The sequence below is a fragment of the Phyllostomus hastatus genome, unplaced genomic scaffold (genome assembly GCF_019186645.2).
Source record: "Phyllostomus hastatus isolate PE091 unplaced genomic scaffold, TTU_PhHast_1.1 phas_scaffold_193, whole genome shotgun sequence".
NCBI classification, from domain to species: domain Eukaryota; kingdom Metazoa; phylum Chordata; class Mammalia; order Chiroptera; family Phyllostomidae; genus Phyllostomus; species Phyllostomus hastatus.
The window spans coordinates 10,389,897-10,623,774 of record NW_025334015.1 but is presented as its reverse complement, the minus strand read 5'-3'; the positions used below and the strand labels follow the sequence as shown (position 1 = coordinate 10,623,774).

At 48.8% G+C, this 233,878-nt stretch overlaps 1 protein-coding gene and 1 pseudogene across 4 annotated transcripts; both read left to right on the top strand.

Moving 5' to 3' along the window:
- Nucleotides 1–86,309: 86,309 nt before the first annotated feature.
- Nucleotides 86,310–210,299, top strand: FLI1 (Fli-1 proto-oncogene, ETS transcription factor). Of its 4 annotated transcripts, none has more exons than XM_045860263.1 (10): nucleotides 86,310–86,423; nucleotides 87,678–87,758; nucleotides 158,237–158,445; nucleotides 167,254–167,408; nucleotides 171,981–172,184; nucleotides 180,338–180,403; nucleotides 203,379–203,444; nucleotides 205,067–205,126; nucleotides 207,028–207,075; nucleotides 208,299–210,299. In XM_045860263.1, the coding sequence occupies exons 2-10, from the start codon at nucleotides 87,720–87,722 to the stop codon at nucleotides 208,826–208,828; spliced, it is 1,377 nt and encodes a 458-aa protein (XP_045716219.1). In that variant the 5' UTR covers nucleotides 86,310–86,423; nucleotides 87,678–87,719; the 3' UTR covers nucleotides 208,829–210,299. The 4 variants fall into 4 exon arrangements, with proteins under 4 accessions (XP_045716219.1, XP_045716223.1, XP_045716221.1 ...); XM_045860265.1 differs by lacking the exons at nucleotides 86,310–86,423; nucleotides 87,678–87,758 and adding exons at nucleotides 94,964–95,304; nucleotides 145,394–145,501; XM_045860264.1 differs by lacking the exons at nucleotides 86,310–86,423; nucleotides 87,678–87,758 and adding an exon at nucleotides 94,964–95,304.
- LOC123832506 lies at nucleotides 107,688–108,521 on the top strand (annotated as a pseudogene).
- Nucleotides 210,300–233,878: the final 23,579 nt, after the last annotated feature.

Genomic DNA, 233,878 nt, shown 5'->3' with positions numbered 1-233,878 from the left:
TTTCTTGACTTTCCGTGGAGCCCCATCATACCTAAGCAAGAGGTAGGGGAAGGGAAGACTGGGAAGGCTGTCAGAAAGAGGGTGTCCCCCACCCAGCCACCTGCCTGGGCTTCTGGTATCTCCAGGAACCTGATGTGAAATATGATATCTTCAGGAAAGGAAAATAATTCCACGGAAGGGAGCTGACCAAATAGCAAGCTGTGATTTCTGAAAAGTAAAGCTAAAACATGATCTTCCTATCAGCCTGGTTTTAGGACATTCCTAAAATAGATTAGCTGGGTGGCCCTGAGTCCAAGTTCATGGTGCAGGAATAAAAGTGTAGACATATTCATGTACTGGTCATTCAGAAAAATGTAAACAATGTGAAAATGTTGCATCTCATCTATCTGGAAACATGGAGCAGCTTTTATTCACATAGTCAGAACTGTGGCAAGGATGTTACAGTGTAATAGCATTTCGACATAGAGAGCCATTTCATTACAGAATTTTTTTAAGTCACTATTTGGCTGCTTAATTTAAGACTTTGATCCTGAAAGATGGAATCCTTCAAAGATTCCATTTTCTTTGAGTAATAGATGTGAGCTACAATTTGCCATGGTTCGCTTCTTTCTTTCCTAATGAAGACGCAAATGTTCAAGGTTGAAAGTCTATGAAAGTCTAATAAATGCCATTCCGAGCAACATCATCATTCTCCTTCATTGTACAGAGCTAGCAGGACAGTTAAGACGGTATTGTAATTAAAACAAGATTGTACTGCTTATCTTTTCTTTTAAATGTCTATGCCTAGCACTGTGCTAGGCCCTAGGAATACGACTAGTTCCCACTGTAGTATGAAGAGAGACGTAAATCTACAATCTCAATCACGCACAACATGCTATGAGAGAAGTCTTCGAGGAAAGCTGTGCAAACTTTGGTCTGTGTCCTTATAACTCACTCAGTTCCATTTAAAAAGCCCAAGTCAGTTAAACCATTCACAACTAATTATAATCGCATTATTCACTGTGTTTGCAAGAGAGTTGGAAGACAAAGAGAAGGCTTGGATTCGTGTCCTGTAAGAGTGTGCAGTGTAATCATTGAGGAGCTCTAGCATCCGGAGTTGTCTAAAAGGGTTCATATGAACGGCTACCCTTTCAGACTCCATCCTCTATCGCTGCTTATCATGGTGTGAAAAAGCACAAGCTGGGCGTCGGAAGGGTGCAAAATAAGCCACCACTGGCATAAACTGCCTAGAACATGCCCAAGAAAGCAGCAAACTTTGTTTCAAACAGTATCTTCAAAAATATACCATCAGATGGGTATCCACATGCAAAAGAATGAAGCTGGACCCTTACTTTACACATATACAAAAATCAACTCAAAATGGGTCAAAAACCTACATAAAAGAGCTAAACCCATAAAAGTAGTTAAAAAAACATAGAAGGAAACTTTATGACATTGGATTTGGCAATGACTTTTTGGACGCTACGCCAAAAGCACAAACAATACATGACAGTAAGTTGGACTTTATCAAAATTTAAAACTTCTGTACATCAAAGAACACTATTAAAAAAGTGAATGGAAGAAAATATTTGCTAATTGCAAGGGATCAGTATTCAGAACATATAAAGAACTCTTACAACTCAACAACAACAACAAAAAAATCTCGACTTAAAAAAATGGGCAAAAAATGTGAGGAGACATTTCTCCAAAGATATTCAAATGGCCAATAAGCACCTAAAAAGATAGTCAACATCGCTAATCATTAGGAGAATGCAAATCAAAACCACAACGAGATACAACTTCACACCTGTTAAGATGGCTATCATCTAAACAACAGAAAATGAGCATTGGTCAGGATGTGGAGAAATCGGAACCCTTTCACACTGCTGGGAACATGTAAAATGGAGCAGCCACTCTGGAGAGCAGCATGGCAGTTCCTCATAAACATAAACACAGAGTGACGTATGATCCGGCCATGACACTTGTAGGTGTATGTCCAAAGGAATGGACAGCAGGGACCCAAACAGATATCTGTGCACCGATGTCTAGGCAGCATCATTCACATTAGTCAAAAGGGAGAAACAACCCAAATGCCCGCCAACAGATGAGTGGATAAACAAAATGTTTATGTTTCAAACAACAGAACATTATTGAGCTTTAAGAAAGAATGAAGTTCTGATACATGCTACGACATGAATGAATCTTGAGGATAGTATACTAAATGAAACAAGCCAGAGGACAAACATTGTGCAATTCCACTTACAGGAGTTACCTAAAATAGTCGTGTTCTTAGAGGTGGAACGTAGAGCAGAGGTCACCAGGGTCTGGAGGGGAGAGTAGAATGAGGCATTCGTGTCTGATGAGGCCAGTGTTCCAATCTGAGATGAAAAAAGTTGGATGGTGGTGATAGTTACTTAATGCCACTGAGCGTGCAATTAAAAATGATAAGGATAACTTTTAAGTTACATATATTTTACAAAAAACGAAAAACGTGTCCTGAAGAAAAAAAACTACAACATTGGGGGGATGGAGGCCATCCCCAGAAAGAAGGCTTTCTGACCCGCATGGGTCTACAGGGCAGAGGAAAGGGACAATCTGGAAGGATAGGGTACGAACTCACAGGAAGGAACGCGGCCTCCCTCCGTCTCTGGGATAACACGGCAGCCCCACTTTACAAGCTGTTGAGATTGCTGTCTAACTGGACGATTGTGTAAACAGTAAACTGAAAAGGCAATACTGCTTATTCTTTTATATGCTCTGTGATATTAAACCCTATGGTGAAGGACCTCAGTTGAAATCACTAAATATGTTCAGATCCTGGAGAAAAAAATTAACCCAGTGGCTTAGGAGACACGTGATCTGTTGGCTCCCGTCGAATGAGTTATATTAAAAAAGTTGTTTGCTGCCCTGAAGGAGTAACTCCATAGCCCAGAGGAAAGAATGGTAGTTTCAGCAGAGTTTAGACCCAGCTGGAATAGGGCCGGAATTAATTTCTAGAATAATTACCACCAAACTATTTGCTGTTCTTACTGTGAAGAAATCTGGTTAAATCTGGTTCTTTTTTTCTCTGTGTAGCAAGATACATTGCAAATTAACATCTCCTAAGAGGAAAAGTGGAGAAGAAGAATCTCCAGAATGTTAGCCCCAGAGCACTGAACCCTTCCACCAACAGCTTCTCTCACTCCCACCCCGAACCTCAAAATGCAGGCACTGCCTTCGCAGGGACCTCAAACATTCTTTAAACCACCGTCAGCATGGAATACGAGCTAAATTTGAACTGAATAATGACATTAAATTTAATGAGAAACAAGGCAAAATATCAGCCACTTATTGTATTTCCCGTACTCTCTTCTTTCTGATGCTTCAGAAGACGCCATATATGCAGGAAAGCGATATCTAAACAAATTACCAAAACTGAGCGGGATAAAATCCAGATACCGCAGTCGTCACCAGATGTCGACGGGGCCCCAGAAGATAAGATGAAAGGAAAGCAAGGAGTGAAGAACCTTCGTCTATTTGCGCTCCAGCTCTGGAACTTCTTATCCTGTACTTTGTAATGAATCTATCTCCTTTCCGTGATCAAAAGCCAAGCCTTTGTTCGAGCCCCAGATGGATCAGAAGTGGCACACATACGTGTGCACGCACATCTGGCACCCAGGTGCTGGCCCTTGTGTGTGCCGGAGAGGCTAGGGAGACACTCAAGTTCTTCACATAGTCCTCCCGGGACCCCACGGTGGGCTGCGCCACTATTGTTTGCACCAACTTTCTGTTGCTTCCTCCCTGAAAAGTGGTTTAGGTAAGCTGGGTGAAGACCCTTCTCCATCCTGGTTCTCTGGAGCCTGCTGAGCATCCCTCATGTCTCAAACATTCAAAGTCTTCCAGAAGAGCGGATGACTGTAGGATCGTAGCCCACTGAACACCCGTCTCTGACTACCTCCTTCCTTGACTTTATTTTTCTCTCTGCCCCACTGTGTCCTCAGAACACCTTTACTTTCTCTCTCTGGCAGTCTAACTCCTACAAAGTATGTATGCACTTCAATTTTTAATTACAAAAGTAATATGGGGTTGTAGCATAGTTCAACAATCCAGCAGAGTTTGAATTAAAGCCTGAAAGCCCCACCCATGCCCCCTTCCACGCAATCTCACACCAGAGAGTGAACTGCTGTTTCTAGTTCCACAGGCGGCCCTTGGCCTTTTTCCTATGCCCTTTTCAACTTCTTTTGTTGTATACATTGGGTTTTTTGTCTATTTTTTAATTTAGTGTGCTATGTTTTGTTTTTTTAATTTTTATCGTTATTCTATTACAGGTGTCCCAATTTTCCCCCTTTGCCCTCTTCTGCCCAGCCCATCCCCCTCCATTGTACATGTACAATGTACAGTCAATCCCCACACCATTGTACATGTCCATGGGTCATTCATACATGGTTTTTGACTAATCCCGTCCCCTTCTTTCCACCATTTCCTCCTCCCCGCATTTCCTCTGGTCACTGCCAGTCTGTTCCCTATGTCTATGCCTCTGGTTCTATTTTGTTTGGTAGTTTATTTTGTTCATTAGATTCCTCTAAGTGAGATCATATGGTATTTGTCTTTCACTGACAGGTTTATTTCACTTAGCATATTATTCTCCAGTTCTATCCATGATGTCACAAAGAGTAGGAGTTCCTTCTTTCTTTCTGCTGTGTAGTATTTCATTGTGTAAATGTACCAGTTTTTTGATCCACTCATCTTCAGATATACCCTCATACCTGTCATAATGGCCATCATTAATAAATCAACAAACAGTAAATGCTGGCCAGGATGTTGAACCCTGGTTCAAAAAAGGGAACCCTGGAGCAATGTTGGTGGGAATGCAGACTGGTGCAGCCACTGTGGAAAAGAGTAAGGAATCTTCTCAAAATATTAAAAATAGAACTGTTGCCCTGGCTGGTGTGGCTCAGTGGATTGAGTGTTGGCCTATGAACCAAAGGGTCACTGGTTCGATTCCCAGTCAGGGCAGATGCCTGGGTTGTGGGCCAGGTCCCCGCGAAAGAGGCAACCACACATTGATGTTTCTCTCCTTCTCTTTCTCCCTCCCTTCCCCTCTTTCTAAAAATAAATAAATAAAATCTTTTTAAAAAAATGGAATTTCTTTTTGATGCAGTGATTCCACTGCTGGGAATATACCCTAAGGACCCCAAAACACCAATTCAAAAGAACTTATGCACCCTTGTGTTCAAAGCTGCGCTCTTTGCAATAGCCAGGTGTTGTGTGTATCGTTGTGCCTCTTGTTATCACACATGCATTGGTGCACTTACTGGTACCATCTTCCTATGCCTGCTCCCATCACAGCAACCTCATGAATTTTGGCAACTAAGCGATGATCCTCAGTCACATGTCATAAACTCCAAGTCCCCTTTCCCCTCTACCTCTCTGAACAGCTCAGTCTCCTCTTCCTGCACTTTTTCATGGAGCCATCTTCTCAATCATACGTTGTCACAATGAGCTATTTGAGTCTTCATTATCTCCTTCCCATGTCTTTCCTGCCTTACCTCCTTCCTTGCTTCTAATATCAGAAGTAGTCACAGAAAGTGCTCCCCAGCATCCATCCTTGAACATAGTGCCTATTAATATGGTCCAGATATCAGGCCAAAATACACTGTGTGCAATAGGACACCATTTTTCCTGAAATAGGGAGGCATAAATCTCCTAAGTATTGAGTAATCCTTTCTGGTGGCAGGAGAGAGGTTTTTTTGGTTTTTGTTTCGGTTTTGTTTTTTATTCTTGTCATGTTTGTGTTTTCTGATTTTCATACAATGTCGTATCCCATCTGTAATTAGAAAAAAAGCAAATCATATTTTTAAATGTGTGATTTTATTAGCCTGATTCACATTGCAGTAGAGCACGGTGTTCTGACACAGACTCTGAGGTTAAACTGCCCCAATTTGAATCCCAGCCCTGCTTCTCTCTGTCACTATGGGCATTTTATTTAAGATTCTTGCTCTTCAGTTTCCCCACATGAGAAACGAGGAAATGAGGATCCTCAGGGATTATTGTGAGGACGACAGAGGCAGTGAGTGTTGAGTTTGGACTTCACAATATTAATCTCTGTCACCCACGGCCAGGCCAGGACCAGACCCAAAACTTCTACTTCCCAGCCCAGTGTCATCTCACCACCCTGCAGGAACACTCAGAGGAAGAGAAGCCAGAGGCCGGTCTCCCACCGGCTCAGCGCTGGCTTGCTGAGTGAAGAGACTGGTGCAGCACCCAGTCATGGAGTTGGGGCAAGCTGGCTGAGAGAAGGGGTCCTGCTGAGCCTGGAGAAGAGCAGCTGCAGCTGTGTCCCCGTAGCTCACACCCAGTAACACTGACTGCGTTACTTTTTCCTCCTGAAACAGTCCATTGATTATAGATGGAGTCCAGCCTTGGAGTCAGGTCTTCCTCTCAGGACTCCATGCAACAGAACCAGCCCTTTGAATTCCCCCAAGTGTGTTCTCTCACCCCAATTTAGAGGACAGCTCGCCTTCATTGAAGGGACACGGAGACCATTACTGTATTTCCTGATCTGTAGTGGATGAAGTGATCCTTTGGGCCCCATCATTTATGGGAGGCTGTCAGCAATTCTAGGAGCTCTGCTTTCTCTAAGGAGCTCAAGAAGTCACTGCCTCAGCTTCAACTGTAAACTCTCTGTGTGCCTCGATATCTCCCTACCTGTGTCCTAGGCCTGGACTAACTCGGGAGCATCTGCTAAGATAAGATACGTTTCTCAGGGCAGGACCATCAAGACTCATAGCTCTAGAAGCCATGAGTCGGTGAGCTGGGCAGAATCTTTAGGAATTCTGCAATTTCTTCACCTTCCAGATAAGTAACGAGAATCAGAGAGATTTATTTCTTGTTCGAGGGAAAGCTGATAAACAAATTTGGCACATTGCTTCGAAGCTAACTGGTTACCTATCTATGAAAACCATTGTCAGCTCCATACTGAGCATCTTGGGTCAGTCCAGAGATTTGTGTTTGAAGCTAGGATAACCAGTACTAAAGCAGTAAAACTATTCAAATCAGTTGGACTGTTAACAGAGTAATTCTCCCATTTTCACAGCAAATGTCTGTTGACTCAGTAGATAGCTCAGCCCCCATTAGACCAGGAGAGGAAATGGCAATCCAGTGGTCCACAAAATGTTATCATGAGTTTTGCTGTTTCAAAACACACTTAGGACCAGAAGTCCAGTAACCACAGCCAGCTGCGGCCATGAATGCATTGAGAGATTTATAGAAAGCCACATTTATCATTTGTTAATGTACTCATTATTCTGGCCTGGAGCTGATGAATGGTTCAAAGTAGGTTGGTTTGTTTTGAGCCTTTTTGGAACACATTTCAAGCAAGTGCCAGGTTTGTTGCTATCCTGGATACTTCCCTTTCTTCCTCAACAGAGCCAGAGCCATCCCTGAGCTCAGGGACCAGGAAGACAAAGTAAGAAGATCCAGATGTCTCAGGCATTTATATACATCTGGTTTCAACCTGAAGGCTACCTCTGCAAGGAGGCTTTTTCCAGCCGCCACATCTCCTTTCTCTCACTAAGTTATATCTCTCATTATATGCTTTAGTAATGTTCTATTTTCTCTTTTCTAGCAAGAACTATATTGTATTTTTGTGTGTGTATGTCCTTCTCCTTTGCTTATTGTAAAATTCCAGGGGGCAAGAAAAGAATCAACCCTGTTTACCACGGTTTCTGCAAGTTTTATCATTGTGCCAGAAATCTGAAGTAAAGGCTAACTAAATATCTGATGGATGAATGGATGGACAGACAGATTGATTGGACAGATAGATTGTTGAATGAATGAAGAAACGTAAAATTGGATATTTGAATGTTGGCCATATAGTATCTAATTTACCTGTAATTTCTTAACTTTCTTAATCCTTCTCTCATTGTTAATACTGTTGTTGCACAATGTAACACCAAACTCTGCCACCTAATTCTGACCCTAGATTACATATCATACCACTGTTTTAGCATAGACTCTCCCCCTGTCAACACAAAAATAAGCCTATCAGGAGAATAATGTATTTTTTTGCATAGCAAAAAGTAAAGTGAAAAACTGACTGGCTTATTTCACTTAGCATAGTGTTCTTCGGGTCCGTCCATACTGTTGCAAAGGATAAAAGTTTCTTGTTTTACTGTAGATTAGTATTCCATTGTATAAATGGCCCATACCTGTTTTGTCCATTCATTTACTGATGGACACTTGGGCTGCTTCCATATCTTGGCTATTGTAAATAACACTGCAGTTGGGTGGGGTGGCAGGAGGTTAGGGGTGGAGGGATTGAGCAAAAAAGAAGGACTCATGCACATGGAGAACAGTGTTGGTAAGTGCTGGGGGAAGAGGAGTGTATAAGGGGACTAAATGGTAATGGAAAAAATACAATAAAGATTTTTTAAGAAGAAAGAAAGAAAAACTGACAACCAGGAAATTCAGGCTATGTAAACAGACAGAATTTTATTTTATCATTTCGTCTGTTGTCTGGGTAATTTAGTCTACATCTGAGTGTTTTTCTTTCACTCTTTGAGTAGTTGCCTCAATACATCCCTCAGTAAATAGAAGCAATTGATTTGTGATTTCTGGACTGATACTAGATTTCTGGGTTTTATTTTCCTCCTAATGTGTTTTCCTGGAGAAAAGCCCTGAAATCTGTCACTCATTCTTATCACTGGCTATTGGCCACAGAAAACCCTTCACAATGTACAGGTGTTATAGAAATGAGATCCAAATAGTGATTTGGGACAAACAGTATGGAGAGAAACACTTGGGTTGTACAATCTAGTATTTTACCCCCCCAATAAGCATGTAAATCAGCTACTTGCAGGACTATTTTTTTAAAGCCAGCTCAAGAAATCACACAGACTTGAACTCAACATTTACACCAACCAGAAACTTCCTGGAATAGCCAAAGATGTTGACCTTGCTCCCAGGCAGAGACTTGTGACCAAAGAGAATCTGGCCCATTATCTACTGAAATTGGGTTCCCAATTAGGGCTGCATTTGCAACCCCGCCCCCGGCCAAGGCACAACATGAGATAGTCCAGCACTTTTTATCTTATTTTGGTGGCATTTCACAAAGCAGTTTTTAGAAATTCTGGGCATTTGGACAATAGATGTTTCTAAATAGGGTCAAAGGAAACAAAAGAGTGATAGTGAAAAGAACAGGGTTGCTCTTTGTTGAGAGTAAAGCGAAATCTCCTGAGGGGTCGGAGGAGGGCTGGCATTTGGAGACTTTAGGGGTCAGCTCTCAAGGTGATCAAAATTCAGGGAAGCTTAGAGTGAAGAATTTATATTGAAAATTATAAAATCAATAATTCCTCTAAAATCACTTTCCACAATTGAAATTCAAGGGTTTTCATCTACAACGCAAGAACATCTCTGCTTTTTTTTCTTTTTCCAAATAATCATTATTCTTTTTAATAAAAAGTAGTACATTTATTATTCAATATTTGAAAAATAAGGAAAGAGTAGAAACAGAAGATTGAATTCACCTTCCATCCAGAGATAGCTACAGATAACCTTCCAATGGGTAGTTTCTTTCCAGTCTTTCTATGTAGATAAGTATTTTTTGTTTTATATGAAATAAAATAACCCTGGCTGGCATGGCTCAGTGGATTGAGTGCTGGCCTGTGAACCCAAGGGTTGCTGGTTCGATTCCCAGTTGGGGCACATGCCTGGGTTGTGGGTTGGGTCCCCAGTAGGGGGTGTGCAAGAGGCAACCACACATTGATGTTTCTCTCCTCTTTCTCCCTTCCTTCTCTTCTGTCTAAAAATAAATAAATAAAATCTTTTAAAAAAGACCAATATATTCCTTTAAAAAGTAAATAAATAAAATAGATCATATTACACAGGTATTTTGACCTATTTTTCCTAGTATAAATCTTAACATCCTTTTAATGTCATTAAATAGTTCTACAGTATTTTTTTGAGCTGCCTGTTACTCTCACATGTATTCCTAAAAAGTCTAGAAATTTATTGTAAAACCAAATCTTCATTTTATAATGACTCTTCCAGTAATGAAAAGAATTATGAGATCTGGATTCAATTTCTGCTTCTACTAACTAGTTATATTTGGGGACAGGGGCAAGGTCTCTGGGTTTTGGTTTTCTCATCCATAAAGATTACATTGCTGATTTCTAGAAAGTCCAAGGGGAAGACTTCTGATAAATCAATCACATAATGCAGTTTCTTCACTACTCCACTTTGCCTACTATGTATCCCCCATATGAGAAGGATTTCCCCTTTTCCTTCACCCTTTGATTTGTTTTCCTTTTATTTTTCCATTTCCTTTTCCCTTGAAACAATGAAATGTGATGCCTTTGATCTGCTTGTCCGAAGAGAAGATCGGTGGTTAGCTTCTTCCACCCTTTTGCAAACTCGGCACCACTCTCCTGCTGTGAAGAGCAAGGTCCGTGTGGAGGCCCAGGCATGAGGCAGGTACTTCTATGTGCGTTCTTGCCACCAGGCTGGCCTGAGCTCTGCGTCCCTGGTGTAGAAAAATGACTTCTGGAACCACCTCAAGTCAGTCTCAGCCAGAGAGAGACGATGAGAAAATGTGAAAATGTGAAAGGCGCATTCATTTTCTTTGGACCACAAACAAAAACATTCATCTCTTCCTCTTTTAAAAGGGCCAGTAGGGATTTCGGGTCTTGCATCAAAGAGAAATTAGGAAGAGGCCGTGTTTTCCATAGTTGCCTATGAAAATGAATGGCGGAATAGAGGTACCCATAATTTGGAATCTTAAGGACCTCCTGACATCTGATACAGTAGTTTGTAGAAAGGTTTACCAGGTCTCCCGAAACTTCCACATGCACTCCTGCACAACCAAGTTCTGGCGGTGTTTTTCATGCTCATTGCCTGAATGAAAGGGTGTGCTCCTCTCCCCACTCAGGTCTAACCAATCACTCATGCAACTGGCCCAAGGCTAACAAAGACTGAGAGATTAAATACAGATTTGAATTTTATCTCTGTACCTTTCTGGAGCCTGTCAATTTGGGTATCTCAAGAAGAGCCAGCATCTCACCAGAGAGCCTTCTGCAGCACAGCCACAGAGAAGATGTAAAGAAGCTTCTGATGTTTTCCTTTCATCCTGAATTCCACTGACCCCAGAGACTTGTAACTCTGGTGTGAAAAGGACGGGGAGTGAGGGATAGCCCTGCAACTTTTCATTATCTCAGGAGGGGCTGATATTCCCACATATCAGCAAGCAGGATTCCGAAGAGTGATGGCCTCAGATCACTGAGCACCTTCTGAGCTATTTCTTTCTTGACCATTCCTCTCCCATCCTTGTCAATGGGACTGAACACAGGAATAAGATTCACTGAACTAGGCACCACTCCCTACTGTTGCCTACATTGCTAGCAAGTCTTTTCTGATTGAGATGTTGAAAAATGAAATGAGATCATAGAGAAAATGCTTGGAAAGTAAAATGCCTTGCATGTGAAAGGAGCTGGAGAGGTTGTTTATGATAGCTCTGATGAATCCTACCTGGTCTCACTGCAGCAGCCTGTGATACTATTTCATTGTTAAAACTGATTTTGCCTCATAATAGACAAGTGTCACAGAACTTGAATCAGCAGCTAAACATTACAGGGAAGCTGATTTCAGGTCAAAATGATGAAGTGCTTTTGGACATTTAGAGCCATTCTAACAAGTGATGTGTGCCTGGAAAAGCACTGATAGTCTGCAATAGGGCTGCAGGACTGCCCAGCAGGGATGCTGTAGGCAAAGTTCCTTGCTTTGGACCAGACAACAGCTAAGATTCCACCCAGCAATAAGAATCTAGGAATCCCTATTATGATGATCTTCACTGTCATTTCCAAATTTGTCAAGGACTGTAAAGTAGAAAAGGAAGTGTTTTATTTCAAAACCATTGAACTATAGTTAGTTAATAGACATTATAAGAAGGTAGGCTTTGGCACAACACAGGAACAATATTTAAACATTTAGAAATGTTATATAATCTAACTCAAGCAACCATAACAATGGAAGAATAATCTGACAAAAGTTAACTCACCAGGGTTAGATCTCAAACTCCCATATCTTAGATTATTTTTATTTTTGAGATTTTTATTTATTTATTTTTAGAGAGGGGAAGGGAGGGAGTAAGAGAGGGACAGACACAAAAATGCATGGTTGCCTCTCAAGTGCCCCCCTGAGGGACCCCGCCCATAACCCAGGCATGTGCCCTGACCAGGAATCAAACTGGCAACCCCTTGGTTCACAGTCTGGTGCTCAATCCACTGAGTCACACCAGTCAGGGCATATCTTAGGTTCTTAATCTAGTTCTGGGTCTGCTGTCTCATGTGCCTCCTCCAGTCCAAGGCTGTGCATACCTGGCAAATCCATATTTGAAAGGAAAGCCATGTGTTGTGACCATTTGCTGTGTGTCTTCTTCTAGTCCTAGTGCCTTTCTTATTTCTTAGGCTCTCTCTCTCTCTCTGGGGAAAAATTAAGTTCCTATGCCTGGGCTACCCTCAAACCTGCAGAAACTAAATTCAATTGAATGAGAACTCTTGACTGGACTTTTCTCTCTGTTGTTGGCTGTAGCGTGTGGCTACTACCTCCACCTGGATGCCCTCTTCCACCTTACCCTGCAGTAGAATCTTAACTCGATCTTCAATTCCTCTCCTCTCTGCACCTTCCCTGCCTGGCTCCACCTTCTTGCAGAACCACCATCAGCATCGCTGTGGAATCAGATATTCACATGACCGATTCACATGCCCAATTACCCTGTACATAAATCCAGTGAGCACTTGCTGCCTCACACAGTAGTTACTTGTGTTTCTTCAGGGGAAAGACTGTGACTCATTTTTCTTTGTACCCCCAGCATCTTACTTGGTGTCTGGCCCTTAAGAGCTTCTCAGTATAGGTTAATTGAAAATATGCATAGGTTTTTAAGTTTTTTAGGGCCTAGAAGGTTAGCTGCAAATGAATCTCATGACAGCCTTCAATGAAACACCAGTATCTCAAACTTTTAGATACAGTTAAGAATCTCCCCAAAGGCCTTTTGGAGTTACTATAGAAAAGGCCCAGAGAGCAAGGAAGGGCCTTTGCCTCAGGGCCTTTGCCCTTGATCCTCCTGAGGCAGTTCGACAAAGCCCCTCCCTCACTCCATACAGGCCACGTAAAGAAGTTAACGTATGAGTAGGGTCTTGTCTGACCCTGCTGTACAAAATAAAACCATCCGTGCCCACCCTCTGTGCTCTTACCCACCTTACTCTGCTTCATTTTTCCCCACAGCCCTACCACCATCTGCCCTATGCGTCTGTTTGCTCACTTTCTTTTTGCTTTTCTCGTCAAGAAGAAAGGTGCTTTGTAGGTTTTGTTCTTTGTAGTACCCTCGACTAGCTGCTTGCGATAAAAAGAGACTCAATAACCATTTACTAAACAAGTGAGTGATGAATGAGTTTATGAATGGTTGGAAATAAAAAAATATATGATTTCTCAATAAAAATTCAATAACTGATTGACTTCTTTGAAAAAGAGTCAAAGAAATGTCTTGGAATACAGAGCAAACTTATAAAGGGATACAAAGTACTAAGTAACATATGTTAAGAGACATAGATCATCCCAGGATGCCCAACATTTACTTTATGAGGTTTCCCAAAAAAGAAAATACTGGGAAGAAAATATTAGGAGCTGAGGAAAGTCTCCAATATTAAAACTGAAGTTTCATCCAAGGATAAGAGAAGATACAAATGCTTCTACAAGGCGAGTGAGGGGTTATCAGCCAAAGCATGAGAATAAGATTAGCATCAGGCTTCAAATTAGCAGCACTGCATGCAAAAGGATTATAAAGTCGTGTCTTAAAATTTTTGAAGAAAAAATTATTTTAAGCCTGAAATTCTACACCTAAACTCTCAATCAAATCTAATAACAAAATAAAACAAGTTCCGGGCACACAAAGAATGTAAACATTTACCTCTCATGGCGTCGTCCTGGAGAAATAAGGTGAACTTTAGCAAGATGAAAATCGAAACAAAGAGGAGAAAATAAGATCCAAGAAACAGTGGGCCTAATCCAGGAGACAGGTGCACAGTGGCGATGAAAATCAACCACAGAACAGGAGAATATCTTTTAAAAGAAAGCAGTTTTCCTTATAACATGTAATTATTCAAAAGATGGATGGTAAGGGAAAACAAACTGCTTTAAACAATTTTTAAAAAGCAATGAGACACATCATGGGATGGGGGAAGCTGTACAAGAAAGTCATATGACAAACGTCAATAGAATGTGATCTGATTTTAACCAATTCATACAATATAAGAAAGAGAATCACTTAATCTTAACACTTGAAGTATTTGTCATTGGTACAGAGGTTTAGTCATAAATTATACCTCATTCTACGAAGTCTAATTACACAATTTGGTTCTGTGGTGAACCACTTTAATATGAATATGTAATTATCTTAATACAAATGAGATGACAAGTTTTGGAATCAATCTATAGGCAAAGCATGAGTGACTTGATTATGGTTACAAAATTGAATGCAAATATTATAATTCCGGTAACATGAGGAGGTGAAGAGTATGTGAAAAGGTGGAGAGACACAAGGAAATGCTACTTTCCCATGTCACATGGCACAGGATGAGAGCTGGCCAAAGATGAAGAATCGAGAAATAAAAAGTTGAGGTGTATCGTTCAAAGGTATAGTGATCACTAAAAGAAAAATAAAAAATCACTTAAAGATTGGAAAAGTGATGGGGTTGGGTATAGTGTGAGTGAGCTATGTATTATATGATTTATATTCCATCAACTGATGTGGCTTAAATGATTAAATCAGGACATGACAGTAGATTTGTGTTGCACATAATATGGAATTAACTACCCAACAAGCTAAAAATAAAAGTAGTTCAAGTGGTTACCTCTTGGGAGTGTGACAGTCGGCTGTGGGATGGGACGGTCGACTTTCACATTTTACTTCATACTATTCTCTTCTGTTTTACTTTCCATTACTACACTAATATATTATTTTTATACTTTAAAAAAATCTTTGTTTTTAAAAGAAGAAACCATTTGGTACTGAAAGGTGTTGGCTTATATCATTTCCCCTATGATATCTGGTACGCCAGAACAGATAACTCAGACCAAGAAAAATCTAAAATTAAAATTTTGGTTTCATTTTTTTGTTACAGTTTACAAAGAAACTGTGGAAAGTCTACAGAATTTGGAATAAAAAGAAGCAGTGATCCTAGACAACTCTTTTAATAAATTCCTATGCGTCGATCTCTCTATCTTTCAATAGGGTCCTTGCCCATAATGCTATCTCGTCTGTTCAGAGTCCCAAGGAGATGAGGAGTTCAAATCCTAAGTCACGGGAAACTGGGCCAGTGCTGTGTTCAGCCTCTGTGAGCTAGGGGTTACGGAGAAGAGCAGGGCGGTCTCTGTGGATCTTTGGCATGCAAACGAACGTGCCAGATGTCCTTGAAATTGCTCTAGATTTCTAAGTCAACAGCTCCAATGCTCCCTGTGGCAGAATCAAATTTCTGCATGAAGATCTTCTGAGGAAGCTGCTGACTTACTGAACACTCTGCCGCCAGCCACCCACACAGCCCACAGCACACCTCGAAAACAACCAAGGGGGGAGGGGTGGCGCGAGGAGAGCTTTCTTCACAGAGACCTGCCACCAGCCTCCGCCTTCCCTCAAACATCTGGATTTCAGGCATTGTCCCAGACTCTGGGTGACAGCCCCTTCGACTGTTCGGCCCCGAGCAGATGGTGGAAGGTGCCCCCATCACAGGCATGGCTCTCCTCTCCTCCAAACAAAGAGCTCTCCAGTTTCTCTCCCGAGAGTGATGGCGTTTCCACGGGTGCCTTGGGTTAAGGGTGGGGGTGGGCAGGAAATACAGAGAAAATAGAAAACAAAAATGATTTGTGCAAATCCTCATCTGGGAAGCCGGCATTCCTGGTTGCCTGCATTTATAATATTAAGGGGGGAAATTACAAATAAGGCGGTCCATGAGTTAGCATGAATCAGATCTTTGTTCTTTGCCAAGTCCTGCCTGGAAAGCTGAGTTCAGGCTTCTCGTTGACTTGCAGCATCTATTTTATAGAAATGGCTTTAAAATGTGCCCAACACCCATTCTCCTCCCGCCGGGCCAGGCAGAGTAAGAACGGGTGACCACACAGCTGGAACCCCTGTGGTCAGGCTTATGAAAGGGGCAAAGTCTATGGCGGGCCTGTGCACTCCCAGAAGCACTGGAATGGAGGTGAGAAAATGGTCCCATGGCGGGGGAGAGGGAGCCAGCAAGAGTAATAACCCTCCTGGCTCTGTGATATGCCACCCACATCCATGGGCTAGATACTCTCTCTGAAGGCCAAACCTGCCCTTCCCAGTCACCCTGCAGCCAAAATGTAGCTTGAGAAGGCAGCCAGAAAGTTCTACAGTCCAGGCAAGCCGAGGACTCTGACTGGAGGCAAGGCCATGGGGTTGAAAGACAGGGAAGTGAGTCATGGCATCCACGTGTCAACTCCTTTCCAAGTTCAAAACGCTCTCAGTTACAACTCATTTGCCTCGTGTGAGGTGAATTGTACTTTCTCCATTTTATAGGTAAAGAAATCGAAGCTCAGGTTGGATGTGGACCACAGCCAACCTGCTGTGGACTACACGCGTGATAGGACCCACGGGCGGTCAGTAGGGCCACGTCCCCCTGTTCCTTGGCCTTCTCCCCAGACCACATCACCAGTAGACGTCATTCTCGGACCAGCAGACAGATGCTTGGCAATAGAAATTCTAGCCACTTGGCTGAAAATTCAGGTTCGGGGGAACTTTGTGAGGGTGGGAGAGATGTGAGGCCGGCCCCCGCACCCGGAGCTGGGAGGCTCATGTTACCTTCCAACGCCGAGCCTACTTCCTTTGTCAGCGGCCTCCGGCCCACCTCGCTGACAGTCAGCTCTTCCATCTCCCTGCCACCCGGCCGCCAGAAACAGCAAAGGTGCTGGACTGCAGGCTTTCCCTCCAGAACTAAAATGTCCTTTCAAGGAGCTTCTTTTTATATTATTATTATTATTGTTGTTGTTGTTGTTATTATTATTATGTTTTATTTATTTTTGGTACTTGTCCCCTCTAGCCATGAATCTGCCACACACCCTGGAAGAGGTGGGTTCAAACATCTCTCATTCAGATTTAATTCCTACAGGAACAGAATAAACGCAGCTGCCTTGACCACTCACTTGCCTGCGCCGGTGGAAACTAACGTTCAACCTTTCTCTCCCTGGACGGCTGGCTGTGCGATGCTCCTGCCATCACGGACATGGCAGCTGTCGCAGCAGTTAACGACGGAAAGACCCATTACCTCATCTGACCCTGTCTCCTGCCAGGACAGGATATGGGCCCAAAAAGTGCTTCCTGGTCTGACAACCGCTTCAGCGTTTATTTATCCTAGGTTACAGCAAACATGGCTTCAAAAAACAGGAAATGGAGCCTCATCTTAGTTCATTATGATACCAGTTACAACAATGTAGTGGAGGCTTTCTGGGAGCAACGCTGGCGCTTCCATACAAGGCGGCGGAACTTCATCTCTCGGGGCCTGGAGTGTGCTGCTGGGGCCACCCTAAGGGGACCCTGGGAGTAGTGTGTATTTCTACATGCACATTCCGTGGGGCCATCAGAAATAAAAAGAATTATATCAGCTCGTGAATGTCATAAATTAGTCCTCATTCACTGAGCTCCTTATGGGCAAATGAATTGTCTCATTTGCCTTCAATTGTGGCCAACACTTAAGAAACACTCACTAAAGCTTTATTAATTAAGACTGCTTGAAAAGGAGCCCAAGTTTCTGAAGAGGAGAGGAAAGAGAAAGTACACAAGGATTCTGGGCGCATTTGTATTGAGGGGGCGCCTAGGTAAATAAAGTTTCATCTCCAGTCCAAGAAGCAATTCCCCTACTCCTAACTACATTGTTAAAAATAATGAGCTAAAACTAACTGCACACAGTTGACACATATTATCTCATTTAACAACCCTTAAGAGAGTTGATATTAGTTTTCCCATTTTGCTGAAAGAAAAAAAAAATGACCCTATAAGAGCTTAAATAATTTGCCTAAGGCAACATACAAGTAAATCTGAATTCAAATTCAAGTTAGTCTGACTCATAAGGCCATGTTATTGACCCGAATGTTCTACTGCCTTTACACTCTTGGTTTATTTCTGGAGAACAAGCACTGTTATTGAAGAGACATGAGAGGCAGTATCTTTGCTGTTATTGGTCAGATCATTTTAACTCTACCCCTATTTCTGAGACATAGTTGCTTTCCTTTCCCACCTTGCTTGGACCTCGGCTGACGCTCACCGTGTCTTGCATTGCTCCACTCTCCCACTCTCTCTTTGCACCCCTCTGCTGTAGCACCCTCAGTGATGGGCGAAGTAGGGAGCATGGACATGTCTACAGCCATACCACCCCGAACGCTCCGGGTCCTGTTGGATCTTGGAAGCTAAGCATGGTCGGGCCTGGTTAGTACTTGAATGCGAGGAAGCGGGGTCACGCTCAAGGACCTCGGATAACTCTTTCTTTCCATGTTGCCTCAAGCCCAGAAGAAGAAATAATCTCATGGGCGCTAACTTCTGTGAACCAGGGTCCAGCCACAGCTAATGTCTGTGCACAGTTCATCCAGCACCTCTACTCTCATTGCCTTAACTGATGAGCAAGTAGCCATACAACTTAGGCCAGGTAACATTATTAACCTGCTGTACAGTTAACAAAACTGAAGCTCAGAAATCAGATACACTTGACATTCAAGTCGAATCTGGTTTCCAATCTTGTTTGTTTTCTACAGAACTGCACCAACACCTAACTTGAATCAGGGCCTGCGCACTATGCCGCCCTAAACAGGTGGTCCTGCTCCGTAGGGTCCAAGCCCCACCCCCTGCAGCACCCCCATCACTCACGCCGGTGAAGTTTACCTGGTGAGTGGAGGTGTTCCCGGAAAGCCAGTGGTTGTGTCCTGTGTAGGGTGGTTCTTCTCCTTACATGCAAACCACATTAATTTTACTTTTTAGTCGTTGCTACATTGCTTTAAGCACTGATTTGATAGGGGAAAAGGTAAGGTCTTAGGTATCAATGTGAAGTTCATCAACACGTCTAAACAGAAATATGCATCTATAAATGCCAAGTATAAAAAGCAGTGGCATGCAAGTCAAAAGACCAGGAGTCCAGCACAGACCTCTCAGTGAATTCTAGAAAGCCCTGGGTGGGTCTCTCTAGCTCCATGAGCCTCTCAGTTTCTGCAAAGAAAACAATGGTAGACTAGGGGATCCTTATGGAACCCAACATTAATTTTTTTTAGCATTCTTGGCTATACTGACCCTAATCTGAGAAGGGGAAATATATTTGTTCTAAATGGTTACTACTGTAGAAAACCACGGTGTTTTATCTTAGGGTGGCCAGGCAAAGGTGTAGGTAAGAAGGTGCCCAAGGAACAGAAGGTGGGCAGCAGGGCTGATTGAGAGCGAGCTGGTCTGCTGCGGGAAGAACAGTGCTGAGAAAGTCACTGCCACCGAGGAAGGAGCCCTTTGAGCCCAGTGGGGGTGCTGGTGGCTCGCCACAGGTGGGCTTCAAGGTCTCTCTCTTCTTTTTTTTTTTTAAGATTGTATTTATTTATTTTTAGAGAGGGAAGGGAGGGAGAAAGAGAAAGAGAGAAACCTCAACATGCAGTTGCTGGGGGTCATGGCCTGAAACCCAGGCATGTACCCTGACTGGGAATCGAACCTGTGACACTTTGGTTCACAGACCACGCTCAATCCACTGAGCTACGCCAGCCAGGGCAAGGTCTCTCTCTTCTAAGAGACCTGTTACAAGATGGGCTCCGCAGGGTGAGCTCATCTGCAGAACGTGTGACAAGCCCTTCTGTGTTCCAGCTACTTGATAATAAAAGAACTGAAAATAAAAGATAAAGTGAGATCTGGTTTTAGATCTTGTAGCTGATCAGGAGGACAAGTAACAAGATGAACTAACTTTTTAGTGGAGAATCTTTTGGTAAACAATTCGATGAGGGAAGAGTTAAGGAAACAAAATCTGGTCATCTCTGAGGATCCCCTCTGATTCATCTCCAAAATGTGTATAATTTCTCTCCCTATTTGAATCTCGCAGTATCTGGGGCATGTTTTGCAGATCAGATGCTCCTCGTCTTCCTCCTCAGGTCTTGCCACACTGCCTGAAATCCTACTGTTCTTTCCCTTGTGACGGGCAGGGTGCGTCACTCTCCATCAGCCCCGCACGTTCGCCCACCATTGGATGTGTGGTGAACCCTGCTTCCCCAACTGCATGAAAACCTCCCTGAGCAGGATCAGGAGTCCTGCTGAGTTCGTCATTCAACAATGCTTCCCCAGGTATTGAGTGTGTCAGCTTTGTTTACCAGCCATTGCACTTCTGCCCCAGTCTGAACACACGGTAGAATCTCACTGCTCTGTGTCCTTGAAAGGAGGAGTGGTCCTAGGACTTGCTTTCACCAAAGAAATGAGCATACTTCTGGCAGAAGCGTGAGGAACAAGGGAATGGATTCCCCTGTTCTGTTTTTCTCCTCTGCACGTGTCAGGTGACAGCTGCTTACCAGCCTGGGGCCCAGAGTGAGTCACACACCACGGAACAAAGCCCCCTGACAACCTGTGATGTTCTCTTAGCAGGAGGAAGAAGAACTGCTTCAAGCCACTGAGGTTTGGCACTTGTCACCACAGCATAACCTAGCTCAGCCTGACTGGGACAGAAGTGCTCGCTCGGCGAATATTTGCTGAGCTCTGCCCCAGCGGTTTACTCATAGCAGGTAAATAGGAGGTCAGTAAAGCAGGCTGGCAATGGTCTGGACAAAGGCCACCTCCCCTGGAAAATACTGTGCTGGCTCTGCCTGCTCTGCTCTGGTCCCTGCATGGCAAAAAGCACCACTCAGCGCCATTGGCGTTCCCTATCTGTCAGCATTGCTTTCGCTTCAAAGCCACTTCTCTTTGGCAGGGAATGTCTATCTGTGCCTGCAGAATGTAATAGTTAAAATAAGAAATACCATGAAGTGTCCTAGGAAGAGGCAGAGAACTTTGGGGAAAGTTAGAAATAGAGATTGTCTGAATGAGTGTGTAAAGATTGGAAAGGAGAAATTCCACTGAGAGCTTTGTAGAAACCTCAGTCAAAAGCCACTGGGAAGCCCTGGTGGGGGCCTCGGCTGGTGGGAGTGTCGTCACCCACACCGTAAGGCTGCAGGTTTGATTCCCGGTCAGGGCACATGCCTGGGCTGTGGGTTCAGTCTCCTGTGGGGGAAGTGTGAGGGAGGCAGCTTATCGATGTTTCTTTCTCACATCCATGTTTCTCTCTCTCTCTCCCTTCCTCTCTCTCTAAAATTCAATAAAACATACCCTTAGGTGATAATTTTTAAAAACTACTAGGAAATTGGAAGCAATGGTGAAGCTTTTGGGAGCTTGGCCAATCCCGAGCTTCCGTTCCAGCATTTTGCAGACCTGCTGGGTAACTCTGAGCAGCGCTACCCAACCTTGCTAACCAAGCCAATTTCTTCACCTGGACAGTGAGGGTAACCACAGAACTCAGTTCTTAGGGTTATTGAGGACATAAAATAATGTTCCTTAATAATAAAGAAGCGTCTTGTGTGCTTTTAAAAGTCTTAAAGATAAGTGAGGTCATTTTTCAGTGCACTAAGCACAGGAAATACAACATATAGTAAGTTTTCAAAAAATAAGTTAAGAAAAGATAGCGCTAAAAAAAACAAGGCTCTGGAAACTTCACCACAGGGCCCTGGAACATGAAAGGGACCTCTGCCTAGGTTCGGCTTCCAGGAAACTCTCCAGCTCTTGCCCAGAGACCAGCGATGTGGTCATTGGCTCTCACACAAGGGGCGATGATTCTTTCTCCAGACATCCAAGCTTGGCTCCGCCTCAGCCATTTCAAGGGCTCCCTGCAAAGTGCCCGGTGGGGACTGAAGACACCGGGGAGACCGTGATAAGTGAGGGTGAAATGCAACGAGAACCTCATGTTTTTCTAAGCTGAGGTCCGGGACTTCCCTCCCAGCTGGAGGTGACTGGCCTCTGTTCAGCTCACCTGAAGTTGGCACACTGGCCGGAATGAGAATGTGGAAGGTCTGTCTTCCTGGGAATGTGGTGGTCTTCACCGGGGGCAGCCACACCTGTCCCCTTGTTCCAGCTGGATGTGGCCCCAGAGAAAGCAGCAAAGGCAGAAAACTTTGAGTTCCCACCCCCCTTTTCTGTACCCTCTCCCTTGCAGGGGTCTTACTAGAGAACCTGGTGCTTTATGAAAGCTCAGCGCTGAGAATATCGTTCTCCCTGGTAGAGGCAAAAAAAAATTTGAAATTAAAGATCTGAATGTAAATACTGTTATATCACCTCTTTAACTTACAGTCCCAAAGACTTCATTTCCTAAAAATAATAGTAACAACCTCAAAGTACAGTAATTATTTTGTTATATTGTAGTAGTAACAGATTTGGGATTGATTTGAACAGGAGAGACCGCCCCCCAAAAAAGGTTAATTTCTGCCTCTGTTGATGAAGTAAAACCTTTTCAACTGGATAAAATCCCCTAAGCCACTCACTCCCTTTGTCCTCCCATCAGTCCCTTCTCTCAGTAAATACTTATCCTGTGCCCATTAGTGTACTGAACAGGGCCAGGTGCTGAGCACAAGAAGGTCATTGAGACAGGGTCCCCAACCCCCTCGAGCTCACGGTCTAAGGAAGGAGCCCCGTCACAGATCGTGGAGCCGGGCAGTAAATGTGGAGTTTGATACATGGCCGGCGTGTCACAGAGGAGTGACAGCAGTGCATCCTGGAGAGCCCTGGAGGGCTCCCTGGGGGAGGAAGTGCCTGTCTGAGGGTGATGATAGCTCAGAGCGCCACAGGCAGCAGAGATGGAGGCGAAAGGAAGGCAGGGATGGGACGGAGAAAGAAAGTTTAATTCAGGCACGGGGGCAAGAAAGTATGAAAGGAAAAGCTGTGTTTGAATTGCTGCGACAATAAGTGGGAGATGGAGAATCATAAACGGTATAGATTTGTCTTGCACCCAGCAAACTTCGTTTTGGAACTGCAGTGTCCCCTGCCCCCTGGAACCGCCTCTGCATCTGTCCTCCGAGGCGTCCCTGGTCCACTGAACTCTTGCTGGAAATGGAAGGAAAAATCAACGTGATCACCAAAATGTTCAAAGCACCCTCCAAGTGTCTCTCTCTCTCTCTCACCCATTTTCCGTCCCTTCTGTGAGCACTAAACCCCCAATGGTAGGAAGCATTTGTCTAAAAATAGCCTTTCTAAAAGACCCGATCTTTTCTGAGTTTCATAAAACATCTGCTGAACAGTTTCCTATAACTGTTTTTGGCCATTAAATCAAAGCCAGGAGAAACAATGTTCTGTTTCTGCCTTTAAAGCAAAGCATTGCCACCAGGCCTTCCTCTCAGACCCCGACGACAATGGGGCCAGAAATAGCCATGCGAGACTTTGACACACCTTAAGGCTCGAGTCTGAGCAGAGAGTTACCCGGGACTTGTTTTTCTTTCTTTTTAAAGAGGCTGTTCATCTCCCCAGAGCAGAAAAGAAACTTACATAGGCAAAACCTCAGGGGGGAGGCTCCGCTGCTCCATGCAAATCACCACCTGCAGGACGGGCCGCACAGACCGCCAAGCTCTGCACTGGGCCACCAGGGCCAGCCCTCCCTCTGCAGAACTGAAGCGTGGGGCCGCCGGTATCTAGTCGTGCTTGATTTTCTGTGTCATGTCCGAGTGTTCCCAGGGTTCCCACTTGTTTACACAGCACAGAACACGGGCGTGTGCTGGTCTAGGGGGAAAGAAATCACATACACAAGGTCAAAAGACCGAGTAGTACATCCAGACCAAGCTTCCAACTAGTCAAGGGTTCTTGACAAGATATTTTGCCTCTCTGACTCTGTCTGTCTTCTTACCTGAGTTGCCAGCTGCCTTAATGGGAACAAGCATAAGTGGGCCTTGCAACCAAGGCAGACAGCAGGAGGAGGAGGAAGCCAGGGCTTGGGTGGTGCAGTCTGGGAAATTGCCCAGGGCCAGCCTGCCCAGCAACAGAGAGTCAGACTCCCAGCACCACTCAGTGCTGGAGGTCGGCTAAGGGACCAGGCTGAGCGGAGCCTGCATTGCTGGCAGTGCAGGGACCTGGGACAGCGTTACCCACATGTACAAGACCCCATTAGGGGATGCAGAGCTGGGAAAGCTGGATCCAGTCCTCCAGGGGAAGAGAAGGCCTGGGGCACCTCTGGCTAGGGCAGGCCTCCAGTCTGTGCGGCTGACCTGAGGAATAGGCAAAGTGAATCTTGGTGCCAAAGGAGCAGTCAGCACGACAGGTGATGGGATTGGAGACCCTGAGATTACAGAGGACAAAGGGTCCCTTCATCTGGGACCTCACATGGCACATGCTTTTGGGTTTTGGGTTTTTTTAAAGATTTCATTTATTTATTTTCAGAAAGAGGGGAAGGGAGGAAGAAAAAGTGGGAGAGAAACATCAATCGGCTGCCTATTGCACGCCCCCAACGAGGGACCTGGCCCGCAGCCCAGGCATAGGCCCTGACTGGGAATCAAACCAGTGACCTTTCATTTCATAGGCCGGCACTTAATCCACTGAGCCACACCAGCTAGTGCGGCACATGCTTTTGGCCTCCAGACTTAATACTGTCTCAAAGTGAGTGATGAAACCAAATTCACAACATTCTAGGATCAACTCAGAATGGAGGTGGACCCTGGGACCCACCTGTAAGCACAGGTGTGGACAGGTGGGGAGAGAGGAGCCAGCAGGGCACAGCTGCCACAGGGCTGGACTAGACGAGCTGCAAGCCTCCTCCCGGGCTCAGCCCGCTACAGCCCTGTGCCATCTCTCAGTTGGTAGAGAATGACCTTGTCAGGTTTGGGGAGAAGCTGGTTTCTCCAGGTTTTGTCCATTGGCATTTGTGATTGGATCAAAGGCAGTGGAGCCCAGAGCATATCATCCGTGGACAGTCAGGTGGATCCCGTGTCCGTGATGCAAAGGCAGAACCAGGGGCTGGAGCTGCAGTGTCCTCATCCATGCTCATGGGCCTGCCCTGGACGTAACCCAGCGGCAGTCCTGCACGCAAGCAGAAAAGCAGGGCTCACTTCATTTCATTTCTTCACCCTTCCTTCCTTCCTTCCTTCCTTCCTTCCTTCCTTCCTTCCTTCCTTCCTTCCTCCTTCCCTCCCTCCCTCCCTCTCTCTCTTCCTTCATCTCCCTTCCTTCCTTCCCTACTTCCTCTCTCTTCTTTTTTCCCTTCCTTTCTTTTTTTCCTGTAGGACTCTGAGGAGTGTTTAATAAAATTATACCAATTAATATCTCACCCACAACAATGGAGCCAGATGCCAGCTGAGGCGACGAGGCAACCCCAGCACAGCTGCAAACCCTCACACGATCTGCCTGGAGACCCGCAGTCAGGACAGGCCTGCCACAGCCCAGCAACCGGCCTGAAGCCAGCCAGCATCTTAGCTTGTTTGAGAAGTCACTTCTGCACGCTTGTCAGCTTTTGAAGTGAAACGTGAGGTCTATTTATATATCTACATTTATTTGATGGAACAGCAACAGCATTGAATGGCCTGCTTTAGGGATTGCCTGTCGCAAATTCACTGTGCGCCCGCGCATGCGCTAATTTTTGGCTGTCAAAATGGGGCGCAACAATGCATGCCTTGGGTTGCGGTCACAACCCCTAGGTCCCCACCCCACTCAAGGGCTTGTCCCTACTCTGTCCCAGCCACTGTACACAGAAGCCCAGATCTGGGGTTGCCCTTCTGCAGTGCAGCCGACGAGCAGAGTCCATCCACTTCCAGGGAAGCAACAGCTCACCCAACTAGGGAGAGACAGTGACTTCATCTCCAACAGGCCCTCTGGTTGTGCCCGACATTGTAACTGGGGAACAAAGCTTCATAGAGACGGGTTTTTAACTGATTCCATTTAACTTGTCATTTGAGTCTCACTTTGCCTGCCCAGATGGACAAAAGATAAACCCTCAGCTTTTGTATAGCAGGCCATGTGTCACCGACAAGTTTGGACGATAACCAACAGATTCCTGCCGGGGCCTGTCACCATCCCAGCCCCACTGTCCATCCCGGGGAGGCCCATCCTGGAGCAAGCAGGTGACTGCCGTCACATGAGGTGCAGGCGCAGCCATCCCGGGAATCCCAGCGGCAGGCATGGGCCTCCCTGGAGAAGCTGCTGCTGCTGCTCTGGGGCAGCTGTCTGCGAAGCAGCTGGAACAGCCGGCCAGGCCCATCTGCCTCTGGCTGCGGGCACTGGGAGGGACGTTGCGCCCCGCCTCCCCACTCCCACCCCCGCCCCTTCTTTCCTTGGCAGCTCGATCAGGGCACTTTCCACTTGACTTGGGAGTGTGGCCCCAGCTGTTTTTAAAGAGCCCCCTGTTTTGCTTCCGCCTCACCCTTTGCCTTCCTGTAGAAAAGAGCAGTGTATTCCTTGTGGGATGCAGATGTGAGCATGACACCTGCTGTGGGTGGAAAGGAACAGGAAGTACCGTTGGGTCCTCTCAGCTGTGCCCACGGAGTTCTCAGATTACTGAGCAAGGCAGCGAGATCCGGCCAGAGCTCACCGTGCAGTCGGAGGCAGCTCAGAAGGCTACAGTGCCAAGCAGTGTTCAAAATTCTGCAAGGTGGTGTGCACTGTGTACAAAGAGACAGGACTTTGGGACGGTGGTTCCCTGGGAAGCCATGAACTTGGTAGAGCTGAGAGGGCAGCAGGAAGTAAGGGGACTTGCCAGTGCTGGGGCTCCTAGAAGAGGCTTCTTGAAAATAAGGAACCCGGGAGGGTAGGCAAGAAGTCTCTATGGCAGCATCTAATGGGACTGGGTAAGCAGGCAAGACAGCCATGACCAGCACTTGATGCAGGGGGGCACTGGGTATACGACGGGGCAATGCCGGAGAAAGAACACAGATTCTCACACACTCACACGTTCACACACACACTCAGTCTGAAAGCCCCAGGCTCAAGTTTGGCTGCCCCATCTGGCTCTGTGTCTGGAGACTAACTACTCAACCTCTCTGAGCTTCAAATCCCTTTGTCCAAAAAAAAGGGTATTATAATAATACTTAGTCCACAAGATTGCTGCAAGCTTCAGAGAGAATACATAAAAAATATTTTATGCATATTCAATATCAAGCTGCACTCTCTGCAGGCCTACGCCAGGTACTAGGGTCACCACAGTCAGTACAGCAGACTCGCTACGCTTCAGGGGACATGGACAACAAGCAGACGAGTACACCGTAAGCATGTATTTACAGATGGTGGCAATCAGCTCTGAAGAAGGGCCCGACAGAGCAATAGAGATGCGTGAAGCCCCCGCTCTATCTGGGATGACCCCTGATTAAGTGGTGTTTGGGCTCCAACCTGAAGGTAAGAAGGGCCGCCGTCACATGCAGCAGATGTTTGCTGCAGAGAAATTGCAGAGGTGTCACCAGGCTGCTGGGACATGAAGCCAAAGGTCCCTGCCCCAGAGGAGCTTGCACCTGGGGAGGGCAGAGAGACGGGGAACAAAGAACAGAAGAAATAGCGATGTGAGCGCTCTGGGGCCACAGCTACAGCTGGGCTGGAGAGGGGTGGGGCTGCTGGGCCTGCCATCTCCCAGCAGTGAGTGGTCAGAGCGGTCTGTGCTGTGGAGGCCAGGTTTGGAGAAAGAGTGGAGGAAGGAAGGGAGAAACAGAACCAGGGTCTGTTCACTCCTGCTTCTCCTGTGGGGCAGGCAGCTGGCAGGTAAGCAAGGGCAGAGTGGAGGCCAGCAAGGAAACCATTGTAGAACTTCAGTGAGACCCAATGTGGCTCAGGCGGGGCCGGTGGCAATGTGGAGGACGTGGGGTGGCTGGTATGGGGCATGGCTTAAAAGTGGAGCTAACAGGAAGTGTTGACAAGCTGGGCATGGCTATGAGAAGTAGAGGAGTCAAGTCCAACTCTGAAGATCTGGGTGCTCATCAGACCCAGGAAGCAGGCGGCAGGGTTGGCTGAACGGCTGCAGTGAGGCAGTTGTGGGGAGGTGACCAGGTCTGGGGAGAGGAGACCAGGAGTCCGGAGTTGTCACCTGAATTCCAAGAGGCCTGGTGACAGAGGAACTTAGGGCTAGAGTTATAAACACGGAGTTGCCGGCTCCCAGATGCTTTCTAAAGTCACGAGCTCCCCAAGGAGGAGAGAGAATAAAAAAGAACAAGAGTCAAGGCCTCTGCTCGATGAAGAGGTGGAAGCGATGAGGAACCAGCAGAAGCCGAGAACAGCATCTGGATTGCCCGTGGGGTGGGGCGCGGGTGGGGGGCACCGGTCAGTCTCTCATCCGCAGGCCCTGAAGCCACCTTGCTGCCCCCTGCCCCTTGGTGTTTACGGATAGGAAGGCAGCCGGGCTGGGCCGCAGAGAGGAAGGCCAAAGCCCCGGCCTGCCTGCTGCTGATAAGTGATTCTACAAGACAAGCAGAAGGAATCCAGACAGAGATCTAAGAACATCCAGATGCTTGGCCCGGCAGCCGGTTCCTGAGGCATGACAGGCTTTCATGTGCGCCCCAGCTCCTGGGGAGAGGGCCTGTCTGCAAGCCCTCCCACCCCCAGCTCCGACCCAGGCCCCCTGGCAGGGGAGGGGCCGCATCTGTAACCCGATCTCCCTAGTCCCGGCTGCTGCCCCAGTCCTGGCTGCTGCTTCTCCGCACCCCTCAAAGACAGGCGTGGTTCAAGCTCTGTACAATCTGCAGAATCAACTGTGAGGTGTTTACTGTGTGCTTAATAATTGAAATGAGGAGTATGCACTGGCATCGTGCCAAGTACTTTAGATATTTTAATAGATCCAATCTTCACACACCATCGGTGAAGTAATGACTATTTGGTCTCCATTTGACAAATGAGAAAATGAGGCTCAGAAAAATGAAGTCATTTTCTGAAGGTTGCACAGCTAATAAATGGCCACACTGGTTCACATCCAGCCCACGCAATTTTCTAGGCTTGCCAACTTACTGAGCCACTGAGCCTAGCTTCCTCGATAATCAGGGGAGAAGGGACCCTCAGACCTCACGGGCATGTCCCTACTCCTAAACTCTTTCACGTCGGGAAGAAACGGAGGGAGGATTTAACAAAGCCAGGGGCCTCCCACCCAAAAGCGCAGTCCGGTCATTTCTGGGTCCTTGCATCCCTGCATTCTCCCTTCTCCAAAAAGAAAAAGTACATCGCCCAGTTCCTTCTCCTGTGAGTTTGACAGAACAAAGAACACAGGGCGAAAGGGGGAAAGATGAAGTGACAGGCGTAGAGCCGAAGCAAATCAACCTGACCCCCATCAACAAGGCGATAATGGAAACAAGGTCTTCCCATGGGCCCAGGGAGAAGGCGAGCTGCCCGGGGAGAGAGAGTGGCTGTCCTTCCCATCTTGTGACCACTTGTCATCCTTCAGGACAACTGGGACAGAAACCCCAGGGGGTGAGGAAAGAATCAGAGAAAAGGAGAGCAATGCTGGATGGGGAAGAGAGGCAGATGGACAGACAGACAGAAACCCAGAAGACGGAAGGACTGGGCACACTGACCTTTAAGGTCGTTTTGGCGGGGGAACAAGTGAACGAAAGGGAAAGTTTCTATGTATTCGAACCTCTTGATACATCAGAATCAAAGATAGACAAGAACCAGCACAGAGAGAACTTGGAAAGCGGCAAACAGGGATGTGAATAAATGAGAGTGGATCAGAGGCAAGTAAAGAAAGAAAAGTCACTGGAACACAGCATAGTCTGTGGGATGGACGTGGGAAGCCAGGTGAATCTGGTTGCCTAACCTTATTCCTGTCCTTGACCTTCAGGTCCTAAGCAGGGGAAACACAGGTCCCTACCCAGGACCTTGTTTGTTCCCTCTTATTCTAAAATCCATATGTAACCTGGGGCTTGCTGACTACCTCGGGGGTCTGTGAGGACAGGAAGGATGGTGGGCATGCGGTAGACACTATTTGGATGAATGATACATGACAGAGCTTTTTGTCCGACTGATCCTCTGCAGGTCTCTCTCAGAGGTTCCAGCCCTGTCCCCTGGGCTCCCAGCTGCTGGGGTGACCACTCCCCGCTTCCTGGTTTCCAGGTCTGCCTGCAGACCTGGCCCTGCCTCTTCCACGCTGGGTGCGAGGAGCCCCCCGAGGGGCCAGGACACAGAAGGAGACTGGCCCAGAGATGAGGCGGGCAGGACGGGCAGAAATGCTGTCTTCGTGTTCCTTCCTCTGCCAGCCTCCCCCCTGCGTCAGGATCAGAGGAGTGCAGAGAGGTGTGTGTGGGGCGGGGGGCGGGTGGCAGCCTGGAGAAGGGGCTCTGCTGTGGATACAGGAGGAGTGGAGGATTCAAGTCAGGGACCAGTTTTGTGCTGACAGGGGTGGCAGACAATGCAGTGGGGCCGGGCTATCTGCTGCACACTGAGCCGATGCTCAGCAGACAGTAAAAGGCAACCCCCTCAGCAGTGTGTGGGCTGAGGCAGAGTCCACGGGCCCTGTAACCACCAGCCCGGGATTCCCAAATCAAGTCCAAAGTACGTCTTCTGTAGTTTATCAATCCGCTGAGCCAGACACGGGGTAGACTTAGTGCTAGGAACAAGGCAGCAAATAATATAGACTAGGTCGAGGTCCAAAGGGCACACATGGGCCATGGAGGAAAGCGTGTCAACAAGGAACTCACTTCGCAATTGCAGCTGTACTAAGGGCTATGAACAGCCCCGGACGCCTTGGGAGAAGATTGCAGTGCAGTCAGACCCAGTCAGGGAGGTGTCCCCTAGGAAGGGATGGTCAGCATTCCCCCAGGAAGTAAAGGGTGAGTAGGAGCAACCCAGTCACGGGGAGTGGAGAGCGGTGGTGTCTCATGCGAAGGCCCTGGTTGGAAGCAGCCCAGCCTGCCCAGGAGACCAAAGGGCCAGCGCGTGAACAAGAGTTTGCCCGGGAAGCTCTTTCGAGGACGGGAACATAGAAGGCTGGGGCACTAACACACTCTTGCTGTAGACTCAAGGTTCTGGCTGTTGAAAGTAATCAAAAGCAATAGATACAAACACACATGAAGTCGAGGGCCGCCCCCACCTGGCACGTGTTGGGGACAAGGTGAGCCCACCTAAGCCAAGGGAGGTGAGCTCTACAGAGCCAGAGGCCCGAAGGCCACCAGTCAGGGGCTGGGGAGCAGCTTCTGTGGCACCAGGGGACGGGGCAGATCCTGGGCCAGGCGATAGGTTAACCTGTGTGTAAGGCTATGCCTTACAGATGCCAGAGATTGCAAGGATTCAGAAAGTGGGTGGGCTGAAATAAGTAAGGGAGTGTTGGAGAAGGAAGCAGAGAAGGCTGGACTTGAAGAAAACCAAAGGAAGGGCAAGATGGACCCAGTTGGAAAAGAGTGAGAAGAGCAGGGCTGAGCAGGTCCACACCCCAGCCGTCTGGGGGAAGGAGGCCTGAGGGGGAGAGGGAGGGGTGGGCGCTATGGTCCTACTGGCCAGGCACAGGGCCGGGGGTCCCTTCAAATTCTGGTTGGAGAGTGTCCACCAGAGGCCAAGGGAGCACTGAAGGATGTTGAAAGGTAAGCATTAGAATAACGTGGGTGGAGCCCAGCCTGGGTAGTTCAAGTTAGTTAGAGCGTCAACCTGATACACCAAGGTTGTGGGTTCAATTCCCAGTCAGGGCACATAGAAGAATCAACGAATGAATGCATCAATAAGTGGAACAACAAATCTCTTTCTCTCTCTCTCTCCCTCTCCATTCCTCTCTTGTTCTAAAAAATAAAAATAAATTTTAAAAAGTTAAAAAAGAGAATAACATAAGTGGAAAAAGATGTCTGGTCAGAGAGTGATGTGTCAAAGGGAAGGAGAGGAAGCTAGTTCGATGCCACAGCAAGGTAGGCCCTAATGGGATGGGTCACAGCAAGGGGAGGAGAAGGAGCCCCATCTCTGAGGCATTTCCCCAGCAGCAGCCAGATCCCAGGTGTAGGTGGGCACCACCTCCCCAGGGCACTCATGGGCCTGGAGTCTGAATGAATGACCGGAAGAGGGTGGCACAGCCGAAGGAAGGGAGAGAAGGGGGATGGGGAACAGATGGGGCAGGGGCACAGGGAACTGGGGACATAGCACATTTGAGCAAAAACAGTTTCAACCGAAAAGTCAGTGGCTGCCAAACTTTTTGTCAGTAGCAAACAAAATCTTAGGCAGAACCTGACACATGAACAGAGGAGAAGGGAGTCACAGTCGTTTAAAACTAGAGGTGCCCTGAGCCCGCCCCTGCATACCCTACTCAGATTCTGAGCGCTCTGTAGAAGTACTGGCGTTGCATGGAAACCCGTGGCTCTCAGCAGCGGACGATACCGCCGAACCACTGAGAGCTTAGAGCCAGAGGTGAAGACTGGAGGTCCCCAGCCCAGAGCTGATAACTCAGGCATTTGTGACACCTCTAGGGAAGACCAAGCCCCCTGCTGAGCTGGGGAGACACTTCCATTTAGAGACAAGAGAGCCTCGGGGACCTTCAGCCAAGACTCCAGCTTGTTGCTTCGCCACTTAAAATGTGAACTGCATGTCTGTGTGCCGTAGACATGTCTACTCTCCAGGACTCCCCTTCCTCTCTCCCGTTTCAAAGCTCTGGCTCCATCTCTTCCTCCCCTTTTGCGTGTTTCCTGTCCATTCTCCCGCCCTAATTTCTCTTCCTTCTCTCCTCCCCCAGCTGCGCTGACATCCCTCCATCTCCTGGCTGCTGGCTCTCAGCTCTCTCGCAAGCTCCCCATCTCCTCCACCCCACGCACCAGGGTCTTTTTGGTCATGGTTTATTTTTAGCCCCCTGCCATCCTGAGGATGTGAAAAATATCCCTGAGTCATGGCTTTGCAAGGAAGCAGGAGCAGACCGCCCCTTTGACATCTCTGAAGATCGCTTATCAACCTCTAGCCAGACCTGCAGGAGGGACAGCCTGTCCCTCTCCTGGATGGGACCCCCAGGTCAGTCTCTCAGTCCAAGAAGCAGCCGCCCTGCTGCTCCCCAGGAAGCAGCATGAGCTAAACTCACTGGGGTCCACGTTGCATGCTCCACAGAGCCCATTTCCTAGAAAAAGGGGCTATGTGGAGCCTCTATTGTCTGTGCAACTGAGAGCAGAGAAGAAGCCTGTTCAAAGCATTAACAAGGTGAAATCAGTTCTAAAGAGCCTTGGATCTGAGTGCAGAGACTTGGATTTTAGGGCGCTCGGTAGCTTGTCGATATCACTCAAGTATCTACACAGAACCCTCCTCTGTGCGGAGCACCAGGTTGGGCTCCAGTTTCACCTGACAACACGAGACTAGGTTGTAAGAAGGGCTTCTCTCCGGGGAATGATTTCCACAGGCAAGGCAACATACAGCCCTCAGAGACACGTCGCCCGTGAAGATGAACCGAATCTCAAAGGGGTCAATGGAGCCATACGGCCAGCAAGTTGGCATTTAGAGTCACTCGAGTGTCCTCCAATCCCAGGTATTTCTGCTTCACCATGCTGCCGCTAGGGCCTCTTCCAGGGCCAGGCGTTTCTCATTCTCACTGTAGAGGAATAACAACCAAGTCTTGTCAACTTATCTGCTTGCCAGGGACGCCAGCCAGCCATGTGAGATTAGTTTCAGGAGCTCGCAGTGACCAGAGACTGGCGATCCTTTGCCTTCTGGACAATGAAACCAAGCAGGTGCCATGATTGTCTGGGCAATGGGGAATAAGCCCCAGGTCAAGAGCGGCTGGGTAGACATCTAAACACATAATACGCACCGCTACCAACATCCCGAAGTAGGAAAGATATATTGTTCGTATGACACTGTTTTACCCAGTTCTATAACCCAAAGTATAAAAAGTGAGTGCAGTTGAATGTTGTCATGCAGTGTTGAATGTGACAGAATTATCAATTACAATACTACAATATTCATCCTCAGAGATTCAGATTCCTCCTCACCATGTCCCTTCTACATTGTCCCCTTTCCCTCCCTCTCTCCTTCCTTCCCTTCCTTCCTCCCTTCCTTCCTCCCTTCCTTCCTCCCTCCCTCCCTTGCCCTTTCTCTCTCTCCCCACTTTTCATTCTCTTGCCTATTCTCAGCAGTTCTCTCTTCTCCAATCCAGCACACACATACACCTTTGGCAACAACTTCAGCCTCACTGCTTGCCTTTAGATGCTTTGGGATTTCCTGATGAAAAAAAAAAGTAAATAATGTATAAATCATTAAGTGATGTGTAAATCATATGGCCGGGGTGAGAGGTGGGAAAGAAATAAGTCCTGAATCAGACTCAGGAACTAGTTTCTTCCAGATGGACTCAAACCATCCCAGGGGCATTGCTCAAAGAGGCGCTGGTCTGCTGACCCCGATACAAGTCCTGGGACCCAGCTGGTCCCTGTAGGATATTAGTCACGCTTCGAAACCACGAGGCCAGTTTCCCAGGCTGGGGAGGCCCTATAGACAATGTCCCATAGGGTCTCAGAGCCTGAGAACCTATGCATCTCACTGCCTGGTGGTGGGCTCACATTGCATCTGATGTGATTTGTGTCTTAAAACAGGACTTAACAAGTGTCCCGGGACAAAGCGGTAAAAGTGCTCAGTGTCTCCCACAGAGGGAGCTTCTCCCAACCCACCGCTGCCCTGCAGTCCAGGTCTCACCCCGAAGCTGGGGTCTGCCTCCAAAGGTGAAGGCGAGGGCATCAGGGCAATCAGCAAGTCTGGAAGAGGACAGACAGACAGCAAATGGCCACGCCCTGGAGAGCCCTCACGTGCCAAGTTTTAAACAGATGTGCTGAATGCTAAGGCGACCTCAGCCCCTGGCTGCTGGGGCTGGCGTACACCGGCCCGAGGTGACTTCCTGTTTTTGAAGAAAAGAGGTGGGTAGAAGCTCAGAGACGTGTTCTGGGCACCAGTCAGCTCTGACAGAGTCCTCTTCTGACTTCAGCATAACTGGGGCGGCTACGATGAGGCAGAATTACTCACAAACAAGTTTCTACACCAGGCGGGCCCTGTGCTTAGCAGGGGGAGGATGCCAGTGCATGGGGGGTAGGCCCCGGGGGCCTGAAGCGGGGGCACAGGCCCTTCGTGAGCCCACAGGTGACCAGCTTCAGTCTCCTTCTTTCAGGGTGAGAGAGGGCGGCTGAGAATCAGAGACACACAGACACACGTGGCTGCTGGCATGCTCCTCATTTAATCACAGGGAAAGACCGAACAGGTGTGGCAGCTGCTGGGCAGGTGGGACTAACGGCACTATTATGTCAGTAGGACGACAACCCACACGGCACATTCTGGGCAAGACCCAGGTTCAAATCACCGGTCCAGATGTGCCCACGTGTCCTGTTACAAGAAAGGAGAGGCATCACCGTGACCACAGAAGGCATTGGATGGGCTAGCTGGGTCTGGTGGTACATCAGGTGCGCCCCCGCCCCACACGGTGAGGCCCGCTCTGGCCTCTGCAGATGAAACGGCTCGCGCTCCCCATCGCATTCCTGGTAGCTCTTCGCCTTGCCTTCTTTTGCCGAATAACAGCAACTGTCACTACCTGGCATATTGTTTGCTTGTTGCTCTTCCCCACCTACCCCTGAAACATAGTAAAGCATTCAATAAATAACTGTTAGAAGAATGAGTGCACATATGATTCTTTTTTAAAAAAATTCCTTCCCAGCCTAAACTTCTTAGGAGCAAGGCCTGTGTCTTAGAGTTCTGTACCTCTCTCATGCCTGGTATACAATAGGTGCTCTAATAAACATGCATGACTGATCCCAATGGATTCCACCTCTGGAAGAAAGGGAAGGGGTAAAGAACACGGGACAAGAGGGCAGGAGGCCCCACGCGGGTTCTGCTGAGCAGTGCTAAGGACACACTCACCCTGGGACCCTGGGCTGGGGGGCCTGCTGCCGCACAGTAGGACCGTCTGTGGCTCTTTCTCCTCCAGAGCAGAGTGCGACATGTTGCCGCCACACCCCGCCTCCACCAACTCCCATTTTCTTCTAATACCCTTCACATAACGTTTCCTCTCTACACTCAGTGTTCCCTGGTCTCCATGTCCTCTCTAAGCATCCCGATCCCCAAGTCTGCCCTGCAACCCAGCCCGAGTACAGCCAGCTTCCCCAGGGACGGCTCTCGGGCCAGGAAAGCATGGTACATCTGGAGTGGGGTCGGAAATAAGGGTGGGGTGGCTGTCAAGTCCTTGTGATCTTACGTTCTGTCACGCCTCACAGTTGCAGAGCCCCATCTCACACACGGAGGATGCAGCCACAGAGTTGGAGAGCTCGTGGTGAGCTGCGGGGAGAGCCAGCCTGGGGCCCAGGTCCCTCAGCCACAGGGTCACTGCTGCTGCTGAGGGGCGGTCCGCAGAGACCCAGGCTTTGGGGCCAGAGGGACCTGAGTGTGAACTAGTGTGACCTTAACAAAGTAATTCGACTCACTCACTCTCAGTCTGCCTCGGGTGAGCGTGAGATAGCGACCTGTAACTCACACGGCGGTGTGATGTGTAAGTGCAATAGCGAGCAGAAGGTGTCTGGCAGGTCTCTGGGACTGCAGATATTTGATCGTGCAAAAATCAGCATGACAACCTTTCTGGGTTTTTCTGATCAAACGCCAGGTACCATATCAGATCCAACAGAGATTTCAAAGATAATATTATTAGCTACCAAAAGAGAGGAGGAAGAGGTAAAGAGGAAGAAAGTGAAGGAGAAAAAGAAAAAGAATTAAGAGTATTTAGCAGTCTATTTGGAAATGATAATAACAGTAGCAAGGCAGCGGCTATTTTTGTTGTTTTTTTCCTAACATTTTCTTTCTAACACTTTTTTTTCATTGCTTTTAGAGAAAAGAAAGGGCGGGGGGGGGGGGCAGGGAGAGAGAGAAACATTAATGGGTTGTCTTCTCATACTCAGCCTGACCAGGAATTGAACTCGCAGTCCAGGTAGGTGTCCTGACCTGACCAGGAATCAAACCCACAAAATTTCTGTCTATGGGATGACGCTCCAACCAACTGAGCCATGCGGGCCAGGGCGACAGCCGCTGTTTGGATGGATGAAAAGCTGTGAGCCACAGGGCCACTGAAAGCACTGTCACCAAGGTACCCATGGAGGAGGAAAAGACTGTCAGTGCTGGAAGGCCTCCTTGAGTAAAATTTGAAAAAGTCTTTATGGACAAGGAGGGGAAAGTGGCAACCCTCCCAGGAGGGGAAAAGGCATCTGAGGCAGAAGGAACCACGCATGCCAAGGCAGCGAGTGAGAGCCCTGGGGGGGTGGCCGCACCGTGCAGGGCACCAGAGGTGGCGAGGAGTAAGACAGAGAAGAAGGAGAAGACGGGCGGGGCAGGGTCACGGAGGGCTCGGTGCGCCTGACAGAGCCTTACACCGGGGCTCAGTCTGCAGAGAGTTCCAGTAGGAGAAATGGGGGCTTCCGACCAGATTCAATTCAGAAAGACAGCTCGGGTGGCTGTGGGGGTGGGAGGGTCACAGAGGAGGGAAAAGTGGCAGCAGGGAGTTAGTAGCCACTCCAGGTGGGAAAATCAAACAGGTAAAGGAGAATAAGTTTCAGAGGCCACCATGAACTCAGGGTCACTAAAATCTGCGCCGTGAGTTGGATTTCTCAGCACGGGCTCTTTCTCCTGCCCTATAGTGAGGTTTACTGTAAAGCCTATCTCTGCTTCCCAGCTGCTCTCTAATCCCAGAGATAAAGGTGAGTAATGCAAAGGAAAGGCTCCCAAAACCAAAGGGAATGTTTATTTTAAGTAGATTGACGTCTGTAGGAAGGGGAGAGAGAGAGAAAAAAAAAAAACTACCAGGGCCTGAATGGGGAACTGTGACATTCGCAGAGCCCTGCCATTGTGTAAAGAGAGAAATTCCTCAAGATTGTGTTTGTCCAAGAAATCAGACAGTTTACGGTCCCTGAGTCAAAACACTCAAGGATTGGAAGCCAGAGTTTCCTGGGCTGAACCCAGTTACTAAATAAAATGAAAAGGAAAAGAGCAATTAGATGCCATGAATTGTTGTTAAGCGGGTGGGGTGTTGGTTGCCAAGGCTTTAATCTAGCAGATGCAACAGAAGGACCGCAGCGAGGTGCTGGGCTATGCCAGCCCCACCCCCCCCACCCCCACCCCGCGCTCTGCCTCTGGTGCTGCTGCTGCTGCTGCTGCTGGGTCACAGTGGGGTCTGAGGGTCCTGGGGATCCCCTGGGACCCAGTGGAGACAGTGAGCCTGGCTGGATCTGGAAGGCCAGCCGAGTTCTTCCCAGCTCTCCCCAGAGATCAAAGAACACCCGCCTTTCTTGCTAATTTTAGTAAGTCTTTGCAGGTATCATGCAAAGCATGAACACCAGGGCAGCTCACCTTCATCCCATTCATTGGAAATGTTGGGGGAGGGGCTTTATCACCTGTGGGGGAAGGGATTAACAGACAAGCCACCCAAGTGGGAACAGTGGGAAGGAAAAATAGAAAAAAGACAAATGATGGGGAGGCTGCCCAAATGACCCCCCCACCCTCTGCTTCCCCCACCCCATCCTTAACCTCCAGCAGCCTATTCACCTCGGCCTACCTCCCCCAACACTCGCACCTCACAATGAACTTGGAGCCACCCTCCTACTCAAGTAAAGAATTTGATGCTGGCAACAGAGTTCTTATCAGGACCACCCAGCTGAGCGCTTAGGGAAGAGCTGGGGACAGTGAGGAGGAAAGTGCTGCTTGACATTGTCATGCTTGGTCTGTGCTCCACGTCACGGAAGGTGACCTGTTTTGCAGTAAGTTAGAATCCAGCTGCCTCCTGCCTAGGGAAAAATATACTCTGGGCCACCTCTGGCCAGCACAGATGTGTTTGGGGTTGCCCAGTGACCCCGGACATGGCTCAGATGTCTCACACATGGTCACACCTCCACGGCCATCGGAGGCGCACGGGTTCTGAATTACGGCTGCTCCTGATGGGCGTGCGGAGGTATCTGCCTCTTGCGGAGTCTCCGCGTTGCAAGCCCTAAAGATGGCATTTGCTGAGTTTCTGGAAAGGCTTCCTCAACCTGAGTTGAATGTAAGCTTTAACTCAGCATTCAAAGTAACGACAAATTCAAAGGGAGGTGTAAAATGTCTCTTAACTCGAGGAGCAAAAACATTTCACGTACAAACGAGAGAGGAAAGTCCCAGCCAGCATTTGTAAACTGTGAGCTGTGCCTCTGTTTATTTCAAAGAAGCAGAGGGACTCGACGTGTTTTTAATAAACTAAAGGGTTAGATTTCTTCTTTAAAGCCCCCTTTAAGAGAAGCTCCATTTCCACGACTGGCCCTTCTGAGAACGGAGCGGATGTTTCCTGGAGCGGAGTCTGGCTCTGTCCGCCTGACCGTGCTCAGCTCGCCCACGCGCCGTGGCACAGAGCAGCGTACTGTTAGGTACTGTTAGACCGCACGGGTGCCACGCCGGGGCTTCTGGGTGCGGACTGCCGCCGGCTCTGGTCTCCGCAGACCTGCTTTCGCGGCTGGGTACGGGCGGAGGGTGAGGCTTGTTTTGAAACCAGCATCAACGCCCTGTCTCTGAACACACTTCACGTCACCGAGGGCGGCCTCCGAACCATTTTCTCAGGACCAGCTCTGCCCCGAAAGGCAGCACCCTCCTCCCCTCTTTGTCTTCGTCTCTGATCCTCCTTCGTTGGCTTCCTACACCTAATTCTTTTCTTCAGCAAAGAGTGGAGCTAGAAACTAGGTCACACGAAGGCATTAGGGACAGTCTTAACCCTCCCTTTATGGGGGCGTTTGCATTTTGCAGAGCAGAAAACCTCAAGCCAGGGTTGCAGGAGGTGGATGGTGACCTGGAAGCCAGGGAGGCCCAGACCAGAATGGGGGCCCCAGGGGAGATCTGGGCAGGCCCTCTGAGTGCACCTCAGATCCCACCAGCCTGGCCCTGATCGTGCTGCTACAAGCGAGGGCTCTTTCGAAAAAGATGAACTTTGGAAAGTGAGGGGCAGCTTGAGTTGGGCAGGGAGCGGGGCTGCAGGGCGAGGAGGGCCTAACTGGCGCGCCAGGGAAATCCTGCAGAAGGCAGGGAGACACAGCCGCTGGAGCCCAGCACCTTCCATCTTCAGTCCTGGCTGCTGCTCAGCAAAAGTTGGGAACCTGGTCACGGACAGACCCCTGGATTTGAATCAAAAGCACGAGAGCCTCCAGAAAGCCCCTCCAGCGCCTGTGTGACATGTAGGCGACCTGTCCCTCTGTACCCTGTGAGGCAGGGAGGCCCACAAGACATTGCTGGTGCAGATGACATGGGCTACTGCACTGGGAGGTCATCCGCTCAGAGATGGGCAGACAACGTTTGCCGTGCGACCTCCAGAAGCAGTGGGACTGGGAGGCTTTCTTTAGAGCAAGGTGACTCCCTCACACACCTGGCTTGTGTCTGAGAGGAGAGAGAGAGGGGGAGAAAGAGAGAGAAACAGCGACCCCCTGAATGTGCACCTTTTAGGGGATAAAAGGTGCCACAGGGCCTTTGACAATTCCCTAAGAGCACAGCCTGGGCCCATGGAGGGTGGGAAGCAGACCACAGAGGCAGGGTCAGGCAGTGGAGCAGGGGTGAGGGCATGGCCAGCCCCCAGGTGGGCACGGCCGGCCTGCCAGGCCTAAGGACACTGGGCCTTCCCTGTTGAAAGGCTCCAGGGAAGCCGCCCGGACTGCAACCTGGCTTCTGGCAAATAAGCAAAGGAAAGTCAGTTGCAATTACTTTCCCGAGCCCCCACTCGTTCTGGTGCGCTAGATTCCTGAGACCGACTCAGAGAGTCAGACACTTGGTGCATTCCGCAGGTGGACACGGCGTCCCGACAGGTGAGGGCTGCAGAGTGGGACACCGGAGTCGTGGGTGGGTGTGTGTGCGGGAGTGTGTGCACGAGTGTGTGAGTGTGTTAATGTAGCTGTATGGCTTTCTTTTTAAAGTCCACAGAGCAAAGAAAAGAAACAACACACATTGAAATAACCTTGACTTCTGAAAAGTCCTCCCATTCCTCTGGGGCAGTAAATTTGTTTTTTAAGGGCTGTTTTGTCATTAAAGATAGAAGTCTTAGCAGTTTGGATTTCAGCCTTCGAGTTTGTCTTTTCTTTTCATCGTGTTTAATTTCCAATTGTGCTGACTGAGGTCCTCTGGCCTGGAACTTGGCGAGCATATGGCTCAATGGTGCCCCCTGAAGGCCGACGGGGAGGAGTGCCGTAAAACAGGAAAAGGTGAGGACCCAGGTGCCCACCCACCAGCAGGCCCAAAGGCACCATCAGTCAGGTCAGTCGGCAAAACCAAGGAGCTGCGCTGCTCCCCAGCCCTGACGCCACCAGCAAGCTGTTTATGGGCCTACCCGCACAGTTGGGAAGAGATTGAGCTTTGGGATAAGACAGGCTTCAGAATGAATTCCAGCACGGATGAGTCACTTGACCTCTCTGCCTCAGTCTCCCTTTCTGTAAAATATATAATGAAAAGTAATACTTTGGGATTCCTGACTGTGGCAGGCTCTCCTCTACACGCTCAGCATGTGCTCACCCACTTAATCCTCACAAAAACCTTGGATGTATGCACTATTATCCTCCACTTGGTACAAATGAGGAAGGTGAGGCCCAGAGGGAGTTAGAAACCTGGTAACCAGCAGGACCGGGTTTGAATTTCAGTGGGGGCGGGGGCGGGGACACGACTGCACATCGCACTGCCTCCCCCTTTACCCGGCCAGGCCGCTGAAAGACACAGAAGCAGCGTGTCGACTGCCTGCGCCTGAGCTTGGCACAGAGTTGAGTGATGCTCAGGAGTTACTATTAGGTTTCCATTCTCGGTCAGCCACTTCCATACGCCCAATCTCGGGCCAAACATGCTAACTTCCCGGTGCCTCTGTCCCTCATCTGGAAGATGGCTCCATGCAAATGGCCTCCCAGGCACTTTCTAATGTATTGATTTTATGTGAATTTAAGAGTCTTGTTACAGCTACCTGACAAAGCAATCACTTCACCCTCAGGACATTTTCTCAGGGATGAACAGAAGTGGTTGGTGATCCTTAAGGACACCTCGGGTTCGATGCCATTTCAGTCCTTTTGGTTGACCAGTAACAGTGATAAAAACAGCATGGATTGCAGGTCTCCCCTCGGCTCTGCCCTTGCTGGGCTGCTTGGGACCTTCCCAACGGAAGGCTGGTCCGGAGTCTGGAAGGTGGTCAGAAGCAGGCTGGGGGCAGAGAGGTGGGGCAGAGGCTCTCAGCGTCCCCGCCCTCCCGCACCCAGCGGCCTCATTCTCTGCCGCCCTCTGCTCGCCCTGTAGCACAGAAGGGGTCAGTGAGCCTCCAGCTAGCGGGGCTGAGCTCTCCTTCCACTGTCGGGTGGGACAGAGAATCCAGAACGATGCAGCCAAGGTGGCCCGCATGCAGCGATCACCAACAGGACGCTTCCAGCACTGAACCCTCCATGAGCTCTTGTGTGTGTTGGGCTTATTTCATGTGGCATCATGTCCGCAGGCTTTCCCACGCTGCCACAGGGCAGGGGTTCCTTTTCTGTGGCCGAGGGATGTTCCACCGTGTGTGTTCCCACATTCACTTTACTCAGCATCCACCAGGGGATACTGAGGGTGTCTGCACATGGTGGTGACCATGGTGCTGCGGTGAACGTGGGGACGCAGACACCTAGTCAACATCCCGGTGGTGATTCTCTCGGATGCACGTCCGGGAGTGGGGTTGCTGGGTCGCCAAGGAGTTCCGTTTTGATTTTTCCAGCCACCCCATGCTGTTCTCTCCAGAGGCTTTACCACTTTGCGTTCCCACCAGTGGTCGTCTTTTGTCTCCTTGGCAACAGCCATTCTGACAGAGGTGAAGTGCTATCTTCTTGCGAGGAAATAAAATATGAAAATGAAGTATCAAATTAATGGGTAAAGAAATCAATAAATAGTATCGGATGGTTGGTCTACCACGTATTTTATTTTTCATTTTTTGTCCAGAATTCATTTTTTTGTCCATCTTTGTCCAGAATTCTTTTTTTTAGATTTTATTTATTTATTTATTTATTTATTGTTAGAGAGGGGTAAAGGGAGGGAGAAAGAGAGAGAGAGAAACATCAATGTGTGGTTGCCTCTTGCACACCACCTATTGGGGACCTGGCCAACAACCCAGTCATGTGCCCCTACAGGGCATCAAACTGGAGACCCTTTGGTTTGCAGGCCAGCACTCAATCCACTGAGCCATACTGGCCAGGGCTGTCTACCACATATTTTAAAAGTATGCATAAATCAAAAATTCAACTTACTCTTACCACAAATTTTTAATATCCTTGTTTTAGATTTTATTTATTGATTTTTAGAGGCGGGGAGGGAGGGAGAAAAAGAGGGAGAGAAACATCGATGTGAGAGAGAGACATCAGTTGGTTCCCTGTCGTACACGTCCCAACCGGGACCCAACCCAGGCATGCACCCTGACCGGGAGTCGAACTGGCACCCTTTCACTTTGTGGGCCGATGCCCAGCTGAGCCACACTGGTCAGGGCTAATTCTTAGTGCCCCTATTGTGGATGTCAACCTGTGACAATAGGAGAAACACCAGTTCAGGGAAGACTTCCCAGTCACAAGTGTCACACGCAGGCACGCTTTGTTGTGAAGAGACACCACTTGTGTGCACGCCTTATTTTAAGGAAAAGGACGGGTAAGTTCAGGAGTAGCAAGGCAGAGGCAAGAAAGAGCCTTCTATGGGGATCTCGAAACGTTCCTTGCAGAAAGAGGCCTAGTTTGGGGGGCATTTCTTTTGAGAAAGGAGAGGGGCTGAGATCCTCTCATATGGCAGCTCGTGAGCAGCAGCCGGATTTCCCGGCAGTCTGGTCCTCGTCTCCCCGGGAGATGCCCTCTCAGCAGCCTCCCTCGGCAGCAGCCTCGGGAACTGGTGTTCTGCGCCTAGAGAGACCCCTTCTGCTCAGACGTTGGCGGTGCAACGCAGCCAGTGCTGACATCTCACAGGACATGCCGAGAACCAGAGACAGGCCAACCCCCGCCTCCATACACACACACACCGCAGGGCCTGGGCAGCCCCCTCCTCTCTAATAAGTGAGGCCAGGGCAGCAGTCAGCAAGCTGTGGGCTGGTGGCTGGGGGGAGTGTCTCTGGGTTTCCATGAGATGCGCAGAGCCCACTGTGGAAGAGAGCTGGGCACCAGTGGCCCTAGTGTGGGTGGGGGTCTGTGCCGGGGGCAGAGCGGGGCAGTGATGGCCCTATCTGAGGAGCACACAGGAGCTGTCTGAGTCACGAACAAGGACAACCCAGCAAACAGATCGGAGAAAGCGCAGGTGGGCAGACCATCAGGTGTGCAAAGCGGCAGAGGCCAGGGGAGAGGGAGGCCTGGTTGAGAGGGGGCCGGGGTTCCCTGGGGAAAAGCATGCAGTGGGAAGGGTGGAGCCAGGGCTGGGCAGGTGTGATGACAGGGTACAGGAGGGCCCTGTGTGCCGCGAGAGGGTTTGCAACTTGTCCTGTGGGCACCCAGAGCCTTCAGGCTTTTGGAGGATGACGATTTACAAGGGAAGCTAAGACTCCTCCAGGACACGCGCCTGACCTGGGGTTGGAATGGCAGAGAGACAAAGTGACATGGCCTCCCAAAGAGTCAGGACAGGTTCCCCTCACCTCGGCTGTTCTTTATCTGAGCATGGTTTGCCTCCTCGTTTCTGAGGACAACAGGATGCATCTGTGGGTAGAGTGGCTGGCTGCACAGGCCCATGTTTGCTCCAAATTTAAAGCACAGCATCACCACTAGGAAAAGTCCCTGTCCCCAGTGGGACTTGTGAGGCCACTGAAATCCAACTCGGAGAAGGTTTATGACAAAATAAGTGTAAAGAGACAAAACATGAGTATGTTCAGAAAGACATTACTAAATTCATCGTTAGAGAATATAATGTTTCAGGTAGGACAATTCACATCAACCCAGCCGCTCTGGGTGACCCTCACAATGTAAAGGGTGACAGCTGAGTCAGTAAAGAATGACACCTGTCCCCAAAGGCCCAGACCTTTGGCCTCTCGGCAACTTTTATTTATTTTTATTTTTTAAATATTTTATTTATTTATTTATTTTTAGGGACAGGGGAAGGGAGGGAGAAAGAGGGAGAGAAACGTCAATGTGCGGCTGCCTCTCGAGCACCCCCCACCGGGGACCTGGCCCACAGCCCAATCAAACTGGTGACCTTTTGGTTCACAGTCCAGCACTCAGCCCACTGAGCCACACTAGCCGGGCCCTCTCTGTGACTTTTTCAAGTGCCCATCAGAACAGTGGTCCCTGTAAGAGCCAAACGGGACACACTGCCTGGAGTCAGAAGCCCAAGTCCCAGCCCACAGGGAGCCCGGCCAGCAGGGACTGGAGCAGGTCCCCAGTCCCAGACACTCACGGGGCTGCTCACTCCTGCTGCCCTGGGCTCCATCCAGGGGACTTCCCCTCCTGCCATCTGGGCATCCAGGGTACAGAGAAAAAGCAAGAAGTCTGGTTGGACCAAATGGAAGGACTGATCTGCTCATCCAGAAAGCAGCACCTTTGTCCGGGGGCCCCTGGGGCAGCTGAACTGACCCGGAGCCCAGAGAGGGCCCCAAAGCCGGGAGCCTCCCCCACAGGAACCCTGAGCACCTGCCCTCCCCCAGGCTTGGTGGAGGGTGGTGATGGCCACAGGGGCTCTGGTTCCCAAGCCGGAGTTCCCAGTCCCTAACTCGGTCCCTCTGGTGCCCGACCCCAAGCATTCCCCACAACCCGGCTGCCCCGGGGTTGACAGACTCAAATGCTGTTGACAATCTTCTTTCTGGAAAAAAGCCAAAAACGGGGCTACTTGAGACCCAGCAGGAGTTCCTCCTCAAAGGCTCTTGCCAAGCCAGGGTGCCTGCTTGTTAGGAAGGGCCAGTCCACTCAGGCCACAGAGTCCGGGCTCCACAGTGACCCCCAGGGTCGAGGAAGTCCAGGCTCCTTCCTCCGGCGGCCGTGGGCCTGGTCTTGTTTATCCCCCCACTCCCTTGCCTGGCAGTCTCAGGTGTGCAGTAGGAGCTCAATCATTGTGTGTCCAGTACCCGAGTGGACAGCAGAGCACCATCTTCTTCATCACCATCATCACCCTCATCACCAAAACAGCAGCAGCAACAACAGCACCGCCGAAGGCCCCCTCGCTGCCCATGACGCAGACACTCTGCTGCTGTGGCCCCTTCACAGCTCCTCTCGACCCAATGAGGTGGGCAGCGTGATCACCCATTCTCCAGGTGACAGCAGTGGACAGCTGGGCCTGACCGACCTGTCGCATGTGCACAGGTGCGCTGCCTCTCAAGGGCAATCCCCTTGTTATCCAACTCACCCAGGTGTCTCAGCAGTCCCTGGGACAGCCTCCTGACAGGTGATTGGGCCAGGAGGGAGCGTCCTTGCCAGCAAACCCAATGGGGGCGGGGGGAGGGGCGTAAATATTGTCAGCATTCTCCTTTCCTTCCTGGTCTTCCATCCACGTAGCAAATAATCATCGGATGCCTATGATGGGCTCTGCTAGGCAGGCAAGACGCATGGTGAGCAGGACACATGTGGGTCTCTGTAGCATGTGTCTGTGTGTGTCACCGAGGGGAGTGGGGGTGAATATGGAGAGGTGTGAGAAGAAATGACCAGAACCCCATTCTAGCTAGCCTCCTTGCCTGTAACTTCACCTTCCCCGCACCCCAAAAGCCTGCTTTTCTAGATGACCTCCAGCGAGGCATCGGGGTGTCCCCAGTGAGCCCTGATGGTGGCATCAAGTCACAGGAAATACCCAGAACTGAGAACAAATAAAACCGCATTTGCAGGCCGATGCACTTCCTGAGCCTCAGCTCACATCTGTCTAGTAATTTTCCCTTCGGTGCATTCACGGGGGCACGACACAGCTTGGACCAGGGCAAGGAGTAACTGTCAGGAGGAATGGTGGCCGCAAGTGAAAACTGCTCTGGGCGCGTGAAAGGAGGAAGAGAAAGTGGATGGTAGCTGGGAGTGGGTGTATCACTAACAGAGGCGGTCCAAGGATGCGAAGGAATTGTGTACGTTTATAAGCCGAGGGGCGCAAGCAACAGAGAGAGAGGTGAGGACGCAGCAGAGGACAGTGTGACTCTGAGACAACACAGACAGGGACAGGTGGCCACGGAGTCAGGCAGAGGTGAACGGCAGCCCCACGCTGCAGGAGGACAGCCCCTTTCTGCTCTGAGTGCAGTGGAGGCCGGACGACAGAGGACCAGAAGGGTGGGGAGAAATATACATGTAGCCAACACCCACCTAGGAGGGTCAGCCCTGATAGTTTCACTTTTCTTCTACAAAATGGGAATGAGAATGGCTGTGAGCATCAGGGGCTGAAATATTTCAGAGAAGCCTGAGCCTGGCAGCGAGGGCCCTGGAAGAAGGCGCTGACCGAAAACAAGCGAAAGGCTTGATGGGAAGCTCTGGGTTCTAGCTGAGCTGGGATGCCAGGAGTTTCAGTTGTGAAGCCGTAGGGGGCGGGGGTTCCTGTCAGAGAACGGAGAGGAATGATGGGAGGCTGGACTGAGGATTCCTGCAGCGACCACAGAGCGTTTCAGAGAGGAGCCGGCTGAGGCAGAGGAGGAGGAGGTTGAGGGGCAAGAAAGGAAACTGGCAGTGGGGTGGGGACACAGGTGCCTTCTCACGAGGACCCAGTGTCACAGGGCCACACAGCATGGTTGAATGTCACTGACCTCGGATACCTGAGCTTTGGTTCCAATTATTTCTGAGCCAAAACTGACCTAGGATCCAGGGCAAAATTAGCCCTGGCCTTGGGGAAGCAAAAACACTGTCACAGCTGCCTCTGTCCCTCAGGCAATGTCCCCCCATTTTCCACAGGCTCTGTGTCCCAGCATCTTCTCAGATGAGCTATCTGCTTGCGGGGCACAGTAGGGAGGGGCCGGAGGTGGGGACTAGGCAAACCGGGTGCTCAGGGTGCACCCCACAACAGCACTCACTCTCGGTGACGTGCAAGTCAGGTCGCTGCCACCTGCTTCCCTACAAAAGTGACCCTCCACGCTCGGTATGTGCGGAAAGAAGGAAACTCACATACTGCCCAGTCTTGGAAGCAACAGGCAACACTGCAATGTCTCAGAAACAGGCATCGGAGACAGCCGAACAGACTCCAATCAGCAGAATCTGCCTGGTACAGACACGTCCTGCCTCGGCCAGGAGAGGAGCCACGAGGCCAGGGGGCTCCTGCTCTTTTCAGAGGCCGTAAACAATGGGTGAACCTGAACCACCGTCAGCTTGGGCTCCAAGATTTACTCTGAGCCCCAGTAACAAGCATCTAGAACACCCCCATGTGCCAGACATGACAATGCCTGTAGGGTGCTTAGTTTCTGAAGTTTTCAATTTGGCAAGCCAACCCTGAAGCACCTCACTAGCATCCTTTGTCCTTTGCGGACTGCAGGGGCCGTGTGTGCATGGAGAGCGCCGCCTGGTGGCCACATGCTTGACCTGCAAGCATCCAAGTTCTCCACCCAACCACGTGAAAAGGTTGTCCTTCAGAAAGATCTTGAAACCTCCTCTTCTCTGCCACCTCCCCTTCCTTTTCCTTTCTCCCAACCTGTCCCAAGTGTTCCCTTGTCCTTCCTGCCCATCTGAGATGCCACAGGCAGCTTGGGAACCTCACCCTGGAAGTGCCAACAGCAATAGGTGCTGCAGACCAGAAATGTGTTTGCTTTTCCCCTTTTCTTTTCTCTGCATTCTTTCCCCATCACCTTCAGCTTCAGTGGGGGCTTTGCAGAGCAACTCCCCCACTCCCCGCCCTGCCGCGGGGGGAAGGGCCACTCACAATCTCAGGACATGGCACACTTGAGTCATCTTCCCGCACACTCCATGCACACCTCAAAAGCTCCTCAGGGTTCTCCTGTAAAAAGTCGATGGTGTCATGCACCCCTGTGTTCACTGCAGCGTTTTTTACAACAGCCAAGCTCTGGAAACAGCCCAAGTGCCCATCAGTAGATGAGTGCATAAATAAGCCATGGTACCTTTACATGGTGGAGTACTATGGGGCTGCAGAAAAGAAGGAACTCTTGTCTTGGGTGACAGCATGGGTGGATGTGAAGATTAGTATGCTAAGCAAAATAAGCCAGTCAGAGATAGACAAATACCATATGGTCTGTCTTATGTGGAATCTAATGAAGAAAATAAGCTGATGAATACAATAAAACCAGAGTCATGGACATGGAAGAGACTGACAGTTCTCAGAGGGGAGGAGGTGGGGGGGCTGGAAGAGATTAGCCAAAGAACACTTATGCCTATAAGCATAGCTCACAGACGCAGACAACAATGTGGTAAAGGCTGGGGTTGGGGTGGGGGTCGGGTGGAGGGGATCAAAGGTGGGTACATCTGTAATAGTGTCAACAATAAAAAGTAAAAAAGAAAATCACAGTTACGACTTTCAAAAAAAAAGGTCTATGCTGTCTTAAGAGAAATGGACCCACTAGGAACCGGCCACCACAGATGAATCTCGGTGCCCACAGCAGCGTCCCTTCACCAGTGCTGGCTGCTGGCCAGGGAGAATCTTCAAGCTTCCTTTCCTTCTCTCTCCTACAAAAGGATGAACCCAGAGGGGGCAAGGGTTGGCGCAGGCAGTCCACAGAGAAAGCAGGTTCACCCGGTCATTGCCAAGCGCCACACAAGGAAATCCGAGAAAAACAAAACCCAAATTATTGGATTTGGAGTCTAATTCCCACGTTGACTGTGTGTCCCTTATTTGTCTCATTTTCACTGTTTGATGACTGTGTAGACGCAGCCACAGGCTGCAACAAGGCATCCTCAGCGGGCGTGTCATCTCTCAGCGTGCCCGTCTCCGAGGGAGATGTACAGCTCCCTCCCACGAGGAAACGACGAGCATCCATGGGTCCGATGTCCATACAGTGGACGTGTTTACAGAGACGTCATCTGTGCTCGCTGCTTTAACTTCTCAGGGAGCTCTGCCGCCGAAGACAGTGGCAGGACCCGTGTGGCAACACAGGGCCCTTCTAATGCCACCTCTCCCTCCCACAAATACACCCCCACCCAAAAAGCTGCCTTCCCCTCCCCACTGCGTCCACCTGGAAAATTTGTATTTATCTTCAAGTTCCTGTTCACATGTCCTGGGCTGTGTCATAATACTTTTTACTGTACAGCAGGGTTAGCTCTTTGCTTTGTCTTTCCCACCACGCAGAGCTCCTCACGCACAGTGCTCACCCTTGAACCCCCACTATGTGGACGTAGTGCTGCCTGGCTGCGGTAGGCACTCCCAACCCTTGTTTAATGACTAGATGAGTGAGCGAAGAGATAAGGAGAGAGGGAGAAGAGAGACAGAGAGACAAAGAGGAAACTGCTGTTTCCATTTCCAGATGCTCAAAGGGCATGCCAGTAGGGACCCTCTCCTGTGGCATGTACCTTAGGTAATATCCCCCATCTCCAGATACCTGACTTCCTAGAAAAATCACACATTTCTGGTCTCATGCCTTCAGGGCGCCAGAGCTAGCCAAGAGGCTACCAGGGCTGTTCAACCTGCAGCCCACAGGCCACATGCAGCCCAGGATGGCTGAGAATGTGGCTCAACAAAACTGTAAATTTATTTAAAACACAGGTGGCAAACACAAGGCCCGAAGGCCAAATCTGGCCCCCCACCTTGTTTTATCTGGCCCAGCACCTTGTTTCTACCTGGCAGCAGCACCTAGTTAAGGAGTAGTTACATTTACACAGTCCTCAAATTACACTCAGCCCTTAGAAGGCAACTGCGAGGCTGATGTGGCCCCTGGTAAAAATGCATTTCACACCCTTGAAGACATTATAAGATTTGTTTTTTGTGATTATGTGTCACAAAGTGTTTAATGTGTGGTCCACGACAACTCTTCTTCCTCCAGTGTGGCCCAGAGACGCCAGAAGGTTGGACAGCCCTGGTGCTAATTCATACTACTGTGTCAGTGACTGATATCCACCTCCTCTTACTTCACTGACATCTGAAATTGGCCGCAGCATTTACTGCCTGAACATCTATGAGTGAGGGCTGTACGGTGTCCACTCCTCTGCTGGGGGAGGAGTTTGCAGGACAGAAGGGAGTGTTGGGAGCTTTTTAGTTACCTACTGATTTCCGACCGCTGGTGTGATTGCAACAAAATAACTGCTTTATACAAAGCTAAAGTGGGCGGGCAGCCCCTGCCCCTCACAGAGGCCTGGACCTCGCTGGCTCGGAAATGCTCATTTGGAACCGACAGGAAGTCAGGGCAATGGAGGCAGTGGGGAGCGGAGCAGAGAGATAAGGAGAAAAAGAAAGGGAGGGGAAAGGAGGGAAAGGGCTCCTCGGGTGAGTGCTCAGCGCAACCGGACTCGCCTGGCGCCCGTGCTTCATCCGTCAGCCAGAGGTCCTCACAGGACACCCGGTGCTGATGGGAACAGGAACCTTGCGAGGAAGTGTCTAGAGGAGGAAGGCATGTTTCCAAAGACAAGTCAATACTCTGCAAAGCCAGAGTGTTGGGCTGGGCACAAGCTAAGACAAACAGGACACCGAGTGGATCCCCAAAACAGAGTGTGGCGGACCTCGGCAAGGGGGATCCCAGTCTGGGCAGCTGTCACTGCTGTTGCTGCAAAGAGGGGCGCTGAGACAATTGCCTAGATGGGTAAGCACCACCGCCTTGCTTTTCCCTTCAATACTTACTCTTCCGAGCAAACACGATCTCGGGCCCTTATAGCCTGCGTGAATCTGGGTTCCTCACCTTCCTCTAGAAGCACGAGGAGTTCCTATCATAGTTTCAATTTCGCTTGTATAGGAAACAATTTCTGACTGCCCAAGACGGCGGTGGGGGGGACCCCTTCTTGTGTTCCCACGGCGCTACGTGCTACTGTCCACCGATAGTCTCGCAGGACCTCCCAGGTCTCCCCGTCTGCGGGCCTGGGGCCGCTCTCGGGGAGCCAGACGTCTGTGCCACATCGGGCGGCACCTCTGTCTTCCAGGGTCTCACCCAACAGTCTCGGTGGGCCCTCTCCGCCAGCTTCTTCCCTCATAACTGGACCTTGCAGCACTGACTTTTTTTTTAAAATCCACCAATTTTGATAAGTGTTTTTTTTAAATTTTTTAAAAAATATTTATTTATTTATTTTTAGAGAGGGAAGGGAGGGAGAAAGAGAGAGAAAGAGACACCAATGCACGGTTGCTGGGGGCTGTGGCCTGCAACCCAGGCATGTACCCTGACTGGGAATCGAACCTGAGACACTTTGGTTCGCAGCCCGCGCTCAATCCACTGAGCTACACCAGCCAGGGCTGCAGCACTGACTTTTAAGCACATTCCGAACACTGCTAGAAGGAAAGGAATGGTTTTAGTTGACGTAGGAGATCCCAGAATCCTTGGGAGAGGAGAGAGTTGTGCGGCACCAAGGACCGACCCGCCCCGGGGCCCGTGCGCGGTCTGCTCCACGGCGCTGCGGCAGGGCAGAGGCTGCTTCTCACCATTTCCTTACCTCTCCCCAAGCCTCCGAGATGATTAAGATTTATTTCTATGGTACCACCACTCAAATTTAAAAATAAAGGCAAGAAATGCCATCAGGCTCCAATTTAAGTCCTCCATTTAAGACTCTGCCAGCCTCCCATTTAACATTCTTATTAAGAAGAAAAACAAGCCCTGACTGGTGGGGGTTGGTGGACTGAGTGCTAGTCTGGGAACTAAAAGGTCCCTGGTTCAATTCCCAGTCAAGGCGCATGCCTGGGTTGCAGGCCCCTGCAGGGGGTGGTGTATGAGAGGCAATTACACATTGATATTTCTCTCCTCTTTCTCCTTCCCTTCCCTTCCCCTCTCTCTAAAAATAAATAAAATCTTTAAAAAAAATTTTGTCACTGAAAGTTTGGGCCAAAAATGTGCTTGTGCATTATACACAGAAGCTCATTATACACAGCAAAATCCAGTGGTTCTCACCAAAGTCATCCAAGGCCCAGACGCCACTGAGTCTGCCGACCCGTACAGTCCTGTCCTGGCGGACCTCCGTGCTGCTGTAGAGGCCTGTTGCAACACTGCCTTTCTCCCTTTGCTCTCGTCCCCTGGAAGCTGAGACTCCATACAGCTCCGCTTTTTCTCTGGCTGCTCCACTGCCCCAACCCAGCCATGAAAAGTCGGTGCTCCTGAACCTCTCTCTAATTCTCCTGGAAGGACAGTCTCTGCCACGCCCATGGCTGTAATGTGCACCTCGTAGTGGACGATTCATAGACGCGTTTCACTAGCCTGTGAGCCGCGGGCCCACACAGCCCACTCTACGTGAAATCTGCCATCTTTTCAGCTCTCCCGGCCCCACACGGTATGTGGGGTCCTCTCTCAGAGCACCACTCTGCGGGCATGTGCACACAGCCAGAAACCAGAGGTCCCTCCCACGCTCCACGCTGTACCTGTCAATGAGCTCTGTGCATGGTACTTCCTCGGCATCCCCCTCTTCTTCCACGTCTCCTCCCACCCCCACGACCGCCCAGCCAAACCAGCTGTCAGCGTCCCTGCGGTGGCTGCAGCAGACGGGCACCCTCCCACTCACCCTCACCTCGGTGAGCTCTGCAAACCACAGGTCTCTGCCATCAGCCCCCCAGAACTCCTTAATGACTTCCCATTTGGCTCAAAAGAAAAGAGGGAAAGATTATTTTAAAGAGAAAAGACAAGATCCCTCTTGGTCTGGTCCTTGCCGTTCTATTGATGTCAGCCTCGCCCTCTCCAGGGCATTCAAACCCTGGTGCCCTCCCGGCCCCTCGATGTGCTGAGCTCTCCTGATGGTGGCCTTCACCCATTCTTGTTGGACCGCAGAGAGGGTTCTCCCCTACCCTGCACCCTCTCCTCACTCCAGCCGTCTTTGCCCAATCCACTCGAGCATCCTTTCTGCACCGAGCCCTTCCCTTCACTTGACACCCCGTCCCTCCTGTCTACCCACAGGTCTCAGTGTGTTCTACACCATGCTGATAGCATGCGCATACTTCCTTTACCATAAGCGTAATGTGTAATAGTGTGTTTCTTTGTGAGTTTCTGGTAAGCGCCTGCTGTCTGCACCAAACTGCACCCTACAAGGGCAAAGGTAGTGTCGATGTTCACTCACTGGCCGAGAACCTATCAGGGACAGGTAGTACGTGCTCAGTAAATGTTTGTTTAATGAAAACTAAACCTAAAAACTATTTCATATGAACCAAGTGATTAGAAATTAAAGTATAAGGAATTACAAAGGAATATATAAAACATAAACCTGAATAACATTAAGTTCAAACTCAGCAGCTTTGAAAAAATATAAAGGCTTAAAACATGCTGCCATTTAAAAATATTTTTAATGATTACAGAGAGACATGTAAATTTTTATATAATATAATGTTCAGAAAAGAAAGGATATAAAGTTTTGTATAATAAAAGCATAATGTCTACTTTCTGTTCAATAAAAACCAGAAAAGAATCCCCAAAATGTTAATAGCAATTATTCTGGGTAGTAGAATTGTGAATGGTTTTTATTTTCTCCTTTATATTTTTCAGAATTTTCTAAGTTATGTGTAAGGAAAACATATTACTCAGAAGAAAAAATTTATATCGGTCAATTATGCTTTCTGTGACAGGTTACAAAAAACCAGTCTCAACGTGACTTAAACAATAACAGGAATTTATGGCTCAAGTAACTGTGAATGTTTGGTTATGGTTTAATCAGGGCCTTGGCTTTATTTGCCGCAAATATCTTGCATTTGGTCTATTTCTGTTTTCAGCCTCAGTCCCAGAATCACATCCCTCATGAACTCAAAATGGCTGCAGTGGCTCTAGGCTTCTCTTCCTTATATCCTGCCATGCAGAAGGAGAGAGAACATCAGAGTGCCACTCTGGCTGGACCAGCTTAGAGCACAGCCTGCTTCTGGACCAACCACTGTGGCTATTAGTTCATTTCTCCATAGCTAGAGCTGGAGGTGCAGTCGAATTCCCTAAAACCATATGGATCCCCAAACAGAAAATCAGGGCAATTGGAAATAGGCAAGAAGGGAATGGATGTCTGACAGATATGTCTGCCATAAACACTTTAAAATAAAATACTTAGTTAATGGGAAAGACTAAAAGGCACTGCAATGCCGTGAAAAGGGCACTGGTACCAGACAAGGGTATCCCATCTCACCACTCCTTTCAACACCATACTGGATACAGTGCTAATGCAATGAGGAAAGAAAGGATGGACAGATTGGGAAGGAAGACATGCAATTATTTTTTCACAAATGACATGATTGTCTATGTAGAAAATCCAAAAGAATTAAGGGAAAAAAACTCCTGAAACTAATAACAGATACAGCAAGGCTGTGGTGTACAAGGTGTATACAAAAGCCAATTGCTTTTCTACAAACCAAAAGCAAAGAAGTAGAATTTGAAATTAAAAAACACAATACCATTTACATTAGCACTCCCCCAAACCTGGAATACTTAGGTACAAATCTAACAGAAAAACATACAATCTCTAGGGGAAAAAACTATGAAACTGATGAAGAAAATTGAAAAAAAAAAAACTAAACAAAGGGAGAGATATCCACGGATAGGAAGAGTTAGTATTGTGAAGATGCCAGTCCCCCAACCTGATCTGCAGATTCAGTGCAACCTCAATGAAGATCTCAGCAAAGTTGTTTATGAATCTCAACGAACTGATTCCAACGTTTACATAGAGAGGCAAGAGACCCAGAACAGAAGGAGGAAAACAAAGCTGGAGACTGACATGACCTGAGCGCAAGGCTTACTCTAAAACGACAGCAATCAAGACAGTGTGGTATTGGCAAAAGACCCTACATGTCTGGAGTCCAGAAACAGACCCACTTAAGGACAGTCAACTGATCTCTGACCAAGGAGCAAAAGCAAAATAGAGAAATGAGCATCTTCACAACGAATGGTGTGAAACAACAGGACATTCACAAGCAATAAATAAATAAATAAATCTAAACAGAGACCTCACACCCTTCACTAAAACAAACTCAGAGTGGATCACAGACCTTAATGCACTGTAAAATACAAAACTATAAAACTCCTAGAAGACAACATAGAAGAAAACCTAGGTTATCTTGGGTGATACCTTTTTAAATGCGGTATCAAAGAAACAGTCCATGAAAGGAATCATTGATCAGCTGAGCTTCACTAAAATTAGAAACTTCTGCTCTGCGAAAGACAACAGCAGAAGAATGTTAGAAAACAGGCCACAGAGACGATGCAGGTGTTCCAGGGTTATGGGGACCCGAAAGTCCATGACTCACTGTGGGCTCTGCTGTGTGTAGGAAAGAATTCTAACACAAGCCGGCACAGAGTTTAAAGTGAAAGAGGGTTTCTTACGAAGCAGTGAGACAGCGAGTGTCTACTCCACAGACAGAGCAGCCTCTGCCTAGTAGGATTTCCTTCTTTCATCGAGGCGCATTTAATCGAGGGCTAGGGCATTCAATGAGGGGCAGGAATACTCGGGATTTTTCTGGGAAAGGGGTGGAGGCTTCTCGGAAGAGACTTGCTGGTCATGTTGCATTCTTAATTGGGCTTTTTGTTTCTAATCACGGTGGCTCCAGGTGTGTCATTAGTATGTGAATATATTACAATGAGTTTGCAATGAGGCCAGGAATCACCACAAGGTAAGATTAGTTGCCATGTTGGATCCAACCAGTCTTCTGCCAGTTCCTAGGCCGTAAATCAGCTGGAGGTTGGACTTGCTATCTCCTCAGCAGTGTCCGTAGCCCTCATCAGTTTACACACCCGATCTCAGATTGGGGGAAAATATTTGCAAAGACACATCTGATAAAGGACGATGATTTAAAATATACAAAGAACTATGAAAACTCAACAATGTAAAAGCAAACAACCTGATTTAAAAATGGGTCAAAGATCGTAACAGAGAGCTCACCAAAAAAAGATACATAGATGGCAAATGGGCATATGAAAACATGTTTTACATCGCATGTCATTGGGGAAATAAAAATTACAACAATAAGATATCACCACACACTTATTAGAATGGTCAAAAATCTAGGACACTGACACCACCAGCTGCTGGTGAGGATGGGGAGAAGCAGAAACCCTCATGGATCGCTGGTGGGAATGTAAAATGGTACCGCCAACTAGAAAGGGAGCCGGGCAGTTTCTTACACAACGAAGAAACTCTTACCATGCAATGTAGCAATCATGCTTCTTGGTATTTACCTGAAGGAACTGAAAACTTATGTCTGTACAACATGCTGCACAGATGTTCAGAGTAGCTTTGTTCATAAATGCCAATGTTTAAAGCAACCAAGGTGCCCTTCAGTAAGTGAATAGGTGAATATTCAGCCAATGGAATATTATTCAGCACCAAAAAGAAATGAGCTATCAAGCCATGAAAAAAGATTTTAAAAAACTTAAATGCGTACTTTTTTTGTTTGTTTTGGAATGAGGAAAAAATTATTAACCAAAAAGTTCTAGTTACAAAAGATGGAAGAACTAATTCTCAAATTTGGGCATCTTTTTTTTTGAAATTTCATTTATTTATTTTTAGAGAGGGGGAAGGAAGGGAGATTGAGAGGGAAAGAGACATCGATTGGTTGCCTCTGGAACACCCGTAACCAGATACCTGGCCAGCAAACCAGGCATGTGTCCTGACCAAGAGTGGGACCAGTGACCTTTAACTTTGCTGAGCCACAGCAGTCAGGGCTCAGTCATCACAGCCCTGAGGAAGGGTGAGGTGAAGAGGTGGGCAGGGACTGTGAACAACCAGGCTAAGAAAAAGGGATCCAAGGAGAAGGGGAAAACTCTTAAATCCCTTTGTTCCTGGTTGACCCCCAGTGATCTGAGAGTAGTTCTGGAGTCTTGACTCTGCGCATCCTTCCCCGCCTCCTCACTGATGAAGGGGCTGCTTAACCTTCCTGCAGAGCTCCTCTAGGTTATGAGCATGTCTGTAGCAGGAGCTATCAGCCTGAAAGCCACCAGAAAGAGGAAGCATTTCACTCTGTTACATCTCCCCCTTCTCTGTTCATCCTTCGGTTTTGAGGGATATAGGGTAACTGGGTCCATGTTCAATCAAGGGGGAGAATTTTCCTATAAGATGGAGTCCAATTTGTCTGCCCATGGTGTCTCTCTTATCTGGCTCTTACAATGTTACATACCCGCCTCTTCCAAGATGTTCCCTGAGCCTTAAAGGAGGCATTTCGGGTGTTCAGTTTACAAGCCGACCACAGCAGTGGTAGAAGAAGCAGTAGACCAGGATACCTGTACCCTAAGTAATGATCAGAGCAAACCTAAGCCAGTCTGAGCCTGAAAGGCTGCCAGTCGAGAAGACCAGATGAGAGGCTCAGAGCTTCTCTTTTGCTGGGATGAAGGCAGGCGGTGACAATCTGACAGGATCCTCCCCCACCACACTTCACAGCCTGTCACCGATGATGTCATCAGGTGCTCCCCAGCATCAGCTACTGAAACCGTCCAAGCGTGAGCTGTTGCAATAATTTCCCCCAAATTTACATTATGTCATCTAACTTCAGTCTGCAATCACAAGTCTCAGAAAAAAACCCGTTTTATTTTTCAATAATTCCAAGGCAAAGGATGGGAGAAAAATAAAACACTAGTTCAGAGGGCTGCAGTCAAACAGTTTCACTAGAAAAACCCTGGACCCAGTCCAGTCCACAGGTGAACAATGAAACTTAAAAGACAATTAACCAAAGTAGAGTCTAATATCCACAACTGGGCATTGTGGTTTCCATGGAAACAATGTTCTTTCTGAAACAACATGCATTTTATCAAAGATAGCCAGATTAAAAACTAATTTATTGCATAAGTCTAGTTTCCGTAAATGTGACCTGTTATTTGTATAAATGGGACAAGAATAGCAAGTGATCATATAGGCTCTTCTAAATGCTGTGCCGAAATTTCATGAGGAATCTCCAGGGTGAAACTTATTTAGCCTGTCAGGGTTAAGAAGTCAAGCCACATGCTTGCCTTCATCATCATTTGCCTGCAATATCTACAGACTTCGTGAATTTCACAGGTTCATAGCGTTCCCCCCCCTCCCCAGATGTCCTGAAGTTCTTCCTTTGTCATTTCCCAGGGAGACAACTTTCAATCCTTATCTGGAAAGGCCTTTGTGAATGCTGTGATCAAGTTACCAGTCTGTTTTCTAAGTGGCTTTTATTGGTCTCCAAAGTCCATTTTAACGCCTTAGCTAAATGATATTCCAAGAGAAAGAAGCCAGTCTGAGAAGGCTACATGCCATGATTTCCACTACATGACGCTCTGGAAAAGGCAAAACTACGAAGACAATAAAAAGTCAGTGACTGCCAGGAGGCAGGGTCGGGGTGCGAAGAGTGGGCAGAGGACTTCCAGGGCAGTGAAAGTAGCATTGCACTTCATATGATGCTGTGATGATGCTATATGCCATTACAGATTTACTAAACCCATTGAATATACAGTACATTATAGACCGAGTAATTCTGATGTACCGTGATGTGTCACTAAAGGTATATCCTTGGTAAAAAAAAAATTAGATAATTAAATGCACTCTTCCGGTGAGCGGTGTCAATCACAGGGAAGACTATGCATGTGGGAGCCAAGGGTGCACAGGAAATCTCTACACCTTCCTCTCTGTTCATTGTAAACCTTCAACTGCTCTTAAAAAAATAAAGTCTATAAAAAAATGGAACAAGAGCCCTGGCTGGCTGGCTTAGTTAGTCGGAGAGTCCTCCCTACACCAAAAGGCACATGCCTAGGTTGTGGGATCGATCTTTGGTTGGGGTGGGTACAGGAGGCAACTGATCAAGGTTTCTCTCTCACGTAGATGTTTCTCTCTCTCTCTCTGTCTCTCCCCTCTTTCCTCTTTCTGTAAAATCGATAAACAGATCCTTGGGTGAAGATTGTTTAAAAATGGAAAAAGAAATAAGAGAGCATTGGGACCAAAAATCAGGAGACCTGAGTTCAAATTTTGTCGCTGCCTTTTACTAAGAATAAGATATTGAAAAGTTCTCTAGGCCATTCTGCATGTTCCCTGCTCTGTAAAATAGTTACTTAAGAGCTCCTTCTCCACTGTCATAGGAAGGAAGAAGGGTAATAAGGAGGCAGACAGAAGATGCCTTTTTTGGTGGCAGGAAGTTAAAGAGATTCCCACCTGATGGCTTCTGTTCTCTCAGTGAAGTAGAACCCGAGACCCCTGGTGGGGCAGGAGGTGCGGCAGGAGAACTGGGGGTGTGAGGAGAGCGGGGAAGATTCAAGGCAGTTGTTGCAAAAGTGGAAGAAGAACATAGTAAGATTACCCTCGCAAACTAGTAGCTCAATAAATATCTTCTGTATAAATAAAAAATGTTTAAAAAATTTTAAAGTTGTATCATAGAATCTTATCATTAAGACAAAATGAGCTACAAGCATGAAATGCACAATACAAATATAAAATAAAATTATGATGAAAGTCAGTTAATAAAATTATTTACTTGCTTTGGATTTTCTAAAATGCAGATGTTTTATTTCAGTAAGGCCACTTTATAGCACTAACTATAAGTTCTTTCACATGGATTCACACTAATTTCTATACAATTTGGTCTGATGGCTGGGTATGGTAACTTGCCAAGCATTTGAACGGCATCATGGCTAAGCAATTATTAAATTTAACTCAACCTGGAAAAGATAAGAGAATTTATTTTTTTAAAGAGAAAAGTAGAATTTTCCTGGAGTCAACAGAGGGGAGTGTAAGAAAACAACATAGCAAGAGAATATCCAATTAAGAATAGGTTCTTAGCTGAGCTGGAGAAGAGGGTTCTCTGCACAGGGTATAGGCAGGATTGTTGCAAAGCCCTCTTCCCCACTCCACATCGGGCAGGGCAGGACTGTAGAGGTGCCATTGGACTTTTCTTCAAAGGCTCCAACAGCTTATCCTCTCTGCCCCGCCCACCCCTACTTCCATCCCAGGAAAAACTTTGCCTGGCATCCCAGCATCAGGGAAATTAACCTCAGTGGAAAAAAATAAATTCTTACCTCTCAACCCAACTCTCAACAGGAATCCCATCGCTGTTTCTTGTGAGCACCGCAGTCTTGTTTGACAATATAATGAGGTCTGGCTAAACAGATGAAAAATGCCCTAACCTGAGTGTTTATCTCAGCCCTGCCAAAGCTTTCAGCCCCCCCGGGCGCTCCCATCTCTGCAGGGAGGGTCAAGAACCTTAGCTGCAGCCCGGGGCTCTGAGCTGGCGTCTTGCTACACCAAGGCGCTTTTGCAATAGCAGAAGGCAGGAGTTTCTGTCAGTTTGAATTTCCTGAAATGCACTTGCCTGTGTCACGATCTCAAGGGTGTCTGGGGGCAGTTTGTTCTGTCAAATCCCTGGAATAGAATGAAAAGAGAAAGGGGAAAGTTAGTGCAGGCAAAGCAGGTTGGCAAGTGTCACTCCAGTGTCCTCCTGGGGCGGGGCCGGACGGGGAGGGGCTGGGACCCCGCCAAGAAATAAACCTAAGAGGGCACCTTCTCTCGGTTCTAGGGACCTGAACACACAGTTCAGGCAGAGTCTGAAATTCAGGTGACACACTGGTCATTCCTTTCAAGTCGAGGCTACAGAGACCACAGTAAAAGGAAATTGGAAAATTATTCAAATAGCGTAAACAAGGATACTTTTGAATAAAAAAATACAATTTAACATTTAACTATTTATATGACTACTTTAACTCATTGGACGATTCCCAACCCAACCACCTTGAGGGTTGCCTTCTATCCAGGTCTTTCTCTCTCTAGCACAAACCCTTTACACGTGTCACACCGTGTTGTGATTGTCTGTTGACGTGACTTCCCCCACCCGACTGAGCTCCTTGAAAGCACAGAATTGTCATCTGCAACAGACCTTCACTCCTTCTTTTGGATCCTCAACAGATACACAATAATTGGATTCACTAATAAATGAATGAATAGAATAAGGTATTTGAGAAAGGATATAAAAATATGCCACAAAGGTAGCACTTTGGAGTCTCCAGGAACCACTGCGAGAGAAGATGATCATGCACGCTTGCCAAACATATGCAAATAAAAGGCTTTTTTCCTACCTCAATATGATTTCCCCAACAGCTCCAGAGAGAAATCGGCTTCGTCTCCATTTTCTGTTCCAGTGCTGGGCAACATTATCATTTAGCTGTCATTTACCTGTGCTTCCCCCACCTCTATTTGATTTTACAAAGGATCAATTGATTTCTAAAAAGGCCCTTGAAGGGATAAAAACACACCAGTATAACTAGATATTCGAAGGTTTATAAAAACTATTTAAGCATTATCTTTACCTGGTATTTATTTCCTTCCAATGGTTCACTTTATTTTCTTTTAAATTTTTATTTATTTATTTTTAGAGAGAGGGTAGTAGAGGGAGAAAGAGAAGGAGAGAAACATGATGTGTGAGAGAGATATCAATCCATTGCCTCTCACACACCCCCAACTGGGGACCTGGCCTGCAACCCAGGCTCGTGCCCTGACTGGGAATTGACCTTTTGTTTTGTGGGCTGGTGCTCAATCCACTCAGCCACCCTAGCTGGGCAGTTCACCTTATTTTAGAATGCATTATACTGTACTGGATTGGAATGAATTGCATTGGGTTGGGTTGGATTGGATGGGATGGGGTTGGATTGGATTGGATTGGATTGGATGGGATTGGATGGGGTTGGATGGGATGGGATTGGATTGTATGGGATGGGATTGGCACTGTTTACTTCCTTGTATTGCCTTCTCCACTAGAGTATAAATTCCGTAAAGACAAGGAAGGGCCTTGAGTTTTTACCTATCACAGTGCTTGGCATGCAGTAGTTACTCAATATTCGCACAATAAATAAGTAAAAGTATTATTTGGGAATAAGCCCTAAAGGATCTAAGGTATACCTATCGTTTATATTTGGTCTTGTCTTCTTTTGAGGTGGATGATGTCTTATCTTTAAGAAGGCTGAACATTGTGATTTAGGAGAAAAGTATAACCCTGAAGTACCTTGTGTGAAGTTTTTGTGTTTATTTGTTTTGGGGGGGTTATTTTTTTAAATGCATAATTAAATGAATACCAAATAGATACATTTTCAAATTATACATAAATAGACAATAAATTGCATAAATTGCCTCCCCCAAATTGCATTCCCAACACCCAAGAAAGCCATATCTTTAATACAAAAATAAAGCCTACTACAGCGGGGGACATGATGCAGAAAGAGGGGAACCGCACAGTGGAATCGAACAGTGGAATCGGAGAGGCAACACTGACAGAACAAAGGAGATGTATGTCACCACTTTTCCTTCAGATGGTTTCCACGATGTAAGAAGTAAAATAAAGCTGCAAGGTCCTTGGAAAATTGAGCTGTCCCTTTTAAAAATGATCTCTCCAGTTATCACTGGGGCAGCTAGTGTCTCAGGGGTCGTTAACCTTCTGCCCTCCATCCCTAACCCTGGGGCTCCGGGGGTATCTCTCAGAGAGACCAGCTTCCAGAGGGGGTCAGTATTTCCTCTTAAGAGCCCCCAGAGCAAATGACTGAACAGATTAGGATGGATTAGACAGATAACAACTCAGACCCTTTTACAAGCACATTTTTCACTTGACACTCAAATTCCCTTCTGTGCCCCACAGTCTCACACAACCCGGCGACTGGATAGTATTACTAAAAAATCCCTGCGCCAGCCGAGTGCGTGGAACTGTGCAACGCCAGATGTTCTTGTAACCCTGTTTTACTGAGTTATTTATATCCATATAATATTTGACATTTCCTGTGTTGTTAAAGAGTTGGAGGCCCTTGACGTATTTTTAAGAGAACAGTGCCGACTTTTCATTTTTTTCTTTGATGCCCAGCACCAGAAATAAGTAATATAGAGAGGGGTTGTATTAAGCAGATGCTTAGCTATCTAAAGTCTACCTTATTTTAATGCCTTTCATCTTAAATGACCTTCGTGAACGGAGAGAAGCTAGGCTAGAGTCATCTAGATGGAACACGTGAATTAAGCCTATCATTCAATAAAAGTGCAAGCCCACGGGCCTAAAATAAGTTGGCCAATAGACAAAGGGAAAATTTTTTCATAAATATTGAAAGTATAATCCACATTTTTTAGGACTAACCCTTACTGATACATGAACTAAATCTTATCTTTGAACTTGATAGATATGGAAAGAGCTAATTAAACTTTTTCAAGCTGAGGAAAGTATCATCTGGCAGGTTTCTCTGGCTAAAAATAATGGAGACTTTACAGAGCTAAGAGTATTCGGTTGATCCTAAGTGGTAAGAATATTTAAAGTGTCTATAAAATTTGATATCATAAAGGGCAATCATTCTGTTTTCTTTGTTTATTATAAGGATCCATTCGCAGGTTATCTTTTTTATTTTAAGATTTCCAAATTTGAGAAAAATCTCCCCTTGATAGGCTAGGACAAGGGAGAGGCCCTGGTTTCCAGTCAGCTCCTTACCGCCTCCGGCTCCTCAAACCTGAAAGCCAGGGTCACAGAAAAAAGGGAGGATTACGATGTGAATTATCTGGGGCATCTTTGGTCTTAAAAGTTGTTTTATAAATTTTCTCAAAACTCCCTTTCTTTTCTAAAAGCAGAGTATGTATGTGCATGTCATTATGCAGAGAAACTTCCAAAATGCATTCTTTCACTGTCTTATTCCTGTTCACCCCATTTTCTACCCCACCCCCCAAATCCAAGGCCTCTCCTGACAAATCAGATCCTTCCCACCAGTTTCAGAAAACAAGACGCTGTGGCCTGCTGGTGCCCATCTGAGCACGAGGAAGCACAACCCCCAGGCCCCCAACCCCACCCCTGCTCCAACACAGCAGTCAAATCCCTTGCAAATCCTCTAAGCTGTGATAAGTCACTAGTCTTCAAGTAAGGACAGATCCTCTTGGGGCAGATAGGTCAGGACAGCCCTCAGTCTACCGGCTGGTTAGTCGGTATCACTCCCCAGCCCCTGACCACCAGTGACAGCAGACCCTGCGCTGAGTGCAGGCAGGGTCGCTCCACCGAGACAAGTGCAATGGGGAACTAGTGGGGGAGGTCATCGTGATCTGGACCAGATCTTATTTTGGATCTGCATCTCCCAGATTCTTCTAGACCCTAGTGAGGCCTCTGGCCCCCAAGTCAAGATCTGTTTCCATCTCCTGCATCCTTAATATTTTTCCTCCTACTCATATTTAGTCCACTATTCTTTTCCTTGGAAGTCTCTGGATTTTTGCCTCCCTCAACATATGTTGTCCACATTTGCTCCTTTCTTATCCACCTCAGAACCACCTCCCTACTGTCAGTGATAAACTCTGACTCTAGAAAGTCTCCATGAGGTGACACCTTAGTTTGCCTGGACGGCAGTCAGAACCTGCTGGCCCTGGTGTTTGGGAAGCGGAGGAAAGGATTCTATTCACCATTCACACACGCAGCCATAGCAGCGTCTCCTCTCCTGGAGTATAACTCTGAGCACCAGATGCCATCCTCTATCTCATCAGGCGGCCTTCGATGGAACTGAGACTCAAGTCCAAAAGATATCCCTCCAGAAAATGTAGCCATCTCTTCAAAGTTATTCATTGATTCAGCTGGTTGGAGACTAGGGTTTTAAAACGAAGGTCCCAAAGTTTGACTTTAGGGTGGGCAAGTTCATTTCACATGTAGCTACAAATAATACCATTAACCTAGCAACTGCTCCAGGAAAACTGGGCTAACTAACACATGTGGATAACTTAAGATAATCCATCAACACCACGTGGAAAGCAAGCAAACAAAAAATATTATACTGCGTTTGATGACCATAAAATTCCTAAATGGGAAAAATGTTTAAGTCTCAAGAATGATATCTACCCACAAAATGGAGGGAAAAATGATGTAAATCCTAGAAGAGTTAGGAACCCTTTCTGTAGCTCATCACAGATTCTAGCATATGAGAACTGAAATAAGACACTGTAAGACAAGAGTCTAATATGGTGTGTGCCATACAATAAGCAGTCTGTCACTTACAGGCAGAATCGTTACAGTTATTATGTCAGGAATAGGTGAAGCCCCGTCTCCAAATAAAGACCTGGAGGCACAGAGAGGAAAAGGCTGCCTACAGCCAGGCCTAAACACCTCTTCCACTGGTGCCTCTAATCTCTGCTCTCAAAGCAAACACTGTAAGAGTGGCCAGAGCAGCCACCGTTCAACTCCCATTTCCCATCCTCGGAGTATAACATTCAGAAACGCTTAAAAAACAAACATCCAGTCACCAGATGTCCTTCACATCTGGCTAAAGCCATAAAACTATCCTCTACCACCACTACCTCCTTCCTAACTCCAAAGTGTAGGGGGAAAAACTTATGAAATCTCTGATGTAGTGAAATAAGATCTTGACATATTCATCTTTGTGATTTTTTTCTCTTTGTTGTACGTCCTGACTCTCCCCTCGTTATTCAGAGGCATCCACATGGCTGTAAGAAAAATTCGGACTCGATAGCAAGAAGATTACAAGAAACATTCTAAAATTCTATTCCTTGAAAAATTCTACCTTAAGCGCCTAGGAATCAAAAGGGAAGGCCCTAAGTAGTGTGTCTGCCGGAGCAAAGATGAGAGAGGATCAAAGGAGAGAAAATGGTCATACTCTCTTTCCTAAAGAGACTTGAACGTGATGGCCTGGGTTGGCAGTTGCAGGAACAAAGGTGCTGAGGTCAGAACCTTGGAACATGTCAGGGGCCAAGGCAGCAGAAATAAACCTGAGGAGATGGGGAGGACAGAGGGGAGTCCCCATAGAGACGGTCAGGCGTCACCCCCAGCTAGCTGCATGAAGGCCCCCATGAAAACCGAATGCCTGGAGACTGCCCAGCACCACTCAAAAGATGCACACCAACGGGCCTCAATTCCTCCAGGTAAGAGCCCTTAGTCATTGGTTTCTGGCAAGAGGCCAGTGGCCCCTCCAGTGGAAAGACACCCGGCCCAATTCCAGTGCTTTGCTGGACCTCGGTGTGGGGATGAATTTGTGAACATTCCAGGCCACTCATGCAGACCCTGTCACATGGGACGGGTTGCCTGAGTCCTAACCAAGTAGGAGTGGTACAGCTCAGCACTGGTCTCGGGCTATGTCTAGACCAGGGTCTCAAAGCAGCACTGTTTCTGTTTGAAGCTGGGTCAATCTTTGCTGTGGGGGTTGCCTGTGCATTAGCGGATGTTTAGCAGCGTCGCTGGACTCTACCCACTAGGTGCCAATAGCACACACACCACCTCCTCGGTGTGATGCTCAGAATGTCTCCATTCACAGTCAAGAGGCCCCCATGGGGCTACAAAACCGTCCCCGTTTGAGGACTGCTGGTGTAGTAGACAGTAAGGAGCGCCCCCCCCATTACAACAAATCTGTACCTGTCTTCAGTGTTGCAGGGAAAGACATTAGATCACCTGCAAGCCACTGTCTCAGACACTATCCCCGTGAGTGCATTTATTTTCATAGCTCAAAATATCTGAAGCACCCACTACTTCCACTCAGACCCCAATACACACAGCACACATTCACACACATACAGGACACACACTTGGAGAGATGTGGTGTGAACCCACTCCAGCATAAATGACTTCTTTCCTGAGTGCAGTGAGTAAGTGCAGTAGTCAGTTGTGAAGGGAACATCTGTGTTAGCTGGAGGACTTAGGGTGTCAAAGAGGAAGCTAGATATTGTGTGGTGGAACTGAAAATGGGAACAGGTCTAATAGAGAATTTGGGACCAGTGGCAATTTTGGTAGAATTGACAATTTCTTGAATACATGCTTGGGCAATTATCATTATCCCCAAATATTTATTAGTAAGCCCCTCCCCTACTTCCAGATGTATGATATTAAAAGAAATTCTTAATTTTTTAAAAGCTTTTCTCTTTATCTGAAAAATAGGGATGCATAACGTAGGTTATAGGATTGCAATACAGATTAAATGAACTAAGGTGTTATAACAATTAGCACAGGGCCCGACTCATTAAAACCTCTCCATAAAGTTAACCACTATCATTTTTATTATAATAGAACAGTGATTGAAGCAACAAATGCTGGTAATAACATTTTACACAATATACTTTTTTAAAATATTAACTTGAGGACATGTTTTTATTGATTTGAGAGAGAAAGGAACATCACTGTGAGAGAAAAACATGGATTGGTTATGTCCCGTATGTGCCCCTACCCAGGATCGAACCCACAACCTAAGTATATGCCCTGACTGGGACTTGAACTCACAACCTTTTGGTGTACAAGATGATGCTCCAACCAGTTGAGCCACCCGACCAGGGCCACACAACACATTTTGAAGCTCTGACTTACCAGATCCTTGCTCAGCCTTGTGATACAGACCCAGTGACCTGTCTAACACAGGAGTCAGAACAGAAGGGTGAGCAGGCTTGCTCCTGGACGCATATGTAGTGCCTGGGAGCCTAAGACTCCAGGCTAGACCCCGGGTTCCCCTGGAGCTCTCTTTCACCAGGCCCACCTTACAGCTTGCTGGGAGTCTCACGCCTTGGATCACTTAGAATGGTTTCAACTGACATGGTCAGCTTAACCAATTAAAAATTGCATTTGCTCCTCTGATTGGATGTCTAGAGGTTAGGCGGGTTCCAACAACATGCAGTCAGGATGCTGGCTATATTTCCCAGGGTTCTCTGGGGCAACAGCCTTGTTCTCAGAGTGGCTCCCCACATGGTCATCAAAGGGCCACTGGCAGAGCCAGAGGCAGAGAGAGAGAAAATAGCTATTTACTGCTCCTCTCAAAAGTGAGTAAGAACATTCCCAGAAGTCTCTGCAATCTTTGCCTCAAACAGAATAAGGTCCCATGACCATCCCAGGATGGACATCCCAAAGGTGTCTGAGAAGGATGAATTATCCTGATTCATGTAGTCGAATCATAGTCCACCCCTGGCCCGGGGCTGAGGATGGCTCCACCGTCCGAGACACTCGAGCAGTGCGGGACAGCGGTTCGCACCACGCCAAGATCCCTGCAGGAAGGCCCCGGCTGGTGTGACTCAGGTGGTTGGAACATCCAGCCCTGAACCAACACATCACATGTTAAATTCCTGTTGGACCTCTGGTTGGGGTGTGTGCAGGAGGCAACCAATCGATCTTTCTCTGTCACGTCGATGTTTCTTTCTCTCAAAAAAAAAACAAAACAAAACAGCAACAAAAAATGGCCTCTGTTGAAGATTAAAAATAATAATAATAATAAAGATTCATGCAGGAAAGAGGGAAGAGAAGCCGGGTGGGCAGTTCTCACACCCTTTACGGTGCGGTGTTTAAGACTTAAAGCTTCCTGTCGGGGTTATTGCTCAGCTTCTTTCTTTGTGGTGATCATTTTAAAAAAAGTTTTAGATAAATCAAATAAAGCCCTCGGCAAGGAGTGAGATTTGGGGAGAGTTCTGAGAGAAATGAGGGAATGTTACACCCCAGAAGATCTCCTAGAGACATTTACACACAACGAGAGGAGCAACAGGCCTGAATGAAAAACAGCGCCCTCAGAACGGTGGAAGTTCCTTCTAGCTGATTCCCCAAGACTCAGACAACTGCTTCCCGGTCTTCCCTGCCATTTAAGTTGCTCTGAGTAACGTAGCTCCACGCCCTCAGTTTGCAATGTAACACGTTACAGAGATGTTGGCTCGACTTTGTATGAACAGTTTCTCCCCCGAAACATCATAAATCCTTCGCTGTTCTTCAAGGGCTGAGTTTGTTTCCAGGTTTCAGCAGCAGCTGATCCGCAGATCCTGCCTCATAATGGCCTGGACACATCCCCTGAGGACAGACCCTTCTCTGCCCGCCCAGGAAAAATGACTAGAAATGCCCTCCTCCTGACTTTGGGGCTTCTGTTCAGTCTGTGGTGAAAGCTGCCGGTCCGTGCGCATCAGAGGAGGGTGGAGAGAAGGAATCCAGGGGCCGCCAGAGGGGAGAACGCATGGCCCCAGGCTGAAGAAGGAAAGAGGAGCCTGGAATGGAGAAGTGGGTTTGGCTGCTCACGGAGCATCCCGGCTCCCCACCAGAAGCCACCCTGAGCAGGAAGGCACGGCAGCAGGAGCGCTGTGAACCCTCCAGGTCTGCGCCGCGTGCCCAGATGGTGGCCCTGCGTGCAAGCAGCTCCTCTGGCCCCTCCACCCTCCCTTCATTCCGGCGCAAGGCCCCAAGTCCTCACCCACTGCCTGGTGAGTCCTAATAAGTAATGTCACCAGGGAAAGAACAGAACCCCGATGAAGCTTGATCCTTCAGTTTCAATAAGTTGGCTGCCCATTAAGCTCTACCCAAACTCTCCCAAAGGACTTAGTCACCACCACCCCTCTAGTCGCATCCACTCATTCCAGCACTAAGTAGCCATCCAACCAGCAGGACTGTCGTCACAACCTCCAGAATGTCAGTCACCTGATTTTCAAATCTACTGGAGCAAAAAAAAAAAAAAAAAAAACAAACAGTAGGGGGTAGGGGATCAGGTGGGGAATCAAAAGACCAAAAAGAAGGCGCTTGTTTGGGAGATCGGTCCAGGCCCCGCACTTCGTCCACGTGGGGACCTGAGCAGTGGGCCTGGGACCCCGCGGCACGGGTCTGAGGTCCGGCGGTCGGCCGGAGACATCGCCTGCCCCGGCCCAGCCAAGCGGCGACTCCTCCCTCCACACATGTGCTCACTAAGTTATGCGTGCTCAAGCCTTCTGTTTCTGTTTATTTGTCTTGCGTTGTGTTGTTTTATTAACCAGAAACTTGAAAAGGAGGCTTTCTTTCTTGTGTTGCCATTTGGCAGAAGACTAGAGGTTACAGTAGCAAGCAGAGCCTAAACATTTTTTTTAAGTCTCGATGAAAGTTCCTTCCAGAGAGAAAAACTATATCCGATTCCCTGTCTCCCATTGAACCTCTGAAGGACTTCCCACACCTTACCTTCAAATAACAGAACCCTAGCCAACGAAAATGGAAAAACATAAATTTGTGCACGTAAAATGAAAAATCAGAGGGTGCAGACAGGCCTGTGTCAACAGGGTATTTTTAGCTATCAGTGAATTTTTAGAATCAAGTTTTAAGGCATGGTTCTCTGCACATGGACCAGGGTGTGTTTCTTAGGACCTCTGCTATCTTCACCTCATTTTCAATGGCAGATATGATCCCCACTTAAAAGACTAGGAAAACAAGGGCCCAGGTGGGGGGGCGGGAAGGGCTGCCTACGTTCCCAGGGAGCAGAGGTGAGTGTCTAGACCAGACAAGCCCTGGACAGCACTGCCTTTCAGGACAGACTCTAATTTCCATCACTCTTGGCCTTCATTTCTCAGCATCGGCTCCCTCCCCAGAATTAAGTATCGTCCCTTTATTGTGCATTACTTTGGTCTCTCTCCATCACAGACTGAGCTCCTCACCTCTAAGCCCAAAGAAAAAACTCAGGTGCAGAAGAAGCGCTCTTGCAAGGTTCTCAGAGTCTCTTCCTCCGGATCCCAACAGGATGGTTTTAGCATGGAGGGTGGTGGTGAGCGACAGGCTCTGGCTGGGGTTCAGTTGTCCCCGGCCCTGCCCCTTATGCCAGGGGAGGAGATGAAGGCAGCCACTCAATTGTCCCTCTATTTCCCTCAACAGTCACGGGTGGCTAAGTCTCAGCGATCAAGCTGTGGCAGTTAGAGGCAGGAAATGGAATCGGAGAAAAGAGACTGAAACTCACCCACCATGGAGAGCCCCTGGTGCTGCCGGCTCGTCCAGCTCCCAGAGCCCCCAGCAGGGTCTGCACCTGAACAAACCCTCGAAGGCTCAGAGGGCCCACTGCACTTCCCAAACTCCTCATGGGCCTGTGTCTGGCTCCCCACTAGCTAGCTGGGGCTGCCTCCTCACCTTTGAAGGGGTGTCCTGAGCTTCCTGAAAAACTGATCCGTAGGGTCAAGCGATGCACAAAACTCAGGCGCCGTGGTCTCGCATCACTCCTAACCAGACGAAGAGCTCTGAATGCGCATCGCTTCCCTTTGGTCCGCAGTTTTCACCAACTCTGACATGTGTGGGTCTAAAAGCACAAGTACGGACAGAGTCCTGCGGCGCTGGGGCTGGAGGCTGCTTCCGCCCACACCTTACACGCAAGGACTCTCTTCCGTGGCTAGTGCTGACTTGGGTCAAATACTGCACGTGTGTGGAAGCGGTAGGATGACCCATCTACATCCAAATGATGGCGATTTGGGGCTCAATAGAGGCAGCTCTTTCTACAATCGGGCGACAGTCATGAGAGAATAAGGGCTGTTTTTTGAACAGGACAAGACTGTTCATGAACTGAACTAGAGGAATTCCTAAAGCCAAACACAACTCGCTTTTCAACCCACCACAACCTGTGTACGTGTGTGCCCCTGAAACTGAAGAGAGTCCTCTTTTTTTTAAAGATAAAAAATCTTATTTATTTATTTTTAGAGAGGAGGAGAGGAAGGTAGAGAGGGAGAGAAACATCAATGTGAGAGAGAAACATCGATTGATCAGTTGCCTGTCACACACCCCCACCCAGAGACCTGGCCCACAACCCAGGCATGTGCCTGCACTGGAAATCAAACTGGCGACCTTTCGGTTTGTGGGATGATGTTCAACCCACTGAGCCACACCAGTCAGGGTTGAAGAGAGTTTTCTTTTATTTTTTTAAAAAATATTATTTATTTATTTATTTATTTTTTAGACAGAGGGGAAGGGAAAGAGAAAAAGAGGGAGAGAAACATCAATGTGTGGTTGCCTCTCACGCACCCCCCACCAGGGATGTGGCCCACAACCCAGGCATGTGCCCTGACTGAGAATTGAACCAGCGACCCTTTGGTTCATAGGCCTGCACTCAGTTCACTGGGCCACACCAGCCAGGCCTGAGGAGGGTTTTCTTACATTACTGCCTAGCTCTGTTTAAAAATCAGTCAGCAGTCAGTCACTTATACATTTGTTTTTTTCTGATAAATGACAATTTTTAAATACATTCCTTATATGTAGACTGATTTCAATGGAAATAGTTTAGTGACTTTTTTTTATTAGAAGTGTTTCTGGGCATGTTATTACATTTCAGAATAGGTATACTTTGGCAACTACAGCTGCTGAGTTCTTTAGAGTTTGGTGTAGCCAAATTTCATCAAATATAATAAAAATACTTGTAATACTTAAGGTAAAAGGCTATTTATTAATATAGCTAATATTTATCGAGAATTAAGTTCCAGGCACTTTGCTAAGTAGTTTAATATATAAAATAACAATCTTTATTAATACGCTTTAAGATATTAGAACCCTTTCTTGTTATTTTTAAAAAGACTTTTTAAGTTTATTTTTAGAGAGGGGAAAGGAGGAAGAAAGAGGGAGAGAAACATCGATGCGTAAGAGATACCTTGACTGGTTGCCTCTTACACACCCCCAGCTGGGGACCTGGACCAACATCCAAGCATGTGCCCTGACTGGGAATTGAACAGGCAACCTGTCGGTTTGCATGCCAGCACTCAATCCACTGAGCCACACCAGACAGAGCTCTTTGCTGTTATTATGCTTACTTTAATGAGGGGGAAAGTGAGGCTTAAGGAAGTTAAGTAACTGGTCAAGGTCATGCAGCCAGTATGCAGCACAGCCATTACACAAATCTATGTCTATTTTGATCCAAACCTGGAATTTTAACCAGCACACTGTATTGCCTCAGTGCACTGTTAGTGATGCCAATTTAACAGTGACTACTAAATCGTACTTGATAGCATTATGAGTCTATCAAATTTTTGAGCCTTTAATATATTCCCAAATTTCTACTTATCTTTCTTTGTCAAGGATTTGTCCAATGGGAAAAAAATGGGAATTTCTTTTTAACTACAAATATAAAAATGCAAGTACTAGTAAGTTTCTAAGTACGTACAGCATTGCATGATTGTGCACATCTCACTTTGGAAACTTATTACCCACAGTTCCTCAATAATCTAGGATAAATTTATGTTTACATTTTGTATCTCAGTACTGAAGCATTTATGTGATACCAAGTACTGATATTGAAGACTCAGGCTCTAGTAACAAGCCTGGGCAACAATAGCACAGTGAGGCCAGATGCAGCAGTAAACAGCAGTGTTGTAAATATAAATACTTTAAAAGATGCACTCAGCCCTGACCGGTGTGGCTCAGTGCGCCGGGCATCGTACTGCAAGGCAAAGGGTCTCCTGCTCGATTGCAGGTCAGGGCACATGTCTGGGTTGCGGGTTTGGTCCCCTGGGCACGTATGGGAGGCAACTAATGAATGTTTCTCTCTCACATTGATGTTTCTCTCCCTCTCTTCCTCTCTCCTTAAAATTAAATAAATAAAATTTTTAAAAGATACACTCAAATTTGTGTGTTTCTCAATATTGTTGGTAGGTCAGTTCTCTCCTTTTCATCTATAGATTCAACAGAATCCCAATCACAACGCAGCAGGCTGTTTGAGATACCAAGGTAACTGTGAAATGTATATGGAAGACAAAGGTGCTAGAACAGCGGAAACAGTCTTGAGAGCAGTGAGGGGGCTCATGCCACCTTTCACACTGTGATTTCAAGACTGACTGTAAAGCAACTGTCAAGATAATGTGCTATTAGCAAAAGGATAGACAAATAGATCAGTGGAACAAAATAGAGAACTCACTATTATATAGTCAACTGATTTTTGGCATGGCTACAAAGTCATGTAAATGAAGAAAGGCTAGTTTTTTCAACAATGGTGCCAAACCATTTAGATGCCAACATGCAAAATAAATTTAAGCAATTCAATAATAAAGAACTACATATATCTCATGCCTTATACAAAAAAAAAACTAAGTTAAAATAGATCATAATCTTAATTGTAAAAAATTAAAACTATCAAATTTCTTGAGGAAAACACAGGAGTGTATCTGCATGACTTTGGGTAAAGCCAAGAGCTTTTACACGAGACAATAAAAGCAAGATTCATGCAAGAAAAAAAATATAAATTGGACTTTATCAAAACTTAAGTTTTTCTCCAAGAATGACATTGTTAAGAAAATTTCAAAAACGAACCAGAAAATGGAAGAAAATATCTGCAGACGTAAATCTGATGGAGTTTTTTCCAGAGATGTGAAGAACCCTCACAGCTCAACAATAAGAACCAAACCATAAAGTACTGGACAGAAGATCTGAAAGATCGCTTCTCCAAAGATGTGTGGATGCAAGCACACATATGGAAGGATGTTTAGCATCATTAGTCATTAGGAAAATGCAAATTAAAACCAAGTGCTGGTGAGTATTAAGAACAAGCCGAGCTCTCAAACCTACTAGGAGGAAAAAAAGGCACAGCCACTTTGAAAAATAGTTGGGCCATTTCTTATAAAGCTAAATATTCACTCACCATAGAGCTCAGAAATCCCACTCCTAGATATTAACCTAGTAAACTGAAAACCTACCAAAACTATACACAAATATTTACAGCTTTATTCATATCTATCAAAAATTGGATACTGCCTAAATGGCATTAAGGAGGTAAATGGATAAATAAAACATGGTTCATCCATACAGTGAGTACCACTCACCCACAGAATACTACTCAGCCACGAAAAGGAGCAAGCTATTAACTCACACAACAACATCAATGAATCTTAAATGCGTTTTGATAAGCTAAACCCAAGGGCTCCATATTCTACGAGCCCATTTATATGGCATTGTGAAGCAGGTGAAATCGCAGGGATGGAAAGCCATGCCCAGTGGTTGCCAGGGGCTGGGGGCAGAAGGAAGGGCAGAATGTTTGGGGGGTTGGTGATGGAACTTTGCTAAGTACTGTGGTGATGTTGTACATTTGTCAAAGATGTAGAACACTGCACCATGACGAGTGAATCGTACTATATGTAAACTTTAATTCTCCACCTGGAGATCGGGAAACTCAAGACAATGTAGACTATGATGGCTTAGTCGAACTGCATTAGAAAGGAATGACAAAACCATGCTAGAGGGCTGGGAAAAAAAGGTTACCTACATAACTTTGGGAAACCGTGTGCTGACCAGACAGTAAAAACAGTAAGAACCATGCCTAAGCACTGAACTTCGGTGGGATACATTTGTTTCCCCAAAGGGTATGGATTAACAATTCTGAAACAGCTTCATAGGCATACTATGGTTGAACAAACAGATAAATAAATACATTGTAGATAGTAAGTGCCAGATTTCTCACTGTTGGAGCAAGAAATTGCAAATAAGCAAAGAGGCAATGCTACTATGAACCCTGTGGTACTGGATTGCCATCAGAGGTATCAGCGTTAACTCGTTTTTAAAAAACACATACCGATTGCCATGTACTGTATGACTCATATGTTGAGGCCCTAACCTGAAATGTGACTATATTTGAATATAGAGACTTTAAGGAGGTAACTGAAGTTGCATGAGGTCATAGGGTGGGCCCCTAGTCTGATATGACTGGAGTTCATGGGAGAGAAGAGAGCAGTGACAGGGAAGTACACCCAGAATAAAGGCCACGTGAGAACACAGCAAGAAGACAGCCATCCTGACGCCAAGGAGAGAGGCCTGAAAAGAAACCAACCTGGTCGATACCTTAACCCTGGACGTCCAGCCTCCAGAACTGTGGGAGATAAAATTCTGATATTTAAGCCATGCAGTCTGTGGAAATTCATTATGGTGGCCCTAGCAGGCTAACACACAGGTGGAGAGATATGGAAAGCAGTATAGATATGTGTATACACTTAGGCTATTGCACATATATGTAATTCCTTGTTCTCTCTGCTGACAGGGCCTAGAAGTAGTAACACCTATAGCAAAAAGAAAAACTAATTCCTACATGTTGGCTTTGAAATCCCATTCTCCAGTATAAGGAACCACAGATCCTTGGAACCACAGATCCTTGGAGAAACAGTTGAATCCAGAGCTGGGCAGAGAAAACACAAGATAATCCTGGAACATCGTGCAGTGCCAGAAAGTAAGGAGTTGCTAAAGGAAATAAATCAAAGAGGTGGGGTATGTCAAAAATATTCAGGAATCAACCTGGAAAAGCTCTCAATGGCCCAAGTGAAATAATTTCAGCAAAAAAATAAATTGAAGTAATGGATTACCATCTAAAGAATAAAATAAATACCCATGAGTCTATACTGATGGGAACGAGGAAGGAGAGAGAGAGAGAGAAGGAATGAGAGAGATAGAAAGAGGGAAGAAGCGAGAGAGGAAGGGAGAGGGGGAAAGGAGAAGGGGCAACTCTTCCTACAAGATCATTTCAATTTAAATGTAGAAAGAATGAGTGAAATCACCATTAAAGGACCACAGTAATTATTGTTCCAGGTGAAACCCACCCATGAGTGCTAAAATTAGTGAACAAAAGAGTAAGGGGAAGCAGGATATTTGCATAGCCTCAAAGTATTTCCTCCCAAAATATTTGTTAATTGCAACACATCTCTCCCCAAATTCTTGTCACTTCCAAAGTGAAAAAACAGTAATCTTACAGTGTGATACCTTGGCCAACACCACTCTGATCAAGTCCAGAAGGTCAACATTACCAGTAGTAATAGGACATATCAATGTCACGGACCCTCTGGAGTGATGTGTTGCCAAAGGCACTTTACCCTTGCAGTGTTCTTGCCCAAAATACAAAACCTCAATCTAATCTCGAGAAGTTTTCAGACAAACCCAAACTGAGAGGCTTCTATATAATATGTCACCAATGCTCATCAAAAATGTCAAGGTCATGACACAGAAGGAAGACTGGGGAACTACTACAGACGGAGCAGACCTGACGATTAAATGTGGTGTGGGGTCCTGCACTGGACCCTGGGACGAAATAAGACCATTGCAGGAAAACCTATGAAATCTGAATGGCCTGTAACTTAGTTAATAGTATTGCACTAATGCTAAGTTTTAATGATCAGACCGTGGTTATAAAATACGGCAACATTAGGGGAAGCTGGGGGAAGCTTGTGCGTGACCTATCTCTACCGTCTCTGCAACACTTCCTCCTCTGGGAGGAAAGGAGGGGAATTGAGAGCAACATAGAGTGTTTTAAACATGGAAAGAGAGACGGGAGTTACAAAATCAGTGAGTTGGCCTTCTTAGTGAGCAGCCCCACCGCCACCTAATGGGGAGTTAACCTATTTCATGGGATGTGTTGATGGAAACTCAGGGAATAGGAGATTAGGGGTTAAAAGACCTGGGCTCCAGCCAGGCCCTGTGGCTCACCTGGCAAAGTTTGACAAATTACTTACATGATTACTCAGATGATGTCTAAAACACAAGACATAGATAATGTTTAAAAGATGATTCTGTGAGACTCAGGTTTCTCACATATGATTCCGTTTCACTAAGTAAAAGATAGGGTAACAACAATAATATCACTTAGTGGAATAACATATTTAAAACTTACCATTAAAACAGAGATAACTTCTGTTTCAGTTTCTGTTTCTTCATCTGGAAACTGAGCATGAATTTCTCAAATGATTCTAAGTGCTACATAAAGCATATTATAGAAGTAAAATGGTAGAACAAGATCAGGTTTTATGCATGGATCCGTACATGCCTTTGATAGAAGTAACATGTTAAACCTTTTATTGGCACGGATGAGCAGGGACCTTTCCAATAGCACATGTATTAAAATTGGAATAAAATTGGCCCTAAAGATAAATGTAAGAGGTGGGGAGAGGCAACTCTGTCTAGGAAAATATTATCTGCTTACAAAACTTAAAAAACCCTAAACCATGGGACTTACAATGTGTTGCAGTACATTAAAATGTGAACTAACTCTAATGTAATCAATTTAATGGTGGCTGGTCAGAGGCACATCGGTTTCATCCGTTAATGTCTGCTGAGGACTCATGCAATGTGTATATGCGCACGTGCACATGTAGGCAAAGAAGTGACTATGGATTATTTTTACTTGTAACAAAGTTGTACATGGAAACTCCATCTGGCAAAGACCTCTGTCCTTTGCTCTCACACTATCGCTGACCTTGGCACACACCTGCTTTCCCTGCCCCGGTGCTTGTGCAGGAGCTGAAATGACAACACCCACGCACGGTGTCCCCTCCATTCCTGTCCCCAGTGGGGCAGGCAGGAAATGCCAGCCTCCTCACAGGAAAGCCTGTTGCGGTGAGATTTCCTGATTTACTTTATACTTGCAAGAAGGCCAGATACAGGAGGAGATAAGCACTCAAGATTGCAAGTGCTTATCATGCCCAGGGCTCTGGGCCCCACGGCCACGGCCAGTCTGTCTCCTGGAGACGCAGGCCAAAATTCAGTTTGCTTCCCCATCGAAAGGACTCCCCAGCTGGAAAGTATGGCCATCCACCCTCGTCTGTCCTGGCAAGGAAACCACTCCAAATTACCTGCTGAATTTTCACCATGAGGGATATATTCTGCCTTGGGAATTCCTACACAAATTAAGAGAATACCACTCTCCCCCTCGGCTACACACTGAGTACCCTAGGGGCGCTATGAAAAAGACCAGAGTCTCTGCTTCCCAAGCGAGCCCCTGAAGGCACGGTACCCATTTGACTTCCTGGTACTCAGCCGGCCCGTGACATTTTCCAGGGCAACCTCCTCCCTTGGTTCTGACGTTACCCGGCTGGTGCCACTTACAGAAAGCATTTAGTCGAATGTAAAGAATAGGATCCTCAAAAAAAACAAGACAGCCGGCAAAGGTGGCTAGCTGAGATCAGAAGGGACATGCAGAACCAGCTCAACTTAAAACCAAGCATGCCCTGGACCAGAGCAATGGGGGTGGGGGGGCACTAAGGAGAACAGTATGTCTTCAAGGTCCACTCCAGTCCACCCCTTGTCTTCTACTCCATTTTTATAAAGTAGAACCAAAATCATCACCCAAAGAGGCAGCACTCAGGCTGCATGGCGAGTGGAACTTAATGCCCTCGTCCTTGCCTCTTCACATCAAGCAGTGAGAATTTTGGAGTCAAACATTCCACTCCTCTATGTGTCCCTCCCAAGTTCGAAGTTTTAGGAAGAGAAAAGAGGACTTGCAATAAATCTATGCCTCCCTTTTCCTCAGCCAAATAGCTGGGAGATAGCTTACTTCACAAAGTCTCGTTTAAAAACACGCACCAGGAAAATAAAAACATACCCCCCACTTTTGATCTCTTATCTAGGGAAACCAGGTTGCCTCAGAGGACCTCCCCAGGCGGTGCGTCCTCCGTGTTTATTGTTCAAGGGGCTGCATTGTTTTGTATGCGGCTGGGAAGAGCATTAAAGTAACACTGAGTAGCCACGCTCTTTCCGGGACCCCCTGCCCCCTGTTTGTCAGAGATGAAAGTCACAAAGTAATAACAACAACAACAACAACAACAATAATAATAATACAGAGCAGTATTTAACCAGGCAAGGATTTACATAGCTTCTTTCCCCTCTAGACAAGTCAGAAGCACTTGGCCAGAATCATCTCAGTTCTTGACAGACCACCCTCAGGCGTCTGTGTGAGGGATATCACACGCACCTCTACCCACTCAGCTGTCTCCCACGCCTCACCCTAATCTGTTAAAAAACATACCCAAAAGGCCTTCAAGTTCCATGTAACCAGCATTGGCCTGGCTTGACTTTTCTCTGGGTTTTTTCTTGTTTCCTTTTTAAAATTGGGGTCACGAAGGGAGGAAGGGGCCAAGAATACAGCATCTGTGCTTTGGACAACATGGTCTCCCATTATCCTCTGAGACCAGAGTGAGCGCACTTTCATTTCTGTGGCATTTTTCTCAATAGTGTCTGAAAGGTTTTTTGTTTGTTTGTTTGTTTGTTTGTTTTAAATCATCTTCCACTTCAAAGTTGTGATAGATGAACCAGCTGTCCCACTCTGCAATAATGTTTGAATACTTTAAAGGCATCAGCCCTGGCTGGTGCAGCTCAGCGGACTGAGCTTGGGCTGTGGAACGGGGGTGAGGGGTGGGAGGCGGGGGGCGGGGGTAGGGTGTCACTGGTTCAGTTCAAGGTTGGGGCACCTGCCTGGGGTTCAGGCCAGGTCCCCTGTGGGGGGGTGTGCGAGGGGCAACCACACATTGGTGTTTTTCTCCTTCTCTTTCTCCTTCTCTTCCCCCTCTCTAAAAAGGAATAAATCAAGTCTTTAAAATAAAGGAATAAATAAAGTTATTGATTCATTCACCTTCCAAATGTGATGGCAACTTTTCTATAAGAAGCCCTGAATCTAATACTTTCTTTTAAATCCATTCTCTTTCCTCCTTTTTAGGGTTGAATCAGTCTAGATTGATAGAGCAAAGGTAACATAGTCTTCCAAACCTTTGCCTTCTCAGAGATGGTAAGGTGATACCATGCAGGTTCTTTCCATGATCCTCCCCCAAACTACGGCAAAAGAAAGAAAGAAAGAAAGAAGAATGAATGAATGAATGAATGACTCCATTTAGCCATAAAAGCATTATCTGGAATCATACTGCAATTACTAGGGATTAAGTACACTGTTTGAAACAGAAATAGAGATGGAATATCTCCCATTAACCAGGAAAAAAACTATAGATGATAGTAGTAATATGCTTTTTAGAATGATGAAAATTTAAGCTAGACTAGGCCTCAGGGATTATCTAATAAAATAAAATTATTCCTATCCCCCGAACCTATCCCTCGGCCAGATCCTGTGCATAATCATGAAGAAACACAGGATCAAGTGCTAAAAACCAGATTAGGAGGAAAAAATGAACACTTTGAGCAAGGACCCACAATAGAACAACCTGACAAAATGTTCTTTAGCACTAAGCATTTTTGGCATCCTCATGAATAGTATCATAGATGCTGCAGGAAACTGAATCCTCTCAAAAACTGATTGATGATATTGAGGTTTCCAGGAATCAAAGAAAAATGTTATCCTGGGTTTCATTTGCCATTTGAGAAAATGCAACCAGGTATATTGACAAATATGTTACATAGTAAAATAATGTGTCTTTTCATCTAAAAAATACTTGCTAAGGGAGTTGGAAGAATGGATACAAAGCATATTAAACTTTGATCTTAAGAGCTTCTCTTGGCCTTAATGCATAGTCTCATTCATTCTCCAATAACCTTACCTCTTCCTCCCCAATCCTGGGGAAACTTGTATATTTTTTATTTATCCATGGGCTGAGGGGTAATTTGTTCGCCTGGGGGAGGCTCTTTCTCTCACCCCCATTTAGATTGTAAATCTCTTGCCCTGGTAGTTTCCACTCTCACCCAGAATCTTCCTTATTGTGCACATGGTACTAACCACCCTAAGAGCCTCTTTATACTGAGGATATGTATGAGTGTGTGTGTGTGTGTGTGTGTGTGTGTGTGTGTGTGTGTGTGTTATGTGGTGGGAATCGAAGGACTAACCAGGTCACACACATGCTGGAATCTAAAGAGCCCGATCTGATGGCTCTTCTTCCTCATGGACCCTGTTCTAGTCACTGCCCCTACTCCCTGGACTTATCTCCCTGAGCAGACTTCCCACTACGCCTTCTTTGTAATTTCCAGGAGCTCAGTCTTAGGCTTTTGCAGCCTGTCATAGGCTATATGACCACACAAATAACGAGAGATAAGGAATGTGACATTTTGTTGGCTAAAATCTGAAATTGCTTGTTGGAAGAGCAGGAAGCAACTTCCTTCCTTTCCCATCAGTAACAGCAAAAAGAATAGGAAGACCAGAGGGGCTGAAACGCAGTGTGGCTTTGGACTTTATTCGAGGTGAAAAGCACTCCAAAGACAGGAATGCTGATCTGCACACAGGGCCACGCGTGGCCAAACACATTGTGAATAACATGTGGTGCGTGTTCGTCCCCACAGCAGGTTCTAGAAGGGTTGAGTAAAGTGGGTCAACATCGTCAAGTCCCTTTTACTTCCTTGGGGAAACCAAATCATGGCAAAATATTCTCTCTCGGATGTATTAGTTTATTGGGGCTGCCATAATAAAATACAAAATACTGAGTGGTTTAAACAATAGAAATGTATTCCTCACAGTTCCGCAGGCTGGAAGTCCAAGGTCAGAGGGTCAGCAGGGTTGGTTTCTTCTGAGGCCTCTCTCCTTGGCCTGTGGTTGGCCGCCTTCTCACTGTGTCCTTTCATGGTCTTTCTTCGGAGCTGCCACATTTCTGTCCCTAATCTCCCCTTCTTATAAGGACACCAGTCACAAAGCGTCAGGGCCCATGCATTTTATCTTGTTTGTCTCTTTAAGGACCTTATCTTTAAATATAGTCACACTCTAAAGCACTGGGGTGAGGGCTTTAAGATATGAACTTTAGTGAGACACAACTCAGCCCATAACCAGTCATCAGGAGCAGAACGAAGACTAGAACCCAAAGTTTCTAACTGTAGAACACTGATTTGCTGTTGATTCATATCCTTTCCCAGGTTAAGTAATCTCATAGAATTACAGCATGCTCCAGTTGAAAGGTATCTCATGGTGACCTAATTGTAGCCCTCTCCCTATTTGCCATAAAAGGAAGCTGAGTCCTAATTGTCTTGCTTAGAATCAAAGAACCCCTCAACAGGCCAGAGGGACACCACCCAGGTATCTTTCCCTTGCTTCCCTAATACGATCCTTTCTTGAATGCAATCTCCTGTCCTTCTAAATGCCACAGGAGGGTCGCTGGCTAATCTGTGGGTTGTATACCTATGGCTCAAGGAAACAGCTTGGTACAGATGGTGAGGGAGCAACAGCTCTGGAGCAAGAAAGCCTTTGCCCGGTCTTCCTTTGGAAACATTTGAAGGGATAAGCTGGCTTTAATGAGTTTTCTTGCCCCCTTTCCCCCATCCTCCTCTTGTATGCTGCTCCTTAGGGCAGCTGTTACCAATTTCAGCAATTTTCTTCTGGCAAATTGAAGGCTTCAGGTGACAAAGAGGGTTGGTTGTACCCTCCTAGAGGATGAGATAGACTAGGCCCTACTCCCACACCACCCTTGCTTCCCGACTGGGTGGGTAGGGGGATAGGCACGTCCCCAGTGGGCACGCGCCACGCTCCCTGCCTCCCGCACATGCAGGGCAGGCTTCCAGGCCTATGTATGCCCAGCTCTGAAACCCTGTCTAAAAGGGGCTCCACATTATTCCCCACTTCATTCTCAGCTCGTTTGTTTTCCTGGGACCACCAAGATTTTATTATTTGTGTGACCCTTGGAATGAGTGTCCCTTGGGATGCTTGAAATTCCAGGAAGAGTAGGAACTAGGACACAAAGACACATACAAACATAGAGAGTCTGGGGACAGAACTCGGAGACTGGACACCTGCACATCTGACGGCACCCAGGGTGCTGGGTGGGTGGGGTGGGTGACTTGTGGCTCCCTGGTTATTTCATTCAGGTAAAAAGGAAGCTCACAAGTGAGCATGAATGTTATGTCGCCCTGAAAAGCCAAAAATGGATCAGTATCAGGTGAGACTTTCCTGTCAGTTTTTTTCCCTTGATTTGGTTTTGCTTATCCTGTATTCCCTTCATTAATTATTTTAAAAAGGAGGGATTGTAGCTAAATAATTGTTCCACTTCTCTGTCTGTCAGTTTCTGTGTGGACACTGGGTGTCCAGCCATGAACAAAACAAGCCCCACTTCTGCCTTTGGGGAGCTTACAATCTAATGGACAGAAAACTTAGGTACGTCTACAAGTAAAGCTGTAAGACCAACTGTGAAGACATAAAGAAGGAAGAGTTTAAAATCTGCAGGAAGTTACTCAAGTGATCTCATAGAAACCCCCTTCAAAAGAAAGGAGGAAGGGAGGAAGATAGAGAGGGAGGGAAGGAAGGGGGAAGGAGGGATGGAGAGGGAAAAGAAGGGAAAAAGATATAAAAGAAGGACCGAGGATAGAAAACTTGATCTGGGTGGTAGTTAGTAGACAATTGTTTAGTTCTTCTCTCCTCTGGTGTAGTTGAAGCCCTCATTTTCAGATCACCAGCTTTCCTAAAAAGAACCTGTTTGAAAGGAACGGCATCCTCGAGGGATGTATTATGGGACGTAGAAGCACCTTCTGTTGCATTTGTGGTTGTTTGGAATAGTGTGTTTGCTCCCTTGGGAAGGAAGATGATCTCTCCAGGAATAAAACTGCAGAGGCCATGCCTCTTGTACTTCAGCCTCTTCCCCTCCCCGAGCGCGGCCTTGTTTTCCTAAGCGATGGTCAGGAATGTGCTGGGCGGGGGCAGCCCCGCCAGCAGCGCCCAGCCTAGGCAGCCCCAGTCACGGTCCCAGGCTGGCCTTTCACCTCATAGCTCTCTGGGCTGCTCTTATTAAGCAGCAAAATGTTTCAATATGTTGAGCTTTGGGGGAGGGTCGGAGAGAAAAATCGGGATATTGTTGCGAAGGAAATAATGAATAACCCTGCCGCCAGTCCCCATACCCCCCACGTGGGGAGATCTGGGTGATGAGTGTGCTTTCTCCAGAACTGGAATTCTAGCAATTGCCTCTTCGTCTGAAATCTCCAGAGACAGCTGAGGCGGAGGGGTGGGGGGTGGAGGCGGCACTGAAAAGAGGGAACAGGCACTAAACAAATTTTCTCAGCATCCAGAACCAACCAAAGCAGTCAGCAACGCAGGTACCCAGAAAAGGAAGAGGAGGGGGGAGCTTGAGAAACTGAGGCCAATTCTCAGAGGCGCACAAAGCCGTCAGTTTCGTTTTTACAGTTTGACACACTCCCGTCTCTGCTGTGAGGTGTCTGCTCCCATCCCCTCTCCCCTCCTCCAGGTTCATCCGCTTGTTCTGGGGAGGGGCCAGGCGAGCAGTCCCCAGGTGCAAGATACTCAGGAGAGGCATGTGCCGCAGTGTGAAAACAGCCAAGGCCCCGTCTGCTCTGTGAGGAATGGCCCTGGGTTGAGCAACTGAAAGAGTGCCCGTGAGCTTGGACTCAGAAACCTGAGCCCATTCAAAGCCAGGTCTACAAGTGGAAGCGAAGAAATAAGCAACATCCCAAACTTCAAGAAAACGCAAATTTGTGGACCCAGCTATTGACTCCTTAGCAAGAGTGTATTTACATTTTAAAGAATTGAACCCCCCTAATAGGTTGTTTCTCTAACATTTGCAATCTGCTTTGCTTTAGAAATGCTCCCTGGAAAATGTGGGTCAGAGGAGGTGAACTCCTGGAGAGGACCCAATAAAGGGAAGGAGTGACTTTTAAGTAGGAAGAACTTAAAGGCCTGAAAAATCAAAGACTTCACTCCTATTGTTTAGGAAAGAGGAATAATTATTTGCATAGCAATCATTTGAAACTAAATAATCAGCTTAAAGGAGGCCTGGGTCTCCACTTTTCCTTTGGAGGGGAGGGAGCAAGCGTTTCCCAGAGCAAGCGTTTCGTTTATGATGTGTGTGTGGTTTCTACGGCTCCTTGACACGTCCCAGTAACACTGCGAGGTTCCTGGAAAAGCGGCTTGGGGCAGATGGGTGGCTGTCTATAAAACAATTCATCAGACGGCAGTTGAAATATTGATAAGAAAACGGAAATCAAATTAAAAGACGGGAAAAGAGAGAGGAAGAGGGAGTGGGACCCAGAGAGCTGGAGCGAGGCAGCGCAGAGGAAAAGCCGCGGGACGCTCAAACTTAAGTGGTTCCTGCACCCCCACCCCCACCCCAGCCTGTGCAGCGGCCGAGGCCGCCTGTCTGGATGCGCTGGAGACAGAGTCAGACTTTGACTCCAGGCAGTCAGCAGGATTAACTCCGCACCGCCAGGGACCGGGACTCTGCGCACGGAGAATTCGCGCCGAGGACTCGAACACCCTGGCGCTGCAGGAGTTCCGCTCCTGCTCGCTCGGCAGGAAAGGGTGTGTAAGGTGAGTGCTCGTCCGTGCGGGCCCGCTGGGGGCGATGCGGGTGCTCGCGTCCCTCTCTGCCCCGCTGCCTGCTCCCGTTGCAGTCGGGAAATGCGAGACTTCATGGGGCTCTTTCTCTCAGTCTCCCCGGGGCTTTCTTTTTTCTCTCCATTTCCCCTTTTCTTTCACATTTCACTCCAACTTTCCAAGAAGATGGGGGAAACGTTGGAGCAAGGGTGCGGGGCGGGGGAAGGTAGTGAGTGGCCGTATTGGGGCCCCGCGGAAACGTACCTGGTCCCTGAACTCGTGTGTGCGTTGCGGCTTCAGGAGCCGAAAAGCTGGAATTTGTTAGTGGGGAGAAAAGTGCTTTATCAGAAACACATTGGCTGCCGGAGAAGCTGCGCGCTGCCGCGCTCAAGATGGTTTAAGACAAGGAAGGAAAAGGACCAGTCGCCAGACTTGGCAGGGCCGGGAGAGACGCCCGCAGAGGCACCTGGCATTCTGGGGTAGTTTTCACGCCTCCAGCCCCCAAATTCAGACCTCCGACACCGTCTACCCTGACATTAAAAATGAGGAAAATGAGGCCACGTCATTCATTGTCTTTGCCTGTGCCCTCAATGTCCTCAACCTGGGCGGGGCGGGGCGGGGGGGGTGGCGAGGTGTGTAGAAGCGGGGACTCGGGGAGAGGGTGGTGCTCGGTGGACCTCCGCCGGAACCTTGAACCGGTCTTCCTGCACAGCGGTCCCCTAGCAGGGGAGAGGGAGGCAGCTGACACTAGCCGTGTCCTAGGGGTGGTGGGGGAGTCGGGCAGAAGGTCTGTGCCCCGAGGGACCCCATCGCATTCACCTTTGCAAATATCCGTACCCCAGGGCGTCGGCCTGCATCGGCGGGTAAACTTACCTGATCCTGGCAGAGTTCTGTCCTCGAGCCAGGACGCGCCCCACCGTCCCTCGGTGGGAAACCACCCAGGCCTCGAGGGAGGTGGGTTCTCGGATTCCGGGCAGAGGAGGGTTAGGTTTACAGGACAGTGGGGAGCAGGGCCAGAAGTGTGAGCTTGTTCTCAGTCTTCACCGCCCCTGAGCCCCAAGCCCCCCGGGCACAGGAGCAGGGAGGGCTCGCTGTACCTGACACCTCGGACCCTCTCCCGCTGCTCCGGGTGGTCCGGGGGCCCTCAGCTCTAACGTCCTCCCTCTTTGCGCTTCCCGGTCATCACCCCCAACCCCTACTGTCTCACCTCTGCCCCACTCGCGGATGACCCAGGTTTCTTCTACCCAGGTTGGTTCTGGGGCCTTCCCGACCTTTCCTCACCAACTCAGGATGTTTCAGACAGTCCCCGACACGTCGTCTTACGTCAAGGTAAGACATGACAGCGTCTTTAAACAGGTAATGACTCCCAGTCCCCCTGCTCCCGGGGCCTATCATATCTTCCCCCCGTTCCTCGGGAAAAGGTTGGCGCGGGGAGAGGATCGGTCCACACTGTCAGCCCGCGGACGTGAAGATGGGGTGCTCAAGCCAGATGTGGGGTGCGCAGCCCCTGGGGAATCTCTGGTTGGGGAGGAACACTCTAGGCCGCTTTTGACGTAGAGGAGCCGGGCGAAGGCTCTTCAGGGAAGCCCATAAGGCGGCCACTGCACAGGCGAGCCGGCGTCGGGTCCTTTTGGGTGTGCGCTCCCGCCGCTGGCGCACTGCAGGTTCTCTGCGTGAAGGGTTGGTGTGAGGGTGTGAGGGTGAGACGGTGTGCGCGGGTGTGTGAACACGGTGCGCGCCTCTTCCCGTTCGACACCCCCCACCTCGCTCGAAAGCCCACCTCCCAAGGCCCCATCCCACCCCCCACCCCCGCGAAGGCGCGGATTGCTATTTGACAGCACGTCGAAGGGTTGTTGTTTTTTTTTTTCTTTTCCACAACAGTTCCCAAGAATGTAAACAAACCAAGGCCAGGACATCTGGGTTACACGTTTAATGAAAATTGGCCGGAGAGGCGGGGCCGAGAGTGCGGACCTGGTGGCCCTGCCCCGGGTGGGAAGGCGGCGAGGTCCTCGCCTCCCGGGGTTGCTTCTTGGAGCGCGGGGCTGGTGGGGAGGAGGAAGGACCTGCGTGGTTCTGAAAAAGCGCTCCCACCTCTTTTAGGTCCGGGCCCCGCCCCTTCTCCCCGAACCCCGCCCTCAAGCGGCCCCTACTCTCCCGCGTAACGGGTCTGAGAATGCCAAGATGGGGTGCTCTGAATGAGGGAGGGCACGTGGCCACAGCGATGAGGCGCTGACTCCGGATTTATCCCGGGAGCGCCAAAATATATGTCCGTCTCTCCTACCATTTCTCCAAAGGGAAATTCATTGACACCCGGTAGCCCGCGTCTACCTGCACTCACCTTCTTTCCTCCCCCCAGCACCCCGCGATGTTAAGAGGTCTGTAGTGACTGCGGAGAAGCCGACTTCTGGGGGCTTGGACGGGCAGGAGTGTCTAATCAGCGATGAATGGATGAAAAATGAGTGAATCAATGTGTCGATATGGATTTTCGGAGGACTCCCAGGAGGTGGCAGAGCACACTGAGACTGAGCGTGCTCCGGTTCCCTGGAACCCCTCCGACCACCCCACTCTCAACCGGTGGAACTGGGAGCCCCGCTAAGGAGCTCTCGCTTCCCGTTCTCCCCAGGGCTGCAGACGGGCGGTGGGTGGGACAGTCCCACCCACCCACATGGACCCCCACCCTCCGGGTCTACACACACCCGGAGACCCAAAACTTTAAGGATGACAAATTCTAGTTCGAGCGAGGGGGAGTCCCAGAGCCCGACCCAGGCCGGGAGTCGGAGGGAAAGCAAACCGTTGCGGGTGGCGGGCGGGGTGGGGGGGGGGGCGCGGTCCTGGGGAGAGAGGAAGGAGGTGGAGTCCCAGAGCTGTGGGCCGCCAGAGGAGCCGCTCTTCGCAGGAGCTCTTTTCAAGAGGAAAAAATGGATTTTTCAGCAGCCACAAAGTTTGCATTGTTGCACAAAGGGGTGCATTGATGGCGGTGAGAGGTCTGCGTGGCAGGGACAATCTTGGGTCTGTTCCGCCGGCTCCCAGCGCCGACCGGTTGCCAGAGGGGCACAAACAGTCCCCCGGCTGCCAAGCCCCGGCCCGTTCCGCGTCAGGCACCGGCTCCCAAGTTACCGACAAACACCTGGGGCCAGCGCGCCACGGGTGCACACTGCCCCTGCCCCCAGGAAGCGTGCTGCCCCCGTGCAGCGTGCTGGGTCTGAGGACCCAGAGTGCTCAGGGAGGCACCCACAGGAGCGCTGAGGGTGGATATGAGGACGAGATGAGAGAGGCAAAGGGAGGGAGGAAGCAGGGTGACTCCCTAAGTCATGGACACGCAGGAAGTGATCATGGTGGTATCATGTAGATAGCCCATACCTTTGCCAGGCCCTGGTCTAAGCACGGATCTGTAGTAACGGTTTAATATTGATAGCAACCCTAGGAGGTGGTCCAGCTTGCAAGTGAAAAATTGAGACATCAAGAGGTATGTGTAGCACAGTTTGTAAGGGACAGAGCCAAGGTACCAACAGTAAGGGCAAAGTTCTGCTGACTGTCGGGTGAGTTCTAAACATTCATCTTTATAACAGCCCTTGGCAGTAGGTCCCATTATAACGCCAAGCGTAGACAAGGACACTGAGGCACAGAGAAGTTAAGGAACTTGTTCAAGGACACAGAGCTGGTAAGTGCATTAGAATAGAATTCAAACCCAAAGAGCCGGATCTCCCAATGGGAACGTTCAGCCAGGACGTTCCGCTTGCAGATGAGGGGCGGAGGGCGCAGGAGACCCCGTGGAGCGTTCCTAACCGTGCAAAGCACGTGCAATGCCCAGCACGCAGGGCGATCCCTGAAAGGCCCTTTCCTGCCGCCCCACTGGAGACTGCCAGGGTCCTCCACCTCCCCTCTTTAGGAGCCTTCCAGATCCCTTGCTCTCGCTCCCCCACCGACCAGCCTACGGGGTCATCTCATGCGGTCTTGTGGGGTAGACAAGACCCGAATCCCACTCCCCACGCCCCCCCCCACCAAGCGAAAAGATACTGGTAACCCCAGAATATTCACAGAAACCGGCCCAAGGGCAGCATCTGGCCGGCAGGTCTTGAAGCGGCATTTCAAGGACACAGATCTGTGCTTAGAATGGATGCTGTTTTGGGCGGTTGGGAGGCAGGGCACATGGAAATTGCAGAGGCTGAGAGTCTTCCTCCCCAACAAGGCCCCCATCTAGACGCCGCAGCCGGGTGAGGGTCCCGGCCCCTGGCTGGTCTCCACCTCCAGTCCCTGTGCGCGCTCTGGTCAACCTCGGACTCCCTAGGGGTTTCCTCCTCGACGCCGCGTGGTCTGGAGACCCGGCTCCGGAGTGCTGGGGCTTGGGCGCAGAGACCCTCCCCTCCCAGGCCCGCCCCCGGCCTCCCGCCGCCCGGCCCCCCACGTAGCGTTTGGAACCAGCTCTGCGCTTAGGCAGGAACGAGTGCGGGGAGCGGGCAGGGCGAGCGGAGGCTCTAAATCTTCCTTCAACTGTGAGTAGATGAAGTCTGAGTAACAAATTCAAAGCAGGCGCGCCTGCAAAGCCTTCCTGCAGAAATATGCCCCGGCATTCAAGCGCATCCAGGGGCGGCTCGAGCTGCCTTGTTTGGCTAAGGTCAGACGAGACTCGAGTTCTCCAATAAAAATAAATCTCAAATTAATTATGGCCTCGAGCGAGGGGCCAGACACTTGAAGCTGCAGTTGTGCAGTCTGGAGTTTCGGCGCTCGCTCGCCCATCCCTCCCCCTCCTCCCCCCGCCTCCCCCGCCTCCCCCTGCCAGCTCTAATACCCGCTGTGGCCGCTAGACGCGAGGGGAGGAGTAGAGGGAGGGCGGAGGGGGAGGACCCGCCCCGGTCGCTCCGCCAGGCCGGGCGTCGCTAGGGGTTCCGAGTGACCGGACCGTCCCAGGGTCCGGCGGCACCCCAGGGACGCAGCTCCGGTTGTCGCGCCCGCTCATCCCCAACTCGGGCTGGGGCCGGAGAAGCCCGGGAAGCCTTGTCTGGAAAGTCTTGACCGGGTCAAAAGGGCTGACATTGAGCGAGCCAAGACACGTTTCACCCCGCCGCTTCCCTCCCCGGGGAAGCGGGACTTCCGCATCTGTGAAAATACTGTCACATTCGGAGGGCGCGGGGCGGTCGTGGCACCGCCGTCCCACTGAAAACGCTCCAAACCCGATCGTGTCCTGAGTATTCGCTCCCCCCCCGCCCCCGCCACCTTTACAGGCTTTCTGTAAATGACCCTAGACTGCTTAGAAATGTGAGGTGGGCCTGTTTTGGCGGCGCCCCTCCTCCCCAGTGGGTAGCTTTGGTTTTAAATATTGGACTGGCTTTGTTAGTTGTGAGCTCCCTGACTTGAAAGCCAGGGCCGCCGGTGGACTGGGCACCGGTGGTAGCCGGCACCGGCTGCTGGGCAGCAGCCCTGCCCAGTCTGGGAAAGGGAGAGGCAGAACGGTCTCTGGTAAGCCAGAAAAGAGGGTGTGTGCAAGTGTGTGGGCTGGGGTAAGCAGTCCCTGGCGAGGCCGGGAGGAGACAGGCCAGGGCAGAAAGAGGGGAGAGAAAGGGAGGAAGGCCAGAGGGAAGAAGCGGGGTGAGGAGAGAGCCAGGGAGGGACCGGGGAAGGCAAGGGCTCCCCCCTTCCCGCCCCCGGGACAGTTTTCATTTGTAGCAGGCCTCACCGCAGGCTGTCTATCAATTTGTCTCAATGCAAACATTCGAAATATTCTCTTCGCTGCTCGTGAAAACAATGTGCGCTGCCAGGATCAAACCATCTTTCCAGATGTCTGGTGGTAACCACATTAAACAGGGCAGACTTGTTTACTGTTGTGTTTGGTTAGGGCTTTTCCCCCTTTGGGATTCAGAAAAGCAGCCGCAGCGGGAGAGCGCAGCATCAAATCCAGAGTTACATAAGCGGGCATGCTTACCCACCAGCCTGGCAGAAGGGGTGGGGGTGGGGTAGGTCTGTATTCCCCCAGAGGCCGTGCGCAGCTGGAGGAAGGGACTCTGCCTTCTGGGAAGAGGACCTTGCGGTGGACCGGAGGTCTTCACGAAGGCCCTGGTAAATAAGGAAAGGCATGGCCCTGGTGCCAGTCGGTGAGTCACAAAGTGGTGACAGTTATGCCCATGCCAGCCAGCTGCTCCCCTCCCCCGCACCGTCTTCAACATTATGAAGTTGCCATCGCTCTGGGTTTATAGGCAGAAACAGAAAGTGCTACCGAGTTCCCAGCTAAATCAGGAGGGCAAGTCCTCAAGTCAGCCTGGTAACATGCCGAGCACTCCCAATGGGACAGGCAGGTCCTGCTCAAAGGAGTTGGGGCGCTAGGGATGTTGGGGTAACTGCCCTGGGCAGTGAGGCATAGACAACCTGCCGCTCCCCGGGCTGAACGGGAGTTGGGAAGAGAACCTCGCCAGTGTTTCTGAGGCACAGGGACCGTCTCAAGCACCAGGAAGGAAGGGCCTGTGTAGACGGGGAGAGCGGGGCTGGTGGGGGTGGCCGTTAATGTCCTAAATGTGCGCCCGGCACCGGGAAGAGGGCCTCCCGAGAGTGGAGGTGGAGTCCGTTCTGCCTGCAAGAGGGGCGCCGAGGCTGGGGGTGCCAGGCCCTGGTCTGTCCCAGTGGGAAGCGGTCTCCCCGCACCCTCCTGAAAACCCTGTTGTTGTTTGAAGGTCGGCAGAGTCTGGGCTGAAAAGGAAACAATTTGGGGTTTGAAAGGATGTAATTCATTCTTCCTTTCCCTTTAACCTCTTTCCTCTCTGGAAAGCATGTGGAAACTCTGAAGGGAAGAGTGAGGGGTGGGTGGCTGGGCTGAGGGGAGGAAAGGGTTAAACCTGATTTCTTTTAATTGAACTCCAGAACTGGTGGCCCCAGGCAAAGGGGGGAACTGACCCCGCTAGCGGTAACCAGATGTGGCGGTCCCAGGGGAGCCCCAGAGCAGACCCCTGGATTGAGAAGCAGACAGGAGGTGGGGGGGGGGGGTCGGCCCGGCCCCCATTCCACCCCTACCCCCCCCTCCTCCCCCATACACACACGGAGTCTCAATTGCTGGCAGGCTGCACCCGCCACTCCAGGTCTGGTCACGTTCAGACCCTTGTCTGTATTCGAACCCAAAATTGGAGCTGAATTGATGAGACTAATTTCGAGAGGGGGGTGGGGGAGGGGGGAGGGAGGGAGGCGAGAGAGCTCTGGGGCTCAATTGCTCCTGAAGAAATAAAGAATTAATAAGTCACCTTTCTGCCGCTGTGGACACCCTTTGGAAACTTTTTCCATTTCGATTGACTCGGATCTCCTCTGGATTTTTTTCCCCTCCTTCCCCTGGTGGACTCTTAAATAAAAGTGAAAAGGTCCAAAGCGTGGTCTGGAGAGCGTGGACAAGGTAATCTGTTTCGGAGGTCGGGGAGAAGGGAGCCAGGGCGAAAGAGCCCAGGGGTCCCCTCGCTGTGCCCAGACTGCTGTGGCCGCCCCACTTGTGGGGAGCCGATGCCTCACGGTGTCCGGGCGACCAGGCGGGCAAGCGGAGGCCGGCCTCACGCTGGGTGGGGATGTGGTCCAGAGCACGGCCCCAGGGTTTCACCGGGGAAAAAGTCTGAGTCTGGGCCGCGACGTTGGGTGCTGCTCTCTGGAGACCTGCTGGCCAGCGTGCAGGGAACCTCTCGCCCGAGTGTAGGTGTCCTGGGACCTGGGTGGCATTGCATGGGCGGCTTTGGTCTGGGTGCCCGGGCTGGGGCCATCGAGTCCGGGTTAGCGCAAGGGGGTTGACCCTAGAGGGCGCGGTTGGGTGGCCTAGGGTGTCGCTAATCCCCGCCCTCAGGGGGAGCTCGGAGCTCTCCAGGAGCAGGGGGTCGAGGCGCGCGGTGGGGAGGCGCCCCTCCGCTAACAATGCTCTGGGTGCGGAGTGCGAGACCCCCACCGCCCGCGTCCGTCGGAAGACGCCGCGAGTCCGCGTGGCTGTGTGGGTGAGCCGCTCCGGGAGTCAGCAGCCACTCGGCAGTCCAGTCGGAGTGGAAACATTCCCATTGGATGCATTTTGTAATGTTTGGTTTGCTTCGGTCTGGATCTTCCCGGGCAGTAGGCTCCAGCTTATCCCCAGCCGGAGTATACTCTCCCGTCCCCCATCCCCCGCAAAAAGTTTGACTCGGGCTGGAAAAAGCATTAATGAACGTATCTGTGGGAAGAAACGGAAAGTGAATGAGTCAGGAGGGCCACCTTCGGCCAGCGGCCCCGGGAAAAGGAAGGAGGCCAAAGGCGTCTGGATTTGGACTTTGGGGGAAGGTGTCGGGGGGTGGGTGGGGGGGGATGCAGACTGCGGGAATCAGGGCGCGGGCGCCGGGCGCGGACCCGGGCATTGTTCCCAGCTCGGTCTTATCTCTCAGGAGCAAGTATCCTGTGTGCGCAGCGCATGGATGTATCTGGGCATCTCTGCGTGTATTTATATAGTGTGTGTGATGCGAAAAGCAGGAGCGGCGGAGTTGGGGGGGGGAGTGGATGTGGGGGGAGGGAAGACAGAGGAGAGCGGAGAGAGGAGAGAGCTAGACGAGAGAGAGAGAGAGAGAGAGAGAGAGAGAGAGAGAGAGAGAGAGAGAGAGAGAGAGAGAGATAGGACTTCCTCCCGATTCGCAAAGTGAAGTCACTTCCCAAAATTAGCTGAAAAAAAAGTTTCATCCGGTTAAACTGTCTCTTTTTCAATCCGCTACAACAACAAACGTGCACAGGGGAGCGCGGGCAGGGCGCTCGCAGGGGGCACGCAGGGAGGGCCCAGGGCGCCGCGGAGGCCGCGCCCGGCTACTACGAAGGGGCTGCGAGGTCAGGCTGTAACCGGGTCAATGTGTGGAATATTGGGGGGCTCGGCTGCAGACTTGGCCAAATGGACGGGACTATTAAGGTAAGAGACCGGGCAGTGGGCGCGGAGCGGCGGGGCCGACCGGGGCTGTGGGGCGGCGGGCGCCGGGGTCCCGGAAGACGTGGCCGCTCTCCGTTGCTTCCGCGCCCGGCTTCGCTCCGTCTCCTCCCGCGCGCGGGTGGCAAGTCTCACTAGCGGGGGTTCCCCTCCCGGGTCCCCCGCGGACGATCTCCCCCGCACCCCTTGCCCCAAAGCGGAGCCCGGCCCCCTCCCTCCGCGCTGCCGCCGGGCCGCGGGAGAGGGTGGTTTGAATCCCGGGGGGGATCCCGGGCGCGGATCAGAGACGGGGGCCCGATTTCTCGGGTCGATCACTCCCACCGGCAAGCAGGGCGCCCCGGCCCGGCGCCGGGTACCCATCTGCGGCCGGCGTCCCCCTCGCCCGAGGCTGGAGACGGTGGGGGCGGAAGCCGCCGCCGCCACCAGCTCGGGTTCCCGCCTGGTGGGCCCTGAGGTGGGCAAGCGGAGTGGTTGCAGGAGGATCGGGGCGCAAGTGAATGTTTCTGGGCTCTGTCTGGGCGGGCTCCTCCAGATGGAAGCCCTGTTTACATGTCAGCGCGGGCTGGTTTCCCTTCCTCTCGGTATTTCTGTTGCCGGTTCTCAACACTCGGAGCCTGCGGCTCCCCGGACTAACGGGCCGACCTCGCCGCTTCCCCCGCAGCCTGGGTCCGCGCTGCGCCCCGCTCCCCGAGCCCGGCTCCCGCACACCACCTCCGGGTGGGCGTCTGCTCCGGGCAAGGGCTCCCGGGGTCGTCTCAAAGGAGGTCCCGTGCCCTTCAGAGCCGCTTCCCCTAAGGTGGCCAGCCAAACTCCGTCGCCAACCCCTACCCCTACCCCGCACCCCCAGCTTGGCTAAGGTTGCGAAGTGCAGCCCAGAGGGACGGCTGAGGGTCTGGGTTTCCTGTCCGACCTCAGCGGGTTGACTGCCTCCTCCCTCCAGAAGGGGAAGTGGGGCTAGGCGCCGAGAGAAGGGACACCCCCTAACGCCACTGGCCGGAGAGCAGCGAGGGGAATGAATGGGACCCGGAGTCCGCTGGGCTGCGAGGCGGTTGTGTAACCCCAAGCAGGAGTCTGTCTGGAAAACCTATTAGGCTGGTGAGGTGAGCGCTGGCAGAGCCCGCCGCTCCCCCAGAACCCGAAAGAATCGACTTGGGGCTCAGGGCTGAGTAAGAGAAAGCCGAGATGTTGGGCTTGGAGAATTCAAGAGATTTTTATCATTTGGGTGGAGTAGTGGTTTTTAAAGTTTTTTTTTTCTCTCTAAAAGTTTGAAAGATGCTGACTTAGGTCAAAGGCACCCACAGAGGGAACTTGAAAATCTGGAGATGAGACAACTGAGTGTGATGATGGTTCAAGGGTGCCTGTGTGATCGAGGTTCCTCAAGTTTAAAGCGGGTGGGCGAGGAGCCGGCGAGGGAGGCTTCCTGGAGGAAGGGCGTGGCAGTCACTGGACATCGTGTGCTTGTTGTTCTTCACGTTGGCGAGTGCATGCGAGTGTCTCTGTGTCTCGGGTTAGGAATAAGACCCTCCGCTCTGGAGAACGCCCCCTCACTGAGACACTCAGCGCTTACCCGGAGGCGCCCTCCTGACCAGGAAGAGTGGTAGGTAACATGGCTCTGGGGTCTTGATGTAGACACTCTAAGGAGAAGTGAAGCAATTTCTTCTCCACGATGCTCAGACCTCTAACAGGCCCAGAGCAGAGGGAGGAAGCTGTGGTCTGTACCCAGGATGTGCTAATCTCTTCAGATACACTCACAGGGATTGGCATGGCGGGCAGCGAGAACAGGCTTACACTGAGTCCCTGGTGCTGCACCCAGGAATGTCGTGAAGGTCTTTTTTGTGTGGGTGGTGGGAGCCTGCGAGTCCCTCCAAAGCCTCCCCAGGAGCACCCTGGTCTGTCACCCAGGTGACCTGGCTGTGCAGACCCACCCACAGATCAGAGGCTCGTTAAACCATTTTCACTCCCTGAAGTTCTGAAGGACTGAGTTGTTGAATGTATACTTTGGTATTTAAATAGTCTGAAAGCCACAGTTTCCTGTTCACATGTGACCTTTGGATATTGAGGTTCTGGGACCCCACTTCCACAATGATTTAAACACTGTTCTTGGAGAGGAGAATGGGCAAAAAGAGAGTGGGCAAAAAGAGGTCAGCTCACGTCTGGTCTCTGTGTGAGAATGTACAGTGCATGAAACCTGTTTGAGCTTCAGGATCTTTGCAAAAGTGAAACAGTGGAACTAAATTAGCTCTGCAAGACTATCCTTTCCAACCCTCTGTTCTTAAAATATCATAGCCATGTGTTCTTACAAGAACATATACTGACATGTCTGTGGAATCTGATTCTATACTGATCGAGGTCTGAGAGCTTTGTAGATCACATGTAATCTGCAGACACAAATCCAGAATGGGTGTTGCCAGTTTGAATGGCCTTGAAAAACCATCTTTGAGTAATTCTGAGATGTGATTTTTATGCACCTGCATCTTTCTTCTTCAAATAGAAGGTATGCCTCTCTTTCGAAATGCCTGTCAGTCTCAGCACTGAGAAGAATTTAGTTCAGGATGCCCGAGAAATCTGGAGTTCTTTGCAGAAGCCCTTTATTTTGTGCACAATTCCGTCTGATTCTAAAGTCTCAATCTTACCACCCTTGTTATAATAAGACCTTCTGTATCAGGTCTTCTTCTCATCCCCAAGAACATCTCCTGGGAAGGCTCTGAGCATCGTGTCGGGAGCACCAACGTTGGTGGGGGCCATTCCACTCGTTCTCTGCCACAGACAGTTAACCTGCAGCATTAAACAACACCCTGCCCCACCCCTGCTCCCCACTTTGATATTATCAGTGTTGAAAAGCACATGATACTGTTTGCTGCTCTAAGAAATGACCTGGTTTCAAAAACTGCATCTTAGCTCTAAGCAGTCTTCAATCGAGTCTGATTATTTCATCTGTGGAAGCTTGGTTCAGGGCCCACGGTGTCATCAAAGATGGCAACGCAGTCAAAGAAGACGCAGGCGTGGTGAATGAAATAGGGAAACGGGGAATAGACTTCGAATCAGGGAACCTGGGTCCATTCTCAGCTTTGCCGCTTCGTTGCTGATGGGCCTAAAGCAAGGTGCGCAGATCCTTGAGTCTCAGTTTCCTCATCTGTGAATTGGGGCCAAAGTGTCTTCCCGATATAAGTCACAGTAAGGCTCACACAGGGTCTGTGCCTTAGTTGCATGCACATCAGTTGAATTTCTCCTTCGGGAGAGGTCTTCTGGGGTTTGGTTAGTTAGAAAATGAAGTCGTAGGTCTGGATTTACCATAATACCTGTTTCATGAATTGAACAAATATTAACTACGTGTTTCTTATGTTCGAGGCTCAAAACTCATGCTTTATGTGTTGAGACTAAAATGGAATTTATTTATACTCCAGTGGAGGTGACAGACATGTAGATAAATAATTCTATGTCCAGAGATAGCAGATCTTCTGGGGAACAGTAAAGCAGGTTAGGGGATAAGAGGTGATGCAGTGCCCTGACCGCTGTGGCTCCATGAGCTGGGTATCCTCCTGCAAAGAAAAGGTCACCAGTTCCACTGCCGGTTCAGTCTCGGTTGGTCGGGGTGCATAGGAGAGGCACCACCGATCGATGTTTCTGTCTCATATTGATGTTTCTCTCCATCCCTTTCTCCCTCCCTTCCTCTCTAAAAATAAATAAATAAAACCTTAAAAAAAGTGATGTAGCTGTATCAGCCAGGATGGTGGGGGAAGATGCTTTGAGCCAAGTCCAACGGAGGAGGCCTATTCAGTTTCTAGCCTTTACCTCAGGAAAGTACAGCAACACACAGCCAGCAAATGGTGAGAGAGCAAATGGGAAAGAAAGGTTGAGATTGAAGCTGGGCTCTGCAAACCAGCAGAGTTTCGGTGCCAGACAGGTCCGGGAGGGTAGGCTACCGCTGATGGGACAATGCTTGTCCAGTGGGGCAACTTCAGGATGGTACCGTACCTTGATGAAAGCAGCAGAAGAAAGAATGCCTGGGGATAGAGACTTTATTTCTGTCCTCAAAAAGGGACACTGCCTCCACTGTGAAGAGTGAACACCCGTGCACTTCTTTTTAACCTTCATGTCACCTACATTCCTTTCTCTGTCCCCCTGACCACGTAGAACAGCTTCTTCTCCCCATGTGATCACCGAATGGCAAATTGGTGATGTTTGGGTTTATTTTTGTGGACAATTTCTACAAAAAGGCTTCCTTCTACTTCTGCTGCTATTCAGATTTAAGTTTACAGGTTTGCAAATTTAGAGATTATTTAGCTCAATATTTTCATGTTATGGGTGGGAAAACTAAGGCCCAGAATTGTTTAACGCACTACTCAAGGTCACACAGATAACTGGGCCAGGATGAGAATTTGGGGCTCCTGACCCTCAGACTAACATTTTTTCTACCATACCATGAAGATGTCATTCGCTTTCATCACGTTATTACAAATGACAGAATCCTGGAGGCCAGGTGCGTGTTTGCATGCGTGTGTGTGTGTGTGTGTGTGTGTGTGCCTGAGACAGAAAGACAGACAGACAGAGACAGAAAGAGACAGACAAGGCTTTTTAAAACTCATGGAGAATTTGACACTTTGGAATAAAGATACTTCTATTATTTAATGAAAAATGTATTACTACTACCTTGAATTATTTCCATACTTTAAAAATTTCCAGATTTTCAGCATAACTGTTTTCTAAAATATATCCTTCTTTTCTTGTAGACAAACAAGGTCCGTTACCAGAAGACAATAAAAAATATAGTATTTTACTTAAATAGCCAGTAAGTCCCTTTATAGACCGGGGCAGGTGGGCTGAATTTCATGTCAATTCTGGTAATAATTGACTGTTTGACTACATAATATAATATATTCAGATGCATTAGCACATATCTTATGGACTCATCTTTTAGGCTGGGCAATAAGTAGGTCTTGAATAACAACCACATTAACGAAGATTTAGGATTTCAACGTCTTCTGTTTGGGGTCAACCAGTTAATATAGCATTGGTTTAAAAACTTGGTTGATTTTAAAGAAGACTGTATTCTAGAAATGTAACGTTAGTTTTATGTTAATACTGAGTTTTACCAGAAAAAAATGGGAAAAATGTTATGGTGATGAACCACTAGGCAGGATTTCTGATGCACTGAGGCTTTTATACTACCTCAGACTTCAAAAGATATGCCTAAATTGTAAGCCAACGCTCAGGCCACCTGCAAAGCCTTGGTCTTCATGGAAGAAAACTCACTCCATCTGAAGCTCAATAGATTTTCAGATTAGCAACCAATTATCTAGGGTCAGAATTGAAAAGCAGCTATTTTCATTCATTTTAGACAACCAGGTACATTATGAAGGTATAGAATAACATTTTGGTTCTGTTTTGTTTTGTTCTGAATAACATGACTTTCTATTTTTGGTTAGTACTGAAAACAGCCTTTCTAAGTCTATTTTTTTTGCTTGTTGTTTTGTGACCAACGCAGAAGGCCAAAGGACTATGGCCACTATGTACACACACAAACGCACACAAGCTCACAAAATCTTCAACCAACCACAGTGACTTTATTTTGTAGCCTCAGGGCTGTGCAGGTGCCTTTTCCTCTGCAGAAGACCACACCCTGTTTCATTTTCTGTTGCTTTTATGATTTATATCTACATATCTGTAGCCCATTCATGTGTTAATACATCAGTAGGATGGGATTCCTAAGTGATGTCATTCTAATGCTTCTACAGACCCAGCACCAACATCAGCAGCCCGTATACTTTGAGATGTTTCCCCAGAGGCAATGGATGGGGTTTGACTGTCCTCACTTTGTCACCCTTAGGGCTAATATTTTGGAATTTTGACAGCACTGGACAATCTGTGGAATAACTCTTTTCTATGCAAAGCTAGCGGGCCTTATGGGGACTCTGTAACCTTAGCCTCATCGACATCATGAACTGACGCCAGCCGTAGTAGTACAAGTCAGTAACTGTCCAAGTGAGTAAGGTCTATTGCATGACTCTTACGCAAGCACTGGACTGGGTGACTAAGTGCTGTCAAGATACAATGCGGGTGGCAAAAAGGCTGCTGTCCTGGAGACTTAGCAGGAGGATAAGCCATGTTTGTGTGCATAGTGAAATGCAGTAAGTGTTACATTAGCACAGAGAAAGGAAGGAGCAATTTCAAATGGACAGACAAAGACCTGAACAATAGTTATTTACAAAGGACTTTCATATACACTCTTGCATTTAATCCTCACAATAGCACTATGGAAAGTAATATTGTCACATTACTGTTTTATATGGGAGAAATTAAAGTTCAGAGAGGCCAGGTAACTTGCCAAGTGTTTCTGATTCCAGAATACTTCCCCCCTCCCCCCACATAATCCACACAGCTTCTTGGCATAGGTAGACAAGTGGACCTGGACGGTGGCTTTGAAGGAGGGTAGGACTTATGCAGGAAGATATGGTTCAAGTTCTTTCTAGGGAAGTAAAATACTTTGATGTGTGTTTGGGGGCAGGGGGTGCATATAAAGGAGAAGGTAGAAGTGGGAAGATAGGATGGAATTTGACTTTGGGGGACTTTAAATACCATAACAAAGAATCTGGATTTTATAAAATACAGGGGTGGGCAAAAGTAGGTTCACAGTTATTCATTTGGTAATATAATACTTAATAAATAATATTGAATGCAAAAATAAACTATGTTTCTCATACTCACAACTGTAAACCTACTCTTGCCCACCCCTGCATATCAAAAGGAAGAATCACAAATTTCTAATAGATGGATGATCTGCAGGGCTATACAAGTCTCTTAGCAGTCGAATCTTTCCTACTAACACCATCCTTCTTACGAAATGGGGATGGGAGTGGTCCCATCACTTATCAGAGGCCACAAGAAATGAGTAGCAGGCAGAATTAAACAACCAGCGATAGGTTCAGGCAACCAGACCATGCTATCAGCTGTCTTTAAAGATATGTTTATTGAATATGGAGACAGGGGAGGGAAGAGCAACCCTACCTCACCAGACCCCATAAAAATGTGATTATCCCTTTAGTCCTTTAACTGTCTTCCTTTGCAGTGTTCTGGAGATTTCACCACAAGCTGTCTTTTCAACTGGGCCATCTCTCCTGGGCTACGACTTCGGTTCCTTTTGAGAATGAGTCAGCAGATAGTCACTGAGAAGAGACAAAGGTTCAGGTTGTTTCCCTGAGACTCAAATCACAGTTCTGTGGAAACTCAGACAGATCTGACATACTTACACAGGCCGGCTGGGTTCGTCACCACACACAGAAACATTGATATTTCACCTGAGCAAACCAAAAACTCAGCAAGTTGTCACCAGCATCCAAGTAGGACCCGGGATTAAGTGTTCAAATGCATTTTCAGGTAACTCGTTAACTTTATAGCAGCTTCAAAATTGCTGATACCTTCAAGAATAAACCAAAGTACCGAAATGCTTAAGAAAGTTCCCATCTTTGGAGAACAGTGTGCCTGGCCTTTAATTCAGGATCAAAAGCCCCGCGTATGTAACTTCTCAAGCCAACTCCAAGAAAACGCATGCTTGAAAACTGAAATGCCTTCTCAGCAGCAGGCCTGCTTTCCCAAACGGTGCCATGGGTCCGAGGTAATGAAAGACCTTACGTCGCATCTCGGCGCACACATGCAAGAGGCCTGAATTACAGGTGCCGTGGGAGCTCTAACCCTGCATTTCTAGACATGCATGGGTTTCATATGTCTACTGAAATCTAGCAGTTCAGTAGCAGAGTGTTAGGTCTGAATATCTGGGTGTTCACCGATTTTAAGTTCAAGGGAGTCTGAAAATAAATAATTTGATAGTAATGCTCAAGTAGCAAAGATTTGAAAACAGGTTTTCATATTATAAAAGTACTCAGCTTGTGAGTTATTTTTAAGTGAATACCATTACACTCTATATAAATACATATATTTAAGTTTTAAATTCTTATGTCTGAAGAGTCATTTTGTCTTAGACATGGATCCCTTAATTCATGCTCATTCATTTATTCATTCAACCAAAACTTGAGTAGTACTGCCAGACAGGATGCTCAACAGAACTCTACATAAATGAATGAGAACAAGATGCTCATATTTCTGTTCTTTCCAGACTTCCAGAGGGCAGAGGTTTCTCTACTTTCTGATTTTAAGCTCAGACAACTGGCAGCTCCAAAAGAAGCAATGCTCACTGGCAAACCTTTTTTGTGGCTTTCTATTATATGGAAATTTAAGCACATTTTCACAAAGGTAACACCCAGCTTATAACTTCTTCTGCCCCTTCACTCCTGATGATAGTAGTTCATTGTATGGATATCTTGTGAAAACTGAGGAGCGCCTAGGGAATTTCTTTTTATTATTATTCTCCCTTCCTCAGCTTCAGCTCCTCTATTCATGCAGTAACAGAGAAAAACACTCTAAATAAAGTACAAAGATAAATGAGCAAATGTCTTAATGCACAAAGACTAATTATAAGTCAACAAGAAAAAGATAGACTACCTCACAAAAAATAGGCAAAAATGCTATGTATACCCAATGCTAGAAAAAGAAATGCAAATAAAAAGAATCTCAAGTACGTGCATACAGATACTTAAATGAAAATAATGAAATGTGAACATTTTTCACCTGTGAGGGTAGCAAAGCTTAGAACAGCTGAATCAGCCTCATGTTATAGAGAGTAAGGGGACATGGCGCTCTCTCACCCAACTAGTGGGAACATAACTTGGTACAATCCTCCCAGAGGGCAATTTGGAAATATCTACTGAGATATTAAATATTGAGACAAATTTGATAATAATTTCAATTCTAAAAAATGTATCTTATAGACATGGTCACTCAGATACCGCAGGTATATGTACAAGATGTTTATTAAAGTGATGATTGTAACAGTGAAAATTGGAAGGACTCTAAATGTCCATCAATACGGGACTAGATGACTAAGTGAGGGACAATTCATGCAACTGCTAAATGGAATGAAATCAATTGTCTGTGGACCCTGGTTTAGGGAATCCTCCAAGGCATACTATTACATGGAAGAAAGCAAATTATAAGAGGTGTGCTCTCATTTCTGTAAAAAAAAAATGTGAAGACACACATATGATTATTAAGTGTAGATAATTTCTGGAAGGATATACAAGAAGCTATGAACAGCAGTTGGCTGCTTCTGAGTGAGGAGGAGTAGACTTTTACTTTTCACACTCTAAAGTTAAGTAGCATTTGATTTTTTTGAAAATCACTAGTATATACCTTATAATTTTAAAAACTAATGGGAAAAATAAAGAGGGACTATTAGAGATAGATTAGTAACAAATGGACTGGCCACCATCATTCCAGCCCCAGTGTGCTCATCAGAAACATTCAGATCCCATTCTGCAGTAAAAACAGAGAGAAATTGTCCAGCCTAGACTCTGGAGCCCTGAATCCTAGCCCAAACCCCTCCCCTGACCAGTGGGATATGGGATCTTAGGTGTCCCTTCACTCCTTCAGTATTTGTGCAAAATTTCTCATGTTAAGGGTTTTCTCATGTGTAAAATGAAGGCATGATTTCAAAAACGTTCTTTCATCTTCCATGTTTATAAGACTCTGAACCTAAGCAGGCTTTAAAGCATTTCTTATTTGGGGGCGCGGATGGTGAACCTTTCACAGAAACTCTCTCTGAGCCCATGTGGCTCTCCACAACCCCAGGGCCTAAATTGTAGAGTGATCTTTTCAGGCTAGTGGAAGTCTCGGGCTCTCCGGAGGTGCTTTGTGAATTTTTCTGAGCTGGTTGTTTTTATTACCAAGTGACACTGGAGCTGTGCTAACCCCTTTAAATGAGTGCCAGCTAGGAATCAGTCCTGCTTCTGCTTTGGGTCTTACACTCTTTTCCAAAATTCAGTCTCTTTTAAAACCCAAAACATATTTGGCCCCAAGATCCTGTCCCCTGGATTTTAAAAATCCTGTTTAATTGAAGGGAAATTGAATTTGTCTGGTTTTGATTCATTTACACTTCACTTAAAAAACAACAACAACAATATTTTGAGGTCCAAGAAAAGTTTTGAGCCTCCTAATGAGTTTCTGGAAGGCCTTTCTTCTTCTTAAAACAGGAAGTGGTGCCGTGCTATGGGCACACACAGAGTCAACCCCGAGAGGCCCAATTCAGCTTGAAACTTTATCACCCACCATTTTGCATGAGCACCAACGGCCCTAGCAAAGGCCTTTCCATCCCTACTCCTCACCTAAAAGCGAGAGATCCACTCACCTTCCACCTAAGGGAGAAGAACAATGAGGAGGAGAGATCAGAGTCACAAGAAGAAAAAGACCCAGCCATTTATATGTCTCTTACTATGTGCCAATACTGTTTTGACCTTTGCAGACATGCTCATATTCGATCTCTGTGACAAGGAGAGGGGAAGTAACTTACCCAAGTTCCTTCAGGTAGAAAGTGGAAAAGCAATGATTGGAACATACCCCTGTTTGCCTCTAAAGTTCGTAGAGCTTAGCCACTGCGATGCGTTGCCAGATGGACACGTTACACACCCATGCAGTTAGGCTCCAAACCAACCCACCTGCTGAGGACCATGTATTCTCTGTTGCTATGTGTTTTGCCCTCTGGTCTAACTGACCCCCCCTGACAGTCTGTCCTACTCAGACTCATGGCGCTGCTCAGCCTCCACCAGCCTTTACAATCTGGGCCCTGTGTTTCCCGGTAGGAGAGGCTTCCTGACTTGTTAACAGGTGCACTGAACAGCAGGCAGAGGAGGATGAAGCCAACAGGTTCTGTTTCATTGTAATGAGCTAACAAGATGTAAAAAGAGGAATGTCTGGAGCTCAGAGAACAACAGGTCTTTGACTTGACAACGCTGCCTCCTCTGCCTCCTGCCTCACTTCTCTTTCTCTGACTCTTGTTCTATTTTCATTCTCTTTCCTTCACACACACACACACACTATACACACTTTTAAAAAAACAGATGGGGGAGCTTTAAAAAAACACAAAGAAGGGAATGTTTTGCCAGGTTAAAAGGAAACCATCGAGGAAGGCTAACTTCAGGCTCCAGTTTCTCCTGAATAGCGCTTGTTATTTCAAGGCTGATTGACTTATAACTGCATCCACAGCCACCTCACATCAGTTCCTTTTATCAGCCTGAGTGAGACTTCCTGTGGACTGGCAGCTTCCTGATGTATTTCCTTTTTCCTTTGGCAGAACAAAGAAAACCATAGCTCCAAGGATCCTTGGGACCAAACATAATTTAGCACTGAAGAACCTATTATTTTAACATTTTCATTCTCAATGCACAGGGCCAAGTGCTTGCCTTTGCATTTTCCCACAACATTCTGTGCAGCCTCATCATGGACCCCGTGTGTGATTACCAGGGGCCAATGAACCGCTCGATCTCACGCTTGTAGTAGTTTGACTTCATTTAGAGAGAAAATTAACCCATTCTCCTCACTAACACTGCATGAGCAACTCCCTACCTCCACTCCATACATACATACACCTTTAAGAATTATACCTTTCTATGTAGTATTTACTCTTATTACCCTAATTCAATATAACAAGTCAGCAAAGAAGCCCTCTTATTTAGAAATTTCAACCTGTCTGTGTGTTTTAAGTTCTAATTCTAGATATATGCATATAAGAAAGAAAAGCTTCAGCCCTGGCTGGTGTGGCTCAGTGGATTGAGTGTAAATCTACAAACCAAAAGGTTGCTGGTTCAATTCCTGGCCAAGGCGCATGCCTGGGTTGCAGGCCAGGTCCTCATTTGGGGGTGTGCAGGAGGCAACTGGTTGATGTTTCTCTCCCTCTCTCCCTTCCCCTAAAAATAAACAAATAAAATCTTAAAAAAAAGGCTTCAAAGACTATCCAAAGGGCCATTAAATTCAATTAAAGAAAACATTCCAGAAATTGTTGCTTTCCTCTTCTGCCTCTCGTATGCCATATTGTCTCTTATCACTTGGCCTCACCACTTCTCTACCCACTATTTCTGAGACTTTCAGGCATAGTCCAGGGTAACAAAAGAACTCGACTGAGAGAGCTGCTTGTATTTCTGCTGTGGCTTCCAAGCCAAGTATCACAAGTTGCCAACTTACGGGACCTCCCAATACTCTTAGAACAAAAGAGGCCATTGTACAGAAGAGATAACTGAGGACTTAAGATGTGATGTGCCTAAAGATGAGAAGTAGGCAAGAGACTCAGGAAGCAGGACTCAAGTATTCACATACCCGAAACAGCACATTCCTCAATAAAGGTGTTTCCAGGAGCAAAAATGTCAAGACTTGTGGAATCTACAGGCATTTTTCCTTTCTTCTCTGGTCTTACTTCATGGTCGTACTACTCCTGGGACACTGAAGATGGCGAATTCCATGGGAACCACCTAGGCACCTAAGCAATCATGCAGCCACCTGAAGTAGCTTTTTCTCTTTATAACCATCATTGACTTGGAATGCGAAATAACTGAGGCTCTGTGGTGCTGCTTTCTTTCCAGGGGCCATTCCCCTTCGGGGAAGACCCGTAGGCAGCAGCCACGGCACCCAGCTGAAATGGCACCACCCTAAAAAACCTCCACTTCCACGAGGATGGGCAGTGCCGCATTGCCACATGGTATAAGCAGCTGGCATGGGAGATTCACAGATGCAAGGCCCAGTGAGCCACACGCCCTGCCTCAGGACCCAGCCTGCAGGAAGATGCCCCACAGGGGCACCACACCAAAGTGTTGGAAGAGTTAAGGGTGGCCTGCATCCACAAGAAGGTGGCCCAGACCCCTGGGATCTCCAGGCATCTGAGGAGACAGAACAAGACCACGCTGGCAAGTCCTTGCAGGCCCATGTGCAGAGACTGAAGTAGTACTATTCCAAGTTCATCCTCTTCCCCAGGAAGACCTCGGCCACGAAAAAGGGAGACATCTCTGCTGAAGAACTCAAGCTGGCCACCCAGCTGACAGGACCAGTCATGATGACATGGAACGTCTACAAGGAGGAGAGAGCCAGGGTCACGGCAGAGGAGTTCAAGAAGATCCCCAGTCATTGTGTGGCTGGCGCCGAGGCCTGCTCTTTGGCATCAGGGCAAACAGAGCCAAGGAAGCTGCAGAACAGGATGTTGAAAAGAAACAATGAAGTGCTGTCGGCCACTTAGGATTAAAAAAACAAAGAATGAAAAACAATTGAAACTGAAATGTAGCTCCCATGGCAAGAGCCATATTTTCAAGACGAGGGATATTTCATCACGGTTAATTCGTACTGATTTCATTTAACCCAGTCCTCAGTGTAATTCGCTGTAGACAAAAATGGGATGGAAAGGTTTTCTCAACAAGGAAAATAACTTGGAAACTGTGTGGCATGAAGGGAGTGTGTGAGGGTGAGGGTGGGGGCTCCATGGGGTGCCGAGCCTCACGCAACCTGTCCTGGCGATGCCGAGGGGAGTGGTTAGAATGGGCACATCTATGTGTATAAGCAGGAGAGCTTTCTTCTCCTGTCACTGTCTCCTGTCACTGTTTCTTCTCCTGGCAGCAGCCCTGTACTGGGGTCTGTGATTGGTCAGGACTCTTAGAGCAAATACCCATGTTATCTCACAACACTTCCCCAGCCCCAACAATGCTGTTTATAGACAACCATATTCTGACCTTGACCTTCTCCACACAAAAAAAGCATGTTGGGTCGAAGGGCACAAGTAACCTCACTCAAGGGGGGTGTTTGGTGCAATATAGACCTTCCCTAAAAGTGAGGGACTTGTGGGGCACCTGCACTTTTTGCACTTTTCTAGAAAGGGGAGGGAAAGCCCTTGCCAGTGTGGCTCAGTTGTTTGGAGCATTATCCTGTGCACCGAAAGTTTGCCGGTTGGATTCCCAGTCAGGGCATATACCTAGGCTGTGGGTTCTGTCCTGGGTAGGGCATGTACAGGAGGCAGCTGATCAATGTTTCTCATATCAATGTTTCTCTCTCTCTCTAAAATCAATTTAAAAATTGAAAGAGAGGAAGGAAGGAAGGAAGGAAGGAAGGAAGGAAGGAAGGAAGGAAGGAAGGAAGGAAGGAAGGAAGGAAGGAAATGGGAGGAAAGGGAGGGGAAAAGAGCAGATTACTTTTGCGTAAATAACCTTTCAGGAAACTGGCATGAGGAGCATTTTCCCAGGGTGCCTCAGGAAGGTATCTAGGCACTGGGGGCTCTAAGCTCTTCCTTCTGGAGATGTGTGGATCTCTAGTACTTTCTGGTCTGCAGTGTGGTAAAGGAACACCGTGGTCACCCTTCCCTGGCTTCCCAGAGTCAGCCCCCAAAGGTCCCGTGGACAAAGCTGTGAGGGAAGCAGGGGTGCTGGGGTTGAGCTCATGGAGTTTTCATCCTTTCTTACCCGCCAGTTTGGACTGGGTATGACCCAGACTCTTCTCTGCCCAGAACACCCTTTAAAAGAAAAAATTTAAAGCCCTGTGTGTATTTCATGGGAAATTTCACACGTCTGTTTCTGATTCACTTCCAATGAAAGGCTCAAAGTGCTGGTTTTGTAAGAACCCTTTGATGACTCAGATTCTTGTAGGTTCTTTTATTTTTTCCTAAAAGTCTATAGAAGTTTAATAAATGTTCAGACATTTGCATGCTTAATTGTTCAGAATAATTGGAAACAGGAGGGAACATTTTACTAGCGTGCCCCAAACAAGCACACTTACAATGGGAAAGAGAAGGACCCATGCCTCCGTGAAGGTACACTCCCGCGGGCAGACAAGGGTGTCCCTGAAGGTGAGCCCCTCACAGGGAAGGGGCAATGGCTTTGAGCTCACATGCCCTACAGGGTCAGGGAGAGTGTTCCATGAAGTATAGGGCCTGTTGCGTGGCCAGTCACATCAGAGATGGAACAGGTGGAGTGGAATTTTCCAGATGCTAATGACGCTTTCAACAAGCCCCATTATTGGTCTCCTTCCTTGTAGTCATAAAACGCTTTGATGACGAACCTATCTGGGTCCACGTCTGCAGTCGATGTGGGAGAAACTGGCAAAGCAGATCCATGCTCCCTTGGGAGAGGCCCCAGGCCTGTGTATGCATCTGTCCCTCTGAAGTGCTAGCGTGGGTATGGGGTTTGGGGACCCTGAGTCATGGCTTTGCCTTAGGCTGGCTGGGTGACACTGGGCAAGTTACTCTCCCTTTCTTCACCTCAGTTTCTCCATCCACTCAAAAGGATAAAGACTACTAGTAATGCAATCTTCTCCTCCTGTGGATTTGGTAAAAATCTAGAGTGATGAGTCACTTCAAGTTTCTTGAAGAAAGGCGTTAATTAAGTACAGACATTTCACTAACTATTGAGTGGCTCATTACACAGTTATTCTGGTTGTCAATCGTAAATCATGCAACATTTCCAATTCTGAGCCTTGTATGGACTTTTCACTAAGGAGAGAGCACTCTTCTCTCTTTATTGTCAGGGGTTGGTTAGCAATCTTCAGTCAACCCAATTTACAAAATGCAAATTTGTGTTCACACCATGTAATGTAGGCATGGTGTGTGCTTTGCAGTGCTTCTTAGCTGGGAAAGGTGACACAAAAATTTTACTAAGACTGGCAGTGAGATGCTGGAGTGTTTTGAAAATTATTGGAGCCATTGGCAGAATGGTTCTGTGAAAGTCATGTGCCATTTGAAGTGCAAAATCTGGGCTTACACCTATTTATTAACTGTGTGGTCTTGAGCCAGAAATTTTCCCTAATCTTCTTTCCTGTAAATTTTATTCCTAAAATAAAAGTAGCAATGGTAGTAATAATAATATTGTTTTCTCTTTGCTTTCCTGTAAGAATCAGAACAAGTGTGGCTCTGAAAGCACTTTGTAACTGTGAAGGGCTGTGTGAGTGCTTGTTAATATTGTCTTGGTTGTTTTATTCTCAACCAGGTTGATGCTTGAACCTAACAGATAATAAGTATTGCTTAAGTTGAACCCATCAGGTTGTATGATTTCAAAAAGACTCACTTACATCTGCTTAAATTCGTCAGTGAGTTACTTACTCCTATCTCTCTGCCCTCACAGACACCATCTCCTACGAATGCACCGGTGCAGACCAAACATCACATATTCCTCCTTTCCCTCCCCATATCCGGCCATTGTTCTGCTCATGAAACTCCCATCCCAATCAATGTGGGTTTTACGTAAAAACCGATGGCAGGATATGAGTGCAGCTTCAGGAATTCCAGGCTTGTTCTACTGATAAAGAGAGTTGTGTCAACGTGAAAACACCAGAGAAACAATATTCTCCTGTCCAACCTATTCTACTCCGTTTTTTTTAGGTTTGCCTTTGCCTTTGAAGAGTCAAGAGCCACCTAGGCTATAAAACATTCCCTGTTAATAAGCTTTTCAATGCCCATCTGCCTTGCCAGACGTCCACCGGCTACCCACCCTCAGTCACCTGTGCCACCTCTTGTTGCAGATGGACTCGGCGTCCTTGTGGACATTCAGGACATAAGGGAATACAGGGCCGGGCCTGAAGTTGGTTGTTCCAGAGATTTCGGTCCTTCTGTATGCTCTGTGTTACTGCCCTCTTACAAAAATAAGAGTTTTCCAGCCAGCAGGGAGGGTAGAGCTGGACTCTCCTGGTCAGGGCATATGAATTTGGGTTGTGATGGTCTGTATGCAGGTTTAGCTGACCTAAGTGTGGGTGAAAGAACAGCAGAATGAAAGAAGTAGTTTGCCTTGAAGATGATCCTGTGCTAGTGTTGAAGTCAGGAATAACAGCGGCTCTTCCCCTGTGTCACAAGACGAGACAAGTTCAGTCTTTATTGTCAACAGGCACCGTTGCTAATTTAGGGAAGGTTGTATCTCTGTCCTTTGGGCAACCAAACATGGTGATGTGCCCAGAAGTGAAAGGAAGGATCGTTTGCTCATATTCTGCCCACACTAAAGTAGCTAGCTAATGAAGAGAGAGAAATGAAAATGAAGTGAACCCTTTCCATTTTAAAGTGCTTATCCAGGCATTTAAGATGGATATTTAGAGCTTCTCCTTAGATCTTTTTTGCTGAATGTGTTGAATTGTGTATCAAGGTTTTATTTCCAGCCAATGGAATTGGGATTTCGAAGCCCATGGGTCTGGACCTTGAGTGGCTCAGACACTGACCTGTCACTCTTTAGGAACTGCAATCCAGCTAAAACCAACCCTGTTGTTTCTTCCCCCACATAAACAAATGACCGCCAAGATCCTGATGCGGCATGGAAGGAGCATTCGGTGTTTGCCACACTAGAAACGTAGGGCATAGCCAAAGAGACTAGAGAGCATCTCAGATATGTATTTCAAATTAGCAAGGACATCTTACGTAATGGAAGTAATGCCGCCCTGCAGGAAACTCATTTGTCTAACAATGGTGTGTCTTTGTGAGGTGGGATTGTATAAAGGTTCTGGACTAACTCATGATCCTACCACTTTAACTATGTCCTATGTCTTGCCTAAGCATTTGCATACTTGGGAATAGCTAATGTAACACTTTCTAACATTATTCAATGAACTCTCAATTTCTGCTATTGGACTTGATCTGGGTAGAAGGGAGCCATATTTTCTTGGCTGTATAAGACTCCAACTTCTCTCTTTCGAAAGTATTGATTTATCAGAAGAGAAGCTCCACAAGAAAGATGACTCCTGCACAAGTTTTAGGATAAGAGATTTGGTACACTTCATCAGCACTTCTCAATGTACTTAACCTTATTTTAAGGGAAAGAAAAGTGGAGAATTAAGAAAGCTGTTTTTATCAGGACTGCCCAACAGAACTGTCTGCAAAGATGGAACTGTCCCATTCTGCATGGTATCCGTGAGCCTAGCCATTCAAGTGGCTACTGGGCGCTTGGAATGTGGCTAGTGCAAAAAAGGAACTAAATTTTAAATTTAATTTAATTTTACTTAATCTAAATTTAAATAGTCATATGTGGCTAGTGGCTACCCTATTGGGCAGTGCAAGTCTATATAATTCAGGTTAAAAAATTGTCTGAAGTCTGAATTCAGTCAGAAGGCTGTATTTACATGGATTATTTTTATCTGAGTCAGCAATGTGTTGTCCACATGGAGAACTAACACTGTCGGTTACTCTTGGCCAACACGAGGTGAAACAAGATGAAGAGTGAATGAATGCCCGGCGCCACCAGGGTGCTCTCGGTGCTGGCCTGGAGCTCGGGTTCAGCTTACCGTCTAGTCCCCCGGCTTCAGTTTGATGCTTACCTTTAAGAACATAGTGGTACCTTCTCCCGTCTGTAAAATGGAGCTTTTGGAATTTATCATTGAGATATTCACAAACTATCATTAAGTGTGTACTGGGATTGTCAAAAAAATACGTACGAGCTTTTTCTGTATACCTTTTCATTGGAAAATGACCTCAGCCAAAGAGAATCTTATACAATGTGGTCATTTCTGTTTCCTTATTTATAAAGCATTGACATTGTATTAAAATATTTTAAAGGTTATTTCAGTTCTCACACTTTGTGCTGCGATGAATATATGATTTCCTGTTACGTAAGTCTCTGTCCTATTAAGAGATAGTTGGCTTTTCTCATTCCCAGGTCCCTATAACTCATAGTAGGAAGATGTTCCCTTAAGTATAAATGTGAGCAAAGCAACTTAATTTAGAAAATAGCTAGCAAGTGCGGTGGCCTTTGAATCCCTGTTTCCCTCCAGTGAGTGTCCCCAGTGTGTGTGCTTTTTGATGGTACCCTCAGCTGCAAAGAATCATATGTTTGATATCTCCATGACATGATGCAATTCCTGTCTTTCCTTCGTGGCCCTTGCCCGTGGATAATAGGAACATGTGGCATGCTGTACTCACTGTGGCTTTGGCATTATCATGAGGAATAAACAACCCAGTCCTTCTCCAGGGGACATCTGACCTTGTCACGAAGGCCTCTCTATCTAACAGGCAGGCAGACCTATGGTGGATTTTGCTGGGCAAGTCTCCAGGTTGACATGTCTGTGAAGGTCAGTTCCATGTCCATCACTTAATCGGTGGCATGTATTTCTGAGTTGAATTGTTTAAAACCAAGATGAACAGTAGCCATGAAAAAATAAGGCCAAGGTCTCTGCAGTCTAACTACATAATGGTTTTGGGGGAATGAACATCATGGTCCTGCTTCTCACTTGCACTTGCCCTCCACAAAGGATAAAGTACAGATCAGCCCACAGACCCCAGCAAACGCCCATAGTCTTTAATAATCTCATCCCGATTACACATGGTCCCTCGTTAGTTCAATACTGCTGCAGCTCATGCATTTTCAGAGACATCTCTCTGCAGATGGAAATCTTCCATTTTTGTTCTTTTCAGATTGCATCTAGAAGAAAGGGAGGAAGTGTGTATAGAACACAATTTTCTGACTATGGTAATTTAGTTACTCCTGTTCCATTGTCGTGAGCACCTAAGTGTGGCTTTTTAATATTTTTAAATGTTTTTAATCTTTGCTGTATGCTCCTTGAGGGTAGACACCCTACAAATTTGCCTTTGAGACCACAGCACCTGGCACACATTCGTGCATTTACTGAGCGCCTTTGATGTGCCCGGTGCTGGGATGCAGTAGGGGACACAGACAGAAATTAACTTCTGTTCCCCTGTGACAGAAATTAAACCAAGGGAGAAAACAGATATTTAGCCAGTTTGTTCTAAGTACAAGTCCTGTGAAAAGGGAAGTACAGAGTGCTTCAGGAGAGTATGATATGGGGACCTAACCTAGTCTCAGAGGTCAAATGCTTCCCTAGGGAAGTGACATTTAGGCTGAACCCTAAACAGTTAGCAGGAGCAAGCATGAAAGAGCGTAGACCTTTGAAAAGTTTTTGCTGAATGAGTGAATGAAAGAAATGGCTGCTCTCCTCCCACATGCCTCCTCCGTAGCAAGGCTAAATTAAGTCTCCCAAGCTTAGTCACTGTAACCATAGTCCCTCCAGGCATTATCTGTGGGTCCAGGAGTCGTCTGCGGGTCATTTTCTTAGCCCCCCTCTTCTTCAGCTAAGGCAAGTAAAGTGTAATAAAGAACACTGAGAGGACAGCTACCTTTGGAGACGTTATCTCATGTGTTGTACTGAGTTCATAGGGTACATATGTATCAGAAAGCATGCTTCTAATATGCAATGCATGCAGAAATTTCAAGGGCAAGAAGATTCTGGAAGGCTTCCTTCCACCTTTGAAAACCCCAGCCTATGGGATCAGCCTGGTCTCCGCTCGGTGCAGCCCCTCACTGGCAGAGCAAGGCAGCGCCTTGGCAAGCAGAGCTCGGGAAGCCGTGTTCCTTGGCTTTGATGTGAATGGCTCTCTGTCCCCACACAAGGACCCAGGTCTCCCCACATTTTGGTTTCCTCCACTGCAGAACAGGGAGATTCTGCCAACGATAACTGCACCTCGAAGTGATGTTGTAATCAAGATGGCCCTATAAGCATTTTTGCAAGATCAAAAAACAAAACAAAAACGCCTACTGAAGAGGCATGCTATCTATGTCTGGCGTTTGCTCGAATTTCAGAGAAAGCTCTGTGATCTGAGACTGTAGAGCGGTTAAGAACAGGAATGGGCTTTCAAGAGCTTTTCTGGAATTACTCTGCCCTTCATTTCCCTCATGATTGCTTTAAAGCAAGCTTGGCGGGAGGTATCAGTCATGTCAATAATAGTAAGAGTAATAATAATATTTATTATTTACCAATGAGCCAGGCACGGTCTTGAACATTTAATGCCGTTAGCACTCCATTCCCACCACAGCCTATGGAGCGCATGTGCGATATTATTAGACACACTTTGCCACTGAGAGGACCTGAAGCAGAGAAGACTCAAGTGACTTGCTAGAAGTTATGCAGCTAGCAGGATCTGTCTGATCCCAAAGACTTTACTCAGCACATATGTGAAATATTTCAAGCTTTTCAGAATAAGAGCTCGGGGTTGCTAAGTGACTAAACATATACAATTAATTATCCCTGCCCTGAAATACAAGAGTGTTAACATTAGCAGAAGTTTATTTTTGCAATTCCTTTGGCCTTCTGGAGTTCCCGCACGCCTCCACCCCTTTTCCTAACTGTATGGCTCTCCTGTTGTTGCAAAAGCAGTGAAATCTACTTTCTAACTTCTTCAAATAGAAAATGAGTTGCATTAAAACTAGCGAAGGCCTCAGGGAAAGACTGAAGAGCGAGGTGGTGATCATCTGAGAGGGAAGAAGAGGCTTGTGGAGAGGGAAGGCAGGAGCTCGGCTATGTTTTATTACCAAGACCTTAAACAATTTTTAAGGGTCTTTTTATTACCTCCCCTCTTCCCTCCCGCCCCCCCTCATTTACTTGGATGCTAAGTAAAAGAGAGAAAACAACGTTTTTACCTTCTTGAAACGGAACAATGGGCTTTGACTGTGCTACTTTTATTTCCCCACTGGGGAATCTGAGAGATGACCTGATTGAATTCCACTCATAAAGGTCATGCTTTGAATTCATGGCAGAGGAAAAAGTGAAGAAAACATTTTGCAGTGATACCCCATGGGTCCTGAGCACGCTGGGGCCTCCCCTGGCTGCACTGTGGTCTGCTGATAAGGATAACGAGGGTGACAAGCAGAACATTTCCAGGACAAAGGAAATTCCCGGTTTCATTGTTTAAAGGAAGCCACGGTCCACTCAGGAGAGCGTTTCAGGCATCCGCACACATCTCCCTGCTGGCAAGCAGGAGAGGCAGACTCAGGCTGGGGGTGTGGGGCGGGGAGTGGGGAGCTGCCCAGCACTCAGGAGCCAGGCTGTCCCCGATTTCTTCTGGGGAGCAGTGGCACAGCGGGAAGTTAAGAAGGGGTCGTTGCAGTTAGTGGCATTTGCAGGGGTCAGGAGCCAGACCGTGTAGAGGTGGAGGCGCAGGGGCCTGGAGAGGTCAGCGCCTGGTCTGTGCGAGGTGGCCCATTGAGGAGTTACAGAAAAAGCAGTAGGAGATTTACAGAAGTTGATCTGGTTTTGAGTTTAAATTCTGGACCTCCTTCTCTCCCCACCCCCTTCCAGCCAAAATGTCAGAAAAGGGCCTGGTTTCCCTTTATGGAGCGCAGAATAAACAGATCTTCCACAGCAGGAGAGGGGCCCTGCTCCCCAGCCCATAATGCCAGAGCTGGGGGTGGGCGGCCATGGGGAGAAGCAGTTATTCTCTGTCTGGTTAGTATTTGGCATTGACTTTCATTTTCTCCAGCCTCTGTGTTTCTAGAAGCCTGCCTGTAAGGGAAGTACAGGAATAAAAGAGAAGCTGATCTTGGGGGGTTTCTTGCCAGACTTCCAAGGAGGTGGACTTTTGATTTTTGATAGTTTGGGGAGACACCGGCTGCATTAAAACTGCTTTGGGGAATGGAACCCAGAGGCTGAAAGCTCAGCCGTTCGCTGGTCCGAGGACTCCGCTCTCCTGATGAAACCAGAGCTCTCACTCCCAGCCCGGGAGCACCCCGAGCCGGGCATGGCGGGGTCAGCTGTGGTTAGCCTGGCCACAGGGCTCTGCATTCCTCTGGGCTTTGCTTGGTTTGAGTGGGTGTGACCACGCATTCACTCTGGAGAAAACTGAGACAAAGAGTCTAAATTGGGCAGGATCTCGAATCTAATGACTTGTTTACAGATCCCGTCCTTTTTCCAGCGCAGGGAGGAGGAAGAGGAAAGGGCAGGCTTGTCACTGTGGGCCTGGCACGTCGTTGTTTTTCATTCTAAGGAGGTGGAACGTTTCAGAAAGCAGCAGGGCATCTGCCTGGCAGCCAGTGGGCAAAGCAGCACTCTGGGTAATTTTCCAAGGTGGAGAGGAAGCAGCGATGGCCGAGGCCTCTGCCCACTGGCGTGGCTTCCGGGGGACGGACTGCTCTGGGGAGAATGCCCGACCCTGCCACGTGAAAGGCCCGTTTCTCCCACTGCAACTTGGACTGATGGGGAGATTACGCTCTTCCCCCTGCTCCAAGTGCGCCCCACGCCAGTGCATCCAGCAGAGAATGTGCACCTGTGACAGGCCAAGGGAACGGGACAGGACCTGTGCAGGGAGGGGGAAATGCCCGGAAGACCCTCTCTAATAGTAGTTCTAGGGATGATGTTATCATGAAAGCAGACTCATTCAGTTTTACTATAAGGTGGCACTTATTTAGTGATTGCTAAGTGTAAGGAATTTCTCTCTCCTACCCCCCAAAAAGAGGATTTTGAGTTTGAGGACTTGTTCTCCCAGATTCTGGCAGTTCTAGAGCGCAGAGGTGCTGCTTCCAGGCACGGAGGCCCCTAGGCTTTCCCCGGAAGCGCCGTGTTGGGCTACAGGGAGACAGGAGGAGCCCTGATGCATGCGTGTCCTGGGCACTTTGTAAACATCCCCTTTAGTTCCCACATCAGCCCTCGGGGTGTGTATTCAAAGTACTATCTTAAGGTGAGAAGACTGGGGTCCAGAGAGGTTAAATAATTCACTCAAGGCCACACAGCGGCTCAATCTGTCTAGGCTGCATGTCCTTTGCACCCAGGAGGCACAGGTAGACAAGGTGAGACAGCAACCCATGTGTGTCTGAGCTCCCCACACTCAAATGGGGTGGCCCCAGATGAGGTCTGTTACCGCTCTTGGACTGTTTCAGTTGGGTGTGGCTTGTGCAAAACTGTGCTTCAAGAGAATGTGCTCTAGTCCATGGTAGAGAAGCCCAAACCACAAGACACTGCCAATCATTGTTACCTCCAAGTCCTCCAGATGTTCCCATAGGGGCAGCCAGGGTGGTGCAGATGAGCAGGGGCGCCCCCGGACGACTTTGAACCCTTTTGGCAGTGAAACCTCATAGATAGCATCATCCCCAGAACACTCTATGCTTGGAAAGGAAAAGGACTCAAATGAATGACAGCATCAGCCCTACTAACTACCCCAGTAATGGGAATATGTATAAAACTGTAACAGGTAACATGCACTTTCTTCCTTGTCATTAAAAACTCTATGTTGTCGATTAACTCATCTTCATGCTAAAAGATAAGCAGGGCAGCTGTTAATAGCTGGAAAGAGAGGTGCCTTGATGCAGTAGGTATGGGCTCTACTCCCAGCCCCTGCTGTCAACTGAATGTGTGGCCGAGCCAGTCTCTTGTCCTAGCCTCAGTTCCCTCATCTATAAGGTGAGGGACTTGGTCTTCAAAATTTCTCACACAGGGGGAGTTGCGATGCAGAAATGATTCTTCCCCACCACTGATGCTCCCCCAAAGCCGGCAATCCAAGGTGCACCTCAGAGCCCACTGCTTCCCTTCCTCCGGCAGCCTGGCCAGAGTCTGAGCTACAAACAGGAGGCCGGGTTCATGCGGAGGAGGTGGCAAGATCCCTTTCCAGTTGTTTCCTGCACCTGGAGGCAAGAACAGAGGCCTTATCTGGATGACTTCTTGTTCAGAGCTTTTGTTTGTTTGCCTGTTTGTTTTTCAACTTTACGGAAAGAAACTCGCCTATCTTTCAAGTGCTCCTTGTTCCTCTCTACTGCCTGTCCCATCTCACACCTAGCAACTGGCCAATCACTGTAAAAATCTTGGTTCATAGCAACAGAGCTCATTATTTGTCTGCACCCCACACCGGAGGTGGAGAGGTGGTGTGTAACGGGAGAAGCTGCAGAGCAGCTGAGGTTGGACTCAGTGGAAAATCCAGAAGTGCAGATGTGGACGTGGATCCAAATTGGGCTGAAAAATCTCATGAGATCAGGCTTTCTTGGACTTCCTGCTTTTTGCCTAAGCAGTGTGTTCGACATAAACGAACTTTCGGTATTTTGAAACTTCCGTTTCTGATCGCAGAACCTGGAAGTAAAGGGCTGTTGTGAACATCGCCACAAATTCAAGCATGGTTCTTCTGGAGGCCAAGTGGAGCCCAGTGAGCAGGAAGCTGCAGGACTCGCCACACCTCAGCAGCCGGCAGTGTCGGAGGGGAAAGGGCCCTGGTGCTTAGAGTCCAGGCTTGGGAGACAGGCAGGGCTCCCTGCAGAGTCTAACTCTGCCACTTCCGGCCATGTGACTACCCTCCTAGACTCTGTTTCCTCATCAGTTAGATGAAGAAAATATATCATTTCAGAACATTGGAAGAACAAAATGGTGTGTAAGGACAAAGAAGTGCGCATGTTTGACCTCTCCCCTCTTTTCTCATGTGTGTGTGTATGATCTGTGCACACATATATGTGTGTCTACATATGCACACACACGTTTGCACATATACACAAAATATATGTGTTTGTGTGTGCATATATAATTTATGTATACCTAGAATGAGTTCCCCTGGGAGGCTAGGGCAGCCAATTTCTGATAGATGGAGCATTTGGAAGTTGCTGAAATCTCCCTAATTAAGTGTCAAGTGGTGCTTTACACAAAGGCAGGGAGGGCTTTGAGCGCAGAATGGATGAGTGCCACGGGACCGCGGAGATCTCAGGCGGTCTCTAGTGATGAGTGCGACGGACACTGAGCTTCATGCGGGACTGAGGAAGCTGTTTTACGTTCATCACATCTGCTTTTGTTTCCAGGGCCTCTCTGGCTTTCCCAAAACACGCTAGAATAATGGCAGGCAGGCAGGCAGGCAGGGGCAGTGGGAGCAAGGCGCTGCCGGAGCACTGCGCAGCCGCGGGCTCAAACGTGCAGAGCTGCGTGGAGTGAGCAGGAGGGGAGAGAGTCAGGCACAGGCAGGTTGGGTGGCCCGGATCCACCCAATGCTGGGAGACTCAGCTCCTTAGCGAGCCCTCAGTGCATGCTGCTAGCTGCTTTCCTTTTCGGTTGTTTGGCTTCCATTTTCTTACTCCTTCAGTGTATTGTTTCTTTTTAAGTATGTTTTAAAAAATAATGATTCCCAAAGTAATACATATCTTTGTATAAAATTTGGAAAATGCAGAAAAATCACAAAAGAAAAATGTGAAAGCACCCATAGTCTCTCAACCCAGAAAGCAACCAAATCATATGAGTGTAGTTCCTCCCAGATTTTTTAATATAGAGATACATGTCTTATTTTTATATAACCAGACTCATCTTGTTCTGTAACCCCCTTTTATTCTCTTAACATTAACATGTGAATATTTCTCTATATCATTAAATCTTCTACATCACTACTTCTAATGGATGTACAGTAAACTGTTAACTGAGTGTTAAGTGCTGGGCTTTTGAATAGTATGTATCATCTTGTTTCTCCCCATCTTCTGGGCCTAGGATGGCATTTTGTAATAGGGTTAGACTTGTCTTGTTTTTATTTTAATAAAGTATTCTTTATAGACTTTAGAACTAAACCCACATGAAATGCTGAGAAGGGGATCTTGAAGAGGTCACCGAGTCCCTGTCCAGTCAGTGAGCGGCGGCACAAGGGAGGGGGCTGCCCTCCGCCCACCTGCCTGGGCTCGCCCAGGTGGAAGCCCAGCTGAGACGATCACAGGCAAACCCAGGACCTAGTCTAACAGAACAGCACAGAGCGCTCACAACTCTGAAGGCCCTGCTACCACAAAGCCTCTTTTGCATGGGCGGTTTGACTTCACAAACGTGGACAGCAACTGCTAATAATAGCGGAGTTGCCGCTTTTCTTCTGCTGTCAGGCTCCCCAGTTACTGCACAGGGACTCCTGCCTCTGGCGCAGCTGCCTGCCACTCCTGTGCCCCTCACAGCAACAGGGTCAGCCAGGCTCTTGTCGGACGGGGGCCAGGCCCTCTCTGGCTTCTCCGTGTGTGGCAGCGGTTGGGAAGGTAGCTTTCTGAGGGCTCTTTGTCTGGGGAGGGAGTGGACCGCTTTGCAGCAAGAACCCCTCTGGGCTCCACCCGCCCCCAGCCCTGGCCCTGCCCCCTCCACCCAACCAAACATTTACTTCTCCTCCAGCCCCCACTAACCTGAGCTCACTCAGCGAACCTTGAGAAGCTGAAACCTCCAGGCAGCTTGGGTAGAATCTGTCCTTTGCAACTGGGTGCTGATGAGTTGGTGAGTGAGACCTTTCTGTGAGACCTTCCCCTGAGACCACCAGCTATGTCAGCTCACCCCTGCATGATGCCTGCAGAGCTGGGACAGGCAAACTCTTCACGAGTGCCTCCACTCTCGTGGTGTCACTTAGTTATTCATTCATTCCCCTACTGTGTATCTATCTAGTGCCTCCTATTCCAGGCACTGTGCTGATTGGTGGTAGTGATGGGATGAAGGATAAAACGGACAAGAAATCTGCTCATATGGAAGACTGAAAGAATAAAAAGGGAAGCAACTGGGTTGAAGAGTCTATGGTGCAGATCTCAGGAGAAATGCCTGGCAAGTTATAAAACTCTTTGATACTCTACCATCTTGCATTTGACATTGGGATCCTATGCTTAGCCTGCCCCTGGCCCCTCTGGAGCATGGTTCAGGCTCACAGTTCTTCTAGCTGCTGAGCTGCAGAGAGATGATCTCTCTGTGTGAGATCAGTTATGGGCAGGAGAGCTCAGGCACACAGCCCCACAGACCCTTGTGGTCAGGGAATTACTAAATGAACTTGAACCATTGGGGGCTGGGATCTGTTTACTCTTGGCACACTGGGATTTCCTGTTTCTAAGAAAATGGGCTTCGGTGCTCAGCTGCATTAACCAAACAACATGTTGACGCAAATGAATCTGAAACTTGCCAACTCCAGATTCTCTAGAAGGGCAGGTTTGGGAATGAAGGCATTTGGGTGACTTTCCAAACCTGGAACTCCAAGCCAGATGACCCAGGCCAGGTTTTCACGGGGGCAGTTTCATCTCTACCCTTCCCGCCTAAACCCCACTAAGGGGCTTTGGAGTTAGACTCTGGTCAATCCCAAAGCAGGGAGAGGGTAGGGGAACATTGTCCCCTGCCCACAGTGGGCCTTAGATGTAGGTGTCCCAGGTAGCTGGGGTGGGAGGCTCTGAACGATTCACCCTCTCCAAAGCCTCCATCACCAGTATCCCATCTGCCCGAAATGGTCACCATGATCTCATCCTCTGAGCCTCCAGGAGCCTCCATGTCAAAATGCAGAAGTCACTCATGACATGTCTGGAGTGACTGCATTTGTGTGAGCTTAGTTTAGCAAACCTGGTGAATTTTGACAGGGGCTGGGGGAGGGGAAAGAGAGAAGGGAGAGGAGATAGTTATCTCCAGGGATGCTTTCAGAGAGGTGGGACCCAGAGAAAGGAGGGGGGCACCACAGGAGGAGTGCAGGACAAGGAGGCTCCCACAAGGGGTGGAACAAGCTGGAGACACCAAGTCTGTGACTGTAGGCAACAAAATGCCCCACCCGGCCTGCTTACCTACAGTTGGCTGCACATGGGCATTCATGAGCCGTAAGCAAACTCTACAGGGATCGGCCGCTCAGGCCCCAGGAAAAGCAGCTCTCTCTGTTAGAAAACTTTAATAATTTCTGTCAGTATTTGAACAAAGAAACTAAGTAGTGAAGCTTCTGTAGTCAAGTGCAAATATGTGGGTCAAAAGCATGCAAATTATGGAGGTTTCTTCCATAACAAGAACTATAGTCATTGAGATACTGCTAATTAATATTGCTCGATCGGGAGCTAGTCAGAGGAGATAAAGTTTTTTTTGGAAAACCCCCAGTCTGGGGTGCGAGGCAGTGTGCAGGAAGGCAATAGAAGAACACCCCATGTACTCATTGGTTTTGTATTCTGATTGTGTATCAAGTACTGTGAACAGAGGAATGGGAGATGGGGGGGTCTCCAAAGAATCAGGAGAAAAAAAAACATCCAAGACAACTGCCTATGTCCAAAACAACAGTAGAGCAGTTAAAGAGAGCAGGGGTGTGGGAAGATTAGGCAGTGTCAGCAGGATAAATCCAAAAAATTTCAGAAGAAAAGAAAAATCCTTAGTGTGGGAAGGCTTCTTGGAGGCGGTGCACCATGACCCAGGAAAGTTCATTTTCATGGGTGTCTACATCCTTTGGTAGTAAAGGGCCTGAATCATATCTTTATGGACATTGGAGGCCCAGGAGCAGCAATGGCTCTGAATAATTTTATGGAATTTGTACGCAAGGATGTATACATTTCAGAAATGGAAACAGAAGAACCAAATTCCCGGCACCACGTGTGCTCTGAGGTCCCAGAGGCGGTCACCTGTGGAAAAGTAATGGGAAAGAGGAGGACAAGTATGGGAAGACCCTGCTTGAGATTCTAAAGAATAGATGAATGGAACCCATTTCTTCTTTCATTAATTTTAAGTCATCAAACACTTACTAGGCACCTACTATATCTGGGCAGTGTGCAATGAGAATGTCGTCATATGTAAGACGTTGCCCTTGTCTTTGATTAATTCAAAGTCCCCTGAAGGAAATAGGCATGCATGAACAGCAAGTGCTTTGCAATAATGTGCACAAACTGTCACAAAAGACCAACTGAAGGAACAACTGGCTCCGGTGGAAAGGGCTTCACAGAGTAGAGGTGACCATGGAGTAGGTTTTAAAATGATGGCCTGCACCTGAGAGGGTGTTCCAAGGGTGTGACCAGGGACAGGAGAGTGCCATGTGAGCGAGAGTGCCGCAGGTGTGGGCTACAGAGGGTTTGGATTTTATGTTGCAAGTGGCAAGAAATCAGTACATGTTTTTATAAGAGGGTATGACAACCAATACTTTATTCAATTCCATTAAATTAGCGTTTATAGCCCTGGCCAGGTTGACTCAGTTGTTTAGAGTGTCATCCCATAAACCAAAAGATCATGGGTTGGATTCCTAGTCAGGGCATACACCTAGGTTGCAGGTTTGATCCCCTGTCAAGGTGTGTACGGAAGGCACCCAATAGATGTTTCTCAAATCGTTGTCTGTCTCTCCCTGTCTTTCTCTCTCCACCACCCTCCACACTCTTTCTCTCTAAGCAATGAAAAAACGTCCTCAGGTGAGGATTAAAACAAATTTTTATAGTAAGCATTCATAGAGCACCTACTATGTGCAGAGTACTCACTGTGCTGGGCAGCCTTACAGGTCATGCAAAGAGAACATACCCTCAAGGGACCTGCAGTGAATTTGGGGAGCAGCGGGTGGAGAGGCGGGGTGAGGAGAACCGTGACCACGAAGGGCTCTGATGCAGGAGCAGCCCGGGTTCCCTGTTCCGGGAGAGACTCGAACAAAGGCTGGTGGAGGCCGAGCTGCCTACACTTGTCCTTGCCCTTCAGGTCAGAGCGGGCCTGACTTGGAGGCCCAGTCATTTCTCATTTCCTTTCCTGGGTGGGATCGTCACCACGATCCTCCCTCCTGCCACCAGCCCACAGAGAACTGTGAGGTTCAAGTTGGAATGCCAGCATACAGATGACACGCAAACGCCACCAGAAAGAGCTTGACAGCTGGCCCTTTAGACCGGCCGCCATGCTCTGCCCAGACTCCGGGCTGGGCCTCTAGGTGTTCTCTTGGTTTAGATAAAAACTATAATTAGCTGCCACAAATGGCAGTGAAGGGAGAGGGAGGCCTGAATGGGAAAAGGCCGAGGGAGGGGGAGGGGAGACCTGAATGTGGAGTTTTTTCTGGATTCGTTTATTTCTGTCTCCTCTTCTTGCCCCAAGTCTGTGTTCAGCTAAATATCTATGTTTGCATCTGGAAAGTGGCCCACTCGATGGGCCTGCACATGGGTATCTCTTCTCCTTCTGCCTTCCTGGCCCCAGCACAGACGTGTTGGTGTGTCCACACATGTGCACACCTTCAGCAGTGCATGGGAAGCGGGTGGGTCCCTTTCAGATCATAACGGAAAGTCTAGACCACTCACCTGCGACCACAGGCGGCCAGAGACTCTGGGTTACAGAGTGTAAATGCCCACGGACTCCGACCCAGAGGGGTTCAGGAGCCTGTCACTCACTGCAGCCTGCCAGAGAAGGCAGAGCCAGGACCAGGCTGCCGCCCAGACCTTTGTGAATGCAACACACGATTTACAGAAAGACATCTTGTCTTCCCTTTCTTTATTCTCTCTTGCTCTCTTTTTGACTGAGTTGCCTCAGGGCTGGTGGTTTCAAAACTAGCAGCTGCAGACTTATGAAGGAAAAAAAACCCAAACCACAAAAACCCGTCTTGTGAAAGCCGTGTGTGCCACTCTAAACGTGTAGGCCGTGAGGGAGGACGACCTGTTAACGTGTGAGGAGGGCAGAGCATGGAGTGGGAGGCCCCCAGCTGGGTCTTTGTAGTGGAGAGGAACAGGGCACTGGGGAGGAGGGGACAGGGCAGGACAAGGGTCTGGAAGGAAGGAGGAGTCCTAGCTGGCCAGGGACACCTGGTAGGAATGGCCCTTTCATCAGCTGAGCTGTTTGAAACAGGCTGGCTTCCAAAATGCAAATCAGACCAGCTGTGATCACCACACCACTGATAACTTCTTCCAGAAGGCCAAGGTCCAGCCTTCACTCTAAGTCCACGTGGAAGCTTGTGAAGCACCAAATAACATATGTAACCGTGTTCCAACTCCTGTCTCAGCTCCACCCTCCCCAGCTGACACCTGCTTCTTCTCACCCAGGTAGTCACACCTGTCACAGCACCATGACTAAACAGAAAGACAGCTCCCCAAACCCAGCCCCCAACTCCTACTCCATTGCTAGTTTCAACCTCCAACCCCATCTCAGGGAGCAGGGTGTAGGAAGGACGTGTTGGGAAATCCTAAGACCTCTTAGAGAGACTCAAGTCCTTGTCTGACCCTAGACTGGAAAAATAAGTTACATGGAAGGTTAAGGCTGAAACGGAGAGTTCCTTGAGTGACGATAATTGGCCCAGACACTTTCTCCTGACCACTTACCCAAGCCCCACACTGGCATCGCCTTTGGCTGGAGCAAAGAGGGTACTTGAGTCGGCAGGCCAGATGGCTGGGAGCATGCCCCTGCTGCGGATGGGGAGGGCTACGGACATGGACAAGGGAGGCCAACCCCAGGAGGCACCTGGGGGCCACACTCATGGCCAGGCACCGGGGGAAGAGCACCAAGAGAGAACAAGAGAGAACAGGATCTAGCTTAACGAAGGAGACCTGTATGAACTTCAGTTATGAAAACGAGGTAAAAGAGATCTAGTGTAAGTGTGAATGTGAGTATCTGAGGTGAAGCGATCAAAACTGGGTGGGGTTAACGAGAGCAAGCTGCAAGGAGGAAGTTCTGAGTAGAGGTTGAAGGAGGGGAGGGACAACGGCCGGGGTAGAGGGAAGAGGAAGTGTGTTCTGTTGGGGGGAGGGTGACCCCCGACTGCACGGTGGCCCTGGGGGTTGTGCCAGACTTGAAGCTCTTACCTAAAGTTCACATCCCTTGGGTATATTTTCAAGGGAAAAATAAGATTTGTTATTAGCAATAGCGGCATGTCAGGTAGTGGAAAGAGCATAGACTTTGGAAGGAGCACACTTCGGAATCAGACAGATCAGAGTTCAAATCTTTGCTGTGCCACTTATATGCTAGGTAACCTCCCAAGCCTCACCTTGCAGAACTATAAAATGAGGAAATTATTTCATAAGCTATGGTAAGAATGAAATTAGATGAGATAAAGTGCTTAATTTTATAACTGGCAAATAGTAGCTTCTAAATTAATAGTGGCTAGTATTGTATATGTTATAGCTTATAGATTAGAAAAGCAGCCACAGAAAAACTGCCTTAAGTCCCCAGGGGAAAGAGTGTAAGGAACTAGGATCTCTGGATGCTAATCTCAGCAGGTCAGGCCCTGTTCCAATCCTTCCCTATAATGAAGTCAGCCATGAATTGGGTACATCTGAGTGTTAGGTCTATAGCAGTGGCCGTAAAGAGGGCTGATATATCACCTTCAGAAGGTGGCTTACTGCAGCTTGAGGTCTCAGAGCATGGATCTGTCTCATCTGATTGAGAAGGAGGTGCATCCAACCACACGTGCTGACAAAGTTTTACTACTAGCACTCCACAGTTGTGTGACGTTTATGTATCTCCATGGTATGAGTATGTCCACTGTGGCTGACTTCGAGCTGCCCGTGGGATGTCAGGAACGTGGAGCTGGGCAGAGATGCATGCAGTCAGCTCTCACAAACCTAGGTGAACACCTCGCAGCACACCGGAGAGCCCGGAGCCCCTGTCCCAAGGGCCGGCCATGGCCAGCTCAGAGCAGAATGGGTGCCGCCCTCCATGCCTGGCCCAGCTTTGCTTCCTCTGTTTGTTAAGTGGAGGGGAAAGGAGTTGGAGGGGAGGGAAGAGCAGTATTCCTGCGCTCAGTCCTACACTGGGCAGAAGTAAAGGTTCCCTCCCATGACCCACTTCCCCTCAGGGCAGTTCCATACTGACTGGCCAGTTCATTTTCTTCACCAGCTGAAACAAAACAAAACAAAGGGGGGGTCTCTCTAGTCGGCCTTGAGCAGACTAGCTCTGCTAGGAGGGAAGTTAGGAGGTGCAGCCCCGAGCCTGCCACGCTCACTCCACGGAGCTGCTGCCACCCCGCCACACCCCTGCAGGTGGAGGGGGCCGTGGCTGGGCCTGGTGCACACACGAGAGATGATGAGGCAGTGCACTTCCGGTTTCCCTTTAGGTGGCAGCAGGGTCTGTCTTCCTCCTTCATGAATTACCTGGCAGGGCTGAAAATATCTCAGGAATGATCTCTGTCCCCCTTGGCTGCCCTACCTGCAGAGAGCACTGAGGTCAAACCCCTCAGCTGTCATCAGGTCTGGAACTGGACCTCCCTTTCTCGCCTGATTCTGGGTGACCCCTGTAGGCTGACATGCCTCTACTTTTCTCGCATTATTTCTCTTATGACTCCCAGGGCCCCATGAGCTCCCTCAGGCAAGCTCTTCCTCCTGTTTCTTGGGTATCCCACCAGCCCCCACCATGGCCCTGGGCGGACCTGTGGGCCACCTGGTCAACAGCTCTGCTCCAACAAGTGACATAAGGAGGGTGGGCAAAGGCGCAGAATCGGGGCAGACTCCCCTGACCCCAGCAAATCCTGGGTCGGGATGCCTCTCTTCAGTTACAGAGGGAGCATCTGAAACTTTCAGGTAATCTGCAGGAATTCCCACGTCATGCTGAGGGATATAATAAATTTGGAAAACTAACCCCATTCAATGACTTTCCCCCCACCAGCTAGGGTGTGGGGAGGGAGAAATGAAGGGAATCCACACTCTTCCTAACATCTACACCACCCACCAGAGAACACGCCCTTCAGCCTGGCCCTCTCTGGTTCCAGGAGTTGAGACCCACGTAGAGCCTGTCTCGGCTCATGAAGAGCCGGCTGAGCTCCTGCATGGGTCCCCAAATGGGCCATCAGTGCATGCCCTCTGAAGAGCTGCTTCTTCTCGGCCCCAGTGCTTGTGGCATGCCGTGGATAAGGACACAAAGGACACCAGCAGGGCTCTGCTAGAGACTTTCTTATGCTCAGTGTTTAAAAAAAAAATAGGAGGAGGGATTAATAGAGTAACGGGAAGTGAGCTTATTATATTTATAAACAATGAGACCATGTTCGCATTTCAGGTGTCCTGATTTATCTAGCAGGTGGGAGGGAAGAACTGCTGGCAACCTTTCGCTCAGGGCTCTGAGTTTTGGAACAGGATTTCCTCTGCAAGCTGTCGAAGATCAGATAAAAGTCTTAATCTCAGGCACACACAGCCGCAGCCTTTGGCCCCTGCCACTGTGTGCTCAACTTTCAGTAATAAGGCTGAACAATGGTTTGGGACTCGGTACAAGGAAAGAGGGTGGGAAAGAAAAGGATCAGGCTTGCGTTTGATGGGACTTTCCATGGGAAATGCGGGTCCACTTAGCAGGCGTTTCCGGTTCAGTACAACTTGGGCCCCTTTCACACCCTTGGCCTGTTTGTGCCAAATAGAAAGTATACAAGATAGATATACATGCTTCCCTCCTTAGAAAAGGATGGAGACGAGGAGCAGAACCTCTGCTTCTTGAGTTGGGTTCTTCTGGGCCAGTCTGGAGGAACGTGTCCTGGGCATTGGCTGGTGGGTCTGAGAAGTTGAAAAAACTTATAAACTGTCCTCCAGAATGTTTGCACTCAATGGATGCCTATTTTTGTCCAAATGCATCTGTAACTTGAATGCCTTTTCAGAATAAAGAGAACTATGACATATTTATTAAATGACACTATGTGAGAGAGTCCCCCGAGGACCTATATTGGGCTAACACCTGACCTCTAAGCAGGTCTTATCTCAGAATACAGAGTTTATCCATGTTGAGTGAGCCAGCCAGCTAAGTAGCACAAAAGGCTGGAGGACAGAAAAATGTGGAAAGTCTCAAAATCAGGGTCTGCAGTCTGCAGGATTCTGTTCTCTCTAGTCCCACTTTGATTTCAGATTCTCTACTACTGGGATATGTGCTTGGTAGTGCAGGTACCGTGCCAAAGACTTGACTCATATTCTCTCATCCAATCCTCACATCCTCATTTATCCCCATTTTACAGACGGAAACATCAACCTCAAAACTTTCCTCATTTGTGCAAGGTCACCTACTGCGCACATTACACCAAAGCCTGTACAGCTGCCTGGGTGGGTCCTGTGTTTCAATAGCTCACGGGGTTCCGAATCCTCATTCGGTGTTTGTTCCACAGAGAGAGGAGCAAGGTAAACGGCCAGGCAGAACTGCTGACGCCACCAGCAGGCTCAGCAATATGCCTGTAGCCTAGAATGTTGATAAAGAAACAGGAGCTTCCAGAGCAGTGAAGAGCAGTCCGAGAAAGGCCTCCTTCCTTCCCTCTTGCAGGCGCCCACTTGAGAACAGAGGTGGTTTGTGGGGTGGGCCCTCCCAATCTGGACACTCGGGACTTTTCTGCTGGCTCAGCCACCAGTGGGATTTGGGGAGCTAGACCGAGTGAGTGTGACGGGCACACCAGGAAGGGATGTGCTTCTTTATTTGCCTGGAGAATGTAATGGAGGGAGGAAAGCCTGTTTAATGAGTTCCAGGGGAGACACAGTCTGTGGAATGAGAGATTTCCCCAGATGGCCTGTCTGCACAGGCTCCTGGAAATCCTGCATGTTTCCACTGCTGTTTCCCATCTTTTCTGAGCCTTGGCCGAACCGACCCGGAAATCCTTTGGAAAAGAAAGTACACCGGTCTGTTCACCTTGCAAATGAAGCAACCGAAAGGCGTCATGTCCCTCTTCCTTCTCTGGTGGAGAGATTAATTTTACAAGCAGCCCTGGAGGCCCCGCAGAAAAGGCAGATGGCATGTCCTCTCCCCATGAAAAAGTTCATAATAATCGGTGCAAAACAGCACTTTTGGATAAACACAGTGTGGCTATATATACACGCCTGGCCGTTTCCTGTCGCTCTTGCAGCTTGTGCAGGCTTGAAGGTAGGGTGAGGCCGTGACCAGAAGCCACACAGGGACATGTGCATCAGCAGTGCCCTCCGCTTCCTGTGCTGCTGACAACCTGGGCTGGAAAGGCCAGTGCTGCAGTGGCAGCTGCCTGGGCCTGACTGTGGGGGTGAGCGAGGAGCGCTCCCGACTCTTCTCTGGGTACAGGTAGCCTCGCTGCTGCAGGTAGACATCCATGGAGGGAAACGCCGTTGTCAGTGTGCATGTCTAACATCTGCTTGTGTAACTTCTGCACCACAAAACAAGAGGTCAAGATAGAGAGGGTGGTTAACAAATTGAGCAGTCCTCTTTCTGTTAAAGGAGCAGTGTCCACCAAGTCTTTCTTTGTGAAGCCGTATTAGAAATCATTGGGCAGAACCTTAGGTTCACAGCTGCATGCTAGAAACCCATCCTATTAGAAATAGCAGCCATGGTTTGAACTTCAGAGTCACCTCTCCTATTAGGATTTCAAAATGCTTCAACATCTCATGGTGTCATTTTGGAGTGACAAATGGGCCTCTTACTAAATAGTGAAATTTGGGCAACAAAACATGCAGAGACTTGTCCAAAAACCTATAGTAGGTCAGAAGAGACCAGAATGAAATGCACCAGCACCCTCCTTTCTCCAACCACAAGCCGGTGATCACTACATGACCCCTGTGCATACCTCTCCTCCTCCTCATGTAGGAGACGTGGGGGGGGGGGGCGGCGGGGTGGGAGGACTTCGAGTTTTTTAAAAGCGTCCCAGGATATTCAGATGTGCAGAAACACTGTGAGTCCAAACCACTTCAACTCACATGTTCTGTATGAATGGCTGGAATAAAACTCCTGTCATTCACTCGGGCAACAAGTATTGATTAAGTGCCCACTGTCTGCCAGGCATTGTGCTAAGTCCTGGGTGCACAGGTGAACAAACTAGACCAGAGGTCCTGCTTCTATGGAGTTCAGTGTGGTGGGAGAGAGACACGAATCACGCTTTTGTGCGTATGAATGCGGTGTGTACGATGAAGAACTAATAGAGCGCTCTGAGGAAGAACTTGAGGCTGGAGATCACTTAGGTTGGAGGACTCGAGGGGAGTCCCTCTAAAGACATGATATTTAGACATAAATGATGAAGATGAAGGAAGGAATGGGTAACACTGCTTTCAACACGTAGCCAAAGCAAGCTGAAATGCCAAAGAGCCATTAGTCACCTTCTCCCTCCCCCTCCAAAAGTGATTGCTCTTTGGAGCTTTACTGCATTTGTCTTTCCCTGGGGAACATGCCTCCTTCTCACATTAGCCTGAGAGGTTTATTGGGGGTGGTGGGGGAGAGGCGAGACCCGCGAAGGTAGAGTCCTGCAAGGACTTGTGGTAGAGTTTCTATTAGCATATTTCATTGCCTCCAAAATGTGTCTCAGGGATTTCAAAGGTGCCTTCCAAAGATCAGCATGGGCAACACTGGGTCATACGTGCAGGGGCCTCTTTGCCGCTGGGCTTTTCAGGACCTTGCGCCACCATCAGCAGCACTTTCCAAACAGATGCGACGGTAGAAAAGGCTTTTGCCCTGAGAACCTAACAGGTTCTGGAACTTGCACCTGACTAAGACTCACTTGGGGAGTGTAAACAATGCTTGTTCCCAGGCTCGAGCTCCTGCCATTCTAGATCTAATTCACTAGATCCGGAATGGGCCCAGGAAGCTTCATTTTTAACCAACACCGCAAGTGACTTTGATGCCAGTACAGGAATCGCACTGTCAGAAACACGAATAGGATTCATTTTCCAAGGGGAATTTCAGCAGCTCTACCCATTTCTAGGGCCAGTTTCCTTGGCTTCCCCTCATTCTGTTTAACCTGGTTTATTCTGAGTAAACACAGCGAAGTTATTGGGCCAGGACAGATTTAAAAAATAGTAATAGTAAAACCAATAATAACCCGTAAAGTGAGTCACACGGCACATCGACCTTGGTTTGGGACAGAACTACAAAGACCACATTTGTCATTTGGACTCCATTGGCAGCAACGTCAGGTGTGGCAAAAGAAGCTGTGCAAACGCTGGGGTCCAGTTTTTCTGATGCGCCCATTTGTCTTTGTCTAATTAGCCACGTCTCTAGGGCTGCCTCCCTTCCTTTCAAAGAGAACAAAGGTACCCAGAAAGACACATCTTCATGCATTCATATGCAAAGGAGTTTGTGTCTTTTATTTTCTCTCCTCTCAGGGCGGCCTATCAGAATGAAAAGGCTGGAGAAACTGGCCTTTTCAGAGAGGCTGGGCTCCCACAGGCTCCTCCTATCTGAGTTGCAACCAGCGTGGTGGGGTGGGGGGGCAGAGCACGTGATCGTGAGGGGCTTGCTGCTATGAAAACAGGGTTCAGATTACTGTTACCTTCCCCCACAGCAGCCCCCTCTCCCAAACTGCAAGTGCTCCATAGCCACAGACAGAAAACACCTTTGCAGGCACACACCCCCAAAATTCTTAACACCATTGGCCAGACATTTGACTTGGTTACGAGAGAGACAGGAGGTGGGAAGAAGAAAAGAGAGAAAGGAGAATGTGAGAAAAATAGCGTTCTGCTGCACTGAAACAGCCCTGCCCTGCTCAGAACATGCAACCAAAACATTTAGAGGAGGTTGTATGGCGCGTGTACACAGAGCAACACTGCAGCGAAGGGCAGGTCTAAGGAGGAGTGTTGTGTGAGAACAGGCATTTAGGCACACAATTTAAACTGTTAAAAGGTTGAGGATGATTGTGATTCAAACCAGGGTGAGAGAAAGAAACAGGTTCCATTTCTTCCAAGAGAAGTTCGAGTTCGATGCATTTGTCCTTCTGACTCACGCAGTTTGTACCTCGTGTGTTCTGCTTGGTTTGCACTATTGCTCTGGCTGCTGGTCATTTGCTCTTGGTGGCCAGTTTCATTTCCTGGTTTTGAGAAAATGGCAGTGAGGCCTGTAGCTCAGGCGAGCTATGTCACCAAAGGAAGTGTGCCGTTTTAAAATGTCAAAGCCAGCAGCCCCCTGTCCAGTGCATGCCATCCATCAGCGAGTGTCTCAGGACCCCAATGAGCCCCCTGCAAGCTGAAATGGTAACAAACTGATAGAGATAAAGATCTCCCCTTCGAGCTGCTTACAATCCAACCAAGGAGGCAAGATCAAAAGGGAAAGAAAAGTGGCATCGGTATGAAAAAATAAATGCACTGACTGCCACGGTGTTTGGGGGCAAAGAATGCATCAGAGGAAGCGTGGCCCCATGGAAACGGCTGGGTATCTGGAGCCCAGAGGGCTGGGCTCACATCCTGCTACCTGCCAGCTTTGTGACCAGGAATGAGGTCTTAGCCTTTCAGAACCTTCTTTTCTTCATCAGCAAAATAGGGGAGGGGTTTATTGGGGGTGATTAAATAAGATTTAGGTGTGGGAAGGCTCCTATTAAGATAATGTCTTAAACTATAAAGTAACTTAAAAATCTCAGTTATTATTGCTAAAATAACAGGATGGAGGGAAATCAGTCTAGAAAATGTGTCTTCTGCCATTTCCATTAAAGAGAGAGAGAGAGAGAGGCAAGGACTGACTGAGCTGAGTATAGGAATTAAAGCAGCCCAGGACTTTGTTCTGGACCCTGGCAACAATGTTTAAATTTCTCTATAATCACTTAAAGATATTTGTGGTTATCATTTGTATTGAAAGATTTAAGATGAACTTATCATTTCTAAGATTTGGAGAAATCCCCAAAATAATGTACTTCCTAAGATACCATTTGGTTTTAATTTTCAAGGAGCTGGCCTCTAATTTAGGAGAACCTTGTGACTGTGTAGTTGACCTAATTTCTTGAAAGATCAGTTTGATGATCAAGAAGTAATCGTAGGGACTATCAGTATTACTAGGTCTTTAGGTGAGAAAGGCAAATAAACGGTAACAAACCCGCGTGTGGCTGTGATTTCCAAGGTGGCTGAATGAATCAGGAGTCTGAATGTGGCTGTACTGGGAGAACTGGGAAGTGCTTGTGAGTTTCACAGCCTCTCCCAGCCACCCCACCCTTACATGCCAGGTCCCCTTGGAAATTCATATGATCTCCATACACAGAAAATAATGTTAAGAACAAGATATTTTTTTGCCCTGACTAGTGTGCTTCAGTTGGTTGGTCGACCTTCTGGGTTGTGGGTTCAGTCCCGGGCGGGGCACCTAAGTGAGGCAACGGATCCATGTTTCTCTCTCACATCAATGTTTCTCTCCTTTTCTTTCTCCCTCTCTTCTCCTCCTTCTAGAAATACATAAATAAAATTAAAAAAAAAAAAACAAGTTGCTCTTTAAAATTTACCCCCACGGGTGTCCTGGGCTGGTCTGATAAATTGTTTAATCCAACTTTCAGGAGAGAACCTTGGAAGAAATAGGACCAAGGACAGTGGGAGGGGGAGCAAGAGATCCTGAAGCTTCCTAGTACTAACACCCCCATCTGGTATCCAGAGGCCAAATCTCGGTTCATGGGGTATCGCCAGTGATGCCATCTCTCTGGGTTACTTGGAGACCTTCCTCTTAAAACCATCCCCCAAACCCACTAAACAGGAAATGCAAGCTACTTGAGCTGAACAGACAACCGCCCCTCGGTCCCCAGCCCCCACCTGTACATTATTCTCTACTTTCCATCCTGATGAGCCGAGCACATCCACTTAATAGATGCAGGGCCAGCCATTAGAGATTGTCAGAAAAAGAAGCCCTGGTAACGATTTTTACGCTCAGGAAACTTCCAAGGTCAGGGCTGTTGTGAATTAACAAGCTACAGTTTTTGATGTCAGCGTTAGCACTTTGGCTTCTGAAATCCTTAAGATATGTAATTGTAGCAGATTTGTCACACTTGAAATTCTAATTGTTGGCTTAAAATCCTAAATCGGTTTGTCACTGGAGCAACTTGGTTGAGAATGCAGGAACCTGGAGAGATTGCTTGAGACACACCCATGTCAGAGAAGCGTCGGATACCGATAACAATCTCCACTATGGCTACAATCTCGAAAAACAAGCGTATGGCTAGTAGTACGCCAATAAACTGTGCGTTTCCAAAGCAGATGTTCAACAAATCTTGTATATATGATGAAAAGAAAACTAAAACGAATATTTTCTTCTGATTGTAGAAAAGATAGAAAACTACCGCTTTGTCTATGTGCTTACTTTCTGTTATAATACTATCTGCATAAGTTAAATATTTATGGTGCAGTATTTAGTAGTTTTCAAAATACACTGTGATTTCTGGGTATCTATGCATGTGCAAGTGACTGTGAGGAATCATGGGAAAAACTAAGACCTCTTACCATTGACAGTGGAGCCACACTCCGCACCCCAGCCTGTCTCCCAAAGGACGACACCAGCCAAACAATTACTCTAAACCTTCCTCTTCAGGCCCCAAGTGAACCTTTTCTAAAGGATCTATAAGTGTATGCAAAGAGTAGGGGTACCTTTCTGGGTCTAAGAGGCATATTTCTTTTTCTTATTATTGTTTCCATTTTCTTCTTTTTATTGAATTTATTGGGATGATACAGGTTAACACTACTATACAGGTTTCAGGTGCATAATTCCACAACACCTTATCGGTACACTGCATTGTGTGTTCACCACCCCAAGCCAAGTCTCATCCATTTCCATTTATCCCCCCTTTACCCTGTTCGACCTCACCTCGGCCCCCTTTCCACACCATTGTCTGTGTCCACAAGCTTTTATTCTTTTATCCTTTTTGTCTCAATCCCTCCATATTCCCCCAGTCTCTCAGACCCCCCAACTGTCATCCTTCTCTCCATCTATGAGTCTGTCTCTATGTTGCATGTTCCTTCATTTTATTTATTAGATTCCACTCATGAGTGCATTTCTCTGCAGTTGATCTGTTCTTAGATGGACCGGGACTTCAAACTGGGTTTGTCGAATCCATTCTGCCAGAGTGGGGCTAGAGTGGGACGCCTGTGGGAGCAGGAGAAAGGCCCCCTGACCAGGAATGGAGAGGAGGAAGGGAGGCCTAGGGCCCAGCGCCGCTCCATTCGCTCCTCGGTGAAGTGAGGTGCCCGCTCCAGCTCACCTCTCAGCGTCATGGGACGCTCAGTGTTTAGGACCATGCTAACTGGTTGTGAAACTGAGAGCCCAGAATACAAAGCACTGAGAAAGGAATTCATGATGAGACTTGCATGAGAGACACCATGGGAAGTGTCTCACTTCTCCTTAGACGGCCAGCCCTCACCTGAGTGCTGGCCCTCGGCAACACGGTGCTTCCCTCCAAGGTCAGTGGGTTCCACAGCGTGAATAAGCCCTCGGAGGGAACCTTGTTCAGGCCCCTGTCTCCCTACCATGAACTCAGCCATGAACAGGATGCTCCTTCTGTTTTTCCCCATCTTTTAAAGCTGATTTTTGATGAAGTAAATAGTACATGAATACATTCTTTTTTAAAAAGATTTTGGGGTTTTTAAAATTTATTTTTAGAGAGGGAAGGGAGGGAGAGAGGGAGAAGAAAGATCAATGTGCTGTTGCTGGGTGCCGTGGCCTACAACCCAGGCATGTGCCCTGACTGGGAATCGAACCTGCGACACTTTGGTTCGCAGCCCGTGCTCAATCCACTGAGCTACGCTAGTCAGGGCTATGAATAATACATTCTTTTAAAAAAATTCAAACAGATAAAATAAGTGCCCCTTTGCCTCATCATACCCCACAGTCTCACCTCCCATCCTAGAAGTGGCCATTAAAAGTTTATTGAGGTGCTTAAGAGAGATCATGTGAACAATAGATCACCTTTTCCATCAGGAAACTTTCTCTCGAGATGAGTTCCAGTTACTTTTGCCGTAATGTTATTGCTGACGTTTCTGGGGAGGGTTTACTTTCTATCCAACTACAGATGATCAATTTTATATATATTTATATATCAATTTATATATATCAATTTTATATATGGCTTGACAATAATGTGTATATAATGTTGAGGACTTGGCAATCAGGGGCAGAACTGCTTAATAACAACTTGTGTGGAAATAATTCATTATTGTTATGGACATATATAGCATCAATAGTTCCCTAAGCTAAAGATCCTCACATTAGCAGCTTAGAACCTTGAAGCTAGGAAGGTAAGTGCAGGCAGATCCCTCCATCGTGCTCTTCCTCGCAGTCTGAACCAGTCATGTCAACGTTTCCCTGCCACGGTCACTATAGTTGTATAAGTTAGAGGTGGTGAGACAAGTTGTATAGTGGTAGTTAGAAACGGTGTGCATGGGGGAGCAAACACTCTCCAGGCTACCCTCATCTCCCCCACCCTCTGCCTGGGCACTGTCTTGTCCCTCTCCTTCATTTCATGGAAGGGGAAGTGGAAAATCAGAGTAGTCATCCTTTCTTTTGCTGATTAGTTTTTTTTTAATTTAGAGAGACAGAGAAGAAGGGGGGTGGGAGAGAAAGAGCTTTGTTGTTACACTTACGTATGCATTCAATGGTCGATTCTTGTATGTGCCCTGACTGGGGATGGAACCCGCAACCTTGGTGTATCAGGATGATGCTCTAACCAGCTGAGTACCTGGCCAGGGCAAGTCATTTTTTCTTTAAGACTCCATAGCTGGTCACTGGTGGAGCAGAGGTCAGAGCTCTGGGTCCCCTCTCCCAGCGCTGTTTCTAGTCTACAATACATCTTCAACAGGTGCCCACCCCTTGCTAATATCCTGCACTAAGAAATTGAGTATAACCAATGCTGTGAAATACAACACAGCCAAGGCTCTGCCTCCCTCCCTTGCATCACTCAAGTGCTGCCAAGCTCAGAGTGCCCCCCACCCACCGCCCACATTTCCCAGTTCATCCACTGCCACCCCAGCCCTCTAAACGCTTCCAGGCAGGATGCCCAAGTGCCAGGCCATTCCATTTTCTGGAAATCTTCTAGCTGCTGAGCCTCTGCATTTGGTAGAGTGAACAGAGCCCAGCTTTAAAGGCAGGAAAATCTGGCTTTTTCTTCTAACGCCCCCACTTCTAGGGGTGTGACATTGGACAAGTCACATAACCTAGGCTGTTTTTTCACTTGTAAACCATCTGCCCTACATAGAGAGTTGTCATGGGGGGTAGATAACACAATGCTTACAAAAGCACTTTGTAAAACAAAAAAAAATGCTCTGGGCAGATTGTAATTGTTATCAATGTTTGGCTCACTCTTTTAATTTCTTCTTCATTGATGTCAGAACAAAACAGTTGAACAATGCAGAGACCTAGGGCTGCATTTCTGCTCCGGAGTCCCCTGTACTACAGTATCTATAAAAGGCTTTCCAGAGCATAGACGAAAACAAAACAAAACAAAAGAGAAGAAGAAAAAAGCAGCAGCAAATACTGCTTGGTTTTGCATTTTCCCTTCTGTTTTCTGACGAGAGTCTCTAAGGCCTGTGAGTGCAGAGAGAACCTCAGAAGACCGGGTTTGCTGCGGATAAGCACCGAACCCACCCGATGATTATCAGCACTTATCTCCTGCAAACTCACTCTCTGGGCTTCAAAGACAGGGAGATCTATCTCGTTGCCTTGTTCTGAGGGGAGGCAGCTCCTGCAAGGCTTCAGTTGCAGGTGTGGCCCAAGAGTCCTTGCTCCATCCTTAGGTGCGTGGTTCCCTTGTTCCTCCCCACGCAAAAGAAGGAAGCTGAAGGTTTACCCAATGTTCGGGGACGGGTCTTGGGGCAGAGGGAGCAGCAGGAAAAAAAGGAGTATTTTGAAACAAACCCAGAAAAGCTGAGAAAGGAGGTAAAGTGGAGATGGAAAGGCTACCTGCCTCCCCTCTTCCCCATCCCCCCCACCCCACCCCCACCCCCAACCTCACTCATCCTGATGCTTAATCTGCCAGATAAACCCGTGGAACCTTCAAAAGGCGTTTTAGTTACCTTCATCTACTCCTTTCCCTGCCTCCTTTGGGTGGACCTAGTACTTTCTATTCCGAACAAGTGTTGGCCGAGAGTGGGACAGTGGGAAGGGGGAAGGGGAGGAATGGGGGAGGGGGAGCCAGCGTTTTATTAGGCTGTTGAATTTGATTTATTAGGGGGGAAAAATCCTTCGCTTGCTTGCCACACAGGTTATTCTCAAAGTGAAAACTCTATTTTACTTTGAAAAAAAAATGGCGAAAGTGCCTGCAGTTATGAATGGAGCCCTTTGTTACCTTCCAGATCGACAAGACAGACTGTTTGGTTCATGTCTGTGCGCTAGCAAAGGAGTGCGGGGGCCTGGGAGACAGATGTGGCCTTAATTGCATGGAAATATTAGAAGATCGTTAAGCCATTTTGACAGGATTTTCCTCTTGCTGCAGGAGCAAAGGGCCACGTCTGAAGCTGCATCAGGCCTGGCTGGACCCTCCGGTGGGGCCTCTTGTCCCCACGTGTGAGGGACACATGGGGGCTTGATTCACTGGCCCTGATATTAGAGGAAAATAGATGCCTCCTCGCCGTCCACGTTCACTCTCCGCTCCTCAGTGCAGAGAGTAATTTTGCTCCAATGTGCCGGCTGAGAGCGGGGGTGGGGAGAAGCTGTGTGGTAGAAAGAATATTTGGGAGTGTGTGCACACACAGAGGGAGTGTGGTCGGATAGTCTCTGAACTGAAAGATGTGCTCCATGAAGCTCTCGCTCCGGGGGTCGCCAGGGCCTGAAAGAAGAAACCTGTTACCACAACAAATAATGGTATCTAAGCACATCTTTTCTATCTACTGTCTGAGCCCTGGTCCTCTTGGAGCTCACCTTTGGTGCTTGCAGAAGTAGTGGCCCATCGGGAGCCCTGCAATGAAGTCAGAGAAATCCTTGAACAAAGTTGGTCAACCTCCTTCCTCCCGGGCTGGCCTGCCCGGCTCCACGGTCGTTACCTCCTCCTTCTCCTAATTGCCCCAGGTGGTTTTCTGTATGCTTAGAGAATGCCATTTTTTTTCAACATTAGCCTAAATTAAAAATAATTAGGAGGCTTAATCTGCTGGGAGGGAAGGGGAAATCTCTCTAAAACTACCATTCAGTAATCGCTCTGACTTACACAAGTCAATGTTTTAGATCAAATCTTTCTCGGTTAGCTCAGCCCCGCCAATGTTGCCAGTTGGGGCCTGGGGAGGGGGTCAGCACTGCACAGCCCTCCCTTCAGAGGGGTATGGTAACCTGAGCATCTTAATGCTGGGGGCCACTTCTTAGAGTTGGGGTGGTGGGGGATTGCTTAGATGACTCATGGGCCATGGACTGGGAGGGGTGGGGACAGGGTGAATGGAAAGGACGGGAGGTGGAGAGGAGCGAGGTGGTGTTGGCAGCAAAGATCCTGTCTTTTTGCATGTGTTGTGAGCCCAAAGGGAGAAAGGGAAGGGCCACCAGGCAGCACGGGCAGGCCAGAGTCGCCAGGCTGTGCGGGCAGAGTCACTGCTCTCCTAGAGGCTGAAGGTGTGACAAGCACCGCTGAGGTGTGGCAGGGCCAAGAGCGCACAGTCTGTGAGCTCCGGGGTCAGGTCCAGCTACCACCCACTGGGACGTGGGCTCTGGGGCCTGAGCTGCCTTTCAGTCGGTCAGGGTGCAGAGCATCTCGCTGCAGGGCCTTGCCACTGCCCTGGCAGATCACTTGTCACCTAAGTACTGTTTTAGGACCTCCTGGGAGAGCCACACCTTCTACTAAATGGAGAGAGTACGCTTGCCAACTCCTTACGAAGGAGCCTTCTAGAGCGGTGGTGGCAAGGCTCCGCTCACCTCTCCCTGCTGCTCGCAGTTCAGAGGATGGGAAGAAGTGTTTACCTGAGGCCCCAGCCTGCTATTTATGGCCAGGAAAGTCCCTGGTAGATTTGTTGACAGTCAGTGAAGTGTTAACACCCTGCCTCTGGGCCACATTCCTGCTCAGTTCACTGCTCTCCCCTCCTCTGAAATCCCCCTGCCTTGGCAGTTGGTTATGCCATCTCTGTACTTCGGGTCCCACCGCCCTCTCCTGCGGCACTGGGTCGGCTGCCTGGCTGCTCTCCGGAGGCCGCACCAGGGTGGCCAGGGAAGCCCTCACCTGGGGTTGTTCACAGTCACAGCACCTTACACTTACCAGGGTTCTTTGGTAGAGCTTTCTTATTTCTTTTAAACCTCACAATATACCATAATTCCCGTCATATTTAATTCGGCATCTTCTCCTACCCTCACCTTCCAACCAGCAGGCCTAGGCTGTGACCACACAGCGGCTGGGAGCTGCTGCCTACTCGTTCAGGGTGACTCTCGTATTCACAGGATCGTCTGCCTCTTGTCACGTATTTAGTCCACTGAAGAGACATAATCATATCAGTGGAGGCAAAGTTTCCACAAATCTAATTTTATAGTAATCAACAGATGCCATTAAAATGTGGGAGTGTCACTTGCCCATTGACAGATCCCTGACTTTTCCCACAGCGCCTGATACATAACACGTTTCTATAAGTGTCTGTTCAATGAATGAATGAATGAATGCATGAATGGATGGATGCTTTTTCATGATAGATATCTGTTGTGGTCCGTAATGGGACAGGGTATGTTAAAGAAGTATTCAACACGGCCTTTGCAATATTTGAATAGCTCATAATCGAGCCACCAACCACCAGTGTCTACAACTGTGTTGGTCAGCGTGGTCACCACTGGTAATATGTTGTATGTAAATTTGTTAACTGAAATAAAATTTTAAAATTCAGTGCCTCGGTCACACTAGCCACATGTCAAATATCTAGTAGCCACACACAGCTGCTGTGTATTGCACAATGCAGCACAGTTCCTAGCACAGAAAGTTCTGTGAGCACCGTGCCTATTGGTCTAGAGAGGGTCAAATTCGAGTTCAGTTCCGTTCTATGTAGAAGATAATAGGCTTAAATAAACTCTCTGCTTTGTTTCTTAATTCTGATTTTATTATAAGACTGAAATTGAAGAGCATATCCTAGTTCTTTCCCAGAATCCTCAAACCTTTTTTTTAATCCTCACCCAAAGATATGTTTATTGATTTGAAAGAGAGAGAGAGAGAATTATCAATACGAGAGAGAAACATCAATCGAATGGATTGGTTGCCTCCCATACACACGCCACCTGGTGATGGTCTGACCCACAACCTAGGCATGTGCCCCGACAAAGGATCAAACCAGCAACATTTTGGTGTAAGGGACAATGCTCCAACAAACTGGGCCACCCAGCTAGGGCTTCAAACCTTTTCAAAAGTCACTTAGGCTGTTAGACCTGAAACCTTCGATCTAGGATTAGAAGTAGCAAGATAACCCCAAGGTTTCCCCAAAGGCAGTTTGCTCCTGCAGTTCCCCAGAAGGGCAGCACTGGGAAGGTTGACATCAGTAAGTATGGGCTCTCATGAAAATCACCAAGCCCATACTGAATGCAAGAGATCTGAATCATGCAGAAAAGCAAGCAGAAAGAGCAGTGTGAGAACTAGACAGACTTTCCCTGAAGGAAAGGCAACTGAGCAGGGGAGAGAAGCTGAGAAACTTCCAGAAGAAGTCTTTGGACATCTCCTCAAGGCATCCCTGCCTGGTGGGCTGGCTTCCTATTTCCCATCAGTTTTTGGAATGTCAAGGATTCAGCCTCGCTGCCACCAGGACACAGGGCCTTGAGACAGACAGACAGGCGTGGCTCCTACTGGGCAAGGCCGGTACGTCCAGAAGCTTCCAAGAGCAGAACACTAAGTACCCTTCATAGAGTAACTAAATGAGTCCCAAGTCCCTGGGAGCTGTCAGTGGGCTTCAGCTGGGTTTTCTGTTCAAATAGCTTTACTGAGATTGACAAAGAAAATATGCCCATGTAATCCCACTGAGATATTTTCGTTGGAAGGCTATGGCAGGGCTTGTTCACAAAATATCTCCCTTTCCTATAGATGGATGCTGAGAGACAGGGGGCTCAGTGCCAGATAGCCTAGGTTTGGCACTCGAGTCAAACAAGAATGAAGGCCAACCCAGTGGGTGACTGCTCTGAGGGTGGCTGCCAACCGAAAGACCAGCTGTGTACCGGAGATGGAGTCTGAGCTCCTAAATGAGCGGATGCTTGGCCTCAGTGTCCAGACAGGGCTGTCCTCGGTTCCCCTTCCTTCCTCCCTGGAAGAGAGAGGCAGCGTGACAACCCATGGGCCCATGGAGCTAAGATACCTGAACGTCCTCACAGGTAGCGCAGCCACAGAACGCACCATCCAAAGTGAGGTTTGGGCAGGGAAGAAGCCGTTAGGAAGCATTTCCTGGAACAACAGGCATAAACCGGAACTGTGTCCCAGGCCAATGGGCTGAAGGATCAACCCACAAACAGATCTGGGGATTGAGGTCCTCAGAGAGTCTTCCAGATCATCAGAGTCAGTCCTTCCATGTTACTGGTAAAGAAAGAGGCTTGAGATATGAAGTGCTTTTTCTATAGTAAAATCTGTGGATTCTAACAGAAGATTAGGCTTAGGGAGTGCTTACAATGTAACAGGCGGGAGTTGGAATACTATTATTATCATCACTATTTTACTGAAAGGAAGCTGTGGTATGGAGCAATCAAAGAACTTGCCCAAAGCCGTAGAACTAACAAGCGGTAGGCGCACAGTTCCGATCCCGGCAGTCTGGCTCCTGGGGTGACATCGAAGCACAGAGCACTCACCAGCCTTTCAGTATGTTACACTCACTCCGTCCTTTGCAGTAGCTTCTGTCATTGTGCCCATTCAAAGGATAAGGGCATCAAGACACTTAACGAGTGAGTGTTAACAGTGTCTGTGGAGAACTACAGAGAAAATCATCCTTGAAGGATTTTCAGTTGAGTCGGGAAGACAGAACATAAACCGATGGAGAACTATAATATAAGGCAGGAGTTAAATACCAGTAAAGGCGCTGTGACAAGGCAGTCTAGAATAAAGTGCTGAATTTGTGGTGGAGATGGAAAGGACGGCAGACTCAGCAGAAGGAGGGGCTACAGTGGGCTGGAGGGGGCGGTGGAGCGTGAGGAGTTCTGGAAGGTCACCTTCCACCTGTCCCAGGCTCTACCCCTTCCAGGAGGCCTTGCCTAAGACCCCACTCACTGTCCTCTCCTCCCACTCCCATCTGAGTGTCTGTTTTGATGTCCATTGTCTCTCCAGACCTGAGCTCCTTAAGGACAAGGATGTGACTTTTTCACTCTCATGTATCTTGTCCCTGTGCTTTACCGAATGCCTGACACGTACGTAGTAAGTCCTCCATAAAGTTGGGTGAGTACATGAGATGTGATGAGGCAGAGGGAGGGAGGAGGCAAGTCTATGCTGAAAAAGGGGGGGAAATGTTAATTTTCAGATGCGTTTGCAGACACCCAGAGGGCAGCCCAGAAACATATATGTAAGTTGGTGTCTAAAGATGAGAAATGGGTGGTAGGTCTCATATAACAACAACAAAAAAGAAACTATTGAAAATAGGGCATTGAAATGCAGAAGAAAGAGCAAGGGAGTAAGGAGGAATGAGGCTGGGATGCAGGAATAAACGCAGACACAAGGGAAAAATGAACAGAGGGTGCAACGGGAACAGAGGAGCAGAATAAAATAAGCAGGGAGGGGGCCAGGCCACTGAGCCAGCCCAGAAAACTGGCCTCCTCGCGCACCACCTCCCCCCATTGCCTGCCTCGTCAAAGATTCTGCCACAGATCGTGGCAACAGCATGGTAACCATATGCCCCGGGCCCACAAAAGAACAGAACACCTGGGATGGAAGGGGTCGTCCAGATGGGGAAGTTGGAAAGACTGCACACTCAGGACTCGGTGGCCAGGGGATCACCAAGCATAGCTCCTCAGGCATGAACCGTAGAAAGGGGACGGCCACTGAGAACTGGGGAATGGGTTGAGGGGTGCCTCTTTTCTCACCTCCCTGTGGGGAAATAAAATAAAATGGAGTCTCCTGCTATGCCTTGTCTGTCCGTCAGGATAAGATGGCTTCTCGAGGCTGGGTTTGCCCTCTCCCCCCCGCCAGGCTGCTCCTGGGGTACAGCTGGAAGGAAGAGAGCAGAGGGCCCCCGGGGGCATGTTTCCTCATGGGCTTCCTGTGATTGTAAGGGCACCCGTTGCCATGAACACTGTCACGTGGGGACATTGTCGGATAAGATCATAGCTTCTAGGAAAAGAACCTCAGCTGTTATTGGGGAGAGCGGTCAGTGGCTTCTTGTTTAAATTTGAACAAGAAACGGTCACTGGGTGTGGCTGGTGAAAACGAAGTGGACAAGCCTGGGGTGCGAGGCTGATGGAAATTGCTCATAGCTGAGAGATAGAACAGGAAGTCTGACTGTTGTCGTGGTGATGGCAGGGGAGGGAAGGTCTGTGCATGTCCCATCATGCTCTGGGTTTTTTATCCATGAAAAAAGGTCATTGCTGCCCAGGTCAGTGTGTCTCAGTTGGTTGGAGTGTCCTTCCATAAGCCGAAAGGTTATGAGTTCGATTCCCAGTCAGGGCACATACCTAGGTTGTGGGTTCAGTCCCTGGTCGGCAACCAATATGGAGGCAACCAATTGATGTTTCTCTTTCCCTCTCTCTTTCCCTTACCCTATCTCTAAAAGCAATGAAAAAATGTCCTCTGGTGAGAATTTAAAAAGAGAAAAAGGCATTGCATGCCTACTAGGTACCAGGAACAGTTCAAGCAACTGGGATGAAAACAATCAATAAGACTGGCATGGTTCCTCCCTCCAGGGTGACTCTAGCAGCAGACTTAGTCTTTTTGAAAAAGGATGGGAAAGTTCCCATGACCCCAGGAGTCAAAGAAGCACATAAGGGCACATGCCACCTACACTTCCTCCTCTCCCCAGTGCTGACAGAGAATTGCAGAAAGTGCCATCCCCACCACCCCTGGTGGACTAGTATCTGTTTGCCCCTGGGGGAGCCCGTCATTCAGAACTGAACCATCTCACTTACCCCCGTTCCTTTGTCACTCATGGCCCTCTCTTGTCACCACAGACCAGACTGAGATCCTTATTGTGCACCTTCCAGGCCAGACCCATGAAGCCTGGGCCCCAAGGGAAGGCTTTCGAGCTCCCACACTCACGTAATAAGAAAGCTCAGGAACTTCGTGCTGTCCCTCAGACTGTTCTAGCATCCCTGCCATGGGTGACATCCAGACTCCGATGACGCACTGCAGCAAAGCCCCAGAGGACGCTTCTTCCAAGCTTTCAGCTCTCTGTGGTCTGGGCAGCGTGGCCATTCATCATCGTCAAAGAGCGTTAAACGTTTGGTAGACGACAGTTAAAATTTTCCAGGAACCAAGAGGTTAGGTAATTTGCCCAAAGTCACAAAGCCCATAAAGCTCCACACTGACCCAGCTGGTAGCCAGTGCCTTTTACTGGAGCAGATTTTTAAAGCAGCACCCTAGGGAGTGAAGAGAGAGACGAAGGGGCTTGCTTCCTCTGCCCCTTGCCTTTTGACCCCTTCTGCAGCAAGCACGCTCAGGGACCCCCTGGGGGATGGAGCCTGCTTCCAGGCTTATCCAGATCCCCAGGGATCCTCACATGCTACCTCACATGCTGACTGTGCAGTCAGAAAACCACACTCCAGCTCAGGGACGACATTCACACACATAACCGCTTATATGGCACCAGGGCACCAACTCCTTGGCTTGGAGCAGATTCCCAGAGGACCTGCTGTGCCAGTCGCTGACCCTCCCATTGTCCTGGGCAGAGAAGGAAAAGGAGGGGCCCAGAGCAGCAGCACTTGAGCCATGAGCATGTAAGTGTTCCGGTATCTTTTATGGACGGTACAGCCACCCCTGGGTGACCAGGCAGAATACTATCCCAGTGCGAGTAATGAGCAATGAAATGCACAAGGAACTAGTTCTGCTGGTGTTCCGGGGTCACCTCTTAGCACTCCTGCCTGCCCCGCCAGCTTTTCCCCATGGCACTGGGGTTCTCTTTGGATGGAAGCTGTCAACCATCACCTCTTCTTCTGGCGAGGGCTTTATTTCACCCTTCAGTCCAGTCAGGACTGGCCAGAGAACACGGCTCGATTCCTAACTATAGTGAGTCCCAGTGCCTCACCCTGCATTCTGTCCTGGCCCTTGGGCACCGTGGGGTCCATCTCAGTGGTCAGGTCACCACCCCCTTTCAGCAGAGACGAGCATGGCTTCTGGACTGTCCAGTGTAACAAACTTCACACACCCTTCGGCTGTCCCCATTGCCAAGGACGAAAAGCAGCTTGGAGAGCGGGCAGACCTACTGCAAAGGCAGCAAATGTCCCTTCCTGGGGCTCCAACCAACCTCTGCCCCCCTTCCGCTTACCTTCCACATGCGGCACTTTTTTTTTTCTTTTCAGCAGTAAAATCATTCTCTGTGGGAGGAGGATTTAACTTTGATCTTTACAGATGCCCTTTAAATGTGGTTATGGTCAAAAAAAGTGACTGTGAAAACTCAAAGTCGACGGGCAAAGGTAAATGCCCACGGGAGAGCCAGAGAAGGGTCTACGGGAGACAGTGATTAAGAGAGGGCCACGCTCTGGATTTTGTTACATGCGTGCCTTTATGGGACCGAGACCCTCTTCTCTGAACTCATTTAGGCTCGTTCCCTTAATTTATTAAATTCCATTAAATAAAGTACTTTCATCTGCAAAGGATTCCAATTCCATTTTCTAGGCACTTGGCTGGCTGCCTTTCTCCGGGTCATCCGCAGCAGGGGCCCCCTCCCCAGCGAGTGAAGATTTAAGTGCCAGGGAAGGGGAAAGGGGACTCCGGGGTGAGGGGGGCAAATTTCAAGAAGATACTTTAGAAATCAGCCCAGCGCTCTGAGCTTCCTTGACGGGCGGACGGCTGCGAGGCCCAGCCTGGGACTGAAGTGAGCAAACTGGAAACCGTTTTCGGGAAGAAACTTTGCCTCAGGCCGCCAACTCCCAGGGTCACTAGTTAAGAGACCTAAGGCAAGTGCTGGGAGTCTTTTTTTTTAATAGATTGTATTTATTTATTTTTAGAGAGAAGGGACAGGAGGGACAATCATTGATGGGAAAGAAACATTGATGGGTTGCATCTCATCTGCATGCTGGCTGGGTACCCAACCAGCATCCCAGGCGAGTGCCCTGATGGGGAGTCAAACCAGTGACCTTTCTCCTTGAGGGACAATGCTGAGCCACACCCACCAGGGTAGTACTAAGGCTCTTTAAGCCTCAGATTCCTTTCCAATTATGCGAAGATCCTCACCCCTGTCTTTTGAGACAAGATTTAAGACTTAGAAAGGCTAAATGAGGTAACGGTGGTGTAAATTCCTTGTAAGCGTCATGCTGTCAAACAACCCTTGTTACTATTTGTTCTTTCCGGCTTTAAAAAAATGGTGCTTATTGTTGTTTTTCTGTGGGTAACTCTGCTGTTATCAGAGGACTTGGGTCTTTTTTAAAAAGATTTTATTTATTTATTTTTAAAGAGAGGGAAAGACGGAGAGAAAGAGAGGGAGAGAAACATTGATTAGTTGCCTCTCACACGCACCCCAACTGGCGACCAAACAGAAACCCAGGCATGTCCCCTGACCTGGAATCAAACCAGTGACCTTTCACTTGGCGGGATGATGCCCAACCAGCTGAGCCACGCCGGTCAGGGCGAGGCCTTAGGTCTTTATGCTAAGATTGAGTCTCCCTCACGCTATAAACCAAAAGAGCCTATGCTTTGTGCCTCAGCTTCCCCACCTGGTCAGCCGTGGTACCGATTCCTGCCACCCAGCACCGGCAGCCACAGGGCAATTACACACAACAATCATCCTCTACCTCCTTTGAACACCCCAGCAAGTTCTCTTGTTGGTGGTGAAGGTGATAGCAGATGTTCAGTGGCTGCATAAGAAATGACCCCAAAATATAGTGCCACAAAACAGCATTTATGCTCTTCAGTTTTGTCAGCCTTCATCTGAAGGTTCCTCAGTCCCAATTCTGGAGGTTGGTGCTGGCTGGTGGCCGATGGCCTCTGGTCCCCTCCACTTGGGCCTCTCGGTGCAGTTTCTCTGCTTGAGCTGGTCTGGGCTTCCTCACAGCATGGCAGCTGGTTTCCAAGGACTGGGAGCCCAAGGCAAAGCAAGAAGCAGGTGGAAGTCATAACACCTTTTATCACTTCGACTTGGAATTCATGCAAGGTCACTTCTGCTGCCTTCCATTCGTACAGGTGGTCATGAAGTCTAGGTTCAAGGGGAAGACAAAGCAACCCTGCCTCCTGATGGGAAGTGGCGAGAACTGGGAATATTGCTCTGGCCGTTTGGGGAGGGCCTGTAGCCCTGCACTGTGCCCTGGGCAACGGAGCTTTCAGTCTACATTTGGTGGCCGATTGCTGTTTTCCACCTTCTTTCTTTCATTTTTTGAAATAGATTTTATTTATTTATTTTATTTATTTTTAGAGAGAAGGGAAGGGAAGCAGAGAGAGGGAGGGAAACATCGATGTGCTAGACAAACTTCAATTAGTTGCCTCTCACATGCCCACAACTGGGAACCTGGCCCTCAACCCAGGTATGTGCCCTGACCAAGAATCTAACAGGCGACCTTTTGGTTCACAAACCGGTGGTCAGCCAACGGAGCCACACTGGCCAAAAATCCACCTCCTTTCTCATTCAACTTTCAGGAAATTTACCTTCTCTTCCCTGTTCCCACCTGCCTTCTGTGGGGTGGAAATAAATAATGAGCCAAAAGGGGGCTGGCCGTTAGAAAAGAGAGAGAAGCAAAGGGCTTGAAGTAACTCACAGCAGCCGCCCTCTCCCGACACTTGTGCGGTGACCATGGTGATACCCCACGCCCAGCGCCACTCTTTCAGAGCCTGCTCATTTCCAAAGGGAAAAGACAGAGGACACTGCTCCCTAAAGTTTTGCCTGCATTTCCTAGACTCTCTGGCTGGCAAGAAAAGGGACTTCATGTCTTCATGCAAAGAATGTAATAAAAAGCCAAAGCTCACGCTGCCCAAGGCAGCAGCCTGATCTGGGAGTCAGGGGGACCCGCCGATCAGGGGCAGCAGCAGGGGACTTGGTCTGGCTGCTTTTGACATTCCCTTCACTGGCCTCCAGCGAAGCTCCTTGGCCACAGAACCTGTCCTTAAAGATTCTGGGCAGGATGGGGGGAAAGGAAGGGGAGAAAACCATGTGGGCCATGACTCCAGTCAGTCCACGTGCTAGAAAAAAAACTCCGCCCAACTGTAAGAATTAGGAAATGACTGGGAAAAGTTGGGACTTTTCCTTCTCTAACTGCACTTGGCTTGTAACTGTGGATCATGTGCATCCTTCCTGCACCGGGATTTCCTTTCCGGATTCCTGAGCAGAATGGGGAGGCCTCGGCACACCTCTTCGGCCCGCTCCTGCCGCTCTGCAGGCGATTCCATCTGTGCTTCAGCAACGCTGTTCAGAGATGCAACCCTTTGCTCATCATTCATATCAGCAGGGCCATCACGTGGCAACGTTCTGACCACATCCCCTATCACTTAACTGATAGACACATGGAAAATAACCTCTGACTTGATCTAAGGAAAACAAATGTTAGAAGATTCATCTACTAGTAGAAAAGAGGAAAAGAAAAGAATATATACATACACACACACACATCTATATAACAAACTTCAAAACAGGGCAAGTTTTTTAAATTAGTGAACTCACAGAAATGCACACAGCATTATTCTGATATTTCCTGCCTGTGTGATGTATGAGCAGCAATATGAGTAGGTGCTAGCCACCTACCGTGTTGATGATCTAGGCAAGGATGCCTCTTCCCCTCATCAGTGGGGCTGTTTCACAGAGCCTTATCTATGCCCCCTAGAGGCTGAAGTCAGAAGCCAGAAAGACAGGGGACTGGGGCCCAGTGGAACCGTGTGTACGCTTGGAAAAGGACAATTGAAAACTCAAAAGAGTGCAGTAAGCTCAATACTCTAGAAAGCCCATAGAATTCACACGTCAAAATCTGTTATGTCCAAGCTTGCTAATTTTGAACCTTAGGCAACCTTGGTTACATTTAAGTAACCAACAGTTGAGAAGGGGGTAATCTCACTGGTTTTATCTGTCTCCCGTTCCCCTCCCCCATCTCCAACCCAAAGGTTCCCACACCATCTCTCTGCATTGTGCTTCCTTAAAAAAAAAGAAAAAAAGCTTTTTTAAAATGTAGGATTTACTATGTCCTAAGAACTTTAGGTACTTGGTTTGGGTATTTCACTTACATGATCTCATTTTATCTTTATTCAAAGTCTATCCGATTAGGTATTATTATTATCCTCATTCTACAGATGAAATCATGAAGTTCCAAAGTAAATCGCACCAGGTGGTGCACTAATGAGCTTGGAGTGGAACGCAAAGCTCTCTGACTCTAGAGACTGTGCTCTGGGTCACAACAAGCACCCGAGTTCCCCTCGGAGTTTATTCTACTTGGCCAGTGAATGGTAGTGACTAGGTGCTCACACAACAGACCTGAATTTGAATCCCGAATCACACTCATTTGCTGTGTGATCTGAGTAAGTTATCTCATTTCTCTGAATGTTCATTCATCTGCTTGTCTGAGAAAATAGGGGTGAAAACAGACATCCCTCATAGAATTGCTGGGGGGGTTAAATCAGATTACTTGTGCAGAGTAAACAGCATTTTGTGCTTAATAACTTCTGTGATTATTGCCTGCTGCCTTGATCTTACCCAGACTGGGTGAGTCCTGTACCAAGACAAGTGCCCTGTTGGCCATGTATTTCTTCTGGCTCCCTGGGCCAACAGAGGATCATCGGAAAGAAAACTGATACAATTTGGTCAGCACTTCTGCTGGTATACATGGCTGTCTGCTTAGTTCAGGACTAAACCGCCACTTCAGGGGGTGCCTCTGCCTGAGTTCTCTGGTAATGGGGCCAAATGGGGTTCCAGGCGTGGCATCTTTTCCCTGCCTGGAGTCCAGGGACCGTGTGGCTCTCCCTGGATCTAGGCTGAAGGACCAGAGCGTCCTGAATTTCCAGCCTAGCCTTTCCAGTGTTCAGCAGGGCAAAGGAAGAGTGCTCCCCAGAATCTGATTACTAAGCCAATGAGGGCTTCCTTTCACAGTGGCAATGATCGGGGCACAGAATAACCCCAGACTGGGTGCCACACAGGATTAGGGAGCCCGTGCTTCCTTTCTTCTTTCTTAAATCCTCACCCAAGGATATGTATATTGATTTTAGAGAGAGAGGGAAGTGGAGAGTGGGAGAGAGAGAGAAACATCGATGTGAGAGGGGAACAGTGTATGTGTCCTGACCAGGTATTGAAGCTATAATCTAGATGTGTGCCCTGACTAGGAATTGAACCCACAGCTTTTTGGTGTACAGGACGCTGCTCCAACCAACTGAAACCCCCAGCCAGGGCAGAGCCCACACTTCTGTATTTCCTACTTGGATGTCAGTTTTTATGTAGTATGCTCTAAGAGGGGGGTGCCCAACCTTTTGGCGCCTCTGGGCCACACTGGAAGAAGAAGAATTGTCTTGGGCCACACGGTAAATACATTGTGACACATAATCACAAAAAAATATCTCATAATGTTTTAAGTAAATTTATGATTTTGTGTTGGGCTGCATTCACAGCCATCCTGGGCTGCGTGCGGGCCGAGGCCACAGGTTGGACACCCCTGTGAGTCTAAAGCCAGCTGGACTCCAGAGTCTTTAAAAGAATGACTTGTCTTCCTCGGAATGAAAGGATGAGTGTAGACCTCAGAGTCAATCAGAGAAGTGAAGTCATTAAAAACCAAAAGAATTTAGTTACCCTGAGAAGAGTTTATGGATTTTTATGCTGATGTTTTCATATGTATGTATTCAGTCTATCACCCGAAAGTTAAAAACACTTAACAATTCCTCGGTGAAGAGTTCTTACACACCAACAGTGTACTTATTACTGTAGTGAGTTTTAAGTTCATGTAAGAGTTCCGCATTCAAACTTCAAAAGTTTTAAGGGTTTAAGTAAAAGTCAGCGGTTTCATAAAATGCACATAAACAGCAACAGCTATACTCGTGCAATAAGATGCAGGCTCGTAATCGAATGCCGCCAGCCCAGCATCTCCGCAGCAGATAACACAGCACAGCGGTGCCCACGTCCACGCCAAGTCACTCCCGTGATGCCTGCGAGTCTACAGCCATGACACGAGATGCTCACATGCACCTCTCACTGCACCGTGCTCCATGTCTGCCTTGTCCCCCTCCACACCCATCTCCTCTTATTGAGCCCGCTGCCCCCGAGCAGTTTGGAGAAGGTCTCCCTGTCTATCATGAAGACAGCAGTGTCCTTGCCAAGGTTCCAATAATATTTTCACCTTGGGGTGTTCCCAAAGCTTTCAGCCCTAAGTAGCCAAAGGGGTGTTATTTTCTTGCAACGACGATAAGCCTGTTCCCAGTTCTTTACCAGAGTCCCAAATCAACTCTCCAAATCTCCTCCTCCTGCTAAGTGGTCTCCCTCCCCCGCCCCCTGCCCATAGTGGGTGTTCTAATTTGGTCCAATAAGACCAGACAGAGAACCCTTCCTTTACCTTCTCTCTCTCCTCCCTCAACCACCAATTCTTTTCTCCATACCATTATGGGAAAAAAGAAAAGAAGAAAGAGAAAGCCCTTTATTTATCATGATTATGAACTAAAGTGTGTGTGTGTGTGTGTGTGTGTGTGTGTGTGTGAACCCAAGCAGTATTCTCACTGGGCTTTCAGTTCAAATGGGTCACAGCATTATCTGGAGGGTTTCATGAAGTAAGGAAGATCTCATTTACCATGCAAAATGGGAAGGACTGGCTGTGCGTCCCAGTGGAAACATACTACTCCCAGCACAAGGGAGGACTAACAGGCTCTGGGGCACAGGGGTGGGCGTGAGTGGGGCTTGTTCAGTGAACAGTGAGAAGAGTTAGCATTGCACAAGAGTTGCCGCAAGGGCATCACACAGTATGGCATGGACCACTGCGGTGGAGCTGAGTTCTAGAGCACAAGCTAACGAGAACAGGCTTGCTGCGGTCGATCACAAGCAAGCTCCCGGGGTACCGGAGCAGGGGTTGTAGCAGGATGACTGTGGTATTTACGACTTCCCTGAGGGCTCGATCTGACCAGGGAATACGCAAAGACCGGACAGGTGAGACTGTGGAACTCTGTCGTCATGAGGGAAGAGACCTGCAGGGGGAAGTGTGCGTGCTGGACCCCTGGTCCCGGACTGGACAGACAGGAGAAGAGTGAGGGGTGCTGGAATAAATCTGGTTTTCTCCTCCTCTGATGCTGCCACCCGATGAGCTCCCTTTGACTGTGAACTATAGTCTAAAGGAAACGTGTGTTCCCAAATGAGTTCAAACTGGTTTTGCATCCTTTACCTCACCTACACACTGTCCCGTCAACTGCTGAGTACCGTTATCCAAAGTCTGCCGCCATAGCCCCCAGCTTTGTCTGATCTGCTCCCTGTTGCACACACTTGCCGTGACTCTAGGTCTCGGCATCTGCTTGGCCCGTTGTCTTGACCACCCTGCCTTTTCTTACGCCCTGCCCTGCTCTCTGTGTGGATAAAGATGGTAGAAATCTTTCACCTCTCAGCAGACCATCACTATGCCCCATCCTGCCTTCCAGGCCTCCTTGCCTCAGTTATTCCATCTTCTTCTCCCCTAACTTAGGGGAAGGGAGATGGGAGACATTTTTTTAATCGGAAACTTCGAAATGTTTGCATGAAATACCGAGCATGTAAGCCCCTCCCTGGAGCAGAAGACAACACCTAGTTCCTTAAAGGTAGTCTCTGTTTGTAGCAGAACTGGTGACTGTACTTCACCTTGATCTCTGAGAGGGTGTTTATGGGTCCTAGCTGGGAATTGGCCCTTTGCTGAGTGTAGAACCCCAGGAGTTTCATGAACTTGGGCTCAGCCCTCTGGAAGATCACAATGTCACACTCTTCAACATGGAACTGTAACGCTGTGTGCTTGGATGACAGCTCAAAACTAGTTTGGGGTATGGAACCAGGGCAGCTCCCTAACTGAAAGGTAGAATGGATATAACCACCAAACATAGTTATTATACGGAGATAATAAGGTATGAAGAATGGATACAATTACCAAAGAAGCACAGCTTTCCTCTGCACATCATGCAAGAGGAAATAAAGAAGGATCTTACTAGATTTTATGCCTGAATCAAGAGACACCCTCTCAGGGAGAATGTGAGCCTTTAAATATTGTGCAGGGCAGCCCAGCTCTGAAACAGCCATCACTGGCCAGGTCCATGGTAGGCGAAGCCTTGCGGTGCAGGAGCAGTCTTCCTGGAGTATGTGCCAGAATTCGCCCCAATCCCAGCGAGAAACAGCCACAGAAGGACCTTTTCCTTTGAAGCACAGCTGTCACCTAGCTGGGGTCGAGAACGGTCCTGAGAGAGAGATGAGGCAACAGATTGTTAGCCAGTGGAGCAGACTGTAATTTTAAAGGTACAGGGAGGGTTTAGTAAAGGTGGTGTATTAGAGCTACCATAACAATACACCATGGACTCGGTGGCTTCATTAATGGAAGCTTTAGTTGCTCACAGTTCTGGAGGCTGGAGGTCCAAGGTCAGAGTGGCAGCAGGGTTCAGAGGCCTCTCTCCTTGGCCTGCAGATGCTCACCCTCCTGCTGCTGTTCATGGGGTGGGTCTTCTGTGCACGCGCCTCCTGTGTGTCCACGTGCCTCCCTGTGTGTCCACATGCTTCCCTGTGTGTCCACGTACCCTTCTCTTACAAGGACACCAGTCAGATGGGTGAGGGTCCATGGAAGGGCCTCATTTCAACTTAACCATCTCTTTAAGGAACCCACTTCCAAATATAGTCACCTTCTGAGGCTAGGCTTCAACGAATGAATTTCAAGGGGACAATTCAGCTCGCCACAGGTCGCCTGAGAGAACCTTGGCTTGAACACTAAGAGTTGTCATGACTGACAGTTGTGGGGTGGCACTTAGTACATGCCAGAGACTGTTGTATTTTCCGTGTATTATTCCATCTCATCTGCACAATGGCAGGTTGTCTAGTTCAGGTTATACTTACTTGCAGATTACTACCTGCTTTCCTGAAAAGTGGTCAACTTCACTTTGTGTAAGCATGGGGTACAGTGAGCGCCACACCCCAGTCCATAACCTGGGGTCCCTGTGATTTGATGTGACTGGGAATAATGGGAGAACCTCGTTATCACGCTGCGGTTCATAGAAGATCTCTGGGAAGGGCAAGGCCTCCCTTCTCCACGCAGGGTCTCTGCAGACCTGTGTCCAATGACAGGACAGCCTGAGGGGGAAACAGGGCAACCTCTTTCAGGGGACCTTCCCCCAACACCCCCCCCCCACCATCCACACAGCCCAGACCCCACACTCATTCTTGGGCAGGAGGGATCATCCGAATTAAGACAGGGAGCTGTCATCTCAAGGAGTCAGGCGAACAAAGGGAGGGGGAGTGTGAGACTCACTCACTCACCCAGGACAGCTCTGATGCCCAAAGCAGAGCACTTGTTACAAGCCAGGCACCTGTACCTAGATCCTCTCATTTCATCCACTCATCACCCCTGAAAAAGCTATTCTTATTCCTGTTTACAGATAAAGAAACCAGAATTAGCTGGGGCCACAGCCCTGCCCCACCCTTCCCCTGTGTGGCCTTGAGCTAAGTATGCACCCTCTCTGGGTGGGTCTCACTGGCCTCACCTGTAAACTGGATGCTTACTCTCATTTCCCCCTAGCTGGGCCCCAGCACCACCACGCCACATGTGCACACTGTGTAGCCACTTTTCTTGGCTGCCCACACTCCTTTCCAGGGGTCCCAGCTGCAGTTGCAACAAATGAACACACTCCTATGGATCTCCACCCACCTACTTCAGTGCCCAAACTCCTCCCTCATCCAGGGTAACTGGCAAAGAAACCATCACATTTGCATAAGGGTGAACTAGCCCCAAGTGGGAGGCAGTCAGCATTGGAGAAGTAGCTGGGGCAGCCTTCGGCCACCCTGCTAGCTCAAAGGAAGAGGAGGCGAAGAGCGGCACTGGGCCAAGAGTGACACTGGGCTTTCTCTCTCCTTCTCTGGCCCTCTAGGAGGCTCTCTCGGTGGTGAGTGACGACCAGTCCCTGTTCGACTCCGCCTACGGCGCGGCCCATCTCCCCAAGGCCGACATGACCGCCTCAGGGAGTCCTGACTATGGCCAGCCCCACAAAATCAACCCCCTCCCACCACAGCAGGAGTGGATTAATCAGCCGGTGAGGGTCAATGTCAAGCGGGAGTATGACCACATGAATGGATCCAGGTAAGCCCGCCAGGCCTGCGCGGCTCCAAGGCTGGGCGTAGCCGCCGCTGCCAGGTGTGGGGCTGGGGAGGCTGGAGTCTCGCTGCCAAGCGTCTGAGTAGGCATGTCTGACCTAAGTGACTTCTGGCATTTAGGGTTTCTGCAGCAGGTGAGGCCCTGGTGCTGAGCCAGGAGCCTGAGTCAGTTCCTAGAGAGCTGAGAGAGAGAGAAAGAGAGAGAGAGAGAGAGAGAGAGAGGTGAGGGCTGAGGGTGGAGCAAGGCCAGCAAGCTCCCCTGGATCTCTGGATTAGGCTCATAATCTCCTCTGCAGACACGTATGGAACACTTACTTTGTGTCAGGTCCAGGTGCAGCCCCCCTTGGGGATAACTTAGCAAAAAGGTATACTTCCCTGTCCTTGTTGAAGATACTTGACCTTTCAGGGTGGGCCTCACCAAAGCAAAGATGACCAAACCATCTTGCAGTAAGAGTCCAGAGCTGACGACTGAGGTGGACATGTGGAAGGGCTCGCTGTGTGAGAGAGGACATATTGCACTTAGACAGTGTGTTTGAAGTTGGTGGTGCCGGCACAGGTAAGGCTGTGCTTGTAGCAGTTGGGGGGGAGTCCAAGGAGAGAAGCATCACAGGGCCGAGGAAGAGCAGGCCTGGGGAACAGGTAGCCCAGGCACCAGTCCTGGCTCTGCCCTTGGGCGAGCGGTCTGCGTCTCTGAGCACCAGCTTCCTCCTTTCCAAACCAGCACTGGAGGGTCTTCTTCCCAGGCTTGCTCCCAGGGTTAACTCTGATGCTGCAGGGAAAGGGCTCAGAACGGTGCCGAGGACTCGGAGGGTTCTGGACGGTGATAGTGATCATCTCGAGCAAAGGTTTGAGTGAGAGAAAGCCTTGGTCTCATTCCTGAAATACCAGATAATTCAAAGAGTCCGTAGCACAGGGAGATAAATGTAAGAATAAGAAGGAGCCCCGAATGGCAGGCTAAGAAGTTATGGAACTCATTCTACTTGCAAAGTCTGACTTAGCAGAGACATGACATTTAATACCATCAGAGCTATGATTTTGGACACGGGAGATAACAATCAATGTGTACAGAGAATAGAAAGAGGGGAGTCAGAAAGATAAGTTAAAAGGTTGTAGAAATATCCCAGACAAGAAATTTCAATGTCCTGAATGAGGGTAGTGGTGCTGATTCTGGAAACCAACAGGGGTAGAGACAGGAGGAGCAAATCACGGGGACGATTACCAGGGTCAGGCCAACAGGCAGGTAAGGGGAGAATCAAAGATGGCCGAAGCCTAGATGTTGCCAAGAAGGCCAGTGCTGTTCGCAGCCACCGGAGTGGGGAGAGAAGATGCTTTACGGAGAGATGTCGGTGGTCCCTGTGAGATTTTGTGAACAAACAGTAGAATGCCCAGATAAACATGTCTGCTAGGCTTTGCAAACCAAAGCTCAGATAATATCGTGGGGCTGGGATGTAGGTTTAGGCCTCGTCTCTGATGCGTTTGAACTGTGAAGTGGATGAGGTCCCCGAGGAAATAAGTCTAGAGAGAGAAGAAGGGAGTGTGCATGCAGCCTGGAGGGAGCCCTTCTCCTGAGAGCCCCCGGTCTCCCACCGGCCTGTGGGGACACCCAGGCCCACCACATCTCAACCCCACTAACCAGAAGCAGTCCCTGGGACCCCAGCCGCCTTCCTGGCTCTGGGATTTCGGGAAGACTCGGAGGCTCGGGGCCGAGAGCCCTGGAAATGAGTGTCTCTCCACATAGATAATACGGATATTGAGTTCCTCGCATTGTAGGTGGGGTACAGTTTGTCAAACATCTTTCCTATTGTCTTATCATTCGCTCCCCACCACTCTCCTGTGAGGTAGATACTGTAATCACATACCGACATATGAAGGCGAATTGGGCTTTGAGGAGGTAAATGACTTGTCCAAGGATCGAGAGGAGACAAAGCTGGCCACAGAGCCCAGGCATCCTGACTCCTGGCCGGTGGGCCGCCTCCCTGCCCCTTCCCGTCTGCTGTGGGTTGTACTTTTGCGGTTACCTTCTCAGTTCTGCCGACACTCACCCCAACAGCCAGGGGAGCTCTTTAGGAAAGCCTTCCTCCTGGCCTGGCCTCCACGGCTCCCCATACCTGGGAACAATCCAGATACCACCCCTGGAGAGTCTCCGGTCTGTTGGATCCTGAATCCACCCACCACTCACCTCCACCTCGAGCAGAGTCAGCCGCGCCTCTCCTCCTAGACTACCCCAGCGGCACCCTGTTCTCCCCATGTTCTTCAGACCACGGCCAGAGTCATCCTCAGAAATGATCTAACTGTCTTGCTCAAAATCCTTTACTGGCTTATGACAAAAGCCAAAGTCACCCCACCACCCCTCGGACACCCTCTTTTCCACCCTGCTCCCCATTTTACTCCTTCCCTCCACACTCCTGCCTCAGAGTCTCTTCCCTTATGTTCCTTCTTTCTGGAACATTGCTACTTCATCTGGTCTTAGGACTCTCTCCCCGCTTATTTCAGGTCTTGGCCTGAATGTCACCTTCTCAGAGGCCTTCCCTGACCACCTGATCTAAAACATCACCTGTCACATTAGCCTGCCTTGATTCTTCTTAGCTCTTTCTGGCTCTCATCATATCCCTCATTCAATGTAGGCGGGGCTTTTCTTTTTCTGAGCACATGATAGGTGTTCAATAAATAGTTACTAAGTGAACAGGTGAATGAACGTGTGGCTAACCACCAGTAAAGGCTCACAAGTGGAAGTGCGTATTCCAAGTCGCGCAGGCATTAGCGTAGAAGCCGACAGGACGGAGACCAAGGTCAGCCTTGGTCCCTGCCCCAGACAGAGCCTGCGTGTGTGCTCAGCCAGGCCACCTAGGCCACCCAACTGCTCAAGGAAGCCTCAGCCACTCCAAGATACTAATCCTGGGCAAAGAGGGTCCCTGAAGAAATCAGTTTTCAGAACTCATCAGCCAGCTCATTCCTGCCTCCGGTCACACCAGGAGCCAGCTGCAGGAGAGCCCTCCGAACGCCCCCGGGAGCAGATACCTAGCTCTGCTCGCACAAAGCAGCCCTTGACTTTGACTGGCCTGTCTTGACCCGGACCATGAGCAGGTGACAAAGTAGGCTCAGAAAGATGGATGTATTCTCACCTGCTCTGGAGAAACAAAGAGGACATAGTGTGCTCTCAGAGCCAAATGGGTCTGGCACAGCCATCCCCAGCACCTCATAAATATCCTCTAAGTGCTCACATGGAAGCTGGACCGCTGGGCTGTAGGAAGCAAGGGTTTTCAGAAAAACGTCTTTGCTTAGGATGGAACCATGTCGGATGCTATTATGTGATCACAGGAAAAGAAATAATGTGATCGAGGCTATTGAAATCGCTCACCCTCAGCACTGTAGCTTCTTCCATCCCCTGAGTACTATTGGTAATGGCACTTTTAATGCAAAGGGTCATTTCTCAGTTTAGAGGAAAAAAGCAAAGCAGAGGATACAATTTGGGAACTTGGGCTGTCCCTATAGCAGCCACTAGCCAGGTGGTGCTTTTGAGCCCTTGAAGGGTGGCTAATTCAAAAGTAATGTGTGCTCTACACGTATAATACACACTGTGTTTAGGCGACTTAGTATGGGAGAAATAGAGAAGTAGTTCATTAGTCATTTTTTATACTGATTATGTTGAGATAATCTTTTGGCTGTACTGAGTTGGTATATTTTAATATATTATTAAAAGTTATTTCACCTATTTAAAAAATTTTAAACCCATGGCCAGTAGAAAATGTAAAACTGTATGGGTGGCTCACATTCTACTTCAAGTGGACAGTGCTGAGCCTTGGTGTGTTGGCAGCAACGTGGGTTTCTGAGTCACTTCCTCGGACTTACTGAGCCCCCATAGGCACTTCTGTCTCTGGACAAGGCATTCTGCTGCCTAAAGCTACAGCGCCCTTCTTCCTTCTTATCCAAGCTGCAAGTTCTTTGGACAAAGGTCCAGCGGAGAGATCGAGGTCTGAGGAGCCAGAGAAAGTCTCGCTTGCCCACACTGTGGGAGGTTTGCTCCCTTTCTCCATCTTTTCCTGTTGTGGTTGAGTCTGTTAAAGTGAGTTGTTCGTGAGACAGCATGGCCCATAGGTCCTGTGCTAGATGTAGACTTCAGCAACTTGATCCACACTGTGGTCTGCACATAACTCAGCTGCATCCTGTCTCAACCACGGGGCCTGGAGAAAACATCCCCAGAGGAAAGAATATCAGTTTATGGAGAGCGAATGCAAGGACTTGCTTGCTTTGTGCGCCGGCCGTGCAGGACCTGAGTTTAGTGTTACTCTGCCCCGACACTCCCCAGACTGCCTGCTGGGATCTGGACACCCTTGCTACACACCTGGACACTTTCCATCTCACCTCCAGGAAGACTGGTCTCACACACCTGTAACTCCTGCCTCTCCGAAGGAGTGTGTGAGGGCTTCCTAAGGCTCTGACCCTTGCAGGAGGAAGTATGCCACACATAACTTGGTGGGAAGCCATCTGCAAGATTCCGGAGCAGCTATGACCATCTACTGTATATGGAGATTAAAATACCTACTAGGTCAGGTGATGGCTTTATTGTGGGTGATTTCCTTTCTTTTCTTGAAATTTTCTTCTTTTCAAAACAAAAAGAAACCATATGCATACATCTGTGCATGGATCCTACAGAAACTAAATCCTAATTTTTGTACCATGTACACACGAGACATGGAAGACACAAATGACAGGTCCTAAAGCAGTTGTGTGGCTTGGGTCCAGCCCTGAGACTCCGCATGGTCTGCACGAGTGACGGGCCTCCGTTCACAGTGAGCCTGGGCTGCAGACTCGTGCATCTGGAGGACACGCCCGGAGCAAGGTTGCCCTGAGCTCAGTGGGAAGGGAAAGAACGTGTTTGTTTCATCTAAAGGGGTATTCTTCAGGAGCAGCCTTTCAAATCTCCCTTTCTTCAAATACCAAAGATTTCTCACCTTGTTTCAAATGGCTCAACAGCTTGTAAGGCACTTTCGGAAATCAGTACTAGTCTTTGTAAAGCCGTGTTCACTGAACACACAAAAACAGGACTGGAGGGGTAGGAAGCTTACATCCAGTGGTGAAATAAAGAGCCAGGCTATGAGGCTCACGCCACCTTTGCCGCAGCCTCCTGGGCCATGGCTCTCTGAGTGGTGGCCGAGAAGGACATGTTCTGAGTTAGCCTCTCGGAGCCACCACCTCCTCTCTGCTCTATTGTGGCAGCCCCAGACCCTCTTGTCACCTGTCCCAGTGCCATCAGCTGCCCGTGGGCCCCAACCCCATGCTTGCTGGAAGTGCAGGTTTCAATACAAATTAGCGGTAGGGTAGCTGAGCTGAATGGCCAAACCTTTCCCCCTCCATCTGTGCTCCCCTCCCTTCCCTCTTGTTTTCATCTAGCTCTTCAAAGGCGCCAGCTGCCTCATTAGAGAGCAGCCTTTATGCTGGGCTTCACCTGGACCACCCCCACCTCTTAGCAGTAGCCGCCGAGCCCGATGGCCGCACACGAGGCAGGTGCTGTGGAGGAGGCAGAGTGGCCAAGAGCTTAGGAGTGGAGGGGCACGTGGCAGGCCATTGGTGAAAACACAGCTCCCCCTCCTTCCCTCCCCTAGCTGTCGGGGCAGGGCCAGCCTGACCAAGTGCCCTCCCAGAGGGCACCCCTGTGCAGAGTTGCTGAGGGGTCCAGGACTGAGGACAGGGTCCATTCCAAATGAGGAGCTCCCCAGCAGATCGCCTTGCCCAGCTGGGGAGCAGGTGCGCACACAGGGGAGGAAGGAAGAAGAGCAGAGGAAAGGGAAATATGAGTTTCTGTGGGATATGAAATGAGGAGGCTCCAACCACCGTGTGGCTCCCAGTGGTTACTCCAACAGGAGAGCCCCGGTCTTGCCTGTGGTTCTGACCCTGTCCTCCAGGAGCTGGTGCTCCTGCATCCTCGGTCCCCACCTCCCCAGGGGGCTCCTATCTCACGGTGGTGCTCACAGTTCCTCTCCCTACTGGGTGCATACCGGGCAGGTTTCATCAAACACTTCCCTTTTTCCAAACATATTTTTCTCTGCTCCTGGCACCAGAGGCTCGCCCTGCCATGGGTGCTGAAAGGGTTACTGTATTTCATTGATTTCTGAGGTTCTGACTTCTCACCTCTGCGTGGCAAGGGGTCAGTTTTGAGCTTGGAAATCCCTAGAGGCCGGGCTGATGTGGAAAAGAAGTTTTAAAAACATCTCCCCAACATCCCTAAAGGGGAATGCAGCCCACAGAGCGGCACCTCTTCTACCACTCGGCCCCTAGACAGGCAGTGCTCTGCGGGCTGCAAGGCCTCTCGCCCCTGACTGTGGCCCTGGTGCTCTGGCTTCCTCCAGGGGAAGTATGTGCTCTGCAACCCCACCCTCTGCCATGGAGTTCCCAGCCAATGAAAAGGTTGCCCTCTTAGTTGAAGGCCAACTTAATCCTCCCACTTCTGCACTTGAATTGCTTCACTATGGACAAGTATGCTGAGAAAGGCCACCAGACCTTGGGGCTCTGTGTGTGCATGCACATGTGTGCATTGGGGTGTACACAAGTATGTGTGTGCGTGTACATGCATGCATGTGTATGCATGTTTGTGGGTGCACACATCAGGGTATGTGTGTATACACATATGTGTTGGGTTACGTGTGTGCATGTATGTGTTGGAGTATGCATGTGTGGGTGGGTGGGTGTGTGTGCACGTGTGCACATGCCTGAGTGTTGGGGGGTGTACGTGTGCACATACACCGCTTGTGGTTGGTCATGAGGAGGGGGTCCCAGTGAGCTCGGCCACAGCCCAGCTCAGACCCAGGACCAGGGTCTTTCAGGGACAGCTTCATCTCAAGCCAAGTCCGTCAGCAGCAGAAGCCAAAGGCCAGCCCCTGGTGAAAAGCCCCGATGCGCTACTGCCTCCCTCGCACTGCCACGGGGACGTTAAACCTTCAACAATCCGGGGCTCTGACGGCTGGTTCTTGGTTCTCTGCCTGGAAAAACAGTAGGCGAATAGTAAAACCTTAAATTCTAACATGTGTAAGTTATACATCTTATTTTCATTTTCAGCCCATGTTCCCCTCTGTAAGACATCAGGAAAAAATTACCGTCTGACTTCTAATATCTCAGTGGAGCATTTATCTCCCAGCTATGATAAGTGATCTTCAGCATTTTTTTCCCTTTCAGATTAAGAAACAAATTCATTTAATTTTCTTTATTGAATGTGCTCATGCCTCCCCGCCCTGCTGAGCTCCCCACCCCTGCAGGGCTGCTACTCCCTTCTTCTGCCTTAGTGGCTGCTCTCGCTGCTTGTGGAGGTACCGCCACCACGTTGTGAGATGAGTGGAACCCCATCTGGCATGTCTCTGCTGCTGAGACCTCATGATGGGCAGTCCTGACCACAGAGGAGTAGGGAAGGCAGCAGCCAGGCCTCTGGAGAGCCCAGAGAGGTTGTGTGGCCCAGGGCTGGGCGGCTGTAATCTGCACCATGTCTGAACTCCTAGGTCTGGAGCTGGGTTTGGAGAGAACGGGCTGGTATCTCCTGGGGGGGCCAGGACTGATGCTTCCTGCTCCAAGGACCCACAGCTGCAGCTTCTCCTTGGCCTTCTGGTCGCCTCCTGTGGTCCTGCTGCTGCCAAGTGGCTGAATGGAGGCGAGGGCAGGGCAGGAGGGTACTTCCCCTGGGCACACTGAGAGGATCTGGAAGTATGGGGCGTGTCCTGCCCACCTGCTCTGGGCACCAGGTATCTCCGCCTGCTCTGGGCTCAGATCTCCAGGTGGCTGCTCATTGCTGAGCTGAAGCCAGGAAGCAGCCTCTCTGCACCCTATTGCAAAACCCCAGGTGCTAATTGGGCTATGTATGTACTTCGAGACCAGGTTGGGTGAGTTTGCTCTGTCCCTTGTGCACCTTGATATGCTTTCCCCGTGAGCTTGGCGGCCGGGATGCAAAAGGCCACAGGGGCCACAGCCTCTCCATTGGGTTGAAGTTCTCAGATTCTATTCCTCCTTCACACAGGAACCAGCTCTTCTGCATGTGTGTTTTGACAGGGAAACTCAGCACTAAAGCCCTGAGTCCTGCTTTCCCCTCTGCTAGCTGTGCGACCCTGGCCCAGGCACCTCACCTCCCAGTTTCCTTAACTGTAAAAAAGAAGCTATTAACCATCACCATGCCTGTCTCGGAGGGTTATTGGGAAGTTCAAATAGAACAGTGTATAAAAATACATTCAAGTCATATTCATGCAATAGAAATAATTCACTTAGGAAACATCTACCACTCATCTCCTAATCAAGGTTCTGTATAGAACTGGCTGTAATCTACTTCGAGGTTACAGAAAAGTAATGTCACCATCTCAAGAAACCCCCTCGTCCAGCGAGGGGATGGGGCACCTGCCACGCTGAGAGTCCCACGGCATGACAGTCCTAGAACCAGTACAGAAACACTGGGGGGATGGGCAGCGCCAGTGCAAGGGCCCCAAGCGCGTAGGCTGCCTGGCAACAAGAAGAAGTGTCCGCTGCAGATGGGTGGGAGCTGCAGTCCTGTCCTGAGAAGTCCAGTTTGGGGGCGGCAGGAGCTGCCAGGCATTTTTAAGTTCCGTGATGACAGGATCAGGCTGGGATTTGAAGGCGACTCTGGCAGGGCAGCGTGGAGAATAGAAATAAGGCTGCCTTGGCAGCATCCTCCTCCTCACCCCAACACCAGGTGGGGCTGGGAGATGGCTCCCACTGTCTGAGCAATGGGCTGGGGTGAGCTCCCTTACGGTGCAGAGCAGCAGCAGTGACAACTTCCCCCCTCTGTCTCCTCTCCATCTAGGGAGTCTCCGGTGGACTGCAGTGTTAGCAAATGCAGCAAGCTGGTCGGTGGGGGCGAGTCCAACGCCATGAACTACAACAGCTACATGGACGAGAAGAACGGCCCCCCTCCTCCCAACATGACCACCAACGAGAGGAGGGTCATCGTCCCTGCAGGTAACCTTGGGGATCCGGCTGCTGCCTGGCATGCGTGCCCTCACCCTTCTGGGCAACTAGTCGAAGGGCAGGTCTCTCCTGGTGGCATCTGGATGTTGGCCCAGTACCCTGCTCTCTGTGGAAATGCTGACTTAGGAAAGTTGCACTTCCCGCCTTTCTCCCTAGCTGCCGTCCAGGACAGTTTCCCAAATGTCACCAGAACCCTGACATGTAGATTCCAGAAGCCTGCCCTCAGGAAGGCCACGCCCACAGGCAGGCCCCGCCCACAGGCTCTGGGTCCCCGCCTGGTCCCAGGGGATGGGGCCTGGCAGAGCTAGCAGAGGCAAGGCCGTCTGAATGCAGCAGCAGCCTGGGGAAGCCCTAGACGTGCCCACCCTCGCCTTGCAGGAGCAGGGTGGCTACCCAGGTCTGTTGTGTCCCCCCCAGACATGTGCCTCCTGGCATCGGCAGGGTTCCACCTTTCCACAATTACAGCCAGCTCTCTGTTTCAAAATAGAAATAACTATATTTAACAAATGGAGCTCCTTCACATGCGTGCAGCAAGTTATATCGTTAGGTAAAAATAGCCTATTTTTCCGAAGTATTGGTGCTGTTGGTCACAGAGAATAAAATCATTGTTCAAGCCTCGGGGTATTGGCTGGACACTCGGCCTCGGCTAGACCGGCAGGCCCAGCCGTCTGGTCCAAAAGGGAGTTTGAAAACTGAAACGTGTGGACTTGGTGCCAGGTGGAAGGAGCTGGAATGTCCAAACCTTAAGCAAAGTGAATTACAGGGCAGAGATTAAAACTCGTTTTACCAAAATAACTTTACCAAAAAGGCAAAGCCCCTTCCACTTGGAAAAGTGTAAGTGCAGTTGTGTCTGAGGTGATTCAAAGGCATCTGCTTCTTGGCCTAGAAGGGGGTGGCCTGTGGGAGCCTCTCCTCCTTGGCCCTTTGTGTTTCTTTTCCATGGGCAGCTGTGTCTCACCATCTCCTGGGTCTACAGCTGCACCCATGTATGTGTTCTGGGCCATGTTCAAGGTGGCAGGGGTGGGAGGTCTTGGGACCAGTGAGGCAGGAGAGGGGCGGGCTGACCGGAATGTTTCTGTGACTACAGGGCTTGAAAACAGTTCGAGAAGCATTTTTAGTTTCCTTCTCCTGCAAGCATGTGGGCTCGAGAAGGCAGAGAAAGCACAGCGCCCATTCGTTGACTCCCCTCCAGGTGCCAGGCGCTGTGTAAGCTGCTCCATCCACATTACATGACCTGTACCAATTAATGCCGACCCTCCTCCAGGACCCCAGCTAGGAATGGTTAGCTCCGGTGCATTTGTGAGGCCCAAGAGCACTGTGTCTCTCCCCTTCACATCAAAAGAAGGCAGACAGTGAAACTGCACCGAAGTGGATAGGGTGGGAACCTGTCCACACTCCCCCAGCCAAGCCAAGCCAAGCCTCACCAGGCTGTTGGCCATGTGGTATTGAACTCCCGGCCTGACAAACAGTGGCCAGCATGGCAAAGAGACCTTGAGGACTGAAAGGGTAGGAGATCAGAGGTTGTCTTTTTTTTTTTTTCCTAATCCTCACCCAAGGATATGTTTATTGCTTTCAAAGAGAGAGAGACAGAGAGAAAGAAACACATCGATATGAGAGAGAAACATCAGTTGGTTGCCTCCTATATGCACCCTGACCCGGGATCAAACTGGCAACCTAGGTGTGTGCCCTGACTGGGAATTGGACCTGCACGCAACCTTTGGGTGCATGGGATGATGCTCCAACCAACTGAGCCACCCAGCCAGGGCCAGAGATTGTCTTAACCCAATGTTTACACCATCTCACATCTGCAGACACTTTTGGGAGGGGATAAGAAAAGGGAGCGAAGATGGCCAGACTTCTTGGTGGCCCTTCAACTCCAAATCAGTGTTGAAATATTTTCAACAAGGATATCAAAATGTACATCTTTGGTGGGCCAAGGTAACAATAGCAGTAATAATGAAAACGGTGCAGCTACATAGCGAGGGGTTTTTTAAGCACTTTGTCTAATGAAGTCACTCGGTGTGGATTCACTCCCCTATTTTACTCCGGGCTTAGTCCTTAAGCATGATCCTCCGACACTTTGGCTTCTTCCGGGTCAGCCTCCTGGACATGAGGGAAAGTTTCATCTGGGCCAGTCCACAGACTGAGGCAGTAAGACATTGGTGGAGAGACTGATTTTGTTTATGGGAAGATTTTAAGACAAGTATCTATGAGGACCCTAGCTAACCACCCAGTCCAAGTTCAGATAGGAAGAAACTAGGACTAAATCATCCAGGAAATACATTTGGAAGGATTTAGCATGATCCAAAGTGAAAGATTTATAATTCATTGTTCTGTACAGGGAGAAAAATAATATCGTGACAGAGCTCAAAGCAAGAGAGGAAATAATAAAATAAATTAACTACATGGTGTAAAATCAAATCTAAGGCCTTGGATGTTAAACATGAACAATTAGGACAAGCAAAGGAGATCAGATGAAATAATATGCTGCATAATCCAACCGCCCAGCCACCTCCATTTTTCTTTGCAATTCTGAAGTGGTGCAAAATCATTTCAAGTTACCAATGCTCCATGCCTAATTGCTTGATTCATATAATGAAGCTATAAGAAGAGCTCTGTGTTTTGCTTCACAGCAGAGAAACTCACGGGCGAGTTCAGATATGACTGTGAGAGGAAAAGAGAGGAGGCTGCCGGTGGGGGGGCACCGACCCCCCCAACTAAATGAAGTCCTGGGAGGGCCTGCACTGGAACCCCGGCTCAGACAGGGACTTAGGTTTGAGTCAGAGACTTAACCCTTCGGGGCGCTACTTTCCGTCTGTGAAGTGAAGGGACAAGCCACTTCGCAGGGTTTTCTTGGTAAGTGAAAAGTAGGAGCAGCTGGCACACAGTAGGCCCCCCAAATCTGGGGTTGCCGGGTACTGGATTGTGGTAGGACAGTCAGCGTCATGCAGTGACCTGCACCCCAGATTTTCCTCTCCTCACTCTCCTCTCTCACCAGCCTTGTCCGCTCCACACCTGGGGTGCTGCTGGGCACTTTGCAAAGCAGACGCAACCACCTCCCCACCAATTCTCACGTGTCACAGCCAAGGAGAGGCAGAAAGCCCCTACCGGACCAGGGCACGGCGAAAGCTCTGAGTAAAAGCCCAGGAGAGTCACCTCTGCAGGCAGACCGCAGGGCGTGAGAGAAAACAAAAACAAAACCTTGTTTTTTCCCCTTCGACATCCCTAAACATTCAAACTAGGTTTCCATTTTTGCCCAGAACCTTCACAAAGTCTTAGCAAGAGAGGGTGACATGGTTGAGAGGTGGGGCAAACATTCCTACCAAATATAACTGCTAATAAAAGAGGCCCAGTGGAAGCTGGGCTGACAGCTGACATACAATGCCCTGTCTCCTCTCCTCCTCCAGGAAGCCTTCCGTGACTCCACATGTACACTATTCTCCTCCACTTCTCACTGCTTCAACCATCACCACAAAATCTGTTGCTTCATTGCGTGCTTTCCTACCCGAACGCTTCACCCGGCTGGGTCTTTCATGAGGCCAAGGGCCACGTCGTTTTCTGTCATGATGAGCACGTTCGAAGTGTTTATTGAATTCACTAATAATTGGTTAATTGGTTAGCCAAGGAGGGGGGAGGCTTCCACACTGTGCAAAGTGATCAGCTATACAGACCTCTACCTCCCACGGAACCTACTAGACTCCTCACTGGCACCCAAGGCGCACACATCCCCCCCCCCACACATACACCCCTGGCTGAGACGGAGTCGTGAGGGTCTTGAGTGGAGACCCTCAGTCCTTATTATTGATGTTCTGTCAAGGACTAAAGGTTTTCTCTCTGACACCATTTCTCAGCTTTGGGGACTTGCACATCCTAAAAACGTTTTGGGAATGATCTAGTAGAAACTGCCACACAGCTGCGTCTGAGGGGAGAAAACGCAGGCTGGGTTCCCGCTCAGGGCTCACGCCAGTGGGTGTCCCATCTGTACGGATGGGCTCGCAGGAAAAGCATGTACAGATGTGCTCTCTCCGCTGCCATCTGAGGATCGTGTTCTTCCATGAAATCATCAGGGCTCTCAAGATACAGATGGTTTCCCTTTCCAGAGACACTGGTCCCTGGGTCTGTGGAACTGTGTTTATTTTCATTTTGATGCCACCATTTCTCAGGCAAAGGTTTCAATTGACTTCCCGAAGCTTTAAAGAGTGGGCTGTCAGGGTGTGTAGTGAGGCATCTGAGAGCCTTGCCAGAGTGCTAAGTGGTTCAGGCCGTGCCAGATGCCAGGGAGCCAGATGGGAGAGCTGGGAGGACCATCTGGGAGGGAACCCGCTTTCCCAGTGAGGACGGTGGGAGAGGGAGAGAGAGGAGGAAGAGGGAGAGTGGGGTGGGGAAGGAGGGAAGGGAAGGGGAGAGGAAAGGGTGGGAAGAAAGAGAGAGGAGAGAGGGGTTGGGGAAGGACGGAGGAGGAAGACGGAGGCAAAGAGAGGCTGCCCAGCCTTTATGAAGTGGAGGGAGCCCCTGCCACCCCCGACGCCCGCAGCCCTTGCTGACAGACCTTCTCCCCCGCAGACCCCACGCTGTGGACGCAGGAGCACGTGCGGCAGTGGCTGGAGTGGGCAATAAAGGAGTATGGCTTGATGGACATCGACACAGCCTTTTTCCAGAACATGGACGGCAAGGAACTGTGTAAAATGAGCAAGGAGGACTTCCTCCGAGCCACCTCCCTCTACAACACAGAAGTGCTGTTGTCACACCTCAGTTACCTCAGGGAAAGTAAGTGCCCCATCTATTTCGGGCCGTGAACCGCCCCCGGAGGGTGTAGCCCACATCCCCGGGGCTGGGAGAAAGCTCTGCCTGGCTGCTCCCAGCGAAGATGGGATGCCCACAGAGCCCACGCAGGGAAGGAAGTTGGGTTCCCTGCCGTCGGTGTATGTTGGGCAGATGCCACAGGTGCTGCAGGTTTGGGTCTGTCACATTGCTAAGGCCACGTGAGCTCCTACGTACCCTGCAGGAGGGCTGGCCCAGCCCCATGCTGTCAAAGGAAAACGATGAGGAATGGAGGAAACATAGGGAGCTGTGGCCCCGAGGGGTCTGCCAGAGGCGGCCCACACCCTGCCCACGAGAACTCCCACCCAGACACTAGTGAGCCCCGTCATTGTAATACATGGATGCCCTCGCTGGTACTTTCCTGAGCAATGATTAGGGTTCCTACAGTAATTCTAGATTCACGGACTGAGGATTTAAGGATCTGAAATTGCACATTAAGTTCCTCTTATCCTTGGGGTCACACTGGCACCTCCTAACCCCACCTTCATGGCCGCCACCTACACCCCCGTCTGAGCTAAACAAGGAAAGTAGCAGATGCCGCAGGACCATTGGGATCTGTTCGAAGCTCTCCCCTGACACAGTCGGGGGGAAAGAGCTTTGGAACAGGAGAGTTTACGACAGGAAGCGTGCAGTTGTCCAGAGGATTGCTCCCCTGTGCGCGTTCTGTAGCACCGACAATTTGATATAAATGCCATTTGATATGAAACATACCCAGACACAGGAACAGAATTCTCTGAGGCCCGCTAACAATCTCGGCCCTAACGCTTCACCAGAAATCCAGGCCAGGTGGTCTCCCAATGAGCCCGAGTATGAAAGGGCTGTTCTGTGGAAAGATGGTACTGAGATCGGGGAGCTGAAGCTACAGGTAAACAGATGTGGACTCCTTCCTCGAGGAAGCTTGCTAACGTCAGCCCAGCCCAAAGGCAGACTGACAGCCCAGGATGCACAGTATTTGCTGTCCGTGGCCAAGGCTGCTGGCAATCCTGAAGGCATTAAGCTTCCAGGGAAGGAGTCTGATGATTCGAAAGCCCCTTCAAAGCCGAGATCCTTGGACAGTGCCTACGGGCTGCCTTTTGGGTGTCCCGGGCCCTGGGTTAGTTTGTTCTTCATTTGCTCTTCGTTGTTCAGGGGCCTTCAGCTCGCCACCCTCGAGAACGTCTGTCTTGTTCTGCATCAAGGCACTGCGTGGCGTGGGGACAGCGCGCACTGGCTTTAAAAATGAAAAATTTTAAAAATGCTTCAGAAGTTTCCACTGCTGCCTCCAGGCTCCTCAGTCACCTCGGTGGGGTGTCTGGCGTCCGGGGGGGAGGGGAGCGTGGATGACGCAGTATATGTTAACACCACAGCCATGACCTCACGTCTGAGTCTTGCTGCCACATGAGGTGAGCCGGAGAAACAACCATTTCAAAAAAAGGGGGCAACGTTCCACCTGGTTTTCTCCTGAGCTTTGGAGAATTAGCATTTTCGAACAATCTGTATTTCTCAGCCTTTAAGTGTTTATAGAATTTCTTTTTAAGTAGGGTCTTTGTGCAGAACCCTGCAACGATGCTAGCTAGGCAGGGCAGGGGTGCAAGCGGGCTTGAGGAGAGCCCAGCAAAGCAAAAGCACTGAAGGAGCCTGCCTTTCTGCTTCCCCTGGATCCGACGGGAGGAGGCCCAGGGTCGCCGGCCCCTTGTCTTCCTCTGTGGGAGAAGAGATGGACAGCAGCAGCAGGGGCCCAATAATTTTGGGCCCCATGACAGGTGACCTCTTTGGGGAAATGGTCAAGCTCATTTGGACTTGATGTGGAGAAGCCCATTCAGTCCATGGGGCCCCCAGACCCTGCTTTCTGGCAGGGCCATCGACAGCCCGAGTCCCCTCTAGACCCTAAAGTGAGACCAGAAATTTGGTGAGCTGGTCGTCGGTAGCCACTGAAGAGGCTCTCAGCTGAATGACAGCAGAGGAGAGAGCAGGAGATGGGGGGGGCGCGGGGGGTGGGGGGCGCCAGGGAGTGTGGTATTTGTGGGGGGTGTAGGCAGCAGGGCCAGGAGAAGTGTAGCTGGCTTCTTTGTTCCGTCTTTGTTTTTAAGAATATTTGTGGACATCAAGGAAGATGCCCCGAAGTAACAAAAAGAAAAGGAAGTTTGCAGAATGGAACTTATTAGTGGGACAAATTCCCAGAGTTGAGAGGAGATGAAATGAAGTGCGTGTGTGATACAATGTCGAGTGAAACAGCTAAAAGAAAGGGCTCTGTGCGTTGATATAGAAACCACAAAAGCGAATATCTGTCCACAAAAGCGAAAATTGACATGCCTATATCAAGGTTTGTAAAAACTCGCCCCAGCCCAGTATTGTCACAGTCTAGAGGCCCTCGGAGGAACCTCGACTTAAAATGACCTGCTATCCTGGAAAACAATTTTGATTCATGCTTCTTTTTAATTGGTGTCCACCTTCAGGCTCCGGCCTCTGGGACTGCGGCTTTGGGTGGTGGTTGGCCTGCGGAACCGCGGCAGGAGGTCACGTGCCTGGTGGCCGTCTGCCGCCTGGAGTGCCAGGAACTCCCTGGTGTCCACCAGCATGTCTCCAAACACTTTACTGTTTTTCCAGACTGACTTCCAGCGGATGTTCTGTGCTGAGGCAGGGAGGCCAGCACTTTGGGGGAAGAGGTCGGGCAGCTGAGTGGAGGCAGGAGGAAGGGACACCAATGCCTTGTGCTTTGTCACCTGCCCCGTTGCTGAGGAGGGCATGGGGTTCACTCACTTCCATTTCGGCAGGAAGCGGAAGGAAAAGAGCTGAGCTCCTCCGCACGACGGAGGAAGTACAGTGGGCAAAGGGATGGCCATGGAGGAGAGCTGGGGGCCTCCGAACTGAGCTGCAGCTCAGAAGGCTCCGAAGTGGGTGGGCTTCCCCAAAGCGCCTGATCTTTCTGGACATCAGCAGTAAAGAGGAAACCTCGTAGGACAGGCAGCTCTGGCATCACACTCACACTTTCATAGAACGCGCCTGCATATTTACTCTGATTGTCTGAGGGGAAACTGTACCTTAAGTGTTAAATAACAACATTTTTTAAAGTCTTTGCTTATTTATTTTTAGAGAGAAGGGAAGGGGAGGAGAAAGAGAGGGAGAGAAACATCAATGTGTGGTTGCTGCTGACGTGCCCTGCCACCCAGGACCTGGCCCGCTGCAACCCAGGCTTGCGCCCTGGCTGGGAATCCAACTGGCGACCCCTTGGTTTGCAAGCCAGCACTCCATCCGCTGAGCCACACCAGCCAGGGCTGATAACTAATTTTAATTTTCCAGGGTGGGGAATAAATAGCAATGTCCCAACCCCCTCTATCCCCTGCTTGGTACACTGGCATGTTTGCATTAGTCCAGCGTTCCTGTGGGGGAGGAGTGCTGTTTCTTTAGACCCAGGCTTTTCAGATGTCCCCGATAGGGTGGCTGTCCCCCCAGCCGTTCCTCTGTAGTACTACGCGCACTTGAAATGGGAGGGCGACCGTGTGGGCTGGAAGAATGCACAGAGTTCCGAGGATCCTTCTGAAGTATCCTGGGGACTCTAGGGCTCAGGTGGCCTCTCTGCAGGGGTCCTTCACTTTACAAGGACAGCACGCCCCCTTGTGGACCACATGAAGTATCTATAACCCCCATTTTAAAGCTAAAGCAATCGAGGCCTGGAGTGCTTCTGAAACTGGCTCAAAGGCATGCTTGTAGCCCGTGGAGTACGCCTGGACTCCAAGACCCGGGCCTTGGATGCCCCAGGCTGAAGCCGGACCCACAGCCCCGCCCCTGCGCCCAAACGGCCGGCGGAGAGAGCTGGAGCAAACCTGCACCGCACTTGTCTCCCCGTCTCTGCTTCAGAGTCAGCCTCGTGCCCCTGGGCCTTCCATGTTGAGAGCCAGACCACTTTGCCCACAGCGTTTTCTGTTTTTATTTGTCCCAAGAGATAAATGCTTTCTGAAAACTTTCCTGTGGCCTCCTGGAATGGGGCAGATTAAGCCAAACCTATCACCACACTAGCCCTGTCCTTCCCTCTTCCCTGCGGTGCCCCACGCTGGACCTGACTGGCGGCCCCCCAGTATCTCGCTTGGGCACAGCCCGTTTGGCAGGGCCCATATTTACAGTCGTGGGCTGCGGGAAGTGAGATTGGGCGGGATCTCAAAGCGGGTGAGGGCTGCCCCAGCTGGCAGTTCAAACTCAGGGCCACTGGGGGGAGTTTGGGGTTTCTGGGAGCTCAGGAGGTCCAGGGCGGGGCCGCCATAGTCAGGAGAAAGAAAAAGAGCCCTTTTCATTTGACAAGAAGTCGGGTTCTATACGGATAATGGGGTCTGGCCTGTGAGAACTGCTAAGAAACTGTGTTCTGAAATAGTGGCGGCCCAGGGAGGGTGAAATATGTTGTGTGACAGGGAGGCCACAGAGAAGGTATCTATCTTGAGTCTCATGTTTAATTTAAACTTAATGGAAAACACATTTTGCCTCTTGTGGTATTCCCACCGGCAGCCTCCGAGGGCCAGGCAAAGGTGATGGGTCCAGTCGGTAGGCTGGTGAAGTATTACCCCTTCCAGGCCTGGCTCTGACCGGGGACAGAGAACAGGATCCCAGCAGACAAAAAGCCAGGTCTCCCTGGACCCAGTTGTCAGCCAGGCCTTACCTCCCTCCTCCCTCCACCCTCCCCACCCAAGCCATTGACACAGTGCAGAGAAGAGGGACACCCAGATTCAATGAGCTGACAAGAATGAGAATTCTCCGTGAGACGGGAGACAAAGGCTTTGGCACTGGGACACCCCTTGTCTGCCCTGCTCCCGGTGCCTCGAGTGGAGAGCCGGTTAGGTGGGGGCAGCGCAGCACTGAAGAAAGCCCAGTTGTCGGGCTCGGCCCCACACCTGCAACGCTTTACTCCACTCACTCCCACCTTTCAGATCCCAAACGCTATCTCCAGCGGTGGATGGACTCCGAAACGGAGGCGTATCTTTCCTTATGTTTTCACATTGGGAAGGCCATTGCATTCTCAACAGCTGCCACTGCCTGCTATTCAGGACCCCAGACAGAAATACACATATGCCTATATATATGCACGCTAGCATATACACAAAGACGAAAGTAAACAAATGTTTCAATTGAAGTGTAACATACAGAGAAGTGCAAAACTCATAAATGTGCAACTCAAGGAATTATCACAAAGTGAATCCACCCACATGTTTAAATACCCCCAGGTCAAGGAATAGACTAGATGCCTCCCTCCTCCATCATCGCCCCATGCTCCTGAAAGGTAGGATGGCAAGGGGCGATGGCTTGCAACATCATAGGTGGGTGTCGTCGGTTTCTGAGATTCAGCCTGCAGGCTGCAGGTCTGCTGGACTGGAATGGGCCTCCTGCCCCCTGGGCTTCCTGGCTGTGTGAACCTGGGGAAAGCACTTGACTTCCCTGAAACGGGAATACTGGATTTGCAGGGGTCACGTAAGGCTAAGTGAGAGGCAGATGTAAAGCATCTGCCACAGGGAGCCGTCCAGGAGTTGTCACCCTCCTCCTCTCGTCCTGTCGACTCTGAGGTGGCCGTGTCGGGAAAGACCCGGAGTTCAGTGGCACACCAGCCTCATGCAGAAGGAGCCTCAAAGCAGGAGCAAGAAATCCAAAGCCAGAGCCCGAGGGGACCAGGTTCCCAGGAGGACCCAGCGAGGACCGTCTAACAGCCTAGCATGTTCCCTTAAGCACAGGGCGCGCCCTGCCACCCTGGGTAGCATGAGGAACTTAATGAGGAGCAGAGGACCGAAGGGAATGTTGGTCCCTTGGGAGGGAGGGCGGATGCCCGTGACCAGCCCCTCCCCAGGGAAGGCAGCCTCTCCTTCTAGGAGTGAAACTTGAACCGAGAACAGTCTTCGGGGCAAAATCCTTTTCCTAGGTTACCATGAAATATGTATTTCATGCGAGCTTTGCAGAGGTCAGGCGACCCTTTCTCTTGGCTTTCTGGGAGTTTCCTGTGGAACTCACGTGTGCCCGGAGAAGAACTTCACCACGGGGAAAATTTAATAAATGTGGTTTACCTAAGCTTCGTGCTCTTAGCTAAATCTGCCCTAATGATTCGGCAGTTCGCTCCTCCGAGACCATCATTTTTCTTTATTTGCTCCAGCCGTGAGGTTGTAGCCTGAGGGAGAGAATGTCGGGGACAGAGAGACAGACATTCCTGGTCTTACTCCTGAGACTTTTCTATTCCCTTGGAACGTTTGGTTCCATTTCTTAACCCCCCTCCAGTCGTGGAGCATTATTTCTTACTGCAGGAGAACCCATTCGTAACTGTAATTCCAGAGGACAAGACTATAATGTTCAGCAAGCTCTCTTATAATGGGCTTATTGTATGTAATGGTGGGAGAAGGGATATAAAAATAATAATGATAATAGCTAGCATTTAGTGAACACTTATTATGAGCCACGGTCTTTCTAAGCAATTTATATGTGGCATTTTATGCTGTCCTCACAACACCACACTAGGTGTGATGATTTGTCCATTTTATATACATGAGGAGCCTCTGGTTTAGCGGACTAGGCAAATTGATGGATGTCACAAGGCTGTGGACGAAGTGGCGAGTCTAATTTTAAACTCTGATTTGCATAACACCTACATTAAGATGAGGTGGTCCCAGCCTCCCTGGGTCCTTAGTATTTGTAGAATGGACCAACCAAACACATTTGGTTCCTGGATGGCACGTGCCCGTGACTGTCTCATTTCTAAAACGGTACCTGCGTGTCCACACTTTGGCATCTCGTGAGTTCAGTATCATCACGCGCCTCCCACTCCTCCTTTTTGTCTGGAACTATTTCAGAGCTAGAAACAAGCTGCCCAGGCCAGAAGTCCGAGGTTCTAGGCAGTTGGATGGTTTTTATAACACTCCCTCTCTCCGAGTCTGGCTGGGCGGGGCACACTTTTGCTGGGAGGCAACCAAACGCCCACGGCTGGGTGAGGCCGCAGCTCCACTCCCACCTCCCTTCCTCGCCTGGAGACTAAAAATAGGAGTGTCTGCCAGCCCGCTCCCTGCGCCAAGCCCTGGCACCCGAGCCGGCCCACTCGCCCACAGTAAGCAGGGAAAGGGATCACTCTCAGAGACTTGTTCAGCCTCCAGCACCCGTGCAGAGCTCGTCGCGTCCTTGCTACACGCAGGCCCCAGCCCAGGTCTTCATAGCACATTAGAGGTTCCCTGGGGAAATCGGAGAAAAGAAAAGCTCACAAAATAAAACTCTTGAATTTGCTTGAATCTAAGGAATAAGACTAGTTTTAGGAAAGAACGGAGAATGTTTTTTATACAACGACAAAAAAACCCCCTACAATGCTTTTAAAATGCCTGCACTAGAGCCCAATACAGACGAGGCACGCATGACAGTTTAACTTTAAAAGATTGTACAGCATATCAGAAGTCAAGGATGGCAGGAAATTCGATGTGTCGTGCCTCACGTTCAGTTGCCTTCTCCCAGACATCTGCCAAAGGAGGCAAAGTGACTTGACTGTCAGACAGCTGCCACCCCCACCCCACCCACCACAGCCACTCTCCAAGCGCCCCATCGCCTGTCAGACAGAGGGCCTGCCGGTGAGCCCAGAGGCTATCGCAGCAGGAAGGACTGCCCATCTTCCCCTCCGGGCCTGGCGGGCTGCACGCTGCAGGCCAGCTCTGGCCGGCTCTGGCCCCTGTACAAACCGAAACAGAGAAGGACGCCGCAACGACTGTGTTTCAGCCCTGCAAGGCCTGACATAAGTCCTCTCTGGCCTCAGATCGGCCAGCCGCTGCTGCAGTGCAACCACTTCATTGTGGGGACGGACAGACGTAGGTCTACACCTGGGATCTGCTTACGGGGTGCTAGTGGTGGAACCAGGAGAGGCCCTGGGGTGCTCCCGTCCGGTGTTCCTGCTGTGAGGTGGTGTGGACCCGGGGACCATACATGGCTGCTGGGGAGCTTGGGGGCATCCCACCCACCGACATTCTGTGCTGCCCACTCTGGCCCTAACTCCAGGAAGCTATCACGGTCCCCAGAATGGATTATGTCCCTCTTCCCCTCCCCTCCCGCCTCACTGCACCTCCTGCTCTCCACATCAGGGGCGTGTCCTGGTTGTAACCTGCTTTCGCTTTGCCTTACAGGTTCACTGCTGGCCTACAACACAACCTCCCACGCAGACCAGTCCCCACGGCTGAGTGTCAAAGAAGGTAAGTCCGTTCCCTCGCGCACCTAGAATTTCACTCAGTACCGGCCCGGCACCGTGGTACTGGGTGTGGGGCGGCTCCGGTCTGTGCGCCAACCCCTCGTTCCACATAGACAGCGTTTTCGGGCATCAGAGATAAGATGCCAACACTTATCCAGCTTGTGCCGCTGGTTGAAAACAAAAAGCAAGGTTTTGAAACATCTTGTATAATAATAGTGGCATAAAGACATGATGGGAAGTTGTTAGTCCATGAGAGAAAATGCGTCGGTCTTAGAATGAAATGGATATCACTCCCTGTCAAAGCTGAAAATTGTGTTTTCTCTGTTGAAGATAATGAAGTAAAGATTTTCAGGGATTCTTGCAACGCTGCATTCCAAACAAAATTTAAACAACTTTTAGCCATTGCAAAGTGGTGATTTGAGGATTTGGTCCAGGTGGTTTGGTTCAGCGGAGAGAGAAAGAAAACGGTTGCAGTGAACACTTTTGCCGGTGGCCATTTTAGCAAGCATCGCAGTAGCATTTTTCAACATCTTTATTTATGAAACAATATTGTAAAGGTTTGTGGCTCCAGATACTGTGTCAGAGTATAGGCATTGAGTAAATGCAATGGCAAAAGGAAGAAAAAATGTGAATAAGAAAAATCTACCCAAGGGAAAAGGAGTATTCCTTGGAGGAGGGAATAGGAGTATGGCAAGCTTTCTCTCTGCCTTGGGTCTCTCTCCTTCCCTACCTTTTCTTTAACGCACACCTGCTATAATGTAGAATGAAGGCAGACTTTTTCATATTGGCTGCATTTCGAGTAGCACAGCATTAAAATTTCAGAGAATGTAAGACCCTTCTAATGGAGGAAATTTCAAGAACATTTGATTCAAAATCTTCGTGGGTGCCCCAGGCAGTGGCTCCATTGGTGGGAGCATCATCCCACACACCGCAAGTCCACAGGTTTGATTCACAACCAGGAACGTACCGGAGTGTGGGTTCAGGCCCCGCCAGGGCACGTTTGGGAGGCAGCCGATCAGCGTTTCTCTCTGTCCTTCTTCCTTCGTCCCTCCTTCCTCCCTCTCGCCAAAATCAATAAATATATCCTTGGGTAAGGATTAAAAAAGTCCCTCGTGGATTATGGAGGAAACAGAGATACAAACAACCCGAGTGTCTTGGTCAAGGTCACACCTTCAATCACATAGGACTTTGTGGTTCCTGTTAATAATTTATAATCAAACGATGACCAAAAAGGTAGTGGAGAAAATCTACAATGTGATGAATCGGATTGTAAACTTTTGTGGTTTTCATTTGCTTCCTACTCCCTTACCCCACCCTGGGCCAGTCCTATTTATGCTACTGTTTTCCTTTCCCAATCAAATTGATTGAATTTTTCCATGCAAACTAAATTATATTGACTCATTCTACAGTCCCAAGCCACATTTTACTCGATGGCCTACTCAACATCAGGTTGCAAGTGTCTGTAAGAGAGAAAATGCATTAGAGTAACTCACACGATTGGCTGTCGGGGCACTCTCAGCTTCCTTTGGGGAAACCGCTTCGTCCCCTGAGCCCCAGTGTCCTACCAAATGAAGGGGCCGAGCTACATCCGTTCGAGTGGAGCCCAGACTCGAGTCTGTGGCTTCCAGGGTGATGACTTGGGAGCCACAGAGTCAGAGCTCTGCCTTCATTCAGGGTCACTCTCCTTCAGTCTGGTGCAGTTATGGAACTTTGTTTCATTCCAGGTGGGAGCCCACTCCTTGGATGGAAGAGAGAGACAGGAAGAAAGGCCTAGAGGGACAAGGAAGAAGGGAAAGGGAGAAGGGAGGGAGAGAGGAAGGAAGGAAGGAAGGAAGGAAGGGAGGAAGGAAGGAAGGGAGGAAGGGAGGAAAGAAGGAAGGAAGGGAGGGAGGGAGGGAGGAAGGGAGGGAGGGAGGGGTAAGATCCTTGAATGTTCCTCCAGCTCCGCAGGCTGAGGCTGGCTGACAATGTCAGTATTAACTAATGAGACTCTGGGGCAGAGCCAAGGAGAGAATTTTTGATACTGGGTTTAAAATAGAGATTTCCATCTAGAAGCTAGTTTGTTCGAGTTGAACTGTATTAATAACCAACACATATCACTCCTCCAGGGGTGTCAGCTTTCCGCCCTCTCCTCTACCTGCCACATTGCATTTCCTCCCCTTGGTCTTTTTGTGCACAGCGAGTCCATTTGCGAGGCCACCGGGTTCATTCAGGCATCGCGGGAGCAGCTCGCTCCAGCCGGGCAGCAGCCCTCTTCTGAAATGAATTAACGGTGGTACCCAGGCAAACGCCTGCTGCCAGGATCTCATTCAGGTGGTGCCGGGCATTTATCTCCCAACATTGGCCCTGGCCTCCAGAGACGATTACGGCTGCGCTTTGCAGGTGCGTCCTTTGTCCCCAGTAACGCTTTCCACTCGAGCTGTCTCGCTGCTCCGCAGCCTCCCCCTTGTGAGACGGTCTGAATCTGCCTGAGCAGCCAGCAGCCACAAAACAAAGTGCATTAGCAAGACAAAGCTAGCCCAGCTTCTCCGGCCTCCCCACCTCGCTCTCTTCTTCGGCTTTTCTCTAATCCCTACCTTTAGTTCTTAAAATATTAAATGGAAAACATAAAGAGGACCCATCACACACCCTGGCTCCATCTTGTTCAGATGAAGACACTCACAGAGCCCCAAACAAACCCAGAGTTCATCTAAAGCGCCAGCGTTTTTGTGCGTGTGTGCACGCCACGCACACTTCACACAGGGCAGGTGCTGGCGTCGAGCACAAAGGAAAGGAGTTGAGGACGTGATGTCTGTGAACGCTCCTTCACCACACATGTCAAATCAGAGTGCCTTTGACGTTGCCGTGGCGTAGTCGTCCTTCTAGCTCGTCTCCTGGAAATAAATGGCTGCTCCCTCTAAGGGTTATTTGTGCCCAGGAAGTAAGACTTGTTTTTAGAAATTAATTTATAACGGTCTTTAAGTCCCTTAATGAAATATTCTATGGTCATAGACGGGACCCAACTGGAACAGTTATGATCTCTCTACTGTTAGTTATCAAGGCCAATGCCCTTAAGGAATATGGGATGGAAGCATTATTGCCCATTTGCGACAGCGGCCACGGCTGCCTGCCGTCTGCGTAGATGTCGGTGATGCTTTGGGCACGTTCCCAGGCCATGCCTCTGCTTTTGAGCCCGGCAGCCTCCCTGAGAGGTAGAAACGATCGTCTCCATTTCGCAGGCTGGGCGCTGTCCACGGCAGAGCAAGGGCTCACGCCCGGGCTGTGGGTTCAGGGTCCTGGGCTGCAGGTGGTCTCCCCAACAGACACAGCCCTTCTGCCTCCGGCTGACTTTCATGGAAACGAGACTTGGCCTAAGTGTATGGTTTGGGCAGAGATTTGAATGTTTTCCTGTTAGTTTTCTTCATCCCCACCGTTTTCCTGCGGCCCTCCCCTCCTACATCCCTATGCTGTTCTCTTTCCCCAAAGATGAATTCATTCATACGCTCCCCCTACGTGGCACTGCTGCCTGACCCAACTGCGCAGGAAGCACCTGGTGAGCTTTTTAAACGTACTGATGCCGCAGGACCAACACTGCGTCACTCCATTCACGTGAGGCACCTTGCGCAGGCAAACAGACAGTGGGATGGCAGGTCCCACATCTGGGGGCCGGGGAGGAATGGGAGTTATTGTTTAACAGGGCAGAGTTCTAGTCTGGAAAGATGAAAAGCTCTGATTGTTCTGGATGCACAACGCGAATCCACTCCATGCCACTGGCACTCACTGAAAAATGGTCGGAATGGTAAATACTATGTATGTTTTACAATAAGAATACAAAAATACAATACTGATGCCCAGACCCCCAGCAGGACCAGTGAATTCAGGATCTCTACCAGGGACAGGGGGGCAGTGAGAAGGTTGCACCCTCTCCGGGTTCCTCTGGCAGTTCACAGCCAACATTCAGAAGCCCTGCCACACAACACAGATGTGCAGTAGAGAGAGGAAAAGTGAGACCCGTCTCAGAACTGCCCAGGTTTCGTTGGAGATGCGCTGGGCAGTGGGTCTTGACCTTTCATGGCCTCAAGTCAACCTAGAAGAGGAAGAGCAGGACCTATTGGTATACAAATAATGGTATAGGCAGAGCAAAGGATGAAGATTAAAAAATTAAAAATAAAAAGTAGGTTTGTGGTAACTTGAATCTACAAGGAGGACGCCGGGGCCCTAGAAGGCACGTGGCCTTTCCAAGTACACACAGTCCTGGAGCCAGGACCACTGACCCCCAAACCCCGTCTCTCTACCCTCCATGCTGGGGCACCCGGGTGCAGCCCAGAGCTCCCCCGTGTTTTCCTGGTGAGCCCTGCCCCGGGCCCTGCCCATGTCCTCAGCTGGACAACCCACATGCAAGGACCAGCAGATCTCTCCCCTTCGGAGAGCTTTGCACATGTAAACCCTCATTTCCTCAGGGTCATGCTGGATCTGTTTAAATACCTCTGACTCTCCAAAAGTCAGAGGATATTGAGCTCCCTGTTTATTAACTCCTGGAACTCATAAACCCACCATAGCCCGCATAGCCCTGAGCTTCCAGCCCCAGCCTGGGAAGCCACTCAGGACCTGCCGCTGAATGCAAAACCGCTTCCCCTCCTCGGTCCCTTGTCTGCCTGCCTGCGGAACAGCCATCTCCAGTGGTTGCCTTGGCTAATGGATAAAAAGTCTGTCTGCTTACATGCCAAGCACAGGAAAGAGAGCAGAGAAACTCTGAAATGTGTCCCTTATGGTAACACGCCTGGCAGGCACCGGAGACTGTGCCAACCAGAGCCCGGTGTCTCTCCCGAGGCTCCAGGTGGTGGCGGCCCATTGTGGCTCCTCACTGTTTGCCAAGCACCGCACGTCCGTGGCCTCATCTGTGCCCCCCGCCATCACCAGGGACGGCAGGGCTGGTGCTGTTAGGACCCCCTTCTGTAGATAAAGCAGACAGGACACAGATGGATGGCAGGGTGCATTTGACATCCCCCCAGGTTTTGGAGCAGAGCAGGGTTCAAATGTGGGTCTCTCAGGTTCTTTTCTCCCTCCTTCTTCTCACATCTCGGTGTATTCAATCCAAGCACCTGCCAGCATCTCACCCCTTCTTCAGTGCATGCTGTCCACTGACCTAGGGCAGGTATTAATCTCATTTCAGCATTATAACATAGTGGTTAAACTCTGAGGCTTTGAGTGCAAACAGACTGTGTGACCTCGGATGAGCCACTAACTTTTTTCTGCCTCAATTTTCTCACATAGAAAATGAGGATAATTTTAATGACCCCTCAGACATGAGAATGTGCCCACGCATCGCCTTGCACAGTGTCCGACACACCATTCCGTGCTCAACGTTAGCTTCATGGGGTGTGACAGTAATTATATTATTATTGCAAAATAAGCCAACTGTTTTTTAGGAAGGGTTTACCGCATGCTAGCACTGCGCCCAGGACCATGAAGGACACCACACCCCATCCTGTGACGTGGGAATACCATAGGTGGGATTGCCAAGTCGCTTCAAGTCTTATTAGGGAGACACGCATGTAGAAGTATTGACAAATAATATGAGTCTGTGTATCACGAAATGGAACCATGCATGCATAAGAAGTTCCCTGAGAGTGATGAAGAGACCAAAAATCATTCGATGCTAAAGTCGAACGTGCACTCCAAACCTTTCACGTGGCTGAAGAGACACGAGGCCAGAGAAGCTGTGGGTCCAGCCTGGGCCACACAGGCAGTGAAGGGCAAGGGGCAGAGCCTGCAGCCACTCAGTGCCTCAGTCAGGAGTGGACCTGACGTCTGTGACTCGTGCCCCCTCCGCCGCGTTCACTCATCTCTTCACTCAGTAAGGAACTGCTGTGCGTGGGGCACACGCCCGAGCCAGGAACTGCGGTGCACGGGCAGCACCTGCCTGAGGGGCTCAGAGGCAGAGATGCGCCGGGGTGCACACTGGGCGTTGGAGTGTGAGTGACGTGTCATCAAACCCTGCCATGTCTCCCGGAGCTCACATCCCCTGTGGAGTGGCCTTTCTGATTTAATGTTAGTGGTGGAGTTAGCGGTGGGTGGGAGGCTTCTAGAAATATGCCGCAGGGTGGTGCTGGGCAGGAAGAGATAGTGTTAGACACCAAGGATGACATCAGTCGCGGTGCTTGGGTCTGCCATGCACTGCGGGGGCTGTGACAGGAGACAGCTCCTGTTCACGCTGGGTTTGGGGGAAGGGACCCCCCAGGCAAGTTCCTGGGGGGGGCTGAAATTGCCCTGTGGGGGCACCAAGACCTCCATGCAACACGTGGCCCATGCGAAACTGAAAGGCCCAGCTGGATGTCTCCCTGTGAGACGGGAAGCTCAGCAAAGGAGCCCGGAGCCAGGGGTTTGCTTCAAGCTAACCAGGGCCAAGGAGGGGGAGCGGGTGGGGGTCGAGCTGAAATAAGATTGGCGGGATGGAGGGCCCTGCAGGGTTAGGTAGGATTTCTTCCCTGCTTTTCAACAGCTGTGAAATTGTCTATAACTTAAAAGATGCCCTAAGTTTTGTTTTGATGGGGGAAAATGTGGATGAGCACAGAACATCGACACCTGAAGCCGAGGTGCTGTACGTATGGCGCGGTGAAGGAGGGCGGCGTGTTTTCAGGTCCAGCATCTGGGGGAGGGTGGGCTTTGGTGGCATCCCGAGTGGGAGGGAGGGGAACAGAGTGTCCAGGTGTTCGGCGTGGGCGTGGGCCGAGAGCCGTTGCCCCGGCTGGGGGAGCGTGTGGGGGGTGGTCTGGCACACGTGTGGCGTAGGAAAAGGCCTGTAATGCTGTGAGGTAATCTCCTGTTATTTTTAGGGAGTAAATAACATCTCTTATGCAGCAGGTTCTGTGGCTCCACAGGCTCTGTCTATGTCAACTAACATGCACTTAAACTTGAGGGTATGGAGGACTCACAGGAGGGCCTGTTAAGAACTTTGTCATTATATGTTTTTCCTTTATGATGAAATACCTCTAATCCATTTTTAGCAAAAGGAGGGACGGTTGTCGAATGTGTGTGTGAGTGTGTGTGCTGTTTCTGGGGCCCAAAGGCAAGATTTATTATTACAGAACAGACAGTAGCTTGCTCTCTTGGTTTTTTAAAAATTGTTTTCCTTTGAAATTCCAGAGTTAATGTTTTGTCTGCTTTCGATCTGACCCTCTTTGGAGACCAGCATGTTTTTGTGTGAGCTCTTTTCCACCAGAGAGAGATAGAAAGAGAGAGACAGAGAGAGAGGGGGAGAGAAGGAGAGAGAGAGAGAGGGGGAGAGAAGGAGAGAGAGGGAGAGAGAGAGAGAGAGAGAGAGAGGGAGAGAGGGAGAGAGAGAGAAAGAGCGTGCACTGGCTGGAAACAAAGAATCGTTGTCTCTAAACTGTAGCGGGCAGGAAACCCCAGTCCCTGGGGAATTCAGCCAGCCAGCCCTGTCCCGGAGTCAGACTCCAGCTCTCTGAATTCAATTTGACAGCTTGTCTGGGACACTTTCTAAGTAACCATTATCCTTCCTTTCTCTAAGTAAAAGAACTGTTATTTTTTTTTCCTGTGGGTGTGCTGCGTGTGCTGTTATCACACATGTGGGTTACACAGCGACGAGGACATGCTTTCTCTAAATTATTGGAAACACTTAGCCTGTTTCCTAAGACAAGTGTAAACTTGTTCCAGGATAATAAGGCAAACAACTTTCAGTGTTACACTGTTGCAGTGGAGAGGGATTTTGTTGGGGCATTTCTTTTTGTCTTTAGTTTCAGGTAAGTCCTGAATTCCCTTATTTTAGGGTGTTCTTTCATCTCAAGAATAATTCAAGTTGTGTACATTTTATTCCTTGGAGGATTTACTATATATATATTATATATATTTTATATATATATTTATATAATATATGTAAAATACACACACATATCTTCTAATGGTCATTCCCCTCAGCTTCTGTGTTTAATTCATTATTTTAAAGAGCCCTGGCTAGCATAGCTCAGTTGGTTGGGCGTCAGACTTCAAAGTGAGGGGTCACCAGTTCGACTCCCGATCAGGGCACATACCCAGGTTGCAGGTTCAATCCCTGGTTGGGGTGCATGTGAGAAGCTACTGATCGATGTTTCCTTCTCACACTGATGTTTCTCACCCTCTCTTTCTCTCTCCCTTCCCCTCTCTTTAAAAACAAATAAATAAAATATTTTTAAAACTGTATACCGCCATACATATCGCTGCAAGAGAGAGCTCAGAGGGCCGTGCAGGTCAGCCTCAGGGCCCCCGGGGCCGTGCGGGGCTGAGGGGCACGGCCAAGGTGACCGCCTAGAGTTCCGAGCGGACACTCCTCTCTCCTGCCTCCTGCAGTCGCTCAGACCAGCTGACTGTGCTGACTGTGCAGAGTGAGGGACAGAGAGGCAAGACCGTCCTTCCTGGCGTGTGGGTTTGAAGGCCACCCAGCCTCCGCCAGGCAGGGCCGCCAGAGGCATGAGGCTGGGAGCAGTCTGGATCACTTCGGGTTCGGAGATGTGGCAGCTCTGCCCAGAAGGACCGTTCTGCCCACTTAGGATCTGACAGAAAAATGTGTCCTTCGGCTGTGAACTGACTCCTGCCTGGTCTGTTTTCAAGCGGAACGTCGAATGGGCCCCTGTGCCCCCTTTGCCTCGCACGCCCTTCCTCTCCTACCCGCCCCCAGCACACACGCCTCACCCTTGTCCTGGGAAGCCACCCTCGCCCCCAGGCCGGTTCAGCTCACCGCTCCTCAGTGGGGTCTCAACTGCCCCTTCCTCGGGAGCTTTGCTTGGACCTACTGTGTTTACAGTTTAGCAGCCAGCAAAGTCTATCCCAATGGTCTTTTGTCTTTCAAGGCTGCAAGCATCTTAAAGGTGGAAATTTAGACGAGGCCCTGGGATGGATGGGTGAAAACTTAGATAACATACCTTAAGCTGCTCCCCAGAAGTTTTCTGTAAAACTAACCCTTCAGGATGTTTCTAAACACAAGGGTGATGTTTTGGCGTTGTCCACTGCAGAGGGCACTTGTCTTTTTCCCTACCTTGCCGTGAGTGTCCCCTTCGTTTGACTCCCAGGCGATTTCTGCCAAGCTGCGATCGGCCCCATCCATAGCAGCGGGGAGAGCGCACCAGGAGCGGAATTCAGGCATAAGATGGTAGCTCCACTGTGCCCTTCGGCCCATTCTCTACCAGCTTCAACTCCCCTAGGACACCCCCCGGGTCTGGGCCCCCTCGCTGTGGGCGCCAGGGTGAGAAGAGGCCGAGGACAGAGTCAAGCCGAGGAAAAGTGACTCAGGAAGAATGTACCTTCTGCTCCCTCGAGCCTTCCTGTCCTTACCGCTGCTCTCACCCGCCCCCAGAGCCACCACAGCTGACATGTATCAAGTGCGTAGTAGGTGCGAGAACTTTTCTATTCACTCCACATTTATACTTCACGACAGCCTTATTTCGTTGCTGCTGTTGTCATTCCTATCTCACATACGAGGAAACTGGGGCTCAGACAGGGTAAGCCCAACCAGGAAGCTAGTATGAAGCAGAACGGAGTCTCTACTGCAGCCCCCAAAGCTCCCCACCCCCGGCAGTGACAAGGCCCACAGCTGCCTCTCCCGGTTCCATCCGCCACCCGTGGAAAGGCCCGTTGCTTCCAGGAGGCTGATGTCACCTAGTCGTTACGACGATATGATCAGATTAATAGATTCCTGCTATGGTCCAAACACTCAGGAACTTGACTCAGTGCTCAGTGCTTGCACTTCACGAAGCATATGAGGTGATTTCACAGATGTTATTTTTATTAGCATGCTTTACAATTTACATAATATTGTTTATCCTTTTGCATTTAATATCACATTTTAAAGAATAAAGGAAAAACATATTTAGAAAAAGGAATGGGTCTATTGAGTAATGCTCTCAATAAGGATTGCAATGAACCTAATTTTTAAAGCAAGAGGGAGAGGGCCCTGGCTGGTGTGGCTCAGTGGATTGAGTGCCAGCCTACAAACCAAAGAGTTGCCAGTTCTATTCCCAGTCAGGGCACATGCCTGGGTTGTGAGCCAGGTCAGGTCCCCAGTCGGGGGCGCATGAGAGGCAACCACACATTGATGTTTCTCTCCCTCTTTTTCTCTCTCCCTGCCCCTCTTGTCTAAAATTAATAAATAAAATGTTTATAAAATAAAATAATAAAAGGAGGCAGAGATGGATACTAGTCCAATAAGTCTAGTTGTGAAATTCCGCTCACATTACATCAGGTAAACAATCCCAGGCCTCTATAAGCTTCATTGCTCCATGGTCCTCATGGAAGAGGAAGAAAGGTATCAGAATACCTGGGGCCATTTTAAAGACACATGCCAGGGTGCTCCAGCCACCCCCACCACCCCTCCTCCTCGTTCATATGTACCCCTGGTAGGTGGACGAGTAGAGGAGGAAGAGGGAGCTGAGCCTCTGTGTTCTTAGAATAAGCTCCTTCCGTGGCTTCTAAAATCTTTTCCGCCTACACCACCCCCACCAGTGAGTGCTTTATTCGAATACTTAACAGCACAGAATGTGCCTTTGTTGCTCTTCATTAGCACCCTTTCTGCCGCCACAGAGTGGGCCTTTCTTGTCCCTGTGCTAACAGACGCCAGGCCCCAGGTCTTGTTCCTGGATGCTTAGAAGTTCCCTATTGACCTTCCTGCCCTCCCTGAGCATGTCTTTTGTCTTTATGTTTATTAAAGCTGCCTTAGATGCTCCCTGGTGAAATCAGGAACACGACAGGCTGTGGGAAAGGTACTTGGGAGCAACCTGACCTCCAGAGCACCCTTCCCACTAGACTCAGCCAGACAAGCGCTCCTCCCACCACCGCCAAGGAGGGACCTTCCGGACCGGACCGAGTGTGCTCAGGGGCTGGAGCTGCATCACAGTTATGCACACGTCTCAGTGGCATTTCACACTCACTAAGTGGGCCATTGGGCTTTGCATTCCAATTCATCTCCAAATCATTGACTGTTACTATTACCATCTCTACCAAGTTTCGCTTTGACTTAGATATTTCATCCCATTCCAGATAGTAAAGCTAAGACTCAAAATGAAATTGCCCTTGGGTGATGTAATTCCACTTCCACTGCCATGTGGTCTTGGTTTATAATACAAACTAGAAGTGACCCCTGTTGGCTTTTTGGAGGAGTGGAGTCCCAAAGTGCTTTGGAAAGAAAAGGCCAGGGCCACAAGTCCTCCAGATGGCCCACGGGTGTCCTTCTCAACGCGGAGTATTCCAAGTGCATTTGTTTTGCTAAATGCACTGGTTTAGAAATTCTACAGGGAGGCTGTGTGAGGGCAGTAGTAGCTGGAAAGTATTTAAGAGAAGATGGTTCAGCCTTACGCTCATAAATGAAATGCTCTCCCTCAATCCATCCATCTCGCTAGCTCTCTACCCAGAGAGAGAGAAGCTGCTCTTTTGCCAGACAGAGATGCAGAGGTGTGGGCATCTTCTCAAGAAAAGTAAAGGCATAGCCAGCATCATTTGCTATTTTAATGTGAAAACTTTTCCCAAGTCCTTTTTATAGATGCAAAAACTCGCTCTCTTCAGAGAAGTGTCTGTCTAATATAATAAAGAACTCATTTCTTCTGGGGGAAGATAAAGTCATTGAGGAAGAAATGCTATGGCCAGAAATACTGACCAGGGCCTATCTGAGCTATCTCAGTCTGAGCTGAGACTCTCTAGTCTCAGACGTCTGTGAACATAGGGTCAATAAAAAAGGTTAACATGCCTCTTTGATAAAGTTCACTTTCTTGGGTCAGGCATACTCCAAAGTGAAAGTGGCAATTGAGTGAGATGATTACTGTGTCAGAATCCAACACAATTTCAAAGCCCAATTCAAGTTCCACCCTCTCCAAGATATGTCTCCCTTACTCTCAAACACTACAGCCCCTGCTCGGAACACGACCACACTCGCATGCTGTCTGTGGGCCTCATCACTACAAGATTACCTTACAGTCCTTAATTGTGGGTTTTCTCCTGCATTCTTTCTGCACTAAGTGGTACTCCACTGACCAGGATGGATTCACTGGGGAAGGAAAATGCAGTCTTTGACCATTTAATTTAATATTTACTCAGTCCTTCTGCTTTACCATGGAAAGAACCCTAGAAAATTAACTTCGTTGACACAAGAAAGGTTAACTTCTCATCTCCAATGAGTTAAACTCTGGAAAAGAATAACAGCTTTAATACCATAGGACACTTTGGAGTGTATGAAGCATTTTCTCATGCATAAGCTCATTTATTCTCAACAGAACCCTGTGAGGATTAAATAGGCCATTTCCTTTTCTAAACTCTTAAATTTTAGAGGTATTATTTTTTTCCCCAAGTATCTTCCTATTACAGATAGGCCCAGATGCAGAGACATTAAGTCACGTGCCCAAGTTCACGCAGCTCCTAGCTGGCAGAGACGGGAGGCAAACCCAGGAGTTCTGAATCCCATTCCAGCATTCTTTCTATTACAATGAGCTGCTTCCCTGTTTGGAATGGATTAAAACGAAACTATGGAATTCCTTCCCATGAAAATCTTTACATCCTTTGATAGAACCACAAAGAGCTTTCTGCTTGACAAGATTTAGGTACCACTATTTCAAGGAGATGAAAATTGTTCTTGGTATTTCTCTGAAAAATCTCCGAGCTTAAAAAGTTTTGGCCTGCTTGTAAAATAATTCTCAGTCCCACGCAATATCCTAGAGGAGTTTAGAGAAAGGAAGTTTTCGTGCTATGAGTCATACTTTCAATTTCTATTAAAATTCTTATACGGTCACATCTGATTTCTTTCATGCTGTGGGCCTCCAGGCTTGTGCTAATTTGCATGTCTGGTTTAGATAATGTCTGAGGTAGCTTCCAGTCTGCAAAGAAGCCTCTGATTCTATTACATGAGTCCATGTTCTACCTACCAGAAATGGATGGTTCTTTTTCTTTAACTGCTGGGCTCTCGTTGGGTGGATGCAGGACCCAGGGATGGAAGCATTGCACGCTCACCAAGGGGGCCGCAAAGATGGTGTGTTCTTCCAGGATGAATTCACCTGTCCCCTCTTCCCACTCTGACCCCAGAGAATTGCCCTTCCCTGAAACCCACTCCAGACTCAGATCAAAAGGCCAATCGTGGCAAGTGTTGGCGTGTGAAGTTTCTTGATTTAAATGGCAGTCCTGAGTCAGTGTGCGTCTAAGACCATGGATTTGGCAAATACCCTGATTCTAAATATGCAAAACCTGGTGAATTGCTTTTAGACTACACTCATGTCACCTTTTAGAATCTCTCACCCAAACATCAAAAAAAAAAAAAATAGTCAGGCTTTTAGGCTAATTTGTTGTCTTACAATATAAAGTAATTCCCACTAGATGAAGAACTAAATGGAAAGGAATTGACTTTGCAGAAAGATATCGAGATTAGTGTAGGGCGATCTGGTCGGTTTTTGGAAAAAAAGTATAGTGCTATGGAGAGACCTAGTCTCACAACGCCGGACAGGTCAGGTCACGTCTCAGCTCAAGTCACTTACTTTCAGGGAGGTCCCCCTCCCCCATGCCACCTGCTCCCTTTGTCATCTTTCCTCGTCACACTTATCACCTTCTAGTGTGCAATGCAGCTTCCCATTTGTCTGACTGGAGGGTTCACCAAGCAAGGATGTTTGGCCGTCACTGTACAGTAGTCCCCCCTCCAACCACGGGGGATCTGGTCAAAGACCCCCAGTGGATGCCTGAGCCCCCAGATAGTACAAAACCCAATATATACTGTGTTTTCTTCTGTATGATGAAGTTTCATTTATCAACTAGGCATGGTAAGAGATTAACCACAATAACTAATGATAAAATAGAATAGTTATCATACATGCGATAATGCAAATTATGTGAATGGTCTCTCTCCTTCCCTCTTAAAATGTGTTGTTGTAACCACTCCTTCACTTGCAGTAAGTGGCTTGGTGTCACGGCTTCCAGGGGACCCCGTGCTGTCGTTCTCACATAGGCTCAATGGTTCCCGGCACAACACAGTGTCGTCAGTAAGAACATACCTTCTCTTCACGTCTTCCACTCACAAATTTCATGCCTTTTCCGACTCAGCATGCACTAACCCTGCACTGCGGCCGTCATAACTTTTGCGGTTTGAAGTGTAACAGCCCAGCTAGCGAGGCTTTCTTTTTCCTTCTCTCACAATTTCACAGATACAAGATTCGTTCTTAATGTCGAATCTAGCAATGTCAGCATATCATGTTTTTCTTTCCTCATTAAATCGAGAATCTTCACCTTTTCACTTAAAGGAAGCACTTTATGGCTTCCCTTCGGCACGTCTGAATTGCCAGCATCCAGACCCCTGCGCTTTGGGGCCATTATTAAGTAAAATAAAGGTGATGTGAACACAAGTGCTGCGATACTGGGACGGTCCACCTGATAACCCAGAGAGCTCCTAAGTGGCTAAGGAGCGGGGAGAGCATTCAGCATGGAGACTCAGGACACACGGACGACACACGTCCTGAGCAGGACAGCAGGACTGCATAAGATGTCATCCTGCTACTCAGAACAGCACCCAGTATGAAACTTAGGAAGTGTTTATGTTCCATTTAGTATTTTTTGGACTGTGGTTGATGGCGGGTAACAAAGTACAGAGAGGGACGCCGTGGATGAAAGGGACGATTGTGTTCACGGCCCACAGAACACTGTCTGGCACAGTAGTAGACGGTCAACAAAATGTTGCTAAGTGAATGAACATGTGAAATATCAATTAAGTTGAATAATCTGGTGTTGGGGGAGGGGACAATTCTTGAGGTGGGAGAGGGAAACAAAAGTGTTTAAGATACAGGATTGTATCTTATCTATCACCAAGCACGGGAGATGAGCACTCAAAGAGTCACACCAGAAGACTGAACAGGACCAGGGCAGCAGACTCGAGACTCCTCCAAGTGACCCCTCGACCTGTGGAACTCTGGAAGGAGAGGATGCAGAAGCTGACTTGTGGAGTGGACACAAGCTTGCATCCTTTTCTGCCGGAGAGCGTGAGAGAGAGCAGCCTCCTTCCGCCCCCTGAGAGATGTCAGCGTAGGAGGTTCAGATCGGGACTCTGCGCGGGGCTGAGGGGTGGAACGCAGAGCACCATGCATTCACCCCAAGCCCTGCTACCTAACTGCATGTTAGAACAGCTTCCTTTCTTGCTACCTGGGATCCTCTTAAACCCGGGGCAGACCTGGCCGAAGAGGTACGCAACTGCATTATGTCTAAAGAGCCCAATGCGGAGGGAAGTTTGGGCTAAGGTCCCATTAATCTCGTTGGGATGAATTGCTTCTCTACATCAGGCGGGCTCAGAAACCCCACTCTGAGGCTTTATCAAAATAAAGAGGTCATTTAGACTTCAGTGTCACTGAGACGCGGGGCTCACGGGAGAAGCGAAATGAAAGAGCGGCCGGGCTCAGCGGGAAGCCTCGCGTGACCGCGGCGGGCTGTGCCTGGCCGGCGTGCCACTTGCCGCTCCAAACTTTTCATATTTAAAACCCATCCATTTTTTCAAGCATTTTTCTCATATGTCCTTTTTTCCTTCGCACATATAATATCTTAAACAGTGCCTCCATTATGCTCCACGCAGCAGGGTCAGCTCTGAGCCGAGGCGCTGTTTGGATTCCAGGACAAGAACTTTGAGCAAAGGAAATCTGATCCAGGATGTTTTTTTTTTCCCCCTAAGAGTTCCAAGTTTGAAGAAAGTCTTCCCTAGATATTTCTCTCCTCCTGAGGTCTCAGTGGAAGCCAAGATCCTCTGTTGCTCTTTGAAAACTAAGATGCCACCGAGGCGAAGGCTGGGCTGCCCCTATAGGACGGGTTGAAACGAGGTGAGGACCCAGCGTCAGAGCAGCTGCGCAGGGGCCTGGGAGAGCAAGGAGGGTGCCGCATAAAACCTAAGCCTAATGTCCCAGCGGGTGGCTCATAGCCACCCCCCCGCTATCTTTTAGGGCCATGCTCCTCAAACTGGGGTCCAGGACAATCCATTTCTTTCTTGTTTTTTTCTTTAAGACTTTTAGAGAAGGGGAAAGGAGGGGGAAAGAGGGGGAGAGAAACACTGATCGGTTGCCTCTCGTACATGCCCCGACCCGGGACCGAACATGCAACCCAGGCCTGTGCCCTGCCTGGGAATTGAACTGGAGACCTTTTGCTTTGTGGGCCGATGCCCAACCAACTGAACCACACCAGCCAGGGCCATTTCTTTTATTTTTTTTTTCAAAATAGGGCCACTCTTCATTCCAATTTGGGAATCGTTGATCTAGGATTATGGGAATAGAACTACCTTTCCTCCTTTATGGTTTCTTATCCTTTCCAAGGTCTTCCTTGCTGAGCTTTTTAACCTCAACTCACCAAGATAAACCTTGTCAGGATTCAAGGAAGATTGTAAAGACTACATATATATTGTGTATATTTTTTAAAATTGTCATTTATCAAATGGTTGCTTAATCTTCCCAACACTTTTATAAAATATTGGTTATTCATCCATTTTAGAGAAGCAGAACCTGAGGCCAAAAAATGTAGAGTAACCTTTTGGCCAAGATCACTCAACAGAGCAAACAATAGAGCTAAACCCTAGGATCTGAACCCAGGGCGACCTGGTTCTAAACGCCATGTCGTAACCACAGAAGTAAGGCCCACCGGAGAGAAAGGGTGTGTTCACGGGGGTGCCCCACACCTTCCAGAAATGTGCGTTGCTCATGCACTAGTTGGCTTCCACTGTTTGAAGTGGGAGGCCAGGCCTGGGGGTCAGACGGCTGGTGTGGTCACCGGCAGGGGTTATAGTGACGAACAAGATGCGTTCTAGAAGCAGAGCAGTCTTTCACAGGCATCCCGGAGGAGAGCCCAGAGGACAGCACCCCAGGCTGGGTTGGAGCCTGGAGGCTCCTCCTCAAAGACTGGGCCACGAGAGGCCAGGACCTCGGAGGGAATAGAGGTTTGCGGGGAAGCATCTTGCACAATGCTCCACCAACAATGAGTGTGGTGCTCCCGTGTGCATGCAGTTCTTTCTGGGGAGAGTCTAGGTGATATATCTTCCTCCTGTTGGACTTGCCTCTTTCTTAGGAAAGTCAAGGCTGCGGGTCTCAGGGTCCTCTCATCTATCTATCTATCTGTCTATCTATCTATCCATCTATGTTTGTTTATGAGAGAGGGAAAGGGAGGAAGAGAGGGAGAGAAACATAGATCGGTTGTCTCTTGCATGTGCCAGGGACCTGGCCCACAACCCCGACTGGGAATCAAACTGGCAGCCTTTGCGGTTTGCTGGGCGATGCCCATCCCACTGAGCCACACCGGTCAGGGCTCAGAGTCCTCTTTATTAGAGCCTCCCTCCTTTGTCATCCCCACTCTTTCTCAAGAAAGGAGGCCTGGATCTGAGAGAAGCTCCTTCTCTGAGCACGGGCAGCCATGCCCATTCCTGGGCTCAAAGGGCGGCATTCAGAGAAGCTGGGCTCTCCGACGGTCAGCAGGCTTGGGTGCTGCCAGCTTTCTCAGCGGCAACCAGAAACGCCGTGAGAACTTTCAGGGGAAATTCATCTTTTTCCACCAAGTAATCGAGAGTGCGGCCTGACGCCGTAAGGAATGAAGAGAGAGGCCTTTGTGTGCCGGTGCCCCTGCGTCAGCGGCCTCGGGGTGAGGTCATGACAAGAGGGAGAGCTGCGTGTCGCCCGCTGGGCCCTCAGAGAGTGGACTGGAGCCACCAGAGCAGAAGGAAGTGTTTTTCCTGAGATGTTCAGCCAGATTTCTGAGACCCGTGAAAAGCTTCACGCCGAAACTGAGTTAACACAGGGATGTCTAAGAGAAGGTCATATCCAGTAAAAAATTTCCTCTTCCAGCAGGGACTTTTCAGAGAAAAATCTCCACGCTCCTATGTCTCTCCCCACGGGACCCCCGGGAGGCTCTCCGGGAATCTACAAGGCCGTGTAGTGTCAAATTCAGCCACGTCTCATGTCCCATAATGGAGGTGTTGTCCAGGCCATTATACGCTTGAGGCAGAATCCCCCACAGTGCCTGGCAGTGCCCAGACTCCCCACAGCAAGGCCCTGGCCTCTTTCTGCGTCGACAAAGTCGACCTCAGGCCCTCCTGAAACCACAAGCTCCAGGCAGAGGCCCGCTGGTGACTCGTCTGGAAAAGAATCCCAACAAGATTTGTCATCTTGGTACTCTCTCCAGCCAGGCGGCTGTCCCAGAAGTCGAAAGTGAGTTTGTCAGAATCAGGGTGTGCTTTTCTGCTGACCAAGCGATCTGCCACCACACGGAAGTCCCGAGATGTCAGCTCCTCTGCTGGTCCCTGACCGTCACACTGTGCTCTTGGCTGCTGCCTTAAGCTTGTGTTTTCAGAAGTCCGTTCTCAGGAAGCAGAGCGAAGCAGAGCGCAGGCACCGTATTCACTGAAGGTGTGTGGGGGTGGGGGCGGGGTTAGTGCCCACTCAGGTGGCTTCATGCATCAGTGCATGCACCAGAGACGTCTCCACGCCCTGCCCAGCAGCCGAGGGTCAGGGAGCTCTGATGTGGCCACAGATGGTATTTGTGCAGGAGTGTGCATCCCGGGGCTCACACCCTCGTCCCAGCTTTTCCATTTTGGTTGTAGACATATTTCTGTGTGTGTGTGTGGGACTAGAGCTGTCCACACTGCTAAGCTTTCGCTTGCATGACCTTTAGTGGGCAAAAAGTAAACCCTCATTTCAACAATGACATTAAGAATGTGTAAAATAAAATGCAGGCCACTTCAATAAGCGGCCTCTCATTCTTTGCTGTGGGGAGAGACTTTTGTCCTGTGCCTGTAGCAGGTGCACCCTCATCCATCATGCTCAGAGGGCACTCAGGGTAGGTACAGCCTGTGCTCACCGCTGTCACCTGGACTTCAGTCCCCTGGAGACAACCTAGTGGGCAGAAGGGTGGGGGCCCTGAATTCTCTTCAGCCGGTACAATAGTGGGCAACCGTGAGAAATGTGCATGTTCAACAACACAGAAAATATCAGCCCATCTATGTGTTCATCCCATAGATGTTTCTTGTTCGTGCACCTGTTCTGGGCTGTGCACTGTGCTAAGCACTTGATTATGTCAGAGAACAGAAGAGGGACCCCTCCCCTTGGGGGCCCGATATTCAGATGGGAGAGGCAGACAATAAATAACAAACGCGAGTTACTTATTGATTGAATTAGGGGACCGATGGAAACTTAAGAAGTAGAACATAGTGAGGTGCTAGAGGGGAGGGGAGGGGGTAGTCAGTGTACGTGTGGTAGGGCTGGCGAACACGTCTCTGGGCCTGAACATTCTTTAGGTTTATAATAATGATGCAAACGGTAACATGAATTGCCAACATTTTCCACATCTGACTCGGTGCTAGGCACGGGGCCAGGGACTGACTTGGATATCTCATTCAGTCTGCAAGGCCGCCCGATTCTTCCAACCTCCAAGGCAGAAGGCCAGCCCTTGGTTCTTGCCGTTGGCCTCCTCCATCTTCATGCTGCATCTCTGCAGCAGAACTTACTCCAGAAATTCTGGTTTTCATTAAATCTCACCTTTAGTGGGTGTCCCTACAAAGCCCAGCCCACTGTGTGCATCCGTTAAATTCCATGATGACGCTGGGTGTCCTTGTAGATTCAGGTGCCAGTAGCAGGACTTGCCACCAAATAGCTGAGGATGAAAAAGCAACGGGAGGGAGACTTGTGGTATGTGTGTCGCTCAGAGGCCACGCACTGCCCGCGACCCTCTGCCAAAGACACCAGCCCCCGGCCTGGCCCGTTGCCGTTGATTGCTCCATTAACCTTGCATTGAGGACACGGTTCAGGCTGATTGCTGATGGACTCTCTGTTTCAGTCGCTTCCTTTTTTATACCTGATGGGGGACTTTTGGGTTGATGGGGACCTCCATTGTCCTGTCAGCCAGGCTTTTCCCCACCGCCCCCCCACCCCCCACCCAGGAGCTCCTGTGGGAGAATCCTGTCTTACAGTCCTGTGGCGTTCCTCAGGCCTGAGGCATCACGGCCAAGCCGGGGCTGCCAAATGCTTCCTGATAAGGCATCAGCTTCAACGTGACTGGGGACTTGGAGTTGCAGAAAAGTCCTGTTGTCACGGGCCCTCTGTTGGCTACAGGGAAGTCGCTCACTTTCTGTAACTTTTGTTCATTTGCCTGCTCTGCCCCTGGGGCTAGAAGAGAAGAATAGGAGAAAAACTTGATAAGAGGTCAATGGTAAGCCATAGCCACAGCCATAATTTGGGCTAAAGGAAAAGGGTTCTCAAATATAACACAGCTTTCACAGAGGATGCCTTCTGCGAATGAATGAGTGAGTAGAAAAACTGAATCCAAAACTTGGAGACAGATTCTGTGAGTGGTGTTAAGTCAGAAGGAAGTCAGGGCTTCAGATAACACACACCAATTCCTGGAACCCAGAGATTTGCTTTTTCTTTGTGCAGGAGCTTTTGTCACTTTCTATTCCACTTTCTGTTCTGCTCCTCCCAGACTTGCCTCCCTGCCCCCAGGTGCTCCTCCACCCCGCACACTGCCCAGAGCTTCCTTCCCCACCACACCCTGTTAGCCTGGCATTGCTGCGTTCTCTGAACGTCTCCGGGCTCCCACCACCTGCGACTCAAGGTCATTAAGCTTACCTGGCTGCCAGCCACACAGCCTTGAACATGCCTCCGCTCTCTCCTGCAGCCCTGTCTTTCTGCCTCTTCCTCTACTTCAGTCAGACAGTTGCCTCTAGGGTGGTCTGTCCCTCAGACGTCACTTGTGCGTGTCCCCACCCACTTCTGCCTTGTGTCTGTCTGCATTGCCCTCTCCGAGGAGGTCTCGCATGGTTCTCATGACCCCAGCGACACTCACTGTTCCCTTCTTCACTAACCTCCAGCAGCTTACCGCCTCCGCCACTCCTCGGCTCTGTTACCCACAGTTCCTCACAATCTTGGTTATCTTCTCATAGTTCAGTGCAAGGACAGAGAACGTGCCCCATTACTTTGTATCCACTGTGGCCAAGCACACCACACAGTGCAGAAGCCCCTCTGAAATAAAGGACTGGAGGCCTATCCGGCACCCCCGCCACAGCAGAATCCTTGAAGGACTCGCCTTTCCTGCGGCTCATACCAGCACGGCATACACTCTGCAGACCCCTACAAGACCGTCCAGAACGTGCCTACCAGGCCCGACAACCTCATTCCGAGCTTGTAAACAAGTTGGGCTTTTTGTTTGTTTTTGTTTTATTCTGTTTTTAAGCAAGCAGGGGCATCTATTTGCAAGAGGAATCGTCGGGGGGAAAAGTCAAATAAAAATAAAAACAGACCCCTTAAATGAGTTGAGCTGTGTCTCTCTCATCCTTCTTCCCTTCTCTCTCACCACCGCTGCCCCCCACCCCCTCACTTTCTGCTTGCTTTTCATGCCAGTTGCTAAATACTGTAATTTAAACACTGTACCGGCTTTCCCAGAGCCAGGAGGAACGTGCATTCACATGTGGTTTTTTCCATAAGAAAACCGTCCCTGTCTCTGGGTTCTTCTTAGCCAGAAACAGTGAGCAAACACACAGTCAGAGGAGCCCATCCGTCTTTGCAGTTTTCACTGTAATTCGCTGGAGGCTCGGGAAGGGTCAAGGGGGATGGTCTGTGTTTCACCCCGTCAGCCTGTTTGATGAGGTCTGTGCTCCATTTGTTCAGATGGCTTTCATGGTGTCTTTGTTGGTGGTGGAAAGACTTTGAAAGTCATCATTCTGCATCCTTAGCTCTTCGGCCATTCCTGCACAGTGTCCCAGCCACGAGGGAGGAAAAGGGCAAGTGCCCAGCCAGTTAGTGAAGACAGTTCTGAACACAGTGATGGAGGCACGTGGATTTTATTCAAGAAAGAGGTTGGGATCGCAAATGTTCAGGTTCCATGGAAGAGTTTCCATGGCAATCTGGAAGCGAGGCTTTAGTCACATTCAGGCAGGCGGCATCTCTCCGCATTTCCTGCTCCAGCCCCCTTTCCAGCCACACCGCCGGCCTTCTTCCTTTCTCCATGGCCATCAAGCCCAGCCTTCTCTACCCTCAGCAGAAACGCATGAGGCTCTAGGAGAGCCTGGCATGTGCTCTGAGGCCTCACCCACACCACCCGTGTGCTGAAGGGCGGGGTGGAGTTGGCCACCCGACACGCCACGAGTGGGCTTTGAGATGTTCTCCTCATGGAGTCTTGAATCTGGACACTCCCCGTCTCTTCAGAGTTACTATGGACAATTTTCCCTTCTAAACTCGCATTAGTTTATATTTGTAGGAAGCTTTAGAAGATGTCTCACACATGTTATAACATTTGATCGTCACCTGCCTTAGTCCGTTGGGGCTGCTCTAACAAAGTACCATAGATGGAGAGGTTTATAAACAACAGAAATTTATTTCCCACGTACCTGGAGGCTGGAAGTCTGAGATCGGAGTGCCGGCACCATCAGATTTTGGCAAGGGCCCTCTTTGGCATTGCAGACCGATGACCTCCTGTGGTGTCCTCACATGGGAGGGAGAGGGCCCGCCAGCTCCACAGCCTCTTCTCTGCAGGCCACTAATCCCATTATCCCTCAGGGCCCCACCCTTGTAACCTAATCACCTCCCAAAGACCCCACCCCTGATACCAACACACTGGGTTTAGGAATCAACACAGGAATTTGGGGGTGGGGGTGGAACACAGATATTCAGTTCAACCCTATAAGGTCAGTAAATCGAGTAAATTTTTGTTTTCATATTAAAGAAGGTTGAATGCAGGAATATCTTATGAGCCATCCAAGGTCTCACAACAAGTAATGCCAGGGACCGAATTTGAACCAATCCTCTGACCTCCCATTCAGGGTTCTTCTGGTTGCTTCCGCTCCCAGCCAGGATGGTCCCATTCCTTCTACCCAGCCCACTGCACCCCAGGGCAAGAGCGCACTTCCGGAACTTAGTGATGCCTATACAGTAGCTGCTGAATTCACGCTAATCTCTCCTGACTGCTGAAAGATCGTCTTCACGCAATGTTTGTGCAAAGCAGGAGATGCTGATGTCCGACTCTTTGCTGTTTTTCACTAGACCCTTCTTACGACTCGGTCAGGAGAGGAGGATGGGGCAGTAACATGAATTCCGGCCTCAACAAAAGTAAGTAAATGTCACTCTACCTTTGGGAGGAAAACATTTTTCCAAGGGCAGGGTGGAGAGCAAGGTCATGAGATTTTTAAAAAAAAGGATAGGAGCAAGCGTTTGTTGTCCTGTTTTTTGAGCGGACTTCAAAACCAATTGTCAATTTAGGGCCTGTCGGTGATACTGGTTCTTTGAAAACAGAGTTTTGTTCAGACCTTTGAGTTTCGTTTATTGCTTTTGGTTTTAGAATTGTTGAAGGCAGAAGGTTTCTCAGGACAAGGGTCAGCCTGAGAGGTCACTGGATTTGGATTTAAGTGATGATGGTGGCCCTCTATGACTTTGCTCCTCAAACTGTCACAGCTTAGTCACATCGATGTCACTATCCCCGTTTCATGAAAGGCTGAGACGGAGGATAACCTGATGAGGAGATGGCAGGGGTCTGAGATATCAATTTGCGTTGAAGTCTGACCTACAATCTCCCACCAAGGGAAGGGGGAAAGAATATGACTCAAGCTCCTGAACCACAAACGTGTCCATCTTGCTAGGTCCAGGAAGTAAAATATCAAGCACATGAATGGATGTTGAAGGGAATTCTTTCGAGAAGGAGGTTGGGATTATAAATGTATGTCCCACAATAATGAGGATTCCTTTCAATAATATATATGAATTATTTGTTCACTATGTGCCCAGAATCTGGCACTTGGGGTTCACAGTGATGAGTCAGGCACACACCCACAGGGGAGAGAGACTATCACACCTCACTCTGCACACGTCACCCTTTATCCTGGTGATTCCAGGAGGGCCCTCGGGACCTGGGGCCATTTGAGTTGGCAGCAGAGAGAGAAATAGGATTTGGACCTGCAGGGATAGGGCAGACAGACCCTCCTAGAAGTGGGTGCCATGGAAAGACCTCAAGGTGTGACAATTAGTGAGGACTCCGGGTTCCTGGAGTTTAGGGAGTGTGAAAGGGAAGTAGTCTGGAGAGGTAAGGAAGGGGCCATAAAGGACGCTATGAAGATAGACCTTCATTCTGTAGTAAACGAGGAATTACTAAGGTTTTTGGACGCTGGAGTGACATGATTAAGCTGGCTGAACAGTACATGACAGGTCAGAGGGGAGGGAGGGGAGTGGTGAGGGTACCAGGCAGACTAAGCCCTAGGCCGGGCAACGACAACAAAGACGCAGACCTAAGGTGGGGGCGCTGTGGCAGCAGCGGAGGGAAGCTCATGAAACATGGAAACACGAAAAGCAGGCAACCTTCACTCAAGTGCCTTCCCATGGGTCACTTTCCCACGAAGGGCCTCTCTGAATTCTCTGTTTAAAAGTGCAATCCACAGCCCCAGTGCCACTGGACGTGCTATACCATGTGTTTATTGTTGTCCATCACTGTCTGCACCGTTCATGTGTAAGTCGTGCTGGGAGCCGCTGGTTCATTGCTGACTCTCTAGCATCAGGAGCAGCACCAGCATGCAGTAGATTCCAGATATTCACAGAATAAAATGAATGAATAAGTGCATACAGAGTGAGCGAGTGAATGAATGAGACCGCACATTTCTCCCCCTTGGGAGGGCGTTTGACAGGATGTTTCTCTCCCCTCGTGGGGCGTGGCCCCGCTGACCGTGTTTCTTCTCTCTCCGCAGGCCCTCCCCTTGCAGGAGCACAGACAATGAGTAAGAATGCTGAACAACGGCCCCAACCAGGTACCTGTCCGTGGGGTGCGCGGTTCCTTTTCTGCTTCTTAGGCAGCCACCAATTCCACTTAATCAACTGAAGGGGGTCTAAACAACAGGCTGCGTTTGCCACCCCCTTTCCAGTGAGGGCCTCCAGCTGGCTCTCCGTGAGAGATCTGTGGATCAAGTAACAGGCACTGGAGCCAGGTGGTTAAATATCAGAAGTGAAAGGAATATTAAAGATGAAATGTCCCAATGCTTCATTTTGTAAAATAAAGAAACTGAGGCCCAGAGAGGCGAAGTGATTTGCTAAAAGCCACACAGCTAATTTATGAGAGCTGTCACACCCCCAAGGGTGCTCCAAGCCTTTTTATGTCAGTTTCACCATGCTTAGTTTCAGAAATACCTTCATCCTGTGATGGATCTACTTAACAATGTAGGCAGGGGAACTTTCAACACCATGGAATTGGAGGCTTTTACTATTAGGAAGGATAGAGACATCCAGGTCCGTAAATCCTTCTGCAACATCTCAGCCTTATGATTACCCCATTGCTACTTGAATATTTACAGCAACAGGGAGTTCACTACCTAGCTGGGCTCACTTCCACTGTTCCATCCAAAGTCCCCTCCCTATAACTTCCAGTCACGCTTCCCAGTTCACCCTCTGGAGAGATGTCCCCCCACTCCATGTAAAGAGCTTTCAGATAACTGAAGGCGCCCTTGGGCCCACCCCCGAGGCCAGCTGTGTCTTCTTTACATGACCCAGCTGAGATTAGTTCTGAACAAGCCATTTGCTTTAGGGTGGACAAACACTGTTTTCCATCTCCACTGAAGAGACAGCAATGAGAGAACTGACTCAGAAGGCATCAGGAAATTTTAGAAACACAAGACAGCATTGACTTCACATAAAGGATTTAATGAGTCCCCAACAACAACAGAAGCAAGTGTGACCCAGACAAAACATTTTTGTTGTCATACTATGTGGATGAAAGGGGTGGACTAAATGGCCTTACAGACTCTTCGAGTTAACTTAAAGCTCTAAGTAGAAACCCATAAATCATGTTGAGTTAAAAAAATTGCAATTATAACTATAAAAAGCATAAAATGGTACCAAAGCTTTGACAACGCGGCCAAGTTGTGATCCAGCTCTCTACCATGATCTATCCCCCCCCCCAAAAGAAGGCAAACCTCATATAAAACCAATATTGCAAAGGTTTTTTTTATAGCTAAATAATCACATAAATTTTAAGTAAACGGAGACATCAAGAATAGTCATTTTACAGTTAAAATACAGATCCTGGTTAGTGTTGACATTCCCAAGCTGAAAATCACAGAATGCTGTCCCAGGGAGCTGAGGAATCCAGCCGCCCAACCCGCTCATTTTGCAGATGAGAAAACTAATACTCAGAGACTGTCCAGTGAGTTTAGTTTGTAGCATAGCCGCCTCCAGAAATCAGGCTGCTCCACTTCCAGGCAGGTATGGTTCATGCTGCCTTGGACAAGCAGAGGTGTGTAAAGTTGTCAGTATTGGGTAGACCTATGAAAGACCAGTCATCATTAGATCTTCTTTAAGCCCGCTTAATAAACCATGTGTACCTTATTCGTTGTGATTAAATATTAGCCAGCCCCTGTGCAAATGGTTTCATTGCTCTGTTTTAGATAAGAACAGCATTATCTACAAATTTTAGACACCAAATAGGAAAAAAAGTAATGCTGTTACTATTCCACGTTGTTTTGATAAATACTGGGATGAACCATAACTCTGATCAAGATCTTCGGGGCCTGCAAATACAAACAGTCGAGTTCTCTGAAAGGAGGCTTTCCTGCAATATTTAAGTAAAAGCATAAACCTTTGGGGTATTCTTATTGTTAATGCTGTTGTTTTATATTTTTAATAACAGTAAAGCAAATTCCCTTTTTTGTTTTCTTAGATCCCTATCAGATCCTGGGCCCAACCAGCAGTCGCCTAGCCAACCCCGGTGAGTTGACTTTGGCCTACAAGATTTTCTTTCCAGAATGTTCAATAGCTTTGTGAGGTCACAGAGACCTCTGTCCTAAGTCCAGACACTTGACTGGGTGTAACATGTACTGTTTTCCTGAAAATATTCAACCCTTGTTTCTGCAGTGTGCAAATGAGAGGTCAGGGTGGGTTAGTTGGTGGCAGCGATGTGTTTGGTGGGAAACAAATGTTTTCACACCTGCACTGCGGTTGAGATTAGTCATAAGTGGCACAGGCAGAAGTTCCAGGAGGGAAGGATGGGGATTAGGGGGGAGGAAACAGTCCCAGTGGGTCTCGTTTATCTGCCCCATGCAAGGCACGAGTGAATAAATATCCCAAATGTGTTTTCTTCTTGATTTGAGAAAGCATTGCCCAGCTCTCTGGCCTTATGAACGAGGTATAGCCCTGAAAACTTGCAGAGAAAAGACATTTGACCACGCATTTGAAAGGTTTATTATCAAAAATCACTCTAAAGTGAGTTCTAAGTCAAGATCCCCTCGTGCAAGCTAGCAGGCCCCTGTGTGAGAGGAGGCCCCAGGGAACCTAAACTGCCCTGGGTTCAGGCCCATTCTTTAGTGCCTGGCCATTCCTGCCCAGAGAAAAAAAAGGCCACCCAGCGCCCACCCCTGTTATTCTTCTCTGGGCCCAAGTTCTTGCCTGTAGCACTTAGAGCTGGGATCCGAGCGCCTGGCCTCTGCTCAGGAGCACGGCAGGGCCGGTCCGCGGGAAGCCTGGGCCAGCCCTTCTCCCCGTGACTCTGACGGCAGTCTCCGGGCTCAGACCCCTTTCACTGACAGGGAACAACACCTTGGGGGACGCCATCACAAAGCAGAGATGGACAGTGAGTCGGGCCTTTACAGAAGAAGAAAATTCAAGCCTCTGGCCAAAAGCAGTGGCTGTGGCTATGGCTCACCCCAAATCACACAGCTAGCTCTGGGCAAGGCAGCACTTCATTACCCACAGTGCATTGCAGCAGGCCTTGGGGCAAACTATTTTTAAGATCAAACTATGCTTAGAGTGCCAACCTCAGTGGCAAACAGAAAAGGAAGTCAGCAATGAGAGAAGGGGCTGCCAAGCAGATTCCCAGCGTAAAAGAAAATAAAGGGTTTCTTACAGAGGCCGAGAGAATCCTTGCACTTAGGGGACTGGATTCTGACTTCCCCGGCTGAAATATTCTGTGTTCTCCCGTCTCACCCCCTGCAGGAAGCGGGCAGATCCAGCTGTGGCAGTTCCTCCTCGAGCTACTCTCCGATAGCGCCAACGCCAGCTGCATCACCTGGGAGGGGACCAACGGGGAGTTCAAAATGACGGACCCCGATGAGGTGGCCAGGCGCTGGGGGGAGCGGAAAAGCAAGCCCAACATGAATTACGACAAGCTGAGCCGGGCCCTCCGATACTACTATGATAAAAACATTATGACCAAAGTGCATGGCAAAAGGTATGCCTACAAATTTGACTTCCACGGCATCGCCCAGGCTCTGCAGCCCCACCCAACCGAGTCGCCCATGTACAAGTACACTTCTGATATCCCCTACATGCCCTCCTACCACGCCCATCAACAGAAGGTGAACTTTGTCCCTCCCCATCCATCCTCCATGCCCGTCACTTCCTCCAGCTTCTTCGGAGCAGCCTCACAATACTGGACCTCCCCCACGGGTGGAATCTACCCCAACCCCAATGTCCCCCGCCATCCTAACACCCACGTGCCCTCACACTTAGGCAGCTACTACTAGAAGCTTAACCATCCGTGGTCTCCATCCACTCTGAAGCCTCATCCCCTACACTTCCTGGAATACTTTGGACTGGCAGGACTTTGAAGACAAAACGAAACTGGATGTTCTTTCTTGTTGAATAGAACCTTTGTATTTGTTCTTTAAGAAAACAACCCTTTCTTTTTAAATGTTGGTAACTTTGGCTTCATCTACCTTGAACAAAGAAAAGGATAATTCTCTGGGCCAGCGAGGCCAGTTTGGATTCTCAATCTCCTCTCATCTTATGTGTTGAATACTTAGATTACTGGAATGGTTGTATCATGGTTCTGTGAGAGAAACTGTACATTTCCTTTATACTTTTATGACCAAAGCAGTTTCTTATCAACACACGGGTCTTATCATGGACTTCGTAGGGCCATGACAGTATGAGAAAGAATCGTAACTCAACCAGTTAGGCTCTGGTTTGAGACTTTGGGGAACTAAAAACAGGCAGTCTATGATCTTGTTTTGGGAGCACCTAATTCAGTGGATGGCAACTGGAACATTGGTTGTAAGGCCAGTGAAGTTTTCAGCCAACTGGAATTTAGAAGAAAATCTCATGTGTGTATACTTAAGGGACCAAGAGCATCGCAAAATTCCTCTGGGTGGGCAATGTGTAAGAAGCTGATCATTCTCTCTAGAAATAGTCAAGATATGAACTAAGATATGTTAATGCAAGTGCAGACACTCCTGACGGACAGAGAGCTAAATAACTGTCTTTTGTTTTTGTTTTTAAGTAACGACAATGGGTCCCAGAACTTTGAGAAGTCTTAGGGATTTCCAATCACAAACAGATCCGCAAGCGCTGTGCGCTTGTCAGAGCATCGGTCCAGGGTCACCCAATCCGGAGGCAACTTACTGTATAAATTATGCAGAGTTATTTTCCTATATCTCACAGTATTAAAAGTAAATAATTAAAAAGTTAAAAAGAATAAATAAACGAGTTGACCTCGGTCACAAATACAATGTTGCTATCAAATCAGTCGTTGTTATTTTTTTAAATGTAATTTGTACATCTTTTGTCAATCTGTACATTTGTGCTGTTTGTACGTTTTTATAGCTGGGTTTTAATGCATAATGTGACTTTGCTGCCTAGAAAACAGGATGTTGATGTTGCTGACTTACTAGAACGAGAAGCACTGGTGAAGATATTTAACGGAGCATGGATGAGTGAGCAGGGTGATCCATTTAAACCCTTGCGCTTTTGGAGGCGTGTGTACATAACATACTGCAGTCACCACAACTTTGAAAAGAGCAAGCAAACCTTCTCTTGTGGATACAAGGGATGTTCCTGCCCCATATATGCAATATATTTTTAGATATTAAAGTATATATAATTTTACAGGTAACCATTGACCTTTTTAAACTATATTAAGTGTTAAGCTGACAACTGTCACTGAAGACTCTGTTGTGAAATAACTTGACTCAATAAATCGTGCCTTCTTCTCTCAGAGCCGAGGACGTCGTTGTCTTCTTTACCCCTCCGATAGGTCAAGGGGTCTTCCTAGGGGAAGGTCCCTATTTACCTCTTGCACCATGAAGAATTTTTCAGAGGTACAAACTGCATGTCAGTAGAAAGTAAAAAAAAAAAAAATGTGGTTTTGAGTGTTGTTTGTATTAGTCAGGGTTCTCCAGGGAAACAGAACCAGTAGGAGATTAGATATAAATAGAGGTATATAGATGTCTATATAGATGCATATGTAAAGAGATGCATATATATAATGTCTATACAGATATATACATGGATGCATATGTATAGAGATGCATATATAAATATGTGTGTGTATGTGTGTGTGTGTGTGTGTGTGGCGAGAGAGAGAGAGAGCTTGACTGATTATGAGAAATTAAACCCACATGACTGTGGGCTCAGAAGTCCCACGGGCTGCCATGTGCCGGCTGGAAACTCAGGAAAGCCAGGCCTGTAGTTCTAGTCCAAACCTAAAGCCCTGAGGACCAGGAGAGCTGAAGGTGTAAATCCCAATCCAAGGGCAGCAAATGAGAAGTGTCCCAGCTCCAGCCGGCAGGCAGGAAATGTAGGGTGAATTCCTCCTTCTTTGGCCTTTTTGTTCTATTCAGTGCCACAGATTGGCTGGTGCACCAGGGAACACGGTCTGCTTCACTAAACCCACCCATGCAAAGGCTAACTCATCCAACATCTCACGCACATGTATACCCAGAAATGACGTTTAATTTGGGAATCTGGTGGCCCAGTCAACTTCATGCTTAAAATTAACCTTCACGTTGTTGATGATGTTTGCAGAGATTTCTTCCTAATGTTATTTAAATTTCCCTCTAGCCTAAAAGAGTTTTATAGGATGATGGTCAAGGCTGCAGACAATCTGTGTCTAAGAACCAGGACAAAACCCACAGGTTGGTCCACCATGGATCTTGCCCACCAGACTTCCTTCTGCTTCATCCTCAAACCCAAGTGGCCACCCTTCTGATACTCCGACAAAGAACACAATGGCCCAGCCTCTTCCGACCCCGTGTCAGGATTTGATCGTCCAGGCAGATTTGTAAGGTCTCTTTTTCTTCCCAAGGAAGGAACTTTCTTCAAAGTGCTTCACAGTTAGGTAGCTTGTTTTCAATTTCTCTATTTTATAATGAAAAAGCATGAGGCCTGGAAAGTCACTGATGTTGTGAGGAATGAGGCTTAGAGCATAGGTAACCCTATAACCTTCCCTGGTAACCCTGGGTGCCTTCTAGACAACATGTCTGCCTAAATAAAATGAGGCATGCTCCTGGTGGTCCGATTTTTTTCAACTTGCACCCTGCCACTAACAAACGTGTTAAGCACTATTCTTAATACCTGCACATTGATTTATAAATCATACACACAAACCATTGGATTATTATTAATATTATAAAAACAAACACAAAATAGAAAATTTTAGAGAGCAGTGTAAAAATAAATTGAAACTGAAATTCTCATGGCTTCTTCTACTTCCTTTGTCTTGCACGGCCTGCTGCCGAGACTCCACAAGGAAGTCAGTCTTCAGAGGGAGGGTGTGTTCGTGTGCATCTGCAGGCTTTTCCCTGTGACTTCTAAGAAAGGAGAAAATAAAACTTGTGATTAGCAGCCCAAGCACAGAAAGAGAAATGATGAAGGCCAGGTATGTTTAAGAAGAGTTTGGCTGCAGTCTTTTGAAAATCTCTACCTCAGCCAGACAACTTTGCCATCAGTCCCGAGGTTTGTGAAGGATTCCTTAGGGACAATGGAGGCACATAAAGGATGCTCAGACCGCGGGGACTTCTCCATGGGAAGAAGGGTTTTTTAGATGCCCTTTTGAACCTAAAAATAAAAAGGCTCTTCAAAGTGAGAAGTAATAGCATTTATGGAGATCAATAAGAGGAACTATACTGGAAGCACTATTTTGGAAAGAATCACAGCTAATGTTCCAGTTACAAGACACAGGCAATGGGTATTTACAAGAAAGGGAAGGGGAACAATTACATCAATAGACAGAAAGTATTTCTATTGGTTCAGACACCATAACATAGTGATGCTAATTCTAAACAATGTTTTTAATTTTCAATCCAGGAGCCATCAGACCGTTCATCATAATAACTGCTTTTTTGTTATCTTTGCAAACAGCTTCTAGGGAAACAGGTGGCTGAGGCCCAGGCCAAAGGTTATTTTGCCCTGTTTTAACATTCCAAAGACTTGAGGCATAAGGCATGAAAGGCAGTTCTCTGGTGTGGCAGCGCCGGCTCCATTTTAAAGGGGCTCCATTTATATTATCGTTCCGGGGCTGTCCAACTTTTTGGCGTCCTCGGCCACACTGGAAGAAGAAGGGCTGTCTTGGGTCACACATTAAATACCTTGCGACATGTAATCACACGCACACAAAAATCTCATAATGTTTTAAGTAAATTTACGATTTTGTGTTGGGCCGCATTCATAGGCATCCTGGGTCGCATGTGACCACAGGCCGTGGGTTGGATGCCCCTGGAACTCTACACCCTATTCAAATACTGACTTATGTTCACCACCGTTATCAAGTCTTAGGACTTTGACCAAATCTTGCCCCTTAGACTTGCTCCCCAGTGACCTATTCCACATATAAGAAGCTCTTCCACTCACTAACAGGACCAGGACACCATTCTTTCCTTAAGTGCATGTGTGTGGAGGGAGGGCCGGCGTTGATTCCCCTGTAGTGCCCAGCTTTAAGGTTTACTGGCTTGCTCAAGGGCATCCAGCTGGCTAGACGTAGAAGACAAGCAGGATCTTTGCCTCCTGGCTTCTAGTTCAGTATTTTCCCCACTCGACCATTCTGCACCTTTGCCATGAGGTTTATTCATTCTAACGAGCAGCGTGAGCCAGGAAGAGAGACGCGTGGCACAGCTGTGAGCCGTTCTACTGGAAAGCAATCATCCCCACAGTTTAGGATGCTGGCCAATAGCCCTTTGAGCAGGAGGTTATACATCTTTAGTGTCAAAAAGTGTTGTTGACTCCCAGGCGAAGGAAGCTATATTTTCAATATCTGCTGTTTTGCAACATCTTTAATGGTTAATGACCACCAGAATTTTAACAACACCTAAAATGATCATTACTTTATTTAACCAATAATATCTCCATGGAATTGAACAATAAATGTGTATGATGTTTACTTAGACCGTGGGCAATGTGCATGCAGCGTGGGCCCCCAGATGGGGTGTGTCTGGTTTAGACCAAGTGAGATCAGAAGGTTCCAGAACACCAGGGCAGAAGGGAACCTCTGTCTATCCTCTGCTGAGGAGGCACTGCCAGGCCAAGGCCACGGTTGATGAGGAAATGAAACACAAAGCAAAACAAAACAAAACAAAACAAAACAAAACAAAACAAAACTCAGCGCTTTCCGTAAGTTGTCCATGAACTCGGTTTCACACTCCACCTCCTCCGATACCTATTCATGTAAACGTTGCCTTAAAAACTATTGACAAGGCACCACTCTGAGAAGCAGCCCCAGAGCCTGGCCGCCCCGCTCCCACACCGAGCTGGGGACCTGCGGCCCGGAGGCTCCTCTACTGTTAACAGCAGTGCTGGGCTGTGTCCAGCCCCCCTCGGGAGGAGGCAGTAAAATGGTGCTTAGCATCAATGGGAGAGAGAGGGGAGGTAATAAAGAACCTGAATGGGGGACCAGGGGATTGGGCTCTCGTGAATAAACAGAGGCTTCAACTCACATCCAGGAAGAACTCTGTGTTTTGCAAAAAAGCACCCTGGACACTTCATCATATAGAAAGCTACTGAAGCTGACAGGCACTCCTCCAGCCAGGGAGTCAGCCGGAGGATAATGAAAGGTCGTCTGATTTCAAGACTACAAATCCCAGGCTCCCGTGGGGCCAGACCCTTCTGAGAGGAAGTGGGTTAGCCAGCCAAACCTCTAGGGTTTCAGCCAATTGAGCAAGGATATGAAGGGAAGCTTTTGAAAGGAATGTCTGCGCACAAGCCTGGGGTCTGTCTCCCTCTCACTCTTACTTGGCCTCCTGTCTAATTGTTTCAGTCTGTCTGAGCTGGTAAATTCCTAAGCACATAGTCAATTTACACTTAGCTTAAAAGCTCTAAGGGGAAACAGAAAAGTTTCCAGTGAGACCACTCACTTGCCTGCAATTGCTGAAAAACTAACCTTCAGATTTTAACTGAGTTACCTCATGTGTTTTCTTAGTGGGACGAGAGGCAATTTAGGTAGATAAACTTAGGTAGATAAACGAGCAAGGATGTTAATGCCAGAAGACCTTGGTTTCAATCCTGACCCTTCCACCTACTGGGCAGCTTCTCTGCATCTATGAACTGGGGAGCAGAGCAATAAATATCTCCTGCAAGAGTTGCTTCGGGGTATTAGATGACACTTGTGGAAACCCCTTTATAAAATGACTGTACAGGAAGTATATATATAATCACCATTATCTGTCGGTATTTGCTAGGTTTTTTCCAAGAACGTTTATTAAGCCCTTGTTAACTGGTGAGCACTCTTGACTGGAGAGCTGAGTACAGTGTAGATTTTGTTTTGTGGTCAGAAAGGCACTTTCCAAATGAGTGAAAAGTGGGAGTAATTGGATTTTCCAGAGAGCCATTGCGTTTCCCCAGCCCCACCGTGCCCCTCCTGGCCGCTGCCCTTCACTGGGGCCGGGGGCACCTCAAGTCCACAGAACATGCTGCCAAGCTTCAGGATGCTACAAGTACAATAGGAGTGTTATGAAGGAATGCTCAAAATGTACTTTGTCAGAAGTGCTGCGCTGGAATTTTTTCAATCCACTGAGAAACAGAGGTCTGGAGCTGGGATTTTATGCTTAGTAAGCTTAGATCAGGGTTTCGGGGCTTTTGGCATACCCAGAGCAGCTGGTAAGTGCCCTGAGAGAAGACATTCTATTTGTTTTGGGCACCTCAGGAGGCAGTGCACAGTAGTGGGTCAGTAAAACAAATGCGACATGAATATGCAACACGCAGGGATGGAGTCAGAGAGGCCTGGCTCCGAAGCCCAGCATGTCCACTGCCCTAATCACAGCCTACAGTCTCTGAGCAGGAGTCCCCTCTATCAAATGAGTGTTATACTCTAACCCTTGGAGGTTATCCTGGGCATTACATTAGACACTGTGAGGAAAAATGTTCCCCATATGGAAAGGACCATAAAAGTGAGAGGCAGTGCCTTAGTTGATAAACGCAGGTCTTCCGTGTCACTCAGAGCTGTGTGCGTCTCTGTTATTCTCTGGTATTGTGAGATGGAATTAAACAATGCTCCTCTACTTTATGGTGTATTACAAATATACTTTTTATCTTTAAAAATTTGTAAAAGCTTGATACAGTCACAAACTTACAGAAAAGTTGGAACAGTACTAAGAACATTTTTTTATTAAACCATCTGAGAATAAATTGCCAACCTGACTCTTCATCCCAACCAAATACTTCAGTGTGTATTTCCTACAGTACTGTTCTCCATAATCGAGTACACTCCTGAAAGTCAGAGAACTGACACGGACAGGTCGCCACCGCAGAATCCTCGAGCACCATTCGCCCTTTGCTAATTGCCCAGCTATTGTCTTTTGCAAAAGGATCCCATTCATAAATATCTTCTGCACTCAATTACCGTGCACCTGTAGCCTGGAACACTCCGAGGGCCTTTCCCCAACTTTTGAGACTTGGACAACGCTGAGTATTACAGGCCAGTTACTTTGTAAAATGGCCTTCAGCCTGGGCTCTCTGGTTCTCCTGCATGATCAGATTTAGGCGAGGGGTCACATCAGGAGTCATATCGCTCCTTCTCGTCGCAGCCTGCATGTAGCCCACACGTTCAGCTTACGTCATTACTGATGCAGTTTATTTTGGTGGTTTGCTTGTGGTGGTGTCCACTAGACTTCTCCACGTGAAGTTTCTCTTTCCCCCCTTGCAAATCATAAGTACGTTGTGGGAATGCACTTTGAAATTATGTAAATACCCCGTTCATCATCAAGTTTCAATGTATTTGTTTATTTATTTATATCTCTAAAGACTCATGGTTTCCTACCTTATTCAGTGGATATGATAGGTGCTTATCCTTATGTATTTTGAGGATTACATTGTCCCAGTGGAAGGCTACTCAACTTGGCTTCTGTGTCCCCCGCTGTGCCCCCATCAGTCTTCGAGCGCTTCCGCAGCAATGTACTGGGGGCTCCCTGTCCCCACCCTGGAGTCAGCCACTTCTCCAAGGATCCCTGGTGCTTTTTAGTGCCACTTCTGGCTTTTCCCAAAACTAAAATCACCTTTGAAAGGGGAGAGATTTCAGACCATCAGTGAGATTCAGGAAAATACAACAGGGCAGCTGGTGGCCATTGGGAGAACTGTGTGAGGTCCCAAAGTGCCTACTTTGAAGGGGACTGAGGTGCCATTGTCCTATGTACAGTGTTTCTTGTTTCTTGTATCTTCTTCAATAAATGTCTTTATTTTTCACATTACATGGCTGGATACCTTCTGGACAAACCATAAAAATATATATAGTCTAGTTCTATATGAACTAGTTGTTATTAATAAATACTTAATAAACAATAATACAAGAATAAACTCTGCATTTCCCTTGCCCACAACTGTAAACCTACCTTTGCCCCACCCTCTGTGTGCGTGTATACATATGTGTATATACATTTATTACAGAAATTGTCCAGAAAACTCCACAGTCTGCCATCTACAAGCTGAAGAACCAGGAAAGCAGATTCTGTATTTCAATCCAAGTGAGTTTAAAGGCCTGAGAACGGGAGGCACATGGAGGAAGCCCTGGTCTGGTTCTGAAAGCCTGAGAACCAGACGTGCCAGTGTCCAAGGGCAGAAGAAAGTGTGTGCCTCAGCTCAAGCAAGGGAGGAGAACCCAGCCTCCCTCCCCTTTGTGTCCTGTCCAAGGCGCACAGATTGGGTGAGGTTCACCCACGTGGGTGAGGGCGACTTTCTTTACTCAGCCTCCTCTTTCAAACACTAATCTCTCCTGGAAACACCCTCACAGACACACCCAGACACAAACAATGTTTCACCAGCTATCTGGGCACCCCTGAGCCCCATCAAGCTGGCACACAAAATTAACCATCATATATGCAGAGACACTTACATCTGTATTGATTTCTATATCTGCCTGCATATATTGAACACTGGAGCTCATGCTGACAATCCATTTCCAGTCTAACACCACAGAGTTCACTCTAGTTTTTCCCTTTCCCTATTTGTGATTCTTTTGTTTAACCATGAGAAACACGGTTTCCAGTCATCATAATTCAGTACTTATCAGTCCCTCTCGTCTGCATCGCCATGCCCAGGTGACACGTTCCCGGTGTCTTTCCCTGCCTTGGCTCTCAATTCCCACCCTGCCATCCCCACTGCATGGGCACCCTCTTCACCGTGACCTAGGCTGTGCCTCCACACAGGTGACCTCCTAACCCTGTTCAAGTCTGATACCCACGCCAGGCCACCCTGCTGCGGGGGCACCCCACTCACCTGCCCAAGCCCTGACTCCCTTGGCAGGTCTCTCCCTACCCGCTGGAGCGCTCTCCCCATCCACTTGGGCACTCACACCACACTCCAGAGTCCTCTATGTGGATGCCCTTGTCAGCCTCTCCAGGCCCTGAGACCACTGTACTCTGATACCTCGCTCTGTTCCATCTATGGCTTCAGGAATAAATTCTCCAGGATGGGAAGCAGGAGGGAAGGAAGGGAAAGGAAGGAGGAGAAAGAAGGGACGTGGAAAAAGGAAGATCCATGAACGTACATTTAAGACCTCACATATCTCATTAACTTGTGTATGTGCTGGCTGTGCGTGGAGGCAAGGGGCTACCAGATTCCTTAAATCGTGGGTTTCGCCTGCCTCTGCATCCCCGCATCCGAATGTGTGTGTGTACACAAGGACACACACCTCTGTGCCTTTCTAGATGCAGAATCTGGAGAAAAGTTAGAGAAAGGGAAGGGAGTTAGCCAAGGAGGCTAATGAACCAGGAGCCAGTTTGGAATGGGGGCTATTTGGAGAAAATGAAATAAAGGTCTTCTAAGTGTCCAGGGGAGAGACCGGAAGGAGGCAGAGAGTGGGATGCCACTGGTGAGCGTGGAAAAGCAGCGCTCTGCAATGCGCTGCCGGTGTTTGCTGGTGGGGGCCGGGGCAGAAATGGCGCAGCTTTGTGGTCGCCTTTGGATGCTGGGTGGCACTCAGACACGGCAATTAGAGACCCCAGATCCACCACGTTTGGATGTCTGCATGCTCCACTAGACCTGAAGGACAGAAAGGGCAGGACCTGTGTCTAACTTCTTTTTTTTTTTTTAATTCCTAGCGCCAAGCAAGTGCCTGGCTTTAGAGAAGGGTCTGACCCACACCTGCTGTCTGTCTAACTGCCCTGGCTGGGCAGAAATGTCCAAAGCCCGGCTGCCCAGCAGTTCTGAGAGGCAGGGCGAGGGGTCTGCACTGCTCCGTCACAGTTAACTCCAGAGATACGCAGAGAAAATAAAGCACATGGGTGAGACAGTCGAAGCGTAAGCCCAGAGCACTGTTACAATTTGCATGGTGATTTTTGCTGAGTCAGGATATGGCGCTAGCTAATCGGTTTCCTGGGAAGACTTCTTGCCCCACTGACTGTGATATTACCTCGAGACTCCAGCTTTTGGAAATGTTTAATCAGGCATCACACGTATTCTAGCAATATTTTCCAGACACCTCAGCTTTTTCTGATGACTTTCTCTTCTTTTGCCCTTCCTGTCTTTTCAGGAACATCTATTTATCTGGTGTTTTTCTGAGTAACAAAGTTTAGTCATTTAAAAACCTCATCATAGAATATATGGCCACCAGGATACCATTTTGCATCAGACATGCATTTGAGAACTTTAAAATGTGGAGAACGCAAACTTTATCCAGAAGTACTTTGTCTGTAAGGAAGAAGTATAAACGTCACTAACTTCTGAAAAGTGCCGTTAGTTGGTTTATAGCTTAAACACGCTTTCAAAAGAACATTCCTGATGATTTTCAATCTTTTCCTTTCACACTGAATCTTTACAAACAGTAGCAATCACCTGATGGGAATGCAAGACACAAAACTCCAATGGCTCTAATTTTTCAAGTGGCTTCAGCTAGCAACCAAATGCAAGGATGGCCACTCACATTCACAGCCAACCCCAGAAGGAAGGCTGTGGGCAGGTGGGAGCAAAGAGGGTGCAGTAGAAGAAATCAGGGTTTCCACCTACGCAACGAATGACGTGGCCAAGGACCCAGGCATCACTAAGCTGCCCTGCATGCTTCGGAGACTTGTATTCCTCAAAGATGCCAACCCCTTCCTTATGGGGAGGTTTCGCTAATATCCTGAGCAGGGTTTCCAGAAGACAGGGAAGTACCATAAAAATCACATTCACATGGAATGTGCACTTAGGTTAAGTCTTCCTTTACAAGAAATGTCTAGTTTTCAGGAGCTCAGTTATTCAGTTCATTGAGGGTCCATTACAAATGACCCCCAACTCCTCACTGACGAATGCCCAGAAGACAACGAAGGGAAAGCTGGAGTCGAAACTGCGGCGGGGCCTTGTGACTCACGTGCAGCCGGTCCCTGAAGGAAGTCTGCTCCACCTCCAACATGTTGGGTACTTGCAGCAGACAGACCAATGTCCTTCATGCATGAAGACCTGCTGGTTCTCCTGGGAGAAACTATGACAAAAAGACAGAGGGACTGGTACTAGGTTTTCCAGGACCTAAGTATAACAATCTTAATGCAAATATACTAGTTTACTCAGACTCCCAGCATCTTTAGAAGGTGAAAACCATCCCTCACTAAATCTTCAGTCATACTGGTCTCTGTGAGAAAACATGGAATTTCCTGGTCTTAGTGGATTTATGACCACAGATCCAGCTGCAGATGACCCAGGTCATCAGTGCTGGCCGTACAGCAAATTTAATTATCCTAAATTCCGACACGCCACCCTCTTCCTGTCCCTCAACCCTTTCTCATCATAACCTTTTCCTGGGCCATCAACCCCCACCAGGGTGTCTGAGCCCAAGTCTGGTCTCTCGGCAAGCTCAGCGCTGAGAATCAACGCTGAGGACATCTCACCAGAGGGAGAAGGCCACGTTCCTGTTGAGGAGCAGTGACGTCAGTTCAGCCCCAGCCTGGCCCGCCCAACACAAAGACGGAGTGAATCAGGCATTTCCCCTCTCTCCGGCCACCTCCAGGGTGGGGAAAGCAGTGTTGGGGTCTGAGAAGTTACTCTCCAGGACTTCACAGTGGATCTTCTGACACTGCAGAGGGACTTACTAACAGATAAAGAAGGAAAATTCTTGAAACAGTTCTATCTGCTGCAGTTTTAACACCATTGGGCACACGGCACGCCTGTCCTTGGTTTGCTCTGCCCCCGCCCCCTGCCACATACGGTTAAAGAGCATGCCTACCGTATTTAGACAGACTTCACAGATGGTGGGGTCTTTGGATCTTAAGGGACAGGCACTCCCTAAAGCTTCTTCAAGTACTGGGAATTTACTGTGAAACACCCAAGAGGGGGGCCCTGGCATGGTAGCTCAGTTGATTAGAGCATCATCCAGACATGCCAAGGTTGCAGGTTCAATCCCCTGTCAGGGCACATACAAGAAGCAACCAAGGAATGCATCAATGAGTGAAACAACAAATCTCTCTCCCTCCCCCACCCCTTCTCCTCTCTCTCTAAAATCAATAAATAAAAATAATGTGAAAAACTCAAGGGGATGGGGGAGACAGGGACCTTGTAAACAGGGAAGACAGACTCATGGATCCTGATCCAAGGGATTCAAGTGGGAAAGCTCCTAGCTTCCCGTGACTAAGATTTCCTCTTCAGATCTTCTTACTTGTGCTCCCACGACCGCGTGTCTGTCTCCATACTTCCCAGCTAATATGCCTAGCGAACTGCTTGCTAAGCTAATTACAGTCTCCTCACTCCGATCACCTCCAGGTTTATTTGGAGTCCATAGACTGGCTGACCTCGGGTCAGGGCCCAGTGGCAGTGGCCAGGAGGGTCACGTGGTACTGATCTGGCTTCTTCCCGAGGGGGCTGGGGCACACGGCAAGGCTTCCCCGGACAGGCCAGCACCCTACTGCCACATGACACCAAGCGTGGGAAGGTGGAGAGCAGCATCTCCTGGGAAAGGAGCCCCGAACCCCAGCTTCTAGGACTTATTTGGCCTCCGTGCTTCACCTAGAAATCTTGTGTTATGGAAATGCCATATGCCACATGGCATTTACAACAGGATACTACTTCTCCACTGGACAGACCTAAGCTCAAATGTGGCGCTTTGTGTTGGGAGGAGCTAACATAGAGCCAAGCGTGCTGTCCGTTTTCCTTGGACCCTTCCAGCGACCTGGTGAGGCCGGCATCAAGCCCAACTCACAGTTGAGGATTCGGAGGCTCTGAGGTCACATCATGAGGTGGGCTTGGACCTGAGGTGTCAGGAGCCATCCGCACCTTCTGACCCTTGGCCTTGACAGGCACCCCAGAGGAGACGAGCTGGCCCAGTGGGACAGCTGTTTCTACCTCCGAGATGAAACGCTAAGCCCTTTACAGTTTTCAAAGCATCTGCACATACTTCCTTTTTCCTGTAACACTCATCACGGAGTATTTTACCCCTGCGCTTGTTTATTGTCTGTCTCTCCCCACTGGAATGTAAGTGCCGTGAGGGCACAGTTCTCTCCTCTCTGCTGCCTGCCACACCCAATGCCTGGGGGGGGGGGGCGGGGTGAGTGTTCCAGGAGGTGCCCCTGGTGTCACACACCCCGTGCAGGTAAGGTATGGGAAGCCCCTCTGAGGGGCCCGGGGCCCAGTCCTCTGGCTGTGCCTCATCTCAGAATCCTGATTTGACGAGGTAGATGTTCTCTTGGACAGAAGAGGAAGCTGCTCTTGTTGTTTCTAGAAGTCTCCCTCAGCAGTAACATTTGATCATCAGAGAAAAGTTTTTTAATGCGTTTCGTTTTGAGAAAGGTTCCTGGAAACCCTCCTTACCTCCACCCCACCACCATGGAGCAGTCCCCCCCCCCCACTAAGCTGGGGTGCGGTGGGTGGGGCTGGTGGTGGTGGGGGGGGGGACCCAGAGAGCAAGAGAGAACCCTGTGCCAGGTGTGAGGAGAGACAGTCACCTGGCCCAGCCCTGTCCTGACCACCCAGGTCCGTGGGGCCCTTCCCCTTTGCCTGCACCCCCCTGCTGCACCCCGTCCCTCCCCCAGCCCTCTGTGAATCCAGCCCATTTACAATTCCCTTTGAAAAGGTCTCTGTTTGGGTGAGTTCCGTGGGCTCTGCCTAGAGAGAGGCAGATTATCTGAAAATAGGTGTTATTGATTACAACCAGGTGGTCTTTATGGAAAGGGGTCCACTTGAACCAAAATAAATATTTGCCCGCACAAAGAACAAGGCGGTCCCTGTGGGGGCAGGGCCGTGCTCAAGGCCTTTTCTGGCCCTGGGCGCGGGCTTGTCGCTGCGCAGGCCGGATTGTGTTTCCTCAGTGGGGACAGACCGCGCAGGGGGTGCCGAGAGGAAGGGGGGCGCACGAAGGGCCCGCGGGTTCCAACGCCAAGGGCTCACCGCCCAGGCCGACTGCGGGCTCGAAGCCTGGTCGGGCCTTGCAATTGTATTTTCTTTGGCTTTCTGGCGCGCTCCTTATTATTTATTTCTTTTCTCTCTGTTTTATTTTTATTTTCAAGTTGCCGGCAGGACTGGATGCCGTCCATTCACCCCGCTGCCTTGGAGCGCGGCGCGCAGACGGCGGGAGCCGGCCCAGGCTCTGCCCCACCGCCCGCCCGGCCGCCGCCGGCTCCCGGGGAGGGCCCAGCTGGGGCGCGGGCGCAGGGGGCGGGGGCGACACGGGGTGGAGAGGTGGAGGCGGGGAAGGCGTCGCAGAGCAGGGCGGGTTGAGGAAGGGGGCTGCGCGCAGCGTTGGGGCGGTGCGCGGGGGTGGGGTGGGGGGCGGCGAGTGGGAGGGGTGTCGGGGGGGGGTGGGGGGGGGAGGCGAGGGACAGAGGCTGTGCCGGCTGCGTCCCTGCCTGGCTGGGGCAACAGGAGTTCAGCTCGTCTGAGAGTCCACCCCAGTTGAGAATCCAAGTGACCTGATAGTTATAATGTGGCTTCTTGAAAGGATAATAGTAATTCCGGGTAAGATTGGGGGTCAGTTCAAGAAGCTGAATCTTCTACCCTTACTCAGGTCCCCTCTCTTTCTGCCTCTGTGCTAACCGTCCCTGTCTCCTGCCCAGGGTCAGCACAAACCGCCCCTCAGGGGCACCCCCAAACGTCCCTGTCCCTGCCCAGGCTCTGAGAAGTCCTTTCTGGCTTGCCCTTCAGTTTCCAAACCTGCCTGTCCAGAGCCAGCGGTGGCTGTGTGGGCCCAGGGGAGAGAAAGAGCAGAGGAGGAGGAGGGGGAGGTCCCTCTCCTCAGTACAGGGAGGCCAAAGCCTGAGGCCATAATCTGCCTCTTACAGAGACTTGGGCAGGGTGCCCATCCTCACCCCACCCCTCCTTCAGCCAAAGCGGGTTGGTCGCTCAATGCCAAGGGCAGAGGTCTGGAGGCTGAACAAGCTATGAAGCTCAAGAAGCAGGAAAGGCCTAACTCAGAGCCACTGTGGAAGACAGACAGAAGAGCTGAGGTCAGGAAGAAGGGAGGCTCAGAGTTAACCTAGGAAGAGAGAAGGTCAAGGTCAGATCACAGGAGGGCAGAATGGTTTGGGGGACAGAGGCAAGAGAGGGTTCAAGAACGAACTCTGCAGCTGTTAAGAACCTGTACTGCCCTGATAGGGTGGGTCGGTTGGTTGAAGCATCATCCCCTACACCACAAGGTTGTGGGTTCAATCCCCAGTCGGTGCACACACCTAGGTTATGAGGGGGATCCCAGGTCTGGGCACATGCAGTAACAACCGATGGATGTTTCTCTATCAAATCAATGTTTCTCTCTCTCTCTCTCTCTCTCTCAAATAATAATAATAATAATAATAATAATAATAATAATAATAACAATAATAATGTTGGGAACCGCCCTGCCTGGTATCAGAAGCTGTAACCCCTGCCTAGGCTAAGGATAAGGGAACGCCTGGGAACCGTAAGCCAGCAAGGTGACAAAAAGCTTGTCTCCCTGGCAGGAGCACCGCTTTTGCTGCTTCATTCATACTGAACCCCAAAGCTTGGTCGGTTAGCCAAAGACGGATAAGATTCCCCAAAGGGGGAACGATCTAAGACAGGCACGATCACATGGGAGGCCCCCAAAAGAAGGACTTTGGGGGCTACAGCAAAAGGGGTTGATGGACCCTCGCTCCTCGGCTTTGACATAGCCTGAGTTCTCATCATCTGGGAGAAAATCTCCTTATCTCTTGGTTGCCTTAGTTCCCTTGCTCCACCTAAGCCTGAAACAATCACAGAGGGTGGTGCAGCTCTGTGCTGAAAAAGGCGGATTCCCTGGGTGATCAGGCCTAAGAAAGAACATGTAAATTACTGTGAAACCTGCTTTGTTTAGAATGCTCTCAGATGAATGAGAAGGGTCCAAGGAGGAAGTTAGTTTGTTCCTCAAAGTCTTACAGCTCTTTGACCCTGACTCAAAATAGACCCGCAGAGTTCCTTGTTATCTAGTGTTCCTTACTTCCTCGTAATGAGTAATGTACTTTACCTGAATTATTATGCAAAACGAGCCCAATAAAAGCAGGTTTGGACGGTAAATTGGCGCACCCTCCACTAGAGGGGGTGGCCATCCCGTCCCTACTTCTCCACAGAAACTAATCTGTCTCTGTGCATGTTTTTTCTCGCGTGTTTTCAATGAGCCATCCACAGCGTTCCGCGATCACTGCTGGCCGGTGACGCACGCATCAGCTGGCGCCCAACGTGGGGCAGTGATTCGGGACCACAGAGGTGGGACCCCATTCGAGACCACTTGGAACCAGCGGCTCCAAAAACCCAAATTCTCAAATCCATCAAACCATGTTTTGGGATGTAGCCAACTAATATTTTCATTAAAGGCTGGAAAAATGTCCTGTTTGGTTAAATGTTGAATGTCCTGCAGCTGCTGATGTAAGTCCAACTGCAATTTATCATAATAATAATAATAAAACATATCCTCCAGTGAAGATTAGGAAAAAAAAAAAGACCTTGCGTGTCTTTTGGACCTGGTGCTCCCCCCGTCCAGGGACAATTAGATGGATCCCCAGCCCTGCATCCTCTCTCCTCCCTGAAGAAGGCATTCCTGGAGGCGGCTGCTGAGCTAGTGGTCCCGTTGCTGGCAGTGCGCTAAGTGTCGTAAAACAGAATTTCAGGACAGGGATGCTGACTTAAAAGCATCTCTGCCTCTGTCTCTCCTTGGCAGCGATTTCCTCTGCTCCCCGGATCGCAGCAAGAGCTGCCATTAAGTCCCACGTGGCATGCGCTGTGTGTGGCAGGCCAGTCCCGGGGCAGCTAGGATGGCCCCCTAGTTCAGAAGGGGACCCAGGGCACATAAGGACACCGGCGTTGCCTCACTGCTCCCGTGCTCCTCCGTTTGCCCCTGGGAAGTCACTGCCGAAAGGAAGCCGTGGCTGCCTTGCCTGTGTTGCCTCCCAGCCCCAGCCTTACTGGTGAGGACCAGCGAGTTAAAGTTACAGGGCGCTCCCACCCCAGGATCCAGCTGCCTGAAGACTGCGGACAAGGAACTACCTTGTCAAGGTAGAAACGGCTCAGCAGGCTCAGCACAGGCACAGCCTCAAGTCTGGCTCCCTCTCCAGGCTCTGCTGCCCCCAGGCGTTGGGTCACTTCATCACTGTGGGACTCTCAGGAGGACCCAGGTGGCAGCAGCCCATTGGGTGTCCCTCTACCCAGCTCTGAGTTCAGTGTCTTTGCCTGTGCTGCCTGAGATGGGCTGCGGGGGAAGCGTTTATACCCTGGAAATCAGCAAATACGGCAAACTCGGTCCTCCGCTCCCACCTCCCTGAAGAGCAAAGCAGCCCCCAGATTCGTAAGAAAAAGAGAGGTGTGCAGTCACCCACCGAAGAACACTCCAGGTGGCAAATGGAAGCAGGGTTTTCTACAGCTAAACATGGCCTCTAGGGACGTGCAGTTCATGGACTCCACCGCTCACCAGAAAGTTGGTGTCTGGTACTCCGGACTCAGCTGCGGCTCTGGAGGTCCCCACCACAGAGGTCTGCAGGAGGTGCCCAGGGCTTCTGTGCAGGTGACGGTGAACACACCCAGCCTGGCAGAGACCCTAGGGATGTGCTGGCGAATGTAGCAATAGGCTCTTCAGGGGGAGGTCCGGGTTTGCCATACTTGCTGATTTCCAGGGTATAAACGCTAAGGGTGTTACACCCTTCCCCCCCATGGCCCATCTCAGGCAGCACAGGCAAAGACACTGAACTCAGAGCTGGGAAGAGGGGCACCCAATGGGATGTTGCCACCTGGGCCCTCCTGAGAGACCCACAGCGATGAAGTGACCCAGCTTCTGGGGGCAGCAGAGCTGGGAGAGGAACCGGGACTTGGGGCTGTGACGCTCGTGTCCCACCACGCTTCCCTGTGCTCTTATTAGCAGAAATCATGACCACAGAGTCCCAGGGTGGGCCCGACACACTGCAGCCGTCCACCAGGGCCAGGAAGTGGAACAGGAGGCAAACCCGCGTCCGACTCTCCTTCCTCCTCACTGTGCGTTCTGAAGAACACGGTGGGACCGGGGAAGAGCCAAGTGCCCAGCTCCTGGGGCTGTGTCCTTGGGGGGCAAAGGGCAAGGGGCAAGGGAATGACTCCGGGAAATGTGGGCACGGTCTTGGCAAATTCCGAATGCCAAATAGAAGGCATTTTGCCAGCTGGCCTTGGACAGTTCTAACCAGGGTCTCGGAGATGCCACAGAGGCAGCCCCATGATGGGGTGGACGGCAGGGTGAGATCCTGCTGGGAGAATTGGTTCATCTTTCGGTGTTTCACTCCCAGCCCAAAATAAGAAAACAACAGAAATTAGGTTCACAGGAAAATTACATCAAATAGCAAAAGAAGCCGCTGTTAAGATCCTTCCAGACCCCAGAAGTTTGGAGACAAGAGGCTGCTGCCGAGTTTCGAGACCCCGTCTTGCGTGGTCAGGTTGCTGACTGGTCAGGCCTCCGGTGCTTCTCTCTCCTCGCTCAGGGCTCCAGTGCACAGACCGGTGGATTTAGAGTTCATCCCAGAGGGGAGGACATCCCGAGGCCCAGAGAGGTAACATAACTTGCCCAAGATTGTACAGCTGCTTAGTTCCAGTGCTAGAGTCCAAGGCCTAGTCAGGGGTGCCCAACCTATTGCCTGTGGGCCGCATGTGGCCCTGGATGGCTATGAATGCGGCCCAACACAAAATCATAAATGTACTTAAAACATTATGAGATTTTCTGTGGGTGATTATGTGTCTCAATGTATTTACCGTGTGGCCCAAGACAACAACTCTTCTTCCAGTGTGGCCCAGAGACGCCAAAATGTTGGATACCCCTGGCTAGATCTCTATCTAGAACCCTAAAATTATTATACAGGAAATGCATGGTTATTATAGAAAAACTGTAAAACACAGAATATTTTAAAAAACGACAATTGGAATGATCACAATGCTGCCACACAACGATGACTGGATAATTAACGTGCATTACTTACACTTGCTTCCGCCCAGACCCCTGGTGCTCGGACTCACTATATATTAGTGTCACCGGGAAAGCTTGTCAATATCCTCATGAAGGACTGAGAAATCCCAGGGCGCAGGAATTAAATCAGAACCTTGGGGCTGGGGACAGCAAGCATTAGTCTTTGATGAGGCTCCCAGGTGATGCCAATGTGGGCCCAAGGTTGGGGACCAAAGGCCTGGGATAACGCCCTCCCATCACTTGGCACAGCTGGCTGCTCCACTGGCCCGCCCCCAGAGCAGCTCCTCAGGCAGCCTTTCCTCGCCACCTTCTCTGCCCCTCCCCCTTCTAGTGTTCCTTGTGGCCTGTCTCCTGATTCTGAATTGTTTTAAGTGTATGTAGTTATTTGTTTATCTTCCTTCTCCATCCATTGGAAAGTAAGTTTGTAAAGGTGGGTCCTGCAATGATTTTTTCATGGCTGAGTCCCCACTGCCCTTAACAGCCCCCAGCACCGCAGGCCAGCAAAACACATTTGCTGAGTCAGCGAAGGATGGACTTGTGGTTCCTTCTCTGTCTCCCTCCATGTGTATATAAACGTATGTATAGACGTACATACGCAACAAAATTATTTGTGTTAAAAATACTTCAATTTTAAATTTAAAAAATATTAAATGAACAAATAGTGTTTAGTATTTTTTGAGTGGTTTCCTCTTGTATTACAATAATAGGGCTGATTTGAAAGGCCAACAAAACATGTCTCTCGGCCCACCAAACGCACCCGTCGTGCGTGCTGCTGGGTAGCCCCTCCCCGGAGCAGACAGCGCAGAGGAGCCTGGCCGCTGGCGAGGGGGCCCTCCCGGTGGAACGTGTGACGGTGGAACGTGTGGGGCCGCCGCCCGAGTCCAGCAGGTCGCCCTTATACTGCTCTTCTGGATTTGCTTGTCTGACTTTACTGGACTTGTAATGCATTGTGACTGGGAATTTATCAAGCGTTAATATCCTTTGCCATTTGCTAGATTGTCTCTTGATGCTTCCAAAGACAGTAGTGCTGATAACTACCCTTAAAGTCCACCCCCCCCACCGTGAGCCTTAGTTAAGTATTTTAGAGAATGTTTCTGAGGTCATACATTTCACACTACTAAAATATATTTATTTTCTCTATACTTTATTTATTTATTTATTTTAGAGAAAGAGGAAGGGAGAAAAAGAAACATTGATTGGTTGCCTCTCGTATGCGCCCAGACTGAGGGCCTGAGGGCCGTGGGTGCCTGAACGGGGGGCGGAACCTGCGACCTACGCCCGTGCCCTGACCAGGAACCAAACTGGAAGCCTTTCTGTTACAGGACGACACCCCAACTGACTGAGCCACCCCAGCCAGGGCTCTACGCCTTATTTTCCAAAAACAGAAGCCCAGTAAGGTAGTTTTGATAAAACCTGATTATGCACAATTTGAGGAAACATTTAAAATATGTCGCTGTACCCGTAAATTAATCTTGAGGCTTACTATTACTGTATTACTATTTTCTGAATGTTGTACTGCCATAAAGTTTATAGCCTAAAAGATATTTAAAGACCATCTAGTTTTTTTGTATTTTTTTGTTTTTGTTTCTTAATGTATGTAAGAAGAACAGAGATTAGAGAGATCAGGCACTTGGCCTGAGATGCTCAAGAGAGTTTGAGGCAAAACAGAAAACCGAAATCTCTGTGACTTCCAGTCTAATGTTCTGCCCACTGCACCGCCAACCTCTTGAACCTGTCACTGCTTCTTCAGAAAGTAACCCCATCGCCCAAAGAGGCCTCACGTCCACAGAAAGCAATAGTGTTTGCTTTCTAAACAGTATTTAATATTTTTGATTCACATTCATTTCACCTCACATTTTGTCTAAAACCATCATGTGTTTTGACATGTGGTTTGCAATGTGCTGTGCTCTGCTATCCTAGACTGTGGGCACACGTTTCCTCTTCCTGAGTCGCCCCCTCTCTTGGCCCTCACCCTCCATGCCCCCCACACACGGCTCACTCTTTCTAACACCTGCGGTCTCACCTTGCCCTCCGCTGCTCAGGCAGGCTCCCCTGGGCACCCCAGACTAGGCTGGGTCCCCTTGCACCCCCTTTGATAACTGGGTTCCCATCAGCTGTTCCTACAACGCGATTCCCGTGGAGCCTCTGGCGTGTTTTGTTTTCCAGCGCATGCCCAGGACTTTGCCGAGGGCCCGAGTATTTGTCGCAAGTAGCACAGGAGTTTGCCCTGTTGTGTGGTCCATTCTGCACAGGCACGATTTCCCTACTGTGGTACACTCAGGTTGTTCCTCACTACACATGATCCTGTGGCAAACAGCTTCGTGAATGTCGTTATGTGAATGAAGCTATTAGGTGCCTGCAGTAAAGATAATCCCGTAAAATAGAATCTTGCTTTATAATTAACGCGTTTTCCCAAAGCTTGTGAGCTTCTCCACAAGCTAGTCTGGTTATCAGCTCATCTTCCAGGTGAGAAAGCTAAGACGCAGAGAGCTTAAATGACTCCCCGAATTCCTAAGAAAGGTCAGCGGGAACCCAGGCCTCCCGGACACCGGAGTCAGCCTGTTACTGAGGAAAACTCGAGAATTCTGACACAGCATGACCTGTGCTTGCGTGGGTGGGCTGTTCCTGCCTCCTAAGGTTGTGATGAGGCTTCAGTAAGAAAATATATGTAAATGTTTATTTTTAAAAACATTTTATTTATATATTTTTAAAAGGAGGAGAAGGGAGGGAGAAAGAGAGGGAGAAAAATATCAATGTGTGGTTGCCTCTCACATGGCCCCAGGCATGTGCCCTGACTAGGAATCGAACTGGCAGCCCTTTGGTTCACAGCCTGCACTCAGTCCACTGAGCTACACCAGCCAGGGCTAAATGTGTAATACACAGCTATATAACCAGCTCTGCCCTCTCTAACTACACAGGGAACTTGGGCAAATATCTTAATTTCTCTGAGCCTCAGTCTTCTCATCTGCGATAGGGGAACTGTAATTTTATTTCAGGTTTTCTGCAGAGAAAATGTAAAGCACCTGGACTCTGGCAGACTCAGTACATTGTGACAACTTTCTCTTCGGCCATTCTATTTCTTTTTCACATCCTTCACAGTCAGTATATCAGCCCAGCAGTGATGACATGACCCGGGTATTTGGTCTCTCTCAACGCTATAAAGCTCTTAACTTTCTGAGGGCACCAGAGCCCTGGCTAGCACCTAAACCGCTGGATGCGGAGGCAACTCCTCTCCAATCAGGGCCCTTTCACTTGTGTGATCTGGAAGCGTATGGCGCCACCTCCTGGCCAGAGGCGCGCTGCAACAATGGAAAGTGCCGACTTGCTCAGGATTGAGACTGCTTTTGGAGATTCCCCTCCCTCTCACCGTCCTCTCAGGTAGGTTCTTTACCTACACCTGTTTCTGCTCTCCTAGACACCTGGTGGAATGTCTGGAGCACAGACTGGCTCAGCAATTTATGCTTTCTAAGGGCCATTAATTGTTATTCACAACTGAGGCGGTGGCGGGGTGCGGGGGAGGCTCAGAAACATTAAGAATTAGTTTTAGACAACACAGCTAGCCAATGGGAAGCTGAGTCTGACCAAGTCTGCCATCAAGCCCTAACGCTGCACTCTGGCCATACCTCCCCTTCTTCATTACCTGTGTTTTTTCTTTCATGTTTTCAACAGCGTGCACCCTTAAGAGGCGGCCCAGGTGCAGTCTGGCTCTGCCACCACCGGTGATGAGGGGAACCGAGAGAGCCAGCAGGATAATTATGGCCTTTTAGCCACCACTTTTAGTTTAACTGAAACTGACTTGCTGGTGGTCCAAACAGCCCACTAATTAGTGAATCCCCTCTTTTCCCCTTCATGGGTGTAGATGAAGTCACCTCTGTGACCCTGGACACAAGCCTCTCCCCTTTTTCTCAGGCTCCTTGGGTGCCCAGTGTAAAGGTGGTTGCACATGGCCTCTGTGTCCCCGATGAACCAGTTTAGGGATGTGGTGCCTTCTTCCTTCCCTAGACTCTAGCCCTCGGTCCTGGCGCACACGTCCCCGACTCTAGGTCCCTGTACATGTTTCCTCTCTTGAAAAGTGGGACCAGTAACACTTTCCCTCCCTCCCCAGCAAGTTTGCTTCCATCTCTTGTTGCTTCTCCACCTATCCTATACACCAGCACCAGAGATATGTCCATCAAATACTTGCTAATCATGCCATGGCCCCTCAGAGACTCCGGTGATCACTGCTAGAGCCGGGATCCCAGCTTCGGTCTGACCCGGAACCTCCTCGGTCCATAGAGTGCCATGACCCCTGTATGCTGATGCACATTCCCTCCCAGAAGCCCCACGCACATGCACACCCTGTTCTTCTGAGAGTCTGGAGCGTGTGCCCACCTGCTCACCCACCTCTCTACCCGCCCCCTTCCCATCTTCCAAACCTTACCAATCCATGAAGCCCAGGTCAGCGGCTATCTCCTCCATTTGAAGCCTGCCTCTGTCTGTCTCCCTCACCCTTTTTATTTTACTTCAGTTGTAGCATTTTATTGATTTAATGCATTTCATTAGTTTTTACTGTAATACCTGTATACAAGCTTTTGGGTACAATGGTAGGTTCAGGGACTGTAATCAAAAGGCGATTATCCAGAAAGCCCCAGGAAAGAAATCTTCCTCTCCCTTGCAGAGACCAACCCCCCAGGCTATGTAGTGGAGTGAGGGAGTTTCTCTTGAGGACACCTGTTTTGACTTTAATTTCAATGAGGTTTGATCCTTAAAGAGCGGCCAGTCCCCAGCAGATTGTCTCCCACTGAGAAGGCTGGTTCTGAGAGCCCAGCTCCCTCCCCAGCTCAGTAGGCAGAGCAGCCCTGCAGGCACTCTGTGGAGGGAGGCAGGCCTTCAGGAATGCAAAACAGGCGCAGCCACTATCTCTCCTGCTCAGTACAGCACAGTGGGGCAGGAGCCTCCGGAGCAAGACCCCAGCAACTCTTGCAGAAGCATCAGCTAAGGGAAAGTGGAGGGGGCTGGAGGTGGGGGGAATCACTGGTACAACAGATGTTGGAATTACACCCCCATATGGTGATGGGCAGGATACAAGGAAAGTGAACAAAGCCCTGCAGGTCCGTGTTTCTGGAATGCTACCTTTTGTGTAAAATTGGGGGGATATAAATAAATATATATTTCTTGTATTTTTCCAAAGAAACAGCAGCCACATGACAAAATTAATAAGAATGATCATCTTTACATAAGAGGGGTGAAACAGAGAATAGGAATGAGTTTCCTAAACTGTTCTATGATTTTTGAAACCACATCAACTCTTTGCATAATTAATAAAAGAAAACAGTTAAATAAAAATAAAAAAAAGGGAAAACAGCCCTGGCTGGTGTAGCTCAGTGGATTGAGTGTTGGCCTGCAAACCAAAGGGTCACCAGTTCAATTCCCAGTCAGGGCACATGCCTGGGTTGCAGGCCAGGTCCCCAGTGGGGGATGTGAGAGAGGCAACCACACACTGATGTTTCTCTCCCTCTCTTTCTCCCTCCCTTCCCTTCTTCTAAAAATAAATAAATAAAATCTTAAAAAAAGGAAAACAAAACAAACTCTAGTAATTGGAAATAAACAGAAACAAATGAACTCAACTCCGTGTGAGTCAGTGCATAATCACACAGGGAAAAGAACTACTTCAGGTGACTTTAGATCAGTTTGTGGACTGCAAAGGCCTAGGAGGATGTATTATAAAGCATTTTTTTTAAATCCCAAATAATTTTAAAACTATAACTAATAGTTTTATTGCTAGCTGTAATGCCCATACCATTTGGGGGGCAAAACAGTTATAAGCATGTTGCATTAGGCAAAAACATTACTTTTGTCACCATCAGCAGTTTTCCAGGCTGGCTCTGGTCCGCCAGCCTGGTTTGAGCCCCTCAGTCTCCTTCATTGTAGCAGCAGAAACCAACCTGGCATCCTTGTTCCCATGTCCCGAGGACCTGATTCGTGGTAGGATTCATGAACACCTGTCGGGTTGAAGTGAAGTTCAAGGCACCAG

Bases quoted from the DNA above. Each gene is read 5' to 3' on its own strand.
- FLI1 (XM_045860263.1), top strand. From the start codon at position 87,720: ATGTTTCAGACAGTCCCCGACACGTCGTCTTACGTCAAG. The intron at 87,759-158,236 runs GTAAGACATGAC...CTGGCCCTCTAG, and splicing joins ACACGTCGTCTTACGTCAAG to GAGGCTCTCTCGGTGGTGAG. The intron at 158,446-167,253 runs GTAAGCCCGCCA...CTCTCCATCTAG, and splicing joins GACCACATGAATGGATCCAG to GGAGTCTCCGGTGGACTGCA.